This window comes from Taurulus bubalis (assembly GCF_910589615.1).
Source record: "Taurulus bubalis genome assembly, chromosome: 7".
NCBI classification, from domain to species: Eukaryota; Metazoa; Chordata; class Actinopteri; order Perciformes; family Cottidae; genus Taurulus; species Taurulus bubalis.
In genome coordinates, this window is record NC_136595.1 from 8,761,775 (window position 1) to 9,038,040 (window position 276,266).

Consider the following 276,266-nt stretch of genomic DNA (forward strand, 5'->3'; position numbering starts at 1 on the left):
TATTTATTATTAGTGATACATATAAAGCTCTGTTATTCATCAAACCATGTGTTGCCCTATGTCCCTACCCGCCGCACTCAGAGATGCTCAGATGCATCATTCCTTGTTGGACAAAGGATCCAGATTCATACATAAAGGTTACGGAGACTTAGCAGTCAGAGCTCCTTGACTGTGGAATGACCCGCCTGAGGAGATCAGGGCTGCAAACCCTCTCATCCTTTAATTCAGTTGAAAGTGAAATGCAGTGCGTCTGCTTATGGGTGGAGACCTCTCAAGAGCATTAAAGCAGCAAGGATGATTCTCGGAAAGAATTTCCCAAGATGTTTAAATATTCCTTTAAAATCAAAAAATAGATGGAAAGGCCCAATTAAAAGCACCAACGTGGCCCCTCTATCCCTCCCTCGCTCGTGTCCGCCTCAGCTGATGAACTGAGTGCAGAGAGAGAGACGTGCGGCAAAACCTTCCATCCGTTTGCACCTGCAGGTTGTGCGGCGCTTCATCTTCGTCGCGAGACTCTGTTGACCGCACACAAAAGTCCAGTCGTGAACTGCTCTGCTCATTGTCTCGACTCAGCAGAGGCGGCCTTTCACATCCGATCTCATTGAGCCGGCACCAGCGATGAGACAGCGGACCCACAATGCTTTACATCGGCTCAATTGTTCCCCAACGGTCTCTTCATTTGTCCTCCGGCGCATCGCCGACAGACAAAGGCACTGCTGTTGCGCTTGTGTCTGGATGCGAACCGGCCTCCACGGTTATATCATCCACACACCCAAACCACACGCTGTAAATTGCAGGCTGTGTAAAAAACTTCATTACGGCCTTTCCAAGTCATTGGATGGTTTTTACTGTTAATTAAAATTCCATTTATTGTAGTCGGATAAAAAGAAGAAGAAAACACAATCTGCTGTTCCAGCGACATGCGATGCATAATGGATGCTTTATAAATCGTCAGTGAAATGAAATGAAGTTTAAAAAGACAGCTGGGACAGAAACGGCAGCCATTGTGAAATGTAAACAAGGGTTGGCTCTCGTAGCACAGTGTGGTTTGTGAGGTCGGCTTGTTCATATAGCGCTGGCAACCGATTAGAGTCCAATATTTCACACCGAAGGCTCACATCTTAGCCGCTCTCATGCATTAACAACGCATTAAGGCCGGATCAACAGCAAGATTGTGAGAAATCTTGACCCACGAGGGTCAGGCAGAAATCAATGCCCAGGGAATCGATTAAAAAAGGCCATCAGATGCATGGCCGCCTCCCGGGCCAGCTTTACAGAGCCCAGAGGCAGAGCGCCGTGACCGGTCTCACTCTCCCAATCGTGAAACCATAAACACACTGGACATGAATGTCTCATTTGTGGATTATGTACATGCGCTGGCCCCACATGCGAGCCAGGATCAGCGTCGCATGGTTAGGTTTACCACTGTCATTTTCTCTTTGTCTGCAACCCTGCTCTGCTACTGCTCCGTGTCGCTTCATGCCTCGGCTCCATTAAGACTCATGTGTTTCCAGTTAAAATACAGGCCCAGTCTGCTGCTCCGAACGTGGGATTGTGCTGCAGTTGAATAATTAGTCTGAGGTGAAAGAAAAGCAATTCAGTGCATCCAGCAGCAGTAACATACAGTCATAAAGATGTGGTTTGGGTTTGTGTGTTAGTGCCAGGCCTCCGTCTTTAACCCTTAATTTACCACAGTGAAAGGCTGTATGTAGGGTAAAGTGTCCAGAAATAGAGAGGGAACAATTAGCAGTCAGACATGCAGGCAGGCAGCATCGCTTGATTTTCACCTTTTCTGGAGGCAAAACAGAAAGTGAGCCTGAAATGTTGCTAACAGTCTCTCATTGCACAGGATAACCGCTGTGCACACGACGGCAAGCATGCGTGGTAAATGGTTAATGCGCTGGATTAGCTCCATTTCAACTAGTGGAAATAGGACTTTACAATTGTGCCTCTCATTCACACATTCACAAACGCACACTGGTTTGGTTTCCATCAATTCCTGTGAGAAATATCTGACTCTTTAGATGCGAGGTATTTCACTTTCTTCACCAGTTTATTTTGGTGTCTTTCTGCTTTTTGGTGCTGAGCAGGTGGAGGATCAGAGTTTGTGAAATCCATTGCCTGCTGCTGCTGCAAACACTGAACCAGAAACACCAAGACTTGGAGCTAAAAGGGGCTAAAAAGCTTTGCAGATGCAAGGGCAGTAGTAAAACTAAAGTGTTGCAGGCTTTCAGGGTCTCTTATTACCATATCAATGATACTGTTGGATTATTATTCGTGAATAATTAAAACCTATTTTAATGGTGTAACTGGTCATGGTGGAGTAATTGTACCCAGTTTATATAATGTCTACTTAAATATATGATAACGATGATGATGCTTCACATTTGGTAAATATATATGCGCAGTAACTAGTGACACATAGTATCTGTAAAAAATGGTGAAGTTAAATAGTATGAAGTACATCATAATGCTGGAGTACAGTGCTTTCGTAAATGTAATTAATTACCGCCTTTCATTGAAATGGTGATGAACTACGGTGGCCCTCAGAGTTCAACGCACTGCAAATTAAAGAAGAAAATATGCAAATAGACAACAGAAGCAAATGAAGAAACATCTTCGCCAACTTGACAACACTTAAACATTTCCCTGACATCCGCAGCATTTAAAAATAATTACACTGCAAGACGCTCACAGCAAAACAGGAATTGTTTCCAGTTGACACTAAAACCGATGCACACCGGTGCTTGTTGCCCTTTTTGTGCATTATGAAGTTATTAAAGATGGCTATCCATCATTGTGAGCGCATGATCCAGACATTATAATAATAAGCAAAAGGCTGTGAATTATGCAATTTGCCCACCTCTGTTTGATCTAATAATGGACTTTTTCACATGATTTATCTCACTATTTTTTCATGTCCCTTGTAAACAGTTTCTGCACACTGTGCAGCATGTTTTTTTTATAATATTATATTGGACAGTTTACAACCCTGGAACTCGGCCTGCGCCTGCTGCATCTAAAACACACGACTCATTCTCCGATTACAGCATGTTATTTTAAAAGATGACTTTGGCACTGACAGATGACATTTCAATAGCTTTTAAAATTGCAAACAGCAATTATGTGCTGAGTGAGTCTTGGGACCGAGCCATGTTGTAAGCTTTGGAATTCGTCTCCGAATATCCAGCGAGGACACTTGCAACATAATACAAAAGAACAGTGCTGGAAATAAAAAGAGTGCTCATTTAAAATCGTGAGATATAAAATCTACAAAGCAAACACGGCAACAGAGAAGTGCTTTGGCGCGACTCTTTGACAAACATGCCAGGTAAAACACTTGTGGCATCCTGATTCTGTATCCTGTCAGACAGCTTTGACGTGTGTTAGCATGGAAAGAGAGACGTGCGTTTAAACTCATCACACGTGTGGTATTTAGCACGAAGGGGTTTCATTTTGGATCTGGTTCCAGGTTGGCAAAAGAAGCAGATTCTCTGAGTTCAAATACATTTTGTAAGAAGTGTTTCTCCTCATCTCTTTTTAGTAGCAAAAATAAAACGTATATGAAACATTTAGCCAACTTGATTATGGTTTGACTACTTAGGGTCAGCAAAATAAGATGTGAACACAACACTGACATATACAGCTCATAAAGCTGTTGGAGTTAGAGTTGTGTTTCTAAGGCCAATATTCACGAATATCTGGCTATTTCGCTAATACATGTTTCACTTTCTCCACCAACTAGTCTTTAACTCTGTCTTAAACCTGCAGAAATGTCCTTTAAAACAGTCCTCCTAAAGAACAAAATATATTGTTCGGAGGATATTTTGATCTGACTCCTCTATCAAAAGGATTACATCTTGTTTCCTAAGTTGTGGGAAACATCATAGTCAAAAGAAAAAAGTGTTGACCGTCAAGTTCGAGATGGGAAACAAACAACGACCTGCCATGTTTTCTTGACACTCCCTCCACCTCAACCTCCTCCCTACACAGACATTGTTATATAATCTATAATAACCTCACATGACTGCCTTGTTTGCTCCTGTAAGTACCGCTACTACAGTTCTTTGAAAGTAAATGTTGTTTTGGGGGACTTGGACTGACTGAACATTTTAAATACATAGTCATGTTATCATAACAATATAGATTAGTGCAGCTGTTAAATGTTTAAAAAAAGTTTTTCTAGCTTTTTTTTTACCAAAACTTTTGCTTTTTAACCAGTGTTAAGGAAGTATTATTCCACCCATTCACTCAACCCTCCTCCCTTGGAATAACTTATGCAAGAATGTCATATTTTCTTGGCTGTATAAATAGAGGGAGTGTGGAAATATATTTTGAAGCCAACAGGTTCCATCACATATAATCAGGTCCATCTCAACTTTCCACATGTGGCCTCACAGTTAAGTGAGCTAAACAGAGCTGTGAATTAGGCAGAGTTCACATTCAGTTCGGTGCTGACACAAACAAACACAGACAAGTTTACGTGTCAATCATCGTCTCTTTTTAGCTGCCTTTGTACAAACCTCTAAATATTTTATTCTCTTTCCGTCGGAGCTTTAAAAAAAGCCCCACTGGGGAAGCATCACCCCCAGAGAGAGAGAGAGAGAGAGAGAGAGAGAGAGAGAGAGAGAGAGAGAGAGAGAGAGAGAGGGATCGAGAGCAGCAGCCTGCAGAGACTGATTAGAGCTGCGTACCTTTCACACCCTACAGGAAGTATCCTGAGCACAACCCCGGGTCCCCTCATATCATGTTAAAACAACCCCACAGTCACCCTCATTATCCAGGAGCCCTGCACACACACACACACACACACACACACACACACACACACACACACACACACACACACACACAGCATCATCACTGCAGCCACCAGCCCGAGCATCATCGCTGCCACAATGTGTTTACAACGGCTGTCACAACCTGACGAGGCACTGAGACATCAGAGAGGGTTTTATTTATTTTTTGCAGTGAGTGGTGCGTCACGGAGCATTTTTTCCCCACTTCTCTATGAATCTGTCAGATGTGCCTCATAGACGGTTGGGTTGGGGTGAATGCCAGGTCAGCGCGTCGAGTGCTTTTTAAAAAGCGTTCACAGAGCATCCTAATCAGCGCCTAGGCCCTTTCAGAAGAAGGGGTTCGTTGTGGGTGGGTGTGTGTGTGTGTGTGTGTGTGTGTGTGTAAGGGAGCCAGTAGGGCAGCAGTGACAGCCGCCTGCTACAGAAAGCCCAAAGGCTTCAGTCGGGTCCTCCGTCTGTGAGCGGCTTCTTATCCAAGAGCGAGGCCCTTCAAGTCTCAAGCCATCCGCCCGGCTCTGGCTGCAGCTGCAGCCGCTGCCTCACTCCGGTTTTAATTATCTCCTGTGAGAGCGGAGCAGGCATGCAGTCGGGCTCATTGGGTCCGCCAACAGGGACGAGCAGCAACCTGCCGTAACCCCTGCCATCTCCCGTCACTGGTTTTACACTCACCATTCTCCCCATCCTCTTCATCTCCATCCCTGACGCAGCCGTGTGCTCCTCTTCTCGCTCCTCGACCTTCAACGCGGTCTCGCAGCAGTTCATGAAATAGTCGCGAATAGTGCATTCCTTTGGCAGTCGCTCGGTACAACTTATTTTTCGGCGCGTACAGTGTTAATTCACAAAATATAAGACAGACATCATGTTTGGGCTGAAAATAACTACGTACAGGTAGGTTTAGACACAAAACATCTTGGTTATATTTTGGAAAACCGGCATGATATGACATGTCTTTAATACTACTTCACTAGCTGGATAGGATTCATTTGTGTGAAACAGAAGAAAAAAATTGGAAATTTATGTACACAAAACCAATAGATTGCATTTTGTTACCATTTCACGGACTGCCATGGTATTTATTGGGCTGCACCCTTTATCTCTCCCTTTCTAATTGTTTTTCTTACTCTTGATTGGCTGCCAGACCAATATCATCAAAAGATGATTGCTTATCAGGCTGATTTCTGGGGCATTTTAAGTCAAGTCAATTATATTTCTACTGCACAAACTTTTTGATGTTTTCTGCAAACAGATTGTTTTGTTTGGGTTTGGTGAGAGTTTGTTACTTTCAAAGTGAGTGCTTTTTCTCTCTTTCTTTCGATTGTCCATTTGTGTCATTTGTTGGATTTCTAATGCAAGAAGATGGAAACAGACGTGGTGCCGTCAACGCATCGCGTTAGACTGGCAAGCAAAAAGACTTAAATGCATGGCATGAAGCAAAACCTTTGGTCCCATGGACATCGAGTTGTGTTTGCATCTCAAATCTGGCATCAGCAGTAAGTTTGAGAGGGATCGGGTTTCAAAGATGTGAATACGGGCTGTTTGAGTCTGATATATATATATATATATATATATATATATATATATATATATATAGTCCTAAAAGTTTGATTTAGTTCACAAACAAACCAAAAACCTGCCAGCATGTTAAAATGATTTCAACCTGTTCCAAATATAGATCATACACAACGACGTGTTTCAAGAAAGTGTAATTTCTCTTCAATTTAGTTCAGCCACCTGCATTAAAACTTTTTTCAAGTTGATTTATATTAAGAAAACGTTGACTCAATCATAATGCACTGGCAGTTTTATTTTCTCGGTTCTGTATTTGAACTTATTCTATGAAAACCATTTTATATTGTTTTTAATTAAGTGTTAGCTCTTCACTTCTTGTTAAATTATCTTTGTTTGTATCTAGTAGTGGGATACAGACACACACACAAACACACACTTTAACAGAAGACAAAAGGAGAAATAGACAATACATATTAATCAGGAGACAAAAAGTACTTGTGAAGATAGACTTTTGTAGTGCGCTGTCTTGCTTTACTGCTTACTATTATCCAATCCCCCTCGCCCCACCTTTCCCCGTTCCACTTCTCTCATCTCCTTGTAAAAATTGGTTATTTGGGGGGATTTGACAAACGCAGGAGTCAAACTCCGGTCACTAGTTCCACAGCAGCGGGAGCCTGGGAGTGCTGCGAGAGCGAATCCGATCTGCTGCGTTTCATTTCATCTTCCCCACACACAGTGAAAATTCTGACACCCAGCAAGAAAAAAAAAACACATGCTTTTGGAGGATGCTGTGAACGCGGGTTCATATGGAGGACGGTGAGATAACGAGAGGAGAGAGAGAGACAGGAACCCTTTGGATTCGAGCTCTCTCTACCTCCTCCTCCCCGTTTCTATCTGATCCTCTCTGCTCTAAAGTCTGGGCAAAGTCCAACGGGGAGAGCCAGAAGTGGCAATTACCGGGGAGTGATTGCTACCTGTTGTTGACAATGATTTGCCATAAAAATACAATTTCTCAGGTTATTAAAAAGGCCTTCGCATCTGAGATCCAGTTTATTGTTAAAGCTGCTGGAGCCAATCAATGCGGAGCGCCACAGGCTCCCTCTCAATCATTTAATTACTCCTCTGTCAATCAATGGAAAACACATTTTTAGGGAAAGCCGATCAATATGGAGAGGTGACTCGACTGACGGAAGGGATTGCTACCTGACAGACACACTGAAGGATAGACACATTACATGTGTGTGTGTATGTGTGTGTGTGTGTGTGTGTGTATATATATATTTATATATATACACATACATACAAGACTAGAAAGAAAGTGGATGTATGGATCATTATACAGCTTAATGTGCCTCTGTAGGCGTTACCAACTGGAGCTCCTTTGTGTTTACATGTGTGCTCACTGATTATCATCGCTAAAGTTCACAGACGTGCACAAACTGACATGCTTTGTTTGAAAAGTTGAAGTGTAGTTCTCACGACTGACAGGAGCAACAGAAGCTTCATTGACACGTTGGAGGTTAAAGTGCTGACTGTGAACCACAAGCCTGTTCAAGTCTGACTGGGTCCTTGTCCACATTTCAGTTTCCCGTTATCTCTCTCTAATGTACAACCTCTAATAAAACAAATGAGGACAGACAGGGTTTTGTTAGAACTGCTGCTGAAGAGTGCAGCATTCGATTGCATCAAAGTACATTTGTTTGCGCTGCACGATGTTCCACAGGTGACCAGCTAATGAGCTATTCAGCCTGAAATCCGCTCGCAGTGCGCTTTTCCCCCATTAAAGGTTTGTCTGGCAGCTTCTTTACTAAGCTGGGATGCAACAAAAGACAAGTGTCCGTGCATGTAGATAAGAGAGAGCGATTAGCCGGGAAGCTAATAAGGATTGTTGCCTAAAGACTGCGGTCTGACAGTTAAAGGGAAACTTTATTGATTTTCAACCGGCTTTGTGTCGCTGCTAACGCAGAAGGAAGCCGATCAGGGGGCCGGTGGATGGAGAAAAAAGTCAGGAGAGAAAACTCAACATAACGGCAATTTTGGAGCGGGCAGAGTGTCTGAATCTCTCATGCAGAATCATTTTCAAATATCGATATGATCGATATGATTTTCTTGCCTAAACGTCTGGCCACTGAGCCCGCGGTTTCGCGTGGTGACACTCGAAACGTTTCTCTAAGTTTCTAAAATATTCACAGCACCGCAATTATACATCGCAGAAATATAATTTTACGTCTGTCGGAAAGAGGAGACTTCCTGCTTCTGGGTGCCTGCCCAGGCAGAGCCCAGCATAATTTTAACATCATCAAGCAAGCGAAAGGGCAGCAGTGTGTCATCTGACGCTGGTAAAAAAAAAGAAAATCAATTAAATTCAATTTTCAATTCAGTTTAATTTATATAGTGTGTTAAATCATCTCCTCATGATACTGGCCACTTCTGGTAAAATCGCCTACATCCTCAGTTGAACAGATCATGCGATGCTACCCTTATAGTATAACGGACGATGTCAAGGCCATTTTATTTTGCCTAAGTCAAAAGACAATGTGACTTATGCAATTTTACAAGCTTTTCAAGATGGCATTTTGAAACTAGCATTTAAGCTAGCAATTTAGTTAGCATTTTTGGAGCAGTTTTGTCAATGAAAATCTCACTTGAACATAATATTAGTAATCATAACATCATTTGACCGGTATTACAGTATGCCTGTGAAGTCTCTAGAGGCAGCTTGTGCACCACTATTACATTTGGTGAAGTTTTTTGTGTTTTCTGAAAAACTTGAAAAAATTACTTGAGCGAGCGAAATTTGAAGAAAAAAAAGCGTAGTTTTTTTTTTTTTTAAAGTTTTAATTCTTAACATGTGTTTTGATGAGAAATATAAAATATTAAGAATTAAACCCAACATGTTTAATTCAATCTGAATGAAATTGTTCCGTTTAAGGCCTCCGGTCAACTGGCTTTGACCTGGTGTGAGTGTTACTGTGAGGCGGCAAACAGCCTTACAGTTATCCATAATTCTTCTCATCCTTGTTGTATCCACAATGCTTTCACACGTGAAGTGAGTGACGCCACGTTCAACGGCAGATTGAGTCTCAAATAAAAATATGTCGGCTGAAAGGTCAGGTCAGGGGTCTCGGTTCTAGCGCAGAGCTTTGCTAACGCAGGACTGGTCCGGGTTTGGACCCGTGTCGGCTGTATGACAGTGATACATCGCAGTTACACGGCAGATTAATTGAACTGATACCTACAGCACTGCTTAGCCACACAGTAAAAAGAGATGGATAAAAAAGAAGGAAAGGTTAAAAGATAATTAAATAAAATCCCTCTGACACACAAGACCTCTCCAACTCTCTCACACACACAGTCAACTGGAGGCATCATCCGTCATTGGCTGTAAATATCAAGAGGGTGTAATAATTTTGTGACCATCATGGAAGGTGGAGTGTAATTGACCTCCGCTTGGCGATTGATCCAATAATGACAGATTGGATGGATCACGTGACCCCCATCCGAGTGTGTGTGTGTGATTATACCTGCTCCCATGTTTTTACAGAGAGAACAACTGAGGGACGACCTAACTTTATATCCGTCTTCCCCTGAGCAAGGTGAGGTGGTAAATGCCACGGTTGCCGTACCGACCCGAGTGCATCATCTGCAGTTTCTCACTCTGTATAAACATCCCGCTGCAGTTCATTCAGAATGCAAACTGTGAGCACAGTCCTGTCACAATGACACACCACAGGCAGGGAGAAGAACACACACACACACACACACACACACACACACACACACACACACACACACACACACAGGATTAACTTTAGTAGTGCATGTTCATAATAAAAGGCTAAAAACGCTACAGCGTTTGAGGAGAAGATGAACTAATTCATGAATCTAAAAGGCACCATTTATTTCTTGAGACCCGTTATTAAACATGGCGACATGTTACTTTGTACACAATAGATATTCTAGTGTCGGTAACATGAAAGAAATGTTTACGTCTTAGGCCTCAAGCTACACACAGCAAGCAGGATGTGAAGACGGATGATCGTGACAGTCAAAGGATCTATGCATCTTTTCAGTATCAAAATATCCCCAGAAACTACCTCAGCAAAACATCCTTGCCTCCCACAACCATGTTGGTTTGCCGATATATCACTCAGTATTTCTAGCGGAGCTTTGTAGCTACGATAAGGAGATGGCGTAACACAGACAAAGTGCATTAATCTATGTGGTGCAGACAAAAAAAAACTAAATAATGAACCGGAGAGGAAGTTCAATCCTCAGCAGTTGATCCATTTCCTGAGCTTTCCTTTAGTGTCATGTTGAAAACAAACTGCCCATTCTAGCTTCACCACTGCTTCGAATAAGTGGGGAACCAAATTAAAAACCGATGCAAATTAATAATTTAACTATGTAGCTGACAGAAGCACAAATATCCGGGGAAAAATAACAAAATCAACAAAATCTGCAAGTTGCGCAGACAATACGCTCCTCTTACACGCCTCCGGTGAGGAATGACGGCGTGCTGAAGACAACGAGGTAATCATGGCATGTAATGGACGCTGCGGCCTCTGGGAGCCGCCACTTATACTTGTGATAATTGCAAACTTAAATATTCTGAAATACTTCCTGCAAGACTCCCACAAATTCAGGAGATATTAAGTGAGAATTAAACCAAAAGTTAGCAGCCCCTAGAAACAAGGAGCATGAATACTGTATATAGGTTTCTCATCTCTTTTTATTCACTGCAGGTTCAGAGCCAGGGTTTTTTCTCCCTCAGTTGGGTACATGACATGAGTAATAACAAGCCAGTTTTAATAAACCTCCTCCTGGGGGCCAGAGTCTTAAAATCGTGTTTGAGTCCTGGGCCTTCGAAGTTTCAGAAGTCTCTGCCATCACTTTTAATCTTTATGGCGATTCCACTACTTGTACTATCCACATCTCAGAATTAACAAAAGTTGATGCACCCCTTTGAAGGTTTCAGCATAAATAAGCCGGATCCACTTGACAGTTTCTCCTTAGAGGAACCAATTACTCTGAATTCATTATGGAGGCTGAAAATTATCCAGAATATTTTATCACAACTTGAGTAACTGTTGCTCCGAGGGACAAGAGTCACTCCGGCTTTACGCCAGCAAGTGGAGTAATAGCAGTGTTTTTCAGAAAGCTATTAAAATTTTAAATGAAGTCAATAATTTTTTTCACTTTGAAATAAACAGGGAATTTTAAGATGTTCCATCGACATAAAAAATTCAGCTGACACAGGTTTTTTTGGAGAAATACGTGATTTCCAGAAGAGATTTGATGCTCGTTTGTGATCAGACTGCTGAGAGGATCCCGTCCGGGGACTCGTAGAAGAACCTGACACGTTCCTCAATGGATCCCACTGTCAGCTCATCCCTCATTGTACACATGACTCCATAAAAAAGGTCAGTGGTTCACACATTGATAAATTGATTATCTGATCGGCGACCTGATGAATTGACTGATCTGCTGGCCAATCCTAAAGCGGACTAAATTGATTTGGAGCAAATGAAATCCCCTCGCGGCCCTCGGTGCAGCGAGGGTGGCCTTGGCTCAGCGCTCAAGGTGAACGTTCACTCACGTTAAAAAAATCGGCCAAAGTCACCAATGACGTATGAGATGTACTGCAGAAGTTTACAGAGTAGTCTGTGCTGCACTCCGGGAATAATGTCATGAAGAGGGAAGGCACTGACGACAGCAGCAGCAGTACGTCACGATACTTCATGGCTTACAGCCAAGAAGAACACTCAAACCTACATGGACATTCAGGAGCGAGACGTTTTATTAGAGTTTTTATTATAGTTTATTATTATTCTAAACTAGAGACCATCTTGTTGTTGGATCACACCGGCTATGACGCCAAATAGGGCCAGGGGCGTATGGTGTGTGTGTGTGTGTGTGTGTGTGTGTGTGTGTGTGTGTGTGTGTGTGTGTGTGTGTGTGTGAGTGTGTGTGTGTGTGTCCACAGTCATACACACACAAATATCAACACCTGGCAAAGTACAACCACCCCTGTGGTAGTTCAACATTTGGAGACCACGTTTCGCCATGATGACACACTCACAGACTCACAAGGTAAAAACAACAGAAACATCTCTTTATACATTTACTGAAAATTATTGTATTTCTTGTTTTGTTCTCGTTTGTGTCTGAAAACGGAAACACTGAATAACAAAGAGGAGGAAAACAGCACACTTTCATTTTGAGAAACCTTTAACTGTCTTTACTTCAGTACACAGTATTTCATGCATTAGAAAATCAGTAAATTAATTACTGCTCCGCACGGCTGAATAAAAGGCCCAATCAGGGATATCCAATTATTGATGGAGTCTCATGCACACACAGGCTCTAATTTTGCATTTCTATAGACTTAGAAGTACACACACTAAGGAGGTAGTAAGGTGTGACTAGCATGGTAAGAGGAAGTATTGATCACTGCAGTCATGATTGTTTGGTAATCTGACTGCCGAGCTTCGCTTACTTACACACACACACACACACACACACACACACACACACACACACACACACACACACACACACACACACTCAAATAAGGACAAAATATTCCCAAGTGCAAATAATCAACTCATATATCCTGTAAAAATGCAAACACTCGTGCTTTGAATGTTAATACTGAAACACTCCTGCAATAATTAAACAGTGGTGAATTGTAATTAAATACACACACTTGAGATCAACTTGGTGATTTATGATTCTGAGCGCAGCGTACACACACATATACGTGGATCTTAACACTCGTGACCACTCTACCACCCACGCGGTCTCATTTAATAATGATTAATCTCAGAAAAGGCCCCGGCGTGCTGAATAATGGATGCTTGTCTCCATCCCTGCAGTTTAAATATATACATATTACCCCATGAATAATTAACACCTTCATTTCACAGCTGTCTCTTAAACACAAGATGGGAAGGAGAAAGGATTTAGTTGGCCATTGTCCTTCCTCTTCGTCTCTGCAGAGCCAACAGGGCATATAACAATGTTTCAAAATTTAGCTGGACACATCATTTTTTACAGCTCGGCTCAGATTTGTGAAGAAATGTTTTTGTTTTTTGTTTGTTTAAATCCAACTACAATCAAGAGAGGACTGTCCTCATTTCAATATTTACACCTTTTCCTACTGTAAAAAGACAAAATATCTTCCATGAAAAAGCTCCATTATGACTGTTGTCTGTCAGACACATTAGCAGCACGGTAGCATGGCGTTGAAAGGCCACAAAACGTCTTCAGATCGAGTCATCAAAGCTTTTCACTGAAGTGGGGACGCTGTTCCAACACCATCTCAAACCAGTGCGACAAAAACTACGACGCTCTACGTACACCTCTAGCGTCAGTTACCATGCGTCAGCGTCGACCGTGTCAATATATGCTTGTGTAAAGCAATGGCGGGCTGTCAGAGCCTGCTAAGCCTTCTCTGCTGGCCACAAAGTTTAATTTTTTATTTATTTTTGCTCATCCAATCACATTTCACCTCTGTTTCCCTATGGAATCAAGAGCTGGTTAAACTATATGTGAGCGTGGTTGCATCGTCGGTGGGTGCCGCCGGTGTGGCTGGCTGAGAGACCGCTCAGGGGAGAACAGCTGGGAGTTTGGTTGCTTCTGCAGCTGCAGAGAGGTGTGGTGTTTCAGAGCCGCAGTTTAGTTGGATTGTTTTGTTATAACTCTAAGCTATTATATTGAGTACTTGGACAGTTCTCTAGGAAGCAGTGTTCTGATCAACATGTGGATCGAGGATAGCGGCCTTCTGAGTTGAAGCAGGCCCCTACTATCCCTGAACATCAACAACAGAAATGTTTCAACAGAAGGGGTCACGTCCGGCAGCACACGGCAAGGACGTACAGAAGCAGAAATGTATACAACGCGAGTAGTTTAGTTCCACATAAAATGATGCCGTTTACAAATGACCTCTGTTCACAGTGTAAAAGAATATCTCCCACCATGCCATGTGGCCTTATGATGTAACTGAATTAATTAACAGTTACTACTTCTGAAATGCTACAGAGTCCCAGCTGATGCTCAGGGTTTTACCACACTGTATGTGGGCCATAGTATTAAATAACCAAGCTGACTCTTTATTCTTCATTTGTGCGATGCCTTTCAGGGGAGAATCACAAAGCAGGCATATCTCGCTTCACAGACCGGCCGACTGGAGCGCAAACAAGCACTTGTGAACTTGGAGTTCAACACTGCAGTCTCCACACTCAAGCACCTCGGAGAACAACGCCCACACACACACACACAAACAGACACACACACTTACACACATACATATACACACACACGTATCGACGAGCGCGACCTCAATCTCACTGCCTCCACGCTGGAGCTGCAGAGATCCAGCCTCCCCCACATGCCCTCAATCTACAGATTAACTGTGTTAAGTGTGTGTGAGAGGACATTTTGATCATTCTGCAGAACAGCACTTTAAAAAAAATATAAAAAATGACTTTTTAGGTGAAGGGAACATCATCTCTTATGTAAAACTAAACCAAAATTGTGGTAAGCTCAAACATCTTCACTCGCCATACATCATGGCATTACATTGACACCCAATATTTACTGTGTATAAATTTGTTTTTTAGTAATTTGATTGACTGTTAGGGAATATTATCTGACCTGTAGAGTTTAATATATACAATCTTAAAATCTTTACAATTATACTTTTGGTGCATATACTAAAAGCGGAGATAGTCAACACAATAAAACATTTATGAAATGACAGTGGGCGTGACGATGCGAGAGGCTTCGCCCGTGAGCCAAGGAGAATTTTCAGCTGAATCTGCAGCTCCCCTCAGTGTGAACATCACTGTTGGGGTTCACAGTGAGGGGAGGCAGTCAAAAAGTTGCTCCACACTACCTGCTCAGCAGCAACACAGACAGGCTGTCTGGTGAACATTTAGCCAGCTGGTAGAGACCAAACACAAAGCTAAAAGAGAGAGACTGCTGGCCTCATGTTGCGCTGTAACTGCTGGATGTGTCTTTGAGTGTTCTAACTTTTGTTTTACGCTGTGAACTGAGGAGAGCGAGGCTAACTCCTATGCAACAGGAAGGTCGTATAGACGCTGGTGGAATTGACAAAGTGTCAGTTATTACTTCGCCATAGAAGCAGTGCCCAAAGCTTTTGGTCGAGGCGGTTGCTCTCTGGGCTGCAGATGAGAGGGGAAGAAGTGTTTCACATCTAATTTAGTCCAAATATCTCCTCTAACCTCCAAGTGAACTGTAATGCTGGAGTTACCCGTCCAGATCCCACAGCTCATCATCAAAGAGGGACACTCTGAACCAGCGACAGCCTAATGGCTCACGGCCCGGTCTGGCTCTCAGTGCGTAAGGGATGAATGTTTCCATGCCAATCCAGTCCCACAAGGCTCTCCAACACTGCAGTCTGTCAAAAGCAAAAGTATGTGATAGCATTTGGAAAAAGGTTTCCAGCTGAGAAGGTTGGACTGTTCAGCTGGGTGACAGCATTTTCTTTTATTTGAAAAACTTTAGGCCTTATAGTCTATTTTTCTCTTGAGGTGAGGAGCTTGGAGTTGTAAGGAAGACAAAGAGGCGAAGACAAAGAACAAAGCCAGGAGTTAAAAGCAGAGTCTATATACTGCAGATCTGAATGTATGGAGCTGTACGTTTGAGAGTTAAAGGGCAAAGTCAAGGACGATGAGAACAACAGGAAGAGACGGAGAAAAAGAGAGAAAGAGATGCGTTTCAGGAGAGCGAGCTTTGGCTGCCAAAGACCCAGTGAGATCTCCTGTTGATCAAAGGCCGTCTCGCTCCTGCTATCTCTCTCCATCTCTGCTCTCAACTTCTCCTCACATCTTTTTTGACAGCATTACCAAATCCCCACGAGTGCCAGTTGGAGAAGCAAATCAAATATTCTGTATAATCTGCTGATGGCAAGAGTGAGAAAACTTTTCATGAACAGACATCCAAACACACATTTCTGACATCCCAGAATATGTATCTTCATAGTCATTAAATACAGCCAGCAGAGAGCCGCCCAAATCGTTCTGCACACACATACAGTATACAGGTATATAAATATATACACTGGGAAGCCCTCAAAGCACGTGATGTAAGAGCGAATCTGGGCCAACACTCTTTAACAGCGTAAAGCCGGAAGACTTTTATGGCTTTCTGCAATAAAAAGCAACTCGACTGGTTTCAACATCCTCAAAAAGATGATGGATGTTGTGATGGGGATTTATGAGCGTTAATGTGGTCAATGAAAACGAAGAGGAAAATATGTATGTTAAAATATTCTTTTTTCTTTTCCCAACAACAACAAAAGACAACAACTACATTCATACGACTGAAAAATATGATTACAGTTTAAATTGGGTGAGAAATGGTCAATGACATGCATGAAGCTCTAGAAATATACCTCCATGGTCTACTTTAGAAGTCTATGTGGCTTTTGTAAATCTGTTCATTATAATCTGCATCTTGCTTCTCAGTGTCTTTACATCTCTGCTAACATTAGCAGTTCTTGCTTGGAGTGAAGAACAACAGGTTAATTTGCTCAAAGCATCCACCATCCCAATGAAAGTGAAAGAAGCATGAACAAAACAGCTGGAATGAACCATTGAAACATGCAGGCCAGCACATACAGCGGTATTCATAAAGAGGAAAGCTTTTAACGGTGCAAGGCGCTAAGTTCAGTTTGCACTTTGTGTTGTTAGTTCATTTAACCCTTCTGATATGTTAGTTTCTTAGGTACAGCAATGATGTTCCCGGGTTGAGGTGCGTGTTGAATCATCCAAAAGTTGTCAGAAACCAAAAACATCCTAATAAATATAGTTTGTACCTCATCACCAACACCATTACTGACAATTCAATCAGTTTTTAGTGGAATGGAGTTATTCACCTCTCCATAGAATCTATGGAGAGGTGAATAACTATGATCTGTGGCATAGATCATAGTTCAATTAGGATAACTCACTTATTTTAATGAAAAATACATGTTCAAACTATTGTTTATGTGCATTGGAAAAACATAGATATAAATTGCATTAGTCTACCAAAACATGTATTTTTTCCAAAATGTTATTTGCATTTTGAAATATGTTTTGTTCATGAGGTGATGTAGATAAATATAGATGAGACACCTCTGCTGTTCAGGCTCATATTGACCCGCTCACTCAAAATCAAGCCAAATGAGTCACAGGCATTGATATTTAAAGTAAACTTTATTTATGTTTATTTATAGTGTTAAGAAATCTGAATTGACCTCAAGATGGTCTTCATCTTCAGACACTCTATTTCACTGTTGTGATTAAGGATGTGCTCCAGGGCTGCCATCCTTTTGTTTCTGTTGCTCATGTTGTTCTACAGTAAGCTGCTGAGTTGTATGTATCTGCAGAGTGAAATGTTGGTAAGACTCCTAAGCAACCCTTTTGTATGTTTCACCTCCCCTGCTAAGTGTGGGCAGAGTTTTCCATCAGGAAAAAAAGGTTCCCGTCAGAATAGTGTCTGTATTTCTCACACAGGTGGGGTAGTTAGAAAGAGAGTGTGTTTGAGATTGGGATGAAATAGGGTGTGTCACTCAGCCAGTGTCTCAGTCTATTAGAAATCCTATAGTACCATATGTATTACATGAAAAAAACAACCTTACTTTAGTGTTCCCGGTCCAATAAAGGTGCATTTAGGGGGAAAGTGAGAAGAAAAGAAACATTGTTTAGTCTGTAAGGTGTGGTCCACGTGGGGTGATGGGTACATGAAATGTGTGCGTGTGTGTGTGTGTGTGTGTGTGTGTGTGTGTGTGTGTGAGAGAGAGAGAGAGAGACATGTGGTGAAACATGGTAGGAGGGAGTAAGAAAGACTATCTCTCACATTTTCAAAGAAAGAAATTGATATTTTATTTTAATTTTATTTTTTACATTGATTACACCAATTAAGGCAAGCAGACAAAGTTGCATACAGAAAAGGTACTAAATAGATTTTCAAACTTTGAAACAGGTCAATTTGACCCGCAACATAACAGGAGGGTTAATATTATTCCATTCTATTTTTTGTATTTGATGTGCATTTTCGTTCCCGGTGGGTGTTGGCCGCCGCCAGGGCTGCCCTTTATCACGGGTCCTGTTTGTGACCTTCATGGACAGGATATCTAGGCGCAGCCATGGGGATGGAGAACGTCAGGTTTAGGGGTCTCTCTCGGGATCGCCTCTCTGCTGTATGCAGATGGTGTGGTCCTGTTTGCCTCCTCAGCCCGTGACCTCCAGCATTCACTGGGGCGTTTTGCAGCCGAGAACTCTGGGTCGTGACCGAAAGAACGATGTCTCGGATACAAGCGGCCGAAATGAGCTTCCTCCGCAGGGTGGCCGGGCTCAGCCTTAGAGATAGGGTAAGGAGCTCGGACATCAGGAGGGAGCTTGGAGTCGAGTCGCTGCTCCTTCGTGTCGAAAGGAGTCAGCTGAGGTGGTTCGGGCATCTAGTCAGGATGCCTCCTGGACGCCTCCCATTAGAGGTTTTCCAGGCACGTCCAACTGGTAGGAGACCCCGGGGAAGACCCAGGACATGATGGAGGGATTAAATCTCCCAGCTGGCCTTGGAACACCTCAGGATCCCCAGAATGAGCTGGTATATGTTGCGGGTGAGAGGGAAGCCTGGGTCGGCCTGCTGAACCTGCTGCCACCGCGACCCGATAAGCGGCTGATAATGGATGGATGTGCATTTTTATATTTAATATTGCTTTACTTGTATGTATACATGCTGCAGTAGCAAAAACATTTTCCCCTTGCAGGATTAATAAAGTTATCTTTCCATCTATTGTTCATGTTTTTAGGCAGTAGGAATTGTAGCTGCTCATGTCTAAACCCAGGCAGTGCATCTCAGGAGCTATAGCTGCTCTGCAGTGGAGAGAAAAGGTAGTCATGTCAAGTGAGAGAGCAACTCTACTCAAACAGTCAGAGTTTGTATGACAACTGTACACTGAAGAGTCAAACAGGAAGAGAGAGAAATACACTTGTACACAAGGTAACTGTCTACATCAAAGACAATCACAGAAGTACTGTCAGGACGCTTGAAGGGCATCAAGATTAAAGATTCACTCTGATAATTGAATTTAGGGCTCACAATCATTTTCATTATTGATGAGTATATTTATTTCTCTATGCATTATTATAGTGGTTTCATGGCTTCAAATGACTTGGTTTGCTTGTTCCAAAACTCAACAAATACTGTAAAGTGGTATCGAAGCAGTGGCGCTTCACAGCAGCCCAATGTATGTATGTCTGTATATCTGTAAAATGACAAACGCAATAAACAACATGTCCTCCCAGTAAATAACGTCTATTGTTTCGTAAACAATTAGTTGATTATTGAAATTGTTGCAGATATCCATCATCTAATAATCAATCATCTAATTGGTGTTTTTCTTTCGACCGACTGAAATGTTCCTGACAAAAACAAGACAAAAATGTCCTTACCTTTTATTGTCAAAAATGTGTAATAATAACAATTGAACAACCAATATGCTACTAGAACTTACAGAACTACATGAACTTTCACTTTTCACACTTCCATCCTGCAAAAACTCAGTCAGTCTCCCTTCCTTTTCAATTGAAATTAGACCATTGAAAACTATGTCAGATGGCTCCACAAAAAATATACAATCAGATTCAAAGCCAATTGCATGAATGACACGGCTCAGTAGCCTCAGCTTAAACTGGGAAAACAAGCTGGTGAACAACATATTTTAAACACACAAACACAGCTCCCGACATACAACGGATCTAAAAATAAGCAGCAATCTGTTATGAAGCTCCACGTTGACTGTACGGCGAGCAGCGTTGCACAACCTCTCCACGCATGATCAATTCATGATCTACTGTACGAAATGAGGCCACCCAGTGAATCTAATCTGCATATAGACGGCAGCTAATGGGGCATTTTAGAGTTAGTTTTCGCCGGGGAGGTTTTTCCTGAGCTTCTCCTGAGAGCTGTGGCCTCCTTTAGATGAAGCATAGATTTACCAAAGGCTCGTCAGCAAAGAGCTTCACTTAGTGACAGCAAATCTCAACATGCCACTACCTCAATTATTCTTTTTACTTAGTGGAAGATGGGCATTTGAAAACTCTAATTCTCCTTTTTTTTTGTGCATGTCTTTGTCATGAGCGCTTGGGGGAAAGTACCTGTATAAATCATCTTAAAACCAGCTCTCCACGGCTGCTTTTGGACAATAAAAAGTTGTAATTTCTGATAACCCGAGTTGAGTTTAAGTTCATGCCGGTCTACCACTAGTGTCTCAGGAGCAAGTATCAAAGGGGTAAAGACACAGAGAGGGATCATAAGGTTGAGAATAATCCATCAAGATTCAATAAACAGCAGAACGAAGCAAATTTAAACATTTGTATTGTAATTACTTCACCAGCAGCCAAAGCACGGGGGAAAACTCAAAATACAGCAACAAATCTGAATAAAAATCCCCAGTCATGTGGCTTAAATGAAAAAAAAAAGTGAACATCTCTCTGGTGATTTGTTGCACTCATTCCAGCAGGTGGATGACAGCAGAATCCAAAAGAAGGTGTGCCTGTATCCAAGTGTGTGCTGGTTTCTCTCTCAGTAAAAGTTAGTTAAACTGAGCCCTTTCCAGGGTTTAAGGGTTTAAACTCTGGGTTTGGACTGTGAAAAAACAAACGGATGATTGTGTGGAGGAAAGTCTGGGAACTACTTTTCTCCGTGTCTCGGTGCCAGGTGTTTGAGGGTTGACTGCAGTCAGTGGAGACAAAAGAGTTAGAGGCTGCAGTCGAATAGTCCAAAAATTACCTCCTAACGTCAAACCCTAAGCACTTTTCCTTGACCTCTGTAAAAACGTCACGGGGTCAAGGAAAGATGGGAAGGAGAATTCATGAGGAGTTAGGAAAAGACAACCGCGGAGTTTAGCAAATTGTTTGTTTGTTTGTGTGTTTTATTCAGTCAATCATTCCAATACAATTATTCTATATAATATACAAAACAGAAAGACTGAAAAGGTATAGGTAGAAGCAAAAATGCTTATATATTACTATCCTAAATTATTATTATCAATTAAATCAGATAATTAATTCGAAATAAAGAAAAAACTTACGCTCTCTTTTTACACTCATTATTGAAAACAACCTTTGTACACAGTCTGGTAGTGACTTTGCTTTAGCTCCATACATTTTCTGCATTATTTTATAATAAACCAAATCATTACATTTCATAACATGTGATCTGAAAAACAATGGATTTGTGTGCTCATAGTAGCCAGCATTATTCATGATGTGTATCGCTCGTTTTTGTAACAAAGCTGTTGAATTTATAGATGTTTTATAGGTTGACCCCCACACCTCCACACAATAAGATACATATGGAAGTATAAGTGAGCAATAAATTATATACAAAGCCTTAGAAGTTAGTACATCTTTACATTTATACAGTATTATACAAATCCGACTCCACTTTCACTAAGCGACGTAGTTATGATGCGACGGCAGTCTGCAGCGGTGAAACTACAATGTTGTAGTCCATCTCGGACCACAATAAAGCGCATCTTAAATACTTCGTATGTCTTCTTACAGTGTTGCGTCATGCAGACGACAAACAACCAGGTTCATAGTATTAATTTATTAACATAAACAACCCGGTTCATGGTTTTACTTTATTAACGAGGTTGGAATAGAAATAAAAGGAATAGAAAAGTGAAACCAATGTATTTTTCACAGAGTACAAAGCTACTAAATTGTCTCTTCAGTTTCAAACATGCTGAATGAAATACATTCTCACACCAACAATGTCTCATATCCCTTTATGTTGTTATGGTTTATATGCAGATTATAATCTGATCATAAGAATATGCAGACAACAGTTTATGAAACATCACACAGCTCAGTGTTACCTGTGTCGACTTGATGTTTTATTATAATATGACCAAATAGTTGATTCAAAAGATGATAATCAGAAACATGACTCAGACTGAAGAGCTCGTCCAGTTTAACTCTTTCATCAACGCTTCTGTAGCTGAAGTAAAATAAAAGAATGAGGCTGAAGCTGCAGTTCAACACCAGAGAGAATATCAATACATCAGTTTGATCACTTTACAGCAGTTTGAACAGATTATTGAAAGTATTTCTAAATTATGCTAATGATTATTTACATGATCTGCGTTTCTCGGTCATGATCGTTTGTTCTCGTGAACGGCCGAATGATACGCAAGGAACTGTGGCATTATCTCCTTTCCTTTCGTAAAGGCAGGTCCAGTGGTTCCTATGCCAAAGAAGCTAAATTAGGAAGCATGAAGCTCCTTTCCTTTCCACCTTTAGAGAATTCGACCGTCACTTATCATGGCGGCCACTTCGGTACTTCTGGGTCATTCTCAGTTGGGAAGGATCCTAACCAAAAAGGACTATTTGATTGCAGCCAGAGGGTTTGGAGTTAGTCCCTTGATGTCCACCTGGGGGTACAACGTGTCACACCGCCTGGTTCAATGAATCCAGCAGATTGTAATCCATTTGCAGCGACACAGATCAGATTGGAATGTGATTGTGTATACAGTCAAAATGCACAAGATTTACATAAGACCAATTAAGAGAATCAAAACGAGAAGAAAGACAGCTTCAACAGTTTTAGAGTACACAAAGCTAGATAGTTATGCAAACACAGGAGTCAGATACGGCCTTTAAAAGTAGATGAGTAAATAAGCGATCGGATGTGAGCCGAGGCATCCAGTGGACACACGACCTGAACATGGTTTCATTAATTTACCTTTTAAGTCACAGTAAAACTTATTGATGAAGACGTTTCTACTGGTTCTACTTTGTGCACTACATGGTCAGAAGTATGTGTGGACATCCAAACAATAAACCCATATATGATCAACATGTGATTGCAACACCATGATCATTGCCGCTTTAACAGCCTCCAGTTTCTGTGGTTTTCAGTCTTTCTTCCAGTTATATGTTGTTGTTTTTTTTAACTTTTAAACTGTTTTTTGCACTTTATTATTATTACTATTGCACAATTCTCTATATGTTGGACAGAAGAGAAACATACTTTCGATCTTCTGCATGTTTGCACATTGCACAAAATTGACAATAAAACTGACTTTGACTTTGAGATGTTGAACCTGCTGAAGGGAATCCGCTCCCAGACACGTGAGCACGAGTGATGTCGGGCGATCAGGTCCGTCTCCGGGTCACCCCGAAGGCTTTGGATGGTCTTGAGGTCAGGAGAGTTCTGTGAAAGTTCCTCCACGTCAAACCGGGTGAACAATTTCTTTATTTTCCACAATATCACTGTGTGATTTCCCTTCATCTCGGCTAAAAGGGTGCCGAACCAGGACAAAACTGCTTCTGGATCAAACAAAAAGCGTGTGTACGCGGTCCTTCATTTGGCCGGCATGCATTGAAAGCCTGCCGTGTACACATTTCATGCCAGGAGATAATTACATTTACGGCACAAACCTCTGAGCACCCTTTTAGTTACTGCAGCCCACAATTGGTTGATTGAGTGAACTGGAATATTATTTGCAAAAATGAACTAATTAAGGATATAGAGCTAACAGAATATTAAAAATAAACCACTCCAGTGATGTACTGTGTGCACAGTAGATTGCAAATGCACTTTTTTAATAATATTTTTTTAAAAGCATCATCTTTTATAAAGATCTGTGCGCCTCTTAATCTAATCAAACAGTGCCCTCCTATGGCTTAATTGGGTAATCTACATTTTAATGCTCACAACGCCACCGAAACCCCTGCTGGTAATTGAATATCCACTTGTTCTCCGGCTCAGTGAGTGACATTGATGAAGCACAGGGGGTGAGAGTTCGTTGCCACAACACTATTACAGTTAGAGAACAGCGGCAGGCGTGGAGGTAATGATCGGACTGCCAGCTCAGCTGCACGGAGGAGAAAAACAGATCTGAGACGAGGGAGAGCTGCAGCGAGAAACACAGAACAAAGATGCTGATCTGCTGTTCTGATCCCGAAGCGTTTGCTTCTCTGTTTATCTCATGAGGCTGATTTGGATCCAGAGCAGGACGGAGGAAACAACAAAGGAAGAAACAGAAGATGTTGAACTGATAGAAGAGAAAAACAACAGCAGAGAAAGAGAAGTGTTGAGGGAGGACAAAAGTTTTCAGAGGGCTGGTGGGGAGCGATTACTGAGAAATATCTAAACTTATTCCTTCATTACAGTGTGTGAAGCCAGAGGCTAGACTGAGGTCTATACAGTCTCATTGAATTATTGATCACTGTAGCCCAGCACAGATATACACACACGCACGCACACACACAGTCTCTGCTGCAGCAAGGTGTTGTTGTTTTTCAGGAGTGTGCATGTTTGTGTGTTTGCAGGCTGCAGGAGTGTGTATGTTTTGATGACAGTGCATGCAAGGTTTGCGTGTGTGTGTGTGTTCATGCTTCTCTAAAAGCCTCAAGTGTTTATACCCGTTCTGAAGGGCCACACTAAAAAGTCGGTGAGCCAAAGCAGTGGTAGGGACAGAAGTGAGCCAATCGTTGCAGAAAGTGGAGGTGCCTGTTGGATTGGACGCAGCCTCCTCTGATTCCAGCGTAAGTGAGACCTGAGAGGACAGGGTTTCAGATGATCCAACAAAGCACTTCTCTTGAAGCATGCTTGCTTCAATCCCCCGGACCTGCAGGATGGATCTGGGTCTTATTGCCACCACTGAGGTGTCCCTTAATCCCAACTGCTCCAGTGGAGCTGCTCAGTGGCCAGCAGGTCAGACTGTGGCTGTGCTGGAAAGCGTCCAGGTGTGAATGTGCCCAGTGAGCACCAATGTTGATTTCTAGTTGAAGGAAAATAATCTTTCTAGTTGAAAGAAAATAAGTCTAAGACCTAAAATGTGGCTACATCAACGTGTCACAAAACACCAATGAGTTTGAAAATGTTGATGTTTGTTCAGTCCCAGGTTGAAAGAGAGACGATATTGGTGACTGTGAACGTAATTCTCCAACGCCATAATTCACTGTTGGGTGAAATGTGGTCGACACGAAGACGTGATTTAAACACATTTAATGTTTCACATAAAATGTGATGAATATGGAACTATAGACGGTGTGCTGTCAACAAAATGCTCCCAGAACATCGAATATATTCTGTCTGTGCATTCATGTAAAATATGAGTGTGTCTGGAAACTCGGCACCGGACTTGCGGAGCGAAGAGAACGAGATGACGGAATAAACGTGAGGCTTCACGCTATCCACTAGTGATGTGTCCTTTCGTGTCGAGGCTTCGATGCGCGTGTCGAGTAATCCAGGTAGATTTTGGTGAAGCGCGTATCGAGGCTTGTGTCGATGACGTATGCGGTGACGTTCGAAGCCTCGCGAGCTTATGAAAGTCATATTCTAACCACAGACTCACAGTCACATCACAACCCTCTCCCAATTTGTGTCGAGTTTTGATTTTGACCCCGCCATTATATCATAAAGATAGACACAATATTAATAAGTTAATAATTGATGTATTGGCGTCACAAACATAATTTATTCAATTTAAAGCTTCACACACCAAAGCCATGGTGTCGTTATGATCACTCTGCCTGTTTTACATCTATTGTCCACTTGGTGGCGCAGTAGAGCAAATGAAGCTCCATGAAGCTTCGGCTCATGAGCAAACCAATTGGATGGAAAGCTTCAATGCTTCAGGAAGCTTCATCTCACCATCACTAATATCCACATACTTTTTAAGTACTTAAAGCTACTTTATTCCAATAATACAACCAAAATGAACACCATTAGTATAATTTTATGCTGCTAACGATAAAGGCGAGGCTGCTAGCTTGTAGCGTTAGCATGCTAGCCTATAGCGTATTGCACAATACATATAAACGTATGTGTGAATTAGTGTTGGTGATTGTCTTTATGGACTGTCGCTGTAGCCCAATGTTTATACAATTTAGTTTTTATGCCATTTCACTGGTAAGATACAGGACAGGAAGCGAGTGGGGCTGTACACAGTTTAAATGTTGAGTAAGTAAGTAAAACAAGGTGATGTACAATTAAGAAGTGGGTCACAACATTGCTGTTTGGCATACAGCAATATACAAACAATTAGAGTATAGTAGTGTGTAATATCCCAGTGAGCATCTTTCCATTGAAAAGACGGAACGGTCACCAGTGAAAAACATTCAAAACTGTCCAACAGTGAATAGATTTTAAACTTTCACTTTTGAATGTCTTTTCAAAAATATATATTTGTTTACGTCTTTTCAACAAAAAAAATGCAAACTAGCAAAATGTAACATGATTCTAAGCCAAATTAATTTGTGTTCAATGTGGATATTTTATGTTTGTTTATGTAGGTTTTTCAGGGGTTTAATGATGCATGCGAACCCTGATCTTTGTCTTCATCCCAGTCAGGAGCCTGAGATCTGGACTCTGTATGCTCTCCATATTCTGGTATCTGTGTGTTTGCAGGCACTTAAATATGTGCGAAAGTTCCTCGCATATATTTCAGGCTGTTGCTCCCTGCAGACGAACGCCTCGCTGGTTCTCAGATAGAGATGTCAGACACATCAAACAGCATGATCAGAGAGGAACGAGGGAGGGAGGGGGAGGTTAAAAATGAATGGACAAATGAACAGAAGTCAGAAAGACGGAGAGGGGAGAAGGAGAGGGAGAGAGAGGAGGAGACATGAGTTTGAATTGATGAAGGATGGTGGAGGGTCGGAGTCTGGTGTGAGTGTACAGCTCCAAAAACACACAGAGAGAGATAATGATAGAGTGGCCTCTGAAAAGCAGAATGAGATGTCTGGAGTTGGGGGGGTAAAAAATGAATGAGGAGAAAACTGCAAGTCAAAACAAAGAGACATGTGCTGCAGTAGCACCCCCTGCAGGTCAAACACCGAACTGAAGGTGTGACCAATCTGTCGGTGGCTGTGTTCACACTGGCCACCAAAAGAAACAAAGTTCAGATGTTTCACTTGCTTTAGTTTATTGATGTTTACACACGAATGCAGGGTGAAAAACACGGGAATCAAAAATATGAAGAAGTGGGAGATGAATCAATCAGGTACGGATCAGGTTTGGAGAAGCAAGAACTGCGGCCACATATGAAAACAGAAATTATGCATACTCCAGTTTCCCCTCAAGAACTGTTATTAAAATCAGGAGATGCTGTAAGGATGCACACTGACTGACCGGGGGAGCTGCGGATCGAACAGTAAAATATTAGTTTGTCATTTCAGCCACGAAGAAGCCAGCTGAAATATTGTTTCTCACAGGACCAGGGTATAATAAAAACAACAAAACATAATAAATAAATAAACACACCTTTGTGTAGTTGTAATTAATCCATAGTTGAAAAAAAGAGGTTCTGACAAGTTTTCAAATACACGCAGAGCAGCATGAAAAAAGCTAAATTTGTTCAGGTTGTTGGCCAATTTCTCTGACTGCCTAACTGAAATGTTTTGCAGTTTACACAGCAGTCTGAAAAAAAGACAGCAACAACACATTTATAAACATAGTTCTGATTCAGTTATCACACTTTAGTGTTCTCAGTTGTATTATTCTTATTGCCTATAGAGACATTATTTCTTTACCTTTTCCCTTATGATACGTGTGAAAAGTCCAAAAGCATATATATATATACACACACACACACATATTCACATGTGAAATGCTTTTTTACATATGATAAACAACATGTGCATTCTTCTAAATGTATCACACATGAAAGGAGTTTCAAATGTCATGTTAGATTGATGTTTTCACAAATCTTCGACATTCCACCTGTAAAATGTCCAAACCACATGTGGTCATATCATGTAATATGGGTTTTCACATGTGATAAGTTATTGAGATGTATAAAATGCAGAGGCCTAACAAACCCAATGAAAGAATGCACATGAATATATCTGTGTCTTGAATATTTAGTCATGCACCGCCACAGCGCCTGGCCCCAGGAGTGTAAACACGGCCAGGAGAGCGGGAGGCAGATCTGTATTCAGTACAGGTATCCAAGTGCACGCCTCTGTGTGTGTGTGTCTGTGTGTGTGTGTGTGTCTCTCTCTCTCTCTCTCTCTCTCTCCCCGAAGTGGTGCGTGGCCGCGCTGTGAGGACGGGATCTTTTATCTTGGCTGACGTCCCAATCAATCAGCCAGACACTGATGGAGACCCAGGGTGCCCACACACACACGCGCACACACACACACACATCTGGAGCTCTTAACCCTTTCCTATCTGTCCTTTGTTGAACAGCAGCCTCTTTGTTCACAGAGTCAGGAAGAAGGTCTTTGTCAGGTTACAATGTGTGTCTGTGGTCCCACCTTTACCGCACACGCACACACACACACACACACACACACCCCCAACCAACCAACCAACCAACCAACCGTGGACTATCACGCTACTCCAACCAAGTGAGGACCTCGAGGGGAATCCAGGTAAAATCCTTAACAATGTCTTTTGTGAAATCTGCAGGGGGATGAAATAATGTAACCAGCTCACAAAGGTCACGTCAGGAGAACAAAAAACTGCATTTTTCAATTATAAAAGGGTCTGAATGTTTTTGTTTTTTTAAAGAGGTCTCGTCACCTGCACCGTCTTAACCTACAGTTCATTATTTGTAAAAATGGGACAAATCAAGAACAACATTGCTTCTGCATGTCTTTCTTTTAGTTCAATTTCCTTGTTTAAGGTTGAGGTTTGTTTCATTTTCTTATATTTCCAACAATAACCCCCTTGTTATATCTTACTTCCAACCATTTGAAATACGTAAAACCACTAATGGCCACTGGATGACAGACGACTGCTTTACAAAGATACAAAATACATATTTTATTGCCCACGAGATAATAATTTTCCATATTCAATATTTTTTAAAAATGAGCTACTCTCAAAGTCAAGAGAAGTAAATTGTGATGACATCAAGTACAAAGTGTGAAGCCGCTGTGTGTTTATTATACCCAATTGAGCTTTATTCTATTGTAGTGTTCTCAGTTCTGAAACAGAAAATTAAACTCATATACTATAACATCCCCTGAGCTTTCAGTATCATCCATAACATCTTCCCTAAGTCATTGTCTATGGAGCAGTTGTAACTTTGATGATTAGAGTATAATATTTAATAGTTTTTTACAGCCTTTAAAACACATTATTTCCCATAAGCCCAAGACCATCTTAGGTAAAGATCCCCCCTATGGAGGTATCTAAGGGAGATGACTCCAAATGTTTTGAGAAAGACAAATAAAGAAACAATGAGAGATTGGATTGAATCACAGATTTACTTTGCCTCTTATCGGGACAAGTAGGTGAATGAAAAGAGTCAGAGAGCTCAATAACTGGTTTTCTCCTGGAAGGACTTCTCTCTATCGACACTACTTTTTACAAAGAAGAAACTTTGACCCGTCTTTCTTTTCAAACAGATTCATCAATTTGAACAGAAACGGCCGCTCATCCTCTAACAATCTTTCCTCCCTACAATGGCAGCTATTTCATGTGCTATTAGTCTCACAGGCATCATCATGTCGGGTGCGGTGGCATGGACGTTACAGTAGCCATACATCAGCCACAACAGGCCTCATTAAGTACCTGGCAACTGCTCCTACAGAGACCAATTAGAACATTGGGAGAAGTGGGACGTAATCTCTCTCTGCCAGGATTCGGCCAATCAGAAGCCAGATTTAATCACTTCAGGCCGCTCATTAATGATGATGAGGGTGAGGAAGCTGAGGCTAAAGGAACTTTGTTCTTTGTTCTCCCGTGTGGCTGGTAATGAATGGGCAAGCTGGGAGATGTCTGGTTTCAAAAGGAGTGCAAGGAAATTAAAGAACACTGCAGCTGTGGCTTTATTCTTGTTTCAAACCATTGTTGAAAAATGTCCAGACATCGCAACGGTAACCAGAAGCAGAGCTCGACGAATATTCAACTCACGGTGATTAATTGAGAGACTAATTGTTTCCACTAATTGTGGAAATAATTTGCATTCAAGAGAGAATTTCATGAGACAGTTTATTTTTCTTCACTTTAGTTCGTAAGACCTTGTCTACCGACCCCCTGGTTTTTTTTAAATGCAAAGGTGTTGACTTGAGGGAGGAGAACTCTGAGATTATTTATAATTTTTACACTTTCAACAGCAGCAACAGTGAGTGAACCGTTTGTGTGTTTTATTCAGTTAGCAGAGCATCTGTAGCAGCAGACAGTCTGTGCACGTGTTTCTGTTTGCATGTCACAGCCGCAAAATAAAACGCTGCCCTAAAGTGTCTAGTTGAGCGTCTAGAGACTGACCTGGGAGCGTACAGTCACTCAAAGTGTTTTGTTGCACCGCCTCTAGTGGCCATTATAGGAACTGCAGTATGTAACTGCCAAAACCATTTTTTTTTTTTTTACCATTTTTACATTTCTGTTTGTGTGCAGATCAAACAAAGATAAAACACAGTTTTAAATGGTGTCGATATGGTGTATTTTTTATACTTTGGACAGCTAAATCCAGGATTTGTGTTAAACTAGGATAACCTCATCCTAAATTGATTGTGCATTTCCAAAATCTGTATTTCTGTGAAGCTTTTTCAGCTACAACTTCAACATTCGGTTTCTGTGAGGTGGAAAAACTAGCTTGAAAGCTGCATGATAATGTTGTTTATTTATCCCAGCGGGCCAGAGTGGACAGGCAGGAGTCTGTGAACTCAGAGAGGCAGAGGAGTACGGACTTCAGGTTGCAGTTGAAAACATAAAAATCAATGAAGCGCACAGACACACACACCTTTATGTTCTGAGGCTCTTCAGTTTTTTCCTCTGGTGTCAGTTGTTGGCTTCATCCAGTTTCATGCTGCAGTGAATTGTAAAGGAACGTTCCAGCTCTGTGTTCTCCATCTTTTCAGTCAGATGAAGACATGAAGACAAAAGTTTTCTTTTTCCGTGGCTTTTGTATTTGTACTATATCAAACTGTGGAGGAGAAAGTTTTGCATGGCAGTAATCAGCCTTCATTTTCATCATAAACTCTACAGCATTGATTAGTAGAGTAATTAGCCTAATGTGTGAGGACTATACAGATTTAGTGTTTTTTCAGGGTTTCTGGGTCATAGAAGACCCCTTATATTTTTGACAATTGATGTCAGGTAGCAGTCATTAAAAAGTTAAAAGGCACTTCTGCATCTTGACGGCTTCAGTTGTCTTGTTTGACTGATGGCAAGATGCCTGGCCCACACAGTCCAAATCCATATATTTGGGTCTTGTTTTCTCCCTTTACATTCCCCCATCCGCCCTTCTCCCTCGCTCCCCTGCAGCCTGGAATGAATTTGCCCGGTCATGTAGAGCCGTGTCAGAGCGAGGCGAAGCTGGCAATTCATCACCCTGTGCTGCCTGCCTGTCACTGCTCCTCCGCGCTCTTTTCGTGTGTGTGTGTGTGTGTGTGTGTGTGTGTGTGTGTGTGTGTGTGTGTGTGTGTGTGTAGGACGGCTGTTCGCCTGCTGTCAGAGCTCCTCACCACCACCATGTGTACCCCCGTCCCCTCAGGACCGCCAGTAAAGACTGAGAGAGGCCCCTCGCTCTCCTCCTCCGCTCTGACAGCTCCCTGCGGACGCCTGGATGGATGGAAGGAATCAAGACAGGGAAGTAGGGTGAGGTAGAAGGGGTGGGGAGAAGGGACCCAATTATCCCAGAATGCAGGGGTAGGTGGTGTTTAAATCAGGCGGTGTGACTCCTGACCCCAGCAGTCCATTGGCGGGAGTGTGAGGTGCTTTAGCAAGAAGCTGCAGTCACGGAAAGGAAAGCTAATGGAGCTCCATTTTACCGCCATCTCTTCCTTGAGGCATGGCGGCCCTGCAGCGCTGTACAGATTAGCCATTACCCCCCCCCCATAAATGCACCACAAGCCCCACTGAAGCTGTCTCTCAAGACCATTAAGATGCCAGCAATCTCCCGCGGAGACACAGACACACATCCAGCAGCCGAGCGGCTCATTTGAAGCCCCATTAGGGAGCCCGGCGCTGCAAAACCACAGCTTAACTGACTGGATGAAGCCACTTTACTGATAGCACGCAGAACTGCAGGGAAAATGAGTTTACAGATAATTTACTGCCACTTTTCTGCTCGCACTCTCCGGACGGACATGATGAGAACAAATGACTGGGAATCAAATGCACGACATGAACCAGGAGAGAGGGGGTGCAATGTAACATCACATTTATTAGATGAAAGAACTGGAGAGAACGAGAACAAAAAGGTGTAATACACTGTAAAAAATACAAATAGGAAAAAGAAAACCGTAAGAGTGTGAGACCTAAATTAGATTTTCTTAAATACTAATTTCCCCTGAGTATATTGTGGCAGGGAAAGACTGAGTCAAGACCAGAACAGTGTGAGTTACACACGGACTCACTTATAAATAAACTATACTTTAATCCCTATCTCTGGATAATCCAGGAAAAGACACTAGAGACAGTTTTCTTTGGGACTATTGTTTTTGATAGAATACAGTTTTCTTTGGGACTATTGTTTCTGATAGAATACAGTTTGTCCCTGGGAGGAAACCCTTTATATATTTTTACAACTTTAACATGTTATTGAAGCATTCTGGTGCACTAAGAATCAATCCCATCATATATTTATCTTTAGCTGCTGGACGTACCTTGAAAGAGGTCAATAAACCAACTACATTATGAACACAGTGTTTCTGATATGGTGCAGATCACGTTGCTAAATCAAGAGAAGACAAAAGATCTTACCTCAGTTTCCAATACTTGCAGCGTACACAAGTGGTTGATGAGCATCCTGCATCAGGACCAGATGTGTTGGGTGAGATGTGTGATTTTACCCAGGAGGGGCTCGGAGGGAGATACAAATGTACAAGAGGGAACCTCAGGCATCGAGTTTAAAATTTGGCAAAATGGCTCAAAGAAAATACTTGGAAACTGGTAAAATAATTTTTTCCACTTGTCTTAAGAAAATGTTTTATTAGTTTTATTTCCCCTAGTGTTTCTGATTGAGTCGGACTTCTTTGCAGCAATGTGTCTGTGCTCCTGGATCTCAACTAATGCATTAACAGAGTCAATCTGACTATTATGGGTGAATGTTGTCAAAATAAAGACTCCACTACAGATGGAGACGACTTGAGAAGGCCGAGATATGTTTGCAGTGTAGCAGCAGCCTGAGGCGAGGTTTGAACCACTTGAACCATCATTTATTGTTTTTGACTTAATGCGAGTTAAGTGGCAGAAATCGCTCTCCAAAAGAAGTGTTTCCTTGATGTTAATGTGCCACATAAAACGGCGTGAAAGGAAAATAAACCAAAACATCATAAAACACAATCAAGACGCTGTACATAAAAAAAACCTTTATTATTGTTGTAAGGTAAGATTGACAACAACATGCTTTTACCACAATAAAAAATAAAAAGATATTGCACTGGTTTTACTCTAGCAATGTTTTTTTTCTCTCTCTCTTGACGTCTTTCTCAAGCTTCCTCCTCCTCGTCATCACTCTTTAAAGACAAACACAAAACACTGCCCTCGTCTGCAAGAGCCAAGTCCGCGAACGTCGGTCGGACTCGTCAGACAGATACGAGCTGAACGGACTGCACATGGAGACACCACTGTATGTGTGTGTGTGTGTGGTCATAAGGCTTCACCTCGTCATATCCAAAGTCACATGTTTGAATCTATGTGCCTCACAGACGCAGCTAGTCACTCGACATGCTCGGAGTCAGAGGGGTACGGAAGCTGATCAGTGCCAAAACCCCCGACCGATGCTTCCATCACTCGGTCGGACACGATGTGATATCTGGATGCAGGAAAAGGGCCAGAGTCTTCTGCGCAACTTTTAAATGCTCGAAATCCTGATTTGGTCCACGCTCAAATTAAGTACGTTTTACCTTTCAGGTTGGAGAGTTTTCCGCACCCGTTTTTGAAAGGAATCACTAGTGCTTTCTTTTTTAATCAGATGGTTTCTGATTTTAAAATTCTGTTTAAAAAAAAAAGGGTTCCCGTGTTGTACGATGGCTAACATTTCCGATTAAAAATGATAATTCTTAAAGTAATTAAGTGTGTGTACCAAAACATGCGCATTGTATTGGAACAAACGTCACTAATGAGGAACAAGATCGCTGAAGCCGGTGACCCAATTCCACACACATGCTCTCAAATCCGGACTTTCAATTTGACTTCTCAGCTGGCTCATGAACTTCCGTAGCGGTGTGTCGAGTTTGTGGGCCTCTGCCAGAGAGCGGCAGAGGTGCATGATGGGTAAACACAGGCTGGAGGTCCAACAAACTGCTAACAGTGTAACTGCTGAACCGACCGGACCGGGACGGGGCGAGATGGAGGAGCCTGAGGGAGCATGGGTAGTGTTTGTGTTGGCCAACCTGACCCTGCGTGTGTGTGTGTGTGTGTGTGTGTGCGTGTGTGTGTGTGTGTGCACACGGTCAACAGGCTCAGGGCTTGAGATTAATGACTCCACCAGGGAACCTGACACGTGCTTCACTCTCCAGCAGATGGCTGGACCATCATCTTTACACACGGGAGAAGGTGTGTGTGTGTGTGTCTGTTTCTGTGTGTGTGTGTGTGTGTGTGTACATGCTGGTATCTATGTGTGTTTAAAATGTCAGTGGAGATGGTGAAACTGGCACCGCCACATTAGATGGCACAACTATTGATCTGTATGTGTATGTGTGTGTGTGTGTGTGTGTGTGTGAGGCAGCTGTCCATGTAGAACTAATAGCAGCCAGCTGAGAGCAGATGGACTGGTGTGTGCGCGCGATTACACACAAACACGCCCAGGTTCCAAATACATACAGAAAATCACAACTGCAGCTGCAGTCGACGGCGACGCTTAATCTGAAACGGTTTTGCGTCGATCGCGACTCCAACTGAAAGAACTTTAGTGACTAAACTATTGAGCGAGAACCAAATTTCAGGACTAAATAAACCCGCCTGAAATGAACTAGTCAGGATTCGAGAGCACAGAGGGACAAATCATTAAGCAACTAGCAAGGAGGTACTGGTATTTGATTGGTTGATGAATTACAACAACCACTATTTGTTTCTTTTTGATACGCACCACTTAAAGCTAAGCAATGGCCTCACCTCACCTTTCACATACAGTGACACTGATATATTTGTGATGAGCTCAAATTCAGCTGATAAGATTGGCCCTGCTGAAGTTTCAGTTCGAGATATGAACAAAAACCTGATCTTGGGTGCCACTCGTTTGAAATCAGCTCTCAGCTTTGGAGCACTTTAGCACAAAGTATCGAAATCTCTTTAATTCCACAACCTGGTGCACTCGCTGGTTACCTAGAAGGTGGAGTTCAGCAGCAAAGAAACACTCGACTTCTCGGTTGAACCGCAGAAAACCAACCGTCAAAACTGAAGCAAGATCTTTGAAGACAGCGGATAAAAAGTAACATCTTTTGCATGGTCTCATTTCGATACCATGTCGTTGAATCTGAGAGATGAGAACATTTTTACCACCGGTGAAATCAAAACCAGCCATTTAATCTGACTTATACGGCAGCATTTTTTGGCCTAAAACCTCACAGTTGCTCACAATTCTGTCGTTGATTTGCTCTAACACTTCCTCAGTGCTCACGAATCTGTCCACTGACCAATTTCTGCACATCCAATGCGGTCGGTTATTCGACTCCCTGCCCCGCCTCGGTTGGCCGAAAGCACACAGCGGATAGACGGGAGCCGCTTCCTCCCCACGGGTCCCAACGCCTCCGATCTGTTACACAGATACACCTGCTAACACACTTTGCACGGAGATGATTTTGCCGTATGTGCACGTCCTCCATCACAGGTGACCTCTTCCGTCACACGGTTAAACATTATTTGCACATTTATGATCGGTCACCTGAACACGTTGTTGGTAATTATCCTCGGCCTGTCGGAGGAGGTTTGATTGCTACAGGCAACAAGTTCCATTGACGAAACGAAGCAAACACGTAGAGATATAAAACAAGAACATGTAAACATATCACAGAGATTGCCACAGTCAGTGTTGACGTCAGTTTAACAGTGTCCTTTAAACTGAGTTTGAAAGCTCTTTGTGAAACTGAAATCGGTGAGCCCAGTAAAGACACAGAACACCGAAGGAGGTTAAGTTCATCTAAAACTCATGAGAGGGGCATCCTGCTGCTCAGAAAACGTTCAAATGTACGACGCTAGTGGACTCACACCAGGGGTGGGCTCGGTGCGCATTCAGTGAAACGTGATATACTCTTAAAAGTGTCAAACAAACCAAAGGAAACGTTTTGTCTTGCTTTCAAATGTACAGTAGGAATCAGAGAAGAGAAGAGTTCAGGATGACACAGACGAAATTAAAAGGTGGTATATCCAAAAGAAAAGAAAACACAAAAACATGAGGAATTGATCAATCAAACTAAAACTGCCTTTTAGTTTCTACCGAGCGAAGCGGTGGCAGAACTGAGCTCCAACACACGGCAGGCAGCGGTCAAACATCACGACCGGCTTTCCTCCAAGTGATTTTTTTTGTTTTTGCATTTGACAAATGAGATAAAAGATTTGTGTGACGGCCGACACAGACACAGGGTGTCCTGAACAAAGATAATCCTAAAACACGCACGCACGCACGCACACGCGCGCGCGCACACACACACACACACACACACACACACACACACACACACACACACACACACACACACACACACACACACACACACACACACACACACACACACACACACACACACACACAGGGTATAAAACAGATGCATGACAGACCTTTAAATATTCCTATATGTATATACATATAGGTGTATATGTATTAACACTCTCTCCCACCCACACACACACACACACACACACACAGTAAAGTCTGAGGACTTCACAGGATCAGAGGCAAAAAAAACACAGCAAGTTGGTCCAGATACCAAAATAAAACTACCGCAGCCCTTAGAGGCTGATGGGGGCTAGAAATAAAAAGGCGGTGGTCCAACAGAACAGTGTTTCTAAAACAACCACCGTCGGTCTGAGCATGCTCAGTTTGGATTCTTCAGCTGCAATGTGGGTGAAGCTTTTGGAGGTGTGGTGCAAGCGACCCGTGAAATCAGGTGTGGGTTCAAATCCTCGACTTCGTTTCAAGTTCGGAGTTAAAATCTATCCGGTCGGCCCGGCCGCTCTCTGCTGACGGCGGTATAAAAGAGAACCACAGCTATGAAGATATGGGCTCATACGTATATGCTTGGGTTGGGTTTTGATCCAGTATTGAATTAGCTTGCCGAATATAATGTTTTTTAAATCCCTAAATCGAATGCATTTAGTTTATTCATTTTCATTCAATAGTGCAAGGAACTGGATCCTGTTATCTAAACCCTGTAGAAACTTAGCCAACATGTTGGATTGCAGGTAAAATGATCCTACTTTCTAGGCAGACAGCATTCCAAATGTTTCAAAAAATCAATTTGGAAAGATCTGAATCAGATCTGGGAAAGTTGCATAAACGATCAGGAACATAACTTTAGAAAAAACAAATATATTCATCGTCATAAGATACAGTAAGAGCCGTGCTCGTTCGTGGAGCTGGATAATTGGGCCTTCGGAAAATGCATTCAAAAACTAGGGGAAGGTACGGTGTACACAACCAACAGCAGGGTGAGGAGTGAGGAAAGTCGTTCCTGGTTAAGGATTGAACTGCAGATTCAGTCGAAGTTCTGAGTGCAGACTTGATAAATCAGCACAAACACTAATCTAATCCAGCACACTGACATTCCAAGGAATCTCTTCAAATCACCGAACCGTATCTGGGATCCGAGCTCAGGGAATGCAGTGTCGGATCAGCAAGGGGCGACAGCGGAGAGGAGAATTGAATTTGGTCCAGTTAGCTGGGTGCTGAGTGTACATTGACGGTGCAGATTTAGTCCTATTAAAAACACCGTAATGCGTTTACACAGATTGCTAAACATACGCTGCACTTTATTGCTGAGATACAATCTTCTCCCGCATTGTTGGTGCGAGGACGAAAGGTGTGCGTTCAATAAGGCCCCTGATCTGTTTGAGGTGCGTGCGTGGAGGCCCTGCCAAGCATCAAGGTGAAAAGTAATGAGGCAGCGCGAGCGTGATCGTGAGCGAGAAAGGCGCGTGTAAAGTGTCTGCGTTTTATACCGAGTGTGCACGGACCACCGAGCTCTTTATTTCTAGCCCCGAACATGTTTGCAGAAAGAGAAAAATAAAACGCCAACTCCTCGTGGCATTTAGCCTGAGAGCAGGAACCAAATAGTCAGGACACCAAAGTAACTCACATGAACATGAAGAGCACAGAACAGCTGGAATGGAACTAGGATTACCACACCGGTCTCTGCTTCTGATAGCGCTGCGCCTCCCTCTGCGCCTTTCCTTTGCTTTCAAAGTCTCTGATTAGTGCCACGTTACGAATATGTTTTCTTCCAGACATGCAGTTTTGTGTGACTTCGAAAACCTCGAGCGAGCACACTAAGGTGCAGTGATCTGTACATTTTGTTCTGGTACTTTGCTTTTTTTTTTTGCTGCTACGTCTTCTTGCTGGTTGCTTTGTCTGGTTGCGCGGAGGCGGACGCGGCGTTGGCAGTTGTCGTCTGGAGTTCGGACCTCTTGCGCTGTGGCTCAGATGCTGCAGAGCAGCTGGGCTGCGCGCCGAGGGCAGGCGGAGGCGGAGCGGGCCGCTGTGCAGATGCAGGCGTGGCAGCGTTCTCCCTGCATGCAGACCCAGATGCGGGCCTCTCTGGGACGTCCTTGCGGGATGACGGCGGCAGAGCTGCAGAGTCTTTCTGGGTTAAGGGTTTGGTCGACCTCAGTGAAGTGGTTGGTGAGGCAACTTGCTCAGTTTTCTGTCTTGTTTGGGACTCCAAAAGGTGAGGCGGCTGAGGGGCTGGGGGCTGTTTAAAGGGAAATGAGAAGGGGTCAGTTGGTGGGACTGCTGGGGCGCCACATAGGGATGGTTCCTGGTCCTTCTGGCTCGCGTCTGCGGCGGTGCTCAGTTTGACGGGACCCAGAACGCTCTTAGCGACTGTCACGAGCTGGGACACGACCTTCTCCACCGCACCCTCAGGGGCCGGAACTGGGGAGCTGGAACTGGAGCTGGAGCCAGAAGAGGACGAGGGCGACACACTTAGACTTGTAGCCGCCACGGCACAGAGTCTCCGGTTGTCAGCCTCCTTCTTCTCCTTGGGGATGCCAGGAGAGGAGCAGGAGGCGCGGGGCATCTCCTGGCTGTCGGGAGTTCGGCAGTCTGGAGCACTGGTGACAGTTCTGGAGTCTGTGATGTTCACGATGGCTCTGCACTCGGTAGTATTTGTGGTGATCGTGGTAGAGGGGACTGTGGTTCTGGGGCTGTCCAGGGTTTGGTCCTCTACCCGGGGCTGTGATTGTGCCGTCTTCCCCCCGAGACTCTTTGAGTCCTGTGGAGGAGTTGGCTTGAGAAAAGTGTCCTTGCTGACTGAGATGAAAGCACTGCCTGGTGTGGAGAAGGGAAGGGGGCCCTGAGTGGGTTTTGTGGGACCTCTCGGTTCTAGAACGTTCCTCTCTTGTTTTGCACCGTCTTCTGTAGATGAAGCTTTTACTCCCAGAGAGGCGGTGCTCTGATCAGCCTTCGTTTCTGCAAGAGAGGGGAGGGTGTGCGAGGGAGTGGGCCTGCCTAACTGGACGGGCCCTGTGTGGGTGAAGGTGGCATGAGGGATGCAGGGGGAGAGGCAGAGGGAGGGCAGGGTGCCCCCGGGGCCCGTTCTCACAGTGGTGGGCCTCAGCAGAGGGGGAGGGGTGAAGGTCGCCCCCCTGCGTCCGTCCTGGCTGTCCTCCGAGCCCTCATCCGTCTCGTCCTCGGATGAATCGACCTCGTGGATGGCGTCTTGCTTCTGGAGCGACTCCCTCCGCTCGGCTCTGTCCTGCCGGATGGCGGACAGTTTGTCCTTCAACTTGCTCTTCCCGGGGGCCAGGCCCAGCGAGCCGGACACCGTGCCGATGGAGCCGTCACCTTCCTGACGCCCCAACTTCCTGGATGAGGAGGAGTGTTTCTGCAGGCTGCCCGTCTCCACGCTGCGTCCTGCCGAGGACAGCAGGCCCTCGCTGGCTGACTCCTGAAGGTTGGCGAGGAAAAGGACACGTTCAGAAATAGCTTGTTTGAAACCCCGAAGAAAACACTTAAAATGTCATCGTCCAGTTCATGTACTGATCCAAAAGAAACAATTTATGCAGTCAGGTATCCTATCGCAATGCCTCTGCTCACTCAAGAGTGGCCCACATCTACATTTGAGAACAACTGCTTCAACATCATGAAAAATGATATCTCTAACTGCTGAATCTTTTCACAATACCTTTTAAAGACATACATGTATTGTCAACTTGCATTTTGCGTGATGAACTCATACCTGAAGGCTCTGGAGGCTCGGTTCTCTCTGCAGAATCTCCTTCTTAAACTCAGAATGCGAGATGTCCAGACTGTGTTTGCGGCTCCCCGCGGTCGCTCCCACCGCTGCCACCCCAGAGGGAGACGAGGGCGGGTTGGAGAGGGAGGAGGCCAGCTTCTCAGCGGACTGCACCCTCTTGAGGAGCGGAGACCGTGGCGACTCAGCACACCGGGATATCTGCCTCACCAGGGGAGGGGAGGAGTGGAGCTTCACGGGGAACGACTGACCCACCGTAGACTGCGCCAGGGCGTGGCTGGGCAGAGGGGAGGGCGAGCGCTGTGGCGAGGAGCTCTGAGGGGTGGGCGAAGGCGTGCGGGCCAGAGGGGAGAGGGGGATGTTTCCGGCGGACTTGCGTCGGGGTGAGCGGTACTGGCGCTGGAGCTTCGGGGCGAGGCCGTGCAGGGAGCTGGGCCTGATGTGGCCGGAGCTCGCCGGGGAGTTTGGGACGCTGGAGCTGGGAGAGCTGCTCTGAGATGAGTTTCCACCAACTGAGAGGAAGAACATAATATAGGAGGATCGTATTTAATAACCTGCCATGTACGTATGTTATGTGTGGATATTTTTCACTTTCAATCAGTATATCAGTCCTCTTACATGGGTCATTTATTCATAATAAATTAAAGAGAACATGCAGCATAGAGCTTAAAACTGGATAGAAAATCTTAAGTGCACTCAACAAGTTATGAGTCCCAAAAGGTAACATTGTTAGGTTTTGCATACATTAAATGTCAGATGGCGTAATTAAATTAAATTTGTTGCTTTGTTTCTCGGTTGTAAATCGCTGTAAACTGAATATCTTCAACATTTTTACACTTACAGGGTAAAAAAAACTAATTACAATTAACTGGTTTATCAATAACCAGAACAATGATGAATTGAAGCCCTTGTCTTTATCTTTGTACACTAATCAAGACAGTTTTTATTCTTTCCCTAGATGAAGACGAAACTACTTTCTAAAAAGTAAGACTCAATAAAGCAATAAATACAGAATTTCCTCCTCCCTCAAACTTTTAAATATCATTCTGATCTGAGAGACGACACCGCTGATCTCACCAAGGTGTTTTTGCAGTACAGGTGAGTGTTTGTCTCTCACCTGAGTGGGCGGAGTCTGGCGTGGTCCTGTAGCCCTGCGTCGGGCTCCGCGGTGACAGATTGTGCGTGGGCGAGCCGGGGCCGCTCTCCCCGGAGGAGAGAGAGCGGTTCAGAGAGGACAAGCTGCGACTGGTGTGGAGGAGAGACGCCTGCTTGGTGATCTTCCTGAACAGAGACGTCCTCTTCTTACTGCGAGACAAAACGCACAACAGCTCACTCGAGGAGGCCCCTCATTAAATACAGACAGGTGATGTTTGATACCACGCAGGTGTGTGTCCCACCTCTCCTGTCCCTCCTTGGTTTTGGTCTTCTTGTTTCGTCTCGCCATCTTGGCTTTGTTGGTCGTCTTTCGGGCGGGGCCGACCTTGATGGTTGTGTTCTCAAACGGCGTGGCTGCGATGGAGACTTTGGGTCCGCTCTGAGGGAGGACAGACGGATGGACATGTTTTGTTTCAGCTTCACTTTACTCACCTATTGGTACAAATGTGTATTAAAGCTACAACAAGGAACTTTTATTTTGTGTGGAATTTGGCGGTCCCTGTGGTCCAACGTGGAATTGTTTCCGAGCACCAGATTCCCTTGAGAAAACCTCTCATTTGACTGCAGCCGGGTTTGACAGACGTCCCTCCTCAGTCCTGGTTCTCCCGTGCCTCCCTTCCCTCCAGCGGGCCCAGCAATACGGCCCGTGTCCCCAGCAGTGTGGTGACGGCTCCCAGCGGACACCACACGGTTTACTTATGTCGGTCACGTAGAGGCAATCGTATTAAATCAAGACCAGTTAAAAGGTCCTTACGGTAACTTTATTCATATATTATATGCTTAATGCGTTTCATTGTAATTCATGTCATTTGCATTGAGGTTTCACTACTTTTGGCAGTAGAAACATTTCATGACAGCTATTTTCTATGTCACAAACTCAAAATTATTATTAGGTAAAAAATATATATTTTAGTTTCAATGTATTTAGTAACAAAATAAGGAAAATACTAAATTGAGTCTGTTTAAGAAAGGATTTTTTCTGAAACCAAAGAGTAGAAATAAATGTACTTTGTGTGTTTGTACCTTCAGTATGAGCTCCACCACCTCTGTGTGAACCAGACCGTGGACCGCCTCTCCGTTGACTTGGGTGATCAGGTCTCCCTCCCTCAGCCCCGCATCGTGGGCCGGTCCGCCGTTCTCCACATGCTGAGGGCGAGCAGAGAGAGGTGGTCACATGATAGGTAGAAGGAAAGGTCGAGAGAGAAAAGAAGGAGAGAAACAGGGGGATGGAAAGAAAGGAAATGTTTTTAAGACCTATGGGCTGAGCTTGTTCTTCTGGTGTTTACTGCCATCTTCTGTCAACAACAAGAATCCCAACACACTGCGCCCAGTCTGACTACAGGCATTCTGAATCAAATATATGCTGCATCTGATATCTCAACAAAAAAAAGTATCTTCCTGTCATCTCTCTACTGTCAGAAACTAATGAAGGCAAAACAAAGTTTGAGTATTTTTAGTCAGCATTCTTCTCTGCGGGACTCACCCAGACCATGTGGTGTACAGTGTAGATGTCAGAGTCTCCCATGTACACTCGGATGGCTCTCAGGGTGAAGCCGTACTTCTTGCCCACTTTGTGGATCACGATGGCGGGCTTGACGCAGTTCACGACTGGGGACAGGTCGCGGCTCGGGGAGGAGTCCCGCGACGACGGATTGGACGACAGTGAGTGGGGCGACATCGGGCTGGCCAATGGAGAGGCTCCGTGGTGGTCTAAGAGCGGATGGACATATGTGTCGGTGAGGTTTGTGGCTATATGGAGTCGGTTAAGTACAATTGTAGACTTCATTTTTAGTGTCAGGCAAGGATCATACTTTATTATCCAGATATCCTTTAATTGTCTCTTGGTCTATTTTTTCTCCTCTTGGTTATTCAATTATTTTATTCTTCTGTATTTTCTCCAATAAATCAACTTTATATTGGGAAGAAAATCACAATCTAATCAGCACATCAAAGCCACAAGATTTTGGAAAAAGACATTAACTCCTGGCGTTCAGCATTCGGCAGCAGTACCTCCCCCCTCATGCTCCCAGCCTGACGCACTGACCTGCAGGGATCATCAGTGACAGCGTGGTGGCAGACGCCGACTTGATGACCTTGTTGAGCGGACGGGAGCTGGGCGGCGCTGTGTGTTTGTCTGCATCCCCAGACAGCAGCCGATGGCGAGCCCTGCGAGCCGCCAGGTCGCTGATGGCTCTTGGAGTGGACGGAGAGTCGCTGTCCGCTGCACCTTTAGCGGCTGCAATGCAACCGCCATTAAAGCCGTTACCTCTGTGACCACGGTCTGTCACGTCAAATGAACCACCCACTGCAGGGTGAGAGGAAGGTGAGAGAGGGAGCTCAGATAGCATGTTCGTCAAATACAATAGCATGGGGCTGAAATAGAGTTCTGAGAGGCAATCAGGGTGACTGCAAGTATTACATTTGAGGGCCAAGTTCAGGATGCATTTATCGACAAATCCTGCAGAAAGTTATCAGATGATTTTATCAGATGAAGTTGAATTGACGGGCAAAGAAGTTTTACAATTTCCCCAGGAACTATCGAGGTCAGAATATCCAGAATTATTGTAAAAGAGAAATTAAATCAGCTAAATAAACTGTAATTCAAATAGAAATTGAAGACAATTTAATGACTGATGAAGTACATTTGTAGAACTGCTCTTCACAGATTTTCATTTCAGTCAACCCGCCTGTTTGTTATCCACTGATTTGAAAGTGAAAACCACATCTGCAGCTTTGTCCTGTGTTGTTGTGTAATCATTGTGTCTCCACAGTGTGCGTTTGTACTGACATGTGAGCGTGGCCTTGCTCAGTGGACTGCAGGTGGAGCTCGGTGTGGTGGGAGACTCCTCCAGCTTCAGCTCCCTCTCCACTGGGAGCTCTGGGATGGCGAGGGGCAGCTCGCCCCTCACTGCACTCAGACCCAGCAGGCTGGGACTCTTACGGCTTACAGCTACACCTGAGAAACCAACAATACAGATCCAGGATTTGAGTTACAGGTCATTCATTATATTCTGTATGTATTGGTCACTAATTTGGGGGGGAGGGGGTTCCCTGTCTTTCTTCAACTAAACACCTGTACTTTTTAGGAGCTTTGGGCATCACAGTATTCTTCCTGTGTTTTACCTTGACCTCCCTCTTCCTCTGAGGAGATGGCGAAGCGAGGCATCTCAATGATGGCTGAACAGCAGCGTCTCCGGACGGTCAGTGGTGGGCTGGAGTCGCTCTCTGTGTGGGACGACTCCGAGACAGACAGACGCTTCCGCAGGCTGGGGAGGTAAAGTTGGAGATGAGATGAGAGACACGTACACGTCTAAAACACAGCGAGCCGACACAAAACACAGCAGTTACACGACTAACCAGGGGCTTAACTGACTACCGGCATACTTTAAAACACGGAGGAGGATTTTAACACAGCCTTTCATTGTTGATTTAGCAAAGTGTCCAAGGTATAACAGCCATAATGGACTCTGGAGGTGTTCCTGATAATAAAAAACTACCTAAATGAAGCCTTCTTTGTATCCCACCTTGTTTATTGTATTACCTTATATACAACTGTAAGTAGTATTTACAACAACTGCACAGTAAAAAAAAATATAAAGACACATTTCAAAAAACAAGAGATACACGTTGCTGTGGGATGCTAATAACTCACATCTCTGGAGATCCCACCAGCCAAGATCGATCTCTGGTCTTGAGTCCGCTCAGGCTGTCGATGCGATCTCCTCCCTCCTCACTGAGGCTGCGTTTGGTGGGAGGAGGTGTCCTCTTCTCCTCGTGCAGAGACAGACGCTCCATACTGCTGTACACCTGCACACGACATGGCGGTGATGTCATTACCGGACATTGTGCCACTCTACACCTTTACAGAGTTCTCACAAGAATTGTGATCGAATTCTGTTCAAGCACACAATGAAATAGGCAGTGCGTGGACACAATGTGAAGATCCTATTCAATATATCTTTGATTCGAACCACTATCGGAAAGTATTGAAAAGACGCCTGATCAGAATGGACTGAATACTCGGCCTGTGTTGTTTAACAGCTTTCCACTCAACGATGCTCTTCCTTGGTTCCTCAACAATACAATACAGCCGGGCCAACAATTTACTTTTCCAATGGCTCACACCTCAGTATAACGCTCAGAAATGGCTTGATTTATTTTCTAACTGGATCCGTGTTGTCAGTGGAGTTCAAATGTTTGAGCTGTCTGGATGTATTAATGAGGGTGTACCTTGCTGAAACGAGGCGAGCAGGAGGAGAACTGTCGAATCTCCACAGGTTCCTCATCATTGGTATCATCCTCGTCCTCTGAATCTACATGGTGGTACCGGTCGGAACGAGCTGAGAGAGACACACACGCACACACACACACACACACGCACACACAGAGCGATTAGGTGGTGTGTGGATGACCGCATGAGCAGATGAGATTTGGACGAAGCAGTCGAGAGACATACTGTCAAAGTAGCTGGTGTCGTCCTCAGACTCCAGCTGGGGGATGAACTCGGCCTTCTGCCTCAGCAGGCTGTTCCAGTCCAGCTCTCTGAAGAACGAGTGCTGCTTCACCTCAAAGGCACTTCCTGTGGAGATGAAAGAGACCGAGGGGGAGGATAAGTGAAGGAACAGGGAGGGAGGAAACAGATGAGAACGTACAGCGGCAGCTACAGTATCCGATTTGACCAGCTTTGGACCAAACACCCGGTGGAGTCTGGTTGCAACTCGGTGCAAAAAAACAACAAACGTCAGATTCAAAAAGCAAACCACAAGACAGCAGAAGCCGTCCCGCACAAAGAGAAAGACCGTACAAACTCCAACACACAAAGTAAAAGGTGTGGACAAAGACAATCCGGTTCCTGGAAAAACTTTTCAATAAGGCTTACTACATTTTTAGAAGCCCTTGTCAGTGTGTGTGTGTGTGTGTGTGTGTGTGTGTGTGTGTGTGTGCGTGTATTTGTTACCTGTGCCCAGTCTCTCCAGAGGATTTTGCCTCAGCAGCTTGGAGATTAGGTCCTGAGCTTCATGAGGCAGAGCTTCGTCCTCCTCTGGCCAGATGATCTCATCTAACACAAACACACAAGCACAGTGTCAACACATGCATCTTTTGGTGTCTTTATCAGTGAGACAATAAATAAGAAACTGTTCCAGTGGGACATTGGATTCTCTTACATTTGTCAGCCCTACTTGGAAGCTGAAAAAACTGCCATGATTTGCTCTTCAACCATTTCTGATTATAGCAAAACACAAATATATAAGTGATTGTGGCTCCGGGGCCTCTGAGGAGCCAGAGAGAGGCTGACCCGAACCCGACAGGCATTCTGTTTTCATGTATGAACTGACCACAGTCCGAAGCAATTAATCTCAGCTCAAGCACAGACTTTGTGTAACCGGCGTGTGTTCAGAAGTAATCACTCTGTTTCCCCCCCAGAAAATAACTCCAACTCTGAACGTCATTTGTAAATAACTGTCCGAACGCGGCCGCATCCACACTCTGATTTGTAACACAGGTGGGAGTCTACTCAGCCTGGCGAAGTACATTTACTCTCCTGTACTGCACAAAATAAAAGGTTGTGGCTTTGGCCGTCATACTTGCTTCACATTGATGACATTATAATAATCCTTCCTCATGAAACATGTCTTGAATGTGATGCTTTGATGCCACGTTGGGGGGAAAAGGCCAATGGTTCATCTAGAAGTATTTCCTCCATCACTGGCTCCCAGTAGCCACTATGCTCTTTTCAGAAATCTCACAGGCTTTTTATCTTCATAAACACATCATCCAACTAACATGACGTTCGTGTGAATTAATCCTGCTACATTTAGTCTTGGCGGTCCCACAGATGGCACCCGAGAGTCTTGCCCTACATGATGCACCTTGCTGACAATCATCCTGGAGACGGATAGAAAAATACATTCAAGGCACATGGGGGCCCTCAATTCTTTATCACCACGGCGCATCAATATGGAGAGACGGACTCAGACGGTCATAAAAGAGATATGCGGGGATCAATACAGGTTTATGATCATTGACTTGCCCTTTCATCAAAGGGAATGCGAGGGAGAAAAAGAAGGTAGAGGAGAAATCTCAATTGATTTCACTCCCTGTATGTCAAGGCTGTGCCTCTGTGCTGCAGGGTAACATCTCTATCTGTCCGTTTCTGAGGATCTTATCAAGTCAGCCTGGAAGCCCTCAGGCTGCCACATAAAACATTCACAATAAAGCAGACATACTGTGACAACATCTCCATTGGAGAACAGGAATGACACAACATCAATTGTTGAGAATTTGATCATGTGAGGATGACAAGTTACTTTTCTTTTGCACATTAAAGATTTCTACAAAGAGTCATTTAAAGTTCAGAAAACACCAGTGATGAAGAACATTCATTCTGGGGGAAAATATGATCATTCAATGGATTTATGATGGATGAAGTTCTATATTAATTGTTTCCTGTAATCTAGCCATACTGTGTGCAAATGTAAATTCACTTTAAAATACAGGGGCAGCGAATGTAAAGGGCAGTTCATTGAATCTTACATTTAAAAGGTTTTGGTCCGTGGTTGCCTTGTAAACCCCTCAAGTTGAATGTCTACTTGAGATATGAAACAAGTGATTTTCCCTTTTCTGTCTATTTAAAAAAAAAGAAGCTTAAACAAAGATTACAGATAATTATAGAAATCTCAATTTGTCTCAATATGCTTTGTGATTTTTCAGATTCTCATTAGTCCGTGACTGCGGTTGAACCCCGACCGCCAGCTCAGGAACGCTGGTTTAGATTATTAGCGCTTGCTGTAACAACAATGAACTGTTCTGGCTGGCGAGCTAACAGCGAACAGTAATATATTCATACCAATAGACTCCTGTCACAGAATACATTTGCTTCTTCGGTGCAGCAATTTATACTTACATGGATGGTGCCACACATCTAATTTAACAGCTTCATTTATTTCTGCTGCTATAAATTCAGGTGTGACCCTGATGTCTTGTGTGGGGGCTGTAAAGTGAGTTTCAACTGCTCAACAAAGATGCTAGTGCGTAAAATGTTATGCAAACTGACTGCGATGATGGCCAAAGCTGCAAACATATGATATGTATTGTAGAAAAGCAGAATTTGTTGTTAAACTGCAGTGACAGTCTGTCAGAATCGGCGACTCACCGCTGATGACCTGACCAAACAGCTCCTCTGGTGTGTCTCCGAAGAAAGGAGCACAGCCCACCAGGAACTCGTACAGGATGACTCCCATGGCCCACCAGTCCACCGGCTTCCCGTAGCCCTGGCGCAGGATCACCTCTGGGGCGATGTACTCTGGAGTGCCACACACCTGGAGAGGCATCAGCACAAAGGAAGTCAGCAAGTGGAACTGGAAGAATGCTTATCAGTTTTAATGATCACACCAGGGAGCAAATACACAGATATATCTTAACTGCACAGGCAAGTGGCTAAAAGAAATGCCTATGGACAATTATATGATTATCTGTAACTTAATCTCGTTAGATATCATCAGATTTATTGCAAAATAACACACACAAATTGAAAAGCTGTTGCAAATTTCATTATTTTGGGCCAAAAATACCACATACATAAACAAAATGTTAAGACGTTAGCTAGTACCTGTTTATCGAGGAACTCTCTGGTGTCCTTCTCTATGTGTCCTTCATACATGTTGGTGGTCAAACTCATCAAACCGATCTTTGAGAGACCGAAGTCTGTCAGCTTGATGTGTCCCATGGAGGTGATGAGAAGACTGCAGGAGAGCATTTGAAAAGTTAGGTCATGACTATATCTTAGAAGTGCTTCACCTTAAACTAATAATCCTCTGCAAGATTAGAAAAGCGCTATACAAGTACAAGTCCCATTTACCATTACAATACCATTACTCTGTGATTATACGTAATCCAATTAGAAAACACATACCTTAGTTTCATGAATGTGGTGAATATAAAATGAGGGTGGGCTGCGCATTGAAGTGAAAATAAGATGTCTTACTTGTCAGGTTTGAGGTCTCGGTGTACGATGCCATAATTGTGAAGATACTCCAACGCGAGGACGGTCTCTGCAAAGTACATCCGGGCCATGTCGACCGGCAGAGCTCCGATGTTCTTCAACAGCGTGGCGCAGTCTCCCCCTGCAGAGGACGCGCACCGCCTTAAACACAACACAACGGCTACCAGCGACCGTAAACTTACACCTATGGTCACGCTTATCTTACCCTCCACGTACTCCATCACCATGCAGAGGTGTCTCCTGGTCTCGAAAGAACAGAACATGGAGACGACAAACGGGTTCTCGGCAAACGTCAGGATGTCCCGTTCCACAAAGGCCTGCTGGATCTGGTTCCTCAGGATCAGGTTCTGCTTGTTGATCTTCTTCATGGCGAAGCGCTGCCGGGTCTCCTTGTGTCGCACCAGAAACACGGTGCTGCACAGGGGGACAGACAGACAGTCAGAGGTTTCAGTCGCAGCATACGGAGCGATCAATCAGTTTCAGTTAACGCCTTCATTTGTTATTTTGCAATGCAGCAATTATGTATTTATATTTTAATATCAAAAGATGTAAATGTTGTTCTTTCTAACCCGTAGGCGCCGTTACTGATGAGCTTGATGTTTTCAAAGTCTTCCTCACGAGGTGCTTTGGTTTTAGGCTGTGGAGGAGCTGCTGGGACTTGACCCTGAAACATAGCCAAGCAATGACAGAGCATGTTTATGATTAATAAGGGGATGGAAGGCACAACCTTATTTATTCATGCTCCAACTAGGACATTTATTTTATTTTATTAATTGACATATAAATACAAATGAAATGCATGTTAATTAAAGAGAAAGTAAACCTTTTACATCAGTTCCTTTTGCAGATGGAGTGTTGTATTAACTTCATGCCTCCAGACATGATGTCTATTAAACATGATAATGATAAGATTATGTACTCACATCCACCGACTCATCAGTCTCTGGAGTTTCTGGGTTCCCACTGTCATAGCTGCTCAGCTGGGCCATTTCTACAAAGAGACATATCAGTTACCAAACTGAGCAGAACAAATTATAATAATAAAGACACACATTTATCAATAAGGTCTCAATACACACAAAATAAAATAAAACAAAACAACAGCAGATAAGATGAAATAAAATACCCTCCAGGGGGTCCCTGGTGAGGCCCAGCTGGCTGATGATGTATCGGGGGATGTCGGACTTGATGCCTTGGCCCTCTTTGGCATGGCCCTCTGCTGCTTCCAACAAATGGTAGAACTCCTCAGGATCAAACTCCTGCAGGGAGAAAGACAAGGGGGAGGCAGGAGGGACGGAGTGAAGGGAGACAGGGGGAGGAAGGAAAGGCAAAGATGTCAGCTTGTAGAATGGCAACAAAAAAAACATCGATGAATATTTACAAAAATTACAAACCTTGTGTCAAGAATGTCATTTTCAATTACTTTTTGTTACTTTTCTTTGAAATCCAGCTGGATATAAGGCTATTTAAAATATAATTAAGTGTGACTAGTTTAGACTCCACTCTGACTTTAACTTCATTTCAAAGAGGATTCTGTTTTATTTTTTGTTCGGCCCATGTGCAAAGTCCTGTTTGAAGAATAATGTGACATTGGCATGTTAAACATGTAACTCCTTCATCTCCAGCGTGGACAATTTGTCAACATTGTCTTTTTGTTTTATAAATTGTGGCAACTTCCAGTCACTGTTTGATTGAGAGCAGAGCTTCATTCTTTTTAAATAAGGAATATACCCTGTCACTGGAAATGTTCCTTGCTTATTCAAATAAAATCCAACTGATTCAAAATGAGGTTTTTGCCAGTCTTGGTCTTTATCTCAAGCCCTCCAAGACCACAACAACCAGCACTTTGCTCGCAGTGTCCAAGAATAAAACAGCCTTCTCATTGGACAACAAACTGTGGCCTCTACAACAGCAGCAGAGTGAGAGGGGACGACTGGATGGACTGGGATATGAGCGGTGAACGGAGGTTTGTGTCCTCTGACAGAGACGTATAGACTGGCTGGAAGCAGGGGGGGGTGGGAAGTGAGGAAGGAGCCCCCAACACACACACACACACACACACACACACACACACACACACACACACACACACACACACACACCTAACCGTGTGCTTCCATTTGTAAAAACTCATCCTGAACGCTGTCACGGCTTCAGGAGCACGCAATTAGTCAAAACCACCAATGTGCGCTGGGGAAGCCTCCCTCTCTCCCCCTCTCCTCCTCCTCACCCTCCGCTGCCCCTCCAATTATCCCTCTGTCTTCTACGCTTGTTTTTTTTCTCTCCACTCCAGTCTTTATCTATTCTGTTCTCTTCACTGTCTCCCTCCTTGCCTCATTTCTGGGCTCAGACGGGGTCGGATTCAGCCGTTTGACCCCAGATTTGCTCCATCTCAACCCAAGCGGATGGAGCTCTGGTGCGAAGGAAGGAGAAAGTGCCTCTGCAGTTCATATATAAAAACCTGCCGTACCTGCTGAGAGGTGCTAATGTGTGTGCCTGTGTGTTTGTGTACATTAGGCTGATTTAAAATGCTCAGAGGAAGTCCATCAATGAATTGCTGTGGTTGAATCATTTCACAACAGGGAGCAGGAAGCTCTAAATTGTTTATTAACCAAGCGTGCAGTCGAGCTGTACAATATGAAAAAACTATTCCAGTTAATATCGCTTATATCTTTCATGGCGCTATTTCACAAAGACTCTAATTTACACCACAGCGCCTTGGCGTGATTAAAATGTGAAAATGACTCGTTGAGGATAACCAACCGAGACCAGGCTGATTAAAACAGTGGAGAAAAGTTAACTACGCTACATCCATATGACTGTAACATAATTTAACACGCAGTTCTCACATAAAGGCTTATTTGCATGCTTCCTGTGTGTGTTATGAACACAAGAGTCCTGCCGCCTGGCTTTCTGCTGCTTTAGTGGGACAATTCCCGCCCCTGTGTTATGTCCTGTGTTACTTTATTCATGGTTTAATGTAGTTTTTCTGCCTTTTATCTTCATCTTATTGTGGCATATCGTAATGATATCAGTGGTGGAAGAAGTACTCAGATACTGTACTTCTAAATAATGATTAAGTATTACACAGAAAAATGGCTCTTGTATGGTCTATAATAATACATCATGTCACTGCATTATTGTTGTTGGATTATTGCTGCTGAATCATGAATATGTAAGCAGCAGCTGGCCGAGACGGAACTCATTTTAACTACTTTATACTGTTGGCAGTTTCATTTGTAAAAATACATAACATTCAACTATTTTTGTATTATTGGCTCCAGCTGCAAGATAAATGTAGGGAAGTAAAAAGTACAACATTTGTATTACTTATTACTTATATCTTCAAGTATTAAAATTGCTGAAGCAGAACCAGTGATATTAACTTTTTCCATTCCACGCATTAAAACCCAACATCTACATTACCCACAATGCAATTTGATTTGGTCGAAGAGTCGGGTGTGTTATGCCAGTGGCAGTGGAGATGAGGAGCGGGCTGCAGAACTCTGCTGAGCTCACTCTCTCTCACTCCACGTCTCCAGATACTTTGTGTCGGTCCATCAGTGCATGTGGGGCGTGTGTGTTTTTTTCTCACCAGACACTCCAGCAGGCGCGCTGGCCGGGCGATGATGATCATCAGCTTCCTGACGAGCTGAGTGACGAAGGTAACCTCGACACTCTCGGAGCGCTCGTGAGCCTGGACACACAGGGACAACAAAAGCAACAGGAGGAAGGTCAGCTTGGAAACATGAGACGACAACACTTCACCTTCAGATTCTACGTTTACTTTCCATAGTTAGAATTCTTTAGACACACACAGGTGCAGAGTTAGGTTCTCTGTAGGAGATGGCTGACCCCTCATACTAATATCTGTTCATTGTCTTTAATCATATTTTCAATAATTCATCATCATGAAAATCTCCTTTGACCTTGAGGCTGTGCAAAGAATGTAGTAGTATTGAGTTTGTCCTTCGCAAACAAACAGCTTGAGGACAAACGGAGGTTGAGTCCTTCCCCACGGTGACACCTGAGAGGTAATCTAAATCAGAATGACCTCCGCCTCGCTCCCTGATATCCACCGTGAAATGTCTGTCAGTGTGGAGACAGAGCAATTTACCCAGCAATCCACTGTAACTGACTGGAAACGCATCTGGAGCAAACACTGATCCCCGGAAAGAAATGGGGTGGAAGCAAAGTGTGTGTGTGCATGTATGTGTGTCTGTGTAAAGTGGAAGCTGCAACAATTACAAACCCCCCACTGTAAAATATGTTTCATTCTCAGAGGGGTAATGTGAGTGTGTGTGTATGAATGCATACATACATACACACACACACGTATATATGTATGTACTATATTTATGTGTCAGACAGACTAACAGAGAGCCGGCTGGTGGTTCATAAACAAAGCATGTGCAGCTCAATGCTGTTTGTCTAACAGAGCTGTGCTGACAGTCGCAGACCCCCTTCTGAATTATTTATAACTGTAATGAGACTTGGAGGGGGGTCACGGTGTCTATATACTGTATGTGCACGCTAAATATGTATTAGGGGCTATATATGTAAGCGTGAAGGAGGCTGAATGTGTGTGTGTGTGTGTGTGTGTGTATGTGTGAGAGAGGTGACTGTACAGGCCAGTGATCGGTGAGTAATGGACAGCTGAGGGACAGACTCCCACTGCGCAGCGGTTAATTAACCAGTCAGAGAGTGTGTGTGTGTGTGTGTGTGTGTGTGAGAGAGAGACAGACTGTATATTCACTCTGCATGTCTAATGTGAGAGATTCCCTGGTGAGTTACACAGTATAGAAAATGTGCCTTAACAGCTTCTTTGCATGCGTGTACTGCAATATATATTCTGTAGATTTGAATTTACCACAAACATGGAGTGAATTAGAGTTCGAAGTTTTGACATAAATAAAGGATGGAAAAACCTTTCCTTGTCTTAGACACAAGAACACTCTGTAAATGAAGGATACACTTTTACATAAAGATTATCAAAATAACTGAATGATCATCATAAAGGCAACATTAAACACAAATTACTTTATATCTTATATCATATTTATTATAGCTTAGTTTAATGTAATATTGCTGAGTTTTTAAGACAACATTTTTAATATATTGAGTCTTTTTTTCGCAATTTTTTCAATTTATGAGGAAGATTAGGTTTTAGAAAAAAACAAGTTCCGTATTTACGGTTCGTCATAAATTTTTTTTATTTTTTATTTATTGTAAAATGTTCTACCTATGGAATGGAAAACTGAAAGTGGACAAAAGGGTGGCATTTTTTTCATTATTTTCATTCTAATGGCTTGACATCTGGATAATAAAGGTTGGATTACTGTGTTAGTTTATGGGTTTAATACGCGGTAAGCAATATTTCTTATTTTCTTTTAAATAATGTTTAATTTTTTAATTAATTTAAACACATATAGTTAGAATAAATTGGTTAAGGTCCAAACCGCAGAGGATAAAAAATATGTTTTATTTATGCTTATAGCTCCATCTATGTACTGTATTTTATACTGGGAAAAAAAGTCTAAACTTTGAATATTGATTTAGGGTCCAAGGTAAAAATATGTTTACTCGTTATTCCGCACAGCCATGTGAACATGCACGACATTCCAGGAGATCAAGCATCATGTGTCTTTTTGCAGTCAGGCAACTCGTCCTGAGCGAACGGGAAAGAGGTGACATCACCTATTGCAGAGCCTCATCACTTCCTCCACGCAGGCGATGTTTCTACCTCTCAAGCTGAGAGCCAATCAAAGCCAGATGTTAGCAGCTGCATCTGAGCCGCGATGAACGCGCTGGCGTTTCAGACGCGTGACGGATAACCAGAGCTGAGTTAGCATTCTGCCTTCCCCTCTGCCCTCAGGTGACCTGCAGGGGTCTAACAGGGTCTCCCTGGGGTTCCAGCAGAGGATGGCCTGGATGCAGGTTGCCATGACGACCGCCAGGCAGGTCACGACGGCCCCCCTGACATGGACGGATGAGGGAAAGGAAGAGAGGACGAGCGGTGGAGAAAAAGAGAGGGGGACGAAGGAGACGGGGTGAAGGTGGAGGAGAGATAAAAGACGAGAGCGGGAACAGAGCAGGACAGAAGGAGGAGAGGTGAGCCGGCCTCCTGCGAGCTCTGTAATGGGGTCATGACACGAGGGGAGGAGGAACGGATGGATGAATAAAGAAATGGATAAGCAAGGAGGACAAAGGCAAAGGACTGAGGCATTCCAAGACGAGAGGGAGTGGACGGATGAAAACTAGATTTCAACAGAGGAAGAATGGTTCTATACACTGAAAACACAAACCAGATATCACAACACTTGAAGGCTAGAGAGAGACTAAGAAGAAGACTTGGAGGCATCCTTCATCAATCCATAATGTCCCAAAGACACAACAACTAATCATGGGCATCCTATTAAGCTGCAGAACTTCCAAAAGAGTGAAATTGAGCATACTAAAAGCATTTATCTCCTTAACTACTTCATTATGAACTGATCCAGAAGAATCTATCAGAGTTCTCTCCATCACTGTCAGGCCACCAGCACCAATGGCCTGATGACTCATTAGAAAGTCTGCATTATTAACAGGCCACAGATGAAAACACCCACAGCAGTTGACTGATTACAGGAAGATTTAATAATTCACGCAATCTGTCATTGACCTCTGGAAAATGATCTCTTTGGAATATTTTCAAAACGTCTATTCAAGCAGGCTGCAACAAGCCCCACAGTTTTGGGTTTCACGTAAATTATAATAACAATTAAAATATTGAGGACTTGACAGGAAGTTACAACCCACTAAAAACAGTGAAAGGCAGCTCCTCTGAAACTACTTAAAGCAAAGTAGACCAAAGCTGAGCTGAAAGTGATTTCAAAGTTAGAGTGAGTTGATACACTGGACCTATTTATTCACCAGCATTAAAAGAAGTCTGACAGAAAGTACAGAGAAGGCTCGTCGTCGTCATCAGCGTACACAAGCGCCGACGTGCCAAGAAAAGCCTGATGGAGCCGAATCGAAATTGACTCAACTGTAATGATTGCGTCTGCCTCCTCTTCCTCCTCCTCCTCCCAGCTGTGAGTGAACACCTTCCACTTGCTCCTCCTCATCACATCCGCCAGCACCTCCTCCTCCTCCAGCCTCCTCTGCCACGAGATGCGAGACATGTTTCCGCCAAAAAGCCAAAACCACGAAACGAGGAATTTCCATAAAACAACGCAGGCGGGGAGGCTGTTTTCACACCTCCGTCCACCCGCTCACGGCCTCCATCCTCTCTTCTATCTGTGGGTCTGCTCCACCTGCTGCTCGGCCACTCGTCAAAAAAACAAACAACCCCCCCCAGCCTAATGCCGCCTAATTGATGATGTCATCATCCAGCCCCGCAATGCAGCTTCGGCGTCTTGTCCAGATGTGTTCAAGTCCAGTTCCTCCTCACACCCACCAAAAGCATTCGAAGCGGGCTTCATGCGTGTACATCCACCCCCCTCCCTCTGAGCCTGTCGGCCAATCAGAAACGGAGGAATCCCCTTGAATCCCCGCCCATCCCAAAAACCCTTCTACTGCACCTCCTTCACCCCTCCCGCTCGTCTGGGAGAGTCATCTGTCAGCCCCCGGTGACTACTGGAGTGTGAAATTAAAATCGGGAAGGATGTGTGTGTGTGTGTGTGTGTCTGTGTGTCTTTGATGGAGAGATAGTGTGTGTGTATGTGTGTCCTAGTAGAACAGAAGGTCAATAACAGGCCGGTGTGAGCCATAATGTCGCCCCCCCCCTCGGACCCTAGGCACTGGAAAACTGAGCTAATAGAGATGTCACCACTGCCACACACATGTAAATAAATGCATGTGTTCACAAACGTATAAACACACGCGTGAATACACAAAACCTGACCGGAGCGGCCCCGTCACGTCAAGCATCGGGTCAGAGTTGTTTGTCAGTAACAAACAGAGCAAGCGTGCGTGAAGGAATGTGCGTGAGAGCTGTCGCAACTGGGCCACAGTCTTTGCGCCTCGTATGACATCACGCCGGCGGTCGTAACCGTGATGAGCCGTGGGACGTTACACGGTAAACTGAGCGTGAGGCTGCCATAGTCAGGGTGGCTTCATCGATGTCCAGGACAGACTTTTCACACATCTGGACTTGTTATTTTAGGGGTCTGTAAACTCCTAATGATTTTGGAGGGAGTTGGGTCCATAGAGCAGAATTTGAAAAAGACAAAAGACTTGATGCAGTTATGCCGGTCAGTTCACAAAAAGTAAATATTGATTCGTTTTTTTAGAAAGACGTTCTTCCTTTTGTTTGCATTTTACATGTTCAGCTGATCTAACCTTGCACTGCCTAACAGCTGTTTTATTAGCAGCTAATTGAAGGTTTCCAGTTGAACACACCAATTTACATAATCCTTTACAGAGGCCTGCACACAAATTACCAGTTATTGTCTCGGAAATAATTAGGAAACTATTGGAGTCGTAAAATAAAAACTGTCGGAATTTGCTCACTACCTTTTAGTGCACTCAGAAAAGCACACGTTTAAAAGGGGCTGCATTCCAATTAGGTTTGACAGGCCCACGACGTTTGCTTTCTAGGACACTTAAATGAAACAAAGTCAGCTCTCAGGTTAATAGTTAAAGCCCTGCTTCACCATAATGAGTCAAAATGTGAAAGAATAAAAACGCCCCCCAGGTGGATCTTATCCTAACTGGTCACAACTTTGTGTGTTTTGAAACATCCCCATAAATGTAATATTCATTATAGCTCTAGATGTTTTTTTCAGTTAGATTTGAAATCTATTTAGTTTAATTCCCCTTTCTCTTCCTTGAGATTTAAATATTTATATTTAAATATTGTTTTAATGCATTTTGTGCCTCATCCAAAGCACTTCCAATGGCTTTATATTCTACTGGTGCCAAATAAATAAGAATGCCTAATGTAGCTGTTTAAAATCATGGATTAAAATAATATCTTCTTTTTTCAAATATTCCATCTTCAGGGGCGCATTTTTTCATCTCTTTTCTTTGAATGTACTTAAATACGCTTTTAATCTTTACATTATTACATTTTTTGTACTTTTTTATATATGAAAATGCACGAGGAATGCAATCAGGTTGCCAATGAATTTAAATGTTACACATAGGACAGAGTTCCTTCATCATTATAGAGTTACCTTCATAAGACTCTCTGCTATCTGTTGGCAGTGATAGTAAATAAGCAAGCTGTTGCTGCACTTACATCCTGCAGCAGCTTCTCCAGGTTCTCCTGGAGCTCGTAGAAGTAGCGGGAGGTGATGAGGCCCTCTCTGCTTTTCACCAGGCAGTCTCTGGACAGCTCTATCAGCTGGTGGTGGATGAAGCTCAGGACCCCGTCGGCCAGCGGGCAGACCTTGTCCGGGGCTGAGGCGCAGAGGAGCACAGCCAGACGCTCCTCCATCTGAGCCGTTGCCTGAGGGGAAGGGGGGGGGGGAGACAATTGGGAGGGAGGGAGGGGGTGAGGGGGGTATGAGTCATCGTACAGATCCAAACATACCAGACATATGGAGGAACGTACGTGACCAGAAACTGGATCCTTCTTATTAACACATGAGAAAATACTCCATGCACCATATTACGACACTATACACATCCTGATACAGTCATAACACTATATTCACACAGATAAAAAAAAAATATTTATAAAAACTAGACTTATCAATTCAAATGGCTGCCATATTGACTTTTTTCAAGAACATTGCTGTTACTGAAAACTCAACACTTCCTGCAGCAGCTTCACAGTAAAAGCCCTCCAGGAAAGAGCAGTGATTGAGCCTTTTAAAGTCTAAATCTATACAATCTGAGGCAAAATCTACTTTTTTTCTTTGTGAGCAGATCTAATCCTTATGACAATTTAGTTTTAGTCTCAAACAGCACAATTACGGTGATTAACACTTTTTTCCCAGTGACTTGTTTCCGGGTTTCGTTTGTCGATTCCTGCTCATTCTCCTCGCTCTTGCTCCTCTGCTACATCCGCAGAGCTTTTATTCTGAACAGGAAGTGTGTCCCAGCGGTACGAACCTTGGGAAACCTCTCCTTGTACACATGGTTCATCATCACGATCTCATGGTCGAAGGAGATTGGCGAACGCCCGGGGCTGGAAGGGAAGACAAACACAGATGAGCGGATACACTCGGTGGTCATTAGAAGCCTTAATAGCTCAAAAGTGTTGTCCTGAAATAAAGAAATGAATGAAAATAAAAGCAGCCGGTCATGAAGTTAGGAGTTCAACGTATGCATCAGCCTCCAGAAGCTCAGTCAGAGGACGACCCTCATGCTCTGTAGCAGTGGACCTCAGGCATTTTTCAATAATGAACCACCTTTGAAATATTAGAACCAAGGTACCGGATACCAGTTAACAGCTTAGGGCAGTAAACTATTGCATTGAAAATAGGAATGTTGAATACAAATTGTTTTTATTCAACCTATTATGGGATCATTATATTAGGATTAATGAATTACTTTTAAATTAACATTTCATGTTCCAGTGGCCCACAGTGTTTGAGAAACACTGCTCTGTAGATTCAGAAATCGGAAGTCTTTCTTGGCGTAAGAAACTATACATGGAATGAACGGGGTGTCGTCTGGGAGAATCTCCTTCCTGGACCACCGGCCGTTTACCTGTGACAAAGGGTCACAGGTAAGTGGATATTGATTTCAAGTCAAAGAAGTTGACAAAGGTCAGTACACATCTTCAGTACATACATACCTGCTCAGTGTGCATACTGTGGCATTCAGCAGTACTGGAGTAGCAAATGCTGTGGCACACCAAGTACATGTCTTCAAATTCAGGTAGCAAAAATAACCAGCGTTTATCTCTGTAACTTAATTTTATGATTTCATCCTTTTTTAATGTATTTATAGACAGAGAGAGAGCGAGCGGGAGAGAGAGAAAGATAAGTGCTAGTTTCTTTTCTAAAAAGATAAAGAATGGGTGATCTTCCACATTGCTTATCCCAGAGCTGCAGACACACAACTGACCAGACTGCATGTGACACGCAGGATTGGTCAGGTCACTCTGAACGGCGGGGAATAAAAGCTGGCTGGTGGCCACACGCGGTAACGGGTCCTCGGGGTCTTCATCATATGTGTTTCTGGAGCTGTGTAAACCCAAGACCATGACAGCGTCTGGACTCAGATGGCTGCACACACGGAACGGCAAAAAGAAAAAGGTAACACCTCTGGAGACCGGCGGACCTCGGACAATGTGTGTGTGTGTGTGTATGTGTGTGTAGCTGTCAGTAATAAACCAGGGCTGTCCGCAGCTCAACTGCCTCACTGCAGTGAGTGTTCGTCAGTTCTCAGGGGGTTTTATGACCCGACAGACTGACAGTGATGTCTCCTTCAGTCAGTGTCCGCTCCAACAGAATATCAATCCATCCTTCTTTCACACAGTGGACTCCATCTTCTCTATATTGCCCTCCTCCTGGGACCTATTCTATTGTGACACACACACACACACACACACACACACACACACACACACACACACACACACACACACACACCTCTACAATAGGGCAAAATAGCGACACCAGCAATATCCTTGACCTTTCTATGTCTCACTTTCCTGAGAATATGGGATGACGACGTGTGACAGGCAGGGCTCTTGTGTGTGTGTGTGTGTGTGTGTGTGTGTGTGTGTGAGTGAAAAATGTATTTCCAGGCAATTTTAGGCTTTGTTAGCCTGCTGTATTATTCATGACAGTCATTTATGACCGTAAACAAAACAAAATAAACTGCAGCTGCAATTTTAGTGTTAGATACACATGAAAATCATTTCTGATTTAAGATATATAATTTTGTCCCAAAATCCAATCTGCCATTGGAATTTTTTGTTTATAATCAATACTTGTTCCCTTGATATCAATTTGGTCTCATCCTGTATTGTTCTCCAAGATACAGACATTAACATTAAGAAGATAACAAAAATAAAAAGGGAACACTTTTACTGAGAGAATCAAATAACCCACAAAGTCTTGATAAGCAGCAGTCGTTACTTTTAACCTGGTGCTGGACAAAACATTATTCATAAAGTAAGAAAACTGGTCCAGTATTTATTTATTTCACTATATTTTACACAAAAAATCTAAAATGTTAATACAAATTAAAACAGTATTAATCAAAATAAAGAATTAACCAAACCAAACATAAAATAAAACTAAATATGAGCAGAAGTATTTTGATAAAATTCCTAGAGGGTGTTACAAGGTGAGAGAAAGGCAGGTGAGGTAAAGGAATTTGGGGCTCCAGATGGCTTTGTATGAGATGTTAGTATGAGTCATTGGTATACACACACACACACACACACACACACACACACACACACACACACACACACACACAGACACAGACACACAGGTGACCAGTGCGATGAGGTAATGCTGTAAGTCATCCATCGGCAGTTTAAAGTCCAATTACCAGCTTAATAGGAATGAGAGCAGCCTGAATGTGACACATGAGCTAAACCTCATGGAGGCCATTTATCATTACGCCAACACACACACGCACAGTAACTGTGCTTCCATTTTTCTTTTGTTTCCGCCTGCTTTGGTGTGATAATCACTTTGTTAAAATCCAACTATTTAATACCGCACTACTATTTAGATTTCCCACAGCAAGACATACATGTATTTATTTATGTCTTTTGTGTATTTTTAAACATTGTATGTATCATTACTTGAAGGATAATACAGTTAAAGTTGTAAAGAAACCCTAATTTGAGGTGGTTTCTACCAAACAGTGTTAAAACTATAAGTAAATAAAAGCCTTTCCAGTTGTTTTAAGATGAAAGCTTGCAGCAAAGATCAGAGTCCATAATGCCATAATCAATGCCTTGTTGTCATTTAAAGCAGCGAACCCAATCCTGCTTGAAAAGAACAGCGTGGTAGAAGTGTTTGGAATCAATTAGTAGAAACAAAAAACGTATTTACTCTGAACATTTAGTGGTAATTTGGGTGAACTGACCCTTTAAACGAAGCACAGCTTCACTGTGCACCGGCTCACAAACAAAGACTCAACCGTTACTGATGGACGCCAATCACTCGGCGCGCTGAACTTTAAAACCTTCCCTTCATGTTCGCGCTCTTGAAAAATACAAAAATTGATCAAAAACCCGGACAGCCGGCTCTGCCACCGGGCTCAGTAATTAAAGGTTAGCCTTGACAGAGATGGATTCAGAGCCACAGGCTGTTATGTACATTCTTTAATTTTCAAAGACTGTCGTCTTCATTCTTCTCTGTGTTATTCTTCCTGTGTGCTAGTGGCTCTCAGCAGCCTGAGCCTTTATTAAAATAAAGCTCCCGTTCAGAGAGCGAGCTGCAGAGGAGGTCGGAGTGGAATCCCCGGGATGAATAACACAAGAAAGCCAGACAAAGGCTAATTAGAGCACGGCTATATTTCTACTGTAATGGGAAATAAAAACCGCCTCGCGGCAATCCCCGTGAAAGACTTCTTCGTCATTATTTTGAGAAACGACCTTGGAAACGAGCCTTTGGAGGAAGTTGTGGGAAAGTACTTTTGTTTTAGAGCGGGGCAACAAGTTCAAAAGAGGGAGAAAGAAAGGAAATATTTATGAAATACAATAAGATAAAAAGTAAACCCCAGGGTGTTTGGTAAAATTGGATAATTAAAACATAGTTGAAAAGGTGTTTTTTTCTTTCTTCCCCTCCAGCTAAGTGGTGATGTCACATGTGACAAAAGGCCCTCAGAATGTAAAAGAGCTTTTTGGGAGACGGGGTAATTGAGGTAAATCAGACGAGACAGCGAATCAGATGGTGACGGTGAGGCGGGCGAGAGAGAGAGAGAGGTGAGGAGGGGAGAGAGAGAGAGAGGTGAGGAGGGGAGAGAGAGAGAGAGGTGAGGAGGGGAGAGAGAGAGAGAAAAATAACATTGATGCTTCACAACTGAGGCGGGCGACTCGGGAAATGAGGGGCCTAATTGACCGTGAAAGAGAGCTGGGTAGAATAGAGATGAGGTGTGTGTGTGTGTGTGTGTGTGTGTGTGTGTGTGTGTGTGTGTGTGTGTGTGTGTGTGTTAGCACAGTAACATCAACGTCCCACAACGATCGTTCACGATTCCACTGAAAACATCTCGGTAAAGATCTCCTGAAACCTTAAAGTGTTGGCAGGAGGAAGATGCTCTGGTTTAAAAACTGATTTGTTCTATTTGAAGAATAAAGGAGGAACCAGACCTTTATCTAAAACAAGCTTACTTCAGAGACAAACACCTCCTCCATGTTTACCTGCTCTCTTGATACATTCATTCTATTGTTTGTCTGACAATTCTATCTTGGAAAGCAGTTTGTAACCTTTGTTCTGGAAATTATTAGTATTATTTATTAGTATTTTTAAAGGAAGCTTTTAATGTGAAATATCTTCCCAGGAAGTATTGTAAATCACTGACAAGCTCAGCACTAGTCGAAAAATGTGGAAGATTAAGAATATTTAGTTAGAATAGATTTAGAATTTGTGTAGATGTGTGATTTACTGAACGTGACATGGCTGCTTGACGTGGGACAAGGGCTACTTTTGTATATGTTGCATTATGCGTGATATGATGGAACATAATATGTGCTTTTCCACACAGAAAGTCAATGGGGTGCAGCGACTGAAGCCTGTAGCGGTGGCACGTGAATGATGGATGGGTGTGGCTCTCTCACTACCAGTGTATGGAAGGGTGGATGGTGGCCGGGCGAGAGAGAGAGAGAGAGAGAGAGAGAGAGAGAGAGAGAGAGAGAGAGAGAGGGGGGAGAAGAAGTGATGGATGTACTGCCGAAACTAAACCGGACAAGAATGGGCTGACAGGTGGAGAATACAAATTAGACACGAACAGAGAAACCGTTAAATGATAATAAAAGAAGAAAAAAAAGCGGGAGACTGCCATCGCTCACATCAGAGTCATAAAATTAGCATATAATTGTGCTCTGCAGCTCATTTTCATTTGTTCACTCTCTCTCATACACAGACACACGTGTTCCTCCCCCTGGCTCCAATCATCATCATCATCATCATCTCTCCTCTCGGTCCTCTCTCTCTCCACATTGTCTTGTTCCCCACACCCTTCAATTCTCAGTACGTTCTCCTCTTACTAGTATCTTCATTTGGGGTATTCTATCAATTTGGAAGTGGATCCAAAAGTGAAGTGGCTAATAGAAACCGGGCCCTAATCCTCAGTCTGCCTCTCTGTTGGTTATTTATCAGCGCTTGCAGACCGCTCACTAAGAGCTTTTTAATGACACTCGCTGCTGGCGGACTAATATGATGTCAGGCTGTCCACCGAGGCTCGTCCACGCTGCACATGAGGGGGAGACTGTTGGCTGCAGCCTCGACAACTTTTCAAAGTCACCTTCGCGGATGTTAAGTTGCTGCTACTTTGGTTTTGGCAGCTTTGTTTATGATATTTCTGATAAAAGCTGGAACACTTTGTAACCTGTCGTTGTCTACGTGAATTACCCCGGGGATGGAAAATCTATCTTTTACCTTTTTGGGATTTCTAATTGTGTCTTATTTTTAGAAGTTATATGAGGATGCAGTGTGATGGCGGATTACCTCAGATGGCACTTCTCTTCTCACACACACACCTACACACACACACACACACACACACACACACACAGCTTGACATCAGTCAGTAAACACGGTGGGACTCCAATCAGATAAACCCCACGCAACTCTGTCTCGCCTCCTTTCATCTCAGAGGACAAAATAATTAAATATCTCCCCGCAAATAAACTGAGATGAAGACGGGGATGAAGCTGCCGAGACAAAAGATGGAGGTGAGACACTAAGTGTGAGTGAGGAGAGAGAGAGAGAGAGAAGAAGAAAAAAAAGATGGAAATAAAAGAAAAGTTGAAAGAAGGATGACACAGAGAGGCAGTGACAAGTGGACAGACATTTGAGCGGCAGATGGACAGTGTGAAGAGACAGGTGATTGTCTCGCTTATAAACACCTGTCATGGACACGTCACGGGGACGAGTCCGACCTTTCTGGAGGCCGATGCACAAGCACACTCTACCGAGCCCGCTTAGGCTTTGCGCGCCCCGTTTGTGCGGCTGCACGGTGGAACCTTTGCCTGACCCCTCACCTGAGGCTGCGGGAGCGCGGTCTCATATTGGGGGAGCGGCGGCCCTCCTCGTCCGTGATGCTCTCGGAGCTGAAGTGCTTGGTGAGGAAGTGCAGCTCGTCCGGCGTGGGCTGGAAGGGCAGCTGGTGCAGCTTCTCCTGAGATGAACAGGAGGACTGTGAGAGGAGGAGCACAGAGGGAGCACAGATTACAACCAGCGCTGGAGCTACTGCGGGGTTTGGCTGGGGCTCGGCTACGAGCAGGACGGGGTAGTTAGATACAGGAGGGGACGGGGAATGCGGGTCACGTTCAGGGTTGACACAGGCGCTTGGTGAGATTCTAACCCTAAAACTGGGATTGAGAGCGTTGAGTGACTGGTCTGTGAGTACGAGTGGTCAAATGCCAACCACATCAGGTTATGCATGGATGTTAAAATATGAGATCATGAACATCTATTGTTTAACGACCTTAATCCGGCAGCTTTATGCAAAACATTAGACCTAGAGTCCCTTTACAAAGTTTCCGCTGCAGCTACAGATAGCATTCAATTTACTGTGATCTTTTTCAGATCTATATCTGATCTATATCTAGGCCTCTTTTCCTCTGCTGTCCTCACGCTGTTTGTGTGACTAGAGACTGCAATCGAACCATTGGTTTTCAGATGACGTCACAAAGTGGGCAACATATGACGAGCCACTTAATTCGTGCTGGTGTGATGATTATTAAAATAAAAATGTGGCCTTGATTCATCTGGCCTACAGGGCTTCTTTGTTGCGGACAGGAGCGACATGCAGCTCACCAGCTACTGGAGATGTAGTGTGTTGATGTACAGGCAGTGGCTGGATCGTGCATTTTCGACATGGGCCTTCTGTGCCGTCTGATATTGTTTACATAAATACGCGCATGACGGGATGCAGCGTCATTAACGGACAATGCATGTAGTCCACATCAACAAGAGCCAGTCACATTTAGTTATAACAAAACATGACAAAACAATCCAACAAAACTGCGGCACTAAAACACCGAACACTCAAGAGCACGAGCCAGAAGGAACGATATTAACTACCGTAAAATTCGCCACCACGCTCACCCGAGGAGGCGCAATGGTAAACAGGCTGATGGCAATGACAAAATAAGCTAATAGGGAAAAATTATTATAATACATGCAGTGTATTTGTGAAAAACAATTACATTATAAAATAGCTATAACTTTGTGATTCTAATTAGGCCAGCAGAGAAGGCTTAGCAGGCCCTGACGGCCCCACCACTGTGTACAGTGAACCACCAAATATCGGGATTGAAACTAGGCTAAATTTGGTTTAAAAATGTACATTTTATTAGACGTCTAGGATGCATAAAAGGGCTGTATATAAGTGAAGTAGGTCCAAAACACACAGCCATTACAATGATTTTAAAAGAGTACTTATACGTTAAAATGTACCCCACTTTCAACTTGCATGTCTAGAAGTCTGATGGCTTATAAAGGATCAAATCAGTCATTACTGAGCACCGAGGGAAGTCCTTTTCATCTAACAAGTCATTTATTTCCTCCTCTGTACATACAGGGAGCTAGCAGGCGAGCCAGCAGTCTGGATCTGCGCGTTAAGAGCTCGCACAGCCAGCTCACTCAACTCGCTGCCTTTGAAGCACGCTGGGCCTCATTCTACAGGCGGGCAGGCACAAAGAAGCCTGCACACCGGGGTTTTAGGAAGGAATAGAAGAAGGTGAAGCAGAGGGATTAGACCAGAGGGACTGATGGTATGTCTCAGGGAGTGGAGGGAGGAAGAAGAGGAGAAACAAGAGCAGGAGGCAAGAGTACACTTGAGGGCATCATAGGGGAGGAAGGAAGGAGAGGACGGTAGGATGAAGAGTGCATCGTGGTCGAGGGAGGATGTGTTGGCCTGTTGCATGGCAGTAAAGTCAGAGGCAGCAGACAGCGTTTTCTATTTGAATTGTTTTCATAATGAAATACGTGGCGTTGCATGCAGAGACATAAAGTGAAGTCGAGATATTTACCGAGACAGTGGAGCTGGGAGTGTTGGTGCCATAGCCGGAGGAAGGCAACGAGGCCAGAGACCAGCGTCTGCCATCCGTCCTGAGGGACAGACAGAGATGGAGAATAAAGCGATGAAGACATCAACAACAACACACATAACATAACAGCCATATCAAGGAGATGCGGCACCATCACATACAGCAAAATGAAGCGTTGCAGTTGGAGGAGGGAAAATGCAAACACAAGGCTAAGATGGACTCAACGGTGCAGGCAAAGCCACGAGGAGGATCCACTGAGACTCTGCAGACATGAGGGAAAGCATGGCGGAGTCCCAACACCTTTAGGATCTGATGCATTGAAAAGGAAGCCAGCTGTTCCATATAAAGACGCACACTGCCAACAATTACTTCCTGTGTGTGTCTCGCAACGTCAAGCCCATCGGTTTCTTCTGAAGACATACATCTTTGAAAAGATTTTTGTTTTAAAAAGACTCAGTAATTTCCTTTAACAGCTTGTCACTGTTGTTTTTAATCAAACAGGAGGAAATAGTGCATTTGTTGGGGACTATTTTCAGCGGTGGATTAATCCACACTGGGTGCTGAAGTGAGTGTTTGTGGCAGCAAGATTGTGTATGTGTGTGTGTGTGTGTCTGTGTGTGCTCATGGGGATAAAGGAATGTGTCACTCTGCGCAACACTGTGGCTCATTGATGTGTATGAGTTAATAGTTTCTGGTCAACAATGGAGCATATTACACAGAGGAAGAAGATATATCAGGCTTTGATACGCACACAATACTTGTTAGAAGGTACATTCTCTGTTGGCTTTTGGTCTGCACATGTTATTTATTGTCAAAACATTGAAAATATGCACTATCACCAGCCTTATCTTTGCAGGAACAACCAGAAATGAATGCAGGGTTTCTTGACATGTTGTGACCCCTCTCCTCAAGCCTTTTGGGTCCCAAAGATTCTCATCACTCCAGAGTTCTTTTTTTTGTGTTGTTGTTTTTTGGGGGAAGGCTCAGTGAGTGTCGCAGCAGTTGAAAAGATTGTTCCTCTTTTTAAATTGCATTCATGTGCACTGCTGGGCTGAAGGAGAGGAGACCCTGCAGGGTACTTGCTGAGGTCAAATACTGCGTGTGTGCTCAGCCATGCAGGACGGAGCGCAGGAAGGTGGCGGCAGAAAGACGCAGAAAAAAGGTCTAAGGTCGAAACTGAGAGGTTACCTGTCAGCCCTGTGTCCGTGACTGTGGGAGACAAGACAGTGGTGTTGTTTTTATAGCTGTGGGCAGCGTCACTGACACACACTCTTCAAGCCTGTCCTAGCCCTCAAGTTTTTTGAACAATTAAAAACAAGACACACGGAATTAAATAACTAATTCAGCTAATCCAAGGCAAACACAACCAAACCAAATACTTCCTAAAGACTTGTGTGGCTGCAAGAGGTTGATTCAATTCTAGCATTTTATTCTAGTAATATAACATGTAATTATTATAAGATAATATTTAAAATACATAGCATCATATGAATACATTTATGAAAAAATTACAATGTAGCCATTAAATTGTGAAAAAAAAAACATTGCTCATAACTATCAAATATACATTTTTCCTGATAATTATTATTTTCAGACTAATATAAAGTCCAGATTGCTACAAATTGTTTCAGGACGTTTGGGCCATTTTTAATACATGTTGTCCATAATAAAAATATTTAAAAAAGAGCCAAACACAACAAAAAGAAAAGTAAGAGCGTTTTGTACATCCAGCAAAAGACCCGTCATATCAAACTCCACCACATGGTGTCACTGTTGTTCCAGCATCTCCAGCTTCTACAGGACTGAGGTCAGCAGTCGGACAGAGAGGGATTTACAATTTAAATCAACATTAATGCTCTTTTTGGCTGCTGCACTGCTGTCATACGATGAAGTTGTCTAGGGCAATAGCCCCAGGGTTTGTTAAAGGTGTGTTCCCATGGAAACATCATCTTTAATGAAGATTTAAGAGGCAGGCTTGCTGAGAAAGTCTTTATATTTTATCAAACTTTGGTAAAACATCTTTTTTTAATCTTGGATTTAAAAATCACACAAGTCCCCGCACATGCGACGTCTCTGTCACAGGAATGCACACACACACACACACACACTCACACACACACTCCCTTCTTCCCTCTCAGTAATTACTATCTGAGCTGGGAGCCCAGACAGATAAGAGGTTTATTAATCCGGGTTTGAGTGACAGCCTCAGAGTGATCATCTGCCTCCTCATCTGCTCGCACACTATCATCAGCTGCAGCTCGGCTCTTTAAAAGATAGACATTAAAAGCTGAAGAGCAGCTCATCCATCCGTCTATTTCCTCCCTTCCCGTCTGAATGCGGTGCTTTATTCTCCACAAACTACTAATAAGTGTGCTGTTAAACAAGGTAAAAAGTGACATGACCTGCTGCAATTGTGATGGAGAAACAATGGAGAGAAAACACACACGAGGAGCAGCAGTCTTGTTCGCCGGCTGTGACCCACACACACACACACACACACACACACACACACACACACACACACACACACACACACACACACACCTGCACAACATGAGTGTGTGTGTTTTCGGTGAGCCTCACCTGCGTGCAGGAACAAAGGAGAAGTGTGCAGCTGTGTTGGGGGAGAAGTTGCGAGGGCTGTCCAGTGGGCTGGTACCTGAGAGAGGAGGAGGAGAAAGAATGAGCACGATGAAGACACCAGCTCTATTTCTATGTATTTACCGAGCACAGGAAATGAGCTGTGCAGCAACAAATCACCATGGTGAACAACAGAGTCGGAGCTGATGAGTAAATACGACAGATTGGACACAAACTGCTTATTTGTTAATGTTCGTCATTCATCCAAAGAACAGGAAAAGATCCCTGTTATATGCAGTGCAACAGGCTTTTCCCTGCTGCATGTTATGGGAAAGCACACCCTGACAAATTATAAATGAAAAGATAAAAAATAACGTGCGCATGAAAACATGGTGTGACGTGTTCCGCTTGGTCACATGTCCTCCCTCCTCCCCTGAGCTTTGTGCCCCTCGCACAGAGCTGCCGGTCGCGTTGGTGTCGGAAATTAAAGTAAGATTCGGCTGCAACAGCTGTGTGTTGGTGCAAAAGGCCGTTCCACACATTCCCTCGTGACCCTGAACCCGATCTAGACATTACCCGCTAATGTATGTCCGAAATCTGTTGAACCGTAATCTTTAAACAGAGTTTAAAAAGTCACGGTGACGTCCGATTGATGTGCGAATAAACTCTTGTGAGTGTCATGTTTCTTTAAAACCATTGAGAAGTTGTTCTTTTTCCAGTTTTTAGACAGAGCAACCTCCGCGTCAACTGGGAACCTCGTTGTCAGGAATAAATAAATAAAACACAAATAGGCTCCATGGAGTCAAGGTCACACTGAATAATCAAGTGAATAGGAAACTGTGTGATGCTCAGGCTGCACAAACATCTGTCTTCGTGTTTCAGGAGAGGAAACATCGAGGCACTGAACATAAAACATCCGCAGTGAAACGGACACCGAGAAAACAGACGATCCTCTTCTGCATCAAGCGGGGATAATTTAATAAGCGCACTGACACATGGGTACATAAATGCGTGATGGATAGGAATATTCAAGGCCGCTCTCTCTGCAGGGACACGCGGCGCTCTGAGTGGTGCTGCTGAGATGTCAGCGGAGGGTGGCGGACGAGAGATTAAGTGGTCGGATATTTCCACATCAATTATGCATTTTCTTTCCTCAGCAGCCCGTCTGGACGGAGCGGGAACTCAAATATTAATAAGAGCATTTGCTCTCTGTCAAATAGGAATATCCGTCTCTGTCTGAAGCTGCGGAACATGTATGTGCATACTCCGGCGAGCACGTGTGTCATTACTCAAACAGGAGCTTGTTAGTTTCCATCAAACTCCGCGTGATCCCGCGTGTTGCGTGGATGACAGAGGACACAGAGGGACACTGTCACACCTCATGGCTCCGGCTGTGTGTGTCTGTGTGTGTGTGTGTGTGTGTGTGTGTGTGTGTGTGTGTGTGTGTGTGTGTGTGTGTGTGTGGACCATTCGTCAATGTAAGAAGGCAGATGCAAAACTTAGAAATCCATCTCTCTCTGTGAAGAACAATCACACACAGCCGCGAGGTGTAAACTTCTGACGGGCATTTCCCTAATTTACAGAATAACTGAACAGATTCATGAGAGCAAAAATGACGGATCTTATGTCTGAAAGGAAACGAAACAAATGTGCTGTGAAAGCTATTGGACATTGATACATAGTTTATACAAAGTTCGTATGATTAACCATTTGCGCACCAAGCACAAGGAGACAACAGCAGAGACGGATAACAGGCGGCCGGCCTCTCTTCAGCTCACTTGCTCGCAGTCGTTGTGATGTCACCAGGTTAGAGGTTAGCCAGCTCGACACTAATGTTGACTGGAGATTGTGCTCCCGATAGGCTTGGTGGAAGGAAAAGATTTTTGCGAGCTGATGGCGTCTGTTGAGCTGGAGTGAAAGCTACCAACAACTACCAGAGAGGAGAAGATGCCCTTTATTTCGGACCCCTGTTCTTAAAAAAATCTATTTGTGAGAACTCGTATATGGATATTACTTAAAAACACCCATGGCTAGTGGCTATGTGCCAATGTTATTATTTAAATTCTCAAGTACTCATCTCAGCCTTAAAGCTCCTGTATTAGTTGGACGAGAGATCATGAACATGAATAACGTTGCTATCTCTACAACTGGTCTGAGATCAGTTGTGTCCTTTAGTGTGAGAAGCACAGCAATAAAGAGATGTTGAAGGTCTTGTCGTGTGCACTGAGCTTTAAGTGGACAGCAACATGGGACACAAGTTGTAAAAAAGGATGGAGATGGAGGGAATTAGATTCAACAACCTGAGGAACATGGACGGTTTTCCATTTCAGGTTTTGTTCCTGAGAAATAAGCCGATAAATTGGCGCTGAGATGACAGGTTGTTGGGTTGCTGCCCGTCTGTTTGTTTGCATGGTGCTCCGGTTTCTTTTAGTTTTTTTCCCCACTGACCTACAAGCAGCCACTGGTCACGTCTGTCATTCAGGACCATCAGCCAAAGCCTCAAAGGGTCCCACTGACCCGCACTGAACCGAGACTAGAAACACCGCAACGCCTCATTTCTACCACACAGTCATGTGATGTCCACACAATGACTTCCAGCATGCTGACATATTCTGATTGGCTCCATAGAGGGTAGAAAAAAGACCTCAAATCACTTCTGAAATCTATTTGAATAATACTTTAAAATCACCGTGTGGATCGTGCTCTGAAAGTGAAAAGTAAATCCCGGCTGAGCGTACCCGGTAGGCGGTCTCATCACTGCAGATATAGAAGCCGCTTTGCTGTCACATTTTTTAGAAGGTTTTTTTGTGCAGCTGACAGTGACCTACTTTAGCAAAGACGAAGACATACACCGGCGTACGAGATACATGCAAATGTATTATCTGCTTTGTGCTTCTTCAGTCTCGCTGCCTCTCCGGGGAGAGTGCGGTTGGGATGACAAAACACAGCTATAATTGGGGAGGGGGCGGAAAGACAAAAAAAAATGAAAACGTCTTGTGTTTTCTTGAGTGTGTGACAGGAGTAAAAGAAAAGCTTGACTCCCATGCCGTCTTTCTTCCTGTCCTGCAGTACAATTACAAAGTCGTGCGGCGGTTGTTTGACGGAGTTCTTCAGAAGTCAGATCACACTCAGCTGCCAATCACCAGCTGGCCTTTACCAAATGTCAGCCAGGAGGAGAGAGGAGAGTTCAGGGCCGGTGGAGGGAAAGAAAGAGAGAAAGGGTGAATGTTGAGGAGGAGAGAATGAAAGGAGACGTTACGGAGATGACAAGGAACTTTAGTGAGGAAGAAAGAAAGAGACAGAAGAAGTGAGGAGGAGGGGGCGAGAGAGGAAACGAGGGATTTATGCATCGCTTTCAGCATTTAATAAAAGTCATTTTTGGAGACGATTGGTCCTCATCAGCCCCTCAGGATATTAGACCTTGAGGAATCTCCATTTGATTAGCAGCAAATGGCTGGGTGATTGAAGCCATGATGAAAGAGCGAGAGTTGGAAAGGAAGAGCAATCACGTATGTGTAAGGAGGGTCTGTGGGAATGGAGGGAAAGGCTTAATGGCCTCCAGTGGTGCATATTAATTAGTAAAGTAGCAGCTAGCGGTGAGATATCACGGACACGGATCAGACGAGATAAAGGTTTCTGTTAACGTGTTCGTTTCTGTGGAGGTAATATCAAACTGAGCAGAAGGCTAAAAACCACCATTTAAGCTTTTATTCAAACATTTGATCCGAAATAGATCAAAGCTACAGTAAGTGTGCAGCAACACGAGAGAAAATGAAAATCACAACATGAACTACTGACGTTTAATAGGAGAAGTCTGGGACACAAAGACAGAGACTGCGAGATTGCTGGCAGTGTTACCATGGCAACACAGCAGGCACATCAGTCGGGCGGCAGGACGGAAAAATGTAATAAACAGAGGAAGAGGTGGAAGGATGGAGCGAAGGATGGACAGAGTGTAGTGGACGCTGCACCGCAATGGGACCCCCAAAAAGGCAACCGATATGGCCAAAATCTTCCATCTCGATACAGGTCATTTAATATCTCGATAAAAATATATAAGCACGATACAGCCAAGCCAATACATAAATTATTAATCTATTAGAATTTCACAGCAAGGCCTATTTTTGTATACGCCTTTGTGAATTAAATACTTCATAGTTCAATACTACTTTAGTGCAACATTAACAGATTATCAAAGAAATTTGACTTTGTTAGTGCTCGTTATCGTCGATTATACTGAATTATGGCCCAGCCCTACAAAGAGACACAAAAAGTCAGGGTGTCTTGCTCCAACGCTGAAGAGGTGGCGGGTCTACCGTCTCATAATCCATCCACAAATTATTTTTTAGAAGCTCCCAAACATGCTTTAAGCTTCTCAGTCACCAGCCAAAAGTCTTCTTCCATTCACCTGCATCTTAAAGTCCCTTGTTAGCCTCAAATATAGATTTGCTTTATTATCGAGAGAGAGAGAGAGAAAGAGAGAGAGAGAGAGAGAGAGAGAGAGAGAGAGAGAGAGCGCCCCTTAACCACTCAGCAACGATGAGGCCGCACATTCAACATCTATTGTGAATGATTACGTTCAGGGTGACGTGCCATGGGAATTTCTAAATAAAAGCGTATCCTAAAAAGGTATATGCGTCGCTGTTTTCGTTTTGCATCATCAGATCGCTGATTATTGAATCGATGTATTGTTCATCAAAACCAGTTATTCAAACACAGTGTGTGTGTGTGTGTGTGTGTGTGTGTGTGTGGGCGCTGTGACTGACTTGGCAAGTTCCATTATTTCCTGAGCAGGAAATGAGACACGTGTGCGCCTGTCAGCTGAACATAAACACACTGTTAATGAAGAGCTCTCTCTCTCTATCTCTCTCTGGAGTCAGATATAATTGTGGATATTTTACCATCTATCCATTTTTCATATCTTTCTCCCCTCCCACTCAGACCCTGTCACCAATCCAATTTGATTCAGACCCTCCAATTTATATTTTGACTGTCGCTCCCTCCCCTTCAGTCACTATCAATCAATATCACCGTTGTTCATCGCTTTTTCATTTCCCTCTCCCTCTCCCTCTCTCTCTCCCTCCCTCCCTCCCTCTCTACATGTGATGGGGGTCACGTGGTTGAGTTTTCTGAGGGTGGATGTGGAGTTTTGTGTGGTTGTCTTAAAGGCTGTCAAGTGTGTTCGACAAAAATCCTGCCAGCGTTCATTTCGACTGTCACCGCGCGCACACACACGCACGCGCACACACACACACACACACACACACACACACACACACACACACACACACACACACACACACACACACACACACAAACTGCTGTGAGGGGACTCACAGCAAAAAAAATAAGTATTTCGTGAGAACTTTTCCCTTCTGAGGAAAAAGAGCTGAAATCAAACTTTTTTTAAACCAATGTATAAAAGAAAATGTTGTAAAAGAAATCAGAAAAAAAAATTAAAACGCAAAAATCGTTTAATTAAAATGTCATAGAGGTCAAGGTCAAACCTTTAAATAGCTTTTTTTTCCCGCAAGATGAACAGTTTAAAACTCAGATATTGAGATGGCAATGATGTAAAACAGAAAAAAGCAGCAAATCCTCACATTTAAAAGATTGTAAATTAGACAATGCACATATGTTTGATAAGTCACTAGTCAGTTGGCCAACGGTGAAACGGCGTCCTCAAATTCGGCATGTTTGCATTTACAGGAAAACGGAGCGTAATGTCGACAGCTGAATGAAGGAGGGCAGAGCTGGATCCCAATCAATATGAGTGATATATATATATATATATATATATATATATATATATATATATATATATATATATTTATTTTAAAGGCAGGCAGAAGCCCACATACAACATGTATATAACATTCAAACTGCTGATAAGGATGCTGCAGGGACCTAGATAATGTTTAAACATTAAACGTCAAAGCAAGTACATATATATATATATATATATATATATATATATATATATATATATATATGTATGTGTGTATGTGTATGTGTGTGTGTGTGTTACCTGTGTGTCCATGCAGAGGGGAGTGTGGTCGTGGCAGGGTGGGGGAGGTGCTGGACGTCACAATCAGGCTCTTCCTGTTGCTCGTCCGACAGCTGAGGACAGAAGAAAACAAAACACACACACTCAGTTCAGTGAATTCATCCATGTTCAGATTTTGAATCAATAAAGGCAACTGTGTTATCTGCATGACAACTGTAACGGTTAGCATGTCCAGTGGCTTTGTCTGCTTTGTTTGCAATGAACCACACACACAGATGCCTGCGTCTCCGAACGCTACCACGCCTTCTTGTGACGTCTCTCCACACTGCGCCGGAAGGCAAAACAGCCACGGCCACACTTTTGGAAAAGCATGCACACACACTCTCTCCTGAATGTTAAAGTCAGTCACTCCCCCCCAACGCAGTGTCAATGACAGCGGGGGTCCACTGTGGCTGTCAGACGCACATCTGATGGTGCGCATCAGACAGCGTGTGTTCAGCGTTCATACACACACACACACACACACACACACGCACCGCTGCTGTGTGTGTGTGTGTGTCCTGCAGAGAGGACAGCGAGGACACACACAGACATCAGATAGTCGCAATCACAGCTGCAATCATGCAGCACACAGCCAACACTCTCCTGCTACTTGTTTCTGTCCAACTTGCATACATTAGTTTCATATAAATGTTCTATGCTGTTGACTGTATACAGAGGAATGATGATAAAACAGAGCCCCTTTAAATAATGACAGTTTAACAAGGCATTCATCCTTTAAATCTGTCGGGTGCAGCTGTATTTGGGCTTTATTTGCGTTTTGGGATTAAGGTTTTTGATGCGCCGATACCCTTTTAGTCGTTCAAGAGATAAACTTAAAGTATAGACTAAAAATAGTGTTTAGTTTGGCTCCTCTTCTGTTCCACTGCAGCGTTTTATTAGAAAACGTCGACCCAGGCTCTGCTAATGGCCCAACAGTCCCTAAGAGGTCGATCACGCGGTGTAGTGGTTCGACTTCAGCTCCCCTCTGAGCTGAGATGACCGCGTCTTCGTCGTGGAGGTGTACATATGTGTGTGTGCTGCGCAAACGATGCCAGCAGAGAAAAGAACAATCTGCTTTTAAGTCGCATCAAACGTCCCCAGACAGAAGGGAAGAGGAGGAAATGAGGAGGCGAGCTTCACACTTAACAGATCAACACAAAAACAGCTCGAGCTCACAGGATCTTTCCCCACTCAGTTAGTTTTTTTGCTGTGTAGTTCATAACCGAGCGTTTCCGTAATGACTGGAGGCGAGGAAATAACAGATGGAAGAGCGGGCCAGTGATGAGGCCTCAGGGTTCACTGGGACGATGCCCTTTTTAAAGTAACACAACACTAAGCTGGCAGAGGAGGATGAAACTTAACAGATGCTCCTGTGACTGTCGATGTAAACCGTCACACCGTCAAAGCAAACGCTGACCTAATCAGTGGATCTAACAAGCGTTCCCCGAGGTTCCACCCCGGGTCCTGTGCTGTTCTTCCCATATAACGATGGCATTTTACCAAACGTACCAGACGTCTCCATGCTGCTGACGGCTCAGCCTCCTGTTGCGACACTCGTTCTACAAGAAAACATGCATTTGCCTTTTTTTTTGTGATAGGTTGTCATTGTGATTGGTTGCCAAGCTTCAAGAGGACAGGTCCTCTCCGTTAAGCTGACGCCGGAGGACGAGCGTGGAGGAAGGAGAGAGGAGAGTGGCGTTTCGTTAGAACTGAATCCAGTATTGAAATTAAGATTTCAAAACCCATTTCCGAAACTAACGCAATGGGTTGAACTCATTCCCCTCAGCATGGACTGTATGTATCTTTCTTAAGTGAAGGAATGGTCTCTCTCTCTCCCTCTCTCCTTACAGGCTCCTGCATTGCACACTAACAGCATGTGCGTTTGGTGTTAATTGGCCCATCGCATCTGCTGGCTATAATTATGGAGCTGTGTAGTCGAGTGTTTCTGACTGGCCAAACGTGCCGGGATGAACACGCGATGCGATTAGGGCTGAAACCTTCACCGCAGTCGAATGATCAGCGCGATGCTCTCGGATTTCCGAGCTTTCGTGCCTATATGTGCCTATATGTGTGGGGACCTGTTGGACTTTTTGTAAGTTGACGGATATCTTTGGCAGTAGAATAAGGTTTAGGTACAGACCAGGGTTAGGAGCGAGTAAATGCATTACGACCTGTGTGAAGGTCGGCTATGGCACGCTTACGTCTGATTCACGAACCCACCTCACAAATAATGAATACATGTGATGTATATATGGCATGCTGTGTGTGTGTGTGTGTGCCATCTGTTGAGATGTGCAGCATCAGCAGTTTGAGCGTAGCATGTGGTGTACACACACACACAAACACCGTATGAAGGATGAGCTGCCATGATGGATATTCAGTGATGCTTGTTTAGGGAATTTCTTCATTTCAACACACACACACACACACACACACACACACACACACACACACACACACACACACACACACACACACACACACACACACACACACACAGCACTTTGAATTCTTAAAGCTTTGGTACTTGTGTTAAGTTCATGAGCATATGCTGATTTTTAATGACATTTCCTTAATTTAGGTCAAAGTGAAGATTTCATTTAACGGGGTAAGGTAATAACAACTGGTGGCCAGAAGATATCTGGCCACCAGTTGTTATCTTGTAAAACATTTATAATTGTCATTAGAGGAAAGGTCACGTTAGCTTGATGGATGCAAGCAGAGCAACGGCACAGAGTGTACAGATAGAGGCCGATAGGGAGGGAAGTCACGACGAAGGAGGACACAGAAGAACAACCTTGGACAGGGGAGGAACGTGTCCCACCCAGACTAAAAGCACCGCTTGTTCTGCTGCTGCCCGCCGGCTGATGAGCAGACTTTCCGACTGGTGGATGATGCGGAGACCAAGCAAGACGAGTCCGCTGACCAGGTTGACTCGCACAGACGTGAACATTAACGCTGTATACTTGTTTCGGACTTCAACGCACAGTTGTAGTCGCTGCAGCACAGTTTCCCTCTTGGAAGAAACTGTGCCCCTCTAATTCTTTATTCTCCTGCAGGCAGTTTTGGATCCCTGCTGGGAAACATGTTTCCATTATGCAGAACTGACTGAAGGCAACATTTCTGTGCGAGTGTCTGTGAGAAGTGGGCTTTTTGAGTGCCTCTCGTCACCATCAAAGCAGCAGCCTGTCAGGTGGCAGCACAGTGAGAGAGTGCCGCTGCTCTGTTTCATTACTTTCTCTGGCTGAAGCAGCTTTTAAGACCAAAACTTCTCTTAAAATTAGTCACGGTATTTTACCCACGCAGTCCTCGTGATGAAGTCTTTATGCTCCCCCCTACTGTCAGCACTGCAGGGGCACACAGCCCTCCTCTGAGCCGTCAGCCGTATGAAAGACTAGTTCAGCGTCATGGGAAACACGCTTGTTTGCTTTCTCTCCGAGATGAGATGAGAAGATCGATATCATGTCTGCCCCGGCTTCAAAACACACCCGCTAACACCTCTAAAGCTATCTGATTAACGTGGTGGATATGGCTTGTTTAATCCGGGTATGAGCAGAAATGTACGAACGTCGATTTTTGGCTTCAGAAGGAGTTGTGAGCTGAACTGCTTCTCGTTGAACAGTCAGTAAAAAGCAGCCGCGTGCAGCTTCCTGAGGTCTCGTCATCGCCCGGTTCTGGACCGTCGAACCTGCAACAGGGCGCTAGGGCCGCACTGAACGAACAAGATGCAACGTGCGATCAGTGTGCCGTGTGAGTCATAGAAGTTTTCCCCTAGAGTCGAACGGACATTCCCATTCAAATCAACGTGGCAGGAGGGTCAGCGCCGGCGGCCATTTCTACGTGTACCGTTATGTCTTCTCAATGAGGTGTTCTGCAGTAACGGCTAAAAGAAGCAAACAAATGAGTGAAATTTAACAACTTAAATGCTTCATCCGAACACTCCTCAGTCACAGGCTTAAGAAAAGCACATCGCTATCGGCAGTGACAACGTTGTACCGGTGTAGCATTAAAGCGGAGCGAGCTAGCTGGCTCCTCCCACCGTGCCTTAATGCTACTCTGGTTACAGAAGGTTACGCTGACCAGCAGGCAGGTGGACGGTTTGAAAAAACTGCTGCCTTTTTGTTTCTTGTCACCATAACCGCTCATAACAAATCGCCATTTTCTTTTTCACTCATAAACCGCTATGTTTAAAATGTATACATGTGTGTGTTTACTCAAGGCTACCTGCGATATGAGCGACTGCATATCACCTCAGAAGGTAATAACTTTGTTATTGTAGATCTCATAAGGCACACAGTCATAGAGGCAGACGGACAGTGATGTGACGGGGCTGACGGGAGAGATAGTGGAAACTAGCGGAGAGCGAACAGCTGTGTGGGCGTTAAGCTAAACCACCCGACACACACACACAGAACACACACACACCAGACGGCAGGCGAGTGTGTGGATAAGATCTACAGCTAAACTCATTTCCCACAGTCCACTCAATAATGTTGCTGTGAGGGTTACGGCCACCACAGGAAATCAATATGACGACCCACACCGGAGTGTGTAACGGGGTGTGTGTGTGTGGGACTGGGTGTGTGTGTATGTTTCGTCTTCATATTCACACTTCCTGCTCCGCTGTCACTAGCTGCGAGGTTACCGGCCCCGAAGGAAAAAACAACAAGAGAGATGCAACCGTGGCTCGATTCAGTTTAACGGGTAAAGGGAACATTACCTGAGCCTTTATTTAACATGCACTGTGTTCTTTTTTTAAACTAAAACACCAGCATAAACATCAACCATATCATAAAAGCTCCTGACACACAAAGCAGCCTCAGCGGACCAGTCAAAAATGTCCATATAGTCGGATATGTTGCATTTATCAGGAGGTGCATGTTCACTAAAGATGCCACGGCAACATACAAAGCCTATATATGATGGAAACACATCAGTGTCTGTGGACTTTTTCAGGGCTTCTACCACTGCACATGAGCAATCATGCACATGTTTGGCTGTTTCCTTCTATTCTTAGAAGGATTTTGTATATGTTGCCATCACTTTCTGCGTTCTATATGTGCAACAACCACTTGTTAAGGATTTGAGAGCTCTGTGCGTCGGATTAACTCACTAATCTGTGTAGATGTGCACTGGCGTGTGCGTGTGTCACATTTGAGAGACGAGAGAGACATGTCGGGAAGCTGAAGACTTGAAAAAATGCCTGGAGCAGCACGCTCCTGGCTGTTTAGAGGTGCCGACATATTGACCTTGTCTAAGTTATAAAAAAATCAACGGCATATGAAGATGTAAATATTTAAATTTCTTGCATTAGAAATGCTGTGACAAGAAGCCAGAAACAGATCTGTGGACATCTGTTGGGTGAAGGTCGGAAAGTAGTCAGAGAAATGGAGGATGGATCAAGAATAACTATCATTTTGAACAGAATATGATAACTGGTGTTAAAAGAGGATGCCGGTCCCTCCCAAACCCTTAGGGCACACTTTCTTTCTGTGGGAGTCCTGGATCCATTTTGTCCTGATTATAGCTCATCACGAGCTGTCGGCTCCAAACACTCCTATCCGAAAACTGTTGCTATGCAGGAGTCACTTCACAACCCCTCTCTCTTCTGAAAAACACTGCCGAGACGAACACACACAACAGGAGGCGGTGAAAAAAGAGCAGAGAAGAAGAAGAAATCTGTCAGTGTGTGTGTGTGTGTGTGTGTGTGTGTGTGTGTGTATCCCTGTTATTACAAGGAGGAGGAAGAAAATTGCTGCTTTAAAGTGATAAGTACACAGCTGTGTCGGCGTCTCTTTGCCACTGGAAAAGCCACCTCTGGCTCTGACTGGCAGGGGAGAGGAAGAGGATAGGAAGAGGAGAGGAAGAGGAGAGGTCAGCTGAGGGAACGACGGAGAAACAACGCATAGAAGAAACGACGACATGTGGACGCATGCACAAGCGTCGGCTTCTATTCCAACCTGGACATGCTTCGCGGATGTGCAAAACTGTACGCAGATAGAGAGAATGTAATCAACGAGAGAACGCACACGCACACACACACACACACACACACACACACACACACACACACACACACACACACACACTTCAGTTCTGGGATACATACCAGCAGGGGTACATGTGATTCCCATTCCAACACACAAACACACCGACTCATACAGAGCGTCCCGTTTATCCATCCAAAAACAAATTCAGTGAGTCGACCTTCATGTTGGAGCAACTCCTGCTGAGCATCTAAGACCTGCAAAGAGGAGGAGGAGGAGGAGGAGAGACGATGGAGCGGCAGGAAATGAAAAGAGAGGGGAAAAAAATTAAAAGGAAAAACTAATTGAGATGCAAAAAAAATTAACGAGGAATAGGAGGGAAAGGGGGAGAGAAAAAATAAAGAAAAGACGCAGGCTACCAGAGAGGAAACACATCCGAACTAATAAACCGTAGAGAGGACGGAGTGAAAATAAGTGCGTACCTCTTGGAGCGCCGCAGCATGCTCCTCTCGGGCAGCGAGAAATTGGAGAGCACCGTCCAGAAGGAGTCAGACATGCTAGCGCAGACACACGACCATCGCTCTGACACCCGGGGCGGAGGACGTGGTTGGCAAACAGACGCCGAGACACACACACACACACACACACACACACACACCGGCGAGAGGGAGTGTGCGTGAGCTGCTGTGTCCTCCCTCTTTCCTCTGATCCTCCTCTCTCCTCTCCTCTCTCTCTTTCTCTCTACCCAACAGACCTCCCTCCCTCCCCGATGCTCTTTTTCTTCTTCTCACACCTCTGTATCCGAGTGGAGCTCTGATCGACCTCCACACACAGCAGAGCAGGGACAGAGTGGTGTTGAACTTTACAGATGTTTGATTCCACCAGTGAAGTGCACCGGTGGCATTTACCTGCCGAAAACCTTACAATGAATGTTTGAGTGAAATGCCCCTTTTGCACAGCGGGAACAATTTCGGGAACTTTTTCCCTGCCTTTAATATATCTTGGTGCGTATGCCCACCCATACTGACATAGTTTCTAGATCCCCAAAAAGTTTGGCTTTCTGATTACCCAGGAATTTATGGAAGTGTTTTTTGTTGTTGTCACAATAACAAATACATACATTTCTCATTTATTTTTCTCCCTACTCATGACCCTTCAGGTGTATCTTGCGAACCATTATGGGGTTCTGACTACCAAGTTGTCATGTTTATTGACGACAACAACGACGATATCTAGCTTGACCTCCTGACTTGAATTTTAAATGAGAAAAACATTTAATATCCGGCAATTAAGGGAACGAATGAGTGATTACGCACAAGGGTTTGATTGACAGCTTTCGCACCGGCCCAGATGAGTTTGTTTGAACAGAACCAAACCCTCAGTTTCTAAAATATCACCCCTGGGCTCTCCTCAGTACCTCGACCTATTTGGATATTGGTGAGTAAAATGTCCTAAAAAAAATAAGCAGCAAAACAAACTGACCTGTCCTCGACAGTAGCCAGACTCGAATACGTGGATGTTGTCTGGTGTCGTCAGCTCGTTAGTGCTGCAGTTTCAGCTGCTCAGCGCTGCCACGGGCTGACAAACCCAGAAGGGGAGGGACCGTCGGCAACGCAGGCAAACAGAAGTCAACACGCACACGCTTGCGAACAAACAGGGGTGTTACGAGGTGACACAGCACGCCTCTTACCTCCAGAGGAAGGGGTTCCCTCGCTGGTGAACAGGGGCTGACAGAGGGCCGTCAGAGGAACAGAGGGAGGGGGAGGAGGAGGACAAGGGGGAAAGGGTGACGACGGGGGGCTGAACGACGGAGGGATGAAAGGAAGTGGGGGACAGCAGGTGCTGGAGGAGGCTGCTGTTGCCGTGGCAACGCAGCTGAGCCGGCGACCAGATTCTGCCAACAGAGGAGGGAGGGGAGGAGTGGAAGAAAGAAAGGATGAGGAGAGGAGGAAGTGAGCCGGGTAAGGAGGGATGGTGTGATGAGGACTGCTTGGACGTGTGAGTGTGTGTGTGTGTGTGTGTGTGTGTGTTGTGAAGAGACATCGATCTGTACTTTAACATCTGTTCTCTCACGTTTCCTCTCTATCCGCACCTCATCATGATCTAGTGTGTACTTCTACGATTATAACTTCTCAGTTACACACGCAACTTTGATAGTTTGGACTACAGTGATCTGAATGGTTCAATCTAAAACAACGAAGGGAGACAAAAGTAACGTCTTAAAGTGACAGCAGTCACTGTGTGTGGAAATGACTTCCTAAAGTCAGTCGGTTTAGAATGGGATGAATAGAGACAGATCAGCAAATCCTCATATCTGGTATTGCCACGATTCAAATGAGAAGTTCAGCTCTTGGCATGGCTGGTTTGAGACTTTTCAGGCGTGTCTGTTGACATGATTTGGAGCTTTTTTAGTAGAAGCTTTACTCGACAGTGGCTGACAGTGCTGAGGTCATACTGTTGGAGCACGCAGCTCCAGCCCTTAGTGTGAGAGGCGGCAGCCGCAGTGCCAGGGCTCTAGCCACTGATCCGCAGATGTCCCCTCGCAGCGGGCGGGGAAGCCTGGCGCACTAACTTATCACAGTAGGAAACGGCTGGACTGAAAGTCCTGGATCGACTTCACAGAGCTCAGTCAGGAGTCCACGAGAGGTTTGCAAGTACAAAGTCGTACTTAAACGAAGATTGGCTTCCCCGTCTCAGGAAGAAGCACAGGGAGCCAGTGTGAGACGTCCAAACTGACGTGAAAACTTTGAAGGTTTACTTTTACATTTAAACAGCCTACACACATTTCCCCTGGCTCTACAGAGTTCAGATGGCAGTTGGCACAGATCTGCAGGGGCATGAGGACCGTATGGTGGTGGTCTCCATGCCCTCCCCCCCACAGAATGGGTGAGACCACCTGCTGGGATGTCAAGGGCTACACACATTTTAGTACGTGCTGTGTTACCCCTACATAATGGCGGGCCATCTGTGGTGCACCGCCACCGGTTCAACACGGCCATCGGCGGCACAAAACTAAAGGCAATTTCATAATGAAATGCTGGATCCCAATCGTAAGTCGAGCCATCTGGCACACGAGTGGGGGGAAAACAGGGCTGCTGTCAGATATTGTTGGAGAGCAGTTCGACCAGGTTTAAAAGGTCGAGTTTTGGGAAGAGTTTTTCCGCAGGGCGAGGTCACATGAAAACCATTTGGACGGGATTCATTTGCAAACGCGATCAGAATCCAGAACCAACGGCACAACGATCCCACACGACTGCACAGAGGTTGTTTTTTTTGTGGTCCGTGTTTCTTCTCACGATGACCAAAGCACATTGTTTGCCACATCACAGTCACAGAGAGGGGAGCTGAATAACTTCAGTGACAGCTCTGACACTCTGACAGTGTAAACGCTCAAGAGATCCACTTTCAAGTAGGATATCCAAGTGTGCGTTTGACCTGACAACTAAAGGAGGAGTTCTGGGATGTAATTAACAACTGGGAAATTACATGAACGTACCCTGAATGAAGCTGAGGACTATATCCTGTACATATAACTGCTAACTTTACCATACAATATACTTGTATTTGAGCAGTTTCTAGTTTGGTTGAATGGCATTGATTACATGTTGATGGTGTAACCCTTGTGTCTGAACACAGACATCCTGGTCACTGGAGCCTGTTGAGCTGAGGAAGGACTTCCCTCCCTGCTGCCATCTCACTCCGATACCGGCTCATGTTTCCTTCTCCACACGGTGTTCTGTTCCACCGGCTCGGTATGTATGTACACTATGCATGTTCTGTATTATGAATGTAAGCCGAACTTAACACCCAAACTGTCCTCGCCAATATATCTAGTGATAGTGACCTAGCCACTGAAACAATGTCTGCCTGCCAGGTATTTCTTTTTGGGGCAGCTTCTTCTCTATTTCTCGCTCTCTTCTTCTTTCTCTCTCTCTTCCCCCACTAATCTGGTGAAGTTGTTATATTCAGCAGGCATCTGTAACTTCAATTTCACAGCTTATAACAGAAATATATGTATCCTGACAGAAGAAAAAAGGTATTTTTACATCCAGATGTTTCCCAATTTTGGAGAAAGTTTAGGTGATTATCTGTATTTTACCACAATCAGGTCAAAATCTTAAATGTCTCCAATATTTAATGACCAAATAATAACGGTGGCTGTATTTTGTGTTGAATGCCAACTATCAAATGTTAGCACGCTGACACGCTAAATAAAGATGGTGAACAGTAGGCCTGCTACACATCAGCGTGTCGCAGTTGTCCTTGAGAGCATGTTAGATGGTGTAGAGTTTCAGTCTTGGATGTAAACATACTGCAGCTACAAAGGAACAAAAGTAAAAAGGTACATAACTGGTTGCCTTGATATGAATCTGACTTGCATTCTCTCTCTCTCACACACACACACACACACACACACACACACACACACACACACACACACTCTCTCTCTTACTGGAGGTGGAGGCGTGGGGCTCCCGCTCTCTCCTTCCTCCTCTTCATCTTGTGTCCCGGGACAAAAGGCTCAACCGTAATCTCTGATAATCCACCGGACTGCATGAGCTCATCTGTCCGTTAAACACATACTGCACTGTCCATCTTCGAGCTCCACGCTGGACCCAAAACCGTCCCACAGTTAGTCCTCCATGAGCCAAACGCCTGACTTTCACATATAAAGGAATGACCAGGGTGTGTGTGTGTGTCTGTGTTACGTCAGCACCTGCTCTTATCTCCCAGACAGAGACACACAGTTATGTGAGGTATCTAGAGTGTTCCCTCACCAGCAAGCACAGGCTTGCTGAGTCACAACCTAACAAGACGTTTAGAAAACACACACGCAGCCTGTGGAGCGACGTCCAGAGCCCGCACATAAGCAAACTCCGTCTACTGCACTTCCTTCCTCTTTATGTATATATATATATATATATATATACAAAATGTAAAAAAATCAAAAACTAGTCAGAGAGAATACAAAGTTTGGAGTAGCTCCATCATGTCAGATGATAAAGAGGAAACTGGTCCGGACTAGTTTGGTTGCTCAGGTCCTGCCACCGATCCACCAGACGTTCAGAGGGACGCTCCCAGCTGCATGAACCCGGGCGCAGAGGGCCTTCCCTGGGTGCAGTCTGCCCATTTAATCCCTCTCACTTCCTGGAAGTCTTATTGTGTAGCTCGTCTGATTGCTGTGATCAGCAGGTCCGCTGTGACGAGAGGACTGACTGACCGAGTCCTCGACAAACAGCAGTGAGACAGAGGGACAGGGGGAGGGAGGGAGGGAGGGAGGGAGGGAGGAGGGGGAGAGGGAGGAGGGGGAGAGGAGGAGGCGGAATAGGAAGGCAGGAGGAAGACCGAGATGTATTTACTGCTTTATACTCATTATTGAGTTTTTATTGTCTAAAGAAAGAGTTATTTGTAACTGAAGCAGGACTGAGCAAATTGATAAACAGTTAGTTTCAAGTTCCTTGTTTATAAGATAATGTCGCTAATTCTTTAATTACTTTATGAGAAATTGTTTACAATTTGAATGATTTATAAAAAAATGAATATTTTTTCATGAATGCTTTTTACTTACTGACTGCTTTTATTTACTTGTATTTACTACTATTTTATTGGCCATTTAATCACTTAAAGTTAAGCTAATTTCCTATACAACTTTTAAAATGAGATTTGAAATAATATTACTATTAGTATAGTTATTTAGTTTAAATTTACTTTTTATTTGGGGGCTTTAAATACATTTATTAAATTATGTTTCTAAAACAAATTAGCTTCACTTTTATTCTTGATTTTTTAAAGATTTGTTTAATTTTAATAACTTCTTTTAATTGTATCATATATTTAAGGACTTTTCCACATTTAACAAACCTTCTCACGGATAAAAAAAAAAACAACCTTTTTTATATGAAAGAAATGTAAATAACAGGCTTTAAATGACTCTGCTTCCAGTTAATGCTGAGATGCCTGTACTGTAAACGATCCTGAACAGAGTCCTCTGGCAGCAGGAAACTAAACTAAAGGTGACGAACTTCTTCCAGGGAAACATCTACTTCTACTTCAAGGTAGTTTTCTTTTGATGAGCAGAACTTAAAACCTTACAGGGAAATCTCTCGTCCTCGCTCTGACTCGGGGAGGTACGTTGTCCCGATATGATCAGACCAGCTGTCTCTGCTCTGGTTTCTGAGAAGCCCGGGGACACCGTTGACCCTAATGGGCTAAATGCAGCTCACAAGCCAGATTGCTAATTCATAAACAATGGACTGGATCACGGACGGCTCTGACTAGGGTACGGTTACACACACACACACACACACACACACACACACACACACACACACACACACACACAGTTAAGTTGGACTGATTACTGACACAAGGGCAGGCACAGGATATGAGAATGTCATTACACACCAACCTGGACCTGTGTGTGTGTGTGTGTGTGTGTGTGTGTGTGTGTGTGTGTGTGTGTGTGTGTGTGTGTGTGTGTGTGTGTGTCATGAGAATATGTTGCCATTTTAAAATGAAACATTGAAGCAGTAATTTTCCGACAGATCCCCGGCCCAGGTTCCTGCTTGTCCCTTCTTGCAGAGACTATGTTCTTGATCTTACTGATAGCAGCCAAAGGAATGATTAATCTAATATATTTATTCAGATAAATTAAATTAGGAAAGTGCCCAACGGCTTTGTAAAGTCCTCCGTGAACTGTTGACATGGTAACGATAGTTTGAAGCAATAACTCCCAATTAAGTCCCGAGGAAGAGAACATCCTGCGGTGTGGACCCGGTGGGTCACGATGGAACATGTTCCGTTTGGGCGAAAACTCAATCTGATCTGATTCATGTGCACCAGACGGGGGAAAAACAGAAACCAAAGAGAAACCAATGCAGAGTATCTCAGTGGTGAGCGAGCAAACAAGTATTCGACTTGATAATCAGAGACAGGAGGCAGACTTTGTTTCAGTACCATCACTTCCTCATCTGAATCCATTTAAAAAGAGCTGTGTCACTTCCACCGAGTCGACTCGGAGGCTTCACAGCGGCCGAGGCACACGCACACGCACACTCTGATATAAATAGGTCTGCACCATCTGACCCCTGTGGCTCTGCTGATATTAAGGATCTTAAGAGAGAGCAGCTCTGTAGCTTCAAAGAGCTACTGGGAGATACTTTCAAAGCTGTTATCATTACTTTCTTGCAATGGTTCAGCGATTTAGGATCCCAGAAGGGACATTGGTAAAATGTGGATTTTCTATGCAGACCACCACATTTGGAGGATCGATACAACACTCGCTATGGCAGGATGCTTGAGGAGTGTGAAAGTGAGTGCTGTACGAGGACAAAAACAAACAGACTCAGCTGATTCAAGTTAGTCATACTATTACATGCCGGATATGGTAATAACTGTGTACGTGGATAAGCCCGGTCATGTGCTGGCGCGTTAACGCCTCTAACCCAGTTACAGAGCCACATGAGAGGCCGTATCTGGAGGAGGCGCAGCCGTGCCTGCACCGCCATGCACGACCAGAACATATTAAAGGGAAACAAAGGGCCATGTTTGCTCATATGTGTTGTTTTCACCCCAGCTTCCCAGTCATTGTTCTCCAACAGTAGCTGACACACATTGGAAAGCAATGCTCACAGAGTTCAATCACAAACCTGAAACCTTTACAGACAAAACAAGCTGGCACGCATCAACGCTACGCGACGTCATCCATCCTGCTGGTGCCACCGTGTCACGTGACGGCCGATGCTCTCATTCGCGAACTACCGTTTGAACGGTAACGTGACCCTGAATGTAATTTAAGCCTTTCAGATGACTAGAAAATTGGTCAACTGTTTTCCAGGTCTTCCAAGATGGAGGCTCGAGCTCACAGACCCTGTGGCTGGAAACTCGACTGCAGTAAACAGTGCTGGAAGAACAGGGCTGAACCTCAGCTGACCCCGGGGCGGTGCTGCGAGGCAGTTTCAGGGAACCGGGGAGTGAGTTACAATGACGACACTGCACAGACGGAGCTCGTGTTCCAGCAATTCTCTGGAAGCACGACTGCAAGTCTGACTTTTGTTTCCAAACATGAAGAACATTTTGTGCAGGATGGCAAATCAGCTGTCTGCCACACGCACACACGCACACACACAGATATAAATAGGTCTGCATCTATACACAGTGGGATGCTCAGCTGTTCTGGCACAAAACTCACACACACACACACATACACATACCTGTACTCAGTGGCTTTTGAACTTTGTCCTTTAACCCTTTACTGGAAGCTCTGTCTGTACAACTTGATAGCTGAGACAAAATGAACACAAACAAACTGGTTTCCCAGTGATACTTAAAAGGACCAGTACGTGACTGTGTGAGGCTGACAACAGCAGCCAAACACCTACTAGAATAAATTGTATTTTAGGACAGATACTCAAAGTCTCCATAGACGGATATTAAATGTGAACAGCGTCTCCTCCGCTGGCGGCATCATCATCATCATGCAGGACACACATCTGTGTTCGGTTCATTGCATTTCACTTCCCAAACAACACCTCTGGAAAAACCAACAACGCAGACAGGACGGGCTCGCACTTTGACGGAAGACAGAGGGGATGATGGGTACTTACAAACTGCCTCTCCTGGGAAGGCTCAGCTCCTTCTGAAAGAGAGAGAGAGAGAAACAAGAGGTTTTAATTTTTTTTTTTGACCTCTTCGCCAATTGGTGACAAACAATCATCAACAATCAGACAGTTTGGTCATCTAACTGTAGTTTCGTGACAGGCGGTCAGTACCGGTGTTTGGCCAACAGGCGTCACTGTGACATAGCTTCACAAGGCAGCTCCAACCAGAGCCATCGTGTTCCTTCTCTGTTGCATAGCAAACGCAGTACAGGAATTCATTTTCAAAGTCACATCATTTCATTATTCTCTCAATAATCCCAAAGACAATAAAGTGCACAAAGCCAAGAACCCTCAGCATCGTGAAGACCCTGTCAGACGTCTAGCCTCTAAATCAGTGGTTCTCAAATGGGTTCTGGGAGTACGTGAGATTACAAAAATATATATTTTAAATGAGCATCCATTAAAAATAGCTATTTAACAAATATTCAATAAAATATAAGTGTAAGTTTATAAACTGAATTGTATATATTCTATATTATATCAGACACTGATGGCACACCGCTGTGTATTACATCTTTTTTTCAACCCAAAATGCTTTGCACTAGTTAGAGGGTACTCAGCTGGAAACATATTTTACAGGAGGTACATCACTGAAAAAAGGTTGAGAAGCCCTGCTCTAAATCACAACAAAGATTAAGACGATGTGTGTATACGTCCACCTGTGGAAAGGTGGGTTTCGAAACACTTTCAACAAGCGACCACACGGGGGCAGGGGAGCGCCGTAACGATCATCAGGAGGAGGCGACAACCCAGCTGCTCATTATGACAAAGCCTATGAGGCGGGCCGCCACTTGTGAACCCGGGTGTGTGAACAAGGACTTCTCGTCAGAAGAAAAAAAAAAAAAGATGTATCCTATTGCTGCGATTATCCGGACGTTTTAGATTGTATGAATTTTGTATTTGATCTGAAAAGATGCAGCACCTGACGGCGCATTGCAACAGCTTGAAAAAACAGACATCACAGACGTCCTGGAGAGCACCACCTGGCCAACAGCACCAATCAGTGTGTGTGTGTGTGTGTGTGTGTGTGTGTGTGTGTATGAGGTACATCTGTTGAAACCGTGTTGAAGGTTCCCAAAGCAAAGTAGGTCAACAGCTGGTTTTACTTTGAAAAAAATTAAATAACCTGCAGTTAAGACCTCCATCAGCGTGCACAGTGCAGCAGACTGAGCAGAACACACACCAGCTACCAGTCACGACAGAGACACTGGTTTTGTGTGCGTGCGTGTCATCAGCAAAATGTGGTCCTACTGTATTGAGGACTAACACAGAGGCAGGTTTTAGTACTTTGCCAGGTGTTTATATGTCCGTCTGTGAACACATTTTTTACCTCTGCAATTGCATCAAAACCCAGCTGTTCCTTTAAAATAAATTATTGGAAACAAATTATAATAAACTGCTGTGGACTGCAACTAACCATTCTTTTCACTATGTATCAATCTTCGTATTATTTTAGATTTGATCAATTAATTGTTAAATTAACTTTTTTTTCATGGTGAGAAATGGCAAATTGTTATGTTAAAATGCTAAAAATAAAACGGTACAAAATAAATGAAACATATTTGGAAAGTATAAAATAATAACATACAACAAATGGATATGTTATCAAAGTAGTTGCGCGTTAAAATGACTTCCCTCGTCAGCTGCGGCTATCCCAACAGCACATGAAGAAGAACGAAGTGCAACAACGCTCGTTTCTGATCATACCTGAGTCTTACATGTCTTACATTCCTGAGTCTTACATGTATCCTGCTCTCTGACTAGTTAGAGGAGCGTCGTGTGCACACCAAACACTCAGCAGAGATGAGATGCACCTTTGGGCTCTGCTTCTAACCAGTTTGTTTTTAGTTTGTTTTTTATCTCTTCATCACACTCTCTCCGCCTGACGCACGCACGTTCCTGCGTGGGACGGCTGTGTCCTCAGAGTCTCCTTCTATCTCCTCATCTCTCTCTGTGCAGATGAGCTAATGGACATGATGGAGTTCAGTCGGAGCAACAGGGAGTGGGTGAGTGGCTGTACGGCAGAGGTCTGCACTGTGTGTGTGTGTGTGTGTGTGTGTGTGTGTGTGTGTGTGTGTGTGTGTGTGTGTGTGTACGCTATGACAACAATCAATCAAAACGGTTTGCTAGTATTTGTATGGCCTAACTAGAACAGAACCAATTAGCGTGTGCGTGTGTGTGTGTGTGTGTGTGTGTGTGTGTGTGTATCAGTCAGACTGGACCCGGTGATTCTATTAGTGCCGTGAACAGACGTTGTCCAGACCCAGAGGGACAGGAAATGGCTTGCGCATCACAGGAGAGGAGGTTCCACTCTACTACTACTACTACTACTTACACATAAAGGTTGGTTTACCAGCGTCGAGATTATAATTTCATATTTTTGTGATAGAACCAAGACAGACAAATACATGATTATTCCAAACAGTCTAGATGTCTTCAAACACGTTTTGAGGGGATCTTTAGGGCGGGGACTCAGAACAATGAAGGCACTGGTGTTGTATGTGTGGGAGAAATTGTGTTTAAAAAAAAATTAAGAATTTGAAAAAGTATCTATCTGAAATAACTGAAAGCTACAAGCAAAAAGAAAAATGGTGAGGTTGATCCAGTGAGAGGGGGAAATAAGCTACTTTAACAGGTTCTTTTCCATCCCTCACACCAACTTCTTCACCTTTTCCTCATTTCCCCCCCACATCTCACCTCCTCAGCTTTACTCCCCTGTATAAAAGAAAATGGAACTAGAGATGAGGAAGAGAAAAAAAGGCGTGTTCAAGTACTTGTATCATTCATCTGCACACACAGAGCTCCGTAATGTGAAATGATGCTCGTCTGACAAGCTTTTGCATTGTAGTGTGTGTGTGTGTGTGTGTAGTGTGCAGTGTGTGTGTGTGTTGCAGCTGCTGCTTTCTGAGGCCTTTGGGAGTATTATAATACTAAAGCCACCCTGCAAAAATAACCCAAGAGGGAAAATAAGCTAATGCCCGACACACCCCACACACACACACTCTTGTGATGAAATTATCCACAGTGACGGCGAGGAGCCGAACACAAAGCCTGAAGCGATCTACCCGTTGGCATACAGGTATCGATAAAGTGCTTTACGGCTCTGAGTGAGGGAGGGGCGGAAGGTAATGTGATTACAGAGATGGAGGGAGAGACGGAGGGCGAGTGGAGGTAAAGAGATGGAGGTTAAAAGGTAGCAAGCGTAACATGTAACCGCTGACGCCGAGACCGGGCTCATTGAACCCAACGGGGCTGAAACCAGCATTCATCACTAGCCTGAGTCCGGAACCGTGTCATGGCCTTGAATCCAGATATTTGCATCAGTGACGGGCAGCATGACAACGTGATGAGCACGATATTATTATTATAATTAAGTGTGGCTTCAGCTAGAGGGGTCATAGACCCCTATAGCAAAGCGCACTTCATATTATTGCTCGGGCTTATTATTAAGTGTGGCTTCAGCTAGAGGGGTCATAGACCCCTATAGCAAAGCGCACTTTATATTATTGCTCGGGCTTATTAAGTGTGGCTTCAGCTAGAGGGGTCATAGACCCCTATAGCAAAGCGCACTTTATATTATTGCTCGGGCTTATTAAGTGTGGCTTCAGCTAGAGGGGTCATAGACCCCTATAGCAAAGCGCACTTCATATTATTGCTCGGGCTTATTATTATTATTATTCTTCTTATTCCGCCAAACTTTGGACCGTATCTTCTCCCACAGCGTTGCCCGCACATGCGTAAAAAATACATCAAAACGTGCGGCCCGATCGGGAATCGTGAGCTATGACTTTTCTAAGAGATTCGACCAGCCATTTTCCCGAAAAGTGCGAAAAACGGCGAGAAATTGTCCCATTGACTTGACTGGGGTTTCGGACTGAAGAGAGCAAAAAAACATACATCTTTGTGCCCACAGTGACTCGCCATAATGTATCGTAGAGAAATGATTTAAAGTTTAAAACGTTGACAAAAGTCTGGAGTTTATTTGCCCAATTGGGCATTTTTTGATAGCTAGCACAGTTTTCATGTAATTATTGTTCAAGTTTAGGAAAATGTGGGAACCGTTTCAGAGTTTACAATGGGTGTGTGTGGGGAAGGTTAGAGCTGTGATGTCATCGCTAGAGCACGAGGAGCTGTGTCCTAAACAACCTTTTTGTATTTGTATTTTGCCATTCACTCCACAATATTGACTTTTGAGGCATAATTTATATATGAAAACGTTGGAAATATTGTGCCGGTGGTACACATGCGTCGTGGAATCCAACAAATGTATACTGTTTTGTCAGCAAGCCTGAAAGCGACATGAAGACCGGCCAACTGCTCCATTAACCTCCATGTTAAATCGGACCACAATTTTCTCTCATGACGGAAACGTGAGCACTTTACAAACTGAATTTACGCCCTCATTTATAAATCCTTACAAATATTTAAGTAGACAGAAACGTTCTCAGAAGTCTTGTGCTTCTCATGATGTCATTATTTTCGTGATGGGATCCATGGTTGTCTGTCAAATACACTAGTTTGAAAGTTAGTTTTTTCATTAAATCAACTCTCCTGTCTCTCTCTCAGTGAACACCATGGCAACGGTGACACACACGCACACACGCGCAGGAGGAACTGTCAGTTGGTCAGCTGACATCCTGACTGTTTGTGCTTCTCATGATTTCATTATTTTCGTGATGGGATGGGATTCATGGTTGTCTGTCAAATACAATAGTATTATTTCTTGGAGTAACCACACCTCCCTACTCAATTCTGCGCCCTACCTCGAATAATGGCCCATCTTCATTACCTACACTTACACCGGTCTCAAGACACAAATAAACGCCTCTTAACTTCTTTTCTTCCATATGCTTCCTCTTATTAAACACTTAAACAAGCTTAAGACTCATAGACACGGTTTAAACATCCTAATATTACCAATAAGGCACACAAATAGACATTTTAGACCATTAATAACGTCCTCTGTCAGACGCTCATGAGCCACACCCACGGTTTTCCCGCCTTATGCAAATGAGCTGCACCCACAGAGACTTTCACCCAGACCCCTGCAAAGAGCTCCTCTCCCCTCCTCCTATTCTAATTAATGTTAAATATAAACTAATCTCTAAATCCTTGAACTTATTCAATCCCCTTGGCTTTTATTCAAGTTCAGGAACATAGAAATCCACTACAGAGCTGTGTCCTAAACAACCTTTTTGTATTTGTATTTTGCCATTCACTCCACAATATTGACTTTTGAGGCATAATTTATATATGAAAACGTTGGAAATATTGTGCCGGTGGTACACATGCGTCGTGGAATCCAACAAATGTATACTGTTTTGTCAGCAAGCCTGAAAGCGACATGAAGACCGGCCAACTGCTCCATTAACCTCCATGTTAAATCGGACCACAATTTTCTCTCATGACGGAAACGTGAGCACTTTACAAACTGAATTTACGCTCTCATTTATAAATCCTTACAAATATTTAAGTAGACGGAAACGTTCTCAGAAGTCTTGTGCTTCTCATGATGTCATTATTTTCGTGATGGGATTCACGGTTGTCTGTCAAATACAATAGTTTGAAAGGTTGTTTTCTCATTAAATCCACAGTTCAGTCTCCTGCTCTGTGACAGTGTCACACCTGTTTTAAGTTAGCCAATCAGGGCTGTCACCACGACAACCGGTGATACAAACGCAGGAGGAGCCAACTGACGTTGGTCAGCTGACATCCAAGACACTCTATTTTAAACTCTACAAAAAACGTTTCACACACATTCTTATATATCATACATTAGACTTAGACACACACACACACAGAATTATCACAAAACGATTGACTGTGTGTGTCTACGTGCGCCCGCGTGTGTGTGCGCGCACGTTTTTTGACCCCAGAAAGTTGGTGAGTGAGGAGATACAACTTGGATCGACCTTTCACCCAATGAGTCTGTTGTTGCTGGGGAAAAATGGACAACACAACGAATCCGATTAGGCTCCTCCCATAGAAGAAGTCTGATTGGCTCTTTTTTATTTGGCTTTCGGTTAAGGATTTTTTTTTTCATTGTGTAAAAAACTACGTTTTTCACCCTCTCAAAGAAAGTCATTTGATCTGATAATTCTGAAGGTGGCAGAGGTTATTGAGGTTATTGTGTTATTGAGAGATGTGTTACCTCAATAACACATCTCACTACTGGTAATGTATACATATTGCGACGTCTTACGGCAGTAGTAGCCACACTTTCAAAATTTCTTGTGAAATTTTCTAGTTATTAAGTGTGGCTTCAGCTAGAGGGGTCATAGACCCCTATAGCAAAGCGCACTTCATATTATTGCTCGGGCTTATTATTATTATTATTCTTCTTATTCCGCCAAACTTTGGACCGTATCTTCTCCCACAGCGTTGCCCGCACATGCGTAAAAAATACATTAAAACGTGCGGCCCGATCGGGAATCGTGAGCTATGACTTTTCTAAGAGATTCGACCAGCCATTTTCCCGAAAAGTGCGAAAAACGGCGAGAAATTGTCCCATTCACTTGACTGGGGTTTCGGACTGAAGAGAGCAAAAAAACATACATCTTTGTGCCCACAGTGACTCGCCATAATGTATCGTAGAGAAATGATTTAAAGTTTAAAACGTTGACAAAAGTCTGGAGTTTATTTGCCCAATTGGGCATTTTTTGATAGCTAGCACAGTTTTCATGTAATTATTGTTCAAGTTTAGGAAAATGTGGGAACCATTTCAGAGTTTACAATGGGTGTGTGTGGGGAAGGTTAGAGCTGTGATGTCATCGCTAGAGCACGAGGAGCTGTGTCCTAAACAACCTTTTTGTATTTGTATTTTGCCATTCACTCCACAATATTGACTTTTGAGGCATAATTTATATATGAAAACGTTGGAAATATTGTGCCGGTGGTACACATGCGTCGTGGAATCCAACAAATGTATACTGTTTTGTCAGCAAGCCTGAAAGCGACATGAAGACCGGCCAACTGCTCCATTAACCTCCATGTTAAATCGGACCACAATTTTCTCTCATGACGGAAACGTGAGCACTTTACAAACTGAATTTACGCCCTCATTTATAAATCCTTACAAATATTTAAGTAGACGGAAACGTTCTCAGAAGTCTTGTGCTTCTCATGATGTCATTATTTTCGTGATGGGATCCATGGTTGTCTGTCAAATACAGTAGTTTGAAAGTTAGTTTTTTCATTAAATCAACTCTCCTGTCTCTCTCTCAGTGAACACCATGGCAACGGTGACACACACGCACACACGCGCAGGAGGAACTGTCAGTTAGTCAGCTGACATCCTGACTGTTTGTGCTTCTCATGATTTCATTATTTTCGTGATGGGATTCATGGTTGTCTGTCAAATACAATAGTATTATTTCTTGGTGTAACCACACCTCCCTACTCAATTCTGCGCCCTACCTCGAATAATGGCCCATCTTCATTACCTACACTTACACCGGTCTCAAGACACAAATAAACCCCTCTAAACTTCTTTTCTTCCATATGCTTCCTCTTATTAAACACTTAAACAAGCTTAAGACTCATAGACACGGTTTAAACATCCTAATATTACCAATAAGGCACACAAATAGACATTTTAGACCATTAATAACGTCCTCTGTCAGACGCTCATGAGCCACACCCACGGTTTTCCCGCCTTATGCAAATGAGCTGCACCCACAGAGACTTTCACCCAGACCCCTGCAAAGAGCTCCTCTCCCCTCCTCCTATTCTAATTAATGTTAAATATAAACTAATCTCTAAATCCTTGAACTTATTCAATCCCCTTGGCTTTTATTCAAGTTCAGGAACATAGAAATCCACTACAGAGCTGTGTCCTAAACAACCTTTTTGTATTTGTATTTTGCCATTCACTCCACAATATTGACTTTTGAGGCATAATTTATATATGAAAACGTTGGAAATATTGTGCCGGTGGTACACATGCGTCGTGGAATCCAACAAATGTATACTGTTTTGTCAGCAAGCCTGAAAGCGACATGAAGACCGGCCAACTGCTCCATTAACCTCCATGTTAAATCGGACCACAATTTTCTCTCATGACGGAAACGTGAGCACTTTACAAACTGAATTTACGCCCTCATTTATAAATCCTTACAAATATTTAAGTAGACGGAAACGTTCTCAGAAGTCTTGTGCTTCTCATGATGTCATTATTTTCGTGATGGGATTCACGGTTGTCTGTCAAATACAATAGTTTAAAAGGTTGTTTTCTCATTAAATCCACAGTTCAGTCTCCTGCTCTGTGACAGTGTCACACCTGTTTTAAGTTAGCCAATCAGGGCTGTCACCACGACAACCGGTGATACAAACGCAGGAGGAGCCAACTGACGTTGGTCAGCTGACATCCAAGACACTCTATTTTAAACTCTACAAAAAACGTTTCACACACATTCTTATATATCATACATTAGACTTAGACACACACACACACAGAATTATCACAAAACGATTGACTGTGTGTGTCTATGTGCGCCCGCGTGTGTGTGCGCGCACGTTTTTTGACCCCAGAAAGTTGGTGAGTGAGGAGATACAACTTGGATCGACCTTTCACCCAATGAGTCTGTTGTTGCTGGGGAAAAATGGACAACACAACGAATCCGATTAGGCTCCTCCCATAGAAGAAGTCTGATTGGCTCTTTTTTATTTGGCTTTCGGTTAAGGATTTTTTTTTTCATTGTGTAAAAAACTACGTTTTTCACCCTCTCAAAGAAAGTCATTTGATCTGATAATTCTGAAGGTGGCTGAGGTTATTGAGGTTATTGTGTTATTGAGAGATGTGTTACCTCAATAACACATCTCACTACCGGTAATGTATACATATTGCGACGTCTTACGGCAGTAGTAGCCACACTTTCAAAATTTCTTGTGAAATTTTCTAGTTAAGTGTGGCTTCAGCTAGAGGGGTCATAGACCCCTATAGCAAAGCGCACTTTATATTATTGCTCGGGCTTATTATTATTATTCTTCTTATTCCGCCAAACTTTGGACCGTATCTTCTCCCACAGCGTTGCCCGCACATGCGTAAAAAATACATCAAAACGTGCGGCCCGATCGGGAATCGTGAGCTATGACTTTTCTAAGAGATTCGACCAGCCATTTTCCCGAAAAGTGCGAAAAACGGCGAGAAATTGTCCCATTCACTTGACTGGGGTTTCGGACTGAAGAGAGCAAAAAAACATACATCTTTGTGCCCACAGTGACTCGCCATAATGTATCGTAGAGAAATGATTTAAAGTTTAAAACGTTGACAAAAGTCTGGAGTTTATTTGCCCAATTGGGCATTTTTTGATAGCTAGCACAGTTTTCATGTAATTATTGTTCAAGTTTAGGAAAATGTGGGAACCATTTCAGAGTTTACAATGGGTGTGTGTGGGGAAGGTTAGAGCTGTGATGTCATCGCTAGAGCACGAGGAGCTGTGTCCTAAACAACCTTTTTGTATTTGTATTTTGCCATTCACTCCACAATATTGACTTTTGAGGCATAATTTATATATGAAAACGTTGGAAATATTGTGCCGGTGGTACACATGCGTCGTGGAATCCAACAAATGTATACTGTTTTGTCAGCAAGCCTGAAAGCGACATGAAGACCGGCCAAGTGCTCCATTAACCTCCATGTTAAATCGGACCACAATTTTCTCTCATGACGGAAACGTGAGCACTTTTCAAACTGAATTTACGCTCTCATTTCTAAATCCTTACAAATATTTAAGTAGACGGAAACGTTCGCAGAAGTCTTGTGCTTCTCATGATGTCATTATTTTCGTGATGGGATCCATGGTTGTCTGTCAAATACAGTAGTTTGAAAGTTAGTTTTTTCATTAAATCAACTCTCCTGTCTCTCTCTCTCAGTGAACACCATGGCAACGGTGACACACACGCACACACGTGCAGGAGGAACTGTCAGTTGGTCAGCTGACATCCTGACTGTTTGTGCTTCTCATGATTTCATTATTTTCGTGATGGGATGGGATTCATGGTTGTCTGTCAAATACAATAGTATTATTTCTTGGTGTAACCACACCTCCCTACTCAATTCTGCGCCCTACCTCGAATAATGGCCCATCTTCATTACCTACACTTACACCGGTCTCAAGACACAAATAAACGCCTCTTAACTTCTTTTCTTCCATATGCTTCCTCTTATTAAACACTTAAACAAGCTTAAGACTCATAGACACGGTTTAAACATCCTAATATTACCAATAAGGCACACAAATAGACATTTTAGACCATTAATAACGTCCTCTGTCAGACGCTCATGAGCCACACCCACGGTTTTCCCGCCTTATGCAAATGAGCTGCACCCACAGAGACTTTCACCCAGACCCCTGCAAAGAGCTCCTCTCCCCTCCTCCTATTCTAATTAATGTTAAATATAAACTAATCTCTAAATCCTTGAACTTATTCAATCCCCTTGGCTTTTATTCAAGTTCAGGAACATAGAAATCCACTACAGAGCTGTGTCCTAAACAACCTTTTTGTATTTGTATTTTGCCATTCACTCCACAATATTGACTTTTGAGGCATAATTTATATATGAAAACGTTGGAAATATTGTGCCGGTGGTACACATGCGTCGTGGAATCCAACAAATGTATACTGTTTTGTCAGCAAGCCTGAAAGCGACATGAAGACCGGCCAACTGCTCCATTAACCTCCATGTTAAATCGGACCACAATTTTCTCTCATGACGGAAACGTGAGCACTTTACAAACTGAATTTACGCTCTCATTTATAAATCCTTACAAATATTTAAGTAGACGGAAACGTTCTCAGAAGTCTTGTGCTTCTCATGATGTCATTATTTTCGTAATGGGATTCACGGTTGTCTGTCAAATACAATAGTTTGAAAGGTTGTTTTCTCATTAAATCCACAGTTCAGTCTCCTGCTCTGTGACAGTGTCACACCTGTTTTAAGTTAGCCAATCAGGGCTGTCACCACGACAACCGGTGATACAAACGCAGGAGGAGCCAACTGACGTTGGTCAGCTGACATCCAAGACACTCTATTTTAAACTCTACAAAAAACGTTTCACACACATTCTTATATATCATACATTAGACTTAGACACACACACACACACAGAATTATCACAAAACGATTGACTGTGTGTGTGTCTATGTGCGCCCGCGTGTGTGTGCGCGCACGTTTTTTGACCCCAGAAAGTTGGTGAGTGAGGAGATACAACTTGGATCGACCTTTCACCCAATGAGTCTGTTGTTGCTGGGGAAAAATGGACAACACAACGAATCCGATTAGGCTCCTCCCATAGAAGAAGTCTGATTGGCTCTTTTTTATTTGGCTTTCGGTTAAGGATTTTTTTTTTCATTGTGTAAAAAACTACGTTTTTCACCCTCTCAAAGAAAGTCATTTGATCTGATAATTCTGAAGGTGGCAGAGGTTATTGAGGTTATTGTGTTATTGAGAGATGTGTTACCTCAATAACACATCTCACTACCGGTAATGTATACATATTGCGACGTCTTACGGCAGTAGTAGCCACACTTTCAAAATTTCTTGTGAAATTTTCTAGTTATTATTATTCTTCTTATTCCGCCAAACTTTGGACCGTATCTTCTCCCACAGCGTTGCCCGCACATGCGTAAAAAATACATCAAAACGTGCGGCCCGATCGGGAATCGTGAGCTATGACTTTTCTAAGAGATTCGACCAGCCATTTTCCCGAAAAGTGCGAAAAACGGCGAGAAATTGTCCCATTCACTTGACTGGGGTTTCGGACTGAAGAGAGCAAAAAAACATACATCTTTGTGCCCACAGTGACTCGCCATAATGTATCGTAGAGAAATGATTTAAAGTTTAAAACGTTGACAAAAGTCTGGAGTTTATTTGCCCAATTGGGCATTTTTTGATAGCTAGCACAGTTTTCATGTAATTATTGTTCAAGTTTAGGAAAATGTGGGAACCATTTCAGAGTTTACAATGGGTGTGTGTGGGGAAGGTTAGAGCTGTGATGTCATCGCTAGAGCACGAGGAGCTGTGTCCTAAACAACCTTTTTGTATTTGTATTTTGCCATTCACTCCACAATATTGACTTTTGAGGCATAATTTATATATGAAAACGTTGGAAATATTGTGCCGGTGGTACACATGCGTCGTGGAATCCAACAAATGTATACTGTTTTGTCAGCAAGCCTGAAAGCGACATGAAGTCCGGCCAACTGCTCCATTAACCTCCATGTTAAATCGGACCACAATTTTCTCTCATGACGGAAACGTGAGCACTTTACAAACTGAATTTACGCTCTCATTTATAAATCCTTACAAATATTTAAGTAGACGGAAACGTTCTCAGAAGTCTTGTGCTTCTCATGATGTCATTATTTTCGTGATGGGATCCATGGTTGTCTGTCAAATACACTAGTTTGAAAGTTAGTTTTTTCATTAAATCAACTCTCCTGTCTCTCTCTCAGTGAACACCATGGCAACGGTGACACACACGCACACACGCGCAGGAGGAACTGTCAGTTGGTCAGCTGACACTTGACTGTTTGTGCTTCTCATGATTTCATTATTTTCGTGATGGGATGGGATTCATGGTTGTCTGTCAAATACAATAGTATTATTTCTTGGTGTAACCACACCTCCCTACTCAATTCTGCGCCCTACCTCGAATAATGGGCCATCTTCATTACCTACACTTACACCGGTCTCAGGACACAAATAAACGCCTCTTAACTTCTTTTCTTCCATATGCTTCCTCTTATTAAACACTTAAACAAGCTTAAGACTCATAGACACGGTTTAAACATCCTAATATTACCAATAAGGCACACAAATAGACATTTTAGACCATTAATAACGTCCTCTGTCAGACGCTCATGAGCCACACCCACGGTTTTCCCGCCTTATGCAAATGAGCTGCACCCACAGAGACTTTCACCCAGACCCCTGCAAAGAGCTCCTCTCCCCTCCTCCTATTCTAATTAATGTTAAATATAAACTAATCTCTAAATCCTTGAACTTATTCAATCCCCTTGGCTTTTATTCAAGTTCAGGAACATAGAAATCCACTACAGAGCTGTGTCCTAAACAACCTTTTTGTATTTGTATTTTGCCATTCACTCCACAATATTGACTTTTGAGGCATAATTTATATATGAAAACGTTGGAAATATTGTGCCGGTGGTACACATGCGTCGTGGAATCCAACAAATGTATACTGTTTTGTCAGCAAGCCTGAAAGCGACATGAAGACCGGCCAACTGCTCCATTAACCTCCATGTTAAATCGGACCACAATTTTCTCTCATGACGGAAACGTGAGCACTTTACAAACTGAATTTACGCTCTCATTTATAAATCCTTACAAATATTTAAGTAGACGGAAACGTTCTCAGAAGTCTTGTGCTTCTCATGATGTCATTATTTTCGTGATGGGATTCACGGTTGTCTGTCAAATACAATAGTTTGAAAGGTTGTTTTCTCATTAAATCCACAGTCCAGTATCCCACTCTGTGACAGTGTCACACCTGTTTTAAGTTAGCCAATCAGGGCTGTCACCACGACAACCGGTGATACAAACGCAGGAGGAGCCAACTGACGTTGGTCAGCTGACATCCAAGACACTCTATTTTAAACTCTACAAAAAACGTTTCACACACATTCTTATATATCATACATTAGACTTAGACACACACAGAATTATCACAAAACGATTGACTGTGTGTGTCTATGTGCGCCCGCGTGTGTGTGCGCGCACGTTTTTTGACCCCAGAAAGTTGGTGAGTGAGGAGATACAACTTGGATCGACCTTTCACCCAATGAGTCTGTTGTTGCTGGGGAAAAATGGACAACACAACGAATCCGATTAGGCTCCTCCCATAGAAGAAGTCTGATTGGCTCTTTTTTATTTGGCTTTCGGTTAAGGATTTTTTTTTTTCATTGTGTAAAAAACTACGTTTTTCACCCTCTCAAAGAAAGTCATTTGATCTGATAATTCTGAAGGTGGCAGAGGTTATTGAGGTTATTGTGTTATTGAGAGATGTGTTACCTCAATAACACATCTCACTACCGGTAATGTATACATATTGCGACGTCTTACGGCAGTAGTAGCCACACTTTCAAAATTTCTTGTGAAATTTTCTAGTTATTATTATTCTTCTTATTCCGCCAAACTTTGGACCGTATCTTCTCCCACAGCGTTGCCCGCACATGCGTAAAAAATACATTAAAACGTGCGGCCCGATCGGGAATCGTGAGCTATGACTTTTCTAAGAGATTCGACCAGCCATTTTCCCGAAAAGTGCGAAAAACGGCGAGAAATTGTCCCATTCACTTGACTGGGGTTTCGGACTGAAGAGAGCAAAAAAACATACATCTTTGTGCCCACAGTGACTCGCCATAATGTATCGTAGAGAAATGATTTAAAGTTTAAAACGTTGACAAAAGTCTGGAGTTTATTTGCCCAATTGGGCATTTTTTGATAGCTAGCACAGTTTTCATGTAATTATTGTTCAAGTTTAGGAAAATGTGGGAACCATTTCAGAGTTTACAATGGGTGTGTGTGGGGAAGGTTAGAGCTGTGATGTCATCGCTAGAGCACGAGGAGCTGTGTCCTAAACAACCTTTTTGTATTTGTATTTTGCCATTCACTCCACAATATTGACTTTTGAGGCATAATTTATATATGAAAACGTTGGAAATATTGTGCCGGTGGTACACATGAGTCGTGGAATCCAACAAATGTATACTGTTTTGTCAGCAAGCCTGAAAGCGACATGAAGACCGGCCAAGTGCTCCATTAACCTCCATGTTAAATCGGACCACAATTTTCTCTCATGACGGAAACGTGAGCACTTTTCAAACTGAATTTACGCCCTCATTTCTAAATCCTTACAAATATTTAAGTAGACGGAAACGTTCGCAGAAGTCTTGTGCTTCTCATGATGTCATTATTTTCGTGATGGGATCCATGGTTGTCTGTCAAATACACTAGTTTGAAAGTTAGTTTTTTCATTAAATCAACTCTCCTGTCTCTCTCTCAGTGAACACCATGGCAACGGTGACACACACGCACACATGCGCAGGAGGAACTGTCAGTTGGTCAGCTGACACTTGACTGTTTGTGCTTCTCATGATTTCATTATTTTCGTGATGGGATGGGATTCATGGTTGTCTGTCAAATACAATAGTATTATTTCTTGGTGTAACCACACCTCCCTACTCAATTCTGCGCCCTACCTCGAATAGTGGCCCATCTTCATTACCTACACTTACACCGGTCTCAAGACACAAATAAACGCCTCTTAACTTCTTTTCTTCCATATGCTTCCTCTTATTAAACACTTAAACAAGCTTAAGACTCATAGACACGGTTTAAACATCCTAATATTACCAATAAGGCACACAAATAGACATTTTAGACCATTAATAACGTCCTCTGTCAGACGCTCATGAGCCACACCCACGGTTTTCCCGCCTTATGCAAATGAGCTGCACCCACAGAGACTTTCACCCAGACCCCTGCAAAGAGCTCCTCACCCCTCCTCCTATTCTAATTAATGTTAAATATAAACTAATTTTTTAAATCCTTGAACTTATTCAATCCCCTTGGCTTTTATTCAAGTTCAGGAACATAGAAATCCACTACAGAGCTGTGTCCTAAACAACCTTTTTGTATTTGTATTTTGCCATTCACTCCACAATATTGACTTTTGAGGCATAATTTATATATGAAAACGTTGGAAATATTGTGCCGGTGGTACACATGCGTCGTGGAATCCAACAAATGTATACTGTTTTGTCAGCAAGCCTGAAAGCGACATGAAGACCGGCCAACTGCTCCATTAACCTCCATGTTAAATCGGACCACAATTTTCTCTCATGACGGAAACGTGAGCACTTTACAAACTGAATTTACGCCCTCATTTATAAATCCTTACAAATATTTAAGTAGACGGAAACGTTCTCAGAAGTCTTGTGCTTCTCATGATGTCATTATTTTCGTAATGGGATTCACGGTTGTCTGTCAAATACAATAGTTTGAAAGGTTGTTTTCTCATTAAATCCACAGTCCAGTCTCCTGCTCTGTGACAGTGTCACACCTGTTTTAAGTTAGCCAATCAGGGCTGTCACCACGACAACCGGTGATACAAACGCAGGAGGAGCCAACTGACGTTGGTCAGCTGACATCCAAGACACTCTATTTTAAACTCTACAAAAAACGTTTCACACACATTCTTATATATCATACATTAGACTTAGACACACACACACACAGAATTATCACGAAACGATTGACTGTGTGTGTCTATGTGCGCCCGCGTGTGTGTGCGCGCACGTTTTTTGACCCCAGAAAGTTGGTGAGTGAGGAGATACAACTTGGATCGACCTTTCACCCAATGAGTCTGTTGTTGCTGTGGAAAAATGGACAACACAACGAATCCGATTAGGCTCCTCCCATAGAAGAAGTCTGATTGGCTCTTTTTTATTTGGCTTTCGGTTAAGGATTTTTTTTTTCATTGTGTAAAAAACTACGTTTTTCACCCTCTCAAAGAAAGTCATTTGATCTGATAATTCTGAAGGTGGCAGAGGTTATTGAGGTTATTGTGTTATTGAGAGATGTGTTACCTCAATAACACATCTCACTACCGGTAATGTATACATATTGCGACGTCTTACGGCAGTAGTAGCCACACTTTCAAAATTTCTTGTGAAATTTTCTAGTTATTATTATTCTTCTTATTCCGCCAAACTTTGGACCGTATCTTCTCCCACAGCGTTGCCCGCACATGCGTAAAAAATACATCAAAACGTGCGGCCCGATCGGGAATCGTGAGCTATGACTTTTCTAAGAGATTCGACCAGCCATTTTCCCGAAAAGTGCGAAAAACGGCGAGAAATTGTCCCATTGACTTGACTGGGGTTTCGGACTGAAGAGAGCAAAAAAACATACATCTTTGTGCCCACAGTGAATCGCCATAAAGTATCGTAGAGAAATGATTTAAAGTTTAAAACGTTGACAAAAGTCTGGAGTTTATTTGCCCAATTGGGCATTTTTTGATAGCTAGCACAGTTTTCATGTAATTATTGTTCAAGTTTAGGAAAATGTGGGAACCATTTCAGAGTTTACAATGGGTGTGTGTGGGGAAGGTTAGAGCTGTGATGTCATCGCTAGAGCACGAGGAGCTGTGTCCTAAACAACCTTTTTGTATTTGTATTTTGCCATTCACTCCACAATATTGACTTTTGAGGCATAATTTATATATGAAAACGTTGGAAATATTGTGCCGGTGGTACACATGCGTCGTGGAATCCAACAAATGTATACTGTTTTGTCAGCAAGCCTGAAAGCGACATGAAGACCGGCCAACTGCTCCATTAACCTCCATGTTAAATCGGACCACAATTTTCTCTCATGACGGAAACGTGAGCACTTTTCAAACTGAATTTACGCTCTCATTTCTAAATCCTTACAAATATTTAAGTAGACGGAAACGTTCGCAGAAGTCTTGTGCTTCTCATGATGTCATTATTTTCGTGATGGGATCCATGGTTGTCTGTCAAATACACTAGTTTGAAAGTTAGTTTTTTCATTAAATCAACTCTCCTGTCTCTCTCTCAGTGAACACCATGGCAACGGTGACACACACGCACACACGCGCAGGAGGAACTGTCAGCTGGTCAGCTGACATCCTGACTGTTTGTGCTTCTCATGATTTCATTATTTTCGTGATGGGATGGGATTCATGGTTGTCTGTCAAATACAATAGTATTATTTCTTGGTGTAACCACACCTCCCTACTCAATTCTGCGCCCTACCTCGAATAATGGCCCATCTTCATTACCTACACTTACACCGGTCTCAAGACACAAATAAACGCCTCTTAACTTCTTTTCTTCCATATGCTTCCTCTTATTAAACACTTAAACAAGCTTAAGACTCATAGACACGGTTTAAACATCCTAATATTACCAATAAGGCACACAAATAGACATTTTAGACCATTAATAACGTCCTCTGTCAGACGCTCATGAGCCACACCCACGGTTTTCCCGCCTTATGCAAATGAGCTGCACCCACAGAGACTTTCACCCAGACCCCTGCAAAGAGCTCCTCTCCCCTCCTCCTATTCTAATTAATGTTAAATATAAACTAATCTCTAAATCCTTGAACTTATTCAATCCCCTTGGCTTTTATTCAAGTTCAGGAACATAGAAATCCACTACAGAGCTGTGTCCTAAACAACCTTTTTGTATTTGTATTTTGCCATTCACTCCACAATATTGACTTTTGAGGCATAATTTATATATGAAAACGTTGGAAATATTGTGCCGGTGGTACACATGCGTCGTGGAATCCAACAAATGTATACTGTTTTGTCAGCAAGCCTGAAAGCGACATGAAGACCGGCCAACTGCTCCATTAACCTCCATGTTAAATCGGACCACAATTTTCTCTCATGACGGAAACGTGAGCACTTTACAAACTGAATTTACGCCCTCATTTATAAATCCTTACAAATATTTAAGTAGACGGAAACGTTCTCAGAAGTCTTGTGCTTCTCATGATGTCATTATTTTCGTGATGGGATCCATGGTTGTCTGTCAAATACAGTAGTTTGAAAGTTAGTTTTTTCATTAAATCAACTCTCCTGTCTCTCTCTCAGTGAACACCATGGCAACGGTGACACACACGCACACACGCGCAGGAGGAACTGTCAGTTGGTCAGCTGACATCCTGACTGTTTGTGCTTCTCATGATTTCATTATTTTCGTGATGGGATGGGATTCATGGTTGTCTGTCAAATACAATAGTATTATTTCTTGGTGTAACCACACCTCCCTACTCAATTCTGCGCCCTACCTCGAATAATGGCCCATCTTCATTACCTACACTTACACCGGTCTCAAGACACAAATAAACGCCTCTTAACTTCTTTTCTTCCATATCCTTCCTCTTATTAAACACTTAAACAAGCTTAAGACTCATAGACACGGTTTAAACATCCTAATATTACCAATAAGGCACACAAATAGACATTTTAGACCATTAATAACGTCCTCTGTCAGACGCTCATGAGCCACACCCACAGTTTTCCCGCCTTATGCAAATGAGCTGCACCCACAGAGACTTTCACCCAGACCCCTGCAAAGAGCTCCTCTCCCCTCCTCCTATTCTAATTAATGTTAAATATAAACTAATCTCTAAATCCTTGAACTTATTCAATCCCCTTGGCTTTTATTCAAGTTCAGGAACATAGAAATCCACTACAGGTACTTTACCCCTTATCTTTCTTCGGTATAATTCTCGTTAAGCCTGAATATACGGGTTTAACCCCTTAATAACCTCCCATTAACACACAAACACACACATCTCAGACAACACCCTAACCGAAATTTAGAAATTTCTGAAATTTCTGAAATCTATTTTAAACTCTACAAAAAACGTTTCACACACATTCTTATATATCATACATTAGACTTAGACACACACACACACAGAATTATCACAAAACGATTGACTGTGTGTGTCTATGTGCGCCCGCGTGTGTGTGTGTGTGCGCGCACGTTTTTTGACCCCAGAAAGTTGGTGAGTGAGGAGATACAACTTGGATCGACCTTTCACCCAATGAGTCTGTTGTTGCTGGGGAAAAATGGACAACACAACGAATCCGATTAGGCTCCTCCCATAGAAGAAGTCTGATTGGCTCTTTTTTATTTGGCTTTCGGTTAAGGATTTTTTTCTTCATTGTGTAAAAAACTACGTTTTTCACCCTCTCAAAGAAAGTCATTTGATCTGATAATTCTGAAGGTGGCAGAGGTTATTGAGGTTATTGTGTTATTGAGAGATGTGTTACCTCAATAACACATCTCACTACCGGTAATGTATACATATTGCGACGTCTTACGGCAGTAGTAGCCACACTTTCAAAATTTCTTGTGAAATTTTCTAGATTTTATTAGATTATTTATAATCTATAATAATAATAATAAACTTAAATAACCATGTTAACTTAAATAACCATGTTAAATCGGACCACAATTTTCTCTCATGACGGAAACGTGAGCACTTTACAAACTTCCACGCCCTCATTTATAAATCCTTACAAATATTTAAGTAGACGGAAACGTTCTCAGAAGTCTTGTGCTTCTCATGATTTTGTTATTTTCGTGATGGGATTCACGGTTGTCTGTCAAATACAATAGTTTAAAAGGTTGTTTTCTCATTAAATCCACAGTTCAGTCTCCCGCTCTGTGACAGTGTCACACCTGTTTTAAGTTAGCCAATCAGGGCTGTCACCACGACAACCGGTGATACAAACGCAGGAGGAGCCAACTGACGTTGGTCAGCTGACATCCAAGACACTCTATTTTAAACTCTACAAAAAACGTTTCACACACATTCTTATATATCATACATTAGACTTAGACACACACACACACAGAATTATCACAAAACGATTGACTGTGTGTGTCTATGTGCGCCCGCGTGTGTGTGCGCGCACGTTTTTTGACCCCAGAAAGTTGGTGAGTGAGGAGATACAACTTGGATCGACCTTTCACCCAATGAGTCTGTTGTTGCTGGGGAAAAATGGACAACACAACGAATCCGATTAGGCTCCTCCCATAGAAGAAGTCTGATTGGCTCTTTTTTATTTGGCTTTCGGTTAAGGATTTTTTTTTTCATTGTGTAAAAAACTACGTTTTTCACCCTCTCAAAGAAAGTCATTTGATCTGATAATTCTGAAGGTGGCAGAGGTTATTGAGGTTATTGTGTTATTGAGAGATGTGTTACCTCAATAACACATCTCACTACCGGTAATGTATACATATTGCGACGTCTTACGGCAGTAGTAGCCACACTTTCAAAATTTCTTGTGAAATTTTCTAGTATTATTATTATTGTTATGTTTGTTTACAGTCAGACCGATGGAGCTGAGTCGGACGCCTCAAAAGTTGATAAATCGTTCTGACCCTCTTTGGCCTGATGCCAAACCGGTTTGAACATTTTCACCAGTTGCCTCATGCCAACCCACCGACCGACATGAACAGACATGCGGTGGTGGCTTGGTCGAGCATTCACTCCGTATCCACGGTAACAAAGCTACCAGCTCTCAGACGCACATACATGAGCTGAAAGTGATGGACAAACACCAGCAGACGTCAGGAGGAAACACGGAGCAGCCAGGAGACAAACTAACCACCCTCAAAGAAAAACTCTGCAGTATTTGCTTTAAGGCCTCTGTTTTTTAACACACTTCCTTGCAGTACTTTCCCACCCAGTGATCCATATTCATGGAACAAAGACGATCGATACACTAAGTTGGGTCTGAGCTCACACACACACACGAGTCTATTCTCCTTGTGTTCTTGGCTGTGTGGGGCCAGTATCTTCTCTCAAGTCTCTGGCAGAAACCTTACTCTCAGGTTGCTCAGATTCTTTTTTATCGTCACTTATTTGAGTTAATTGAACTTTGGCAGACAGGAAAGAAATGTTAGCTTGGTGAGTTTGCTGAAACAAAGGCTTGAGAAAAAGATGAAAAGGCAAAGCCATGACAGAAACAAGTGTTTATTTCCTTTTATTTTTATTAAACTGTTTTTTAAAATGAATCTAGGAAGAGGATTTAAGCAGTAGTTTGGAAATATTTAGATTTTTTTGGGGGGGGATTTCCCATTTACCAACAGACACCAACACATTCAGCAGCATTCATCCAAGAAACAGGCCGTCAGGAGAATAGATGTTCTTCCGAATGTGTGACTAACAGCGCGCGCGTGTGTGCTAGTGTGTGCGCGTATCCAATCTATATGTTCAGTACACATGTTTCTGCGTGTCTTATGTATTTAGCTGTCCCACCCCGGGACCGGCCATAATAATATGTTTTAGGCGAGCTAAAAACATGCAATTAACAGGAGGATGCAGCGGAGCCGAGCACCGGAGACAATTAGAGCTGCAGCAGCAGCAGCAGCAGCAGCCGGCGGCCATGATTCATTATCAACACTGTGAATATTGATGAGGAAACAGTGACAACAAAGAGAATCCAGGATGACAAATGCAAGGCTGGAAAAAAACTAAAAACACACACACTAATATTTAGTCATTAAATTGTCTAAAGAGAACAAAGTGACGATAATCAATTGCAGAGGATTTGGGAAAAAAATATATGAAATATTGATCATTTTGAGTGATATTTAAATTTTTGCAGGGGTGTATGTTTTCCGCAATGAATAGAATATGACGACCAACAATATAAAGTGGCTCATAATGCGATTTCAATAAAATGTAAAAGAATTGTTCAGGTCCAGTTGTAGACGTACTATATAATACAAAAACGCAGGTTATATATATATATATATATATATATATATATATATATATATATATATATATATATATATATATAATAGAAATATATATATAATAGAAATATATATATATATATATATATATATATATATATATATATATATATATATTAGGGCTGTGCTGTATATCGGTTCAAACCATATACCGGTTTCAGATTTCCATACGGAATGAATTTTTCATATACCGTCATGCCGGTGATTACACGTAACAACTGTTGTTGCTCTACGGCGGTCAACTAGACAGCGTTGCCGTCAGTGACCAACACCGTCAACATATCCAGCGCCGTGCATATCCACAAGAACAGCAGGCAGCAACATTTATTTTTTACAGTTTAATACTGGGAGCGCAGTGGAGCTACTTAGCTGAGAGGGTAACTTGGTTCACTCATGGTTCAAAATTACACGGCCAAATTGCATGCTGGGAAGTTGGGCGGCGAACAGCTGTTTGTGTGTCTTCCGGTCTGTCTCTTCCTGTTTTTTTGTGTGCGAACTCTACCCAGCATGCAATTCGGCGCTGTAATTTTATAACAAGTGTGAACCATGACTGAACCCAGTTACACTGACAGGTAAGTAGCTCCACTGCGCTCCCAGTATTAAAATGTAAAAAGTCAATGTTGCTGCTGCCTGCTGTTGTTACAGCTATGGACGGCTCACTGACAGCACTGCTGTCTAGTTGACTAGTGCTGTTAATGGAATCAATGTGTTTACTCGTTTAAAAAAATATATACTGTGAAACTGCCAGAATCATACAAAATACTGTGATATGAATTTTTGGCCATACCGCCCAACCCTAATTATATTTATATATATATATATATATATATATATATATATATATATATATATATATATGATAAACAGGGACAGACAAACCCCCCTGTCCTGTCCTGTCCCGCACATCAGCAGAGACATGATGGACGACACCCATGATGATGGGGATTCATGATGAGAATGAAGAAAGTGGGTCTCGGAGGGAGGGAGAGAGAGAGAGGCCTTTAACAGCAACATAAAGCTGCTGTAAGTGAATGAGCTAATCGCCTGCAGCGTCCTGAGGACTCAGGCGGCGTCCTAATGAAAGCTCTGCTTCTGCTTAACGGCCGCTGGGAGAGACTCTCCACCACAGAGAGAGGCCCACTGGGACCAGTAAGGCTCTAAGAGAGGGGCGTCTTTTACTGTGTGTGTGTGTGTGTGTGTGGTGAAGGGGCAAAAGGGTGAGTGTGTTTGTGTCCTAGAATAACACACTTTACTATCGTAGAGCATTATAATTCACCTGGGCCACACACTGACACATTAACCCAACTAATCTCCATTACTGTGGAAGAAAAGAGCGTGTGTGTGTGTTTGTGTGTGTGTGTGTGTGTGTGTGTGTGTGTGTGTGTGTGTGTGTGTGTGTGTGTGTGTGTGTGTGTGTATCATCAGGGGGATGACATCCATTTGGGTTGGCTTTTAATCTTCCAAATGAGCAGACATAACTCTCCCTACACTAATGCCACTAACAGCCAATTATTGTGTGTGTTCACTTAGTAAGTATGTGTTTTTGTGTGGTCGTGTGTGTGTGTGTGTGTGTGTATATATATGAAGAGGACAGTCATTACAGAATGGCTAGATTGTGCATTCTCAATCATTAACATGACTGACTGGAGTGAAAGTGGGATTCTGAGCAGAGATGAGTGCAGCTGGGACCCATCGGCTTCAAACCCTTTCGGGACATCATTTGGGGAAACACAAAACAGAATTAAAGACAGTTTTAGTGTTTTTAATCAGTACCTAAATTACATCTGAACTGTGTGTTCAGTGTTGAAATATTATTGCATTCTTAATTTTTTGTGTTCATTCAGACCAAGACCCAAATGTCTTGGTCTGCTATCTCGGAGAACTAAAATAATATCATCATCACTACATGCCTCTTTTCCCTTTATTCACTGCTGAATTTAGCTGCATGTCCTAAATTGACCTTAACGAGTCTATCAGGGTTAAGTCTTGTGAGCTTCCAATGCTTTTCTCCTCCCCCCCACACACACAAACATGGTGATCTCATTTAAATGTCAGAAATGGACATTTTCCCCACCTCCCGTGGCAGTGAGATATGGGGTGAACTGGGTGTTGAAATAATTGAGATTGGAAAATGAGGCGAGGTAAAAGTCTATTGGATTTCCTGGTAGTAAATAAAGTACAGCAATCCTAAAATATCAATCATCTATAATTAGGATTTGAGTAAAAATGGGTACGATGAGTACAGATGAATCAATAATACAAATAAAAAAATGAATCTGTAAATTATCATCATCATCTGAATAATTTAAAGTATTTACAGAAAAATCCTTGTGGTCATAAAAAATAAAAATAAAAAAATGTTTTGGAGCAGCTTTCAACTCCATCTATTGTTTCTCCACAGCTGCGCTCTTCAGATCGCTCCACGCACACTTCCTGTGACACCCCGGGACCTCCGCACGTGCAGCTGTGGGGTCGACCGGACGGACATAATGATATCTGGAAGTGTACAATTATCCAGGCAGTGTTGGGTCTCGTCCCCTCCACACAAGACAACCTGCTAATTAGTTTCAGCTATACGAAGAGCATTACATGTGCACACAGACACACAGTTGAAAGGAGCTAATCTGGCCTCATCAGCTTGTCTGTCATGAGCTCCAGTAGCCGACACTTCCTCCAGCGACACGCTAAAGCCGCTATCAGCGGCGGCACAGACAACAAGCTAATCCTAATTGGAATTTACACATTCAAATGAATTCTGCAACGCCTCACTGGAAGGGTTTTATCTGCAGATAATACAAGGAGGGAGAGGCAGGGCGGAGCGATGGATGGAGAGTGTGTGTGTGTGTGTGTGTGTGTGTGTGTGTGTGTGTGTGTGTGTGTGTGTGTGTGTGTGTGTGTGTGTGTGTGTGTGTGTGTGTGTGTGTTTGGGGGGGTCGGAGTGTGTGTTTAAGCGTGTTTGAGAGGGAGCCTTCGTCATGACAACAAACCAAACTCCCCTTCACATCCCGGGAGTCAACCAGCGACGAGCAGTTCTCCACAAACGCTGCAAGCAGTACTCAGAACTGCACGATAGTGTTTTACTCCCTATTGACTAATAATGATCAATGAAGTAAAAACCGTCATGGCATGTTGTCTGAGTATATAGAGTGAACATAGTTAGGGTTGCGGTGTTATAGTTGCCAAACTAATAGGTTTGTCATCTTTTTATTTGTTTGATGCTGAATGTCTTTTTCTAAGACAATGTACACACATCTCTCTGGTAAACACGGGATTTAAAAGGGTGTGCTTTTGCCCGGTGCTTGTGCAGTTGCGCACATCCGTTGATTAAATCAACTGATCGATTAGTCGACAAAATCGTATGAGTGTTAGTCGACTAAGAATGACTGCCCTCATCTCCCATTTTAACTTCAAACACCTACTATTTGAAGGTGAAAATGTAGGGAAAAATGCTGTGAACCCACCGGGGTAAAAAGAAAGAGCTGCAGGTTTCCTTTCATCCATCCTGGCATAGTGCCTGGTGCAAGATGTGCTGTGTGGTAATTTAATTTAATACATTCATTTAGGAAAATGCAAAGTAGGAGCATAAAACTGAAATGATGAAGGTCCTAAAAACTACTTATGGTCATATTATAAATCAGTACGCACGATAAAGGCCCTAATAGAGGTCCCTGAAGGTCCGGGCCCTGCGGGGCTGCAACCTAATTGACCCAGTTAATAATCCGGCCTTCTGAACGCTTCTGATGCGGCCGGACCCGAGCCTTGTGCCGACGCCGCTGTGTCAGCAAAGTATTTGATGAGGTGAACGTTAGAAACCCGAAAGGTGGCCAATTGTGCAACAATGAACCTCTCAGCTCCGACAGGACAGAGACGTTGCTATTGTGGAGAACAATCCAGTGACAAAACTCCATCAAATGTGCGCAGGTGTAAAATGCCACATGTAATATGGCATGTCATACATATTTAAATGAGACTACGTGACGAGATGGGTGTCTCTGCCCGCTGGCGGTGTGCATCCCTGCAGGGTCTGTAAAGCACTGAACTGTGGGCCGCCGTTAACGCCGACTTGGTCCAGCGGCCTGATGGGAATCGTTCCTGAGTGACAGAGGTAGGACTCACCCCCCTACCCCCCAATCCAATCCCCTGCGGCAAACACGGCCTAAGAGCCGATGCGCTCCAGCAGCCTGTTCTTGAAAGAGCAGAACAGAACCAACGCGAGCTGAGGCTTCGCAAACACGCGGAAAAGGTGCTTTTGAAACAGAGGCTGGCGCTGCTTCGCCGTGACGCATGACCCAGATTTGTAGCGGCGCTCTCAGGCGCAGACTCTCGGCTTTTACGAAACCATACCGGCGACCCCGGCAACGCGTTCCGAACGTGTGTCACAGACATAAAGTGATCCATACGTGTGGAAAGAAATCAAGTCATTTTACATTCCTTTGTGTGCGCGTGTGTCTCCATCTCTTTTTTGATCCCTGTGCTCTGCCCTCCCTCGCTTTCATCATCAGGAAACCAGATGAGTTTGCTCCGCCTGTTAAGCCTCCTTCATTCTGCTTCAATTTGCACCTTTCTGCTGTGAACCCCTCCCCTCCCCCTCTACCTGTCTATCCACGAGTCTACAACAGCGCGCGCCCCACACCCACAACTCCACCGGCGCTGGATCTGACGAAGACAATACCAGCTGTAACACTCCTGCTGAGGGAAATCACACCTATGTCAACCCAAAAGTGACACAAAGCAGTCAATGCATAAGCTGCAGCTAATGAAGTGTCTTCTTTTGGTCCGCGTGTTTTTAACAGTGTGATTTTATCACAGAGCCACGGATCTCCTTTTTGTTTGCTCCTCCATTATCACACAGAACGGGAAAAAACGACAACAAGTGAAACACAAAATGGGATTGTTCAGATGTTTCTGAGGTCCAAAACCTTTAGAGTGGAACACTTTTAGTGAGCAAACTGCGTCGCAGCGAAGAGGAGGGAGATGAAGACGGGAATACAAACTGGATGATGAAACACTGAAGTAAGAGAGGGGAGAGAGAAAAAATGAAGAAATAATAAGAAAAGGGAAGGGATGAAAACTTTCTGTAATGAGATTAATCACACTGGAGACTAAATGAGAAGAGAAGAGAAGGAGGGAGGGAGGAGGAGTTTGATAGACAGCCGAGAGGAGGGAGGAGATTCCCTGGAGAGAAAGAGCAGCGAAGGAAGAAGAGTGACATGTGATCCGTCTGAAAGGGAGTGCTTTTTCACTGCCCCCCGCTCACAGCACATCCTCATTGTTCAAGCTGATCTGCTTACAGCGAGAGGTTCAGTGACGGGCGGGGAGTCTCGGAAATTACCGAGGAAGGAGATATGAAGTGGGAGGAGCCAACATCACTCCACACTTGAGAGCGGTTGGTCACGAAGGACCTCAACAATTATCATCATCGGTTACAAACCGCTCAGTTTTTTTTTTTTTTTACTCATTTTAAAATCAGGGCACTTCTCTCTCATCTGGGAGTAAAAAAATCCAATTAACGCGTTCTCTGGTCGCTCCAGAGCCGATGCAATCCAGCAGCCTGATGGATATTTGATTCTCCGTCTTTTCTCCTCGAGGTGACCCGTTCACCCTGTACCTCATCGTTGCCTCATCGCGGCCTCTCTGCTGGAAAAGCTGCTATGCTGAGGACCAAAAGTGAATTGTTTCAATGGAATAGATATCAGAGAACCCTGAGGTCAGAGCATAGAACCCTGAGGTCAACGCATAGAACCCTGAGGTCAGAGCATAGAACCCTGAGGTCAGAGCATAGAACCCTGAGGTCAGAGCATAGAACCCTGAAGATAAATCCCAGCAAATATTTCAATAGAAGTATAATAATTTACATCCTAATGATGTGAATTATGTGCTTTTATGTGAACAAATATGAACTGTATCTTTTGAAGTATGTGCATTAACACTGGGAGATAATATAATTAAATTCAAATAAATAATCACAGTCTTCATTCTGTTATTGTTACAGTTGAGAATGTGCTATGTGACGTTGAGTGAAATTCTTCTGTATGCCTTTTCTATATATATATATATATATATATATATATATATATATATATATATATATATAAAATGGTGCCGTGTACAGTGAGTGTATCAAGGCTGTACCACACACTTAGCACGGGATAATACCTAAACTATGAGCTCCAAAAGGCTTAAAGGCCTTGAATCCAAATTACTCAATGTAATTTTATTTAGCAACTGCAAATAGTGTTGTAGCAAAAGGAAAATTTAGGAACACCAAAGAATCTGCTGTAAATTCAAGGAGCAAATAGGTTTTTCTGTGTTGCTCTCCATGTGAAATAAATAAATAACTGCTATCAAACAAATAGACTGCACGGTGCTGTGTTTGTTGTTGAGTATAAAGGGTAAGAAAAGAAATTGCCCAGAGGAAATAGGACTGAGGTGTGTGTGTGTGTGTGTGTGTGTGTGTGTGTGTGTGTGTGTGTGTGTGTGTGTGTGTGTGTGTGTGTGTGTGTGTGTGTGTGTTAGGACCAGGGTGACGTCTAGACATTCAATTTCACACTCTTTGAAGTTTGCTGCCCGCTGGCCAAATGCAGCCGTGTGGATGAGCGCAACATGAGGAGACAACATGAGGGCCGTTGCATTCTCTTCTTCTTCCTCCTCCTCCTCTTCTTCTTCTTTTATTGCAAAAGAGTTCATTCCGCCTGTGTTGGCACTGAAGCTGCGAGTCAACATCAAAGTTTGGGTATTCGTACAGCATGTTGAGGTCGATCATGTCACTGCTCGCCTGTCTTATTTAGTCATTATGTTTATTAATTTATATCCCATCATCATAGGAGATTATTTATCATATTTGATTAATTGAACATTTTTCTTTTAGTCTAGTTTTCCCTGCTTCTGTCAAAAACACGTGTGATAATAATACAAACAATTGACATTAGTTAATAGTTACTAAATAAGTGAAGCCAATGAGGAAGTGCCTTAAACTTGCATTCTCTCTGCTCGCCGTCAGGGGGCGACTACTCCGGTTGTAAAAGACGTCTAATTGTATAGAAGTCTATGAGAAAATGACTCTACTTCTCACTTGATTTATTGCCTCAGTAAACATGAGTTTATGGTCTCAATCGCTAGTTTTAAGTCTTCAATCCAGCATGAAGTTTAGTGAGTAAATTATAGTCACCTTTAGAGTAAAATAGACCATAAAGCAGGGCGTGCTTTCGGGCTACTTTGTGATTGACAAGATGCTATAGCTACTAGAGTCGGATATATATATATATATATATATATACACAGATATATATATATATAGATATATATAGATATATATATATATATATATAGATATATATAGATATATATAGATATATATATATACATATATATAGATATATATATATATATAGATATATATATATATATACATATACATATATACATATACATATACATATATATATATATATATATATATATATACACATATACATACACATACATACACACACATATACACACAAGTTTCTACGTTAATCCACCGCATTCCAAATATGGTCACTGGTTGCAAATAACCAAGACGGCGGTGGTCAAAATCCAAGATGGCGACGGCTATACTGAACACGACACTCCCAGTTTGGTTCCTCTCATATAATCTCTCTGTCGGTAAAGCTGCAATCAGATACGGGAGCTCTGCACAGGTGATGACACTAAAGCAGGCCTTTTGAAAGGGACTCAGGTATCTGATATGAAGTCACGGTCCACATAAAATACAGTTTCTTTATCTATAATCCTGAGAAAAATCCAATGTTTCCGAGATTATTTTTCATCCATTGAGTCCCATTGATTTAAGTATACAGACGTTAAATAAACTCTGGTCCTGGACCCGGTACCCGCAGGTGCTTGATCTCTCAGACCGATCCCCTATATATACACTTCTTACATGGTGCTGCAGTGATTGTCTGTACTGACGTGTGAAGGCCTGTCCGTCTTCGTGACCAGCTGGCTGAAGTGCTGATGTGGCGTGCTTCTATGGTTACAGGTCACTCTCAGCCTCTCTCGCTCTGTTCACAGGATGAGCTCATATTATTCGCTCAGCGGTCGCCGTGGCTACCGGATGAGCTCATGGTTCGTTTCTAATTGGCTAATCCAATTTGCTGGAGGGAGACTCACATGGAGAGAGAGCGAGAGAGCGAGAGAGCGAGAGAGAGAGACAGAGAGAGAGAGAGAGCGAGAGAAAGAGAACAGGAACAGTGTGCGACTTAAACAAAAGAAAGAAAAGACTAAGAAAGTGCTGAAGCAAGAGCGCATAGAGAGGTTGAGAGAGAGTGAGAGGAGCTTGAGCACCAGCGCTGCTAGATGTGGGACAGAAAACAAACAGAACTGTTCGCCCTCTCCTTGTCATTCCCTCAATCCATCCAACGCTCTCTTTTTTCCCCCGAGGACAAACAACCAAAGACCGAGCCAACAGCCAAAGTCCAGCTAAGCCCTGTAAGCTGTGTTTAACCTGCTCCAGGGGCTCAGTGTGGCTTTACAGCAACTAACTCGGCATCTAAACAAGCCCCGATCCCCCTGGGGTGAAAGTACATGTAGTTCAAGGTCAGCTCTGAAACTTTTCAGTGAGAGTTTTGAACTTTCAATTCGCTGTTCATGAGATCAGTCTTAGATGGAGCCTGGTTTTGGCGTAACGTTTACATGGCTGGTGGTCCACCCTTCTGTGTTACGCGGTTCTGACATCATTCTGCTCTCTGATCATGCGTTTGTGTCCTCCACGTCCAGGTAAAGCTGTCAAAGTAGTATTGACTGGCAGGTCGACTTTACATTTCAATTGACTGTATATTCAGGTGGAGGCTAGCAGGAATAAATCATGAGATGAGACCCCGTGGGTCCTGCTTTGCTCCGTGAACAGTTCAGACGGGCTTTGACCTCAGGTGTCAGTGCCGGTGACGCCGACTTGGACTGATGAGTGTTTGGCCCCGTTCAGACACAATGTACTCATTCTGTCCGTCTCTGTCACTTTATTGCTCTCCACAAGTGACTCAGTGTCCTCCGAGTGTGTGCAAGTGGAGGAGACGTCAAGGCTACAGCTAATGCGGGAGGAGTGACGCCACTTGTCAGCATTTCGTGGTTCAGGTCTTTGTTGCTTTAGAGGGCTCAGCTGCGAGATCGAGTATAGACCCCCTCACCCCCCCTCCAGGTCTGCTGCCTTTTGTTCCGTCTGTCCATAAAGGCTGATAACAAATGCTGGAGAGGCTGTTAAAAATGACAGTTATCTGACTGACAGCGGAGCAGAAAATGGACTCAACAATGCAGCATACTTCCACAGTCTCATTCCCCAACCCCACACACACACACACACACACACACAATTATTTTCTGACAATAACCCTCTGTGTGGTGTCATGGTCCTTGTGTGAATTCTGAATCCACCCCTTGCGTCCGACAAACTTCCACATCAGACGCTGGAGTCACGGAATGTTTTTTTCCCACCCCACACACCCCACCACCCCACCACCCCAACAAGCTCCTGGTGTCATTCCAGCTGCATCAGCTGCACAATCTTTTCACTCAAATTTGGCCACAAACAGCGACTGCTCTTGCAACCCTTTGGGACCAACCGGGGGTACATCTGCTGTGGTGACGCAAAGCGCCATGGGTAATTAATTACCGGATTTGGGATGTGTTCCAAAACGGAGGTTACATAAACAACTGTGGGAAGAGAAAAGTCTGTAAGGAATTTCTATTTTTCATAAAGGTTAAAATGGCAACGTCCCTGCTAGTGCGGAAAACTGTCAAGTACAACATGTTGCCATTGCTTGTCTTTCATGAAAAAAAAATCCTCATTTAAAGGGCTGTGTAATGGCTTCATTTGAGAACTTTGGCTTCTTTGTTAAATAATAAAAAGTCTTATATTAAATATAAGTAAAGTATAAAAAATAATAATACCATGAGCAGTGAAGTCATCTCTACGGCTTAACTGCATCTTAATCATGGTTTATAACAGGGCGATTCTGAAATTCATTGGTTCTTTTCTTGTGTTTTAGAATGTTTGACTAATGTAACATTAAAATAGAGTTCACACATTTTACATTGGTAAACATGAAGAAAGTCAAAATAAGCACCCAGGGTCGTGGCATCCGCTTTGTGGATCTACTGATCTTGTAACTATCCGATGACGAGATGAGTCTTGATTTTTCGGATTCACCAGAGCTGTCGGATCATTCCCATCCCATGTGTGCGTTACATTAACAAATACATTTTAGAATACTAGAATTACCGTCTCACGGCTGTTTGCAGTTCACGTCCACATTTTACCAAAATGTCCTCATCCTTCATTCTATAGCACGTTTGGGTGAAATTGTCATAATTAGCACAAAATGCAAAATTTGGGGAAATTGGCGTTCCGGAGGTATCGCGTCACGAGAATGGGATGGACGGTCGGTTAACCACGAAAAAAAAAAAGCATGAGGAGAAGCTCGCTGCACATACAACCAGGATGAAGTTAGCACAAGTAGAACACTTCAATTCAATTTCCCCTTGGTGATTAATAAAGTATATATATATATACACATATATATTATTCATTCAAAGTGGCTCTTCCCCACAGGTCCAGCAAAGTCTGGCTTTGACAGCTGCACTGAAAGCCAGGCTCTCTATTGGCAGAAGCACTGAACGTGTTCAGACAGCGACAGGAATAAGATGGCGTTTGTTGAGCGTGACCGTCCGAAACAAAAATCAATACTGTTCAAGCAGCGAGCTTCCAGAGTTTCTGACAGACGAGAGAGAAGCAAACAAAGAACCTGCGCCGTCTCCCTCCGTTCGGTTCTTTCATGCTTCTTCTCCCTTTCAGCCGTGAGGTTACCGTTGGCGATTACAATAAGTCACACAGAGCCGTTCATCGCTCTCCCACACTCGGGTTCCCACTTTTCTCCCGTCCTCACTTCCCTCCCTCTTAAACTTCGACACCAGGACGGCAGCAGGCTTGCCACCCTCTGGGCTTCGGCTTTCATCATGTCGAGAGATGCCTACCCGCAGGACGACAGATAAAAGGAAGACGAAGGAGGAGGAGGGCAAAGGGAAGAAAGCGAGGTGGTTGTGGAACCATGCAGGGCTCTGGGGGGTGGGTCAGCGGAGAAAAGGAGCTGCGAGAATGACAACATGACACAAAAATATGTAATTACATGTGGCGTGACGGTTTTTTAACTTGAGTTCAGGGCTTCAAATCCAGTCTCACTGTGGGATTAAAACGATACTGTTATTCAATATCGACTACGTTTGTTTGGAACGTGTCCAATGTCAAAAAAAACAGAAGGCTCCCACCATCTCAGAGCGCAGGTGACGACTCCAACGGCTCGATGTGACTTCATTTATGGTGTGCGATGAAGACAAATCAGGACAATACTCGGCGTGACTCCACTTTATGAGATAAGGTTATTTCAATATGGGGAAATGTAGCTCCATCCCTGATAATCAATCACCGCTGTGAGATCCTTCCAGCTGACGGCATTAACTACTCTCCGTCCTCCCCGGGACACGTCTGCTTTATTGATGGACTAACAGGAAGCCGGCAGAGATATCGCGTCCATTTTCCTTGGAGCAAAACCATTAATACCTTTTCGCGCGGATATTTTCCGGGGCTCTTGATGAGCAGCAGCTGCAGTGATTTCAGCAGAACAGTGGAACCGGGTCACAAGTATTATTGCACCGCTTAACGGCGGCAGAGAATCGATTCCCTGGCGAGGAGCAGAAAGGCGCGAGGACAAAAGCTCCGGACAGAGGGAAAGAAACAACGAAAAAAGACGTTGCTGTGGTTTCTGAGGAACTTCGCGTGAACTCAAGTTACCTAAACTTATTTCTCTGCTCTTTCTTTCCACTACATTACAATTTATGCTCGACATGACCTTTCTGTGCCATTCCAGAGGCACATACTGTACTTCTTACTCCAGTCAAGTGTTTGACTCTTGCTGTCCGTGGATGTACGAGGAGCCACAAAAAAGCAGAGATCACGAAATACTATCATAGATTATTTAGAGTAGTTCATATTAATTCCAGCATGAGCAGCCACAACACTGAAATACTGCTCGGCGGTTGAATTTGAGGAGGCCCCCTGACGTCCTGAGTCTTACCTGGCCGAGCGCTGAGGCCATCTCATTGCTCTCCTTGATGATGTTCAACCTCAAGCCGTAGCGGCTGACCGAACGTCTGCAGGCCAGAGACGTCCGGTCCCGGCCCTCTTCATGAGTCTGGAGCAGCCGCAGACAAGCCATCCCCAGCCCGGTGCGAGGGAACGGACTGCGGCCCACTGCCGGTGAAGCCGGCACTTTTAATAACTCCTAATCCATGAAGGGGGTTTGCTTGTTTGCTCGTAATTGGCTGGATTTTGCCACCCGTTAGCCTCACCCGGGTTCGGCAAATCTCTCTTTCACACACTCGGCCATCACGAATTCTTCGACACGTTTTTTTTTTTTTTTTGCTCCGACACCGTTTCCCTGCCAAAAGATGAGATTACCCAGAGCTGCTGAGCTGTAAGCCCCCCGAGGAGACGGGGCGTTCAGGGGTTAAAGCCAGAGAAGGAAAAGAGAAATTTCTCCTAGCCTGCGGTACCTCGGGTTTATCAATTTTTCACAAGGCCGAGAGCGAGGGAGGGAGAGAGCGGAGCGCTCAGTCGACTGTGGCCGTAGGAGGAGGAGCCGGATCCCTCCATCATCCGAGAGCCGGGCCTCCACAGGGCACCATTACAACTTACAGCCAATATAGTGTATGATTAAAAGAGAGCTGGGAGAAGGACGAGAGTCAACGAGATCAATAAAAAGAGACAGAGAAAATGAATAAAGATAATGAGCAAAAGAAAGAAGCAAAGGAGTACAGCTGAGTAGGGAGAATTAGAAAACCAAGTGCAGGTTGAACATATTAAACACCACTGTAGGCACCTCTGGTTTGTCACTGTATGATTTATACGCGTCATTAAAATCCTATATTGTAGACGGACTGTCAAAGAGTTCCTAAGGGCTACCAGGCAACATGAAATACAGCGGGACACTAAAGTGCTTGTTATGTCCAGCAGCAGAGCAACAGAGAGTTCTGTAGCGGTGGGAGGAGTTGTTTCAGGTGTGCCGGGTTCTCGGGTTCATGTAGTCAGCGACAATGTGAGGGGGCCTCACGATTAAAGCACTTTGAAGTCTGGGTCAAAATATAGACAAATACAATCTGGTTCTTTGATAAAGGTAAAAGTCTGTGCGCATAAATTCGAGAACAAAAAAAACTAGAAAGGGAGGGAAGTCCACTGTGACTCACAAGATGCATTTCAAGTCCAGGTTCCAAACAAATTATCTTGCATGCTCTGCGAACAATTAGCTCAACCCAAAATTTGTAATTTGTAGGAATGTAAAATATTCAGTAGTTTAAATCAGTTCACATTCTGGGCCACAGGATTTTGTCCCCAACGTCAATGATGCAATGTTAAAAACGTGCTTGAGTCTGATTAATGCCTCCGACTGGCCGTAGTGCTTCATACCGTCCACCATAAAAAACACAGCTATGTTTTCACCGGCACTCCTGTGATGCTCTGGTTCAGGCAGAAAGCAAATGTGAATTTTCGCCTGAGGTCAGACAATGGATCCGTTAAGGAAAACCTTCAAAGAGGAATTTACAGGAAAACACTTGTGGAACCGGCAGCTCCTTCCATTTCACAAACCTCGTTCTTACTTTGTCTGACCAGCAGTGCAAAACCGAAAAGACATTCATGGAGATCTGCACCAGGGCAGCCTGAACCACCTAATGTTAGCCATCTTTGCTTGATAAGCAATAAGATCAACAATCAAAAGGCGGAATGTGCTGATTCGGCCAGAAAAGCACTAAAGAAAAAAACATTAAACAAACTGCAGAAATAGAGAAAAATATTGTGTTGTTTGAGTGCGTGCATGTGTGTGTGTGTGTGTGTGTGTGTGTGTGTGCCTCTGTCAATGTTTACCACACAGAAGCTTTCGCTCTGGACCCTGTGTTCTGCATCGCTGGTTGATTAACGAGCAGTAAAGACAGAAAAGACTCCCACTCGCTCTATAGTTCACTCCGGTTCTACAACAGCTTCATTTGGGAGCCACCTGTCAGATGTGAATTATTCATGAACTAAATCTGTTGTTATATTTGTCCAGGTTTTGAGATTTCTATCTCCACTTCAACACAGCATAGGTGAGGGGAAGAACAGGGAGCCTCTCTTTTCAGAAAGCGTGTCCCTGTTACTCTGGATAATTTGACACGGCGTCAACATTTATTCATTCTTTTTTTTTATTTTTATTGGAGCCTCTTCTGCAGAAGTAAGAGTCCCCGAGGACCGAGGAGACAGAGGAAACCTGCTTGTATTTCATTTCCGTGAAACTTGAGAGAGCCGACACAGAGCGCAGAGTACGCCGGTGAAGAGTCGTCTCTAAATCAATGCGACAGCGATTTGGGATGCAGGCGGAGGCCACCCGATAGGGGCCGGTCCGCACGCAGCATTGGTGCTCAGACGGGCTGATGTCAGCACGGAGCTGCGGTAAAGATTTTTTTTCATTTACAGTCAAGCTTTTGTTTCCGGGGAAAGAAAACTGCCCGCCGCTGTTGGAGCCGTGAATGCCGGCACTAATCCGGCTCCTCACACACCCGGCACATATGGGCGCGGGACCTCGCCCTTAAAGGTTACACTGTGTGTTTCATTTCCTACTTTTTTTAGTGTGTGAGGGAAAGCATTGGATCAGAGCCATCTGGTTAGAGTGCGGGAGGGAAACGGGCAGGTGTTACTGTCTTGCTCAAGGACACCTTGGCTGCACATAGGGGGGTGGGGGGTAGGACACATGCCCTCCAGCTGCGGGACGACTCTTGTGACAAACGTGCGATCTGAAATTGAGCTTGGACTAAGAAACTGCTAGACAGATGTGGGAGACAGACGCAACACAACAGTATAAGCAGGGGTTGTAAAGGTCAAATGATAACATCATTCATAAGGAACCACAGTAAACCAAAAGTAAGCCCGTTGTCTGTCTGCTATGAATAATATAATCTGGCTTTCCAGAAACCACGGACTGAAAGTAATGTGATTCCATATAAAACAGGTAGATTCATCTTGCAATGTGTGCGACACAGCTGGTGAACGAGGTATTGCAGCATTCATGCAAGATTCATGCAGGATTCATTGTATTTGATCCTTCAGTGTCAATGTATCAAGTTATATGGTTTTCAGTCCTGATGCCAAAATGATTTGCAATAGCTTCGTTAAAGGTTGAAAGATTTTAGTGATCGACAGTAAAAAATATGTTTTCTGAGGGAAAAGGTTTGAAAACGTTCTGGTTTCTCGTATGATTTTGATCAGAAACTGCAGCTAAAAGATGATGACTAAAAATCTGAAAGCATTCAAACCCTTTGCACGTCAGCACACAACCAGTGGGGGCCTTGTGTTTGGCTGTGAAGTAAAAGTCAGAGGGAGTCACACCTTATAGACACGTCTTCACTTGTAGTTAAAAGCTAAATGATAAACGGGTCTCAACCTCACAGCCATTAGGCGCGACCACAGCCCCTTTAAAGGCATTACAAACCCAGCCAGCACAGTTGGTACAGACACTTAAGCCCTCTGTGCTAATGGCTCTTGTCGTGAAACAAGGCAGTTTTATTATTTTTGCCCTTTTGTATTTCTCCAGGAACTGCCTGGAGGCCCTTCATTTGTCCCTTGCCCCGTCCTCCCTTCATATTTCCCCTCCTAACCCCCGCATTCTGTAATGGAAACGATAAGAGAGCCACAAATAGAAAGCAGTAACCCCCTTCATTCCAGCAGAGTGGCTTAGAAGCTAAACACGGCCGCTATCTGTTTGACCTCCCACCCTAACCACGTTTTCTCAAGGCAGAGGTCGGCTGGTGGAGCTCCGCTCTCCGTTTGGTCTCTAAACGCCACACTGCCCTCCATCCTCCGTGTCGCCCTCAGTCCATCATAGCAGCCTGATAATAGTCCTGATGGAGTACCGACCTCTGACCTCAGGCTATACGCTATCTGATCGGGAAGCTTATTAGAGGCTGAGTGACCTAACGGAGCATCAAGGACATACAAGGAAAGAGCACACTCTCAGCACTGAAGCAAACATGGGTTGGTATGTTTTCATGACCTGTTAAAGGTGGGAGTCCGATTGGTCCAACAATCCATCTGTCCGTGCACTTTGCTCCAAAGTAACATATCTCGCCTTGCAACTAATGCTTATACACCAATTTACTTATCTGCTCAGAACTTTACTTTTTTTTCTATAAATTGATTGATTGATATCAAGTTAATAATTACATGACATTGGTGTTGAAACCACTAGTCTGTCGCCAAAAGAACCATCTGCAAAAATAATGAATACGTTTTACATAATTTACCAAGAAAAAATGCCAAATATTTGCTGGTTTTAGTTTCTCAAATCTAAGAATTTCCTGTTTTTACATTATGTGTATCACTGTATTTTATATGTTTAGGCTATGGTTAAGTTGTTCTCTGGGAATTTGTGTAAAGCTTTAGTGCTCTGACATTTAAACAACTGATGGATTGATTAATAGGAATTGTAATAGAAAATGGAAATAGTCGCAGACCTTTAGGAGTTAGAGCAAAGCTTCAAAAGAGCATATAGGAGAAGATGGAACCTATTTGATGAATTACTTAATTGATTACTAAAATGGTCTGCGATGTATTTTCTATCGGTCAACTAATGGATTAATTGTGTCCTTTTTTTTTTCCAACCACTGGCTAGATTGCCTTAAAATATGGAATGGATATTCATTAACCCCAGATGCTGAGTCCATCCACTCTTAATGACCTCCCCTAACCTTTCCTCGAGTGCCATCATCAGGTTTAAATGTCCCTTTCACCAACACTTTGATGCGTGGTAATTCATCTTGAAAACTAATGGTCTGATCTCCATGTGCTCCAGAGGATGGTGTTGTTGACTGCCTGACCTCTGGGTCATAATTTAAAGGTAGAAATGTAACACTCTATAAGGCCCTGATATTTCCTAAACCCTAAGAAGCTTTTGGATTTCATTGACCCCATTACATTTCCTTGACCACCACTGTAGGGACAAACTTTTATATTTCCTATCCACTGCTGGTGGGGCTCTAAGAAAAGCTAAATTATAGGTTAAATTCAACACTGAAGCCTCTAAGGGCAGAGGTTTGAGACTGTTGGTCATGTTTTTCATCTGTCCATCCGACTGTATTGGTAGCCAGCCGTAGGCATCCAGCCACGAAAGGGGATTTACAGAAACAAAACGTGCCAGAGGACAGCCCTCCCAACAAACCCACTAGGCCCAGACAGAGCTTTGGCAACATTTTCACACAAAGGGATCATCTGTCCACAAAAAAAAAAATCACACACATATACTCTGCAATTTCCTGTAACAAAATGTGACAGCTAGTGAAAGTTAATGTGTTTCTAGTTTCAGAATGAAGCCGAAGATCTCTGAACCTTTCCATCGTGAACTACACAATATTTTTTGTGAGTGTGCATGAGCAAAACAGATCTCCTATAAGAAGTTGCAGCGTAACAAAATGTTGCTTAATACAGGTGATTCTTCACTATCTACTGTATGCCATCACTATTATGCTAGTTTATATTTATTTGCTCAAGCTCTAGAGTGGCACTAATCAACACTATTGTTGACAGTGAAGATGTGATGTAGCTTCTATAGAGCAAAACATACTGGATCAGATTCACATACTCACTCTTGCATTAAAGTTTGCAATGCTAAATAAAAATGAGATCAAACATAATACAGGTAGAGTGAGTTGTGGACCACCTTGGTGATGTGAGTTTGTGTTTGGGATTTCACCTACTCTGCAACACCCCTGCAGCTCTCTTTGCTCAGCTACCACACTGCATCAACCAAACACTTGCGGCATTACTCAAGGGTCGACACTGGGCCCCATCGCTTTCTCCATTTTCTTTGCCTTGGACACTTAAGTGAAATATCTGTTAATTAACTAATACAGCATTAATACAGAGGATGTGATTTCCATGTTAACCCTTGTGACACTAGCAGCATGACTGCCCTAAAGATACATATTTTTCCAAAATCTAAGCAAAACCAATTCATACATCAAACATTGTAATCAAATTGTTTAACGCAATAAACTGTGCTTCACTACCGAGTATTACATAGGATAACCTGACATGTCAAAAACTACATTTTAATAAATTAATTTTGGTTGTTTTTTTATTAAGATTTGCGTCAAATCTTTAATCTCATACAGAGCCTGCTGTCAAAACTACCTCAGTCTAAGACAAAACATAGTCAAGTCCAATTTAAGAGTCCAATACTGAGTCAAGACCAAGGCCAACAAAAACAGCCCAATTCCAAGAGCACACAGTATTTTACATAAATCTGTTACATATGATATGACCTTAAAAATCCCTGAAGTCAAAACAGTATATTGTGTTAATATGGTATTGTGAAACTATCACACTGTGAAAACTGCATCTGGAAATTAAAGCCCGAGATAGAACAGGTGCAGTGAAGTCCTAAAGTCTCAGCAGGTCTCCTTCCTGTGCCTGGTGTCCTCATTCGAGGCCCACATCGTCTCCACACAAAGCTTTTCAAACACTAAATACTGGATGTACAACACAGTGTTGCAGTGCCTCTGTGCGCAGCTCCCTATTCTTATTTCACTCGGCGGTTTCAGATTGTTAGGGAGGGGCTGGCGGGGAAAGAGGTTATCTGAGGCTGAGTGCTAAAATTGACTGAAACACACAAAACTCTCCCCACCCTTTCTCAGGGGGTGAGAGCAGAAGAGACCGGTGTGTGCTGACTCAACAATACTGGAGCCTCTCCATCTACAGCTCTGAAACCCCAAGAGCACGGAACTGGGAATGACAACGTCTGACACAATAAATGCAAGAATGAAAAATAAGGAAATTTGATAAATGTGCTACTGAGAATTTATTTCACATTCTCCTCCAAAACGACTGTAAGGCTTTTGCATGTTTTAGTTATTTAATTAAAATCAGTTTTTCGATTTTCTTTTTTGATGCAGTACTGCAGCTAATGAATCCCAGTTGACATCATGCATGCTTGACACTGCTATTCAAGTTGCCTCGTTATCCATAATACCATAACATAGTGACACTTTCTAACAAGCACATTCTAAGAGTCTTTCCTTCTATTAATCTGCTGATAATATATTTGACTAATCAATATTTTGATGAAGCTGAAGTGTTAAAAAAAAAAGAACTTACAAACCCCAAGGGGACATCTTTATATAGTTTATGTTGTACAACTATCAGCCCAAGAGCCAAAGATATTCAGTGAACAAGCAGCAAATCTTCCCATTAAGAAGACGAAGCAGCATTTGTTTGACATTTTTTTGCTAAATAATGGGGCTGGATTTGAATGCATATTTAAAAAATGTGGTGATGAGTTCAAGCTAAAACAAGGTGATGAATGTTCTCCAGGTCGTGTTGCATCCCACTCCAAATAGCAACCATTAAATGACTCAAAAGGTGGAAACGAGCTATTCATCTAATATTCTCATGAGCTAAAAGATGTTAGAACGTTCGTATGTTCCTTTGAATGCATTTGTTAAGTTGTAAAGGTCTGATATAAATACGAGTGTGCTTTGATACATGGAGGCTTGTTGTTGCTCCCTGTGCTGCGGCGTCGTTTACCGATTACCACTCGAGAGAAACTGGATCGGTCTGGTGAGCTGCTGCTGCGTGTGTGTGTTTGTTTTAAGAGTGCCATTATGCTTTCTATGCCTAACACCAGCTGGAAATATGATAGAAAGAACGAGCGTGACTGTCCGAGTGTGTGTTTGAACAATGAAGCTGAATACAAAAATCTCAACGCGTGTGCAAAACCCTTAGCGAGCATGACGGCTGTTTACGTCCTTTAATCTAACCCCTTTACCCGATCAACCACCTAAGGCAAATTCTCAATGCGTGACCTCTGACCCCTTATGACCCAACGAGGAAACCCGAGCTCCGCTCTTGAACAACAAACTGCTTCCTACCTGGAGTCCCCTGCGCCTCAAAATACTGGAGTCATCCATGATTCCGTGATCTCGGGTATCTTCTCCTTTTTGGTTTTCTTACGACAAAGCTCCAAAGTTCAGGCACTTTCCAGGAAGTCTGTCCACATGGAAGCTAAATAATAACTTCCTCCTTTCTTTGTCCATCAACAATCACCAAAAGGCTATGTCATCCAAACAAAAATCAGGTTGAGTTGCCAAGCAAGTTCAACTGGATCTAAGAGACGGTCCTCTGTTCAAAACAGTCCTCTCGGCTCAGTAAAAAGCTCCACAAGCCGTGTTTTCTCCTCAAACGAGTCTCCAGTCTAGAAGACCTGCTCTGGTTCTTTGAAGAGCAACGAGTGAGCGTGTCTACTTAAAGTGGATAAAAAATATATATTTTCAGGGATATTCCACTTGGCCGTGTCAGAGTTGCTCCAAGAAATGTTCAAAAAGACAAACAAGAAGCCGCAATGGAGAAGGAAATCAACGGCCGGGGAAAGTGTTGCAGTCTTCTTGGTTTTGGCTCCGGATCAGAGCATCCCTGCTCTGCTTTCTCCTCCTTTAGCCCGTTTGTTTTTCACCAGCTGGATGTGGAGGAAGGTGGCAGTCAGGACGACTGAGGATCGTCCTCTCCTCCTCCGTCGTCAGAGCACGTGTTGTCCTCTGTCGGCTGCTCTTCCATTCATCCACTCGGCGCTGGACACACCCCTTCGCCTCGCTCTCATACAGAGGTAGAGGGAGTGAGAGAGATAGATAGAAAACTATCTGGCGCTCGGCTCTTCTTCTCCGTGTGCCGACCTTCCGTTCTCTTGTTCTCTCCTCTTCCCGTCCGCCTCTCACCCTTAAGGCACTAGTCCAGTGGAGACTCCGCTGCCTCCATTATTCATGGCTGACTTGCAACAGAAATTAATGATGACAATGAGGAATTCGGGGGAGGGAGGGAGGGCGAAGAGGACGGCGGGGAGGCAAAACATAAATGGGGAAGGCACCAGCTTGCAGCCCTCTGGCTTTGCCCGAGCTGTCCCGCGCGAGCTCCCACAATGCAAAACAACACACGCGGGGAGCCGGCCTTTCAAGAGTTTCTTTCAACCGTCAGTCAGGAGTGTGTGGATTTATGAGGGAGTACACAGAGATTAGAGGAGACAAAAATACGGCGTGCATTTACTTTTTTCTTCTTCTGTATGGGACAAAGAAAATAAAAAAATAGATAAATCCAGAAAAAAATAATACAATAACAAACACTGCCCACGCTTAAAGCTGCTGGACTAGCCTGGCGTTAGTGAGAGCAGACAGAAAACAAGAGGTTGTTTGTTTGCTAGCATCGGTCCACTGAGCGAGGAGGCACCTCGCATCCATCTCCATGCCAACCGGCCGGGCCAGATTCCATCTGGTTAAAAACCCCTAGGAGCTCAGAGACTCCCACAAGCACGCTCTCTCTCTCTCTCACACACACACACACACACACACACACACACAACTGCCGTCTCCACATGCAAGCCTGTCACACACGCTAGTCATCTCTTCCTCTCCGCCGTCCTAATCTGCGTCGTCCGCCGCATCTCTTGAGCTTCGGCGTCGGTGTTCCGAGGAGGAATGGGTTCTGAGGGTTCTAACGCAGGAGGAGGAGGAGGAGGAGGAGCGAGGGAGGGAGGAAGGACGAGTCGTCGTCCTCCTGCTGAGAGAAGTGCAGATGTGGCCCCCCGGAGCAGATCCCTTCCTTCCCCTTCTCCGGCTCTCCAAATCCGTCCGACGCTTCTGTTGTTGCTTTCTTTGCTCTCCCTCTGATGTGTCAGTATGCTCACATGCTCCGACTCCTCCCCCCCTCCTGTTCTTTCACCACTCTCTCTCTCTACTTAGCTCTCTCCCTCTATGCGGAGGCGTGAGCAGAAGACAGAGACTTTGCTCGCAATGAATGGAGGGACGGCGAGTGCTCCGCCTCCCTCCCTCATGTGCGTCCGCAGCCACAGCCTCGCTCCGATCAAAACAAGAGGGTGTGTTCACGCCACACACACACACACAGCAATCTGTGGTTCGTGTTTTTGTATTGTGTATGGATGTGAATTAATCATGAGCGCACTGATCAGAGGCTTTCGATGATTACTTATTCAACAGGCCGAGTTCAAACGCAGGCAGGTCTCTTCTCTCGTCCAACTCTCCCAAACGCGGCGGCACACAGACGTTACGCCCGAATGTTGATCGACGGTCGGCGCTCCAGTTCATCGAGAAGGTGTTTGGATGGGGGTCGAGGTCAGGGCTTTGTGCGGAGGAGAGTCAAGTTCTTCCACGCCATACTAAGAAGAACCATTTCGGACACGGGACAAACACAAACTATTGGAGGCGAAGTCGGGAGCAAACTGCCGTCTGAAATATAATTGCGTGCTGCTCTTCAATGGAAGAGAGAGACCCAAAAAACTAAAAACAGGGCCAGATGAAATGTAAACCACAGTGTTGAGACAGCCATGTGACGCATGCATGTTCAAAACATGCAAAATCACTGCAACGTCCAGTTGGTCACCTTGGTTTCTTGAACGTTTGAAGACATGCATCAACATTTTAGGGCTATTTATATCGATATCTATGAGAAAAATCTTGATTTTTGAGAGTTGAGTGTCAATAACATTCCATCTGAGCAGGGACAGGATGCCCGAAAATGCATGCCAGTCCACGCAGGACACTATTTTTAACTGGTGAGCCTCCTCTGCAATAAACAAACGGAGGGACAGGAAGGGAAAAGAGGCAAGGGGGACGGGGGAGACGACAAAAAGAGACATGGAGGCCCAGATTATCATGGCAGAGAGGGAGGCAGAGTGGCTGGTGTCCTCCTACGCTCCACAGAGAGCGTTGTGCCGATGACTCACCAAGAGATGAGAGATTTGTTAATGAGGAGGGATGGGTGGGTTGAATAACCAAGAAAAAAAGAATACCAGCACCTCTCGAACAGTGAAAGATGATTTATAGTTGGAGGTAGGCTGTGCTGTTGTGTGCAGTCGCTACACCAAGACACGGGGACTACTTTCTGGGGAAGTGCGAGGAAGGCCACGCCGTCGCGTAAGCGTTCCCAGGCGGCGTGTGTGAAAAAAAATGGCATGTGGCAAGAGGCAACGAATTATTAAGGGGCAATGATATTGTTTCTTTCTCCTGTAAATATCCATCTGCGGTGAATATGTGGAGAAGAAGTGAATCATTTTAGTGCAGGGCTAGCCAGACAATTCTACTTGCTTCAGTCCAAGGACGTCAAAATGTTGGGTTAAAAGATTAGCTGAAAAAAACACTTATTGAGCAGCAAAGCTACTGCAAGGGGTTTAAATAGCTGGAAATCCATTAATCTTTGTTGATTTCACTCGGTGAGGCTTGCTGCTAAATTACTCTAACTTCATTATCGTCGTCATCTCAGCGTGCAGGTTCCGGTTGCTTAGCAACGCGACAGTAGAGCGGCCTTCACCGGCCTGCGTCTGTACAGCGTGAACTCGACATACTCTGCGTCTATGCACAGATCAGTATGTTCACAATCTGCCCCCTCTTTGTGAGGAGAAACCAGACCCCGAGTAATGTTGGTGAAACAGTGCGAGGCCCCTCCCCTCTCCGCCGGGGCCCCCAGCTCCTGGTCCCTGTGTTAATGAGAGCAAAGGCCAAAAGGGGCCACAGAGAGGAATGTTCACACAGCCACAGTGAGTCTGACACCAGCTTACGGAGCGACTGGGTCGACTGACTGGCGCTCCGCCGACTGGTTCTACAAACACACGTAGGCCCGGCCGACGAGCTGGTTGGCTGGAGGTGAAATACCTCTCGCATATTTGTGGGAACTCAAAATTGATCATGAACACTGTGAATGTTAATATTCACATATGTTTACGTTCTGAGCGTTAAATAAATCCTATTATCTCTGTCCGTGGCTCTCACTTCCAATCCAGTTGGTCCCTACCGAGGACGTACATCTTCACAATCTCACATATTGTTTTAAAAAGGGTCAGTAGTCTAAAACAACTGGTCACTGTAGTTTTTAATCAAACAAACAGAAGTGCATTTGTTGAGGACTATTTTCAGCGGCGGATTGATCCACATGTGGGCATTCAGTTGGATGCAATCTGTAAACTCACTGCCAGATGTCACTTATTCCAAAGCACGGCTCCTTTGAGAGCAACTGTTTACTCACGGTAGGCCGCAATGTGATCTCAACCATATTTTTGCCACAACGTGATCTCAACATGAGGGAAACGGTCAAAGGTTAACCTCGCAACAACGTGGTTAACGATGTGAAACGGCGGCGGTTAGGTTTGGGCGACCAAAGACACCTGGTTAGGGTTAGACTTCTAACCATCGTGGTTTAAAAACATTTTTTTGGTGAGCCACAGAGAGAGACAAACTGTGAAAGCAGAGTGAACAATGGGAATGAGTTATGATGGGAGAGAGAGAGAGAGAGAGAGAGAGAGAGAGAGAGAGAGAGAGAGAGAGAGAGCGAGAGAGAGCGAGAGAGAGAGAGAGGAAAGGCTGTTTTCTTCTCCGCATCACACACAACTAATTAAACCAAAAGCCTGTTCCTGCTCTGTTTTATGTCTCGGCTGTATTGGAGGTTAATTGAAGCGATGGCCCCGGCTCCCCCCGTCAATACCTAAGAACTGCACAGAGCAGCATTTTCTCCCTCTTATTTTTCTCTAAATCTTTTTCAGTCTCGTAAAAAATAAAATAAATACAACCCCCTCTCGTTTCTTTGACCTCCCGCCCTCCTTGTGCGCCCAGAGAAACACTCGGCACTCAGGCGGTGTCGGGCCTGTTTTTAGCTGACAGCGTCCTGCTTGTTGAGCCCTGTCAGACCCAGAGAGCCGGTTAGCTGACCTGCTCCTGCTGCATGTACAGACAAGACATGGCGGACCAAGTGGAGGATGGAAACTTGATCTGTAATATCAGAAAGAATATTTGTTTGCTGGAGTGCGTGTGCGTGTGTGCGTGTGTGTGTGTGTGTGGTCATTTGAGTTGTCATCGATCCAAATGACTGGCTTCAAATGAAATCTGCAAATAAAGAGTCCATATAAGGCCGAACCATCATGACCTCAAACCGGTTCTGGTTCATGAAGACGTCACGTGGTTTCCGTGGCTCTTGCTGAACGTTCTCTCAGTCAAACTGCTGGGAAGTCATGTTGCCATCGGAGCGGTTATTTACGCTGCACACATCAGCATGATGTCGTCCCACATTCCGGAGCAGCAGTCGGTGTAACATGACGATATGGAAACAAGTGACCTCTGGCCCACAGAGAGGCTGAAGATGGGATCCAACATCTCCGGCCACGGAGCAGCTGCTTTCTGAGCCTTGGCCGTCGGAGCATTGACATTTTTTTAATCCAGTTCTCTGGCGAATTAAGTATTGATCATGTATTTTATGTGCGTTTATGTGAGTATTTACGCTCCGATTGTTTTAGTGTGTGCCCACATCGGAGAAACGATTTGCACATTTGACTGGATGATTTATTAAAGTCACTTTTTAAGGTCAACATGCTGTACTTTTCCTCAATCCCGACTGACGGGATTGTCACTTTTTTAAATTTATAGTAAAGAGAATATCACCAGCTTTTAAACGGTTGGCCAAACAACAAAACGATGAATGTTATGGCGTCACTGTCGGCTTTATTATCAATCTGCAGATAAACTGAACAACAACAAAATGCCGTCATATTTCCAGGCCTATATTGGACACTTTAAATAAAAGCTATATGAATAAAGATGATTATTATTATGTTATTATAAATTGCACTGCAAAAATAAATATGCGATACACATGCAGCTTCAATCAGGGTGATGTTTTGACCTCGTGGCCTTCCAGCATATACAAATATATTTCTTGTTAAATAAAGTGGATTTCTCATCCAAAACGTCATAATCTGGGTGCAGATTAAACAAGTGCCCCTTCATTTAGCTGTCCAGATCTTCTTCCACAAAGGGTTGTTAATGTTTTTATTTATTTATTGCTTCTCATTGAACCCTTCTTTTATTTACAGTTTGTTTACTTAATTAGAAACTATTGACCAGGACCCAAAAACCACAGATGAGCACACTAACTCCCATCCACCAACACATCTGCCATACAATCATGGTCAAGTCACACATGCAAATAAACATGAATAGGAAGTTGTTTGCACACACACACACACACACACACACACACACACACACACACACACACACACACACACACACTAATGAAGGAGCCAAGATAAAGCGCTCCTGTTTGTGTGACTTCATTTGTCAGCTTGATGAGCTGGTCTACCGTAGGCGTGACTGTCCTGCAGCCAGCTGGCCGTCTGTCTGGACAACAGCCCAGCTGATACCAGAGTGTGTGTGTGTGTGTGTGTGTGTGTGTGTGTGTGTGTGTGTGTGTGTGTGTGTGTGTGTGTGTGTGTGTGTGTGTGTGAACTTGAGCAAACAATGGGAGTACACAAAGTTTTGGGTCGATAGTGGCAGCGCGAGGACGGTGTTCGCCGATACAATGTCTGACAAGTGCAAAGATGGACGTGCGAAGGGAAAACTTTGTGAGAAAGACGAGGAGGCAATTACAGACAGCTTGAGAGACACCGAACGGAGCAACAATTCTGTCTGAAAATGAAAACCGCGAGGCTTGTTATTGAGATGGCAGCTGTGTGTGTGTGTGTATACGTGTGTGTGTGTCTGCATTATGCTGACGGGTTGCGCGTTGCTCCGTCTGCGCGTTGTGCTGACGGTGTGTTTGAACGTGTGTGTGTGTGTGTGTCAGCCTCCTCAGACAGGTCAGCGGGAGTACGCTGCGCCTGAATAAATTCAAGCGGACGGTCGGACGGTGATTGTTTGTTGCAGCCCGGCGGAGCTCTGATGGGGAGCGCCGCGCTTGGCCCCCGACCAGCGCAGCGGGAGGTTGAATTATTCTGAAAAAATAAAGCTAAATCGATGCGAGCCCGTCTCTCTGTCTCGCGGTAGGAAGAGCTGTGACCTTACATAATCACAAGCCTTTGGAAATCACTTCCCGGTCCAACTGCTTTCTCTCAGCAAGACGCTTCTTTATCATCCAGGCGAGCAGTACCGGCCTAATGAGGCTGGATATGTACAGCAGAAGCGTAAGAAGCCAAGTGTCACAAGAACTGAATGTATTCGAGAAGACTTTATCCCAAAAGGTTTCACCTCTTTCATGTGTAAATTAACGATAAGGTCACATTAACACTTAAAACTCCTCTTGGCTGAACTGTTTTTTAGCCCCTCAGGAGGAGCTGGAAATCTCCAAGTGTACTCCCGGGTGGGTCAGTACACCGTGACATCACCGTGACATCACCGTGACATCACCGCGACCACACCCAGTCCCGCCCGTCAGCGCCTATCGGCTGTACACTTTGACTTATACGTATTTGTGTTGTTTATTCGTGTTGATTTGCTTTGCCCCCCCACACAAAAAAAGAAGTAATTTTATCACCCTCTCACACTAAAAGCCATGTAAAGAGGGCTGCGCTCCAATTTTTCTTTTAGTAATGTGGAGATAGAGGCGTCACATTCTGTGATGAAGCTCACATTAGATGAAAGCTTACAGGGAGACGAGAGGAGGAGGATGAAGGGGAAGCGGAGAGGATGAAAAGGACACAGCGTTGCATAAAGCTCATGGGGGGGGTAAGAAAATGCTGTGTAAGCCAGAACAAGCTTTACACAGTGAAGGGGAGGAAGGCTGGAGGAAAGTGTGTAATGAGACAAGCAGAGGACACACTATGAAGACAGAGACTAATGCCGCGTCCCATTTCTTCCCTTCACCCTCGACTTTTCCTCACTTTCATGCTTTCACTGTCCTTACACCAAACAACTATTCAGCTCGCTCTCCCCCTCTCTCTCTCCTGCACACAGCAGCGACCGCTACCCATAAGACCTTGCAAACAGTTCATGTAAAAGGGGCAGCAGGGTTCCAATCGCCGGGTACAATCCCGATCTGCTTTCAGGTTAATAAAATCACTACATTGCTGAAGCTAAGTCTCATATCTTTTAACGATCTTCTTTCTTTCTCTATTTAAGTTTAGTTTGGGTTTGGGTCTGGTTTGGGATTGACCCTTGAAAACAACAAACATCTCTGGTAGCTGATTGTGTGAGATGTAAGTTGACAATGAAGCAAGAGCATCTATTCTGCCCCTAACTACTTTGATTATTTTTTTTGCGCTCTATACAAGCGGCCTTGCAGAAATAGAGCGGCGTCTTATCACAGAGCAGTGGAAGTCTGGTGCGCTCCCTCTGACCAGGCTAACTTGACTATTGCTGCTGTCAGGGGGAAAAGGCCAATTGGAAAGCAAGCTCTTAACAATACAGAGGCCCACACACACACACACACACACACACACACACACCTGATTTATTAAGAGACCAGCCAAGTCAAATCTTCGCTCAGCACACTCCATTAACTCTATCTCATAAACACAACTTGGATTTACTGTTTAACCAGCGGGGGGAAAGTTCATGCTCATGATGGGTAAAATGTAAAATGTGTGTGTGTGTGAGCATGAGTTCAAACTTAGTTCAAAACATTGTCAGCTCTGGTCAATGCACTTCTCTGTGTGTGTGTGTGTGTGTGTGTGTGTGTGTGTGTGTGTGTGTGTGTGTGTGTGTGTGTGTGTGTGTGTGTGTGTGTGTGTATTGTTCGTTTAGTCGAGCCACACTGGAGACTTCTCAGTGGCAACAACAAACAAAGCAGCCTGTTTGAGTTGACAGACGGGCTGTTGTCGCCCTGTCCTCGTTCCTTCCTCGGCACAAACAGTGGGCCTTGTTTTGGACTACTGGATGTACTACTGGATGTACACCGGACCGATGATCGCCGGAAGCTTGAGCAGACTCGTTTAGGTTGACCCCCTATAGCTCAATTTCACAAATAAATAAAATGTCAAGCTAAAACACAGAATACTGAGAATAATGCCGACATACTTGTGGAGGAAGGCAGATTGACTCATAGCCCATTAAAGCAACCTTAAGCATCGAAAAATGTTTTGACTGCTTTTAGGATGAGAACCGAGTGAAAAAAATTATCAATTTCCACCCTCGTCATCATCACAAACTGAGACTTGACTGTGAGAACCTGAAAAAAAAACAACTACCACTTAATTTGTTTGGGAAGAACGAAGCTTGATCCGGCTCTAAACTTCTAGTCACAGTCATGTAGAAAAAAAAAAAGACAGGCCGACATGATGCGGAGTTTGGTGGAGACGGAGGCGCCACCGCCTGCTGCCTGATCCTCAACAGACCAAGCGCGTTCCCTGTATTAGGGAGATAACTGCGGCTAACAATATGTAAACACGACACAGGGGCTTTATGAAAAGATGATTTTCCGTGGCTCACAGGCACAAAGGAGTAGATGTGGAGGAGAGAGACGAGATACAGGGAGGCTGGGGGAGAGCGATGGTGAGATGGAGGACAATTCAATTTCCTCTCCGTCATCAGAGATGGGGGAGCGATACAGTCAGAAGTGGATTATCTCCTCCCGAACAGGACAGGGCTAGAATGTCTGTATGCTAATGGTAGTGGGATCCAGGAAGTAGGAGTGCAACGCTCCACTGGAGTCGAGGTGCTTTCTTTTCTTATTGTATTTATTGGTGAAGCAATGTGACAAAAAAATAATAATACATAAAGTGACATGAACATGGAAGACAGACATGAAGACAATAACATAAAGCAGCTACGATGACGTAGGTAATTAAATGATAAGGGGAGTCGAGAATACAATTAGATTGTGTGATTGTGTGTCATTGTGTGCGTGTTTGTGTGTTTGTATAAGAGACAGTATACATCGATGAGATGTGTGGTGGAAAGACAAAAGATGTAGTGGAAGTGTTGCAGTGGTAATAGATAAATATATGCTTCAAAAACTATCCTAATAACAATTAGAATAGCAATATAATGACATGTTATCGTATAATAAAAATAATAAATTTTATTTAATAGTCCATAACAATATTGGAGGGAGTCTGTCTGCTAAGGAGTGACATTGTAGTTTCTTTGATTTATTTGTGGTCACTTTGTAGTTTTTTGTTGGTTGGTTTTGTGTTCTCCACGGCACCCCGACACCCCCCAGCCGACCGAGCGCGGCGCCACGCCCCATCGCTGCTGTCACAGAAGATCACAGAAAAAGAAAAAAATCAATCAGTCAAGGTGCTTTCTGCCTAGAATCGACTGATGATCCGTTTATAACCGGGGACAGACATCGCTAAGAATTATATCAGTCGTTTTCCAGATTGTATTTTTTTGATGAATGAAGACATTTCACTTGTCGTTTAATCAAAATGAGTCACGAACCAGAGAACCTTCTTAAATCTGCACGACAACACAGCAGACAGACACGGTTAGAGACGAGCTGGTGAACATAGCAGCTCAAGAGACATTTCCCTTTGTAGAGTGTGAATATTATATCAATATATACGCCGCCAACCAGTCATGTTGAAGTTTACATCCCTGTCTATCCAAAACGTCATCAGGTCGTCAGGTAACAGTGACCTTTGACAATCGAAATCTGATGAGTTCATCCCAAAGAGGTCACCCTGGATCACACCTGGAGGTGTTTCCGAGACGCCCCGTCGACAAGAATGGAACGGCCAGGGAAAAAAACTGTTTTTCATCAGAGGTGATTTTCGGGGAGCTTGCCTGTGGATCGCCAAGAGAACACAAAAGAGAACTCATCAGCTTCCAGGAACAGCTCAAAAAGGAGAGAGCTTTGCATTGATGTGGCCGAATCAATCCGCTTCCCTCGGATTGAGGGAACACTCAGCGGGGACTCACTACTTTGCGCTCGATAGCGGCCCCTTCTCCGCCGCTCATGGACGCGAGCCTTCCTCCCAATCTCGGTCCCCGGGGTCGCTCGCTCGCTTCCCTCTGGCTCGTTCTCTTAGGCGGTCGCGCGAGGAAGCGTTGAGGAGACGTCCATGAACTTGCAGGAAGAAGCTCACGAAGACGAACCAGCGCGGCCGCTTTCAGAGAGCCTTTGTGGGCTAAGTCTACTGCTTGTTCCTCTTGTTTTGAATGTTCTCCAAATCAAAACCATTAGCCCTCGCTTCCCCCACTGCTGCCAGCGCATTTTGAATTGATGTCTCTTTGTTGTCAAAGCTTTTTGATGAGAATCCAGTTTCATGAAAAAGCCTTTGAGAAAGAATCAAACTCTAATGGGAGGATTAATGGTGTTTGCCATCCAGCTGCTGACTTGTTTGGGGCTAGTGGTTTGCATGTTCACATTTCTTTTATACATTTTGGCTCATAAATCCTATGAAAGGCTGCTGGTGAATGATGAAAAATGCTATTAGGAGTGAAGTGAGACAAGAAAACAGATGACCGTGAGGAGCAAATGGAACCTCAAGAACCAAACACAGACCATTGAAAAGTCTGAGCGCATGCAAAGGAAAAATATTTTTATTGCTTGATGTTCTGTCGTGACTCAACCTGGCAGTTTGTTTGTTCAACTTCAAGGTTTTCCATTGGCATGACTATAACTCCATTTAAATGAAATAAAGTTAATTATAAAGGGCTTGTGCCACATTCAAACAGGATTAACATGAAGGTGGGGAATAAAACATACAATACGTGTGCGCCGCGGTTATTTCACTCAACGTTCCGGATGGCAATTTTACCCTCCGGAAAGGCCGGGACATGATCTGTAATATACATCAACATTCTGCAGGACAAAAACAAAAGAGCCTCTCTGGGGGGAGTTTAGGAGGACTGGAAAGGGAGGTGAGGCAATACAAGAGGTAAAAACCGCACTGACGCACTGATGACCTGACGCACATATTGATATCTACCAGAGTGACATACACCTCCCGAGGATATCGTTATCTTTGGTGTCCATTGCAAATTAACGTCCATAAATCTACGAAGAACAGATGCTTCAGAACTTGCCTGAGAATCCTCATGTTTTAAAGTTTTCTTCAGCGTCAAAGGTAGTGCAGTGATAAGTGTCTGTATGTCCCTGGGTACGCTCCAAACAGTACCTGCTGGCATGTTGTCATCATCACATTGGGTCCCAAATGTAGCTATGTGTCGGCGTGTTTCCATCTATGGGATTAGCAAAACAGTTTCAGACCTGACTCCGTTCTCAAATAAAAGTTACAATTTCCTCATGTACTATGAAAGAAAAGTAGAAGAACAAGCTGCACGTCCAAGAAAAACACAAAAGCGTCGCTCAGGACACATTAGGTGCACATTAGAGGACGACCAGCGAGCTCACCGAACACTGTCAAGAACAGCAATGGAGATGAGTTTTACTGATTTATGGTTTTACAAAAATGCACATTCAGGACATATGAGGAGAAATAAGCAGATAGAAAACTGACTGGGCAATCCGAGCTTTGATTTCTGCCGTCAGCCTGTGATCTGCATCCTCTCTGCTCTTCTGAGAGTTAGCCGTTCAGAACGCCTAGCTCATTGCCCATGTTTAAAACCCCCGAAAACACACCCTAACCCTCACTTCACCCCGCGCTTAGCAGACACAGAACACAGGCAGCTGGTCTGCGGGGACTCCGCCCACCTCTCCATCTCACGCTGACGCATAAGAGCCACACTCCTAAACATAGTTTTTACCACTTTGACTTCAGGGAATGTGTGGAAGATAACGCCCTAACACACAAAAGTAATTCATACCTGTGCTAAATGTACGCGTCTTGTCCTGCTGTGATTGTGTTTTTATCAGCTGTGTGCTGCTGCTAGAGCAAGACCACTTTTGTTATATTCCATTTCTGCCAATAAATCCCCTAAATGCTATGCCCTAAACACACTATTCCTTGAAGATATAAGTGAAGTGGACATTTAGTGAGTTAATAAGTTAATAAAATATTAAGCTAGGTCGTCAACAGCAGGTAATAACTGGATGTTAAGGGAGTGAGATTAGGCTAAGTAGTGTGCTAGGGTCAAATTGGGTTTAAGTAAGCTAAAATGAAAAATGTAAAAGGGGGTTGTGTTAATTAATTAATAAAGTTAAACTGAAAAAAAAATAACTGAAGTGAAGCTAGGTTAAATTTGAGTGACGTTAACGCTATTTCAAATAAGTTAAGCTACATTTAGAATACCGTTTGCCTAAAGTTGAGTTAAGTAGGAAGTGAAGTGAAATAAAGTGAAACGTCTTACAAATCTGCTGATTCAACAACCGAGTAAGACTCGAGGCAAAGCATCTAATTTCCATCAGTAATATTTCCTTCTCTGACTTGCATACATTACTGTATAGTGCGTTCACCGAGGTGACAGCAGGCAGCTCCGCTACGTTTTACACCGTGACAGACTGCCGTTACTTAGCCAGGATGTCCTTGGATGCTGGGAACTGATCCGTATATAGGTCGCTATCGATTAGGAAAAGGAGTGATCGATGCAGAGTGGAATTCTCTGAGGGAAACCGCACACAAACACACTCTGTACAAGCAGCAGCGGCCCATGTGCCATTAGCACTGTGTTACTGGGCAAAAAGGAGGAGGAGGACGGCACTGAGGTTCACACACAGGCAGAGCAACAACACATGAGCAGGTTAAAGGGTTCATGGAGCCACCGATAAGAAAAAAATGGAAATTGTTGATAAAGTTCCCAGAATACTAAACATCTAAACCAATATTTGGTTGGTTGATCCCAGAGGAAGGATGCGACAAGAAAATCTTGGATTTAAAGTCAATATTTTATTGAAGGAACTTCTGAAACGTCGTGACTTGCAGCTTCCTTCATCTGCGTTGATGCGGTTATGTGAAACGAGAAACGCACTCTTTGTATTTCCATATAGACTTCAGAAAACGTCCTTCCGTCTGACTGTTCTCCGCATCAGGTCCCTCTGTGAGTCTCCCAGCTCTAAGAGATGAATACTTTACCGTGTAAGTGTCCTTCGAGTGGCATTTAAATGACTGCTTGTGGATTCAAGACACTTCCGCACGTCCGCTGTGTGAGCGAGCCAAAGCAGGAAGCATCATTAGCGCGCAGCCAGACATGAAAAACAGACTGGGCGAGAGACGTTTCTATAATCTCCTGAAGAATTTCCTGAACATTAAGACGTGGTACACAGTCGGTATTGTGAACAAATATCACGTTGCGGGTGATGCAAAGGGAGGAGCTGGAACTAAATGGGCTCATTCTAAAATCTGAAAGGTAGAGGACATAGATTCAAAAACTTCTTAATAGCAGGAAGTTGCTATTTATCTGGGAACATTAGCTCACAGCGAGACATGATTACAGCAGAGCAGGAAACAATGAGGCTCCTGCTGTGAGAGTGCTGGAATAACAACTGCTGGCAAATGATAAATAAGGCGACAGCACGCTCAAGGGATCGCTGTGACCAGATCCCACTGAGCCGATGTGGAATCGCTGATTTTTTATAAAGACGCCACTGACTAAGAAACCGTGTTTGAGGTGGATCAGTCCAACCCGCCCGGTAATAAATTGCTGATACCGATCTACTGAATCCCATAGTGAAGGTGCATCCGAATAATTTTACTATAGATGATAAACCTACGTCCTGGAGTCATCCCCTTTCGCGAGGGAGCCCTGCTGCTCTTTGACGTGGCCAGAATCCTTCCTGTGATTGGCCCGAAAGACAGAACCATCCAAGTTTCCTTACTAGAAACGAACCCGAACCATGGTCTCACACTTGTAATGTTGATATGGATCAAAGTGAAAAGTCTGAAAGTCTGGACCAAACAAGGTGGGTGTGAAAGGGCCTTAAGAGGAAAAAAAAGACTTTCTATTGTCAAGACTGTGTGCGTTTGATCTAATTAGACTGACCGTTACCAAAGAACCAGCAAACGATCGTCACGTTTTGAGTCGAATGTTGCTCACTCCTGATCGGTACACTCAACTCTGCGTCCATTTAACATCTGGCATTTGGAGCCATAAGGATTATAGACTTTGGTGCATTTCTTCTTCTTTTTTCTTGATCAAATGAGTCATTGTTCTAGAAGAGGGAAAACTGTCCTATAGCTGTTAGAGCTTAAGGTGTCGCCGTCATGTCAACTGTAGAAAACCAGAGGATTATTCCAGATATCTGATAAAAGCAGCATATTTTCACAATTGAGAAGCTAGAACCAGCAAAAGTTTAACTTTTTTCTTCTTCTTCCTTTTCCGGTAACATCCAATGTTAAAGCCAGTAGATCAATAAGATTCAGCCCTGTGCAATATTCTGTAACGCAAGCCGAAATAATCCGATTACCAAACACGTGTAATGTGCAGTGGCTTTGTTGAGCTAGCATCAAGGATTCAACTTATACTCACACACACACACACACACACACACACACACACACACACACACACACACACACACTCAAGACAGGCGTTTCTGCTCACAACTAAAAAACCTCCAGTGCAGATCAATAATGCAGTGTGATGGATGGCTGGCAACATGATGCCCGGAGAAAAGAGATCCAGATACCAAGGGAGGGGGTGAGACGAAGAAACAGTAATGGAATCTTCTCCTAAACTGATGCGGTCGATAGAGATCACGTATCTGCTCAATCTGGCTGACCCCCCTCCTCCCGGGTCTGTGGCTCTTCACGGAGACCAGGACTGGTGTCGGAGCTCTAAATGACTCGTTGCAGTCCAGGACATATAACAACTGGAGCGGCCGAGCTAACTTGGGAGGCACCTGGGCAGAGGGAAGGCACAGAGAAGGACAAAGAGGAAGGCATAGCGGGAGGAAACAGAAGCGGGGAGAAGGCCGCGTGAGTGCCGTAACCCAGTTAGTGTGATTGATGTTGGACATTAGGTACGAGACCGGAGGAGGACGCTGGGTTGTATGAGCCCTGAAACTATACATCACCTGCGCACAGAACGGCTCTGCCCTGCGCCATTAGAGAGGCGATAGCTCACTCCCCTAATGAACGACCATTCATTTGAGTGTGTGCGTGGGTGGGGGTGCTTACAAGACAAAAAAAACAGGGGGAGCTAATAAAACTAAGTAAAGCAGGTTTCCCAATAAGCCACCGAGCTGTCAATAACCCCCCTCTGCCAAGCTCACTGGGAGTGGTTCGATTAATGTTGCATATGTCTTGTTCATATACTCGCAGAAATAATCAATCCAACTGTAACGACTCATACTGAGTCTGGAGCCATTACCCAGTGCTTTTAATTCTCTATGAACCAAGACACATTTACATGTCTTCATGGTGACCAAAAATAAATAAAATAATTTGTTGACTTCAGGGTTAATCGATTAAAAAAAAAAGAAATGTGGGTTTCACAATAAAGCAAATAACAAAGAAAGTAACTACAGATCAATCAATAATAAAAAATATTGTTAACTGCACCCATAACGACAATTGCTTGGACATATAGTACAAAGAGATAAAGAGAACGAACAGAAAACATGAAGCAAAATGAAAAACTTGAACACAACAACATACAACACATAAAAGAAGAACTAAACAAAAATAACGAGCTCTATTAATAACGTAAACATAAAATCACAAACACACTGACTCTGAATTCTGTTAGTTAACTAGAGGCAGATAAGAAGTCGTCCCAGAGAACTGGCAAAAAGGGTGAGATAACAGTCGGATCCCCTTGCTGAGCTTCTTTGGTAGACCAAGAACTGTGTGTGTGTGTGTGTGTGTGTGTGTGTGTGTGTGTGTGTGTGTGTGTGTGTGTGTGTGTGTGTGTGTGTGTGTGTGTGTGTACTTATCCACCCTCCCCCCTCCACCACCGTCTCATGTTGCGTGGTTGTCACACTCCGCTCTCTGCGCGAGATCCCAAACAAGCACACACACTCATCTCAAAGTGCAAATGAGAAAAGCCACACTACGCTCAAAACATCATTACCCACAGCTCCCAGGGTGTGAGGACGGGCGACACGCACTCAGTGGATCTGTAAGCTCCTGTTGCTGTCCACTCTGTTGCATCTCTCACACTAGTGTGAACAACTAGGACATTTATTTCCTGTGAAATGTAATGGATGTCCAATCAAACATATAAACAAGTGTTGACATTTAAAAAGAAAAAAAACACACATTGGGCATCAAGCGGGAACATTTTTCTTTTTTTTTTCTGTCAGTGTCTTCAAAGTCGGGTTGAAACAACTAAAAAACACAGACAGAATATCATCTTTACGTTTTATTTTATTTTCATTTTATGCTTTTAGTGATTCTAGTGGAGAACGGTCTGGACCACTTGTGTTCAAACTTGTGAAGACGAGAAGTTATCTCATACCACTGGGACAAAAAGCAGAAAAAGCAAAACTGTTCATGCGTGTAATTATTGCATGCGGCCCGATATGTAGGAGGGTTCATACTGTGGTGGATCTCAAGCCTTTCATTTCCAATTAGCTCAGGTCACACCTATCTATTGGGGTCTAAAAAGCCAGCAAGAATACCGGACACACACACACACACACACACACACACACACACACACACACACACACACACACACACACACACACACACAAATGGAATCCCCAATAATTACAACAGACATGTTCCACTTCCTGTTCTGATTGACAGGAGGAGGTTCTGCCTCACTAGACCTCACTAATCAATCCCTGCACGCAATCAGTCCACCTGTCAATCATTGGCTCAGCCAGTGGTTCGCTTATCAAAGACAGGCAGAGCTAAGTGTGTGTGTGTGTGTGTGTGTGTGTGTGTGTGTGTGTGTGTGTGTGTGTGTGTGTGTGTGCTACACAGTCCAATAAATAAAACACTAACCACTTAGACCTGTCTGACTACATTTGGATTGAAGGACGGGATTTGTGTGGGAGATCAATAAGAAGTGTGTCCTCCGTAAAGTGCCTGTGTGTGTGTGTGTGTGTGTGTGTGTGTGTGTGTGTGTGTGTGTGTGTGTGTGTGTGTGTGTGTGTGTGTGTGTGTCCTGCTGTTTACATTTGTGCTCATTGAGATTCAATTACCTGGAAAGAAAATAGAAATATTTGGCTGGGGAGAAAGTGGATTTAGACGGGCAGAGGACCAGACCGCTGCAGACAGAAAGGAAGATGACTCTGCAGAGTAGCAGAATTCATTCTTAACAAACAGACGCACACCAAACATACTGTAAAATTCCAGTCACAGACACCATTTTCAGACATTGAGAAGAATTGCTTCGGTGAAAAGTTTGTCCTGGTGAAAACTAATCTGAGAGAGCGAGCGAGCAGAGAAACACAAAGCAGCCGATGAAAAGTAAACATTGAGTGACTGTGAACGGTCTAATCTTTGAGCAGCGAGTCCTCGGAGCAAACAGCCATCATCAGTTATTGTCCACGAGGGAAAATGAGAGAAATAAACAGAGACATTGCGACAAAGAAACCTCTCCAATGAGGATTAAAATCCACATCCTCAGCAGAAAGTGAATGGTTGTTGTTGTTTTTACACTCTTGAGCTGATGTGGAGAGGTTTTGGATCAAAGAATAACGCAAGCACACGCGTGCACAGCTCTTTACTTTGTTGTGAAGCTACCACGACAAAAGTGTCACATTTAATTTAATGGTCCATTTTTTCCTTTAAAAAAAATGCAGCATTGCGTTTTGAGGGGTTGAGGAGACAATGCTAGCAACGTTTTTCTTTTTAAGTAGCGCTAGTAAGCTTTTAGACAGTGTTTAGGGCTTCTTACTCGTTGATATCCACCTCTAGCCCAACACACATTGGAAAGCATTGCTCCGAGCCAGAGTTGAATCACAAACCTCAAACTTCTGCAGGCAAAACGAGCTGGCAGGCGAATCAGCGTTAGCATCCAAACCAAAACACGCTAACCATGCTAACCTGGCTAACCTGCTCGCAAAGTTAGTCCCAAGACCTGCAATTACATTGTCCTGGACATAGTGTCTCAATGTGTTGACAGGATTGTAACATGTATGTTTGTGTATTTCAATTGTGATGTGTAGGTCAATACACTAAGTGACTACAATAATATTGGCTTAATTAGGGGATGTTTTTTCTGAAGGCTCTGTAGACTGAAGCTCTCCTTGAAGTGGAGGAAAAGTACAAATTGTTTAATTCATATATTGCTCAGGTTCCAGTTGCTCAAAAATGGAGATTTGCTACTTTACTACTATTTTACATGATTGCAAATACATATTTAGGGGTTTTGGACTGTTGTTTGGAATAAACAAGACATCTAAAGATGATATGCAGAACTTCTTTTTTCGTTCACTATTTTCAGCCAATAACAGCAGCAAAAAAGAAGAAGCAACACCTGAATTAAGAGTGTAAAGATCTCTCCATTCGATGCTGGATTAAGACGTCCCACACTGGTCTTTCATGATAGTATGAAGTACGGGAGCCAAAGTAAATAGGTCTACTGTGCTCCATGTTTGCAGAATCCCCATGCTCAACAGTGTGATGCACAGTGTGTATGTGTTTCGTCATGGCTACGCATCACAAAATGGGTCCCGGGTTGGGATGAAAATCTGGTGTGAAACGAACCCGCCGTAATGACTCCGTCCCCCAAAATGACTAAATAAAACCAGCGTGTGCATTGTCTTAAATATTCTGGATAAGGAGGGGAAACTGCACAAAGCTAAATGCGGCCCTCATAATCACATCCACATAGACCCTCTGGCTCTCAGAAGTTTGTTTGTGTGAACATTGGGAAAATGAGTTTCATACATGTGTGCTCCCTCTCCGTTAAGAGTGTACTCTGTTGGGGTAAACAGTGGCGAGACCAAAGCCGAGGCCTGCGGGGATCCAGAGAGCAGAGACACATTTTATCTTCACTCTGCTTTTATCTGCTCTATGGGAATAAATAAAGCCTGCATTACACCCAAAGCTCGCCCCGCCGGACACACAGACACACACACACACCCGGGTAAGACCAAGCTCGCCTTTCTGAACACAAACCATGCTCCCAAAGTTAATCGAAAAAACAAACAGCCTCGGCTCAATAAAGCCATCGATTTGCACAGGAGCCGCATAGATTAAATCGAAGGCGAGGAGGACAGAAACGGGGAGAAAGAGGAGAGTGATTCATCTCGCGGGGAGACGGCACGCGTTCAAAGCATCTCTGAACTCGTAACAGTTGCCAAGGTGACAAGGACACTTTGCTCCTGCAAAGTATATGCATGGGCATGTGTATTTGTACGTTGTTGCATGTGGGTGTGGGTGTGTGTGCAGGATGAGGATCCTTCCAGCTCAGCGTGATGGTTGACAGTGATCGCTGTGCAACATCTTGGACAACAGAGAGAGGAGGGGCCAGTTTTGACTTGAACGGTCAATGGCGAGGCTCAACACTGACAAGGTGTGCGTTTGCATCGGTTTCTAGCCACATGTGTGACCGCCTCAAAGATTGATGACAACATTGTTGACTGGTGAAATGTTTTGCTATAACAGAATATGTTGAAAAATGGAACGACATCTCCGCCTAATGACTTATATTTAAAATGTCACTACCCTTGTAAACGCAAAACGGGCCGGTTGGAAAATCCTTTTTTTTTTTTTTTTTAAACAACTACAACTGAGCCTTTAGGTCTGAAGGCGGCCTTAGAAAGATGATGTCATTCTGTTGGGACAACACTACTGGTTCAGAGTGGACTGTCTCAATACAACTGGATGTATTATCATAATTATTTTTGAACAAATATCTCTAGTGATTTTGGTGATCCTACAATTTATCATCCAGTGACAACACTATCGAAATCCTCCGTAAAAACTGCCGTACTTTGAGATCAATGCCAGCAGCATGCTGATGTGCATAACTCCATTTTAGAATGTAATCTAAAAAAAGAAAGCTTTATGATTATGACTTCAACCATAGCCATTCTTCTAAATAATATTTGTATCGTATTTTGTATGAGTGTGCACATTTAGTCCCTTCAAGCCCCGCCCCCACTGGTAAGTTGTCATCATCTTTAATCACGCGTGCAGACCTGCCACCATTAGTTTCTGGCCTTTTAATTGTAATATTTGACAAACTACTGACAGCTATGAACAAACCCCTGCCACACTTATTCTCATTTAAAATGCATGTCGGCACTTTTCGAAAGGCAAAATGGCAGAACAAAAGAAATGCGTTCTCCTGCTCTAATTTCCACTTGAAGCAAGTCTCCTTTCTAATCTATTCACACACACAAAAAACGACAGAAAAAGAGAGCTCTTTATGCTTGCTAATTATTTCAGAGAAATTAGTTGCCTGGAGCCTCAGCTGATGTTGGGCTTTGTTTTCCCTCTGCATTCCAAATGTGCACTGATCGCATGCAGACACTTAATTTTTCATGGTCTGTCCCTAATTGCTGTCTGCAGTCAGTCATGCTGGATCTCACCGCAGGAGACGACTCTGTGTGTGTGTGTGTGTGTGTGTGTGTGTGTGTGTGTGTGTGTGTGTGTGTGTGTGTGTGTGTGTGTGTGTGTCAAGTATTTAACTCAATATAGTCAAAAATCAAGTGGAAGCAAATGAACCAGTAGACCTTATTCAGGAGTGTGCTGCTGTGGGTGATTGTGCAGGCAGGAGGTAATTAGCCGAACATAGTCCAACCGAAAAAAAAAGAGAGGAGAAAATGAACCACCCATCTGACTTTTCCCCATCAGCTGCAAAGCAGTGGAACATATGCAGGGATGGAAATGGAGACACTTAGATGTATCCATCCGGAGCTCTACTTTTCCATGCTTGGCTGGAAGTCTAAAAGCCCAGCGCCGCTAATAAGGCAGGGGGGTGAAACCCAAAGTGTGCAGAAAAAAAAAAGCAGAAGTATGGAGAAAAAGAGAGAATACAGAAACAGTTAGCACATGAGGCCAGAAAGAGCAGCGAAAAGTGATCGAGGAAATGAATAAACATGGGAGAACGAGAGAGACTTAATGAAGATATGCCCGCAGAGTCGCAGAGGAGGGCCGGCTGGTAATTACAGGTTCGACGGCGGCTGACTGGTGACTCGGGGGGTGGGGGGGGGGGGCACTGTTGAATGCACTCCCTGCGTTTTCACCCAATTAAAGTCTGTCACCGCGAGGAAAAAGTGTAAAAGGTTGCGGCGATGACAAACGAGGCGAGCGGAGCCCAGGAGCTGCACAGTTAACAGGCACATTCTGCAAAATGAGGCTGTTTGGTGTGAAAATCAATCCTCTCCGAAAGTCGCGCTGTGGTACATGAAAAAAGCTTTTACTATGCGAGATCAGGCGCACGCTTCAAATCATTTGTTAACCTGTTTAAATCTTGTAATTAAGGAGCACATTACAGGTAAACAGAACTTTATAAGAGAGTTACTGCGGTGACAAAAGTTTCAAAGTGAGAGCGTTGGCTGGCTCCAGAAGACCTTTTTCCGACTGTGTCTCTTTATTTATCCACCCAGATCAAAATATAGCCAGATTTCAAGTTATTGTTCCTCTTTTCCTTTCATTCCTCCCCTTGGTGACTTAAATCATGACCTATCTGATCGAACACTCAGTTAACGAGATTACAAATCTGGACGGACATCCGATTCCAGCTGTTAGTGTTTTTTATGCAACTTGCTTTATTGGTATTGAGGTTCACTACACAGCCTGAATATTGCCAGATGTGGTTTGCATGACAGGAAGTACTGCATGTGTGTCTTATTGTTTATGCTATTATTTTTGCCTCTGTTATATTTGAAAAAGGACTCGTTATGCAGAGGAAGTAATGGGCCTGACAATAACGAAAGTGTTGCATTATGGGTTGTTTGCCGCCTTTATGTTGCTCGGCTAGCGAGTTTCTTCATAAATCCGTGTACCGCGTCTCTTCTGGATTTAATCGGCCCTAAAAGTGTTCAGGAAGCCAACTGGGCTTTGACAGATTACACAAACTGCAGCTGATAAATACATAACTGGTATTGGATCAGCTGTTATAATGCTATAATCAGGGTCACCTTATATTCAGGCCATTATAGTATTATAAATAAAAGGTCCACAAAAAAAACAAGTAAAGCACACTTGTGTAAATGTCTTAAAAAGCCTAAAAATAATAAAGTGTTTGTTTGAATTTGACTTTTCCGTCCTCTGACAAAGCAAACAGCAGGCGAGGCCGGCCAGAGTTGTTCACTTCACCTCCATCTCTAATTCCACCCATCCAGCCCCCCCTGTTTTGTTATTACACTCTGGCTCTTGATTTATTCATTCTGTCCATCACAGCCTTGCTCTTTTCCCCTCCACCACTCCCTCTGCATAACATTTCCCATCTCATCGCGGGACTCGTCCGATCTCTTGTCTGCCGAGGCGTGAGATGTACGATGGGAAGACCCGTAACCCCGCCGGCTCCCAGTCTGCCCTTCACGTTTGACAAACAAAAACAAAAAGCCCCGCTCACATTCAGGAGCAGGCACATTTCACTGTTTTATGCCACTGACAGCATTGTTGTTACCTCATTGCTAAGTCAATGAAAAAACCTGGAACTAAAACTTATTTCACTTTCAAACAGATCCATTTCGGCAGTACAGTAACAGCAGCTGTGGTCGGCATGTGACTTTAAGGGGCCATGTACCCGTTCATGTAGCAACCTTCATGTAGACCACTTAGGGCGTTTTCACACGCTAACGTTTGGTCTGTTTTGGTCAAACGCTGGTGCGAATCGTCTGTGAACATATTAAACATATTCTCTTACGCACAAAATAAACGGTGCAGGACCACTTGCGAGAGCCGGTCTTTGACAAGTAACCACCGAACCCCAGTGTGGTTCGCTTGCAGCGAGAAAAGAATCCAAAACAATTGCTGTCTGCGCTGCATTTGTTGAGAAGTACACCGATAAACGACGGGTTTAAGATGGGCAAAGAGAGTGTGCAGAAAACTCATCATAAGGGCCAACGAAGAAATGTACAGATATAAAGCGGGCATTGGTGACCTGAGGGTTGTTGGTTTCAATCCCCTGAATCGTCAGGACTAATCTGGGTGCTTAACCACCACTGAGGAAAGGTCCTTTCATCCCAACTGCTGCAGCGGAGCTGCTCACTGGCCCAAAAATCAAGACTGTGGTTGTACCAGGCAGCTTCTAGCTGTGAATGTGCAACTGTGTGAATGTGATCAGGGCATTCCTAAAAAAAGAAGAAGAGAGCATTGGTCTCTAAATGGTGAACCGGGCTTTGTTGGCTGGGCCAGTGTTGATAAATAGATTTGTAATCTCAATAAGGCTCAAGAAAGATAGTTAAAATATGTAAAATATAAACATAAATCTCTTTTTTTTTTATCAAGAAAAAAACTGATTAAAATGTAACCTTAAACAAATATAAATACAGAAAAAAAACATTTAAAAGATAACATTAAATAATGATCCAGCCCTGTTATGATACTGTAACAGGACTTCTCCAGAGAATTCATCACATTGCCCCCCGACTAGTATAGACCACTACAAACTCGCAAAGTGGTCCAGACCCTTTCGCAGCCGGTGGGGAATTCATCGATCATTACTAAAATATAATACCCTCCTCTGCCGCCCTCGTGTCTCCTTTGCGCTGAAGAGTCTGAGTTCAAACAAGGACTCTGCAGCAGCTCTGCAGCCCTGCTGAGCGGACTCGTCTCTCACCTGGGCCCTGAGTTACTCCTGCTGTCCTCCACACAACCATCCCAGTGACTCTTCTTAAGCCTAAGCCCTCTCCTCCTCAACTTAAAGAGGATCAAGGGATGAAAGCGCAGATAAAGGAGAAAGAGTGAAAGTGAAGAGGACAGAAAAGGAGTCAGAAAGGGAAATGAAGATGATGAAGTAAAGAAGATGAGTAAAAGCTGAGCTGCGGCACATCCTGATGTCAGGTCACATTAAGTGTAAAATGTTTCTACCGAGGGGATTATACAAGAAAGAGGAATGCATGGGACGTCTTATCCATATGGGAGAAGCGTGTCTGTGTCTCATAGATGGATGCATATTATATAGGCATGTGTGCACACTTTACTAACTAGAGAACCAGGCTTCACTTCACAAACAGGAACTATTTCTTTAGTGGAAAGTAGTTGCAATGAATCTGTGTACTGCAAAGTCTGTCAATCATCCTGAGAAGTCAGTTGTAGAAAGAAACCTTATTTTAATGTACATTTTCAGTGTTCTGAGAAACAAACAAAGAAGCTGGAAAATGCGCAACTGACATAACGTCTTTCCTCATCTTCATGGGAAAATCACGCTTTGTCATACATCAAAAGAAAAGAAAATATATCAAAACCCTAAAAAGATGAATCAAGTCACATTGTCGTCACATTGTTCGTCAAGAGTGGAACTGGCGAATTTCAAAGAACAAACAGCCCTCAGTAGACACTATTTTTGTTGTCTAAAGAACGTTAAGTAAATATGTGTGTGTGTGTGTGTGTGTGTGTGTGTGTGTGTGTGTGTGTGTGTGTGTGTGTGTGTGTGTGCCACGTGCATAAGTGCAGTTTCCCGGCTGGTGAAGTAAGAATAGTGCAGGAACACAGTTTCCTTCTTTAGCTATGAATCATGCTTGTGACAAGGACAACTGACAGCAAGATGAAGTGGTGTGTGTGAGTGTGTGTGTGTGTGTGTGTGTCAAGTGAATGTGAAAATACACAGGACAGACATCATGAAGATATGCAAGGAGAAGATAAGCTGCTCACGTCACACATACAAGCACACGCACACACACACACACACACACACACACACACACACACACACACACGCACACACACTGCTCTTTTCCGTTCCCCGTCTCCTCTGAGAGGGTCCAACCTTCAGCATGAGTCATCACCACAGCGGCTGCTCTTAATGCACTCCGACTCTGCGGTGCTTTTCACGAGGAACAACACTGCATCCAGGGAGACGCGAGTGTTTACTGGCTTCACTTGGCCGCCCTTTCGCTCTCAGGCTGAGCAAAAGTGCAGAACTGCGTTGTCACCGCGGCTCCGACGTCAGAGTCCTGGAGGAACGTAAGCAACAGCAGCCGCTGGGTCGAGTCTGCGATGCGGCTGCAAATTGTTGTGCGAATTTGACAGTAATTTGTAAAAACCTTTGGTTGAATTAAATGCAAACAAGTGCCTGATACTAAAATGGATTTGAGAGCCTGTATCGATGCTAGCCACCAGCATGTCTGTAGACTCCTCATCTTCTTAAACGATAACTGTGTTTTTGGTTTGTTGTAAATGAGGAATTCTAACTGGATGAGTCTATGTGTTGTGCTTCAGCCCAGCCACCAAAGTGTCTCTGTGGGACAACAACATTGAGTCCTATCGTCGCACAAACATAAAAATCCTGTGAGAACATCAACTGCCCTAACTGACCGAAAACAAAAAAATGGATCAACAACTATTTGTGCCAAAAAAGACAAATGCACCATTTTTTTAAAGTCCAAATAGAGGAGAAGTTGTAGATAAAGGTATAACACGTTGTCTCGCCGTGTCAACAGCTCCTGGACTAGAACCGTCTTGTTTGTTGTTTCAGATCGGTTGGGATGTCCAAACCACACAAACAATCAGTCCACCCTGAGGAAGAATGCCCCGACGCCGACGAGTCGTTAAACCGGCCGTCTCCGTCAGCTGCGGCGGAGGGCACTGTAATTATTCAACATGTTCTCATGTATATTTAAGCGACGGCTGCGTCAGCCTGTTCCTGTTCCTGTCCCACACCCCCCAAAAAAATGACACGCTCCGACACACCATTGATGGATGATGAGGTTGCTGAGGCTGAGGCCCGACGTCTGCAGACAGCAGGTGCACCTCACAGAGAGAGCATCTGAACACCGCTCAGTTTGTTCCAGGCTTCGACTTGGACCCTCCGTTACCGTGAGGAAACTCTTTGCAGAGGACAGTTTGTCTCGCTTCTCTGAGAGGAGAGTTGTGTTTAAGTTAAACAAGACATATGGTATCCATGCGGTATCCATGCGGTATCCATGCGGTATCCATGTGGTATCCATGCGGTATCCATACAACGTATACGCGTGTCTAATGGCTACAACCTGAGTACAAAAACAACACCATGGTGTGGTAATGTGGGTTCAACAGTCAAAAACAAGAGAAGAAGTGAATAAACAAGCATACCCTCGAGGAATGCAAAGATATTGCGCTGCAATTTGCAATCTCACATAGACTCTGCATTATTTATGCAAGGAAGAAACGGTAAAAGAGGAGTAAAAAAGATAAAAATAATAAATAATATTCAAAGTAATTTAAAGCCGAGGCAGACAGAGCCGGAGCACACTAGCAATAAGGGTGCAAGAGTGTAGTTTTGGAAATGTTGAAGTGCCCTCTCATCCGCACGCCAAATTAGAGCCGCACCACTCTGCCTTCGGCAGTAGGTTGTGATGTGGGTGTTTTCATGAGGATGACAGCCTTCCTGTACGGCGCTCTCAGATTTACTTACAATGTCTCCATTACGGGAGAATTGTTTGTGTTTTGCAATTTTGCGCTGCACGTTGCCTATTGGATGGAACCAAAATTACAGATCTGTCGGATATCTAAACTTTGATGTGGTGTCATTATCTGACTTAATGTTGATGGCTAACGGATTTTAAAATGGCCCTTGAACCGCTGGTTTAAAAGCAACTGGTGCTCCTCTCGCTATCAGGGCAGGACAGTGAATGACAAGAGTGCCAACTGATTTTAATTTATAATCTATTCATCTGGTTGTGATCGCCTTCTTTCAAACGTCCGTGTGTGCGCCTCCCAGCAGAGTCTCACTGCATTTAATGATGTGCCTGAGCACGAGCTGCAACAATACAGCAGCACTCTTCTTTCATCTCCAGCCCTGTATCCTCCTTCCAGCGCAGTCTTTCATTTATTTTTCTCCAAAACAAATGCTAATAATATTCTAATCTGATCGTGTGTTTGTGTGTGTGCAAGGTTTCACCTTCACAGTGAATGAAGCTGCTCAGTAGGGAGCTCTCAAAGACACTTCCTTTACAAATGCTGTGTGTGTGTGCGTGCGTGTGTGTACTGTCCAGGTGCTGAGCATTCAGGATAGAGCGCACACACACACAAAACCACCTGGTACGTGCAGGGGTAACCTGGCAACACTTGGTTGCCAGTCTGGGAACACACACACTTAAAGTGTGTCAGAGCGAGAGGAGAAACAGGAGCGAGCGGACCCTCGTCCATTAGCCAAGAGGTAAACACCATCTGGACATCACGCAAATGTTTTACCCGAACACACACACACACACACACACACACACACACACACACACACACACACACACACGGGAAATGCATTCTCGAACACTAATCCTCTTCCTGCCGCTGCATTAAAGCAATTAAAGAGATGTCACGTCAACAAGGGGCCAGGTAATGTGTCGGGACTCGCCGTGCGCAAGTACTGTTTATTAGATATTAAATAGATTACTCTGAAGGCAGGCGCTTCCACTCCAATCGGGAGCTGTTGCGTTGGATTGCATTAGATTGTACAGATGTTGCCTCATCAAGTGGACACTGGGTGGAGACATTGCTCTGAAATAGGATAGCTGGGTATCAAGAAGAGGGTTTAAACAGCAATGACAAGTACAATATTGGATTAAAATGAAAATCCTCCTCTCCAAAATATAAAACACACACACATATACATATATATATATATATATATATATATATATATATATATATATATATATATATATAAAATCAGATATGACACAGACGGTAACAGGAGAAGCAGAACAAAAACAGATGAGCCAGGGGGGCTCAGGTGGTCTTCCTAAATCCTACTGCAAGTCAATTCAGAGCGTGAGACGGAGCCTTAAGCCCAGTAATATGAAAGCTCGGACAGCCGTGACCCTGAGGAGCAACACGGGGCTGAGATACGATGTGCATGAACTGCTGTTTGCCGAGAAGCCGAGTGAAACGGAGACGGAGAGACGCGGTGTGGAGCGAGGAGAGCGCCTGGCCGAAAGTGAGAAAAGAGGGGGGGAACATTCAGGAACTTGCCCTTGAGAAATATAACAGCCAGTGATTATTTGCTCAACTCGACGATTTCCTGCAGATGGCGGCGAGGGGAAGAAAAGCTGAACACGAAGGCATTCGAACGAGCCAAAGTAAGCAATGGATACATTTTCATTTTAGATGGATGGGTTGTTTTATTTTTGTCCACCTTCACGCTCACCACAGACGGTGGTCCTTCCACCGGCCCGGCCAAGTCGAGACTTCCCATCACTGGCACGGTATCAGAAGTCACAAGTTGTCCCCATCTCACACACACACACACAGTTGCCATGGCACACAAGACTTTATGACAAAGCTATCAGTGGCGTTTCTTCTCACTAGACACTGCTGCCATCTGGTGGTTTAGTTCACTGCAGTTTGTGTTGAAGCGGTTCATCGTGTGTATTCAGGTCACCTGATGCTCTAAAAATCATTCATGTGGCCATTTTTAGTTGATTGTTAGACATGTGGCGTATCAGTGTTTTATACTACATGTTTATGTATTATTTAAGATGATGCAGAGGCATACTACTGACCATGACTTCACCAGATTCTTTTGCAGCTTAACCATAACTTGAAACCTTTAAGAATGTAATTTTTCGTTTGTATATTTTGGCAGAAAGGGGATTTCACTACCATGTAAACAGAGAATTTTACACGATATGTATATGTTTAGCGTTCTTATTTTGCCACTGCAACAGACATTTGACATGATTTTCTTTTTACATTATATATTTATGAGGGGCAACTCCCACACAGCGTGCATATTTAAATACAAACACAGCTTAAAATGACTCTGTACGTACCTCGTCAAAGAAACTCTAAGAAGTACATGTGGAGCTGTGATAAATGTACGTTTAGGTTTGTGTGAGTGTTACATGAAAAGGTACAAATCTCGCAGCAGTAATCCCCTCTGCCACCAGCAGGGGTCAGAGAAGAGCTTACACACACACACACACACACACACACACACACACACACACACACACACACACACACACACACACACACACACACACACACACACACACACACACACACACACACACACACACACACACACACACACACACACACAGAGCAGAGCAGAGCAGAGCAGAGCAGAGCAGAGCAGCATTCATCTTTCTATCCAGACCACAGTCAGGTGTAGGGCTGCAACTAACGATTAATTTAATAATCGATTAATCGGTTGATTATTTTTTAGATTAATCGATGAATCGGATAAAAAAATGTTTTTATCAAAAAAGCGTTCATTTCCAACCCTTTATTCAAAAACAGAAGTGACAGTGCAAAACATCTTCAGAAAGTGCACAAACAGGTTGCTCCTTGAACATCCCTGAGCTGTTAATTAAAACAATAAAATGGACTAACACTAAAAACATACACATCTATGCTTTACATCTGCCAAATGTGAGCCCTTTTTACTGTAATTGATCCCTCCAGAGGCTGCATTTACATACCCTGCTTTATCAATATGTATGAAATACTGGGACAGAGGGAAGCTGTACTGCTCCATATAGAGCGTCCTCTTCCTTAAACTCTTTCATTCTGGGTCTCTTATGACCACGACATCACGTTGTTGGCTAAGCCCAACGACGTGATTTACTTCATTCTACTTTGAGTAAAAAAAATTAAACAAAAACCTGCAGCCAGATCCGCCGGTGTGCCGGTTTAACGTTAACGAGTGACTGCATGAACTGAACCAGACCGGGGGGTGACGGCATGTTTCATCACGTTACGTTTTTTTACAAGCAAGACTGAACTGTAACGGAACATAACGTAACTCTAACGACAATACACAACCCAAACACGTTAGCTAACGCGATAGCAAGCTGACTAGCTTCCATTAAAAACAAGTTTGAGGAACATGAAGACGCTGATTGGCCAAGACTCGACTTGTCAAAGATCTTCTATTTTTGAGAAGATCACAACCTCAGCTTTTCTCGCGTCTCACTCCAATCTCAGAAACGCTGGCCGGCCAGTTGCTCTGCTCCGCTCTTTTTTTTCTTCTCCACGACTTATTGCCCGGCGTAATAATCGCGCGACACAACGAATCGATAATGAAATTCGTTGCCAACACTTTTGATAATCGATTTTTATCGATTTTATCGATTCGTTGTTGCAGCCCTAGTCAGGTGGCCAACATGCCACTGTGCCGCACACAAATAGAGAAGTTTAAACACACACACAGGCATTTCTGCGCCATTTATTCCTCTCAGCACTGACCAAACAAGTCTATGGACTTTAATGCCTCAGTGTGTGTGTGTGTGTGTGTGTGTGTGTGTGTGTGTGTGTGTGTGTGTGTGTGTGTGTGTGTGTGTGTAAAAGACTGAGTCATCCTGTGTCTGCCTCCCTGCATTGAGCTGGCAGAGTTTCAGACCAACAGACAGGATCCATATGCAGCCAGACGGACTCACTGAGTCTGCAGATAACAACCTGACTGCATTTCATACTTTTTTTTCTCTTCTTTCTTTTGCAAGAGCAAATTCAAGACAGATTTTTGTCAAATCGATCGCGCACAAAAAAAAGTGGTACGGTGGCACCCATAAGGCAATCGATTTATCATCTTGTGTCATGTCAGCCTGCTGGATGACCCAGTCGGGTCGGGATTAGGCCTGTTGCGTCCGGTAAAGTTTTGGAGGCTAAAATGTACTTGCGCTGATCATGGAAAACGTTAAATAACTTGTTACGGTGAGGAGGACTGTGTGTGCGCGCGTGTTGCCTTAGTGCACTGACCTGTCCTGTGAGAGACGGAGCAGATTGCCCCAAGGACTGGCTCCTCATGCGGACCAGGTTGTTCGCCTCTCCTCCTGCAGACATCCCCCCCGTGGCCCCTGGCCCTCCGAAACCTCCGGACGGCCCCTGCCAGGCCAGCTGGCTCACCCCGGTGTGCAGACTGCTGGACAGAGGCAGCAACTGCTTACCTGTGAAGCGGGGAGGGCGAAAAGGAATGACTCTGCTTCGCTCACACTGGACCAGAATGCTTCAGTGATTCATTGCCATAATACTGGTCTCCACCCTGAATGACTGAGTGAGATTCAAACTGGCTCAAGTTCAATCACAGTTCACATTAATCATTCCTAATACAGCTGTCAATTCCCTAAATCCCAAAACAAAACACAAGAAGCAAACCGGTCTTTGTGGAAAAACTCAAACATGACCAGAGCTGCTGATTCATACATCCGGCTCATGCCATCACGTGGCCTCTGTCTTGGTGACACACGGCAGTTAATCTGTGTCGAATATTCACTACAGATTACGGACGCCGCGGGATCGGCGCCGGATTAGGAGAGCGCGAGAGATCAGGAGTCAAAGGGTGACCTCAGCTAACATCGGCCCTGTGTGGGTGGAAACGCTGTCGAGCCGGGACACCTGGATTTGAGAATCATTTGATGATGCAATTATAGGAAGAGAGTGTGAGTGTGTGTGAGTGTGTGTGAGTGTGAGTGTGTGTGTGTGTGTGTTTTACCGGTCATGGCCAAGCTGCTGCGTCGGGCCCAGTTTTCATCCTGGCTCAGCTGACGGTGCAGTTTGGATTTGGTCGCAGCGGTCGCTGCGGGCGACAGGTCGGGGTTACTCATCTTCCTGAAGAGGAGAGGAGGTGGCATCGCAAACTCCTTCTGGAAAGAACGAAGAGGACAAAAACGTTCATTAGACGTTGGTACTCGGTGTCCGTTCTGCACATTGCCGATCGACCTCGCACATCAACGCCAACAGCTGTCCAATAGGCTGCAGGAGGTCAGAGATGTCGTGCATGTGAACTGATGTGTTTTTATTTTGGACATCATTTCCAGAGGTTGAAAGGTCGGTTGATTCTAAACTTTTTTTATTTTTTTTTGCAGAGGACACAGGAATTCTGTCCATGAAAAATACAATCTGAATATGGAGCAAGGGACAACCACAGTCCAACACTAAAAATAAAAACATAAATAACTAATTGTTTTAGATATATTAAATTGTAATAATAAAAAAAAACACCTAAATGCTATGGCCCAATTTTTCCTAATTTATTTATTTTTGTTAGACATTTTACTCTGGAATCTAATGTACTACACGTCCTAAATGTAGTCTACTACTTATCATTCAGTTTGTCAGCGCAATAAAAGGAAAAGTTCCTCTGGACCTCCTCGACGTCCCCAAGCTTTCCCGAGAGACACTCCAGAGACAATACAGCACAGCCAACACACACACACACACACACACACACACACACACACACACACACACACACACTCTTTCAATGCCTGTGTGTGGGATTCCGGTGAAAACGATTTTGGAAACATCTGCTGTTGCCATGGAAACAAGGCCTGCCTGGGCCTCACCTCCTCTCTCTCTCTCTCTCTCTCTCTCTCTCTCGGCGGCAGACAAGCCCTTGACGAGACATTTCCAGAAACATCTGGACGGCCCACGCCTGCACACACGTATGTAAGAGCTTTAGTGAAAGCTTCCGTTCCTCTTCGGCAATAAAACCTGAACAAAGGGTTCTTCACACGCACACGCACACGCACACGCACACGCACACCATGTGCAACCTGTATCTATTAACTCAAGCTGTAGTGAATGAACTGCAGCAGGCCATCAGTGAACGTGACCATACTTTGGCATCACATAAGAATATGAAGCTATGGACGTGTGTTGCTTGACGTCGTGTCAGAGCAGCTCCTCATCTGTCAGAAGACAAAATTACTTTTAGCCCTACAACAGGTGCTGAGGTTTGGCCAAACAAGCCGATTGGACAGACAACGTCCGTTTTGCTTAATGCAGCAAATTAAACATCTGACAATCAGTTCATTACAATGACACAGAAATCATGTAAAAATCGAATTTTGCCAGACGCCCTTGAGTCCTGCTGGTTGATGTGGATAAGATACTTCAGTTTACAATATCCAAAGCCCCAGAAAAACCCACACATCTGGATCCAATTTGGGTTTCAGTGTCTCAAGAGACGACCAGACGAGGCTTCACTTAATTTGCCCCGCTGTCGTCTCATTTAAACACGAGACTGACGTATGTGTGTGTGTGTTACTGCATTGCTGCTGATTGACAGCTTCGGCCGAGCCTGTGCGGCGGATGGCGGTGGGTCTCTGGTGAAAAGGGAGCTCAACGTCCAACTTCGAAATAGAAACGCAGAGAAGTGACCGTGTGAAGTAAACACTTGCATGCCGATTCAAACGCAAACATCTCCCGTGTCTGCAACTACAAGGTGTGTGTGCGTGTGTGCGTGTGTGCTCCACCAGCAGAGGAAGGAACCTGCAAAGGACATGACAGAAGGTATGGGGGGTATTTAAACAGCATGGGAAACATGTACTCAGGATGTCCCGGCTCATGCACAGAATTGGCACTAATTAAGGTTAATTTGTAGAGGATTGCCTTTGGCTATATGGAGGCCTGACCCTGTTCCTTGTGACCCAAAGTGATCCAGGTGACCCCTGTTTCACAACACGCTGAACAACTAACTGTACGTGACGACACAGGGAACCCCATCTTCAGCGGTAAAAGCACGTACAGCTTTTTTATACTGAACTGCCCACGGAATAAAAGAAAATCTGTTTGTGATCCAACTTCCCTTTGGTGCAAAGTTGGATCATCCTCTTGCAGAAAAGGGGATGTGTTACGGAGCGGTGAGAAAGTGAGAAACAAAGGCAACCATCAATTCACCAAAGAACTGCCGAAAACAGGCACAGACGTGCACGGTGAGTCGTGTAAACATGCAAACGCTGAGAGGGAAGTAAAACCACGATTTCATAATCTTCTTCTCCTTTTGCTTCGTTCTCTCTTGCTCTCCCAGCTCTCCCCCTGGACTCACGCTCCCGCTGCGTCACCACGCCCGGCCAACTTCCACCTCCTTTCCCATTGTCCCGTACCCCGTATAGGTTAAATGGGTTGAAATTTGCAGACAGACGGTTGTGCTAGTCAGCAGAGCAGCTCGCCAGTATACGGTACTCTCGTAATTTCGTAAATAAGCGAGATCAATTTTGTACATTGTTTTCCTGGCAGCAAAAGAGTGCCGCAAAGGGAATTTGGAAGCAGTGGATGAGCAGCACAGGGAGATGGATGGGCAGGCAACACGCAGCAAAGTGCAGAGTGAAGGATCAAACAGTCAGCTTGTTGTTTTTCATTAGCTGGTTTTGAGGGAGGAAACGGCCACAATGGTCTTTGTTTTTCACAAACCCTCAGTGGGTGTGAGCGCGTGTGTTTGTGTGTGTGTGTGTGTGTGTGTGTGTGTGTGTGTGTGTGTATAGTCTGACCACCAGCGAAGTACTGGAGTGTTGCCTCAGCAGCAGAGCAGACCACAGTGGAAGGCACATTTCAACATTCAGCACTTTTTCCTTTTTTTTCGGATGCATTTTTCTCTTCAGTCTGGCTCGGTGGAAGAATACTGCGAGAAAAAGCCCCCATGCTTCCTGTAAACACACCGCAACACTTCGATGCGTGAAGAAAGGTGAAGAATCGGGTCAAGGTGGCTCTATGCGGTGACAGTATATGACATGTGTGTCAAATGTAATTTGCACTTTGGCGAAGGCTGCTCCTCCTCTCGTTTGTTCCTTCGGGCCCATATAGCTGCGCTTAAAGTCCCAGAAGGCCCTTTAAACGCAACTAGAAACAACGTCTACCTCAGTCGACCTCTCTAAGAACATTACATACAAATGATCTATGCACTCGGGGACCCGTTCGATGGAAGAAAAGTGTATAGAAACTACGAGGAACGGTCACTTTGGGTTGATTTCGGCGCTCCCTGTGGACAAATGGTGGTAGTCCTATTTGAAAACCTCTCATTTCACAGCAGCTGCGTGAGAATAACTGGATAGAAAAGGCCAATCTTCTCGATGATGGTCTGGTTTACTTTACTTGTCGCACAGAGGGATCGGTTTTAAATTGAGACAGTTTTATAACCGGTCAAACAAAAGTTCCTCGAAGAAACTTCAACAATTACAGCTTTTGCTTCTTCAGAGCTTTCGATCGTTGGTGCTACAGATTCCACGTTGTATAAACACTTAACATTTGGTACCAACACATTTCGGTCAGTACAAGGAAGATATTGAATAGCCAATGAAGTAATTTGTGAAGCAAGAAGTGCTCAACGTTCAGTGATTCCACGCTCTCTCAGTCACCATCTGGTCGGATGGAAAAGCAAGCACACGCGAGTCTGAAGGAGCAAAAAAATAAATGCTGAAATAAATGGAATACACATTTTGGTGTGCCCTTGTGCTGAGTTTGGGCGAACACATTTCCTTCCCATTGACGGTAAACTCTGAAGCATTTTACACAACATTCTGACATTTCATGGGCCAAATGATTAACCAACTGACTAAACCGATCTTTACGAGGTGCCATCTCTCATAAACACAAAACCCGGTTTCAATCAGCCATAAAGACAAACAATTCAAGAGGAGTCAAAGGTGCTCAGGGAAATGAAGACACTGAGGCAGACGCAAGTCTGAACCCGAGTTGAGTGTGTTGTCTCTGTTGGAGGTGAAGAGGTTAACAGTCCGCCTCGCGTGTTGCCGGGCGGACTGAAAGAGAACTCAGCCCGTTACATCATGGGATTAATCACATGTGCGTCTGAGCGGCATTGCATCATCATGGGTATACGGGCTGGACTGCTGCGTCAGAGCTCGGTGTGTGTGTGTGTGTGTGTGTGTGTGTGTGTGTGTGTGTGTGTGTGTGTGTGTGAGAGAGAGAATCAGAGCTGATACACACTGATGTGTTACAGCTGTATTTCGGGGGGAAATATGAAAAAAATGTAAGGAAAGGAAGCAAAGTAGTCTGACAGATGGAGGGAATGTAGGGAGGAGTGTGAAGGGAGCCAGGACAAATGCTGCCGATCCTCCGCTGCGGTTTGTGGAAAACACAAAGAGAAAGAATTTGAAAGAGCTAAACAAATAAAAAAAAGATTCCACCAGGGAAAATAACAAGATTTAATGAGCTTAAACGCCCCAATCAAAAGGCTTATCCTGCGGTTAAAAAAAGTCTTTCAAGTCCTGACATGAAAGACAATTGTGAGGAATGTTGTTGTGATATTTGTGTTTTCATTAAAACAACCAAAATTGAGTTCATCAAAAGAAAGCTCAGATATGCTCAAATATAAGCACCCGGTTCTTCTTTCACGACTTTTTAAGTGGACCAAACATTCCTTTAAGTACATAATGATGAATCTAGGGGGGTAAAGAAGAGAGGCGCACTACTTCCTCCTGCTTCTACAATGAACAGTGTTCCACATTTCAGATGATGGATAGATTACAGATGATGGTGCGTTTAGATCTGGAACCAGGACTCGAGGCAAATTTACAATTTTGCGTTCCCCACGGTGAGATCAGCGTCTGTGCAGAGGGACAGCGTGTTATGGTTGATCAGTAACGGCTACGACATCTTTTAAGAAACAGTAAGTCAGACAAATAGAGAGAGAGAGAGATAAGAAAGGCTGAGAGAGGAGTCATTCATTGACACAGGGTGCAGTCGACTGTCAACGGGTCAGGACCTCAGACAAAGCATGCCGGTCGAAGGGGGGTCAAGGATATTAAAGCAGAACATATCACAACCCCGCTTTACACATGGCCAATGTAGACAAGTACTATAAAAAAAAAAGAGGACAAAGAGAAGTGCTGCATCGGGTATTGGCAAGTCTATGTAACGTTCAGATATCCCGTTATCGTATTATTTAGCAGTTCATTTAGCTTCCCGATCCGTACACATCTTGATCGGTACGTACTGCACACGCGCAAACTAGCGCAACACGCTCGAGGTTAAACGCTTCACCTGATGGTGCTAACGTGCTGAAATCGGCACGAGGACAGCTTTAGTTGACCTTAGCTGTTAGCAGCCGGTGGGCAGCGCAGTGCTGCTTGGCTGAATGACGCCACTAACGGCTTGTGTTATCGGAGGTTTCTTTGAGGTACATTGTGACGCGTTCAAGCTCCCGTTAGTCAAAAATTGATAGAAACACATACTTATCTTACTTGACTTGAACTTTGCAACAATTAAATGATAACGTATCTACTCCCTAGCTCCTCTCCAGAGACAATGTAAATAATATTATAGCTTTTTGATTTTAAATTCACAGCTAAATCGTCAACTCTGTTTTGGGTTCAACAGGAAGTTATGTTTTCATGTTCAATTCTGTGTTTGTTGGATATGTTTTTGCCAGAAGCCAAATTCAGGTTAAAAACAGAAGTTCTCTTTCTATTAAAAGTATAGCCTTGTGTGATGAGAAACTACCTCATTAGAGAGGGGGTCAACTATGGGCCCAATTAAAATCAAGGTTCGGTTTTAGCACTGTTTAATTAGGCGCATAACTTAAGTATTCTAAGAAGGTTGGTGGGTTTCTATGTTAGTGTGCATTTTGTAAAAACAAGGAGAAACATCCAAATTGTGGCCTTGAACATATCCCTGGAGTGTCAGAGTTGCTTCTTCGGGGCTTACTAAAGCTTTAGAGGAATCCATTGGATTTTGTTTTCCTTTTTTTATTATTATGGCTCGGGTTTGTGATAACACATTTCTGGAACTCAGGTCAAAATACACCAAACCAATGAATCCTGGCCCATTTGCAAACCACTTTAAGAGGTAAGCTGTTGACATCAACTGCTGCCTCTTCAAATCTCTCGGAATAAGCCAAGATTTAATGAAAGAAAAGGTGATTCAGAATGTTCATGAGCTCGTTCGGGTGGGCAGTTTTTCCAGAGAAGCTTGATTTTCCAGAGGAGCTTGATTTTTTCCATTCTATATGAAAATGTGGAGCGACTGCCCAAACAAGTACCTACCGAGCAACACCAGACCACGGTGACCACAGTAAAAGGTTTCAGCTGGCTTTGTGAGGTGTTAGAACGTCTCAAACCTTGCTGTGAAAGTCCCTGCAGCGAGGTCTGAGCCCGGGTCGGCAGGCTGCTGAGGAGTTCTCAATCACCTCCAAAGGTCGGCTCAATATTCACAAAATGATCTGTGGCCTTTCTGCTCTGCGAGTCCGACAGCTTCAGTCACGACTACTGGTGCAGATCCGCCCACGGCGAGCCCACACCAAGGCAAGGCTGGCAGAGATAAGAGGCCGTCTGAGAAGACTGCGCCGCTGGGTCAGCATGAGGTCACGTCTGCCCTCCCAAACAGAGGACGGGAGGGTGAGGTCCAAAAGAGGGACAAAGGGAGGCCACTCGGCCTGAAGCGGAGTCTGCTTGTTTTGTCGGACGGTCACTCTCACCTCAAACGTTCCTGCCCAGCCCACACTGTTTCTGTCCTCCAACAATGCTGTGGCATAACGCAAGACCAGCAAAGGTCAGCGCCAGAAGAATGGCGTCCACCACGTCTGCTTTTAGTGATATTCTGCCGGTGCCACTGCAGCTTTTGTAGCTCTAAATAAGTTTTTCTTGCCTTTTCATTTTTACTTTAAAAAGGCATATTTGTATCAGCTGCAGTTAATTAAGGCTAATCCGACACAATGGGACAAAACCAAATGTTTAGTGGCATACCTACAGGACTGTTTCCATACTGCGTGGGCTCACATGAAGATGGCTTCTTAGAGGAGCGCTATAGTCACTCTTTTTTTTTTCACGTTGAAAGCAAAAGCTAGCAGATTTCTGTGCTACATCATTTGCCACCACGTGAATCATATACTTGGCTGCATTGAACAATTAAATCTTCACGCATATATATTGGTATTTTCAAAATAAGTTGGGCTACTCTGGCACGTCAGCGGTACTATATTATACATAAGTTCTAGAGTTGTACAGGTTTTACACAATTTGAAAATGCTTTGCATTTCTTGCCTGTTTGCCTGCAGGCTTTCAACAGACAGCGAATGTATGCAAATAAATAGAGAGTCAGTGTTCCGTGGATATAAGAACCACTTATTTCAGTCACTCTCTGGCGAATGACGGTAAGACCAGACACAAATAAAGACAAAACAACATAAGTAATGATATACGAGGTGTGTGTGTGTGTGTGTTCCTGTGAGGTCGGACCCAGCAGGTGACCTCCAGCATGTCTCCTTTAACGCCCCCCTCACCCAGTGTGAGTTGACCTTCACTGGGCGGCACAGTCCCGCCGGGGGACGAGAGGTAAATAAACCAGTCCAGATAGCAAGGCGGTTGCTGCGGACCTCTTCATTTAAAATAAATAAATAAATAAACAAAAAAGGGGGAAAAAGGGTTTGGAAGCAGCCGCAGCTTTTGCCCACAGTGAGAGGAGACAGAAATGAGGAGTGAAAATCTTACTGTGGGGGCTTCTTTGTGAACAGTGTGTTGCATTCAGGAAATGTCACGCCTCCATAGCCCACCGCCGTAGTTTGTTTCGCGAGAGGAGGGAAGTAACAACGCGGGCCGGACTGGTTGAGGTGAATGCGGCTACTTGAGCCGGAATAAAAGGAGATGCGTCATGTCGGCCTTCACGCGTCCCGATTTGTTGGCCCGGGGATGAATCAACTGAAGAGGGATTAGACGTAATGGCTCACTCGTAAGCGTGAGCTGACCACGTTGTCACGGGCAGCATGAGACAGACTGGGAGGGCTTAGTCTTTAAAAGTCAGTCGTAATTCAGACAGAATTCACAGAGTATAGGCTCAAGAATTGCTGGAATAAACTGTGTTTATTTGCACTAAATGTCATGTTTAGACTGGGACAGCTTTATTTTCCTTGGTTGCATATTTTTGGTGTACAATAGGGCTGTTTTTCTTAAGTCAATTTTGTCGTTCTTCGTGCTTTTGTTTTCATGCTGAATGACTTATGAGTACATCTCTGGTAAACACAATATTTTGTGTGATTCTCTGTGGAGAAGCGCAGTTTTACCGATCTGTCTGTTGAATCCACTAATAGACAAAATCGTGTGAGTGCGATTTTTATCTTGTAATTTGCTCTTTCAAAGAAATTTCATGCTGAAAGAAAATGTGGAGTAAAAAGAAATGGCAGTTCCAAGGTTAAATTCTCATTTACGTAATTACGCAAAACTGATGTTATCGGGAGAGGGGGCTTGATTGAATCTTTAGGAGTCCATTTCAATTAAACAAAATATAAATGAAAAGAAGTGTAAAATATAATATAATATAATATACAAAGAGAGAGATTGATGCCAATACACGGCTATAGCCATTGGAACTGTGATGATACAGCAATTTGGTATCCATAAAATATCAAAATATATTTATTTTTGAACTGCTGACTACAATTTCTCAGACTCCAGGGCGATGTCTTCAAATTGCTAATTATGTTCCACCAAAAGTCCCAAACCCAAAAAGAAGATCAGCAAATCTTAACATTTAAGAAAACGACATTAACCAATATTTAGGGTTTTTTTGCTTGATGAATTACAGTTAAAATCGACAGCTTTCCGTGTATATGTCACTTCAGCTATGCAGTCTGCGTTGTCCTTCATTTGCATTTTTACAACATTGTAAATGAAGAGAATTTGCAAACACCAGGTGCTACGCAGAAAATATATCTATTATACGTTGTGTTTTGCTGTTTTAGTTACACAGTAGGCTCACAAACCCTCCAGTTACTCATGAATAAATGATGGCAGGGACACTTAAAACAGCCAAACACAAGGCACACACACAAAGCAGACACACACACACACACACACACACACACACACACACACACACACACACATACATTAGCATTTAAACCAGCCGTTGCAAGGCAATGAGAATAATAAAGAGGGTTGAAGAGTTAAATGGCTTTTCATATAGCTACTCTGCCACAGTGATAAAGCTCATTAAAATGTCTGGCTTTGACCCGACTGCACAAAGAGGACGAGAATTAGTGCGTAACTCTGTGTGTGTGTGTCGGCAGCAGTTCTTTCCCTGCAGAGTGACTCAGCAGACAGCGAGAGACCTAAACCTGGTCAGAGGGTTAACCTTTCTGAGACTCGCCGCCAGAGGACATTATTTCTGGTGTTGTCAAATACTATAGCTTGGCTACGAGATGATCCGATTTTGAAAGCTGCAGCTAACAACCCAATCACTACTTTTCTCAGCATTGAGATATTTTTCACAGGAAATAATTTAAAAAAATATTCTCAATCATACAGTCTGGCCTCTGTTTAATGCGATTGTTGACAAAGACGACTGATGCAAAAACGCCTTCAAACGATTCAGTATCATTACTAAAGAGGTCTACTGGTGTGAAGTCTATTGTAAATATGTTGCATTACTAAAGAAAATGTTTAAAAAGCTTCTTTAAACCGGTATGCTTGAAAACACAGGCAAGTCCTTAACGCCTACACGGAGAGAAGAGTCGACTGTCAGAGGCACGGGTGAGACACGATAGCAGTAATCTCTCCTCAAAGACACTCCCGTGTACAGACAGACAGTGTACTAGCACCCATGCAGTTTGTTTTGTTTTCTGGAGGGAAGTGCTTCAGATTTAGGCTTCATCTGTGGCCCCTCCTGTTCTTCCCACCAGCCAACACCTTACGGCGCTGTGTGGGCATCTATCGGGGGAGTAAACAAACAAAAGACAGCCGAGCCTCTGAACATTGCCCCGCCATCACAAAAGCATCAGAGTGACACACACACACACACACACACACACAATTGAGGAACCAGCAAATTGGATTTTGCTAGCTCTACTTTGCATAAATTCCGTGCTCGTCCTATTCATGATGTAATTTGTCTGCTTGGGATTTTTCAAAAGACACACAACTGGGGCAGAGGGTGCTTTAATGCCCTGGGAGGGAAAATGAGGGGGGGTCGAGGGTGTTCTGCAGCAGACGAGAGGAGGGTTCTGCAGGAGGCGCAGAGGACAATGAATGCGGTTCGTGGTTTTATTCATACTGTACGTTCAAAAGGCAGAATTTTGCACTCGATTGTCCCACTGTGACGTTCCTCGTAATGGCCGTGCAACCTGGAAATGACAGCCTTGGGGAATGTTTTGGTTTGTTGGCGTTTGTTTTTGCTATATTTCCGGTGTACAGATGGCTCTTTTCGTAAACATTCCACCCAGTCAATTCAGTTAATTATACGGTCACACATTTCAAAATGCTGTGAATCAATCCACTCTTGTGCCATTCTCTCATTTCCCAATGGGAACATACAAAATATGACCTTTCGAAATAAATACACAACTAGTTTAATATGTATTCAACTGCACTCGAAATGTATTTGATAACCTATTAATCTAATTTATTTTTTCAGGCACTTTGAATTGTGTGTTTGAAAGGCGCTGTACCAATGTTTTTACCAACGTGCCTTTTCTTTAGTTCCCATTTTACTTTTAGCTTTGTACATTTTGTATAATTAATCGGTTGTGACATTCCATTGTGTTTTCCATATATTATATATTCCATACATGCATTTCAGAAATACATAAAACCCTCCAGAGATCTGCTGCGCTGTGAGATGTGAACTTCTAGACCAAGAACAACACGGACTTTGGCAGCACACAGCAAGTGAAAGCAGGAGAGACGACCCTTTTAAATGTCGGAGGAGTGCGCAGGCGCACTGCAGCTTGGACGAGAGCGAGAGGCCGACATCCAGCCCGTTAACAGAAGTTTTCATCAGGACTCTTGAGGATTACACGGCAATATATCTGGCAACAAAAAGCCTCCTGATTCAACACCAGGTCAGAGAGGAGGAGGAGATGTTCTCTACATCCCATCATGAGCCTTTAACCTCACCAACCTGAACTCAGAGCCAAACTTAATCAGCTGAGATGCACCTGAACCCGGTCCATCTCAGCAGATTAAACAAGAACCAAAAAAAAGAAAAAAAAGGTGACGTGTGCATGATGAGACCAATGAAGCATTTCCACATGTTTTCATCATCATCATCATCCTTTAGAAACTGCGCCGACTGCCATTATAAATGTGTGGTTTGGCCGCTGGGCGAGCAGCGGTTAACCAAGCACTCTCCGTTGTTTTTCAGTCTCGGCCCGGGGTGTGTGTTGGAGATCAGTGAACACGGAGAGTAATGGGGTGTTTCCGAAGGTCTCCATGTTGGTTCTAAAGGGACGAGACCCCTCCACCCCTCCTGAGTCTTAGAGGTCAAGGAGGGTCAGCAGTGGTATTTTAAGTTAGATCAAGCAAGCCTTGCAGTAATGAGCTACAGCGTTATTATAATATCCTGATTTATCGTCTATACTCGTTTTATCATGTTATGTTACTGGAGTTTGGTTTCCCTTTTTTTAAGTCCGGGCCAAGTAGGATTGCTGTAGTTCTTTCCATTTTAATGCCTTGTGTTAAGCTTCTTATAATCTTTTTTTGCTCTACGAGGTTCTTTGTTATATTGCCAAGTGTAGTTCATTAGTATTTTAGCAAGCTAATGCCCGTAATGAGGCTCAATGCGCAAACTTGTGAACAGAGTGATGAAACTGTGACAAATAGAAACCAAACCATGACTGAATTGATCCTGTATTGATCCTGTATTGAGTAAACAGCCGGATACGTCTTGTTTCGGATGTACCGAGAGACAAAACTAACACTTTGTTGGTTTTGGTCTTCATGTGCAGAAAAAAAAATGAAAGATCTGTCCTTTAGGGAGGATGTGGTGATGTCGTTCAAGAGGAACTGCTGATACAAATTTGAATAAAGAACCTTCACCTTCACCACATACTTTCCATCCATTACGCAACCGTAGCAGGGAGTGTTTCGATGGTCTGGCACTCTCAATCGCCCCAAAGACAACGCAAAGCTAAACAAAACTCATTGTCTGTGTGAACAAAGTTCCTCACTTAATTCAAACGCAGCATGCCTCATTATAGTGAATAACTATTGGGAAAAGAGGTTTGTTTAAACCACCCTGGTAACCTCTAAATCAATCTTCTTTTTTTTTATATCAAAAAGAAAAAGTGGTTTACCATTTTAAACTCAATCGCAGCGTGAAGTAAAATAAAAGCGCCAGACACCGTTTGGCTGCAGGTGATCAACCAGCCCAAACAGCTCTGCTATGACTCGGGATGAACAGATGGAAAAACCGAGAGAGGGAGAGAAGGGATATTGAGGAAGAGAAGGAGGAGGCCGGTGAGAGGCGAGCCAACAAGATGATGGAGCGCTAAGCCAGAACACACACATGGAGGTTATTAGCATAAACTGCAACAGTGTCAGCAAAGTGTGAAAACATAAACACACACCAACACCCGGGCGCACAAACACATCTTGGGCTGTAATTAAGATATAATAAAAATAAAAAAAAACTGTGATGATCCCCGAGGGGACTTTCATCATGAAACTATTTCTGCATCAGTAATTATGTTCTGGACGACACGTGATGCAGCGATGTGTTTTAGCCGGATGTTCACACATGAAAAAGGACTGAAAAGACGCTGCGGTTGTGATCAATTACCATGAAGGCTCTATTAAAAAGGCATGAGACACAGACTGGGGGAAGTCAGTGGGGGAAAAAAAACATATTCCATGTCTAAAATTGTTTAGCTAATCCGCCCACATCCTGAGGGATCCCATCTCATGATCCATTTAGTCTGAACAACAGCCACACTCATTAAATATAAAAAGGCATTCATTTGCTCTTTTCCCCTGAAGGTTGATGTTTAATTTTTATAAAAGTGGTGGGGCACCTCCAGTCTAGAGAGATACATTTCCAATCAATGTTCTGACAGCAGTCACTGTTTGCACAGTTCCAGGCGACACAGTTTATCTCTATGTGCACCTATAACTGACGAGGTCGCTGAAATAACGTCTGATGTCGAGTCACAAATGCATAAGAGAGCGTCACGGGAACGACTGAATGCAAAACCAAATTGTATGAACACGAGGAAGTGAATTCAGCACTCACTGGCACCGTAATCGGCACAGCTGCTAGCCTGCTGCCGGCAGTCAATTCGTTTTGCCAACTTGAGTTTCTGTTGTTGTGACAGTAACGTCAATCTGTTTCGAGCACAAAAACTAATGTTTATAGTGCACGAGCTGAAGAATAAGAATAACCCTGACACCTGCTGGGCTCCAGAGAGACCGGATGCACGCTCTTGTCCACTGGTGTCAATGCGCATAGGCTGACCTGCTGCTTCTTTCCCTGGCTTTGAACATTGCCTCCGATTATGATGAAAGCGCTCAATGAACATCGTTCGGCACGATATTTCCTCCAAAACAGGACGTGCTGATCATGTTTCCCTGAACCCAAACAAGAGTCTTTGAATAGTGAGTATCTGATGGTCCGATCCAGTATCTACATTGTCCATTACAATACAGCTGCAGACACGCACACGCACACATCCCCTCTGTGGTAAAATCACACCGCAACGCTGCCAAAACCTGAGGGACGGATTCCAAGACTGTGTGCTGCTCTTTTGTGTTTGTTTATCTCATGCACACGTGTGCTTGTGTGTGTGTGTGTGTGTGTGTGTGTTTGTGTGTGTGTGTGTGGGGGGCAGGAAGAGAAAGCCCACTGCACCAGTTTGAGCTCACACTTATCTCCCTGAACAGCAGCAGGCTGTGAAACAGTCGCTCAGTTAACTGAAGATCCAATCGTTGAGTCTACGTGCATTCACAGCTCGCGGCCTCTTTGATGCGAACACACTGTTTTACGAGTTACGAGACCGTTGCAGTAAATCAATAAAGTAATATGCACTGTGCAGTTTTTGTTTTTTGAATGCCGTGGCACTCGTAAATGTTTACAATCAGTCCGCCTCCCTGCGGCACAGACCGCAGATATATAGGGCCGTGTATAACATGCAACAACAGCCTCTATTGTTTTCCTCTATGTTAGTAGCCATCATGACGACCCCCATCGGTTTGTGGACCGCCTCTTTGAAGACGCGAGTCTGGCGGTTTCGCCGTTGCCATTTTGGATTACGGCCGTCGCAATGTTATTGTTATTTTTGGCAAGCAATGAACAGAAGTTGCCATATTTGGAAAGCGGAGGAGCGACGTAGACACAGCGTTTACGGCTCTGGTAGCGGCAGCGAACCTGTCGATCACAGTAAGCCTGCCCTAAAGCATACTCCGCTTTATGAAGTTTTTTAACCTAAATGGATCATAATTTACTAAATGAACATCATCCTGTATTGAAGAAGAGTTGAAACCATAAACACATTTTTATAATGGTTACTGACGTAACAGATAAAGTAAAAAAGTCCTCGACATTGCAGAGCCGCGTCTAATAGTTAGTTAGTTAGTGGAAGGATACACTTGTGACTAGGGATGGGTATCGTTTGTTTTTTTCCGGTGCTAAACCGGTGCTAAACCGATACTTTTAAAACGATACCGGTGCCTAAACGGTGCCTGAACCGATACTTTTTTATTGCCAAGGCAATTTTTTTTCTTCAAATTGAACAATATTAATAACTGTTTAAAGTATACTATAGATATAAATAAATAAGTACATACAAAACACACTTCAAACTACAGCTTCAAACCTTTTAACTTCAAACTATAAACAATATATATTTAAAAACAGAACAGACACAAGCATCAGGTGTTCTGATGGGACCGTGTGCAACAGAACTCAGACACTGTTGGATCCTAAAACTGCTGCTTTACTGAATTACACGTCATCATTTATATCAACTGGAGAGATTTGTTCCATCAAGCCGAGGACGGGCGTTCAAAAGCTCGTGCTCGTGTCTCCAGCGTTCTGTGTGTGCGCGCACTGTGTGTGTGAGCGCTGGAAGCCCCGCCCCCTCCAGCCCTGCTCTGCATGCAAGGCAGACAGAGAGCAGAGCAGCGAGTGTGCTCTGATCCGCGCTATTTAAATAATCGTTTTTAGCGTGCGGGTACCGCGCTACCTTTTTAGTATCTATATACCGTGCAACTTTACAGAGTAGTGTAAAAAAAAAAGTATTTAAATCGGCTCAGGCACCGGAAGGAAGCACCGAAATCTGCGTTGCTTTTCGGTCCGGTAGGTACCGGACGTGTTGGAACCGGTGCCATAATGGCACCGGTTCCCAACCCTACTTGTGACTGTGTCATCCTACCAACACCGTCACATGCCAGGAACAGACATCATGTAGCACGCAGCACGTCTGAACTGAATAAAAAGCTCTCTGAACACTGTATTGTGACTCGCTGGCCTACTATTTCCAGCTCGCCCCCTTTAATTCCCTGAGGATTATACCGATATCTGAAGTTTGCCGCACACAAAGTGAGTGTATGGTGACATAACCAGACGTTTCGGATTGCTTGGGCCACGGATTGCTTCTGGTGAAACAAATAATCTCAAGGCCGGGGGACGTGTGCAGAGGAGACGAGGTTTCATGTTCAAAGCACCGAGGTGAGAGTGTGAAAAATGGAAGTCATGTTCACGTATGCATCGACACAAGTCATTTATCAGGAAGATTCCCAGGACATCAATAATCAAATCAGACCCGCAGGTGCAGGCTGAACAGCTGCATCGAGCGCTGGAAATAGTGCTTGGATCAAATAGGAAAAGGGCGGATTGTCTTTTTCTACAGAATCAGTTTAACAAAACGCCAACATTTGTCAAGTAAGGGAGCAAAATAAGGAGCAGGATTGTTAATAGAATTCATATAAATATGGAGTTTTCAGGAGTTGATGGCCCCAAAATCACGACGCACGGTGAGCAACAGCTACTGGCTTTAAGAATTAAGTACACTGATACACTGTCACGGCAATTGTCCAGCTAATTAGGACGACACAAAAGCACAACTCAAGGGCGTCAAATTTTAACATGTAGCATGAATTTGAAACTTGACAAATACGATTATGAATTGAGCACAAACACTGGTACCTGTAGCGGCACCATGAAAAATAGCTGACCAGAAGAGGGTGGGTGAGCGTCTGCGCTCCTTCAGTTCGCTGGTCGAGCTGGAGGAAGCAGGATGTTTTGTTGGAAGCTCCTTTACTGGCCAGAGCCCAAAAGGTTATTAACCCCTATCTGGACGGGACGGGGCGGTCGCAGTGACTTCCACAGAACATGACACGCGTGTGCAGTTGTGTTTACACTGGACATCCACACCCACCAAAACACACAAGTCAGGCCACTCGCGTATATTGACGGAGCCTGTGTGTGTAAACACTGAGCTCCCTGCGACGCCAGACAGGGGCAGAGTTATGGAGACGCCTCCTCCTCCTCCACCACCACCACCACCATGATCACACGACCTTGACCCCGTTTTCTCAGAGTATCACAAAGAGGAGGATCTAAAGCACCTAAAAAAGGCACTCGACGAGGGCAGTCAGAGCGAGCAGTGAAACACCTGCCAAACCCGTTTGAACGGCGGCTGCTGATTGGTCGACGTCATTTCACTGACTGAGAAAAGTAGTGAAAGTTGCTGGTTGTTTCTTCCCCCCGTTGAAGTTTGAGATCGCTACAGGTAAATTAAGTTTAGCAGGGCTAAAATGGCTCATTTAGTGACAGATGAAATGATGGATGTAACCTGTTTGCGCTTTGATTACTGTTGTTGGGCCCTCCAACCACAGAACCCTGCGTGCAAGGCTCTGATCTTATCAGCTGACAGGCTTTTTTTCTTTTCTTTTGATGAGCGAAAAATATGCTCGTCATAGGATTATTCTGACTGACTATAATTCACTGCAGCTTTACTTAACACCATGATTGATCCACCTTCTGTGCTGCAGCCACAACAACTCGAGCTACCCCATGATGTTGACCTTGGTGTCTGATCAGCTGGTCTGATTTATTTATTCTTTCCTTCTTTAACCATCACTTCAAAAGACTCGAGCTTCAAACTTTGATTTGTGTCCATTGGAAACAACAGTTGACAAAAGGATCTCACTGTAAAAGGTTCATTTAGTAGCTTGGGAGCTTTTGATCAGATCGTTCTTTGCTCTTGGCCAGCATGAACAAATAACAGGTCGCTAGAATCAGCATAATGTGCATCGTCACGGAATCAATACCACTGGTTAAGCACTGCCGCACTGTTTTGTTAAATTGAGAAGTTGATCAGGGAAGGGAGGGATTAAACCCTCTGAGCATGTCCAAATGTCAGAAGTCGGCAGGACGTGTAGAGCTTCAAGGAGCTTAACACCGATCGAGAATCGGCACACTAAAAACTGGAGTTAAAAACATAACAATGTTGTTGCACTGACAGAATGAGCTGCTGTAGAAATGTACGTTATCTTGAATTCATCAAGGCAAACGGCAAAGATCGACTGATAATTTAAAAAAGTGAGCATTGGGTGGAGCCATATGTTTCACTACATGATGATGTGCAGAGTGTCTGTTTGATTCAAGCAGCAGAAGCGAGTGTGGACCCTGCAGGTTTCTGCTTGTAACATTCCAGCTTCCCTCCATCTGTCCTGACCGTGCACTCAGAGGTCCACACACACACACACACACACACACACACACACACACACACACACACACACACACACACACACACACACACACACACACACACACACACACACAGTAATAAATATGCACAATGACTGATCGGATTTTCTTCAGTCGCTAACAAACAAGCCTCGGGGGACACAACAAAACACTGTCTCTAATGTTCAACTCTTCAGCACAGTGAGAACACACAGTGAGAACACACAGTGAGAACACACACACACACACACACACACACACACACACACACACACACACACACACACACACACACACACATCTCAGCAGTTCAAACTCTAACATTAACAAGATTTATAAACTAAGAGTTACAGAATTCCCCCAAGACAAATGTATATTGTCTCACTCGCGGTACGTACTTTCACAGCGACAGACTGAAAATCTATCATCATGTGTGTTGCTCCTGTGACCTCGGTCTTCGCTTGCGGGTCCGTAATGAGTCACGGTGTGGCACGGACCAGGTCACGGACCAAATACGACCACATCACCCCCGTTCTGAAATCACTACACTGGCTCCCCATCCCACACAGAATTGAGTATAAACTCTCCCTCCTCACTCATCAGTGCATTCACGGACATGCCCCCCAATACCTAAAAGAACTACTCACCCCCCAGACCTCCTCATTCAACCTCCGTTCTGCAACCAAAAACACCCTCCAAGTCCCCAGAACCAAGCTCCGAGGCTGTGGAATATCCTCCCCGACCATCTGAGGGCCCCACAGACTGCAGAGGCTTTTAAACGTGACCTGAAAACTCACCTTTTTAAGAAAGCTTACTGCTAAAATATCTTTTATGGGCTTTGCTTTTAAATATATCTTACTTTTTTTTTCTTGTTTTATTCTGCTCTGTAGCACTTTGAGATTGCTCAAATATAAAGTGCAATACAAATACAATGTATTATTATTATTATCAGACTAAGAAATGATGACAAACTCTCACTGTTGCCTCGCTGTTCATTTCATAACTACAGTCAACTAGAAACGGACCCAGATTGAACTGGTGCAAATATCTCCCACATGAACTTGGAAATGCGCCACATTTCTTTGTTCTAGCACGCCGCGCGGCATCACGGGGCACAGGTGTGCTACGCTGCTTGTTAACTCGATCTGGTGTGCTTACCAGAATGCAATCTCGATTATTTGGGAACTTTGTGAGAATTCAGCGGACTGCTAAATGTCGTAACCCTGTGAGGTGGTTATGGTGGACTGCGACCACAAGCAGCGGGGCGGGGGGGTAAGATACAGGGATGGAGGAAAGAAGGTGGCGAAAAAGGAGAGGAGGCGGGAGGAGATGGAGAAGAAGAAGAAAAAGACAATAGAGAGGGACAGGGAACATCAAGTAAAGGTTCTCGCAGTGAGCGGCTGAGTAATGTGGCATTCGTCTCAGTGTGAAATCACCACATCACTCAGATACAGCGACTGGGGGGTGTAAAGGAGAGGCATAATGCAGCACTAAGCGGTGGCAGAGTGATGGATTTTCTTCATTAAGGATGCTGTGTCGGGAGCTAAAAGCCCGGCTCTGAATCTGGCTTTTTAGGAGGGATTTAAACAGACTGGAGCTTAATTTGAGGATCCGTGTGAAAAGCCGCTGTCAAGGAGACGACGGTCTAAAACTAGTCTAAAACTTGCCCCGAACTTTACATAAAGTGAGAAAGGTGAGCGGGAAGAACTCCAAAACACACAAACACACACACACACCTCTACGTCTCTGCCGTTTCAAAAGATTGTCCTTAGCCAATCAGCAGTGGCGCAGTAACAAATGCCATTTATATGCATTGATGTATAGGACCCTTCTCTGTGATAATTCTAGTTAATGAGGGTCATATAATTAATGTCACTCCCCCCCCCTCCTGCATCTGTGCCTCCTCATTACCGCCCTAGTAGGCACCCTAAAATGGCACACATTAGCCAGTTGCGCCCCATCAATCAGCCCCTCGGCTGAGACGCCTATCAGCCAGAAGTCCCCCGAGGTTGTTCTGGCTCTGCGGCTCTTCGGCTGAACTGTGATCGCGCAGGGCCGGTGAAAAAGGGCGGGAGAGGGAAATTACTCTCCCATATTGCTGCAAGGGAGGCTCCAGGTTTAATGGTTAACCGAACAGACGCCTAATGAAACGGAAAGGGCAAAGAGCCGGGGCTACTGTCGGAAACAGGGAAGAAGAAATAGGAACCTGGGAACAGACTTCAGGCAAGGCTGTCGATAAACTGCATATCTGATATCCAAACAATACTTTAAGTTATATTACTCAGTTAACTTTGGTTTATACTGGGTCCTTTTGCAGTCTATACAATCTTAAATTACCATAATAATAATGATAGTAAACAAGATTACAAATCTGACGCGAACATGAGATGCCGACTTCTCTGTTAGGGACTGTTCAATGCTGTTGACACATTTTGCTCAGGACAAAAGAACTATTGAGGTACCAGAACCCAAACTATGTCGCCTTAAAGATGGGATATCCCCGCTGCATTTAGGAATAGTTTCTGACTTGACAGAGAAGAGAACATATTGACCGAGTACAGGTCAACTGAATATAGTCATGTCGTCAGCAACCTCTGAAGCTGTAACAAATAATGATAAATAATGAATAAATTTGATGATGCCAAAGATTATAGTTAATCTGTGAATTAGAGCAACACATTTTGCAATATTATATGCAATTATGCAATATTATTATGGTATTTAAGTCCCCTACTTTTTGCTGAAGATGTGAGGTCCCATAGGCTATACTAAATCAAAAGATGGAATTGGTTGGTAACGTACATAATAGTTTATGTAAGCACACATCATATTTGGGTTATCAGGAAGGAATACAATTACGAAGAAATGTATTTTATCTCTTTTTTTTGGCCTACAATGTTAAATAATTGCACACAATGAGTGGGGGTTGAGATTTAAAAAAAACATTTCATCCTAATTTAAGTGCCAAGCACTCTACCCTGTGAGCTGGGATGGCGCTAATCCTGCGCCAGTATCCAAATAAATGATTTAAAAACTGCCATGATTATGAAGCGACGGCAGCAGCAGTGCAAGGAGAGCTCAAATCCTGTCTGTCCTATCTGTGTTATAATTGCTGCAGGGAAGAAACACACACACACACACACACACACACACACACACACACACACACACACACACACACACACACACACACACACACACACACACACACACACACACTAACTAATTTGACGATCACGACAGCAAGCGGGACTTCTTCTGGTGATCGGCTGGGGGAGGACGGGACCCTGCGCGGCAGAACAACCCGGCCTAAATCTGCTACTACACGGGCCTCCATCCCCCGTTGCCTAAAACCTCTCTAAGCTCCGGGTGGAATCCAACGAATGCACAAGGGATCGCCGATGGCATGAATAACACCGTTCAGACCACTTCGCCTGGCCATCTGGACCGCCAGTGCGAGCGCCGCCCTGCGCTGCCGAGTAACTGAGTCGTATTGAAGCTTTCTGCCGAACGCACAGCCGCCTTGGGTTTCTCTGTATATGTACATACATATGAGGAAAAAAAAGAGAATAAGAGCTCTTTTCATCCATTTAGCCGTTTTCGTCAGCTGTTTGTCACACTGAGGTAGCAGAGTTCAAAAGTCATACACAAGGCGGACCTCATCGCAAGAAGAAAGGTTTAAACAGACCTTGCATTTACAAAGGATAGTGCAGTTTAGATTAAAATGAAACTTTAACTAACGTTGAAAGTTTTACTTTCGTCACGACTCCACAAGCCCTCAACGTTCTGCACAAATCTAGACCACGTAGCCCGAAGTTTACGGTGAAACCCCTGTGAGTGTTTAGCACAACAGCCCCCGCCCCCATTAACACTCCTGTGCTGCACATTGTTAATCCGCTGCAGGTCTTACTCCACTTCCAGTCCGTCCTAAGTAGCTTCATCCAGCTGGTGGGCTCCAACTGGGAACATCTCTCTCCTGAGCGTCACAGATTATGGGGGGGGGTAAAAACAAAAGAAGTCTTTGAATGATTATTGTATTCGTCATGTAGGGATGTGAGCCACACACTCACACATTGTGTTTGCAGACGAAGTCTCCACCAGCCAACCCGAGTCAACTGCAGTCAAAGAAAGTAACCCCTCTAAGACTTGTGCCACTTGCAGGCGAATGAATCACCAAAAGGTCTGCTTCTGAAGGTTTTTAAAAACGTGTATCGAGTTTATATTCCAATTTCCAAGCATTTAGGAACATGACGTTTTTCCAGGCACTTGACTCACCAGACAAGCGGTTTAAAAGATACCGTCAGTGGAGAAGAAGTCTGCAGAAAAAAACAGCTTTACCAGCACACAAGGGATAGAAAGGATTCTAATAACACCTCTGATCACATCCTAGTCTTGGAGAGCGGAGGACAAGCTAAACGGCTGTGTACAAACCCATCATGCGTATGTTACAGTTAACTAAACTGTTGTACTTTGAAAAAAGACACATAAAATAGAAACACGGCAAGACTGGAAAGTGCAGGTCTGGACCTGCTGGTGCTGCAGCTCTAATGCAACAGAATCAGTGTATAAAGCAAAAGCCAGGAAAACACTGGCAACACTTTGAGGCAGAGTTACATCAGTTCAGTGTTCGATTGCAAGTAAAGCCCTGTTCAGAGATTTGTCTGCATTCTTAATCTCGTGCAAAGCTGCCATGTCCGTCATACACAAAGCCAAAGTTCCACCGCAATTTCCTCCCATAATAATTCTTTTTATTTTCCCTGCGCCTTTTTTCGTGCCTCTTTTCAGCTCGAGAGTTATGGAGGCTGATTTTGGCAATTGTAATTGGGAATATTTCCCCCGACCGCTGTGGTTGCGCACCATTTGCATCAACGGGGTGCGAGTGTTCACGCGACCAAGGTCTATTTGTCTTTTTTTTTTAAGCATAGCTATTGCTAAAAACAAAAATACAAAGGGGGGAATTTGATTTGGAGCTGGTAATAACATGAAAAAAAAGAAATGTCTCTTCAAGTTTTCATCAGAGGTCTTATCTCAGAGTCGTGATTCAGGAAGTAAACTACAGCATGGGTTTCATTCAAAAACAATATCTTCATTACTACATTCCACAGTAAACCCTTTTATGTAAATAAAATATATTAGCAGAAAAAAAGTATGTAATTTAAATCAGGCAACATCTAAAAAGACTATAGGACCAAGACTACCTGTTGCCTACTTCTGATGATTAACAGCTTCACCTTCTTTATGGTTTCCAGTCACAAATCCAAGAAGAGGTCAGGTTAAACCCTAACCTCAAGGACAACCGCCTCCTGCCGGGAAGAACAAAGGGAAGGACCAAGTGCGAACACAGAGGAGAGAACACACAACGACAATGACTGAGGCGAAAAAGAAGTGAAGATTCAGATGAATACTCAAAGGGAGACAGGGGGAAAGTCTCTGTCAGCCAATCAGCAGGCAGGAACCTGAGAAAGGGCCCATGGGTAAAGAGATGAGACGTTTTTCAACAAGTCACTGCAACTTTCAGATTGAGAAGAAGAGTTTCTTTTTTCTCCAGGAGATATTGAGTTCTTTGTGGAGCACTCAAGAGTTTGTTTTAACAGCTCTCTGTTCAAAATTACTCATTTCAGCTCCTGGCTGTTTGTTCTCAGTAAAGAAAGAAAAGTACATAAGTGCATAAGCATGAGGGTCATTTTCAGAGTCGGCGCATAATTCTACAGAGATTTCACTTTTTCTCTCGCTTTGCAGTGCAGGAGTTCTAAATATGTCAAGAACATACACGCAATGTGTGGACTTGACAGAGTGTCACATGTTTCCTGTATTATACTTCCAAGAATATATGGAGGAAACCCTGAAAGAGATTTCAACCTGACTGTATTTGTGTCGCCGTTACAAATGACGCATACCTCACACATTCCTGTACTGATCATTTTAAATCAGACCGCTGTAAACATGTAATGTTTCTTCTACTGCTGGAAACAAAGGGTCACAAGAGAGAAACAGCTGAGGGGTTCTTTGATTGCACAGGATGTTGTGTGTGTGTGTGTGTGTGTGTGTGTGTGTGTGTGTGTGTGTGTGTGTGTGTGTGTGTGTGTGTGTGTGTGTGTGTGTGTGTGTGTCATATTGACACGCCACACTCATGTAGGAAATGACAATGACATCATTAGTTTCCCAATGCTGCAATTGTAACCATCAGAACTGAATACAGCGTTGGAGGATGGGCACCGTTCATTCCTATAAAAGTTGCTCAGTGGCGCATGAAGCCAAAAAAATAAAAAACATTTGGTTTAAATTACCCAGATATTTCACATCCATGGACCCAATTAATGAAAATAATTGTTCACTTACTGCCTTAATCCTGTTGTTGCACAATGCAGGTTGGACAAATGTACAGGCAAGCCCAAGCAGACAGCCCCTTGAAGTACTACAGCCCCATAACAGGGACTTGATTTATTACCCAGCATTCCTAAGTGTAAGCAATAGGTAAAAGTTGCACTGGATGAAACCGCCCTGTCTGGTTCTTCATTGCATACCGTTTCAAACTAAAACACAGCTCAAGAACATCTGTCCGACTTCCCATGAAATCATACATCACCCCCCCCACGCCTCAAACTCAACATTCTCTACATGTTAAGTTGATCTTAGGACAAAGTGTTGATACTGAAACAACTGGAAAGGGTACTAAAACAAAAGGTTGAGGACAAATCATGTTAATTGGAACGCATTTCCCCTTGTTATTCACATCATTTCCCAAATGGCCGGGTGGTGCTGTAATATCGTGTGACGGAGTCATTTGTATCAAACGTCCAGAGGTCAAGGAACATGACTTCATGCAGAAATGTGAAACGATGAGCTGCAGTGATTACTTCATCTTTGGAAGCGGCTCCTATTATGTAAAAAACAAAGCACCATTCCCACGTTTGTTGCACACTGAGACTGAAGAAATATCTTTGAAACACAACGTTTGCTTAATAATGCTGGTCCTCTGTGTTTGAGATTCCTGAAAAGTGCTTACCAGCAGCCATTGACTTAATTGATTGAATTAACTTGCAGACGAACGTAGCCCTTAAAAGACAGAGCTAAAAGGGCACATGTCCTAGCTTCTACCCGCAAACAGCTGAAAACGATGGTCCAGCAGCTTCCGTTTACATGACAGTTCAAGTGTTACCATGTTAGAGGTGATGTGTCTTGATGCAGCTGCTTGTGTGTCACCCATTCCAGAGCTGCTGTACAGCATGCACTGTGTTGCACAATTTATCAACAGAGTTAAAGCAAAGTCCCAGGCCATGTGCATTTTCTCACTTTGAAACTAACAGAGGAGCCATGCAGGCTCCCAAAGGCCACATCACAACCACACGATAAATAAAACAGATCGGTGTGGATGGATCGACGCTAAAAGGGTTGACACTGCAATTGAATTCTAATCTGATTCTCTTTCATAAGGGAAATCAAACATCCTGCTTCCTCTAACTGCTTCGACGCAACAAACCCATCATCTTTGATCACTGCCGAAGCTGAGATTAGCTGTCATAGTGCACTTTAGACCTTCCCCCAGTGCCTCACTTTACGTTCGCTTCACCTAGCAACACAACAGACGCAGGTGCGCACACGCGCGCACACACACACACACACACACACACACACACACACACACAGCGACCACAATGACTGAGCAAAACAATATTCATTTGACGGCAACTGTGGTGTTTGCAGTCTGCCCATCGCAATGCTGGTACCACAGCTGGCGTCATGTTGACGTCATTCAGAAAGGCAAAAGGTATCGAGGTAGTGTGTGTGTGTGTGTGTGTGTGTGTGTGTGTGTGTGTGTGTGTGTGTAAACTGTCTGCATATGCTGCATTCATGGAAGTTCGTTTTATGAATCCTTCAACTGCTGAATTCAATTTTACACATGATGTGCCCACCGTATGAAATGTATTCACCACATATAAAAGCACCCTGTAATGTAAGTTTAAAAGAACTATTAAAAACACAATAAATTATACCACTGCGTGACGCAGTGTAAATAATATAAAGTTCTTATTCATCATGGCATCACTTGGTATCAGACAGAGACCTTCATCGTTAACGTAATCCGGCCTGCACTGCAATAAGAAAACATATGTTTTGTTCAATTGGACCAAAGCATGTAAAAAAAAAATAATTAAAAAAGGAGGAAGAAGAAAAAAGAAAACACACCGTGATGCTCCTTTAAGCAGATGAGCAGGCGGGGGCCCACATCTCAAAGCCAACAGGAATTCATATGAGAGTTATTTATATATATTTATACGAGGTTTCGTGTGTACCGCTCGGTTCATGTACTTCATGAGGATGTTTATGTGTTGACAGCGGTGGAAACACGTCATGAGTACTCACCGCATCTTTCTCCGCTCCCCTGTTCTCCTGGTGCTCCATATGCTTCCTCTTGTTTTTATTTTCCGTCCTCTTCATCACTTAGCTCACCGCATTAAAAACCCTCCTCGTGTGTGTGTGTAGGAGGGTGTGTGTGTGTGTGTGTGTGTTTGGCCCGCTCCTCCCCCGGTAACGTCGGTCGGTTAGCGGGGCTAGCAACGTGTCAGCTCGGCCGCTGCGTCGACTTCAGTGACGCCTCGCTGCCAAAACGAAATTCATCGCGTGCCGATGCAGTTTGGTCGAGTTGAGAGTCCACCCGAGAGTTTGTTGCAGCCCGCGAGCCATTCCTGGTCAGGGGCCCTGCGCCCTGCGGCTCAACTTCCCGTGCCGCCGCCTGCACATCTGGGAAACCCGTTGTGACAAGCTGTCAATCACGCGCTGCAGCAGCAAAAGCAGCCAGGAGTTTATCCTTGAGGGCAATTAAAAAAATATTAAATTAAAATAAATGTAAAAGGACGTGTTTTGGTCGTTTAGAGGGACGTTTTATAGTTTGCAGGGTGAAAACGCATCCATGCTGGGCGGTCGCCTCTGGCAACAGTTCGTCCAACTTGTCCGTTAGTTGGTGACGTTAGCGCCCGCTGGTGCTAAGCTAACCTTCCTGCTCCGTGGGTAGCTGAGCGGCTAGCCGGGCTTGCCTGCCGCCGTTTTACCTGCACGGAGACGCCGTGACCCCCATGACAGGTCCGCCCTCTCGCTCCTCGGCACACGGCTCTCCAGACGACTCACACCTGAACCGCGGTGCCTTTTGTCCGCCCGGGAGCCTTCCTCTTGCAGCGAGCGTCTTCCTCAGACGCGCTCTTCCATTATCAGATAGTAAAAAGAGAGGCTAAGCGCCGTGTGTAAACACCGGGTCGGGCTCTGGGTTGAACTCCTGCTGCCGCGGCTCGGCTCGGCTCGTTTCCTGACTCTGTCGCGGTCACTGCGCTGTCAAGCTCGCGAGAACCACGGTGCCACGTTTTCGATGTCGATTTACCAAAATAAGAGTACGTTTGTTCAGAATCAGCTTTGTGTGCCAAGTGTGTGAACACACATACAACGAGTTTGACTCCTACTTTGCACTGCTCTCAATAGAGCTCAACAAAATAAGCCTTTAGCTGCTATATGTGTGTACACACTTTCCTTTTAATGAGGTGTGAATTATAAGTTCAACTTAAACGCTGTGTAGCTACAGTAACCCCCAAAAAGCTAAAGTCGACAGGGCTTGCGATGACGTGAAAGATTTATTAAGACAAAGTATTTCCCTTTGAGACATTTAACGTATGTAGTACATTATATAAATACATATATCGACATTCAGGTATTTGGTCTACAATGTGGCGATATCTTTTTTCGTTTGCATCATCCATTTTATTTTGAAAGTACACACATCTTCTTCCTTACTTCAGACTCACCTGACTCGGTTTGAGTGAAGATGCCTCTTGTACATTTCTTAAACTCATCGCTTGAATGAAACAATTTCATTAATTTAATAAAAAGGTAATTCATTTTATTTTACATTAAACCCCGGCGTGTGTCCGTGTTGTGCGTTCGCGTGCGCTCGTGTGTGTGCGCGCGTGTTTGTTTGTGAGAGAAGATGTCATTGACAATTAAATACGTTTGATGGACTCTGCTGCCACCTGCCGAGAGACAATAAAACATGACTTGATATGTTTGCTTGTATTTTGTACTCACATCTGAGCATATTAACCTTTGAAACTAACTATTTTTTGGGGATATTATTATTTTTAAATAAAGAGGATAGCTTCTATTCTGCAGTTATTATGAGGGTAAAACAAATACAAGAAGACTACAAATAATATTGCTGATGTATTTATGAGAAATGAATATATCCCAGACAAATGTTTATTTACACACTGCATTAAATAAGTGATCAGACTACCATATCCCTTTAAGGTAAAAAAAAAAAAAAAGCTACATGGTTGGCCCTATATTCACATTACATACCTGCGTACTACATTATACTTGTATAATGTCTTCCGTGACATTTTCTTTTTAAAAATATGTTTTTATTCCTTTGCTTTTGTATATGAATTGTGATATAAACACATTTGTGTTGATTTATTTTCTTCCCCTAATAACATCACTGTATATTAATTTCATTTCACATAAAATGATTTACCATTCTTTAATAAACTCAGTTGTGGAGCTTTTCTTCAAAAAAAAAAAAGAAGAAACAGTGTATTATATAGTTGATCCAAGAAAGACGACAAACCAGACAGAAGTCCTTTTGTTCCCTTTCTTTATTAAAAAGGTATTTTTCTTTTCCCCAAAAACGTTTTTAACAAAGCAAACATGCATAAAAATACAGCTGGTCCTTGTCGAACAGCAACAAAACAACTTGCATTGAGGTACACACTCCCTTTAATATGTACATACATGAGATGTGGTACCTAAAACCACACAGACACTGAGAAAGACACTAAGTTTGACCTTTGACCTTTGGGGGAATTACACCAAAAAAATTCTAAACTTGATTATTTTACCCCTGATTTAACAACATACAAGTTGTTTACTTTGGTTGATCTTATTGCTTCATAAAAATATCATTACAATGCTCTAATCCCGTTACTTTGCCTTTTTTCCACATTGTATATAAAACTCAGATTTATGTTAAGCCAAAGATAAGTGGGCCTATAAAACTGCTTCAAATTGATTGTCACAAAACAAAAGTGTGCTTGCTTGAATCAATTCAGCCTCAGAGCTAAAACAGATGACATGGCACTTTAATACCCAGGCCTAAAACATCAACAAAAAGCAACTACAAAGCTTATTATTGCACAGTAACCCAAAAATTGCATATATCAGTATAAGTATCAGAGGGCAGTTGAGACACAGTTCATGCACAAAAAGAAAAAGATAAGCTACAATATAGAGAAATCAAGGAAAACTCCCACACAAAGAAAAGAATAAATACAATTTGGAGAGGCCAGTGTAAAACACCCAATTTCAGAAAAGTTAATTTGCACAGTGAGCGTCACCAATCCTGCAGAAGTTTGGACATAATCATCCTTTCATACAGCTATTTCTTCCTGGCGATTGTTTTTTTTGTTTTTTTTAAACTGATTGTCATCTTGAGGGACATTCAAACATAATTCAAACATAAAAATCAAAAACACCAAAAGGACAGAAATATATATATAAAAGAAAAGATAAAAGTGTGGTCCATTCACCTGGTTACAAAAATGAAATGTCATCGCTCTTGGACCGTGCCCTATAAAATGTATTTCTTTTATCAGATAGGTCACTGAAGGCATCACACAAGCCGCGGAGCAGCTCGATGACAGTCTGTTACATGTGCTTGTTTTCTGAACTCTGCTGCGCATCACAGCAGCTTCACCAGGAAGGTCTTCAACACTGCAGGTCAGTGTTTCAGCAGGAGAAACTGGGTTGGACCCTTGCTCGTTATTAAATATCTGAAGAGAACCGACTCCATACTTAACAGTATTACTCTGGAGTTTGAAGAGCGAAAAACATCCTTAATTGGCGCTTTATTTATGAGTAAATGCGAGGGAACATCATCTACCAGCTATTTGACCAAACGGCCTATTGGTAGTTCTACAGTATTTTCCATATTTTATCAGTAGCTGGCCATTTTTATGACAATTAGCTCAAAGCAAAAACATTTCTAATGTACCGTTAAAGGTTATGGCTTTGTTTCCACTTGCTGCTCAAACCACATGCAACTATTCTACACACTAACTACATACATGAGCCTCGACAGAGGCTGAGAGGAAGCACTTTGCAGTTTGGTTTTGGCTTTTCCAAAGCCCCCTTCCTGCTGGCATCACGTGGATTTACTTTTCTCGAATCCCGGCTGAAGTTGGCTTCTGATTTATGAGTTACGGGTGAATATTTCCCTTTGAAGTAGTTTTTTGGATTGTCTAACAGAGACAAGATATCACATTTCGATGTATTGTTTTTCATGTACCAAGACTAGGTCTACATTAAAAAACGGTTCATGTGGACTGAACTGTCTCTGAGAGCCCAACACTGTTTTAAATCTGTTTTTATATGCGTTTGATCTCTGATTTTATCTGTAAAAATTAAGGAAAAAAAAGGGTTAATCAGAAACTATGATTCATAAACCAACTTCAGCCAAACTCAGGCTGGTCTCATATAAATATGAGAAAACACTTCAGTTGATGGTCTCAATAAAAGTCAATAATAAAACAATTACACGATTCACTCATTCATAAACTTTCAGACCAGCAGAATTCGATCAACACACTCAGACAGAAGTCACTCAACTGAAATGTTTCTTCAGCTGATAGGAGAGTCAGGATTTACTGCATTTTCTGCTTGAACAGTGAGATGACAGACGAGGAGCTTGGGGCTGGCGCACTACAGGAAGGCTGACTGCAGGGGGCGCTGGTGGAGAGGCGGTCCCGGGACTGCAGGGAAGGAGGAGGAGGAAGCACGTGGCTTCATGACACCCCAACCAGGAGAGAAGGCGAGCTCACAGAAGACTCCTGTGTTTTCACCTGAAGCACAAAGGTGGAGACATTGAGAGTTTTGTATTATGATATTTCTGCATTAGCCGTTGAGTGTCTGGGCGGGAATTGTTGTTGTTGATAAAACCTCCTCTCAAATTAGTAATTAGTCCTTAAAAACGTCATTAATTCCCTCAAATTAATACTGTCATAGGTACAGGTGTGTAAACCAAAAATAACTTGCAAAGAATCCCTCAACAGAAGGAAGACGTGCACCCGATTAAGAGAGATGAGGGCAAATTCAGTCATTTGCTGCACATTTTCCTCAGAGCAAATGATGTAACCCTCGAGCAAATGTACATCATTAATTTGAGGGAACTAACATTTAGTGTGCACACGAGTTAGTGATTTGTAACGTGAGAACACAGCACTGTGCCTCCCTTCATGTCTTCAGGTTTCGGGAGAAAGAAGGAAAACAAACTGACCGTGATTTTAGTACATGGAGAATTGTAACGTTCCCCGGTGAGTAAAATAGGATATGAAATGATAAAATATCGGTCTCTGTGCCAAGAGGTTAAGAATGCGATACGTTTACTGAATTTACTTGTGTTTGAACTAGGAAGTGAAATGTACATACAGCATGATTTATTACAAATGTATGGCTCAAGTCATATTCTAGTTTATTTCTGAAGATGCTCCGTACTTTGGGCTACGTGCAAGAACATCTAATTCCAAAGGTTTTCATCCAAAAAAAAAGCAAGCAGCTTCCTCGTGTTATCGGGACACTGAAGCGAGCACAGCAAAGCCAGGGGACCATACCTTTACCAGGCCAGGGGTGCGAGGAAGAGGAGGAGGAGGAGGAGGAGGGGGGGAAAGAGGCAGAAGGGGAGAGAGAGGCGCGACCAAGGGAGGAAATCCTGAGCTCGTTCTCCTGAGGAGACTCGGCAGGAAAGGGAAACAGCAGGGAAACAAGGAGTTTTACTTTCACTCTTCACTCATTATCTGAGTTATTCTCGACCGCTGGAATAGAAGGTTTATGACGCTCAAAACCAGAAGAGAACTCACCTGCAAGTTTGTCTTTGCTTTCGTCAGCACGGCCCGTGTTCTCGACACTGTAAAACAAGCACACAGTGTATATTTATATATTTTATTATATTTTCAATCAAAAAATATAATATGAACCATGGTTGTATGTGATCTACTAGAAAGACCAGGAACAGGAGTGACTCACGTTGGCTGACTATAAAGTGCTCCATGCTATCTTTGGTGCGGTTGGAGCTCTTCACTCTCTCCATGGCGTCCTTTAGAGCCTGCTCGTGCTCCGAGAGCTTCACACGGAGCGAGACAACCTCCTCTCCCACAGACTGATCCTGCACGTACACGCACACACACACGCACGCACACACACACACACGGACACAGTAAATGTTTAGTGTCTGTCCACACATGCAGGTTTAGCGCCCAAAACACATGGGATTCGACCAGTAGATGCTCTTCCTGGAGCTACATGGTACTTCCACAAAACCATCAGCCAGTGTTTTATCCTACGTTCGACATGATGAAAACATAAAAAGGCTGTGCTGACTGCACTGGCAGGAGTAAATAAACTCCTCTCTGCATGTTCCATCCCATCAGACTACTGCGCTCTAACTTCACACCATGTGAGACCACAAGGTTGTTTGTTCGTACCTGCTTGGTTTCCCCGGAGCTCGGTAGAGCTGCTCTCCAGAACATCCGCAGCAGAGCGCCGGCCTCCTCCAGGATCTCTCTTAAGGTTTTAGTGTCAGACAGCAGCTTGCTGACAGAACCCGAATCTGACGGCTGTGAGACACACACACACACACACACACACACACACACACACACACACACACACACACACAGTTAACAATACGTTCAACTAATGGTTAATCTAGCAGCTATCCCCACGTTTTTTTTTTTATTAATTATGTCGTCCAAGAAAGCACAACTTTTTGTTTTTTGAAGTTAAAGGTCTTAGTGACCAGCAGCTAAAAGTAGTCATTTAATAATAATGTAAATAAAGAAAAACAAGAGTAGAGATGGAATAAACTATATAAAGCTGCAGTTAATTTTTCAAGGTTTATTAATATTTCATAATGGCATTTTTCACATAGAAATATATTTTGTTGTTCTTCATAAAAGTGTTGGTGTCATTGCCCCGTCGACCTTCAGCCACTCATATCTTTACAGCACTTTAGTTTCAATACCAAATGTACTGGGGGAAAAAACTGTTTGATGGAAATGATCTTTTTGAGGTGATACTAAAAGATCGCCTGACAACACATACAGACTGCACAGATTGTCTCGTGGAGTGTTTCATTTGTACATAAACAAAACTTTCATTAGCTGCTCCAGCCACATCAGGATCACCTCGTCTGTGTTCTTTCTCTCTCACCTGATGCAGGCCGAACTCCTGAGGGGCGCTCAGGGAATAAAATGTGTTCTCCATCTTGCGGAGGAGAGCGCTGCCCTCCAGGATCTGCTGCTGCAGAGCCTTGAAGTCATCGACATGGCCCACCGCATGGCGGCCATCACGGTTGGCGAAGGAGCCGTCGGGGGCCTGGCCCTGCAGGGTCGAGGCTGCGGGGGCCAAGGAAAATAAGAGAATAAGTAAGGAACAGGAGAATCTGATACGTTAATGAGCAAAGAAAAAGGCTGTTGGGAAGATCTGGAGGTCAAGTAGGTGAACTGTGGGTTTGCTTTCATAAATAAAGATGCCCGTTTCAGGAAGAACTGTTCACACAGTTAAGTGCTGAATGTGAGGTTCCTCACCTTGACCGGCTGCTCCAGGTTCTGCTGCATGTTTCTGTGCAGGATGTCGAGGAGAGGAAGGACTGATGAGCCCAGTGTCTCTCACAGGGGGGGAGGGAACGTTTTCTGTGGAGGAAGATTCCCATCAGTACTGAGCTGCGAAGGTCTCCTTCTCAATATGGCATCTTTCTCAGTTATTGAGCTCCAAAGGATTCATTTTTCTTGAACTACTATCTTTACCCCATCTTATTTCAACCTGCTGTCGGGTGTGTCGGCCATACTGACCGTTGAAGAGCTGTCTCCTGGACCGAGGCTGTGTGTCGACCTGTCCGCTCAGCTGCTGCTCCAGCTGAACGTGCAGCTCTCTGGGGTCAAAGGTCGCAGTGCCGCGTCCAAGTTTGGCACCGTCAGCGGCCCGACCTGCTTGGAAAACGCACAAACACGGGACGAGTTATGCAAAGGGAAGATCTTTGCAGCTGCAGTTTAGCTCAGTTTAGCGGCTTAAGATGTCTCTGGAAGGCCGTGTTGCCGTCTCTTACCTGCGTGTGTGTTCGTGTTGACTCCACACACTCTTTGGTGCACATGCAGCTCACACTGAAGAGAGTGGACCAGACTGCGGCTCTCACAGAGCTGCTGTTGGAGGACGCTCACCTCATGCTGGAGTCTAAGAAAACACACACACACACACACATGAAATCATAGGTTATTAGGTTATATAAGCAGCTCTAAAAGATCTAAAAGTCAGCTCTTGCACTCCTATACTCGTGAGGAGCCTCCTGGATGTGATACATGCTCTCTAGCACACACCTGTTGATGGCTTCCTGGTTCTTCTGTCTGTCCTGTTTCAGTTCTGAAATCTCTTCACTGCGAGTGTCAGCCTCAGTTTGCAGCTTCCTGCTTTTCTCCGCCCACTTCTCTGCCTCTAGCTCAGCCTCCCTCAGCTGATCAGCATCCTTGCTGCCCTCTGCAGGGGACACAGGGCATTGCATTTTTACATTATACTGATAGTACTGAGCATGGCAAGTTATTTAGCCCTGAACAGAACCTAAACTGATGCCAGGAAAAGTGCATCGAGTAGAGGGCAGGTCTCCACCAGGTGTGTCACCCTCTCCCTTATAGTCGAGATGGCAGCGAAGAAGAGGAAAACAGGAATTTATTCATCTTGTGTCTAACTGCAGTGGATAATATCATAACATATTGCAGATGTAATCTGCTGATTCTCCGGTTCAAAATGAGACCAAACGTTTTCAATAAATGATAGTTTTTGTGAGGCACAACAAAGGCTAAGCTGTGGCCTGCAACAGACTAGGGAAGGCTCATTTTAAGCTTTGCCGATTATTGAAAAATTCCTTGTTGATCACTTGCAGTCCTTAGCAACCGGTAGAGTGGAATGAGGAGTCAGCTGTCAATGGCGGTAAAAAACTGTCAATGAAAAAGTTTTTCCCAAAATTGTGAATCACCCCGACCGCAAGAGATCCTTGAGCATACAGTGATGAATAAATACAGAAAAAAATCAGGCTGGTGGGTCAAGTAGTATTTGAGATTAGCCATGGACAGGCGGACACACACACGGACACACACACACACACACACACACACACACACACACACACACACACACACACACTGTACAACTTAACGCATGATCTCTCCACAGGCTTATGTCTGGCGGAGATAATAACTTCTGTGCGATCGCAGGCCTAAAAGCTTTCAATCTGCTTAATACAACTTCATGGATTTCTCTCGACAGTGGGCATCGGACTGTACCTCTGGTGGCCTGTTTGAGCTGGTTCTGCAGACTGACGTTCTCTTCCTTCAGAAGCCGGATCTCGCTGGACAGCTGGCCGACCGAGTCCAGGCCCTGGATGTAGATGTTGGTAGGAGCACCTGGAGAAGACGTGGACGCGTTAGGCATGCCATATTTATCATGCGAAAGGTAACATGCTAACAAGCTAGTGTTATGCATATATAAGTGTTATATTAAATATCTACAAATTACATTGCATTTTCCAGAATAGGACAAATTAAGATATTATCTGTGTGTGTGTGTGTGTGTGTGTGTGTGTGTGTGTGTGTGTGTGTGTGTGTGTGTGTGTGTGTGTGTGTGTGTTACCTTTCTCACTGGCGGTGTGAGCCAGTCTCTCCTCCAGCTGCTGCCGGAGACGATCGTTGGTCTGGATGGAGTCCTCCAGTCTCTGTCTCAGACTCCTGATCTCTCTCAGGTGCTCTTTCATCAAGTCTGAACCTAGAACAGAAACACGATTCAGAACCTGCTTTTAGAGACCTCTAGTCACACTGTAAATTTAAAAACACAAAGATGGATGAATGGAAAAACCAACACAGGTATTGAAGGACCACCATTTATGCACCAACTAAAAGGTTGTATCTGGCCTTTATTAGCCACCAGCCTTTACATTTTTGTGTGCTTATAATTACTTTTAATTCACTCTTTTTTAATACTGGCTCATATTTAAGAATCCACGATACATAATCAGTTAAAATGTTATCTTGTCGAGGTTTCTGATAATGCAGCACAACAAGCGTATTAAGTGGAAGAGCAAGTACTGCAGAAACAAGTAGGAATAATGGAACAAAAGCTCTAAAGCTCAAAAGTCCACTTATTCGTTTTTAGAGCTTTCAACTGCATCTCATGGTCTTCACTTGGTGTATGAGCTGGTAGTTCAAAGCTCCAGTGTTTAATTTAAGCATCTACCTGTGTTACTGGCGCCGGACTGGTACCCCGAGGAGCCTGACGACAGGTCAGCTCCGAGTCTCACCGGTCGGGTACCGTAGCTCATATCCCACAATGCACTGCTCTCCAACAGACTGGGCCCCGCATTCATTGCCGAGCTGGCGTCCAGGCTGCTGTTGAAAGGAGAAGGCTGGTACCCGTGGAAGGAGAGAGGCAGGAAGGCAGAGGAGTCGGGCTGCTGGTGGGCAAACGGGAAACCTTGAAGAGGTTTGGACTGTGGAGTAGAAAACCCTGAAGAAGAAGATAAAGTCACAGGAAAGAAAGTTAATACAGTTAAACAGGCAAAGAACCAAGCCTGACAGAGATAGATGCTTAGTCTTCGTGAGATACAAAGCAAGACTGAAAGAGAGATGAAGGGATTTCTTTTGACAGAGCGATCGACTTAATCAGCCAAATGATATCGGTCAACTTTCGTGTTTCTCAAAAGCTCCCTCCCTCATTAGTGTTTAAAAATCACAGCAGATCCTTCTCAAGCTGGGGGCTCTGTGTTCATCAAGCATCCAATGACGATTACTTCATGAGAGAGAAAGTGAAGGGTGTTAAATACACAGGCAGAGGGACGAGGAGAGGAAAAGAGAATAAAGCCTGGATGCAGCCGGGTTAACATCCATAATCCTCATACTGATGGAGAGGCAGCTACACAGCTAATCCTTTTCGTCTGTGCAAACATTATTACATTGAGCAGCGAGCTTCACATGCAGACAACAATGATTTAGTTGTTTCGTGCTGGGAGAATACTGCTCAATGTGCTCAATCTCCAAATTAATTTAAAAGAAATACGCCATGACTCTTTGGAGGATTGACCTTTTGACCTAGAGTAGCTTGGGAAGACGCTAAATTTAGCACGCTGGCTGGAAAAAGTTCACCATCTTCTTCAGCGTATGTGTGTGCAAAATAAAAGTTGCAACTGTTTTCACAAGTTTCCTTGCCTACCAATGGCTGGATTTGGGGCTTTTGATATTCAGTCTGGTGTGATGCACACACAGGTGTTATTGAGCATCAAACACACAGTTAGTTCACACGGTCCCATACGCAAACTCATGGATGCACAAGTCATGTGCCGACGCACTCTCATTGTCTCCCAGCTGCCTTTGTAACATCTGCAGCTCCTGATGCACCTCAGCCAGGGAGAAACCCAGTCCCCCGTTGCCTGGGTAACGGGTGCGCAGGGTTGCGGGGTGGGGATGGAAGGGCAAAGGTACCCTCTGGGTGGAGGAAGAGGAGGAGAAAAAGGAGGGGGGAGTGTGGAAGGGGGCAGAGGTGAAGACGGAGGCTGGAGCTGAGAGGAGGAGAAGAAGAATGAAGCACAAGAGTGAAAGAGAGAAACAGGAAAGAGGCGGGTCAGAGGCGCGAGGCGCAGGCGTAACAACGCGGCAGAAAAGTCGAAGGGTCTCCTTTGCGGCCTGGGTTGCACTCAGGAGCCCGTTCCTACCTGTCTGACTCTGCATGTCCGCGGGCTTTTGTGGCGAGCTGGGGAAACGCATGCTGGGGCAGCTGAGGCTGCAGGACTGGGTGCTATGGGAGGAGGTGATGGATGGAGGTACAGACGACGCATGACGTGACATGGCGCCACTGTGGGAGTGGCAATCTGGAAATGAAGAGAGCCCGCGGTCACTCAAGGACGTGATGGATGGAGCGTGCGTGTTTGACCACAGACCACTTCTGTATTTAAAAGCATCACATTGAGCCAGGATATTTTGAATATAGTGTGTATAGATTAAAAGTGTGAGGCTGGTGTTGTGCCAGACATTTCTTATTGTCCGTGAATCTCAAGTGCGGAGCAAAATCCAACAGTGAATGTACTTACGAACAAGTATTGTGTCTGTGTATTCAGTCCTTGTGTATGTTCTTCCTCTGTGCCCTTGAACTGCATTGTCGTCAATTAAAACGCATCAGTGAGCCACGCCGTGTTCCTCCATTACAAGCACAAGATGTGGATCAATCCACCGTTATGAAAAATAGTCCCCAACAAAATGACCGTGGTCAGCTGTTTGTTTTTTTATGATACTATATATTTGCGTGTGTTGTTGTATTGATTACGTCTCCCGACACTTATACGTATACCATCCAGGTCCTGCATGTGTTATGCATCAGTGTACAAATGGATGATGATGATGATGATGATGATGATGATGATGATGATGATGATGATGATGATGGGTGTCACGTTCTCACCTGTGCCGACTCTGGCGGACGTCTGCGTGTCCTTCTGATCGAGCTCGCTGGCAGCGTCCACGTCGGAGCATTGATCCAGGTCCTCGTTCGTGGACCCGTGCTCGTCGGACACATAGGAGTTGCGATCCGATTGGTCGGTGGTGTCGGAGAGGGCGTGGCTGCTGCAGGGCGTGTCGGAGCGCTGATGGTGATGATGATGGTGGTGCTGGTTTAGTTTGGTGCGGAGAGACTCGATGACTTTGTCTTTCTGCTGCAGCTCCTTACTAAGCCTGTAACACACACACACACACACACACACACACACACACACACACACACACACACACACACACACACACACACACACACACACATATACTATTAATATGTGGTTTAATTATCACTAATCCATCTACTTTCTTCCAGACCGCTTTAACTTAGTACAACCCATACATGCACAGTACATCACAAAACCTGTTTTCTTTAGGTTTTTCTTTTTTGGACTATCAGGATAAATCTGGGTAGGAAAGTTACAAACCAGCTATTACTCCTCCCTCATTTCCACCACTGAGTTGCCTTTGAGCAAATAAGCCATTAACGCCCATCTGCACAAAAAAATGTTGGTCTTAATCATATCTAACAAACAAAATCTTCCTCTTTTCATTCCCTGAATAATAATAAAATGAGGGTCCTTGTCACCAAAAAAGTTTGAGAACCACTGATTTAACCGATCAAACTTTTCAATTTGAAAGGTTATGCATTAATACTTAATATATCACATACTGTTGGGACCAGTTGGTCTGGACCCGAACATACATCAAAATATACCTTAAGTTGCTCCTGCGCTGGTCTATCCGATCAGTTTTTGTTACACACTTGTCAACTACGCACAGAAACACGAAATCTTAAGAAAACCACCAGTTTTTGAAAAACTAATATCTATAAAACTGAAAAAGATAAATGGAGAGAACGGCTGCATCAGCTGCCCAGGTTGTGACTCAAAGGATGAAGAGCATTAATGAGTGACGATATACCAGGTGTGTGAGCCTGCTGATCTGCACTGTCCCACAGAGGCTTTGTGGACTGCATCGCGTTGCTTTAGTGGAAGCCTCTTAGTGACTTGCGCCTACATGACGCTGCATCGCATCACACGGGGAGAAAGTGCAGACTTGCGCTTTTCACAAGAAGAACGTCACACTGACTGTGATACGCATGAATGAAAACAAACTAGAAGGGCAGACATGGAGAGGAAAGACAAGACAACAAGACACACAATACAATACACTCACACATATGGGTACGCAGTGTGTCCCCAACAGCTGATATAATTAATGGTGTCATGTTGGTACATAGATGCTGAGATGGAGGCCATTCATCTAAATCAATGGCAAACTGGTACACACACTGACAACACACACACACACACACACACACACACACACACACACACACACACACACACACACACTATGTTGTAATGTTTAAAATGTTCTACATGAATAAGCTATTATCATGGTTATTCCATGAGGGTTTTCTTCCTTTCTTTCTGTGACCGTCTTACTTTTGGAGTTGTGTGAGCAATGTCCTCCTCTCCCTGTCGGTGAGTTTCTTCAGCAGCAGCAGTTCTCTCTCCTGGGCCTTCCACTCCCACAGAGAGAAGGAGAACAGAGAGTCTCTGTACAGCGGGCTGCTTCTCGACAGCATGCCCTTCCACAAAGGAGCCATCGGGCCCCTCGGGGGCCCTCTGCTTCACCTGGCCGGCGGCCCTCACTGCCTGGGCTACTGGCTGACCATCCCTACCCCTCTCTCTCTCTCTCAGACTCCTGGGTCGTTTAAGTTTCTCCTCCCAGCCGTGTCTCCAGAGGTAACCGAGCGTGGCTCATTAGCTTTGCGGCTGAGGTGCTGACCTCGGCCTGTGAGAGGCAGCAGGTACAGCGGACAGGCAGAGCGTGAGTGCCGGATAAAAGGATGAAGGGATGACGGAGCGTGTGAAAAGCAGAGCAAATCCTCAGATTAAGTTGGGGCTTCCCAGGGAGATAGATTTTGGTGACTTCCTTCTCACACACATTCACACATAGATCCTGGGTGTGTGTGTGTGTGTGCCGGGACCACAGGTGGTAACCCAAATAAATCCCAAACCAGATTCTAAGGATACAAAGACGAGCACGTGGAGGGTGCAGACCGGAGCCAAGACGTTTATCAGGATTTTGACGTCCAAAACGTTGATGTAGATCCAACCGCAGCGGATCAGTCAAAGGGTTTGATGACAGGAACAGCTGTCAGCAGAGATCAAGAAAATTGTATTCCGAGTGCAGCTCAGCACGGTTTTGAGATTTAACCCCACGAGCTGAGGTGACGCATGAAATGAATTGAAAGGCTTAAATGGAAAATTACTATATAATGACTATAAATAGCTCTGTGGTGAGCGAAGAACTGAATCAAGTGCCTGAGGAAACTCTGGCTCTTCCTCTTTGTTTGTTTACTGCTAAATCTTTCTCTTTCCGCTGTTGCCCGTCTCCGGTCGCAAAATAAGCCTTTTTTCCCCCAATTGAAGGCTTGAATAGGGTCCCTCAAAGGAAAGCCTCTTATTACCACTCTGGACTCCAACCTATCCTGCCAGGGAACGCAGCAGCAGCCCTGCGGGAGAGATGTAGTGACGAAAGAGCAACACGCAGAGGGAGGAGAGGGATGTGCGTATAAACGGACGTCCGGATCCCCAGGGCCCGTGCGTTCACGCTGCACTGCCCATCAGAGAAGGAGAGGAACGGGAGCCGAATGAATGAACGTCCACAAAGCAGCACTTCCTCCTCCTTCCTTCCGCTTGCTTGTGCATCTGTCCACCTGCAAAAACAAGCCTCCTCTCTGGCGCAAGAAGGGACTTCATGAATAAGATAACGCTTCTTTACAGGATGTGTCGAGGAGTTGAGATTGAGAAGAAAAAAGAGAAGAGGGCGCTTTACACCAGATGGAGAGTTTACATCCAGCTTTAGCTTGCAGAAAATCCAAGAAGTAATAACAAGTACGTGGAATAGCAGATAAATTCAAATAAAAAATGCTTTATCCTCTGTCCACAAATACAAATAAAATCCAGGTTTCTGAGGGGAGGATCTTACATAATGCAGATCAGAGCTGGATGTGTAGCACCATGTGCTGCTCCCGATACACTGAAGCAAGCTGATGCTCTCCGTGGAGCTACGTCCTGCTGCTGCCTCACGTTTTCCTCTCTCCCTCCCTCTCTCCCTCCCTCCCTCCCTCTGCGTTTAGCTGCTCGTGACCTATTTCCCTCCCATTGGAGGTCTTAATAACTTAACCTGATTAAAGGCTATGTCAACATGCTTGGAGCCCAACACAAGCAGCAAAAGCCTCGGCAGCAGTGCACACACACACACACACACACACACACACACACACACACACACACACACACACACACACACACACACACACACACACACTTTCATTCCCATAATGCACATTTTAATTGCTGCCATGATTATGTTCACTGACAATGCTTTTTTATCCACCATAATTAAGTGTATTCTCCTTATTACGTAATTATTTTTTTTTTAACTAATCGAGGACGCATCCCATTCCTTTCAAAGCAAATGCGCTATATATATTTTTATATATATCGGGACACCTTGTCATGCATTATTGCCACCTGATTGTGTGTGCACCTACATGTTCACACTGAGACTGTGTGACATGTACAATGGTGTGATTTAAGTTAATGCATAGACCCCCCCCCTCCCGACACACACACACACAACTTGTATGTATACTGCGAATCAGAGGGGCGGTTTAAATGAGATGGCTGTCGCAGACTCACAGGAAACACACTCAATAAATCTCCTTCACATCTGGTCGGCCATCTGTGCTACAACATGATGTTAGATGACTGCAGGTCTCTCTCTCTCTCTCTCTCTCTCTTTCTCTCTCTCTCTCTCTCTCTCTCTCTCTCTCTCTCTCTCTCTCTCTCTTTCTCTCTCTCTCTCTCTCTCTCCACAGAGCATTGTTTGTTTGTGTGTTTGACCCAGTACTCACCCGTTCTAACTGGTCAAGCTTAAAGGGCCATCACAGTGTTTTTTTGCAGGTTTTCATGCAGTAACAGCCCATCATCTGTCAGCTATTTTATTTGTATTTTATTCAAATTTAAGTGAATGAATGAAATTAATAATTTTTTTTCCTGCCTTTTCAGGCAGCCTTGTGACTCTTTTCCTCTAACCCAGGTACGACGTTAAGAAGCAGAATTAGATGTTACAAATGACTGAACATCCAGGACATTCATCAGACGGCCACAAGTTGGGCTTTGAGCTTTTCCCTAAAAGAGACAGAGCCGCTTTTGAAATACTCGTAAAATAGTCCCAAATATTCATGCTGAGGTTTGTGGATTGTTGAGAGTGACGGTAGCAACATTATATAATTATTTATTTTGTCTCATACAAAGAATACTGGTATGTTGTTCATTCTGTAATAAACAAAGACATCTACAGCAGGACTCCAGACTTTTTTTTGTTTCTCTTGTGTAACTTGTGTTTGTCCTGATCTCACTGGTGCTGTCCTTTAGTTTTTTCCTCTTTTTTTTCTCTCCCCTCGGTCATGCCGTCTGCCTAATTAGTCGACCGATCGACCGGACAGCTAAGGTCCTCGCTGGGACATCGGCGGAGCCCTGCAGGTCACGACCCCGCTGCAGAAATTAATGAGCTGTGTGGTTTGGATGAGTGTGTGGTGGTGGTGGTGGTGGGTGTGGGACGGGCCAATCGCGGCTCTGCCCTGCAGGACTTTGTGGTTTCGTAATGCAGGGCTGTCAGAGCAGCTGACTTAACAAGTTGCTGAAGGGCCCAACGAGACGTCCTGCCAGCTGCGACTACCAGCAGCGGGAAACAGGACTTGGCATGGCGTGTAAGCAAAAAGAAGGGCGAAAGAAACCAAATAAGGCGTGTGGCACAGAGGCAACGAAGATATAAAATGAAGACTTTCTCAGATTTCATCTGCAGTTAGCACAGAAACATTTAGTTTGAACGACTCTGTCTAATCGTAGAAATGTGTAACGTAATATATGTTGTGATTCCCATTTCAAGTGTAACCTGTATCACGGCATTCACAATGACAACTGGGAAAGGTAAGGAAGTTCTAGACAGAGGCCATCACTACAACAAGGCGAGGGTCAGCTGACATAAAGAGGCGGCCCAAGGCTAATAATTAAAGAAGCTCACAAACTTAATGAATTAATGAAGAAGGCACAGCTCAATGCTAGTGTAATATATATAACGGAGTAGATAGAAATCTTTTTTGGTTTGTTGTTTCTAAATGTGTTTCAAAATTGATTTTCTATCAATACTGCCAATTAATTCATAAGGGGGTACATCTGTTAGTAAGATGACTATCCCCCCTACCCCCCTAATTAATTATCCAGTTAGGTCATTAACTATCCAGGGAAATCATCGCTCATTATCGAGTGAACATGAGGAACAAATGTCACGCACCAATACTTTCCATTGACCAACATGGAGTCTGCTGTTACGCAGAACTCGAGACGCAACACACACACACACACACACACACACACACACACACACACACACACACACACACACACACACACACACACACTGATGAGTGTGTTTCACTGACCGAATGGCGAGCAGCTCGGTCTTCTCATCTGGATCTTCAGGTTGATCTCCTGTCAGAGATACGATAACATCCTTTGCGTTCATATTTCTCTCATCACACTGTCAATAAATCACATGTAATATCTCAAGTGATATTACATGAACCACTCACGTCCGCTGATCTTTGCGCTGACCCGCTGCGCCAGAGCGCCGCCCTGGGCCAGCTGGTCCCTGAAGCTCTGGCCCATGTAGTAGTCGATGTCGTTGGCCCTCAGCAGCTCCTCGAAGGCCTTGGTGGTGTCCCCCAGGTGCTGGGTGAGGATGCTGCACACACCCCGGCCCTCCCTCAGCCGCTGGCGCAGGTGAGACAGCTCTCTGGCCTGAGCCTGGATCAGAGTGTCGAATTTACTACAAAGAGGAACAGAAATGAACGTTGCATATTTTAATCCTGACAATCTGTGGTACATACATGGAAAAACTCAAAAGTGTCCCTCAAACCAACCGCTGGTGTTGAGGTTTACTATCGAGATCAGCTACTCTTCCTTTAGGTCCACAAGAACATTTGTCATTATATAATATTTGAATCATGTACTGTTTTAGTCAGGGCAGTGTCATTAGAAATCATCTTCATTTTAGACTTAAAAAATAAAATAAAGATGTTCCAATAAACGTCTCGTATGGTTAGTTTAGTTTAGTTTAGTTAGCTTGTCCTGTCTGAAGACACTTTAGCTACACTGCACCATTTGTGAGGCAATGCCCAAATGTAAAGACATAAAAACATGTTTAATGAACTAAAGATGAATAATACTTTTTGATAGCAGATGGCCCCTGTGGCCTTTTTAAATGTATTTTTTAATGACTAAGACATTTTTCTCAACAATCAATAATGCTCTAAAGTTGAGTAACTGCAACCGTAAATTGTGGATATTGTGGATGTTTTGGTATTTGTATATATATATATGTATATATATATATAGACGTATGTATTAACAGGGGGACCTGAATCCGCCCTTAAATGACGGCATCAAAGCATCACTGTAGCTACAGTTTGGTCTCACATGGCAAATGGGTTCACATTCTCGTGTCAGTTAATCCCCTCCGACTGCTGAGTTTACATAAAAACATCTGTGGTTACGCCTGATGAACATGGACTGATACTGACGGGATGCTGAGTGCCTGCAGTGATTAAAGGATCACTGTACATCAAGGAGAGGCTGATAGGTACTGAAAATAAGTTTCACCAATTTTATCAAGGATCATACCAGTATTTGTACATATTTGTGGGTTGGAAGCCCAAACGTATGTGCAAAAAGCACTGAACAAGTGAGTTTTTCATAATATGTCCCCTTTAATAAAAAAAGGAACATATTTCCTGCTGTATTTCATGAATCAACTTTCCAAATAAAAAGGAAATTGTACCCCGGCCAGGTGGCTGACTTTAAGTCCTCGCTGACAGACTTTTTGCCTCCTTTCCTCAGCTGGTCCTCCAGTGCGTCCACGCGGGACACCAGCTCCTGGAGGCCCTTGTCCGGGTGAAGGTGGCGGGGCGAAGCCAGAGGGCCTCCGTCGGAGGACTGCCAGCCCTCGTCCTCCTCCGCCCCGCTCTGGGAGGGCGAGGCCTGGAAGGACCAGTTGACCTTGCGAGGCGTGGAGGGCCCGCAGTCGCTGGAGGTGGAGAGGGATCGAAGGCGGCTCTGCAGCCCGCGGATCACTCCCTGAGAACGGGACAGCTGGGAGCGAAGGTCCTCGACGAGGCGCTGGAGAGAGGACATCTCGTCTCCTTCCCCGGAGCTCTGGGCGGTGGCTTTGGTGAAGGCGGAGCTGCTGCTGCTGCTGCCGGCGGGCCACCACTGGGAGCCGCAGTCCAGAGACGTGCACATCTCCAGGTCATCGAACTCTGTCAGGGAACAGCAGCCGTCAGCAAAACTACCCAACTATTTCACAAGGTGGGTTTTTAACTGTACGAACCACTAAACATGTGAATGTGCAGATACTACAGTTCACACCAACTGTTCTTTGCTTCCATCTAGTGTTTGAATGATGCTACTACTACTATAATTTGTTTTCAATTTGAGTTTCCTCTACTTTTTCTGCGAATCACCACAGAAAACCTCCTACAGGTCCTCATGTATAGCGTGTCTGTCGTACCTGGGCTGCTGGTGTCTTCCCTCTCAGCCTCGTTCTCACTGCGGCCGCAGGTCTCGTAGCCCATGTCCTGCAGGTCCACCTGGATCTGCTTACTGTCCTGCTGCACTGCGGTCTCCGCTGCAGAGACACAGAATGAGAAGAAGAAGAAGAAGAAGAAGAAGAAGAAGAAGAAGAAGAAGAAGAAGAAGAAGAAGAAGAAGAAGAAGCAGCTTTACTCACTGGCATCCTTTTTGTATAACTGATGTGTTCATTTTGCTTATTTTCCCTAAATAGATATAGGCGCAATCACAGATGAGGGACACAACACATAACACTTCAAGTATGAGCCGTCCGCCTGTCCGTCCACTCACTGAGCAGCTCCCTGTAGTCTTTGAGCTGCTCGGCCTGGGCCTGCACCGTGGCTTCCGACACCATCAGCCTCTCCTGCAGCTCTTTGCTCTTCTGCTGCTGCAGACGGACCGTCTTCTCACGCGTCACAGAGGACACGGCGCCCTGCGGCTGGCCGGCCGCCAGCTCGCTGTCCAGGACATCCTGGACCACAAAACAGGAACAGACACAAAGAAAACTCTTTTGTGAGGTCGGCTTTATTTGTTGGGACAGCTGTTGTCCTCGAGGAACAGTGTGTTCTACGGAGCGGCCTCACCTGTGAGGAGTTGGCGAGCAGGTGCAGCGACTCGGGTCTGTTGGCTCTCTGCTCGTCAACAGTCTGGATATTGGTCTCCGACGTGGAGAGCTCGCCTTCCCAAGCGTCCCACATCTCAGAGCTTTCCTCCTCCTCTTCATCCTCCTCCGTCCCTTCTATGGTCACATCCAACTCCTCCTCCTCCTCCTCCTCCTCCTCCTCCTGGTCCTCCTCCTCACTCTGTTTACTGTCGGGCTGCGGGCCTTCACTCAGCTGATGCCTCAAACCTCCGTTCTCTGCCTGCAGGCTGAACAGAGCTTTCCTTTGAAGCAGAGAGATAGTGTAGAAGTAAATTAAATGTCAGAGATAGAGATGGAGGGTTAGGAACAGGTTCAATAGAAGTGTGGGGTAATTACCTCCACCAAGGCGATTCTGTGTCCGCTTTAATGGAAGTAGACACACAAACAATACTTGGGCCCATTCAGCATTATCGTAATCGTCTTACCTCATCTGTGAAAGTGAAGAGAAGCCGGCCTTCTCCAGTTGAGCCTTCAGCTCCCCCAGCTCTCTCTCCACCGCCCTCTTCTGCTCCACCAGCTGTTTGACCTCCGTCAGTCCCTGACCTTCAAACAACAGGTCCTGGGATGGAGGCTTTCCTGTACCTCCAAAGGCCTGTTGACAAGTCAGATTGGATAATATGCTATGAGCCTCCGGGGTGCCACTTACTGTACGAGCACAGCCAGGCAAAATGACATGCATGTTATTGAATACATAATTCTTAGTGCAAATGAGATCCAAGATAAACGATCAAAGTAGCTTCATGCCTCGTAAAATGCCAGCCGTCAGACATTAACCTGTTTCCTGCCTTCAGTTAATTTGAATAGTTGCACCGAGGCTCCTAACAAGACGTTTAAAGTGAATTTTAAGATACTTTGTATATACTTTGTATGCATTTGATCATTGTGTTGCCTTCATCTGGATGTTGTAGAGGTTAAAATAACAGACTTTATGCTGCATGAAATGAAATGATCACAAACTCATAAGATAAACTCCAAAAGCTGAATCTTTCTCAGTGATCCAGTGAAAACGCATGAAGGGCCAGAACTTTGTGAATACCACTTCACAACAAGTTAATAAATAAGGATTGTGTTCAAGAAAACATCGAGGGAAATATCCCAAAATTCTACATCAATAAATAAAGAGTCAAAAACTACAAATGACTCTTAATTGATAACTATTCAAACTAAAATCATCTCATTCATTACCCTCAGATTGAAGCTTCTGAGATGATAAATGCATCCCCTCTCAGACTGAAAGTGGAGTCCATCGTGAGATGTTTAGCATCCATTCCCTTTAAATAGCCTCAAAGCTATGATAAAAATATTTATATAAACAGTATATGTATATTTATATCTTCAGGAAAATTAGCTGTATAACTTGGGTTTAGAATGACAGATGGGAATCAAGGGTCAGTCGACATCAGAGCTTCATTAGAGTTCACTCTACCTTGGTGTTGGCCACGGACTGGACCCTCAGCTTGGACTCCTCTTCGTCAACGCTCTCAGTGCACTCGCTGTCCAGACCCTCATCGGCATCGCCTTCGTCCTCGGAGCTCAGCTCTACGCGAAGCAGGAGAAGGAGTTAGAATCTCTACCACCACAAGAACGTCTTTTACATTTCTCTCATCCTCAGGTTGCTGGAAACCATTCTACAGAGTGTCACACTGTCAGCACCGAGAAAACATCTGTATACTTCTGACACAGCTGGTCATCCAGTCCGCTGACCTGCTGACATTCTCCTTTTTTCCTCACGATGTAATGTGTAGCGTCTGAACAGCTCGCAGTTCACCGATACCAGGATCGTTGTGTTTTTAAGTACTCTTGCTTGTTTTCAGTGTGAAGTCACTGAAGAATGCTTCAGGAGCAGAATAGGTTGTTAGAAGGGATGGATTTAGAATGTTTAAGATGTTTAAACAGAACAGGATTATGGGTAATCACAGCCATAATGGTGAGCTAAATCCTGGCCAAGACTTTTATGAAATGTCCTGTTGTTGAAATGAACGACAGGCCGCTCTCTAATTAACATCCTCAAGGCCATATTCTTTTCCCAGAGCGATGTAACCCTCCACATTTCATTACTACTTGCATTTGGGTTCTTGGATTTTCAGGCTGTAGAAACCAATGAAGTCATGGCCTCAGTATTGTTTATGTGGGGTTTTCTTTCTACCGTTACACACTAATTAGTGGGTTTTTAAATTGGTTTGATTTATTGGGATATTCTCGACAACATTTTTCATATATGGGACTGTTTTAAGCGAAAAAAGGATCAGGATAAATTAAAGTAAAATGAGAGGAATGGAATGTTTTTCATTTCAGACAATCATGTGAGGGAAAATATAGTTGTGAAATGATTAAATATCATTCAGGTTGGGAGTGAATATTTAGAAAATTCTCAATATGGCCCTATTATGTTTACAAATTAGTAATATATTTTGTACGTTCTATAAAGTGACATTCAAGTTGGCGTGAGAGGTGTTTTACACAGAAAAGGGGGCTCGTGTTCCTCTGAAACTGGACTTCTTATAAGTTACTGTGAGTTTGAATACAAGGTACACATGAGTGTGAATATACATGTAGTGGAGACAGATCTACTGTAAGGATGGGAAGTCAAAAAACATGGAATATATTCCGCAGGCGTATTTATTGAACAACTCAATTACATGTAAAGGTTTGAAAATGTATAAATAAACTATAATATCTGCATTACAGCAGATGTGGGAACAAAACTTTTATGGAGTCTGCGCAGACACACACTTTACATTCTTCAGCTTTACGGAAAGAAAGAAGCATTCATACTTACTGTGCTCCAGTGTGACACTCTGATACTCGTTCATTTTCAATTACAGAGATTGTTGGCTGTTGAATTGCACATTGACTGCATCGAGTCTCATTGAATCACAAAATAAACATCTAACATCTAAACATTTCCTCCATAAAAGACAGCTGTAAAGTAAGTATACATATTCATAATCACATGAAGGCAATGTGGAATGTGCTTATATTTTCATATTGTTCAGTGAAACAAAATGTGAGTTGTTGTTTTTTGCAGCACTCAGAAACCGGCTCATTCAGGATGCTGGACATGCAAAGGCACCCACACGTCCACAAGGCAGGTCAAATATGCAAATATGCTGGAGTACGTAACCACATACGTAAACACATGTACAGCCCCATTGAACAGAGTGAGTTATGCTTTGAGTCATACAAAAAATTAAATATCCTGAAGAGAAACAAAACAATTAAATAAAACCTGGACATCACTCAGGATAAAAGCGTGAAGAGCTTTCTTCCAAAATGACAAAAAATATTTAAATAAAAATAAAAACTGTGTATATTTACAAAATTAATTATTAAAAGAAATATAATTACCATCAAGTTGATTAATGTGCGTTTTGATGAATATTTGTACTGCTTCTTCCTCTTCTTCCTTTGTACTTGTGTATCAATCATTTAACGTATTTTCTATTTTTGTTGTTGTTGTTGTTGTTGTTGTATTCTGGAAATGGACCTCCACCACTCTCTGTTTGGTAGGGAGCCAGTTCCTTCTATACTCAACTAACCTAAAGCTATTGATTACAGTCATGATCACTCACATGATATTGAACCAAAATGTCAGCCTCTTCTTGCCTTATTATATTATATTATATATATATATATATATATATATATATATATATATATATATATATATATATATATACACACAATATTATTTTTAAAATTTATATTGCGAACTTAAAAGGACCAGTGTGTAGAATGTAGTGACATCTATGATCAACTGAATACCGCTCCCAATGCCTGAGAACTACGACGGCAGTGAAAGGCCCTCCCCTGGAGCCAGGGTTTGGTTTGTCCGCTCTGGGCTACTGTAGAAACATGGCGTTGCAACATGGAGGACTCCGTGAAGAGGACTCGCTCCGTATGTAGATACGAAGGGACAATTCTAAGCTAACGAACACGATTCTTAGTTTCAGGTGATTATACACAAATGGAAACATATTTATGAAAACTATTTTCCATTTCTGCTAAAAGATCCTACACATTATACCGTTAAAATGGTTGGAGCTGTGAGGCTATTTGCTCTTGAACAATGCAAAGTTTGTCAGGTTTGAGTCATCATGCCAATTGTTATTAAAACTGCTACAATTACCTGTATTATGAAATAAAAGATTTAAACAAAAAGTGTTAAGAAGCGTGCAGAACAAACATATTCAGTACTGTTTACACCCACAAGTTCCCATGTGTTAAATCTTGTTAAATCAGTGTGAGCAGCACCACAGCGGGACACCCAGAGCCGTTACAGATACTGTCCCATGCTTCTCTGATGCCCACCTCCAAACTCAGGCTGCCTGCCAGTGGGCCGGTCTCGGCCCAGGATGGGGCCTCTGGCTGGGGAACCGTCCCGTTGGACCAAGCTCTCCCTCAGCTCCTGGACCTCCTGGGTCAACCGCTCTACCAGCGAGAGACCGCAGGGCTCCACCATCTGCCTCTGGAAGTCCTGCAGAACCACACAGACACACACACAGACAATCAGCAGAAACAGGGATGTTACATTCGGTTTATTTTAACTAATAATGTTGTCTGAGTCTCTCATTTTGAGGTAAATATTTTTTTAAAAAGCTCTTTCGAAGCTGGATAAGTACTATGTTTTGAATATTGTCTTCTTATATGAGAATATAAAGTATGAGTATGTTAAAACTAAACTACAAACATGACATGGAATTCAAAACGATCCCTCTCACTGACCCTGATGATCTCCTCCTTCACATGCAGTGTCCTGGTGAGGGCGTCCACCCTGCTGGCCTGAGTCCGGCTCAGCTCCTGGCTCTCCTTCCCCCTCCTCAGAGCCAGACGCAGCTCCTCCTGCACCGCCTGGAGGTCCAGAGCTGAGTCCAGTCCAGAGTCGGACCTCCATCCGACACCCGTGCTCAGCTGTTTGCGGAGCTCCTGGAGCCTGCCCGTCTGCTCGGTCATCACCTCACCGAGCCGGCCCGCCGAGTCCTAGTCGGGAGATCGGTGTCACTTGTTTCTGTATACGACTTTATATTAAACGCTTCCACTGAGCTACTCGGCTCTACCTGAATGTACTGGTCCCTGGAGCTGATGGTTCTGAGGAGGTTCTGGACCTGCTCCTGGTGCTCCTGGGCCTGGTGGGTCCGGTCGTCCAGCACTTCCTGGAAGAGGCGGTCTTTGAGCTGGAGGCGGACCTTCAGCTCCTCCAGAACGTCGCTGGGAGCTGATTGGATCTGATCCAGTAGGGAGCAGCGCAGGTCCTGCATCCGAGAAGAGAAGGAGGAACATGAATCCACAGCAGTAGACACAGGTTGCTATTTTGGTGCAGTTTTCAATGCATGTTAAATCTGACAATAAAGCAGAGATGCTGTGCTTCAAATGTGGTTTAACTCTGACATGTTGACATGTAAATTATTCTTTTGATTCTCATTAAGCTGTCTTGGTCCTCTGATGTATTGAGGGAAATGTGTGTGAGGATCTAGTTTAATAAGAAACAGTTATTAACTCGACATGACCTTTAGTCCCAATGACCACATTAGTGACAACATGACCCAGATTCCTTGAGTCTCAGATGATATATTTCCAATAACAGTGTGCCCTTATTTTGAAATTCTGGGGCTCTACTTATAACTGACAACCATGACCCTATGGCCACAGACGTAGTGAAAAGGACACGTTTTTTCAGCAGCTGCACTTGATTTAAATCTGCTTTGATTATAACGGACATTATTGTTTTTCAAAGGTCACTTCCTGTCTGTACCTGAGACTCCTGCGTGCGGGTGTGCAGCGCCCCCTGCAGCTGGCTGATGATGCCGTCTCTCTCTCTCAGGATGCTGCTCTGGCTCTCTTCGCTCTGCTGCTGCTGCCGCTGGACGCTCCTCCAGGCGTCGCACACCTGCTCCAGCTCCAAAGCCTTACCGCGCACCAGCACCTCCAGGCTCTGACACACACACACACAGAAGACCAACAATGAGAGGTGGTGGCGGCAGAGTGAGAGGGAGAAGACATGCACTTTCTGTGTGTTTGTGTGTGTGTGTGTGTGTGTGTGTGTGTGTGTGTGTGTGTGTGTGTGTTCTCACAGTGATGGTCTCCTCGTTGTTTGACAGGACGCAGCGCTGCCTCTCCAGGTCTCTCTCCTTTTCTCGGAGCAGCAGCTGAAGACGACGAGTGTCCTCCTCTTTCTCCTCCATTCTGCGGAACTTGTCGTCCAGCGCTCGCTGGTGGTTGGACGGAGAGAAAAAAGAAAACATCAATCATCACTGAACCTGATAGTTTAGGTGTGGCCTTAAACCGCAGAGCAGTCCGTTTTGAAAACTAGGAGTCTTCCAAAATGGGCACTAAAGGTTTCGGATTTCTCATCTCAGTGAGGCATTTTCCTGATTAAATAAAGGTTAAAACAATGGAGGAAAATAATATTCTGTATTTTCCGATTTGGTTATATTTAGTGCACAAAAAGAATCGGATGGTATTATGATGTTTGGAGCTAAAATTACAGGGCTAAAAACTAGCTCACAGGATGAACACTGTATGTGTGTATGTGTGTGCGTTTGTTTCGTTTACCTCCAGAGCTTGGTCTCTCTCCTTGATGCGCTGCCGGAGTTTCTGAAGCAGAGCGTCTCTCTTCTCCTTTGGATCCTCCAACAGCTCACAGTAGTTCTGATTGAAAACAAACAGTTAGTCAGCGCACACCAATTTAAAAATAAGAGCTTAGAATACACACTCTGTGTGTGTGTGTGTGTGTGTGTGTTCGTCATAAAAACAACAATTTAGGCGCGGCCTGGGGTGGACCTCAAAACCTCTCTGTCTCTCTACTGGGACATTTGAAAACAAATACGTGGCCTCTATGTGAAACTGAATGTTTGTCAGTACTGGTTTATCTAGAAGCTTTAGAGAGCAGTGGTTTTCAGTTGTCTGACCTCTATCAGCTGCTCTTTGGTCAGCAGGGACATCCTCAGCTCTCCGATGGTCCTCTCTCTCTCCTCGTCCTGCCTCTCTCTCTCCCCCTCGGCCTCCCTCCGCTGCTCCTCTCTCTCCTGCTGGGCCGATCGGGCCTTCTCCAGAGCCAGCTGCAGATCCTGCACACACGTCAAAGTCAGCGACAAAGAGCCAAGATGCTCGTTAAAAACTACTGACAAAACGGTCACGCCCGTCTTCTCTCACCTGGTTGTGCCTCTCCGTCTCCCTCCTGTGCTGCAGCGCCCCCTGCAGGTCCTTCTCCAGCCTCTGCAGGGCTCGGCTCAGGTCCTCCTGCGTCCTGCCCGCCTGCCGCTGCGCCCGCTGACCGGCCTGCAGCTCCAGCTGAGCCTGGAAGAGAGACGCCTGCAGGGCCAGGACCTCGCCATGACCGCGAATGCTGTCCGCGCCCGACACCTGCAGGTCACGGATTGGATATCTATTGGCTCTGGTGTGAATCTGTGTCATCCTGTATAGTATGCAAATGAAGAGGCTCCACGGTGGTATCAGTCAGTGCACGGAGGACAAACCTGCAGCTGCTGCAGCTGGTTGCGGTTGGCGAGCTCTTTGAGAGAACACAGCATCTTATTCTGCTCCTCAATCACCCGATGCAGCTCTGCAGCCTGCACACACACACACACACACAGTTTAACAATTAAACTGTGCTTTGTGTTTCCTCTTTTGACACAACTATGTTCAGTCTTTTCTTTCTCTGTCTAAATCTATTGCTTTCTGTCTTTGTTTTTTAAATATCTTTTCTGTCTGTCTGTCCATCTATCCATCTACCTATCTGTCTGTCTGTCTGTCTCTCTACCTCTGTCTCCTTGGAGTTGGCGGCATCAGTGATGTTCTGGATGCTTCTCTCCTGCCGCTGGGCTTCCTCTCGGGCCGAACGCAGCTCCAACTCCATCTCACCGAGATGCTCCTGCAGCTTCTACACACACACACAAACAAACAAAAGCCTTGCTGTAGACCTGAACGACTGGTGCTCAGATGGGAGCGAGGAGCAGGTCTGGAGGTGTTCGTACCTGGTTCCTGGTCTCGCTCTCTCGGATCTTGGTTTGGAGCGAGTGGACCTGGTCCTGGGCCTTCTGCAGCTCGCCCACACACTGACCCGCATCGCTCTCATAGTGACTGAGCTGGCTCTGCTGCTCGTCAATCACCTTCTGAGAGACAAAACACAGGACAGCTAACAGTGAACATGTGTCGGAGTTATACTGGATATGTGGTTCTTCCCCCCTCCCCCTCACTCTTAACATTATTAATCTTAATAACAAGTGATGGGGATAAATAATCAGCGGTGAGAAGCTGGACACACACACACACACACACACACACACGGTTATAAGTGCATCGCTCCTGCAGCTGTTGATGATGGAGTGAAAGTGGGAAAGCGATGCCAGCAAACTGCTGGATGACTTCCTGGGGAAGCGGCTGTTGCTGCGGCAACATGTTGTTGACTTCCTTGTTTTTGTGATCTGTGTCATGGTGTGACATCACTGGGCCCTTTGAGGCTGTGTGTGGGACCTTAATACAGCTGCTTTAAGCGGGGCCCACAACAACACGGGGTGAGACCGAAGAACGGTGACCGAATTATTAAAAAAAATATATTTTTGAAATGATTAAAATGGTGTATAGTTATTGTGAAAAATTTCGGACAGAATTCTCACAACGCGACGGCTTCGATCCACTTCAAATCGACATTAAAGGAGATGAGACTCCGGTTACACGGGCTGACCTGTGCCTTCTCTACCGTTAAACCCTGAAACAGACCTCTGGGGCAAAAGGTCAGCAGTTAGAGACATCTAGTTTTGACACAGTGTCAAAGAGTGTAAACTCCCTCATTAATAAACTCCCTCATTAATACCAGTGAGAGGTCTTTTGTGCAGGCTGTGTATATATAATATATACACACACACACACATATATTGTGTTATAACAGACCAATGAACCAACATGACAGAGCAGAACAGAGCGGCCTTGTCTGCTCGCTCCTGGCCCACTGAACCACTTTCACACTGATCATCAGCATAACAATGGACGTTATGAAGCTGCAGCAGAGCGCTTCACACAGACTGACTGCTGCGGCGCTTGGAGACTGTTCCCATGGCCACGGCAAGGGTTGCTAGGATACAGACGAGGAAGAGCATGTATGCTCCCCGAGAGGGTAATCAAGGCAGCGAGTGTGTTCAGCGTTCCCCACCGCGAAGGAGATGAGTGAGGCAGGAAATCCAGAGGGGTTTCGACCTCGGCCAGTCGGGATGAGCACATCAGATCGTGTCGCTCATTTCTCAGCTCACAATACAAATTCACTAATAAGTGAAGAAACAGAATCCTCTAAATAAATTCCTATTTGAACTGTAAATTATAGTTTAACTCAGATTTCTGATTTAATGATTTTTTGTTTATCGGATTTTCCTTTCTTTTATAATTGAAATGGGAAACATAAAAAAAAAAGAAAAAGGGACAATCCAAAACATTTTTGCATTGCTCTCCCATAAAGTTTGGAGATTTGAAAAAGACAAATAAAAAACTAATAAAAAAGAATGGTCAAAATTGAAGCTGCAGAGGCCGGGAAGTCCTGACGTTTGGTATTTGGTATTGGTAAATTCTTTACAAAACCCATAATGCAGCTCATCCTGGTCTTACTGTCCTGCTTAAATGAAAGCCAGAGATGCAACACTGACAGGATCAACTACAGTGAGGTCACAGGTCAACCAGGTCCTCGTCTACCTGCTGAAAGCGAAACGGGCCGCACGGAACATAATCATCCAGCCACTGCTCCTCCATCTCGTCCATCTCCGCCTGTAGCTCCTGCTGGGGACACGAGGTCACGATCTCCGGGACGGGCCGGTGGGAGTACAGCTCACAGTCCGCCGCCCCTCCACAGGGCGACCTCAGTTGGATGGGCAGGGGCAGCGACAGGCCTGGCTCCAGTTTGGCTTTGCCCAGAACCGGGAGCTTGCTGCCCCTTTGGGACTTCACCGGCCGGTACTCCCAGCCCCTCAGGAGGCTCAGCATCACCTCCAGCCCAGAGAGGGAGCCCTCACTCGGGGGTTTGTCCCAGGGAGTGTCCCTTCTCGCTTGAGCCTCGTCTGGACCGGTGTCGTCTCTTTCCTTGTGGTTCACAGGAAGGCAACTCACGTCCACGGCGGTGTCGAGGGATTCCACGGACGATGCCGGGCTGGGACTCGTCCCGTGGCACATGGTCTTATCCGTGTCCAACTCGGATGAAGAGGACTCAAAGGCCACCGCCGTGGCCTCGGACTCTTCGGAGGTTCTGGCGGGGTCCTCGACTCCCGGAGTGGCTGTTGAGTAGCGGGTGGACGGCCCGCAGGATGTGCTCCTGCGCCCAACCCTGCGAGGCACCTTGCACACCGCCTCGTAGTCGGAATCAGCGACACGGAGCACTGCACAACCCGTGCACCGCCTCGGCTTCTGGCCAGAGACAGGGTCTGCTCCTGGGCACTGGTGGTGGTGGTCATGATGGGGGTGGTGGTCCGGCTCCTCCTTATCAGCCCAGGATTCATACACCGAGTAAGTCAGATCATCCTGGATCATATCGGAGTATCTTCCGTCCTGCAGGGCCGACAGGTCCACCACAGGCGAGTCCTCAGACCCCGCACCGGTCCCGGCGACCACCACAACGGACCCAGGCGGAGCCAGGCTCCCATCCTCCTCCTCCGCCGCGTTGTTCTTCCGGTACAGGCCTCCGATGCACTGCCTCAGCCGGTCTTTCTCCAGCAGCAGCTTGTGGAGACGCTCCAGGGACAGCGCCTCCACGCGGGCGATGACCGTGTCGAAGCGGTACATGCGGTCCAGCATGAAGGCGCACTTGGAGCAGGCGAACTCCCTGCGGCCGTCCCGGGTCAGCTCGCGGCCCAGGGCGTGGGACAGCAGCACCTGCAGGTTGAGCTTGGCCGCCGGGTGGAAGATCCATCGGCGCTGGTTGCCGCAGAGCTCGCGGGCGCAGATCCGGCACGCCTCCTTCATCTTCACCACGTCCAGCATCACCAGAATGAACCGAGGGCCAATCAGAGGAGAGCGCTTTAGAGTCGATTAGATTTGTTTTGACGCTTCTGAAAGCTGTCGGTGGACTGAAGGATGAAAGAGTTCAGAGTAAAGTGTGGGATTGTTGACTGGACCTTTTGTGGTCCAGATGACTGTTTGTCTTTGTTGTTTTTTTCCCCCCAGATATATCTGGAACAAAAGTCTCATTCATGCTTGTGCAGAGGTGCTTTGATGTTTTTGTCGCTCTTCAGCCTCGGTCCTTCCGGTTCACATATCAAGTCCTGAATAGTCCTTATGAAAAGCAGGTGTTGTTAAGTTGAAGGTGCATTATGTGATGAAGATCATATGGCTAAAAGCTCCACTATCTCGTAGCGAGAGATTATTTTGTCTCCTTCTGTTTCCAAAAGGTCAACAATGAACTTGCATTCTCAAATCTGAAGTTCAAATTTTGCATAAAGCATGCATACAATTCAAATGTGATCAAATGGGCAGAAAGTGAGCTATAAGATGAACTCTGCACAAATAATTCCCATTGATCGCGAACATGTTCCGGATCATCCGTCGAGTTGTCCCTCATTCAAACACAGAAATCTCGTCGCATCCCGCGGACACACAACGTGATCGGCGGCGTTGATTCAGGGTGAAGACGGATGTGGGTGAAGCTCTGTCATGGGTTACATTTCACTTCCTCGATGGTCATCATGTCCCATCGACCCGGGGTGTTATTGCGTCCTCAGTGGTTCCGGTGAAAGAAACGACCCCCGGTTGATGCCACTTGCTGTATTTGTATTTATTTATTTATGTTTTGCCTTTTAAATTCGATGACGTCTCTCTGCATGACAGCATCTCCCCGCTGCTGCAGCAGCAGCCTGTCCCGTTACGATCCGACACGAACACGGAAAATAAAGCGATCTCTCCTGGTGGACGGTTCCGGTGTCTGAGTCGGTTCACCGGAGCCCGTCCGGGTTCCCGATCCGTTTTCTCCTCACCGGCTGCGGCTCCAGCAGCTGAGGATGGAGGGAGAGGCTGTGGCTCCTCGAGCCGCTTTCACACGAGACGACGAGGCACCGCTGACGGCAACCAAAGAGCGCGTGTCCTTGCGAGGATGTCTCACTCCGCAGCGTAAACTAGTCCCCAGACATAAGTCATTTTGGAAAATCTGGGTGCAGTGATTTACTGAGAGAACTTATACTTTACTACTTTTCAGAGAGAAGTATTGTATTGTTCCCTTCACTACATTTATTTAAGAGCAATAGCTACAGATCTACACATCAATATATTAGACTACATACAACGCATGCAATGCGTTCAGAAAATATGATTCACTGTTATAGATTAAACTATCAAAAGTATATAAAGTTGTTCAATTTAGCTCCACCTTGACCACCAACAACATTTAAGTTCTGCTTACACTACATATATACATCAGTAATAAGTTTTTCCTAAACGATGTGAGGTCCCGGGACAGAGGATGTCGTGATGTGATGCAAATTTATAATTTGTGATTTTGGGCTATGCAAAATAAATGGAATTTAATTTAATTAACAATGATCCAGTAATATAATAGTATAACTCTGGCACCACTCTTCATTGTGAGTACTTGTATGATGATATGATGATACTTTAAGAAAGCTATTTGGAAATAAACACGGAAAATCATGATGCCATGATTACGATTTTCATTTTGACCCAAAATATCTTCTCCTTCTATTTGTGTATCAGCTGTTTTGATTTTTTCCTTCTTTTTAAATAATTATTTTGAATGTTAATATTTCTAGTTAAAACATTTGGCTGTGGGTTTTGTTAATATAGTTTTTAAAGAGGCCGTTGATGTTGAGGCTCATGTTTTGTTTTCCCTTTTCTTTCTCTATTTTTCGGTCCCCGCATCATTGAGGGAGTGAGACCTCCTCCAGCCTGGACTGAACCATTTGACTGGAAACAGGAGGGACGTCCTTTAATGCGCCTCTGCAGTCTCTTTATAATAAACATGTGGGACTCCTTCAGGCGAAACATCAGATTACTTCATTTGTCCGTTTCAATGTTTGCATTGAATTCATTATTTCCCTTCAAGGCCAAATCAAATATATACTCAGTATTAAACTCAGTATAACAGCATTAAAACACAATTTTGAGTGTTTTTCAATTGATCATGATAAACACAACTATAGGCCTGTGTAACCGCTGTGTTTCCATTACTGATGTAAACTAAGGAAAGTAGAAAATGTTGCTTAAGTTAATGTAGTCATGTCCGGTTTTATGATCGAGCTTCCATATCTAGCTTAACATTGATTCCAGGTTGTGCCTTTAAGATAATTAATAATAAAAAATATTTAAGTCTGAAACTGCAGTTTTGAAAATAATACCCTTTTTTATTTTAGGATGTTATAAAAAAAATATAGTTCGTTGAACATTTGTATTAGTCTAAATTTACTTGACTGATACCTTTTATTTTAATTTGATGTGTCTTTTTTTTCTTATTCTTTTCCATTTTGTGTTGATGATTCCTCCACTGTTTATAAATACATACTGGACACTTGTGTGTTTGAATGATTTTTAGGTGTGTATGAAAATGTATGAACCATTGCATAGCTTTAGTAAATAAATACATATTGTGGGGTAATTATTGCTCACCCAGTGCAGTTTATTCTGTCTTAAAACTCCTGCATTCAATCCCCGAAAACTGAGGTTAAAGGGAAGTCCAGTGAGCAGAAAGGGTTCATCAATATCACAACAGTGTGCTACTACACAACTAAACATTTTACATTTCCAAAGAGACTTTTCATGCCAGTATTACTCCATTGTGCATGGTGTGAACTGAAAAAAAAGAACATAGGCCTGAGTGTTTTCCATCGGGTTGATTAAATTCTCTGAATTGTCAGCGAGGAAAGAGCTCATGCCGTTCCCAGGGCCACCCGGGCCTCGTGCGGCCTTCACATGCAGGTCACCCAATGACAGGGAGGAGGGAGCGAGCTCTCATTTCCCTGAAACTCGTGGCGACGAATCACACGGCGCTTTCATAAGAGCAGCAGGAGTCCGCTCTTAAAACGCTGATGTCATTTTCAACAGAAACTCTCTGGGTCTGTTTTTCCCCACAGACTCACAGATACACGAGTCCTCATCCGTCTTTCATTATCGCAGCAGGGTGGAGGGGTTGTTGATGCAAACTCTTCTCATGTGTGAACCGTGTGTGTGTGTGTGTGTGTGCGTGTGTGTGTGTGTGTGTGTGTGTGTGTGTGTGTGGACCACCGCAGGACTCACTGACTCTCTCCTGGCCCTGACTGCGTCCACATCTGTCACCCTACATGAGCCTCTGGAGACACAACACCAAAATACCAACCGGCCGGAATGAGGCACGCAATCAAGAATCAATTAATCCTAATCAGAGACGAATGCCAAACACTGCTGACAGACTGCGCCCGCTGTTTATTTTCCCTCAGAGTGGCAGAAATACCAAAGGGTGACAGCAGAGAATTAATGTCCACGCGGACAGAGGAGGTGTCTCTGCTCATTTTCTCCTCTCAAACGCCTTGCTGGGTGTGCCGGGTAAACAACTGCATTTCATGTTGTGGGGCTATATTCTAACAGCAAATCTGGAGGTGATATTCTAAACATGACAACTGGAGAGTCAAGTGGTAGAGAGCGTTTCTTTTTTTTTTTACTTTTTAAAAGTAGTACATGTAAAGAATACTTGAAAACCTTCCATCTCCAGTTTAAAGGATGGCCTGCTTTAAGTTTAGTTGAGGAAGGAAAGAAGGGAAAGGACAGAGGGCCAAGGAAGTGAAATAAGCAACAGAAGTATGAGGAAGTTAAGAAAAGAATAGAGGAATCGAGCGTGAAAAGAGCCCACCGAAATGAGAAAAATATTTTGTTACAAATTAAAGACCAGTACTTCACTTTTTCTCCAGTAAAAATAACAAAATATAAACAGTAAACTGTTCTCAGGGATGAAAGATTAAAGTAATCTGAGTGTTGCATTATTGTCACTTTCTATCCTGTTGTGGAGTCCAAGCTACGACTCAATTTTAGGACGTTTATCTCATAAAAATCTGATCAGCAAAAGAACCACAGCTGTTGGATAAATGGAGTCAAATGACAATATTTCAAGAAGAAATATGGGGGGGAGTAGAAAGTGTACCAAAATGGAAATCACTCGAGAAACAAAACAGGTAATCAGTAACACATGCAATGCAGATCAGACACCACTAGGTGGAGCCACGGCTCTATTATCTGAAGGGAGGGATAACCGCCAAGTCTGAGTCATAAAGGCAAAGTTATTGCTTCACAAGGTGAACTTCAGCGAGCTAAATAACTCATCACGTGATGCTACGAGGTGAGTGTTTACTGCTCGTGTAAACACAGTGTTGAGCCAGCGGGTTTCCTACCTGCATGTGTGCGTGGACTCGGCTCTCACCGGGACTCTGTGGGGGGAGAGAAGTTAACTTGTGTTACACAGGAAGCATCATCTTAAAAACCTGCTTTTCTTACGGCACTCTGACAGGAATGACAACAAGTAAGATGTCTGATGAAAACAGAATCATACAGGGCCTATGTGGTCAGCCACAATATGTCCATGTGTTTTCATCTTCATGGTGGTTTTGCCAAAGTTCCACCGACTCACATGTGGAAATAAAAACAGTTATGATATCTCAGTCAGCCTGCATGTCTGCCTGTCTGGTCTGGGGTTTGAGCCAAAACACAAAGATAGCAGGAGGAGGAAGAGGAGGAAGAGGAGGAAGAATTTGATGTGTGAACACGTGTGTGTGTGTGTGTGTGTGTGTGTGTGTTTGAGGCTGCCAAGCATATGTATGTATTATTTCACAGGGTGCGGACGGGGTCAAAAATACCTCAGCTTCTCGTTCTTTCCTCTTGAGAGGAGTGGAAAGATTGTGAACTTTGACCTCGAGTTCCTCGACCCGGAGACTCAGCGAATGTTTCTGCTGCGTCAGCTCCTTGATGACCCTGAGAGAGAGAGAGAGAGAGAGAGAGAGAGAGAGAGAGAGAGGACAACATGATTCAAGCTGCAGTGAAGTTCAAAGGCCTGACCCCGGGCCACTGTTGGGGTCAGTTAGCGTATGTAGGTCAGAGCTCTGGCTCTTTGTTACAGACTGTTTTAGACAAGGGCAGTCGTCGTCAGTGTCAGCAGCAGTGTCAGTCTCAACAGTGCTGTAAATAGCACTGATAGCCGGGGGCATAGCACAACATCCTGGACCCCGTACATAAGCATAAGCCAGATCTACTCAGTCCCCTTGTTGTAATGGTGTGTTATGCGGTTATTATCTGTTTTCTAACCTTCATGAAGCCCATGAAACCCAACCAATCATTCCACAGCGTTAACCACGTGGCACTGTGTGTGTGTGGCATGAGGCGGATTTGAAACATATTTTTGGCTCAGAAACTGGTTCAGTCAACATTCAACGTATCCCGTGGTTTGCAGAATCGCACAATGCCAACAAATTAAAGAAAGTCTGCCGACTTTTTTTCTTCTTTTCTTCATTAATCCATAAACTCCTGTTCTCTACAAATTGTGTCTAAATAGTCCAGGAGAAAAAGCTGGGACTAATTTCCGCATGAATGTTTTCAACAGGAAGTCAAAGTCTTTACCTGTCTCTGTCGGCCGAGGCCTGCCAGCTGAGCTGTCCACCTGAGCCTCCGCTCTCCTCCTCCTCCATCCTCTCCACCATCTCTCTCTCCAGAGCCCGGCAGCGCTGAGCCTCAGAGTCCGCTAGCGAGGCCATCTGCTCGGCCTCCTCTCGTGCCAGCGAGGCCTCCTGAACGCAACGCAGACGGGAGGAAAAAGATCAACTCAATGCAAACCGATGGTTATGTCTGTCATCTTGTTTAAAGGGAAAATCCTTGTTTATTATAGTTTGACCTCCCTTGTCCTCACTGCATGGATCCCATGAGTGACTTTGTATTTGTGTGTCCGTACCTGTTGTAGCAGCTGCACTTTGCTTTCGAGGATCTCCTGCATGTGGATGATCTCCTCCTGACGCTCTGACAGGCGGCGCTGCAGCTCAGCCTCATTCTGATTGGACAGGCTCTCTGCCGTGGATCTACGGGGTTGTAGTTTCAGGACAACAATTATTCTACAAGGGAAGCTGCGGAATAAAAACTCCTTCTTTGAGGACGTGACGCGTTAGTTTGAAAGATTAGAATATTTTTGATGCGAGGATTCTTCTTCAATAATCACAACGCCTCCAAATAAATGCTCTTAAATCTTTCAGGTCTAACCCAATGCAGATGTCTACTAGGTTGAGGAGACCCTGAATAATACATGTATGCAATAAAAACTGGCTTCAGAGGCAGGCGGGGATTATTTCATCGGTTTCTTTTTCCCCGCGGACAACAAACACACTCATGATTTATTCAGGGTTTGGTCCATTAGATCAGGGAGTCATTAACGGGAGTCCCAAAGAGACTCAGAGGTCATAATGTACTGCACTGCATGTATTCGGTCTCTACTCCACAGAACCGGATACTGCTCGATACGTTACGTATCAGTGCACGAAGGTCATCAGAAGCAATATGAGTTTTATGGGATGTTATTCTTAAATTGGTGCTGAACCATTTGGAACATGTGCTTCAAATATAACAAATCCGTAACACAAGTTAGGAAACTGGCATCCGTTGGTTTGCTGATAATGCAGAATACAGCCATTTCCCAAGAAATGTGTTTATTTTCTTTAACTCAAATAAGCCAAGGTAGGGATTCAGAAACAGCTTTTGAATTTGCATTAAAACTCACATTGTTATAGACAATTATGCAAATACTTAATGAGGCCGTGGTCCTGTTTGAGGAAATTCAGGCTTTTGTTGAAGGACTGTGCAGACTGAGTTACAACCGTTTTTCACTTTAGTCGATCTAAAATGCTATATTATTATATTTGCCAGGATCCCTCAGTGGTTGTAACTCCACTTTATGTTCACGTCAAATCGGCCACACCCACCAGATTCTGGCAACCAATTCAAGATCATGTGTAAAACACTCTGAAATGTTTGAAAAGGGCTTTATTATTTCAGCTTGTTTGAAATGGCATGAAAAACACTATATAGTAAAGAAATATGGAATTTATATGATAAATGTAAAAAAAAAAAAACAAGCAAAGAAACACAGTTTTCAGGGTTTTCCTCATAAAATAAATCACCCACATTCTGACGCATCTCATTTAAAATTTGATTCATGGATAACAAACTAATAACTAAACGTATTAAATATGTGGAAGTTGTATAGTGAAAACAGCACATCTGCACTGCAAATAATGTTAAAAGTTCAAGTATATCATTTTTTTATGATGGTATGGAGGTTGTCTGCATGACCGGTGAGGAAACCCCGGCTTTATAAAAAGGTGGTGATGTCCATAAATTCCACCAAATTGAATCGTAATCTGTTTGCATGTTTTTTTTTGTGACACTCTGCTGACAGACAGCGAGATGGAGCGGCTAAGGCTAATAACAAGAGACTTAAACAGAGTGAACTTTGTCTCCAGTGGAGAGGAAACATGGATCCCGGGGGGAAATGTCCCCGGACCCCTTTGCGAGGGCCGGTCTGTCACTGCTACGCCACTCAGCAGTAAGAAGGTCACACTCAGCTTTTCCTCCCCAACTCTATCAGTCAGGCTCTGTTAATAGCTCTAATGATAAACTGTGGCCAGAGAGTTTATTTATGAAACAGAAGGGCACAGAGAGCCTCGGCGCTGACCCCGAACCCCGAGCTAATGGTGTTTTTTACTCATCAAACAACGGTAATGGACAGGATTTACCATCCTTACTTTCTCACATACGTGTGGAGTTGGTTAACTAACTTTCAAAATGTACCTTCAGAAAAACACCATGTCCCTGGGTGGAAAAGGATGTGTTGCATTAGACATCCCAGTGAACCCTTGGAAGCATTCATATATCTCTAAAGAACAACAATAATTCCCTATTACCAAGTATCAGTACACCACAGTAACAAAACAACATATTCTGCACCAGCTGCTGGTGTTTGTCCATAAAGATGGTTTTATGTGTCCAAATTCTGAGATATTAGATAATTATTTGAGATTCCTGCCTCCACATTTTGTTAGTGCTCGATACATTTGGGTATCTGGAGCTCCGACCAGCATAAAGTGTTTTATGTGGAACGCCTAGATCAGAAAACATATGATTCTACAAACCAATCAGATGTGGCTCCCCTTCTCATTCAGAGTGAATACAGATCCATTCAGACAGACAGTATGATACAAATAATGTTTATTTTTTATTTTTTTTACATTAAAGCAAGTAAGCATGTTCTAGTGGCAATCCAAAATAAAAGTCAGAAACTTAATATGAGCATGACGTGTCCCCTTTAAGATAAGTTTTTGTTTTGGTAAAGGAGTTAAATAAATTGATGAGGGATCGGGCTAAGAGATTGACAGCTGCCTCACAGACAGGTGCTGGAGCTCAAATAGTTCCCGACTCAGCAACACGGCGGACCACAAGACACCTCTGCTGTTCACCCCCTCATATCAAACCCTCAGTGGGTCCCTCAACTCCTCTCCAACCCCCATCGCCTCTTCGTCCTACGTCCCTGAACACAGAGCCACTTCATCCCCTTCAACAGCGCTGCGGTGCCGAGCCCATACATGGCATTCCTCAGAGCTTAGTGTGTGTGTTGTGATAGCTAGGTGAGTCTACGGGCCAGTGGGCTCGCGTGTGATGAGAGGCCTCTGATGTACAGATGGACTCATGGGAAATAAAATAAAACTAGCGATGAAAAGAGTGTTTCTGTACTTCTCTCTCACGTTTCAACAAATCTGTGCAGCACAAGCAGACTGTCATAGACATGCAATATACCACGGGTGAGTGATTTGTTGGATACATTTGCAGGTTCAAGCCCCGGCGATTCTCAAACGAACACCGTTATGGTAGCTGAGAGTCAAGAAGTCAAATACTCACAGAGCTTTGTCCAGATGCTGTTGTTTCTCCTCAAGCTCATTTTTCAGACTCTCCACTTCAACCTTTAACTCGATGTTCTGGGAAAGAGAATCAGTAAACAAAACAATAAGGAGCTTGCAGGTAAGAAGAGTAAATCATTGATTGTCTCATTTAAAACTGCATGTATTTTACAGCACATTCTAGTTCAGATCTGGGATTTTGTTGACGTTAAAACCAGGATTACAGAGCCAGTACGGAGTGAAAACAACATCAGCGATGATCAATAGTCAGTTGCAGTTTGATTTAGCAAATAATTAACCACAAATATAGTCTTAATGACATTTTAAAGTGGCTATATATTGTGATAATTCCAGGTCATGGCTTGTGTAATATCACAGTATTTTATTCCACTTCTTTATTGGCTGGTATGTTAAGGTTGTGCACCTTAACTCCAGTAAAAGTTTATAGCTTTTATAGGCAACAATATTAATGTTTTCCATTGTTTTCTTGTCACACAAAACCAAAGCCGACATATCTCCAATGTTATCCAACTCATCTTCGGGCAGAAAAATAAAATGTTTTTGCTGCTCAGTGCTGCAGAGAGACACACTGAATGGGCTTCCCAAGCTGCACGTGCTGACTTGTGTTTCAGGGAGCTCTGTATACGACTATAAATAGTTGGTAGGGATATGAGCACCTGCTGTATCCGTCTCCACTGGAGCCCCCGACCCCACTAACATCAACGACTCCCCCGCACCCGGCAACACCTCCGCTTTTAACTCTTGGCTCCGAACTCAGCAACAAACTGGACTGAACTGGTAGTCGGTCCACTCACGTGCAGGTATCTACCCGCACGGGAGATTTATTTGTCCTGTACATCAATCTAGGGTGGCATGTCAGTGGAGGGAACTTCATGTCCGTGTGCAGCAGGTCTTATTACTGACACACTGACACACAACGCAAGTGTTGCTGCTTCTACCGTATAGATGCGAGAGGAATTAAACTCGGGGAGTGCATGCATGCAAACAGTGGGCCTCAGGGTTCTCGGGCTAACATAATGTAGGTCATTGGGTCTGTAGTCGACAGAAAACAGGTCAGACAGTCACTGTTGGGGGAAGTAGAAACAAGCACTGAGCGAAACATTTAGATATTCTGCCCTTCATCTGCCTCAAAACAGCTCATTGTTACACGCTTCTACCAATTTTCACTGAGAAAACACAGAATTTGTATTTCTTTTAAAAAAGGTTTTATGTCATGCGTCACAACGTTATCACGTTTCCGTTCTGTCGAGCCCTGTTTGCTGCAAACAGGCTCCTCTGGGTCGAGGGCCGCTCAGAATGAGATCATACTGGCAACGAATCACATCCAGAGAAGACAGAGACTTTGACTAAGTCGGCTGTAAAATGAGAAGACGCGTTCTAATAAATCGACGCTCACAGTCTACAAAGGACAACAGGAGCTGCGCTGGTAGCCTGCGAGATGATCAATACAATTTTCGAGCTCAGTGGACTAAAACCAAAGAGAGTTCACATCTTCAGTTCATCTGGGTTCCCCGTAGCGGGCGAGAGGCCCGAGTACCTGTTGGCTTACTGACAGCACCGAGACAAACCGGAGTCTCACAGGCAGAAATGTGTGACTGACTGTACGTTTGAACTGTTGCAGACCAGCCGGAGACCTGCTGTCAGCGTTAATAACTGTCAAACACAAACCCGCAGCTCTGGAAACAGCCGGGCTGACTGCACTTTAGAGCTGATACCCACAGGAGAGCCTCCAGAGCTTCCAGACACCGTTTGATAATCCATCCCCCACATGCATTCTCACTCACCCTCTTGTGCACGCCATCGCCGCTCTCCTCAAACTTCTGCTGGATCTTCTCCTCCAGGAAGTAGATCCTGAGCTTCAGGCTGAAGTTCTCCTTCTTCAGGTCGTTCAGGTGCTGCGAGATAGTGCGGCAACCGGGGAAACCAGAGTTAGACATGGAGACAGGTGGCTGCGCTGAAGGGGGCATCGCAGCCCCCCATTCAGAGCCGCGTAGTATGTGAAACGACAGGGCTGAAGAGGAACCGCAGCGTCTGGCTGAAGAAACACACTATCCTGATGATACGGCACACGAACAGAGATCCAAACATTAAGTGGACGTGATCTCCTCTCAGTTTGGATTTGTTACAGGAGGGTTTCGGGGATGGCACACAGGCAGGCAGGAGGGGATTATGGGAGGTGGGAGGGGGGCGAGGGGATGTTTCTTTTTTTAACCATGAGGAAGTCATGCCAAGAATCTGAGGCAGGAGAGTGTGTGTGTGTGTGTGTGTGTGTGTGTGTGTGTGTGTGTGTGTGTGTGTGTGTGTGTGTGTGTGTGTGTGTGTTTGTTGATAAAAATGTTGAGCGGCTGGAGGAGCCTCTTCATATTCTGACTTGTAAATGCGTGGGAGACTTCCTTTCTTCCCATTTGACCTTTGTTTAATGGTCGACATGAGATCAATAGAGGCTGTCTTCATCACAGAAATGATGGTCTTTTGTTCATTCACATTGATAAACAAAAAAAAACACCCGTCCCAAAGGTAAAAGAAGATGAAGTGTGGTGTTATCCTGCCGCAAAACCTCATAGGGAACTGCACACAGCTGTTTCCATCCCGTCTCCTAGCTACAGTCAACGTTGGTTTCTTTTAACCGTGACCATCATTTATCCCTGATCTTAACCGAGGTGTTTTTATTTGCCTAAACTTGACCAAACCTTAAACACAGAGAGATTAGATAGATAAAACAAAAATAAATAATAAATAACGGTCATATGAATCTTTTTGTAGCGGTTTTGGAAGGCACTGACAAAAGACTGTGTTGGTGTTCATGTTGGAGGACTTTGACGGGCACTTTTGCGTGTTTTTACACTCTAGTTCTGTGACTTTGACCCGAGGCCTCAGTAGTACGTCCTCCAGCAAGGACAGGAGAGCTTGCTAGCAAGTTGTACTGATATTGATGACACAAAATAGCAATGGATGTATTACAGCCAGTAAAAGCTCACATCAACCGAAAAAAAACAAAAAAGCGAGCTAAGCTGGAGCCGGTCTATTTATATGACGCCATCGAAGCCTGTAGAGGACAACTGGGGAACAGTTTGCCTGAAGAGAAGCCTGTATGGGCCGAGTGTGGCCACTAAAATAAAGTGGGACAACAAGGAGACTGCAGGGGTGAAAGAATCAAAAAGTTCCCCCCAATAAATGCCCTCATTCCCTTTCACCACCCTCTTTTGACCTTGATGGAAAAAGTAATATGATGGAAGAAAGATGGGATGGAGGATTCATAAAGAGTTCAGAGAAGACGGACTGAAAGAAGCACGTGCATCAGGACGCCGATGTCTCCTTTTGTTCCACTCAGTCGCGCTCTGATTTGGTGATTCGCAGGTCAAGGAGGTCGAGATGTCGACGTTCAGATTGGACTGCCTTATATTTGATTTGTTTGAAAAATCTTCACTTTCAAACTCATTTTTAGCATGTTTAACCTCAACGTCTCGACTTCTTGCCAGCTGCAGAAGACCGAAATTAAACTTGCTTACAAATGAGCTTGAGGAAACAGAAGAAAAGGCACCGATGCTCCTTCACACATTCAAACGTATGAAAGTTAGAAACCCTCCAGGTCAGTTCCCTCACGACCTCATCCACGCAGAAAAAAAGCAAGAAAAAAAAGCCAATTCAATGCAAAAAAAGGCCGCTCTAAACTCCCAGGTACGATCCTATAGTTTGTGAACGCCTCGTGTGTGTCCACAGGGAGGCGCTTACGCTCTACCTGAGCTCAGAGAGTAACAACATCCCAACATCCCTGCAGATCCTCAGGCTATTTACAGAAGCCGTCGCCCTGCGGCTGTCACTGAGGAATGCTGAAGTGGTGAGACATTGCTGATCACACACATGCAGGAACGTCCAACGAGCTGGCACACAGTACGAGACTGACTGACGGCAGATTACAGCTACACACACACACACACACGGATACACAAACGAGCTCATGGCTGAATGCGGTAACACATGTTGTATTCACATTCTGCACACGCATGCACACCAGAGCCACGTTCAGATAGAAGAGAAAGTATATACAGACAGTTTGATTGTGAAATAGTTTGACAGTCGATACAAAGAAGATACTCCGCAAACGCACGTGCCTCTGGTTATTGTGTGCTTTGTGGACGTTTCCCCTGTCCGTTATGTGCAACAAGAGTCTCCGAGTGTTTATTTTAAAACCTCCTTTTTGTGTAACACTGATATAGACCACAAAAGGATGGCTGGTGTTCTGCATAAAACAACCACACATCTGTTTCTCGTAGGGCCCACATCCGTCAATAAGGCAACGATAGCCTTCATTTTCCTTTCTATTTAAATTAGTTCCACAATTGTACAGACTTAAAGCAATTTGAGCCTTTTAAAATTCTGAACAAATAAATCTATGGCTTGTATGGGAACAACGGTGTGAAAGCGTGGATTTGTGTTTAATAATAGCGGCAATCTGAAGCCTTCACACAGTAAAAAAACAGACGATTACCTCTGGATCTGGGAGTGACATCAGCACTGGGTGAAGCTTTTTCTTAAATTCAACATCCTGTTTCAGCTTCAGAACACGGCCCTTCACATATTCAGAGAGTATATTTAAACTCAATATGTTTTAACCCAACAGACTGCTGTTGCATTAATAGAAAAAAGCTAGATCAATTATGGTATGATAAAGTGATATGTATATATATACTGTATATATGTATATATATATATATATATATATATATATATATATATATATATATATATATATATATATACATATATATATATATATATGTATATATATATATATATATATATATATATATATATATATATATATATAATGTAATTTGATCATTAAATAATAATTGTTTTCAATAATTTATGATTCTATATTCTATATATACATATTATGTGTGTAATGAGAAGCAACTAGGCTAGACACTTTAAAAAGAAAAGAAAAGGATTATCTATTTAATTAATTATAATTTTAAACATAAATCTTTAATATTTTAACTCCATCAATTTATCTATAAAAGGTCTGGAAATGGTGAAAAGTGTTGAGCACAAATTCCCTTTCTTTGTCCTAAAACCCACTTTACAATGATATAACATTTGACATTTCTGTTTGAGGACAATCAATCATGATAATTGTTCACAATTTTCTGTCAAACAACAACTCGACCAATTGATTGTATCAGGACTGTTGTTGTGTGGTATATTTGTAATTTACTCATAACAGATTTTTACTTTCTAGTCGCATACATAAGGATATATTCCTTCTATCTAGTCGCATATAAGGAAACCATTAACATGCTGCACCCTCAGAGCACCCCGATGACCTTGCATCAAACACAGACAAGAGCATAGTTCCTCATTTGTCTGCAGCCTCATTTGGATTTAAATGTGGACATTTCTGAGGCCTCAGCCACATCTGGCCCCGCTGGGGACGAACCGGACAAACTGGAACATAAACTGTGCACGGCAACGTTCGGACGTCCACATACTTTTGGCCACATCTGGAGGTCCACGTCTCACCTCCAGGCACACTCAAAGAGTCCTCAGAGGCCCCATGCAGGAGCAACACTGGCTGACTTCTGGACACATGAGCCGGAGCGATTTGTCAATAACCAATAATCGAGGGGAGAGACTGACCCACAAATATATTGCTCATGACAACACTTTATAACAGTCTCAGTTTGACAGAGTCTAAAACACAAAACCACGATAATTCGTCCAAAAGATCTCCAGGTTGTCATCTCCTTCGGGATGCATGTTGCAAGAGGCGATAAATGATTGAAGTGGACACACACACACACGCGCGCACACACACACACACACACACACACAGGCACACAGGCACACAAGTGATGACGACGAGAGTTGGAGGAGAGACGCCGAGCGCAGCGGCTCATGCAGAGGTCAAGCTCTGCGAGGAAAGACTGAATTTATTACAACACATCATGCCCGTGAAATGCAATCATCCTAATTCTGCAGGACTTTTCCAGTATTTTAGCATAATCCAATATTAGAGACGGGGTGGGGGGATCATGAGAGCATTTTTCCAGGCTTGTGATGCTCAAACTTCTACCACACTTTACCAGTCTTTTTATTATTCGGGAACAAACTCGGACCCTGGTTATTAGATCCAGAAAGGTTAAAGACCTTAAATAGAAGCGTACAACAAGGGAGGATCCACAGCAAATATTTTTCCACTGTCGTTATCCCCATTCCTCAGCCTTTGCATGCACCATCTGAAGGCTGTTTTGTTGCCATGGCAGTTTACTAACCCCTACTCTCTGCTTCATCTGTCTGTCGAGAGAAGTTAAAAAACCATCTCTACAGGAATAGGAGTGTAATTGGGAGCTTGCATGTGACTGTGTGTATGTATGTGTGTGTGTGTGTGTGTGTGTGTGTGTGTGTGTGCGCGCGCGCGGGTCGGATTGGCAAAGCACGGGGAGTTTTCCCCCTTTACCGGTAACAGGAGCTCCTTGATGCCAGCTAGCTCGACATTTTCCAGCCCCGCTCTCTGGCAGTGCCAAACCCCTAATGCAATTCTGCAGGGGGAACGTCTGATTGTGTTTATTGTGCTGCCACGGTCCACGCTAGACATGGTGGTTAAAAATCTGAATTTGTAAACCTAATTAACTCATCAAGAGAGAGCCACTAAAAATATCCCCGGAAGCTAATTAAAAAGGGTGGACAGACAGAAGGGAGCCAGATAAAACTGGACGCTGAAGCCTAGTTTATTATAATCGCATCAACTGAGACAGTTTGAATTTATGCACCAGGTCAGCGTATTTACCTGCACGCTTATTTGCTTCTTTTAACGAGAGTGAGGTGAGAAGATCGACTAATGTTTGCATGTTTGGCAAAGAGCCGGAGTCCGGATGTGGTTAGCCTAGCTCTAGCTTAGCATAAAGGACTGGACAGCAGGGCGAAACAGCTACGGCTTTGCTCTGTCCGAACACATTCTGTCTTGTTTATTTAATCCGTACATGAGAAGAAATGTAGAAATTACATTTTGTGCTTCATGGGAAGTTGCGTGATGGCGTCATCGAGCCTGTTCAGAGACCAAATGCTAATCTTGTGCTCGCTGACAGTAACTAGCAACTCTGTCTAAGAAGGCACGTCCTGCTCACTTTCGGTCACCATTCTCACCCCGATAACAATGTTTCAGTTTAAGAACATCGGTATCCAACGAAGGTCGAAAAGTGTTTTCAAACTATACACAAAATCAGCTTGAGACTTGGGAGTAATTACGTGAAAAGTCAACGCACAAGAAACAAGCTCCCTCTGGGTAAAGCGAGCAGAGGGAAGATGCTAGCTGCAAACGTTTTGACCAGAGCAACATATTTGCGCTTGTGTCTCTGGTTTATTATCGTACGTGGAATACAGAAAAAGGAGAGGAATATCTTGAGAAAAATATCGTCCGCTTTCTTAAAGATAATGCCCTAACATTTTGAGCTGAATAAACACAGATTTCTAGACTCAAAAAGGTGAAATCTGTCACACACAAAGTAACGCAGAAGGTCACTTTGTGTTCAAACCTGCAATGACACTTTTATTTTTGGCACTTTATTCCCACGAGAGTGAGCCAACAAATAGTTACATTTTAATGAAAAATATAGGTGGGCTCATTTGTGTTTTCACCTACATTAACAGAACGTAAAATACAACACAGCACAGAGCCGTTTCTTCTCCATTTAACACAATAAGATGGAGTGTGATAATTTGAAACAGCATTACATCACTCAGACAGCTGGTTACTGACTTGAGAGGTCACACTGCTGTTATTAGTGATAGACTGTGAGCCACAATGACCACACACACTGGTTGCATATAACTGTAGATTCATTACAAATGTTCATAATAAAATCATAGTCGATGCCAAAGTCCCTGCAACAGATCACATTACACTTCACCCTTGAAATAGATTAATGAGGGAGGGGAGGCCACGTGCTACTGTTCTCACACTGTTAAGAAAAACTAAATACATCGGACCACTTTTAACAAGTGTGTAAAATGTGTTTTTCTGAGATGGAACTGTATTTATTTCCATTTAATTTTTCCAGGGAATAATCAGTTCTCCTCATACCTCGAGGCTCATAATGACAGAACAAAACAGTTGGGCTGACGTTCACAGAAAACACAAGCTCAGAGTTTGAGATTTATTTATGAGGAAAATTAATCAAGCAGAAAATGTAAAGACTGGCTGTCTCTGCTGAGCGGCGAGAGGCCCGACCAAAGTACAAAGTGATGTAATGAACTACAAGCTAGCACCAGTCTGGACTGACGGCAATTAAACTTCATGCACCGTTAAAGGCCTCACTGTGCAACGCAGAATATTAAGTAATTGAAATATAATTAAATGAGAAAGGTGCATGCAGGTGTGTCTGCAATGACCACTGCATTAATGTGTGAATGAATACCCCCCCGTCTAAACCGCAAAGCGTAGACGCGTTCGGCGCAAGTCTCGCGCAGCAGACACTCTCTCATTTCGATCTCTGCAGCTGCCTGTACGGTCTCCGTTCAGCTAAACTGCATTTCACGGTTTAGCTTCATGTTGGCTGTTTAACGCTTCCTGGTTTTCCACAATTTGGAACATGCGTGCAAATGAAGAGAGGAACAATTCATAATCCGTAGCAGAAACAAGAGTCCAAATTTACAGTCCCTTACAGACCCCTACCTATTAGGCTAATGGTCTAATGGGTCTTTTAGTGTGTGAGAGAAGACGTGGACAGACACACACACACACACACACACACACACACACACACACACACACACACACACACACACACACACACACACACACACACACACACACACACATAATCTCCTGGCGGAAATAATAACAATGAGCAGTATAACTAATCGAACTTCATTAGTGAATATTCTCAACAAGTGACCTCCTATTAGTGAAGAAAACATTAAAGCACCTCCCGATGCAAGACAAGGTTGCATTAAAGGAGATTCACTCAAAACACAGGTTTTACAGTAAACATTTACCCCCAGTAGGCCTGAAACATGGCTCTATAGCTCTAAATGTGACTCCCATTAGAGTAAGTTGGCATGTGCACAGTTAGCTGTTCAAATCTGTTGTGTGGGACACGATAACCAGCACACGTGCTAACAATGAGCAGTCAACCTTTCATGGTGAATTGTCGCTGTGTTATAAATAAGTAATGTGTCTCTGACAAAGCTCAACCTCTCTTTGTGTTTATGATGGTATCCTGATTGGATCGTATCTGAACAGAAAGGAGAATAAAGAAAAACATATTAAAACAATATGAAAAAAGCTTTCATGACTTCCAAAGACCCCATCCAAAACTCCCATGAGTAAATCACAAACTTTAACCTCACAAACATGCATAGCCTCAAAACTAAACAATGTGCAAGTCATCCCTCCCAGGATGCTCAGTTAGTTCAAACCACAGGGCAACAAAATAAATTAGAGCTAATAAGCAGTTTTCAAGTCTAATGGGAAGTCAAAAAGTCAAAAAGTCAAAAGAGTCTCAGGAGACTTCGACCGATCTCCGTGTGTCACAACTGAAGACATTACAGGTGGTGGAGGCTTCATCTGCTTCGTCTCACTCTCCCTTCACTCTTTGGTTTTGATACAAAATCATTCCCAGATGTGGTGGCAGCAGCTGAATGCGAGGGAAGGATGGTGGCAGTGGAGGGTCTTCTGGTGGGGAGTCTGCAGCCAGTGCCAGGGTTTTTTGGGGAATTGGAACTGCATCGATGGACGGGAGAAGGGTTTCGGTACGGAAGCCTTTCAATACCTTCTCCAGCTTGTCTGCCAACTTAAATGCAATACAACAACAAAAGAAAAATGACAAAAGAAAAAACTACAAAAATACCTCACTGTGTGTTAGCTTCATTTCCAGATGTTACGCTCATTTTCGAACCCTTTCAAATGAATGTGATGCCGTGAAAAAAAGCATAGTGTGCAAACTGCATAGCGAGGATTAAACTAAGTCTTGCACATCAAGACGAGGTCAAGGCGAGTGTGTTGCATGCAGCCTGCGGCGGCGGTTTCAGTGGGAAGGAGCCGGTCACACGGCTGAAAAAAAACCTGTCTTGCTGCAGCTCTCTTTGTGTTTCCATTTCTATTGACTCGGAGCGCCATCGTTTTGCTTAAATGATGCAAAGAGAGCGAGAGGCATGGAGCAAAAACAGGATCTGAATCTCTTTTACGGCGCACAGAAAACACACGGACTCCAGACGTTCTGATGCTCCACCGTGGCTGCAGAGCGAGGCCTGAGCTGGGAGTGGATTATCCACTTCTTCTCCACAGCGGGGACAAACAGGTGCCCGAGCCAACTCCATTTTATAACACAGGATCAAAAGCCGCGTTCATTTATATGAACCCAAAGCCCAAAACCAGAACATTCCTGCTTTGAATCTGAAGTTACAGCAACTGAGGTTAGGGAGCAGGTCCACGGCTAAAAGCACCTCTAATCACATGTCAAACATCATTACGCTGGATGGAACTCTTCTTCTACTGTTTCCTCCATGCCCATTGCCTTTTCTCCCGTTCCTCCATCTCTTATGCTGTTGGTTCTTGCTCGCAAACTGAAAATCCTGTTTGTTCACCGACATCGTAGAACCGCCTTGGCCAAAAAGATCAGCGCTGGGAATTGTTTTACATTTCTTGACCCTATTTGGTACCTTTTTGGTCGAGATACATACTGGCTTTTTTATGTCTCGGAGAATTATTTCGCCCTGACGAATCAGTCGAGCCTGAGGTCATTTCAGTCGACACATTGGTGGCTTCATGTACAGAAATATGTTGCTTTGGGAGTTTTTATTTCTGAAAGTGGATCTTTAGAAGCCTGTGTAACTGAGTCAATCTCATCCACAATCTGCCATTTCCGTACCCATTTTGGTGTTCCTGTGTTTCTGTGTTTCTGGATCCCCATCCTCTATCCCGCCTATAAAGCTTTGGCCTGGTTGTGTCTCCAGCTGGTGAAAACTGACTCAAACATCTGAGATGAGAACAGCAATTCAGGGGCTCTAGAGACAACTAACCCTAACACAAACAGCTATATACAGTTTTTAGAAATATGATTTATTTGTATTCTTTTTTATTAAATAACGGTTACAAAAGTGAATCTAAATCTGACAAAATCTGATCAGAACAGATTTAAGGCATACTTTGAATCCCACGGCTTTCCCAAATCAGCTGCTTCTCAGAGACTGAGGTTCAATACACAGCTGTCTGTAAAATGGAGAATCATATAAAATAAATATGATGAGGCTTTTGGTTTGGACTTTTTTTCTGTCCTGCAGTGGAAACCACAGTTTTCTATTCTTGACCAAAAGGTTACAGCTACCATAGTGCGTGTGTGGAGTTAACAGTCTATTTCAATTCAAGCCACATCTGATGTCATGTATTTTGTGGGGAGCAGGGAGTCATAACTGCAGTATCTGATTCAGGGCAGCCTGGGTCATTTATCCCTCCTGCCTGACTAAAAGGCCTTCTGGGGCTAATCAACGAGGGGGCCCATTCATCGCTACAAAGACTGTATTTTATATCACGCACAGTGCGTTACGCTAGATACACAAAGATTACTCTCTGCCAGGTGGAACCCAAGCTGGACAGGTCCAATTTTACTGGACGGGTGACTTTAAAAAGGCTGGGACTGACTCTGGAACTGCGAGAGCGCGCTCACTGGATCAGGATCAGATGCTCCAGCGACACTTCCCCTCCTGACCCGGGCTGTCTGAGACACCTGACCCCCGGAAGTGAGCTCAGGCTGTGACCGATGGCCCGTAGCCCCGGAGCTCGGGTTGATGCTGCAGCGTGATACTCCCAGAGAGGCAGGGAGGAGAGAGGGGAGCAGGGCCTGGACTCAGGCAGCTCCTGGGGCTTAAACACAGCTGCTGCTGCTGCTGCTGCTGATGATGATGATGATGATGATGATGGCGGTGACGATGGCTGCCAAAGAGGAAACCTTGTCAATGCAACACCGAGGGGTCAGTGCAGCCTGTGTTAATGTCCAAGTTTCTAGAATGACTTCCAGACTTATTGTGTGTCTATATGCATATATCTGTATGTGTGTGTGTGTGTGCACTGCATGACATGTCCTATGTCTGCACACATGCTGCTGACATCTCACCCCTGTATGTATATCAGAGTATGAATTGCGCCACGACGAAGCCGAGGGGCAAAAAAAATCTAAAACCGTAGCCAGCAAACTGCTTTTTCTGGATCCAGATCTGACAGCCAATGCTCTTTTACGGCGCTGCCGGCCTCCACCTCTCCTTCATTCAGAGGTGTGAGTGCTGGGGGTCAGCCAGACAGGAAATGACCTCATCCAGGGACTGATGGGGTTGGGGAATCAACACAAAGATAAAAGCAGAGCGCACTCAAGAGGGGAGGGGGTTAGAAGGTAATGGGAGAGCTGAGATCAACAGAGGAGTGATCGGGCGCTTTACAGCTGGGGGCCAATATGTGTGTGCGTGTGCGTGTGTGTGTGTGTCCGTGCGTGTGCATGTGCGTGTGTGTGTGTGTGTGTGTGTGTGTGTGTGTGTGTGTGTGTGTGTGTGTGTGTGTGTGCGCGTGCGTGTTGTGTGTGCATCCAAATCCAAATGTTGATGCTGCAACTAATAATAATGTATGAAAATAAAAAATAATTTAATAAAGTTATTTACTGCTTCTTCCCTGTTGTCAATTGCACATCTTCGTTTTTTGGACTGACGGTCGGACAAATCAAGAAATTTGAAATATGAAGTGAATTTCAAAAGATGTGGCAAAACAAAGTGAAATCTTTAAAGACCGGGAATCACAGGACAAAACATATATTTACCCCCAAAAAAGGCTCTGACTGGAAGGTTAAAACTACTCCAGTAAATCCTCTTTATATATAACATACTTCCGCAATTACATTGCATTAATAAATTAGCTCATCTCCTGCATGCTGTGAAATATTTTTGACTGATTATTTTAACTTTTTGGTGGCTGATATCAAAAATACTATCGGGAAGCTGCTTCTTCACTGCTGAGAATAAAAAGAAAATAAGATGAAAACCCATACATATGAACATCATAAAACTCCAGCACATAAGCAGCGAGCACACTGTATTTACAGTGTGTGCTCTTATTTCATCTGTATGCATGTATCAGTAATGCAGAACAAAGAGGGTGACATCATGTAGTATCCATCTTGGCGACCACATCATTAATCACACATCGGCTGATTGCATTTTCTTCTCCTCTGTCTTCACCCCTCCCCATCTCTCCCTAGATGAATCACACAGTCAGTCATCTGTCACACAGGGAGGAGTCATTGGGAAATTTAGCATTTAGAAGTTTATGGAGAGTGAAAGAAATTCAGAGGGAGGGAGAACGCTTTTGCTATGTGACCAAAAGTATGTAGGGGCACACAATCGATGTACCTTTGCTCCATTTTCCTGGTTTGAACTCTTGAATTTGTTAAACATCTGAAAACTCGATTTGGAAGAAAGCTCTACATGTCGAAACTCGTCTTGTACCATGTTAGAGTTGCTTTGTTTTCATCTTTGATCAAAAATGGCTGCACACAATGAACGGCAAGATGTAATAAACAAGTTTTGGCTCCACCTCCAGGGAGGATTTATCAGGGGCGACCATTGTCTCAGCTTCTTATCAGTCATCTCTGCTCCTTTGGTTGGGATCGATAAGCCAATCAAAATGGGTCTCGATACGCACATCACATCATACAGAACAAACAGAAATTCATCTTCGTTTTTATGACCTTTCCCTGAGAGCTGATTGAAGTTTGAAAGTTAATTAGCACAACATTTGACTCCTTGCCACTTGGACAGTATCGATTTTCTGACCCAATTAAGGACACTGCTGAGTTGACAGAAAGCAGAAACGTGGCAGCCTTCACCATCAGTGACCCTGGTCAACAATTCCAGGTTGCATACAGTGACGAATGCACAGAGAGAAACACAGATGTCTCCTGGATAATTTACTTTACCGCAACTCTATGTTACGGTCCTTAAATTAAACTTAGTTTCTGACAAATCTTTTGTGATTGGATCTTTCTCACTGAAATGGACCTTGTGAGTCGTAGTCGATTTCTTTCCTTCACCAGATATTTCCTAACGTTTCTTTTGTACTGATGAGGAGACTTTCATGCCCATCCAAGAAGCACCAACATCTGTGCTTAACGTCAGCGCTTTGTTGGAGCTAAAGCATCTAAGGTCTGTTAGAGGAAGTAGATCTGAACACACCTCGGCACTGGCTTCAGGTGTTGGCTGCTTGACAGCAGTGAATATTTCCTTTGTACAGAACTGGCAGAGAAGTTGCATCCGCAGTATCAAACATCTTGCGGGCGCTGCATGTGTTTGCCGACTGTTGGCCGATGCACTAGAAAGGCTGGAATCCTGCAGATCAGACAGGATCCGCTAAGCTGATCTTCCACCAACCCTCCTCGCGCTCGGTCGTCGGTGCCAGAGCTAATCAAGAGACATCAACATGTGCATACACACTCTGTAATGAACAAGAAACACATACATTCTCTGGCGCACACCCCGAACAGTTGAGAACAATGATTATGACAACTGGTTCGTCTTCAGCCCTCAGAGACAACAAGGAAACCGGAGGGAGTCGGTACAATCTGAACGTCTAAACACACAGTTGTTTCCAAACCGTCTCCAGAGCGGAACCCAATACCTGCTCCCAAGCTGCTCCGCACACATGCAGGCAGCGCGGGCTTTCCATCAGTTTGTGTACGTAAGCAATGATGAACACGTTACATCTAAATCATAAAAGCATGGATTTCGTGTTACGGCCGGGGCAGAGCTTTGGCAGCCGAGATGTCCACTTTTCCCATGGTTGTGTTTCAGAGGGAGAGTAGGTCTGTGTCTCATTTCTGTGTGTTTATGGCAGATCTAAATTATGGTATCAGGTTCGCCCCAAAACCGAACCAACTGCCAACTGTCATGGCCGACCCTCCTGCATAGACCACTTTTGTCTCTGGGAAGTAGAGTAACCCAATCTCTCCCCGAATTTCTGGCTCTCTGCTTGGATTCATTTTTGCCTTACGGGGGGAGGAAGAGAGAGAGAGAGAGAGAGAGATAGAGAGAGAGCAGACAGGTCTGAAAAAACAAACACAGACCTTCAGAACAAAGTTAGCGGTTCTTTTTTTATTTCGTATTTATTTTATTTATTTATTTTTTAAATTTTTTTTTTCCCCAAATAGAAAGCAGAGGAAATTCTTCCGTCAGAACCACGTTTTGTGAATGAAGCCCAGCTGACAGAGCGGCACTGTAAAGACCTCATGATGTTTGTGTGTACAAGCCTGAGTTTATACAGCCTTCTCAAGCCTACGACACACACACACACACACACACACACACACACACACACACGCACACACAGTCATGACTGTCATGACTGTCATGACGGGGAGATGCATGTTAATGACACATCACCATGTTTCTGCAACCAAAGCTAATGTTGTGTCACGTCACTTGAATCTGCAATACATAGGTTGTCCAAGAGATGGCGATGTTACAGAGGACAGTCAGGTGTCAGGAAGCTCAGCATGTAGGTCAAGACACAATGATGATCACTGGGAAATTATAATTATCCAACAATTGTTCCAAGGAAAGTGTTCTCCATTGCTGCTGAACACAACGCTGACAAATCTCTTTTCAGTCCCTCGAACATGAAGATGGCTGAGCACAGTATGACAGGCTGCATATTACAATGTAACCACGGTGAGGTCTGTTACATAAGCCCCCTGCAAGGGATGATCAATCGTTTTTAAAGGTTGAAGAAATTATTGAAAAATACAATAAATTGATGGATAAGCTCAGCAAAATGGTGTCTTTTGCATGACACCTTGCAATATTGTGTGCATATTACAAATGTACGTTTCCTTAAGAACAACCGTGAAACATTATCTCAAAGAACTTTTATATGAATAACTCATCTATGTCACTCAAATACATCTATCTAAATAGCTGATTTTCTCACTTAGGAAGATGCTTTGTCTTCTCAGACGAGGGTTATGCAGACTGATGATCAAAGATCGCTGTTAATTCTAATACAATCCACTCATTATTATCTCAGCCTGCAGATAATAAGGTTGCATATTGATTTGCTTTGTGGACTGCAAGGAGTTTTACATTATGGCTCGATCATGTTCGGAAAAAAGAAAGAAAAACATCCTCCTCCTAATCAAATCTTGTACTGGCAAAATCACACAGAGATGCCTGTAAGATCTGAATTAAAGGTCATGCATCCAGGCGGCTCTGCTACAAGCACGTTAAAAGACCCAGGTGTGCATGTGTTCGTTTATGTGCCGAGGATGTGTTCACTGTTGGCCTGTAATTAAACAACACATGGCTGGTAAATTTGTTGTTGGACCGCTTTTCCTGTATTCCTGAAGAAATGAAATGAACTTTTTAAAGTTTGAGTTTTTTTTTTGTCCAACAGAAGCTCTGCACACACACACACACACACACACACACACACACACACACACACACACACACACACACACACACACTCAATGTTTGTGAGGGAATGTCAGTGGACAGCGTGACCAGCGAATGTCCACATGACTGAGCATCACTCTGCAGGTGTTCATATAGATGGACTCAGAATGTGTCGGTCTGCAGTATTTGTATAGTGCATTGGTGTGTGTGTGTGTGTGTGTGTGTGCATGTACTGTACGGTATACACTGGATGTGTGCCCTGCTTTCTGTTGTGTGTGGATGGAAATCAAAGGGACAGAGAGCGGAGCCCGAGGCGCCGCTGCACTGAACCATCAGTTAGCAGGATGAGCAGCGACTGTAGAATGAGACAAAGAGGAAGGGTGCGGGGGTTGTGGGGAAATGGTGGGTAAAAGAAGGAATGGATGACATGATGGAGGCAGGAGGAAGAAGAGAATGGAGCGATACAAAATAAAAGGGACTATGAATCTGGGCAGAGGTTGACCTCATTTCAGAATGTGAGCCAATTAAAATCAACACAGCTTCCTCTGGGTCATGTTCAGTGGTGGACTGGCCTTTGTCTTCAATGTGTCCTGGTTCAACGTCCAATCTCATACCAGAAGTAGATGTTAACAACCAAAGTCTTTCCCTGTTCTTTAAAGAATCTCTCAAATACATCTTTTTTTGGAGTGAAAGGACCCAATACTCTCTATCGGAGCTGTAACATTTGTAGAAATTGACGCTTTGAAATTCTTAGCTCTATTAAATTCATCACCTAAGCTAACATGTAAGCAAGTCTTTTGCAAAGTGATTTAATCTGTTGTTAATGTAAATATTGTCAAGCTTTTGTGCAGCTTTAGTCCAATATGAACTTGTGAAACGTTAAAGAAAACATTCGTAGCAGATATAGTTGAGATACACTTACTGTAATGTTGTGTAAAGTAACTGTATATCTGGAAGATAAATGTAGCAACACGTATACTATGAATTAGAAGTATAAAGTAACATAAAATAGTATTGAAATACTATATAGGTAAAGTACAAGTACCTCAAAATTGTACTTACACAGTGCTTGAGTGTGCATACTTAGACCCTTTCCACCACTGGCTTTAAAGATATACTTGAATACTTATTTTCTTGTCCGATGAATAGAAACTGTATCTTCCTGACACGCTTTGTGTAGTTATGTCACTGCCTGAATTTCCCACGTTACACACTGTAACCAACAACAGCTGAGCATGATTGTCTCTCTGTGTGAAGCAACCAAACATATAATTATTCTGAGGGAACTTCAGGACATCAGCTCAACACTTTGGTGGCTTTGAATCGTGTGAAGCCTTTAAATGCTTCAGATTGTAGGGTTCACAAACTATTTGGATGGAATGTGAAAACGAGAGAGACATCGACCGCTCGGTCCCGAGAAATTGAGCTTTGTCTTAAAGGAGGATTTGTTATATTGACTGGCACGTAAAATGGACTTATACCCCTTTTAACGTACTGCTTTCTGTTCGAATGCCTCTGCAGCATTAAAAGAGTATAAAACCACCAGCATGGGAAAACATCGTGGCACTGCCAGGTGAATTATGTTTTCCCTCAGAGCCTGGCTGCCTGGCCCGGCGCTGCGGCTGCTCTTCATTAGCCATCTCCACTCTACCTTTCTCTGACAAATTCAATAAATGTTCAGCTGGTTCCAATTAGGCCCTCGTTAGCAATAATTGGCCTGGTATTTACTAACAGCATTACTCAACACTGGCTGGCGCAGGCTGGGCCGGTGTGATCCGAGCCAGGCTACTCTCAGCCTTCTGGGTTTGTTAGTTACCTGCCAATCGACGGGGCCTTGCAGAAACCTGCTATCTCCAAGAAGGTCAACTTTCCACAGCTTGAAAATCCCCTAATTCTCCCCCCTTTCTTCTCTGCCTTTTTTTAAACTTTCCCTCATTTTTTAACAATAGTTTTATTTGCTCCCGGGGCTCAGAGGCCGCTTTAACTTTGTCCAAACTTATCACCAAACAAGAATGCAGATAATGGACAATTCTGCTATACCCCCTGGCTTAGGCTCACCACCAATGCAATACCAAAGCATAGACGGTGCAGTATGGTACGGGTTGGGAAACCAAAACACTTGGTTACGGTTTGGGAAATATGGTGGTTATTGTTAATACTAGGGTGAACATGAAGTGCTGGTTTCCTGCGTGAAAGTCGTGTGAGCTTCACGTTTATTCACCATGCCCTCCACATTTACTTACCCTCTACTTGTAGTTATATTAAAGAACGCACAGACGCAAGACATGTTAGGACGAAATCTAGAAAGAAGGGTATGAAGTGATGTATACAGGACATCTACAATACTTTGGGGGTATTGTCTCACTATTCAGGATGTTCAGCTGGACGTGGGGCTGTTTTACCTGTGGAATTGTATGTAAAGAGAACTGGATTCTATGTTGGATGCGGGGGCTCTGTTAGTTCTTATGCTGCACCCTATAAAGCAAGCGCACAAGCGTTTTCTTTAACCCCGTCTCCCAGCACTCGTTCCAGCCCTGGTCTCGGGCTCATTCACTTACACGAAGTAAGGAAAATAACTCTGGATTCACCTATTGCAACTTTTAGAACCTAATGATTTAAATACGGCCTATTCAAGTGAATTACAGACGTCTCTTTGCCAATGTAAATTTAACAGGGGGGAAAGAACATTTTGGACCAAATGCATAGACTGTTTATAAGAAGTAGACGTAGTCACTGTGACGTGACCCATTGATTTGTGGACTGCCGTTTTGAAGCCTTGAGTTTGTTGTTTTGGCCGTCGCCATCTTGGATTACGACCGTCAACATCCTGGCTTTTTTTGCAACTAGTGAACGGAAGTGACCATATTTGGACGACAGAGGAGTGACGTAGAAAAGTTGTAGGATAGCGACCTGTCTGTCTCAAGGTAGCCCCACCCGAAAGCAAAGTCTGCTTTATGGTCTATTTGACTCTCAATGGACCATCATTTACTAAATGACCATCATGCTATATTGAAGAAGACTTGAAACTAGAGATTGAGACCATAAAGTAATGTTCACAATGTTTAATAACATAATAAATCAAGTGAGAAGTAAGGGCATAGGGTCTAATATACTCCAATAAGGTCTAAGCATGTGTGAACCTACATTCTTAAGTGGTAGTTTAGCTTTTGTAGTGGATCATTTGTTATTTGTTTGTCATTAGTCACTAGATGAAGATTAAAAAAAAAGTCTCAGGAAACACAAACAATCAAACATGCATGCATTTGTCTACTTCAAGGCTTGTGCTCCGCCATAATGTTCCTTCACACGCAAATAGAACTCTGTGCTTGTATAAATAAGCATAAACTGCAGTCGTCCAGGAATTATCCACTGACCCAACAGTTGGACTTTGTGCACCATCACACCCTGCGGATAAAAGCTTGGCTTTTAATATTGAAGTCAGTGTAAACATCATATGGTTTTGATAAAGTATTTGGACAAAAAAGATGCAGAAATACTGCATTTCACACAATGTGGGAAACATGTTTTTGTGAAGTTGCTTTGGGAGAAAGCCACTATGAGGATCAGGCTTGTAAAGGTTAACACGTGTTGGACCGAGGTTGTGTGGGAGATGTGGGGTTTTTGCAGGACACTTAGGCCGTCCAGCTCCTGTCAGCCTCACCCAGCGGGGGCGAAGGCAGCGGGCCTTTGGTGCCGAGTTTGACGGTTCATTTCTAATGTTTCACTAGCAAAGTGAAAATATTTGTACAGGATGGAGAGAGAGAGAGAGAGAACGTTTACAAGGAGAGAGAACAACTCCACTTACAAGGATTACTGCCATTTCACAAACTCTCAGTTTCAGGAAAAAATAGTTGGATTTTGAAGTTACTTTGACCCTGCTGGAAAACATCATGAGGTCAATTCATAGGGAGTCAGGAAGACAACGGGAGTGCCACAAACATGACATTACCATAGCTTGAGATGCGCTGCATGATCTACTTGGGACAAGGATGTTGTGACCCATCCGGATTTACAAGAACAAGTCTGCCATTTATGCTGCAGCAGAGGGCAACAACAATGTGGAACTCCATCTCTGTATGTTTTCTAAATTGCCTACCCTGTTTGTGGCTCCAATTCCATTTGTTCCTACAGAGACTTCCTAAAGATGTACATCTTACATCTTTTAAAACACCTCACAAATATGTAGTTTCAATTGAAAAAAAAAATCAATAATTTTCCTAAAACAGCTAGTTGCTGAAGTTTTTAATCAAAAGAGGAAATAGTGGATATGTTTGGGACTATTTTCAGCAGAGAAATAATCCACATTTGGTGTTCTAGTGATTATTTGACTACTGCAATAGTAGGAATGATATATGTTCAGCTTTGATCCACACAATACTCAGTAGATAAAGTCGCTGTCATCTGGGCTTGATTCATGTTGGACAGGCAAAAAAGGGCTGTTCAAAATCCAATCAGGATTGAAAACATGTTCCAGGGGCCTGCAGTATGATGAGTATTGCTTGAACACACAAAATACTGTTTAGAGTGAAAGTGACAGACGATATGAGAACAAATGGACGAGTGTTAAAGCGGCAGATGGACAGAGGGGTAAGAGACTGAAAGAGACAAGAGGGAAGATTTTCAAACAGAAAAGCGAGCGGCTGATGAAAATCGGTAGTTTCTCTGGCTGCTCCTGGTCTTCCTTTCCCCCCTCTGCTTGCAATTATTCCATTTATAGGCTCCTTATTCACCGATAAGTCAGGGTTTTTACCAGAAAGCACCTGTCCCCAAAGCACAGCATAAAAACTCTCAATTTCAACACCCCATTCTAATGCGCTGATTCCGGGAACCCTGCATTTGAAATAAATGATGACACATGGGTGAATATAGATCAGTTCCAAGTCTTTTTTTTTTTTTTCAAACAAATTTTTCCTCCCTATTCTCTGGCAAGTGGGTGAGTATTCTCTGGTATGTGAGGAGGGAAGGAGAAGGGAGGGCTATCTGTTCGGAGGTCTGCTCCGCACATGTCGCTCTTTCACATTCTTTTATAAGTTATCCCAACAGAGAAAAAGAGAAGGAGATTTAAAGGAGGGAAAGAAGAAGGGGGAAGCGAGAGCCTGCAGAATGAATCTGTGAGCGAAAAAGAGAGAGAGAGTTGATGAAGAGATGGCTTTGATTACACACAGATCTGGCCATTACAGCCCACAGACAGACTCTATAACATAATAACAAATGGAGACCATCAGTCAGTCCATCAGTAATAAGCTACAACAACCAGCCTGCTGATGGGAAACACACCTAACAATCAGAGCAGCGGGACTAAAAAAGACACAAAAGGAACCTTGTGCAAATCTAAATTCAATTTACTCTCCTAATGAATAGGTGTGTTTGATAGAAACACGACACAGGCGCCAGTTTGGGGGATAGCGGTTAAATCGGTCCAGCTAGTTCCCCGGGTGGTGTATCGACGGTTGTGTATCTTGGCCTTTGGCAGAACATTTTTAACTTGTATCTTGTGCAACATTTAGGCCATCTAACTTGATTTTAATTAAATGGGGATCCTCGTTAAAATAAACCTACCTCTCTCTGCAGGGGGAGGAACAAATACAGGACATCACAGAACACTTCGATGAATTTATTGACACACACATGCATGGACTCTGTGCTCAGGCTGGGTATTAAACCTCAATACTTTTTGTGGGACTGAACAACACGTGTCTGTACTGAGTAACTGTCAACTGGCCTTGAACCCATTCTCAAATTTGTACTCTTTGTCTCATATTGTTTGATCGGAGGCTTCTTTTCTTGTAGACTTGCATAAAAAACATTAATAATGGGCCTAGCTGCATAAAAACAGTATTTTATTCATGTTTTAGTGGGTCAGGCGTGCACCTGTCTTATGAGCTGCTCCTGTCAACACACTCCACGTTTACCCTTCATCTCAAGGATTTTAGAATATTGTGTTATGCTGATTTTAGCACCATCATAGTAATTTTACAGCCTTCTAAATGTGTTTTAAAGCACAGTTCTCAAAGTAAGCTGTTGCAAAATAAGAGTTGTTGTATTTTAGGTTTCATATCAGCAATAATAGCAATACTGTTATTAAAAAGATTTTAACAATAAGCCCGTCCCTTCGTATGTTTTCCTTTATAAAAGTAACACACAGAGCCATTTCCTTTGTCTAGTGAAGTTCAAACTTTGATGCTAAAATCCGTCAAACATCCTTAAACTACAGAAAAGATGGCAGAGCTTCTAATGTCACATCCCTGCTGTTGCTCTCCCGTTGGCTAGCAAAGTAAAAACCAGGTGAGATGGCTGCCAAAATGAATTGTCTGACACTAGCATCAGCATATGTGGAATGAAACAAGTACTTTTTGTTCCAAACTAAATTTCTGTTTACTGAAATACAAGCAACAGCTATTACAGAGTGATTGATGCCTGTTCTCTGTACCTGTTAGCTCCAGGTGGCTGCCAAACAAGAAGTAGAAACCAAAAGGATTAAGCAGAGGGGAGACCCCGGACTGTACCAGGTGGTACCAAGTAATGAAGGGGAGGGCTTGATAGTCCTTTTTAGTTTCTAAAAGAAAATATATGTATTGTTTGAATAGCGTGAAATGGATATGTTAACACAGTCTGAGTTTATTCAGTGGAAATTGGTTGGTTTCTAACTGGTGGGCGTCCTGTATGAAGCATGGAGGTGCTGTGCAGGGGTCTGATCAGTTGGCCTTTTTAAAGAGGCAGCAGCTACAAGAGCATCTGACCACGTTTGGTGCCACTGAATTTCTTTTGTTTTCAATATTTTATCACTCAAAACGGTATTTTGGGAGCTAGATCTGAATGGCTTGTTGAATCAAACACTTTCTGATCCAGACGATCCACATTGTCTTATTTCATAGTTTAGCAGGCGCCGAGATTTGCACGAGCAAACAAAAGAAGCTCTCAACTGATCATGTGATTATTTACATGCATGTCTAGAGACAAAAGAATGTGATGTATGTCATCCCAGTTGTTAATTATTTTTGTAAAAAAAAGAGGCTATTTTTGTCATGTTTTGTAACTTTGCAAATGTATCTAGTATAGTAATTAACTTATGACCTTCCATACAATTAGATTAGATTTTGTGTGTTGATTACTTGTCTAACTGTAAAATTACCTTTTCCAGCATGTTTTTATAAAATCACAACAGAAATCATTACGTTTTTATCCCCAATGCTCTCTCATATTTGACATTGTGTGTTGTCATCTTCTGAATCGTGGTTTCAGGCTAGTGAGGTCACTGTGTTTACTGGTGATTGGTCAGATGTACAGAGTGTCTAGAGACTGTGGTTTTAAACGGCAACTATACTGTGACGGTAATTGCAGGATTTGGTCTGCCACTAAGCAGAAGACTGATTCATAAAAACACTTTTTTCTTCTTCTTCTTCTTCTTCTTCGTCTTCTCTTGCCTTTTTGTTTGTAACCGCTTCCACATGATCTGTGGGCTCTGGGGAAGGAGAGATGATGAAACCTAACGCATAAATACCTTCTGAATGAAATAAAAACACACATGGAGCTGTGGAACATACTGTAATTGTGTAGATCATCAAAGGATTCATACGCGCACACGTCCCTGCATCAGACAAAACACAAATCAAGTTGAGGAACAGAAGATGATTTGCTGCCATGTGAAGTCGGTCACACACCAACTATATGTGATGAATAAGACACAAGTTTGTCAGAAATGAAAGACAGATATACAGTCTGTCAGGTGTTTCCAGCCAGAGCCTGACGTTAACAGTCGGAGCGGCTGTATTACCGCAGGGAACAGATTACTGTACACTTTAACTGAGCAATTATCATCCATGACCGACGCCGTGATCAAGTCAATATGTCTTCTCTGACCCGCTGGAGAGGAGCACCAATTTATTGCACGCGCCTGGGATCAATTAACAAAGTGGAGCTCAAACTATTCCAGCGGACCTCCAGAGTGAGTCTTTCGGTCTCTCTCCAGATGGTGACGCTGGTGCGGTACTGTGCAGCCGGTCTGAGAAACTAAGTGTTCTACAGACGCCTCAGGACGCTCATGATGACATCTTTATGTGGCTTTTGTATGGAGCAAAGATGATTGTGGTGAAAGTCCACTATATCTTGGCAGTGATGACGACAGGCTCACTCACAGCTCATCCCAAAATGGGCAAATAGGTACCACACCTTGCATAACTTTATACCTTAATGTAATAACAAATTATGAGTTATATACAAATTAATCTAGTATACAATTGGCATTCATAGATACATTAGCTATGGAGAGCAAACATTTTTTTTGTACCAGGCTGTAAATGTGTTTATTTCTGCTGTAAAGTTGGGCATTTTAACATGGGGGTCTATGGGGATTGACTCATCCAGCATCATCCAGCATCCAGCGGCCTGAGAGCAAAGCTTTCTCTGTGTTGTATTTGTACCCTGTGACCTCAAAGTTTCCATTAAAAGGGGACTTTTTACACAGATTTTCAACCTTATCTCTACCTATCAGATTTGTAGCTTTGCTCTCTTTGCTTGTTTTAACGTTTCCAACAGCGGAAATGACATCCCAATAAATGAGTGCAGACGAGGACTAGGATTTTTTATAGTGTACATTTCACTGTTTTGGCTGACTCGTCCGTATTCAGCCGGATATGCTGCCAATAGCAAAGGCAGACTGGTGGTGCCTTTGCTCTCCGATGGCAACATGAAATGAAATCCTTCTGCAGTAATGAATGTCAGCTCGGCCAGATTTGCTCGATGTTGTTTTGGAGATTTTCAGGTATTCAAATAAGGCCAAACTCCTCCGTGAACCGAGTAAAACAAAAACTATAAGTATATATATACATATATATATAAGTTTTTCAAAGACCTTTTTGGAGGTTTGTAGTAAATCGTAGGCATAGCAAACGTGAATAAATTGTTACAGGATCTCTCCAGCCTGCCGTGCAGTTTATTGATGGTTTGACTGTTTTGTGACAGCAATGTGCTGCCGCTGCCGTCATGTGATTTATGACAGAAGGACACACAATGTGTGGTTGTGTCGCTCGTGCACATTGCAAAGATGTCAGTGCAAATGTGATTTAGAAAAGCAATTGTCATGCAATTGGCCATATATTTATGTGTGTGTGTGCGTGAGTGTGTGTGTGTGTGTGTGTAGGTGTGTGTGTGTGTGTGTGTGTGTGTGTGTGTGTGTGTGTGCGATGGCTAATTTGAGCAGCAGCAGATCTGCTGGTTGGCTGAGCTGAAAGCTGAGCTGCTGTGTATTGATCTGCAGCCTGTCTGAGTGCTGCTGCGGTGAAAACCGACTCCTGTGCTGACAGCACGTCCATTAACACACATCGGCTCATCCACCCGGATGCACTGCAAAAAGTTCACTCTCCATCACCCCTAAATCTGCTTCCCCAACATTTTGTTGAAGGAAGAACTGAGATGCATTCAAACATTTACTTCCTTTCAAAGTAAAGTCACACAGCTCTTTCTCCTACATGCTTTGTTTCATTCCTCAAACATTTCCCACTGTGTTGCCTTGATCAGAGCAATACCTGAGGTTGCTTCTTGTTGCAATTCATGTGACTTATGTGACAAAAATAGATCACCATAAATAACTATATTAAAAGTAAAGAAGTATAGCAGAAGGGATCCTGCAGGGTTGGCAAGCAAGTGCAACCACAGTGTAACAACAAGAAAGTGTTTGATTATGAAGGTCATCATTTTTTATTTTATATTTTGGATAATAGCTATAAATAGCAGGTATTAAAACCAGATATAGTATATCTAATCTAAGCACCTGTTGTTCCATTCATCAGCTAAAAAAAAAAAATAAGACTCCGATTTAAGTGACTTTTTTTGCAGTGTAGTGTAAGGGTGCTGACAGACAACCTGGCATCAATATCTATTCTTAGTGGGAGATTTGAGACAACCAGAGAGGAGGAAACGTGTATCATACTTCAATATTGGTGAGCCAGTGTGGGCGTGGATGGTGTTTCCTGAAATGAGGAGAAGACTTTGAAAATGATTGTTCTTACAAAGCTGCACAGCATCCATTTCCTGTTCTGTTCTCCTAAAGCCTCTTCCCTGCTCAAAGACGTTTCTTTTATCAAAGACAAAGACCAAAACTCATTCAGTTTCTTATTCCATTCTGTTCTGTTTCCTCTCCTCCTCCCTGAGCCAGTTGTTGGTTTTATTTCCCGCTCTACTCAGTACAGGCCACATGGGCAAACTCATACGACGCCTCATCAACGCTGTCCTATTAAAGTCTGCGGCTTCCCGGAACTCCATTTGACCTCAAACTCATCTTTTGTTTCTCCTCTCCATCTATATTCATGTTCATCAGTATTGTCTTTTGAATATGTTCAACGTTTTAAATCACAGAGCTTACCAAAATTACCATTTTTAATTATGCACATACAACTTCAACAGTTGGCTTTAGCTTCCTGCAAAGAGGCAGTCTTTTAAATACCGTAAGTCATTTATTCTTTTAAAACAACACAACTTCTACTGGTGTTGCCCACGTTCATACATTTTTTTTGTAGAACATTTTAAGCCATGTATGAATCTACTGCGAGCTTCTTGTTTTTGAGAAAAGGTGGACTTGAATACCCTGTTTGATTGTGTGGAAGCCCGGGGAGCAGCTGCAGTAGAGGGGTTGTGAACTATTGTTTCTGCTTGCTGTGCAATACACTAGATTCCATGCATATATTTTCTGTAAAACTTTGGCTGCAGTGTTGCCTAAACCTACTCCAGAAAATCGGCCTTACACGCTTTAACAACCACGCCCAAGCGAGTGTCCAGACAGCCGTAAGAACCACTTAACAACAACACACGCAGCAACCAGTGCTGTGATCAGCAACCACCGAGCAACACCTTAACAACCACCTCGACACCCTCATTTATTACTGAGCAACCACCTAGACACAACAGTTGTCCAAAAACCCACAGAGACCACTGGTGAGCCCATTGGAAAAGACTGCTAACAACCAGCTAGCTAAATCAGACACGCTAGTAACAGCTTAGCGACTGTTTAGCAAAGACAAAACATCAGACTTCAACATGGGAGGCCACTGCTCAGCACCAGCTTAAAACCGTGAGTCAACTTTGGTTTGACCACAATTGTTCTTGACCAACTGATTATTATGGTAACCCTAAGTTCTCATTGTAACCCAAATCTTGACCTTTCCCTCAACACCTTGCTGACAGGGGCTTCAGACCGGGCCAGAATATGTTTCTATTTGAGGCTCTAGACAAACAACATATTTTGTTGTTTATTTAGAGGACTTGATTCGCAAAAAAAACCTCTTTAAATTCGTCCGAAATGTTATAGTAAGTATTAGTAGTAGTAGAGAAAAGTAAAAAATGTTAAATAAAAAATATTTTAAATTGGCTAGATTGAAAATGTACAGACTTTTCAATATTTGCTAGATGACAGAGCATCACTGAAGTAGATATTCAGCATCATCTGTACGGTGGCTGGATGCTTCTGTGTTTATCCAACATCACTGCTCAAGTGTTGCCGTACAGCGCTATCAGCTGCATAAAGCATCAGAGCCAACAGCTCGAGGGTTGAACACACACACACACACACACACACACACACACACACACACACACACACACACACACACACACACACAGCATTCTGACCTATTTTCAAATGCCACAACAAAAACTAGGAGAGCTCGCATAGCAAGGAGGAGATAAGAAACTCTAGGTAAAGGGAATTAAAAGAAATGTCACAAGTGGATCACAAGTGGATTTCGCTGTCAGCTGCAGGATCGAGTGTTCCCTCTGTGTTTTGGTCGCCGCACAACGCTGAATATGGTCCATTACTGCCACTCTGGCAATGGTAATCCAACTCCGACAGACCTTTTTTAGAAGTGAACACTGAGGCCGAGGGCAAAATAACAGATTAACAACCATAATTTGTCCTGAGGTTTTAATGGCCAAAATTATATGCAATCCTCCCCCTTCTTCTATCAATCTAAGTGTCTCTGTGGTCGGTTTGAATTCACATTTATAGGCACCCATGTGCTTTCAATTTCTCCCGCGGACTAATAAAGGCCATTTGAGAAAGGAGCATTTTGATTGGGTGATTTTTCTCTTTTGAAAACCTCCGGACTGCAGAGCGTGGATGTTTGACAGTTACAAATGCCGCTGTGGCAGGTTCGTGTTTCTTCCAACCAGCCTGCCGGAGGATTGATTCTTTAAACTGATGCAAATATGGAGCGAGGACAAACTGTACGCGCACGCACACACACACGCACACACACGCACACGCACACACACACACACACACACACGCACGGCCATAACCTGGATTCAATAATCCAGACTGCTCTATTAAGATGAGAGGACCCATATAGGCTACCGCTGTCAGGAAAACTTAATGTAAAAAGTGGCAAAGGAAGGTCAACAAACTGTAATCTGCTCCATCAGAATGAGGAGAACTTCTCAGACAGGACCCTGACTGTTACGTCTTGACTCGATATCGAAAATCAGTTGTTTCCGTTTGTTATAGTTTGAGGGTCTGAACTGTAAATAATCCAGCCGGAATGCAGATTAATCACCTTCTGAACTCTGGCCTGAAAAATCACACAGCGTAACATTTCAAAAAATAGTTTCTTGCCAGTTCTCTCGGTTTCTGAAATAACAGAAACATTGAACATTGTGTTTTAAAAGCCCTATTTTTCACGGGATTAAATGTATCTGTCGAGTTCAAAAAGGTTCAGATCCAACTGAGACATAACATCCTCCTCAAAGTCAACCGATCTCAACCGACCAAAAGCGTGGAGCGTCGCCCGGATTTGCACAGGGAAAGCTATCAAAACTGTGCAGTTTAACAATTTCTACAGCAGCTTCTGCAACACTAAAAAGAAAGAGGAAAAGAAAAACGTGCAAAAGTTCCAAGGAGTCCTTGCAAAATGGGGACTTGTGTTGAACTTCCACTTTACGGAGCATTTGCCAGAGACAGTTGGACTCTACAATCTCAGAGGTTCATTATTACAATTTATCCTCATCTGCTTTGATATGTCTTCTATAATGTAGGGCTTCATCCCCCACACTTGTCAACTCACAGAGATTAGAGGCGCCCATCTGACGTGGCACAAATACGCCATTATACCACTTTTTATGGGAATACTGGTATAGATGAAATGAAAAATCAACACATAAAGTGAAAAAATGAAAAAGCAAACCATAAAGTGAAAAAATTATATATATATATATATATTGTGTGTAAGTGTATAAGTGTGGTTTCTCACAATAAAGACTACATCAATCTACAATGACACAGTATTTATTCCTCACCGCCGCAACATTCTTTAAAACGACTGTGCAACAGTGATAATTTAAAGAATTATTCGTGGGAGATGGTGTGAAACATGTAAAACACACTAGACTCTTCTGCTCCTTTTCAAAAGGATTTCTGCAGGCCTGCGACACGGCGGCTGCGATTACAACCCACAAAGTCAGCGATCTCAGCCCATTACCCCTCATCCCTTACATGCGAAGCCGGTGTTTCGGCTGCAGTCTGTATGTCTGCATGAAGCGTGACTCATCCCTTCATCCCTCAGTGGGAACGTCGTAGGAAAACTTCAAAAGGAGAGCTGCCGCACAAATATAGCCTCCAACCAACCAGCCAAGAGCTCGTCTCTCTGCCGCTGCTCGTGGAGCTGCGGGGGGAAAAACGCTCTTCATCCCGACAATACAAGGCTTCATATTCAAGATGCTTTTACCCACATGAAGCTGGCATCCACATTGTTTTTTATCGAATAACACAAACCACCTTAAAACAGACAGTCTCAGCAAATTAATAATTACTGGAATGTCACTCCTGTCCTGGTTGAAGTCCATTTCAGCATAAACATGGACAGTATCAGCACAGTTGCATATGGCACACTGCGCTGGCTGATTTGAATTAACAGCAGGTTTCCACATGTGTGGGAGTAAATCATTTTCCTCTGCAGTTCTGCCATCTTTATTTTGGTTTCAAAATGATTTCTGTTACATCTTGATGCTGCAAAAGGAAACGAGAAGAGTTACTGATCTCAGCCGTATATACACAGCACTTAGATGTGTTGCATGTGCCCGAGGATGGATGTTCTAAACTAATTCATGTGTTGGACCTACTTTTGACTGACATGTCAGAACGTTATGATTAAAAGGTCAGTATGTCTGCAAGCCAGGGACTTAATTATCTCCCATATTTATTTTCTGTCTTGCACTTTATCTAAACACTAAACCGTTGGACTTGTTGCTCCCTAAGATGAAGCTGTGTGCTCCTGCAACTCCTCGTTGCAGGTTGCATGAATCTATGACAGCGATGTTGCTGGTGAATATATATACAAGGGAGGGGGGATTTACTGTATACCTACATCAATTAATAGTATTAAGACTCAGCCCAACTTATGATCCTGGATCTTGGTTACCAGGAGCCGAGTAGACCCTGGCAGATGTGTAGATGTAAAGCACACTGTTTAAGCGCCGAGCCAAAGTTAGCAGAGGAAGACTTTAAGTGAAGTAAAATGAGGTGTGATGCAAAGCTTTTAAAATGTTGCCTCTTGATATTATACATTACTGCCTGTTTAAAAAGTCAAAATGGCCTTCAGGTGAAGAAATACAGTCTGTTACTTTGTCTCAGAATCAATCAGACAGTTTGTTCTACAGGAACGGGTGGATTTCATCTCATCCTGCTGGAGTTTTATATTTCATATCATTTGACCTTTCCTCCCCCAATACAACACAAGCTCTCCTCAGTAGTTCAGCATTACTACAACCAGCTCCTTCCCGCTCCTATGGCTCTGTCCTTCACTAAAAGGGTAACAGCGTAATTGCAGCAAGCACCTCCAGAGTTATATCAGACCCATAATGCACCTGGCAAAGCTCCCAGAATCCATTACTCTGGCACAGAACCAGAACCAGAGGAAAACTATGCCTCTCGTCTTCTCAGTTCAAAAGCCAGCAGACATTATTTAGCTGTGTGGCTTTTCCTACAGAATGCCTGATTCCAACTTCTAAGAATATGTCTGCATAGAATATATGGGTTTCAAATATTTATATATGATTCATATATCTCCTGTTAATGATCCTGTCTGTGTGTGAGGCATTAGCTAGGATCAGGGATACTAGCATCAAGTAGTATATAAAATGTGGAATCTTTCTGGAAAATGATGCCCAGTGATTTCAGATTAGTTTCGTTGAATTTTGTGTCCACACTAAGCCAACCTCAGAACGAGAAAAAAAATGCTTAAATGTCTTCTTTTTGTAGTCTTTTGAGGTCAAAGCTGTGAGGAAACAACTTAATGGCCCAATCACTGCCATAATGTAGAGCAGTCTGATGAACAGCAGGGTAAGTCTGTCCAATAACACAATACAGATGTAGTCACTGACATCTCTTTATGTTCCTGCCGACGACTGTAACCTGACCATAGGTCTTAAATGCCATCCAGTAACTAAAGGAAACACTAATCCTGGGCCTTCAAAAAATAAAAAAATCCACAAAGTAACCGAAAAAGAAAGATATGTCAGTGACCGCACCTTGAACGTGTGTGTCAGCCATGTTCTCTGAAAGGTTGACACATAAATGAATCCACTTGACAAAGTGTTTCAGACTATCCGATTGGGGCTATTAGGGCTAAGTGTGAGTAAGAGGCCAAACAAATCAAAGCGGGAAGACAGCTTGTCATAACACCAGCGTGGTGCAGGGACAACATGAGGACACAATGATGTTGAGACATTTGGTAGCGAGTTCATCCACAGGACTGATATTGGGCCCAATGAAAGCCTGCTTTAATGTGACAGCAGCTCCATAAAGGCTGATTAGACATGCTACAGACACTACTGTAGCACATTGCTCCCTGGATCCAAAACGCTGCATCTCGCTCCATCAACCCTAGAACACTAACGTCGGGTGATTTTTACCCGAGCGATTGTGGTTACGATATTTTCATTGTGTTGCTTTTGTCTGAGTTGCGTGAGTCCTTGTGTAGCTTCAAGCTGCTCACTGACGTTAGTGAAGGTGGGCGTGTCTCTCTGCTCCAATCACTGTTTGGGTGATTTTCAAAGAACAAGTTCATAGTTCCACTATTTATATTTTTTATCATGTTTTATTTTCGATTCCCTAATTTTTCACCTGATTTTGAGAACTTTTTTCAGATGATAAATGTTTTTCGTTTCATGAGAAGTCCTATAGGGTAAAATAAAAGAAGAGTACTTCAATTTGCCTTGTTATTGTTGTATTTTTATATATTTTGATGAGAAGTATATTTTATCAGGTACATTATATTGGGTAAAATTTACCCAACGTTAGTGATGGTGTTAGTATTTTTAACGTTAGTGTTCTAGGGTTAACAAACACTGAAATCCATTTCTAACATCCAGTAGCACGAATCAGCCGTTCCAGTTGATCAATCCACTGAAATGCAGAGCTCCATTTAAATATAGACCTCTAAATGAGCACTGTGCAACTATATATTACTGTGTGTGTGAAATATGTATATCCAATATGGATTTGGAGGAACCCGGAGTTGCAACATCCTTAATATCCATGCAAGTGTGTCCGATAGAAACATACTGTGGGGAGTCAGCGGGAGAGGAGCAACATCTTTGACTCATGCAGAGTTCCTGTTGCCACATCATCTTCTCAAACACACCTACATCGTGATTACCACAGAGCAGACACAAGCCTAGACATCTCTGACACACAGCGCTACGCTAAGGTCACAACTGAAGCAGCAAATTCCTAAACGTCCTCAGAGAGCATGCGCTCCTCAAGGTGAGAGCACAGCTCGTATCACAGCACGCTCTTACCTGCTCGAACTCTCTGAGGCTGTGCATCTGGACCGGTGGGCCTTTATCCGTCTCATCACACGAGAAATCTGCACGGAGAGAAGAAAGAAGGACGTAAATAGATTAAATCAAACCGATTGTTTAAGGACTAGGTTACCAACCTGTAGCTTTGGGCTACCTTGTGAAGTTTAGTTTTTTGGTTCTCTCTTGTGCTACAGTACTTTCCAAATTAGAGCATTTCACATATATATCATTACAACGGCAACCGCACAACTGTCATTTTACGTACTGTTACGTAGGAAAATGAAATAAGTGATTGGACAAACCTTATAATTCAATTTGTTTTAATTTTCCAAAAACATAAGTATAAACGCCAAGAGAGAAAATCCAAGTCCTCCTGTAGCCAGCGCACAATCAGCGCCTCATTGTTTTGCTTCACTGTGGTCATTGTGATCCTTAGCTTCCTCAATCATTTAACCCGTTTCATCTGTGTGTTTTATCACCATTTCAGTTTGAGAAATCTAATGTTGTATCATTTATTTTACAACTCTTTTGAATGGTTTCCTGTCCATAAAACAACACTGACGTCTTGGATATCTAATGAGTAATCTCCATTGTTCCTTTTTTTTTGTATTGGTTATCCTAGTCGATAAAGACACGCATGTAGGTTTAGTTTCATAATTGAGGAGGGTACAATAAAGTTGCAGGTTCTTTTGAATAAATATAAGTGCTACAAATTCCTATCTATTTTAGGGATGCTGTTAGTGTATCTGACCTCTGACCTGTGAGAAGGGAAAAGCCTGATGCTCAACTCAAAAAATTGCATTGAGCTTGACATTTAATTCAGCAGCTGACAAACCAATCTCCACTCACCTTTTTGTCGACATATTTTACTTCAATGGAAGATGAGCATAATTTTCCTAAAAGCGCACATGTTCTGTGTTTGCCTAGTATGCATGTGTTTAATGCCAATAAACACATTTCATCTTTAAACTGCACCATACATCCTGAACTATTTTTGAACTATTTAAAATGAATTACCTTCATTTGAAAAAGTTGCACTGCTGCTGAGAATCATCAGTCACACAGAACAGAGCTGAAACATAAACACCTCTGGGCACACTGAGCAGCATCTCTGAGACGTCCTGATCAACGCTCGCCTCATTATAACCCTATTAAACCTGGAAATATGGGCTGTGTCCCCACACACACACACACACACACACACACAAACACACACACACACACACACACACACACAACCGACATGGTATAATACCGTCCAGCTGAAACACTTCCAGAGGTCTTAAGACGTCTCAAAGCCAAGCGTATCATCTCTAAAAGGCCTGGAGCGTTCCCAGAAAGCCCCACACAGAAGGGATTTGTAAAATAGTTTGTGTTTTATTCTTCTAAAAGGAGGGGCCAATTGGTTCGCAGAGGAATAGGGGTGGGGGTGGTGGAGTGCCAGATCCCAAGGGGTGTAATCAAGACGACTTTGGCAGAGCACAGACTTCTGACGGTTCCTTAAAATTGCTGCGCATTAAATGTTATTAAAAAGCTGCTCTGTAACATGAAGGTAGAAGGTATTCTGGATGAAGGCCTGGAGCAGGCCAGGGTACAAAATATTACACAACACTGATCTGAATGACGCACTGGTACAACCATGCAAACACACACATGCATGTGTTGTGTTGCTGTACTTGTGAGGCCCCTCAAACACATTGTGTTCCCTTTGTCCAAACCCTGATCCCAACAAAACCACACCTGCACATTTGAGCCAATGTTATTTTGCTTTCGTTCCCAGAGGGAGAGGTTCAGGTGGATATCAATCCCATGGCTGTGTGGTAAAGGGAAACTCCTTTCAACCGAAACAATTTTCAAAAGCCTTTTTTATCGTTGCAATGTAGGTGGTGTATGAAAATGAACGATGTACCACTTCCCTCCGTTTTAGCGCCACCTGGAGCCCTCCTCCCAACTCACTCGCAGGTAAAAGCCCTCCAGATGACACACAATGTTGAGTTTTGCGTCATCAGGCGGACCCTCGGCGTTTCAGAAGCTGACACGGATGGAAGCCAAACATTGTTCACACAAACTCACACTCCAATGATGCAAAGGTGGTTTAACAGCAATTTATGTTTCCATTTCCATTTATGTACAAAGCTGGAGTCAGGATGTGATTAGCTTAGCTTAGCATAAAGACTGGAAGCAGGGGGAAACAGCTAGCCTGGCTCTTCCTAAAATTTTTACGGTAAACCTCCCGCGTTGTATCTCGCTGTATTCAAGGTAAAATCATCATCTCAGTGAAGTTAAACAGGAAAAGTGTCAAAGAAAATTGAAAACGTTATGGATCCCACAGTTTGCTACTAATTTCCCAGAAAAGAACTAATATAGAACTGTACATTCTTAAAAAAGGTTCCTATAAACACAATGTAGTTATGTTCCAATAATAGGGGATAGTGATCACTAACCTCTAATCAATCAACTACCAGTGCAAAACTGAGAGTATTTTAGTCAGTAAACAACTGGTTAGAAACAATGTTAAAATAAAACTTGGCTTGAGTTTAAATATATGCCAGTTTTTAGTCATTTTTGAAGGAAAGTAATATAAACTCCAAATAACTATGACTACTACTTTATGATGTTTTGGTTCTGTCTTTAACCCACAAACAAGTCAGGCAACACACACTATTAAAGGGGTGGTGGCTGCTACCGACACACTCGGTCATTCATAGACAAACTAACGAGTCAACACAGGAGGGCGGTTGACTGTAATGAGGGGTTTCTACTGGTTTTTACCCGGAAAAACTAAACGGTAAAGTCTAATAGGTGTGACAAATGAGACCAAGTAAGAATTTAAAAACCCCATCAACAAAGAGCAAAGCTACCAGAGTATTCACATATTTGGGATATGTACTTACCCATCATAGGTCCGATGCTCTTCGGCCTGGCCCGTTTCTCTGCACCACAGTGCCTGAAACGAGAGACAACCATCAGCACCGTCACATGCGTCTTCACCAGCAGCCACACACATACACACACACACACACACACACACACACACACACACACACACACACACACACACACACACACACACAGCTCCTTATCCCTGCAATAAAACCTGCGTTCATGGTGGACCGTCTTGTCCCCTCTAGTACACCCTACCTGCTGTTGTCCTGTCTGCTTCTCACGCCACTGAAAATGTGACGAATCCTCAAAAAGCACAGAAGGTCAAAAATAGTCTAGGATGAGCAGAGCTTGCCGCTGACATGTCAAGAGACAGCAGGCACACTCACACACTGGTGGTGGAAACTGAGTCAGCGCATGCTTGAAGTCACACAGCCATCACTCAGCAGCTGAGAAACAGTAAACAAAGACGGAGAGTGGAAGAATCCATAAAGTCCTTCCACCAACTGGTCACCACTCTATTAAGAAATGAAACCCTCTGCAGCTTTCTGAGAGTATTTATTACTCATAAAAGGCTCATTAATTCTGAGTTCAGCTAATGAAATGACTTCATTGGCTGCTAAAGTGAAGGTTTGTGTTTTTCCTTTACCTAAAAGAGTCAAAAGGTAATGCTGTTCTTAACGTGGCTTAATGATTAAGGAGGATTCTGTTTTTAGGATCAGAGGAACGTGGGCAGGATTTTCTTCCCATTAGCACGTCCTCGGAGCCTTTCATGAATAATCTATGAACAAGATTAAGTCAAAGCAGCTGTAAAAAGCTTCTTTTATCAACTGAATTGAAGATCAGGCAACCAAGGAGCTTCAAGTGAGGGAAAGAATGTAATGAGACTAATTATCTCTGGATAACACAGGAATCAAAGGCTTCGAGTGTAATGAGTGGATTCACTTATTTAACAACATCTTGACCACCTAGGTGTGTGTGTGTGTGTGTGTGTGTGTGTGTGTGTGTGTGTGTGTGTGTCTGTGTGTGTGTGTGGACCTCCATGCTGGCCAGGACACTTGGTGATGACAACTGGAGGAACTGTGAGTAAAGGCTGAGTAGACAGCAGTAAGTGTTGAGTGCACGACATACATTGGTTCTCTCACGTGTGTGGTTACTCGTCTTCAGACCTCCGCAAATCAGCTCCCTGCAAACCTTTTTATACAAACTGATGCAACACTTGCAATGTATGTAGGCCGAGGTTTCTGTAGGACACGTCATAACTTCTGCAGAAAGGTTGCAAACATTTTGGACCCTGATTTATTCCCTTAAGTATCCTATAAAAGTTAACATAACGGGCCATATCTATTCTGTATGATGACCCACACATTTTGTAACACATCTAAATAATTATATTGGTGGTGCGAATAGATTTTCTATCTTCAGAAAGCGCTAAAGGTCATCTCTAAATTACTGTGGCATATATTTAGGTGATTAGGAATGAAATTAGTGACGTGATATTAATCGTGTAAAAAAACTGACAGCGTTGGTCATAGCTTCTGAAACATCTAGTGACTTGATTCTATCAACTTGTTTTTCCCAACAACTGTCTGATAACTTTCCACTGATGATGTAGTGACGAATCGGTAAACAAAATCAATTTTCTCTCTCTCTCTCTCTCTCTCTCTCTCTCTCTCTCTCTCTCTCTCATGGTGCACTCCAAACAAAGATGGCGACCCTAACCTGCCGTGTCCCTTTAGGTTCAAGCCGGGACCCTTTGTTTTACGCTTCCCGTCATCTCTCTACTGTTGACTCTCAATAACAGATGTAAAATGCTAAAAAAATACTTTGAGGGTCAACTGAAGCCAAAAGCGTGGGACAAAGCACAAGACAACTCCAAGTTTGAGCTCTGGACACTTTTTAGCTATGTGTGTGTAATTAGTGTTGATATTTAGAGACATCTAGAATATGTCCATCTGATGGAATGGTCAGTCCTGACTTGTAATATTTCCCTCAGTGTAAACATCACATAGCTTCAATGAAGAGCTCTAATTGTGTCTCATCCAACGGACTGAATAAGATACAGAGACACAGTGCGTAATAAGACACACTCTAAATACATCTGTACAGTAAGTTAAGGAATTAAACACATATCTATCATATCAAACCGGATTAAAAGTTCTCACATGCATAACAGACCAACTGGAGTCAGTGAACAAATGTAAATTCAGGCGTTTTGCTTTGAAGCGACTGAAAGGGGCTCAGCCAATGGCTGCCCATCAGGAACACCACATGTGGGAGTCCAGACCTCATTATGTAACATGGCACAAAGGTCCTCTTTTCATTGCAAGGTAAAGAAGACTTTTTTTTTCTTTTCATCTGCATTCAGTGGAGATGAGAGGCTTTTCTGTTCACACAGACAAACACAAACCGCACAATCACCCAAACCAAACCGGCCCCCTATGACTCATCACAGGAGCTGTTCTCCTCCAGAAAGCCTTACCTTCCTCTGTAAAGATATCCACTCATTTCTCAGCTGTATGAAATCAAAAATTAAAAAGTACAATTCCAGCTGCTCCAACAGCTCCCAGTATCTCCTCAACCGGCAGGTGAGTCAGCCAGACTGCCTCCACGAACCTGAACACATCAGGTTTATCTTCCAACCGGCGAGCAGAGCTCCAGCAGACAGTCAGACGCGGGCCAAAGCACCAGGCGGAGACGCACAGCCGGGAGTTGGTGCCGGAGGAAAAAAAATCTTCCGGCCAACGGTTTCTGACTCCTCAGACCGAGAGCAGAGTGACCACAGTCAGGCTTGTTTGGCCGCGAGGCTCCCAGAGGAGCGAGCCAAGCGCCCAGGCAGTCATTTGACGTGGCAGAGAGCAGCAGAGAGAGGAGGTAAACACCAGTGGGGAGCAAAGGTACACACGCTGCCCGGTTCAGCATGAAAGCCTGATCTGTTTCAGCATGCTCCAAAACAGACGCTTCACTAGATGTGTGTGTGTGTGTGTGTGTGTGTGTCAGCATGTGTACAAACCACACCAACGTCTTTCCGCCATAGCCGGTAAAGAAGTCACTAAGCTGTCAATTGACTACTTGCCTCTGGTAGTTTTTTGAAGGCAGGGTGGAGCACAAGGAGGGCACCCGAATATGTGTGTGTTCATGCATTTCCTCCTCCCCCTGCAGGTGTGCGTGTCTGACATGTTGGAGCACGCATGCAGCAGGTAAAACAAGGCATGAATCTAAGCCCAAAACCTGCTTTTACATTTCTGCCTGCAGGTCACAGGCACACAGAGGAGAGCTCTACCTTATAAAACCGTATCATTAACTGAGTCTATTATCGCTCTCTTAGAAATGCAGTTCAGAAGACAAACAGTGCAGCTGTATTGACTTGATTCAAACAGACAGGCAGCACATTGAGGTTGGTGAGGGAGCTCAGGATCAAAGACAGACAGCGACGGGCCCAGAGTCTGGATCAACATCCATGGAAATTCCTCCTCAGTGCTTCTCCAAACAGGAGGGTGTGGCCTGCTGGAGTGTGTATCTGCAGAATTGTGTGTGTGCGCACACACACACACACACACACACACACACACACACACACACACACACACACACACACACACACACACACACACAATTCTACCAAAAACATTTTTGTTGTTTGAACTTAAATGACCATCTCTGCGGTTTTGGGAAGTTTAGTCTAATTGCAAATAATCAAATGGTGCCCTTGTGTACTTTAACTGAAGAGAGAAACTATAGAGCTGATCAACCTGAAGTCTACCTGCTCCCATTCAAATCTTCTGCTGTTTCAGAATCATTTTCAAATTAAAAACGACTCCCGCTGTTCAGGCGAAACAATCCCTCAATCCCCGTAGGGCTTTTATTGTGAAATATCTACAGGAAGTGTTGAGTTTCAACACAGTCACTCAACGCATAATTGATTGGAAATCGCCTTCCCAATTCACAATGTGACCGTAATGAGCTATCAGGATTTTGAAATGAAGTGCTCCATTGTGTGCCAGATAACAGCCGCCCCGTAGAATAGACCTGCATAGAATCTGCATGTGAGGTGTAAAACATGCAGTCTGTCCCTTTAAATAACTAAAACGTGGTATTTCTGAACACCTGCAGCATGGGGGAGGAAGGTTGGAGCAAAAATACATTCCAGATTCAGGGCTTTGTGTCACCTGCCGCCTGCATAAACAGACACATGCACTGTTGACATATAAAAATTCAAGGAATTTCTCTACCTCTCTCCCTCCCTTCCTCCCTTCCTCTCTCCTGACCAGCAGAAGTATCCTCACATACCTGCCTCACATTCCACGCGTGCAGCCGGTTCAGTCAGGAGTGGCGAGGGGACTGTAGCCCTGCAGGTCCGCAGGTCTGAGAGGCTGAGAGGCTGAGAGGCTTTCCTCTGCCGAGCCAAACCTGTTATGCAATCAGCCAAAATAACAACTCGTCTCTCTTTGTGATTTACTGCCCGTTACACTTGGAGTCTTGGGAAGTTTATCGTTGCGTTTTCAACTGTTCTTCAAGTGGAGCTCAGAGTCTGAGACACTGGTTCAAACCCTGAGCAATAGGATCCACCCAACAGGTCGCTGGTAGCGGATCATGAGAGGTTTCACAAAATAGGACGGAAAACTTTGATTTTACATTTGTTAAAAACTAGTTTCTCTCTTCATGAGGTTAAAAAGTAAATAAATGAAACTGAGAAAGGAACATCACTTTTTGGGAGTTGTTTTGCAAGCTGTGCCTAGAGCTTACGAGTAGACATTGCTCTTTTAAAAAGGTATCACAAGCCACAAAGGTTGCACACAAGCCACTAGTGCACTAATTTAGTTGTAGCATACTTAAACACTTAAAACACACTCAGATGAATAAAAAAAACATCCCTATTGGCTGTTCATCTTAACTTCTTTTCACTTTATGTGGACATTGTTTGTTAATTTAACAATCTGCATACTTGATACATAGATATTTCTGTGCTGTTTGCTTTTGCCTGGTTCAGGTTACACTTCCAAGTACATGGGACAAGGTGAGAAAACGTGTGGTCAGATTATCTTGGATGAGTTTCCATGTTTATTTTCAGGAGAGCTGCTGTGATCAGATGAACCTGAGAACCGGGTCAGAGATAAAACAATGAGGCCGGCTCAGTTTGTTCTGAATTTAGAATCAGTCAAGTTGAACGAGTTCATCACAAAGTTAACCAAGATGAGGGAGCTTGTTATTTTGGTTTGAGGTGAGGCCGTCCTCCCGGCTCCCTGACTCAGTGAAGGAGGGGGAAGTTACAGGAAGGCAAGAAGAACACAGACGAGACATGAAGGAGAAGAAGGGCAGTCAGTAATTATTCTGATCACACCTTTCCTCCGCTCTCCCCACGTCAACCTTCCTTGTCTACAGTAGGTTCCTCCCTCCATTTTCCTTCTCTGTTTTGGCAGCCGTCGCTGGAACAGCTGGGACAGCGTGTTCCCTCGCAAAAGATCCATCACCTAACCCTCCTTCTTTCAGACTACACACATTAAAGCTGCACTTAGAGTCACTTCACGCACAGATACGGATCAATATTGCCACACAATCATCTGGAGACGGAAAACACAGTTGACAAACTACATGCTGAGAATCACAAAACAAAAATCACATTTCAAATCCCAGGAATCTCTCGTTTTTGCCGACATCAGCCCGACACATTTGAGTTTAAAACTTCCACAAACTCAGAAGTCCTGAGATCACTCTCATGAATCTATAGGCCACATCGCCATAATCCAAGACCGATGGGAAAACTGTCATTTCTTTCTATTTCTGTTAAAAGTCCTTCCTTCCTGCTGCTGGCAGACTGCACAACCAGCTGATGTCCCACTAGAGCACAAATACACTTAAATCACTTCAAACACTTTCAATTAGATTTATTCTGTCTGTATATATATAACATCCAGTTATTGTAGATTCTTTATTGTTTTTTTTACTGTTTATTATTCATATCACTTGTTTGTTTAATGTTTTTGCTATGTCTCTTGCACTGTACCCGTTTGCTGCTGTGATCCTGTAAATTTCCCTACTGCGGGACTAATAAAGGAATATCTTATCTTATCTTAAACATACTGTTTCTGTTCAAGAAGCAAAAAAACTCTATAAGTACATCAATAAGACATCTGACACGTACTGTAGGAAAAACCACCTGTGTTGCAGCTACATATTGTGGTTCAGGCTGATAAAGGCAGGTGCCTTTTGACTTAATCTGTACACTTCTCCTCATCATCTCTAGAGGGTGAGGCCCAGGCCTCCTGTAGTGTGCAGCTCCCCTCTGTTGGAGGGATGCAAACGTCAAACTAACTCGGTCACTTCTGTACACGCCATCCATGAGCGTGTCTCAGAATGTGCAGTGTGTGTTTAGAAAGGCCAGGAGCCCGTCAGAGAGCTGGAATAATGCATCCAGGAAGTAGGTGTAGTGCTACTCTGAAATGAAACGTGATGATTTCAATACAAAAAACAAAAAAAAATATATATATATATATATATATATATATAAATATACAGTATATACACACTTTCAAACCATATCAACCCATAATATGCTGATGACGCTTTGTTTGGTTCACTGAGCGCATGTGGCCATTATTATTGTACTGCAGATGTATTCACAAAAACCTAGTCAACAGTCAACTGCATTTATTATTAATAAGCATCCGACCAACCCCCTCCAAGGCTCATATTACTAAACACCACTCTTAAGAAATAATCAATAAGTCAGCGTGATGGTTTGGCTCAACTAATAACCTTGTAGCAGTGGTCCAGTATTCAGAAGCTTTACTGCAGTAAAAGCAGAAATACCGCTGTAAAAGTCTTGCATTCAAAAACCACGAGTCTCCATCATTTTTGGTGACATTTTCTTTTCTTTCTTTCCAGCGTAAAAATAAATCCATTGCTGTAAAAAACAGAAGTTCTGAGGCAAAATGCATAATAGCATCAAAATGTACGTGAAAAATATTCAAATATGTAAAGTATCAATAATGAACAGTAAAGTTTACTTTCAGTGCCAACGGAAAAGCTTCTCCCGTACCTCCAGTTTGGTTGATGTTCAGATCAAGAGGAACAGAACCATAAAGCTGTAAGTTAATACACTTATGATATAAACATATTTCTGCCTAACAGAAACAGTGTTTTAGGTATTGCTAAAAGCTGTATTTTGGTCATGCCTTAGTGATCAACATTCTTTTTAAAATGTGGTGAAAATCAGACTCCAGTGTGATCTGGTCTCGGCCCTGAACTGACCCGCATGCGCTAAAGAACAATGACAAAGACGTCACACGTGTCGTACATTTAGAAGTCAATTTTCAGTGGAAGTGGACATCAAAACATGTGAGCAGATGGACGAGCACGAGGAGAAAGAGAGACACATTTCTACTTACGGCTTCTGTACGGAGTGTGTGGAGGATGTAGAGTTGGAGATGTAAAAGTCACATGAATACCAATATGACTGTTCAGACTGAGGTCGCATTGCACACAAAAAAAAACAAAAAAACATCAGACCTATGTCTGATTTAGGACCACATATGAAAGTTGTCCAAATCGGAATGAAATTGATCAGATCCGATTTGTGATGTTCACACAACAGATCTAAGTCAAAATGCATCTGATCAGCCCTCAAATGCACAGATAGATTCCTAAACCTGGACTTCCTGGATCAGATGTCATACTTTCGAGTTAATCGTGTTCATGCCGGGCTAATGTCAATCTGAAACACCGGCCCAGTGGATGAAGGACAAAAAACAAAGAGGAAAAGCTTAGTATGGACAAAGTCTAAGGTCCCATTGGGTCGTCGTCTGTCGTCGTCTATCTCTATGCTCTGTCTGCGTCTGATGATCTGTGGATGCTTTGTGAATCACAGCTGGGCCTCTAAAGAAAAACCTAGATGCCTGAATTTGGATTTGCATA

The 276,266-nt window shown here is 43.7% G+C and overlaps 2 protein-coding genes across 2 annotated transcripts; both read right to left on the bottom strand.

Annotated features, from left to right (window-relative positions):
* Positions 1-38,776: 38,776 nt before the first annotated feature.
* Positions 38,777-191,827, bottom strand: mast2 (microtubule associated serine/threonine kinase 2; the record flags this gene model as incomplete). Its single annotated transcript, XM_079221530.1, has 33 exons — positions 38,777-40,339; positions 40,631-41,157; positions 41,763-41,950; positions 42,043-42,179; positions 42,824-42,946; positions 43,284-43,510; positions 43,845-44,105; positions 44,589-44,756; positions 44,924-45,066; positions 45,453-45,607; positions 46,031-46,140; positions 46,257-46,379; positions 46,758-46,859; positions 48,954-49,119; positions 49,410-49,542; positions 49,785-49,923; positions 50,008-50,216; positions 50,372-50,466; positions 50,726-50,793; positions 50,929-51,061; positions 53,398-53,499; positions 59,026-59,235; positions 59,844-59,919; positions 65,908-66,062; positions 67,903-67,981; positions 69,109-69,129; positions 70,504-70,579; positions 76,529-76,620; positions 84,227-84,430; positions 91,143-91,174; positions 164,954-165,141; positions 165,687-165,837; positions 191,753-191,827. The coding sequence occupies 33 exons, from the start codon at positions 191,825-191,827 to the stop codon at positions 38,777-38,779; spliced, it is 6,231 nt and encodes a 2,076-aa protein (XP_079077656.1).
* Positions 191,828-194,019: 2,192 nt separating this feature from the next.
* pde4dip (phosphodiesterase 4D interacting protein) lies at positions 194,020-223,314 on the bottom strand (the record flags this gene model as incomplete). Its single annotated transcript, XM_079220582.1, has 36 exons — positions 194,020-196,269; positions 197,038-197,149; positions 197,284-197,330; positions 197,450-197,582; positions 197,908-198,039; positions 198,635-198,819; positions 199,012-199,116; positions 199,276-199,410; positions 199,530-199,654; positions 199,798-199,954; positions 200,758-200,877; positions 201,104-201,235; positions 201,704-201,973; positions 202,812-203,021; positions 203,175-203,330; positions 203,918-204,186; positions 209,531-209,579; positions 209,681-209,916; positions 210,928-211,405; positions 211,657-211,773; positions 212,007-212,187; positions 212,300-212,600; positions 212,784-212,950; positions 213,797-213,897; positions 216,670-216,835; positions 217,084-217,338; positions 217,416-217,610; positions 218,111-218,290; positions 218,430-218,567; positions 218,911-219,006; positions 219,267-219,425; positions 219,511-219,720; positions 219,834-219,926; positions 220,118-220,237; positions 220,332-220,469; positions 222,037-223,314. The coding sequence occupies 36 exons, from the start codon at positions 223,312-223,314 to the stop codon at positions 196,130-196,132; spliced, it is 7,086 nt and encodes a 2,361-aa protein (XP_079076708.1). The 3' UTR covers positions 194,020-196,129.
* Positions 223,315-276,266: the final 52,952 nt, after the last annotated feature.